Below are 212,016 nucleotides of genomic sequence, written 5' to 3' on the forward strand. Positions count from 1 at the left end.
TTGACAATTGCCAAACCTTTTGTTCCAATTTTCCCTCTCCTCCCTCCTATCCCCTCCCCTAGATGGCAGGATGACCAGTAGATGTTAAATATATTAAAGTATAAATTAGATACACAGGATATGCTTTTCATCCAAAGTTCATAAGGAGCCTATTGCTGATAGTAGGGACTAAATGCTCCCAAGCATTATCTAGATATAACCAAATTAGTTGTTCATAATGCTAATCCAACTATTATGAAAAAGTAGTTCCCCAACATTAAACCTGGACCATCTGTACCCAGTTAAAATATGGATTTTTCCTTTCTCCTAATATTATGGTTCATCTGGAAGAGGCTTAATTTCTACAAAAAACAAAAACAAAACAGCAACAATCCATCACCAGAAATGTGAAACTCTGGAGATTTGAAGAATAGTTCCTTCAAAACCTAGTATATGGCCATACTTAAATTTAAATCTACTGATTTCCTTGCCTCTTTAAATGCAATGATCAACTGGTGACATGAGTATTGTAGAGGAACACTACATTCTGACAAAGCTATCTAAAAACTCACCATAAAGAGCAATGATCAATAATAAAAATGAGAAATAGCAATACATTCCTCTATCATGTCTAGGACTGCACAAAAAGAGAAATAAGCTTGAAGAAAGTTTGAATGCAACCCATCAGGGAAAACATTAGTAAGCCAGCTTGAGTTCTGGTCATTAAACACCAGTTTGTCAGAATATCAATGAAGGGTAAAGTATCCCCCATTGGTCAATGCACAGGAAACAGGGTAGGACAATGTATACCTTGGAGCACAAAAATCCATAGCAGTAAAGATGAATAACTCAATGACTGGAAACATGATGCTTAAAGATATCAAAGAGATAAAGGATCTATATGTTAAAAAATGTTCAAAGCAATATGTTTTGTTATAGTAAAGGACTGGAAATATGGTGGGTTCCCAACAATTCTTAAATAGCTCACCAAATTGTGGCATATGAATGTAATGGGGATTTTTAATAACTTAAGATATAAGAAAATATATTAGATAATTAGGAAGACTTTGTATGAATTGAAGTAGAGTGAAGTGAGAAGAACCAAAAGAACAATTTATACAGGAACAAAAATATTGTTTTTAAAAACAAGTTTTAAAAGAGTTAAGAACTCCGATCAAAGGACCTAGTATATCTATTATGACTCCAGAAGACTAATGATGAATTATACTTCCAAATTCATGTCAAACATCATAAACTAGAGGTACAGAATGAAAAGCATTTTTAGGTATGCTCAGTATTTATAGATTTACTTTACTTGATTATACTTATTTATGACAAGGAACAACTATTGCTTTGGGAAGATGAAGAGCTACACAGGGAGCAGGGATTGATAGTGAAAATAAAAAAGGATAACCAAAAGTAAAATAGCTTCATTAAAATATTTTAAAAATACACAGGATACAACAGGAGGGGATCCAGAAAAACAGACAATATTTGGTATTGACATGTTATATTTATTATAGACTTTAAAAAACAAAACTATACCTTATAAAAATTCATGATTTCATATATGACCCTCTTTTTCTGTTTTCCTTTGCAAATGGGAATGTTGTTTTTTGATATTCATCAATTTCATAATACAAATATTTGAAAAAATAAAATATAAATTCAATTTCATAATATATGGTTCATTATATTGAATTAAACAATATTTACTAAATACATAGTGTGCAAAGATCTTTGTAACTTATTAGGGCACATATGAAGTTGAAAAATATCAAGTCTGTAATCTTATCAATCTGCATTTATATTATAATAATTTAAATTACAATATTTAATGATAATAAAATAGCATAGTATATTATAACATATGCATACATATATATTTATATACATATAATTATACAACATTAACAAAATAAGAGAGGCAAAGATGATCAGAGGTATAGGTTTAATAGATTAAAGTTAGACCAATATTTCCTTAACAAGGGCTGTTATTTCTGGCTTTTTATGTCAGCACATAATCATTTTTGTAATGTGATATTGAGGATATGTATATTTTCTAATATTTTCATCCATAGGGCTTTCATATCTCATTTTTCCATCATTCTGTATGTGCCTATATTTTCCCTCTTAATTTTTTGTTAGTATAATCCAATTCAGATAGATATGGGACCACATATAGTAGTTTGATATAGAAATATATATATATTTCCATACATATATAATAAAATAATTTAGTCCTTATTATGCTTCTTAAAATAGCAATTAGTATTTTGTTCTTTTGTCTTTTTGAGATTCAAAGACACATATAAATTGATTACCTTTAAGTCATCAAATTGTTGTAAAATGATTTAGTCATTTTAATTGCTTTGAATTGGAACCTCAATCTCATGTTTGTGAGACTTTGTAACCATAAAGGGGCAAACTGGAGGGTTAATTAATTAATATATACAGTATAGTAAATTTATAAAAATATCAAATGTATGTGTATGTATATGTATGTATGTGATTATATTTAAACATGTATACTGAGTCTGCTGTACAGTTCTGATCACCCATAGAGAATTCAACAAATACAAGAATAATGGTCTGAGTCAGGGGTGAAAAGGTTGATCTCTTAGGCAATATCACTAATCATTACAGAACATTGTACTGCTTAACATGAATCTCATATTTTGTTCAGTACTTCTTAAATGACAAACTGTTCACGTCTACAAACAGTATGTTGTTAGACAATGCCAATAATTAACATTTACAGCCTTAGAGTTCTCATTATTCATGGATATTTCCCTAAAGATTAACTGCATTGCTAAAGCTCCCTAATTATAGATATAAGAAAGGCAACTAAGAAACACTAATTAATGTTTTTATTACTTTGACAAACTTCTATAAATATCTTTCCATTTGAAATGTTTTCCTATTTGCTAAAGGTGATCGTCCAAACCCATTTGCATTTCTTTTCAGTGGAACTGATCCTAATTTTATAAAATTAAAATGAGAGTGAAAAAACTCTCACTTTTGAAATGTCGTTTTTTAAATGACTATGAAGTCTTGCTTACATCTCTTTTTGTCTTTTTGGTTCTAATTAGCAGTGGATTAATTACAATTTCCTGGATAGCAATCAAGGAATCTGGAGAAGGTAAGTGATATAAAATTAAGTACTATTAAATTTCCTTAGAATTTTTGACATTTTGTTCTCAATTGCATAGGGACTTTTTTTTTTCATTTTCTACATTGTATTGTTCTATATTGGACTATATTGTTCTACATGTTTTTATGAAATACATTTTTCCTCATAGACTACTGGGGAAATAAGGAAGCTTCATAAAACATGAACTTTAATCCAGATAGTAAGGGCTAGAAGAATGACTTACATAAGTAAAACTGAATAGTATAAATTTTCAATATTTATAAAAATAAATTTTAGCATACCTTAAGGTTTATAATCTTTAATTTTTCTCATTCAAATGTAAAAGCTTTATTAACTATCTGTGCTAAATAATTTAAAATGAAAATTTTATTATTGTGTCTTTCTGCAGTATAGTAATGAATAGGATTGAGAAAATGTGGTATAATGTGATTAAAAAAAAAAGAGTACTGTATTACATTCAGAGAAGCTGGAATCAAATCCTAGCTGTAGTGTTAAGAGAACATTGTACATATGACAAGTTATTGACATGGAACAATTATTTAAATTCTTTTGAATGTCAATTTCCTCATTGGTAAAATATTAGAATAAATTATCTTTGAGGTTTATGAAGTTCTAACTTTATGAACTTATGACTAATTATAGCAATTAAAAAACTCATTATGCAAACAAATAAAAAGTATCTTTGAGCAAAAACAGGTATAGAATAAATATGAACTAATTGAACCAAGGGATACAGAGATGATCCAAGAGTTAAAAATAACTTAAAAAAAAAAACTGTTGGAGCTATGCTTATGGAATTAGAGTTTTCTGTTAAAACATACAGGACTAAGAGGAATAGGAAACCTCAACAAGTTTATATAACTTGGAAAATATAAAAATTCAACTACTAAAAGTTATTTTCCTTTAGGTAATCAGAATAATATTCCTGAATTTTAATAAAGATTTTGTTCTTTGTTCTTGGTTAACTTAAATATTGTAATTATAGTCACAGGATATATATTTCACTAGAGCAAAACTTAATCTAGGAAATATAAATATGTATGCAATTCTAGATATAAGAATTTTAAAGAATCACTAATACTCTTTTTAGTGTATTTTTGGGAAAATATAGAAGACATAAATAGGACATCTAATCCAACCCCCCTCGTTTGACAGATGAAGAAAGTGATAACAGAAAAGTCAGGTTCCTCTGATTTAAAACCTGTTACCAAACAAGTAAAAAAATTTTTTTGGTTATGGTGAAATCATTTTTATTCATGTTCAAATTTGTATTCCATTTAAGGTTTTCTTGGCAAAGATACTGGAGTGATTTGCCATTTTCTTCTCCAAATCATTTTATAGTTGTAGAAACTGAGGCAAACAGGATTAAGTGACTTGTCTAGATTCACACACTAGGAGTTCTGAGTGGTAGTCTGTAGTAGTCTGAGCCCATATTTGATCTCAGAAAGATGTGTCTTCTTGACTGCAGACCTAGCACTCCATCCAATGTGCCACCTCGCTGTCTCCCCATGCAAAATTATTTATTCTTTAAATACAAAAACAAAAAAGAAGTTTATCAAGTAAGCCTCTGACTTAATAAGAATACAAAATAGTGAAAACTAAAAAGTATATTTTTAAAAATTTAATATTTTATTATGATGATAAGAAAATGAGATATTTTATGGATTTGAATACATCATTTATGATCATGATTAACCTTTAAAGTAGTAGTTTGTAATTGAAAGAAATAGTTATTCACATTTATGGTCATTCTTAAAATGTACGTTATATTTTTTAATATGCTTCAAATTTCTATTTTATTTTTTAGATACTATATTTGGCAAGAGTCATGAAGCCAGAGGAATGTTTAAAATAGTATCTGGAGCAACATATACTCCAAGTTTAGAAGACAAATTATCAACTGATTTCAAAGTTCTTGCTTATGACCTTCAACAAATGGTAAGGCTCCTGTATCTCTTTAGTTATTTTAACATTATATAGCAGATAATAATCTAATTATTCATCAAAATAATAATAAAGTTATCTTTCTGAATTTAAAGGAGATTTGGATAAATCAATTACATTACCTTAGGATATTTATTTTTTCTTTTTTAGAAACATTTTTTTAGACATTCATTATTTATTTTAACCTTTTTTTCTTTTTAGATTTTAAATTACAAATTTTCTTTCACTCCCGTACCCTATACCCCTTTTCTCCTCCTGAGAAGACAAGCAAAGTGATATCAATTATACATGTGAAATCATGCAAAACATGCCAAAAATGTAAGAAGCAACAAAATTTTGCTTCAATTTGCACTCAGAGTTTATCATTTCTCTCTTTGGAGGTGGACAACATTTTTTCATCCTAAATTCTTTGGAATTGCATTGATCAGAGTAGTCAAATCTTTCACAGTTGATCATTATCACAACATTGCTGTTACTATGTAGAATGTTCTCCTCATTCTCACTTCACTTTGCAAAAATTATATAGGTTTTGTCTTTTTTTCTAAAAACACTTGTTTGTCATTTCTTATTGGCATATATATAGCATAGTCATTTGACAGAATTATTCAACAATTCCCTAATTGATTAGCATTTCCTCAGTTTCCAAATTGTTGCCACCACAAAAAGAATTGCTATAAATAATGTTGTATTTATACATCCTTTTTACTTTTTCTTTATCTCTTATCTCTTTAAGGTTTAGATCTAGTAGTGGTATTTCTAGGTCAAATGGTATGCATAGTTTTAAAGCCCTTTTATCATAGTTCTGAATTGTATTCCAGGAAGTTTAGACTAATTCATAACTCAAACTAACTATTTATTAGTGCACCTATTTTCTTCTCATCTCTTCCAGCATTTGTCATTTCTGTTAGGTGTGAAGTGGGACCTTAGAGTTGTTTAAATGTGCATTTCAGTAATGATTTAGAGCATTTTCCATGTGATTATAGATAGTTTTTATTCTTCTTCTAAAAACTATCTGTTCATATCATTTAACAATTTACCACTTGGGTAATAGTTTTTCTTTTTACTTCTAATTTGGCTCGGTTCCTTGAGGAAATGAGATTTTTATCAGAGAAATTAGCTGGAAAAATTTTGGATATCACTTAAATGGCTAGTAAAATGTAAATTCTCCTCTTATCTCTTTTAATTAGGTCTGTTTTGGGTTTTTTTTTTTTTTTTGGTCTGATTTCATGACAGCTACTCCTGCCTTTAACTTCAGCTGAAGCATAATAGATTCTACTTCAGCACTTTATTTTAACTCTGTGTGTATCTTTCTGTGTTATATGTGTCTAATTTTCTCTTCAGCTCTGGTCTTTTCATCAGGAATGCTGAAAAGTCTTCTGCTTTATTAAATATCCATTTCCCCCCCTTTCAGTTTTTCCAGGTAGGTTATTCTTGGTTGCAATCCTAGATCTTTGCCTTCTGAAATAAAATATTCCAAGCCCTCTCGTCTTCCTGACTATGGTTCCAAGATAACTGAAATACTTTTCTTCTTGACCTGGGAACTCTGAAATTTGATTATTATATTCCTCCGAGTTTTCATTTTCATTTCTTTTTCAGGAAATGATTGATGATTCTTTTGGTGTCTATTTTACCTTCTTAATCTAAGATACTTTTTGTAATTTCTTGAAAAATGATGTCTAAGCTCTTTGATTATGACTTTCAGGTAGTGCAATAATTCCTTAATTATCTCTCCTTAATATATTTTCCATGTTAGTTGCTTTTCCAATGAGTTATTTCACATTTTCTTCTATTCTTTTCATATTTTTGACTTAAAAAATCCCAACTGTTTCTTCATATTTCATGGAGTAATTAGCTTCCACGTGCCAAGTTTTAATTTTTAAGAAATTAGTTTCTTCAGTGATATTTTACATCTATTTTTCTTTTAGATTAATTCTGTTTGTTTGATTTTTAAAGTATTTTCCCACCATTTTTGTCTCTCTTTTACCAAGCTGTTAATTCTTTTCTCATAATTTCCTTTTATCACTCTCATTTTTTTTTTCTCTATCACTCATCTTTTACTTTAACTTCCAGAAATTCTTATTGTCCTTGAGTGCAATTAGTTAGATAGTTTTGAAGTCTGCAAATTTTTGGTGCTTCCAAGGTCATGTGATCTGTGAAAAGATGTGGCACTGCTTTCCTGCTTGGTGTCATAGTTGTTATGTAGGAAGAACCCCTGTTTTCCCGAAGATTTAAGTGCTAGTGCTCCTCTTTGTTCTGGAACTTTGACTACATCCATTGCTGTCCTGCTGTCATAAGTGCTATTGTTTTTTCATGCTTTGGAACTGAGACCAGGGTTCCTGTTCTTTTAGTAACCAACCATAAATACTCCTCTCTATCCTGGAACTTTGACCCAGAATTACGTACCAGTAATAGAGTTTCCATTTAGCATCAGATAAAACCAGTGATAGAAAACAGTTGCCCGTAATCTTTTTCTCATCAATTGTTTGACCCCTTTTCTTCTGGGCTAAGAACTCTCAAAACTGCTGTTGCTTTTACCACTACCACTATCACAACCATCCCTATGACCCACTCCTTCTCCTAGTGCTGATGCTGCTGCCTTTGCTCCAGGCTGGCCCCCCACAGTTAAAAAGTGGAAAGTTTCACAGAACTCTCAGCCATCTAAATTGAATTAGTCTGGAAAAATAGCTCATTCTGGACTTTTTTAAAATCCAAAAAATTGATTCTTCTACTCCAAAAATTGATTTGAAGAGTTATTTTAAAGATGTTTGGAAGGGATTCCTACTTTAGGATATTTAAAAGTATAATTTGTGACCCAAAGGCTCATGGACTAGGACTCATGGACTAGGTTTATATTAAGTGTAAACCCAAAAGATTATTAAATCATTTTAGCTTATCCCCCCTGGAGCTGCTCAAAGAAAATATCCCATTATACTCATATAGCTCATATCTAAATCTTTCCAAATGTGGGCAATAGAATGACTAAGTCCTACATAAACACTCAATGTATCACATGTTCATTAACTAATAACAACAACAACAAAATAATAATAATAATAGTTAATGCTTATTTAGCACCTACTTTGTGCTAGGCATTGTGCTAAGATTTTCCAAATATCATCCTATTTTATCCTCATAACAACCCTGAGAAATAAGATCTTTTATCCTCAAGGAAACATTGATTTTTTTGTGGTTGTATAACTAATAAATATTGTGGCCATATGTAAACTCACTTTAGTCCAACACTCTATCATCTAAGCTACATAGCTGTCCCTCTCTGTTTTACTTTCACATTCTCTCTCATTCTCTTTCTCTTTTAGTTATAATACATATAAATTTATAATCCTTTATTTCACACTTAAAAAAGGATTCATAGAAGCTCATTATCAGATATTGCCAGATTTAAAGTACTCAGCCCATCAACATTCCACCTTGTACAGAAGAGAACTGAACTTGGTGTTGCTTCCAGGACTTCATTCTTGCAAAATGCTTCTCTGTCACATGTTCATACACAGTTCCCTTATAAACTTATAAGGCAACTCTATGGTTAACTCCCCTCAAAATGAAAATACACATTGGAGGCTGCTAAAGAAATATTTCTCCTCCCATTAATTTTGTATTATCTGAGCAACCTAAAGATCTTGCTTTCCAAATGAGACATGATGCAAGAAATATGAGGATTGCTGTCTTCTCTTTCCAAGGGGCTCACTGCATCAGAAAATGCGTATATTTTTCTGGAGGGTCCAATCCTCAAACTCTCAGAGTTGATCATTCTCAAACCTTGTAACTCTAAAACTTGGGACCCTAGAGGAACAACAACTATGTCTATGGATTATATTGATAGGTGAAGGCACATTCTAATGTGTCAGAAGCCCTCTTAATTTGCCTGAGGATTGACTGAGATGCAGAATCCAATGGGACAGAGACATCTTTCCCAATCTCTGAGGACATGACATCTGCTGCCTTTACATCTTTCTTTTTCCCATTGCTCATTCTCATTCACTTTATCATTCTCTAGTTTAGTGCAAGAAGAAGAAATTGTGTATAGTGATCTTGCTCAGTCCTCCTTCACTTAAATCCAATTCACTTGAATATCATGCCATCACTTCCCTGATGTCATGATTCTCTTCCATAAGGAAGGACAAATAGTTGCCACTGAAGTCAAGTACAGGTCAATCTTTTTCTTACTCCAGAATACAGTTTCATGTTATTGCAATCTTCTCTGTCTACATGTTAAAAAAAAAAGTCTGAGATCAAGAGAGAAATGAAAAAATGGTAAACAGGTAAACTTTGATATTTTTTCAATATCAAAGCCTGCTTTTTTCATAAAATGGGCAAAGATGGCTGCCCATAAAATGAATTTCCTTAAGTCTTCATCATCCAATCATCTTAGATTTCTTATGGTCTATCAATAAGTGGTCTCTCTGGTCCTACCTGTACTCAATGGTTAAACCCCTCTTACCTCCAAGCAATGAATTATTCCCTATAATCTCATCACATTGAGGAATTTATCAAACTTCTAATCATAAAACTGATTATTAACTTTCCTAATCAAGTAGTACCATAATTCCAGATCGGAGCATGATCACAAAAGAGGTATAATTAAATACTAAATGTAATGTATTTACTTTTATAGGTAGATGAAATATTTCTAACAAGTCATTTGAAGGATGAATACAAAGGTTCTAAAGTTTTGCAGTTCAAGTAAGTACATCTCAGTTTTTCTAAAGATTGAAGTAGTCACTGCTGAGAGTTTTAATGGAAAATATGATTCAGTTTGTACAGATTCTGTGTGTGTGAGTGTGTGTATTATATGTATGTATATATATAAATTTTTTGAGTCAATAATAATCTGCCTTCTAGCCCTCCTACCTCATCCTGCCTCTTCCATTGATAATAAAAAAAAAAACCTTCTGCTTTAGTTTTCATAATTCTCATTTCTCTCCTAAACCTAAAGACCTGACACATATGATAACAACAAAATTTAACCCTACCTTCCTACTGTTCCTCCTTTCTAGTGCTTTAGGATCTCTAAAGCTACTGAAAGCAACCCTGTAGGTTCAATGTGGGAGATCTCTGACTTGTCAGTGACCAGAGAACTGAGAAACAGAAGGAGCAATATAGGACACCAGAGCAATATACCATGTGTGGATAGTCTGTGTGACACTCCACTAAGCAAAAAGAAGTACTCAGCATCCAGTTAGATATAGGTCTATCATCACAGAAATTACTTGGGGCAGACATTTGGATGGTGAAATGTGAATTATTCATCATAGGAGAAGAGTCAGATTCTTTGAGATCTAGCCCCTAGGGAACCTATGACCAGAGGGAGGGAGTCAGAGAGTGAGCAACAGGAGGAAATATAGAAATTACCAAAGATCCCAGGAAAGAGAGAACTTAGAAATCTCAAACATCAATATATAAATCAATAGGGAAAATGTCAATAGCACAAAGAATCATGGCCTAAAAATCTAATAAGCAATTTCAGGAATCTATGAACTAAGCAAAGAAAATGATTCAATATTTGATAAGACAGAGGATGACATGGATTTTAAAGAGAACATTAAATCTTAACATGCTGTTCCCAAGTAGTTTAAAGGAGAAACTAATAGTATGAGAGCATAATTTATGACCTGCACAGGAAAAGAGATGGAGAATAGAAAAATGGGAATCAGAAGGCAAATCTTCAAAGAAACAAGATTGAGAACAATGGATTAAAAAATGCAAATACCCATAAGTAAAGGATGATATAGAAGAAAAGCAAAAACCAATTATATTAATATAAAATACGCTTATTATTCAAGCAAAACATACTGATGTAGAAGACAAGGAGCAGGATCCAAAGATCATATTCTCCCAAGAGGACATGATGAGACAAAAAATATTAACATCACAATATAGGGAATAATACAAGAGAACTGCTTAAAACATCTGAATATATAAAAAGCTTCTGCATCTATCTGAAAATGTTTTAGAGAATACAATGATATTTTCCAAAAAAATTGATTATAGGTATAGCTCAGGATGACCCCCCTCTCCAGCAAATCTGAGCTTAACCATGAATGAAAAATAAAGAAAAGATGGTTATTCAATATCAAAAGTGTATTTGAAACATTCTTATAAATAAAACCACAGTTGAAGAAATTATTTGCTTCTTGAACATCCAAAACAACAGAATGTAAGAGGAGTGAGATTATAGCTGCCAAGAACAGCAATAACAAACCAGTGATAGCAAAGAGTTAAGTAAAAGATATCTTTCTAAATATGCAAAAAGCAATGGGTGAAGGCAAAACTCAAGTGTAGGTAACAATGAAAATATGGACTAGGGCCCATAAGACAGAACTTTAAAAATATCTTTTCTATAGATGAATCAAGAATTTATTTTCTTTTACTGAAACTATGCTATAAAATAGGAGTGTGCATGAAAGTGGGGAATGGAAGCAAGTGATAGAGGGTAGTGTGGGGTTACCAGATCAAATTGAGAGCTATCAGTGAGGAGAAGGTGACTCTTGTGGTCATAAGAAAAGAATAACCTACAGATAAATGAGGAATGAGGGGCAAGGATTGAAAGGAGAGTGCGTGGAGGAAAGCCTTGTTTAGATAATGTGAGAGGATTCCATGGATAAATGCTCTTTTGAGTGAAGAGAGATGTTCTATGAAAAGTTGGGTACTTATTTGGGGTGTTGTGGGTATTTGAGTACTTAAAAAGATCATTGTTGCTGTCTTGGCAGAGGAGAAATGTCACTCCTGGGGTTTCATGGGATAGTCTAAAAGATAATGCAATCTCAGCAGACTATTTTTTAAGACACTGTATATTTTATTTTATTTTAATAGTCTTTTATTTACAGATTATATGTATGAGTAACTTTACAGCATTGACAATTGCCAAACCTCTTGTTTCAATTTTTCCCTCCTTCCCCCTACCCCCTTCCCCAGATGGCAGGATGACCAGGAGATTTAAATATATTGAAGTATAAATTAGATCCACAATAAGTATACATGACCAAACCATTATTTTGCTGTACAAAAAGAAACGGACTCTGAAATAGTGTACAATTAGCCTGTGAAGGAAATCAAAAATGCAGGCAAGCAAAAATATAGGGATTGGGAATTCAATGTAATGGTTCTTAGTCATCTCCCAGAGTTCTTTCGCTGGACGTAGCTGGTTCAGTTCATTACTGCTCCATTGGAACTGATTTGGTTCATCTCATTGCTGAAGATGGCCAGGTCCATCAGAATTGGTCATCATATAGTATTGTTGTTGAAATATATAATGATCTCCTGGCTCTGCTCGTTTCACTCAGCATCAGTTCATGTAAGTCTCTCGAGGCCTTTCTGAAATCCTCCTGCTGGTCATTTCTTACAGAACAATAATATTCCATAACATTCATATACCACAATTTACTCAACCATTCTCCAATTGATGGGCATCCATTCATTTTCCAGCTTCTAGCCACTATAAACAGAGTTGCCACAAACATTTTGGCACATACAGGTCCCTTTCCCTTCTTTAGTATCTCTTTAGGGTATAAGCCCAGTAGAAACACTGCTGGATCAAAGAATATGCACAGTTTGATAACTTTTTGAGCATAGTTTCAAACTGCTCTCCAGAATGGCTGGATATGTTCACAATTCCACCAACAATGTATCAGTGTCCCTGTTTTCCCACATCCCCTCCAACATTCTGCATTATCTTTCCCTGTCATTCTAGCCAGTCTGACAGATGACACTGTATATTTTGGATCTCAGAATCTTATCAGAGAATGCAAAAACATTCTCTCTATCAACTGTGTCCTTTAGAACCTAGTTGTATTTCCATTTCAACATTTTTTGATCTCACATAATTAAAATTATCTATTTTATCTTTTTATTATCATTTTATATCATTTATTATCATTATCTGTTTAAGAACAGAAGGAAATGATTATTGTAATATATAGTGTAATTTGTTGGCCTAAATTTGATCAAATAATATGTATAGTGCTTTGCAAACATTAAGGTGCTAAATGAATCTTTTGCTGTTGTTGTTTTTCCATTATTTCAGTTTGTGTGACTTTTTGTGACCCTATTTGGGATAGTTTGCCATTTTCTCCTGCAGCTCATTTTACAGATGAGAGAAGTGAAACAAACACTTTGGCCAGTATTATACAACCAATTAGTGTCTGAGGTCATATTTGAACTCAAGTTTTCCTGACCCCAAACTCTATCTACTGTACCACCTAAGCCACACAAGTAAAAAATTATTATTATTATTGCTAACTTTTTCAATTTCCCAGAAATTTTTGTCAAATAAGGAATTCTTGTCCTAATTTATTATTGGGTATCAATAGATATATTACAAACTAGGCCCCCATTTTTTCTGACTCTGTCTTATTTAGTTTGTCCCTAATCTACTTTTAAATATTTTAATCAGTAGTAAATATTTCTGTTGAGTCCTACTTTAGTGTATAATTTAAGATATGAAAGTGCTTTTTTCCCTTCTTTTTTCTTTTTCCCATTTTTAAAATAATCTCCCTGAAGAGTCTAGATATTTTGTTCTACCAAATGAATTTTTTTTTGTCTAGAATTTAAAAGTATTCTCTTGGTAATTTGATGGTATATCATTAAATCTGAAATTTTCCCCTCAACTTATTATGTAGATAATACAATTGCTTTTTTAAAAAAAATTAACCCAACTTAGGCTTAATGGATGAATCTTTCTCCACTTAATTAATGTTTTTTATTTCTTTGAAAATTGTTTCATAATTGTAGCAATACAGTTTTAGAGTATGCTTTGGTAATGTGAATCGTAGATGTTTTATACATTTTATAGTTATTTTGAATGAGATTTCTCTTTTTATTTTTACTCCTGGGATTTGTTTTCACTATATTGAAAGCTATTGATTTTTGTGAATTTATTTTATTGTTGTATTTAACAGGAATTATTATTTCAATTTCTTTGCTAATCAATTTTTTTGTTTGTTTTCTAAGTAAACCAATATATGTCAGGAAATGGGAATTACTTTGTCTCTTCTTTGTTTCTGTTAATGAGTTTTCAGTATTTTTCTTTTCTTATTGCTATTACTAGCATATGTATGATTGTATCAAATAACTAGAAAGGGAGATACTCTTGTTTTATTCATATATATGTATGTATGTATGTATGTATGTATATATATATATATATATAAATAGATAATGTTGCTAGTGTTTTATCATTGCATATCATGGTAACTTTTGGTTTCAAACATATGTATGTATATGTATTCTTCCTCAGAACTGCTTTAAATGTACCCCAGAAATTTTGGTATTTTGCCCCATGAAATTCACTTTACCTCCCCATGATTATTATCTCTTTAATTAATATTTGGTCCACACATTCCTGGATGATAAAGTCTTCATCAGAGAAACTTGCTGTAATTTTTTTTCATAGTAATGATTACTATGTATTTCCCTCCAACCTCTCTCCTCTCTCGTTTATCCTAGTCTCTCTCATATTTTTTACCTTGTCAACTCTCAAAAATATTTTGCTTTTGACTTTTACTACCCCCAATCTCCCTTCCCTTCTATCATTCCTTCCCTTTTTCTTATCCCTATGACCTTCTACTTTCCTGTACAGTAAGCTAGATTTCTGTACCAGCTAAGTAAGACTGAAGTGCTTCTCCTCAATTCTCCCATCTTTCCCTCCACTGTAAAAACATTTTTTATGTCACATAATTTGCCTCTTATTATCTCTCCCTTTCCTCTTTTGCTGGTGCATCTTTCCTTATCAACCTTTGTTTTTATTTTTAAAATATCATTCCATCATAGCCATCTCACACCTTGTGCCTTCTGACTACCCTAATAATGACAACGTTCTTAGAAGATACAAGTATAATGTTCTCATGTAGGAATGTAAACAGTTTAATTTTATTGAATACCTTTGGCTTTGTCTTTTCTGCTCACCTTTTAATGCATTTTTTGAGTCTTGCATCTGAAAGTCAATTTTTCCATTCTGTCCTGGTCTTTTACCACAAATGTCTTCCATTTAACTGTCCTTTTTTTTTCTTTGAAGGATTTTACTTAGTTTTGGTGGGTAAGAGATTTTTAGTTGTAATTCTAGAACTGCTGCACTCTAGAATATCATGTTCCAAGTTCTCCAATCCTTTAATTTAGAATATGCTAAATCTTGTATTATCCTGACTGTTACTCCATGATATTTGAATTAGTTCTTTCTTTCTGCTTGCAATAGTTTCTCTTTGACCTGGTAGCTCTAGAATTTGGATAAAATATTCCAAGGGGTTGTTGCTGTTTGCTCATTTTTGCCTTCTTTTTCTTGACTTTTATCTTTATGTTAAAATTGGGCCCTGCAACTGGAGTGAGGTCACTGTCTCAAGCTTTTTTTTTTTTTTTTCAGAACTAGTTCTGGTGGTAGGTAAGTTTTAAATTCTCTCCAAATATTATGATCTAAGAAGAGCTGTGATCACTGCTTTTCTGGTGTGTACTATAGCCTGTGAATGACCATAATCACATTTTTCCACCCCAGAACTGTGATCAGGGTCTCTGTTCCCACATAGTTTCACATTTTAGTTTGTGAGTGATCTTGCCCTAGGACTCAGAACCATGTATTGGGCAATGCAACAAAGTCTTGACCCAGTGCCAGCAAAAGATCCTCTGTAATCTTCTCCTGACCAGTTGTCAAACACTATTACATCTGTGGACTGAGCGCTCTAGAACAGCTATTATTGATTCGGTTTCTTCCAAGTCCCGCTGCTGGTTTTCCCAGGTTCATCCTGTACTAGACTGTGTTCTACTCTTATCCTAGTGAGACAGACCTTTCCTGCCAACCTGGGCTGGAAAATTGTTTCACCCCATTTTTTTGTGGTCCTGCTGCTCCATAATTCATTATTATAAAATTGCTTTTAGAGGAATTTGGGATAGCTCATTGTGTCATATCCCTGCTTTTACTCCACTATTTTGTTCCCACTTTCCACTATATGGCTTTTAACTCTAAAATTCTCAATGCTTTGTTCAAGTCCATATTTTTTCTTTTATTCATTTTTGTTAGATTTGTTCAATTCTGATAGAGCAAAATGAAAGCCCCCACAATTATTATGCTATTATATATGTCTTTTTGCAATTGTGTTAACTTTTTATTTGTGAATTAAAATGCTATGGCATTTTATGCATATATTTATTTAGTATTGATATTGATTTGTCTCTGATTCCTTAAAGACTAATTTTTTTATTGTTATTGATAAATACTGCCTATTATTTATCATCTCTTTTAATGTTTTCTGAATTTTATTTTGTTTCATGTGCTTTACCCTTATTTATTCTTCATATTTTGCTATATCTCTCATGAAATTAAAGCTTCTAGAGAACTAGGGTTGGGGTCTCTTTTATAATCCATTTCTTTTATTGCCTTTGTAGATTAGGTGTCATTATCAGTCATTCTCTTATGATTCATATTTAGAGGCATCAATTTAAGTAGAAATTAACTTATCTCTCAAATAAATCTTACTTCTTGACCTTACTATGCTCTCTCCACTGGCACCAATCTATGTGCTGACTCTAAAAGTTGAATCTTTCTTTTGAGGAGGGATGTTATCAATGGAATCATAACTCTCTCAGAGAAAGTGATCCTCCAGTGCACAAACTGCATTCCATACTTAATACACCATGAAGTCTCCATTGTCAATCATGATATGCAATTCCTCTCCGATGGGAATGTTCTTCATATGAATCTGATTCTCCCTCATTTAAGTCCTACCGCCTCATTACCTACTCTCTGCTACCAATCTGATTCTCTTAGACTCTCAGCTTTTATTGAGAAACTACTGTTTGCTGTCCCTTTTTGGTTCACCCATGGGCTAGGTGCATCACTAGTTCTTTTTTACCTCCAGTTCTTCATATATCTTTATCCTTTGTTTTCCTTTTTTTCCTCAGAGATCTTTGTTTGCTCCTTCATTAAATCTGTGTGTTGATCTTTTGATGTTTTTCTTAAAATAATAGTCCATAAAAGAAATTATTACCTTTCTTTTCCTGATAATTATAATTATTTACATTTATTATGCTTCTATATGAGGTATCTAAGGTGGTCACAACTTTTTAAAATGTCTCTCTGTAATTGAATATTCCTCTTTTTTATTGGCTCAGTTTTGCAAGATAGATAATTAACTTGAACTCTTTAATTGTTCTTTTAAAAGTTAAATAATTAATATTACAAATATTTGTCATCTTTGTCCCGAAGTACTGTCCCCATCTAATTAAATAATTTTTAAAATGAACAATAAAACTCTTAAACAAATATTCATAGTTTTGCAAAACAAATTCCCATATTTTCCAAAAACGTATATCTCCTTTTGCATTTGAAATCCATCATTTCTCTGGGAGGAAGCAGGTAGCAGTTTCTTTTCTTTGATATATGTTTTTCTAGATAAATGGTTTTTCTTTGCCTTAGTTAGGATTCAAAAGTTTCTCTTTTTTTCCTGAGGCAATTGAGGTTAAGTGATTTGTCCAAGGTCACACAGCTGGGCCTCAATTTTTTTTTTTTAATAATGTTGTCATTGTTATTTTATCTCTGTTCATTTCACTTTGAATCATTTCATAAAGGTCTTCCATATTTATTATTTTGTCTTGCATAACAGTATTGAGTACATTTCTATGCCATAATTTACTTAGCCATTGTCTAGTAGGTGGATAACCCACTCAATTTCCAGTTTTAGGCTACTAAAAAAAAGTTACTATAGATAACTTTGCACATATAAGTTCTTCTCCACTTTCTTTGTTTTCTTTGGGATATAGACCTAGAAGTAATATAACTAAAACAAAGAGTATGCACAGTTTAGTAACATTGTGAGCATACTTACAAATTGATTTCCAGAATAGGTAGATCAATTCAGAATTCCACAACACTGCACTTCTATTCCTATTTTTTAAAAGACTCTCCCCAACATTTTAAATATTTCTTGTTTATCATCTTTCCCCATCTGATGAATATAAGATAGAATCCAAAATCAGAGGTCTTTTAATTGGCATTTCTCTAATTATTACTGATCTGGAGCATTTTTTTATTTGGTTGTTGATAGTTTGGATTTCTTCCTTTAAAAGGAAGAAATTCCTATTCATATGTTTTGACTATTATTTATCCTTAGCATTTCCAAAGATATTATTCCATTCCCCTTTTGGATTTCTGACTACAAAATAACACATGGTTAATTTTTGGGAAGGTGAACCACATAGTTAAGAACACACACACACACACACATATGAAATATAAACAGATTGTTCTCATTAAGTTCCTTATGATTTTCTCACTCATGTCTATCTTTTTATACTTCTCGAATATTTTTTTGAATGCCAAATTTTCTATTCTATCCTTTTCATCAGGAATGCTTTGAAAGTCTTCTAATTCATTAAATATTCAATGAGACCCAGAGAAAGTCACTTAACCTTTGTTTGTCTTGGTGAATTAGAGAAGAAAATGGCAAAGCACTCCATCAAAAAAAAAAAAAAAGCCCAAGGACAGTATGATCCATAGTATTGTGAAGAGTATGACACAACCAACCTACTAAACAACAATAGCAACAACAATCTGGATCACACAAGATTTAGCAGCTTCAATGTTAAAGGAGCAGAAGGCTTGGAATATGATATGGGTCTCATATCTAATAAGTTGTCCAATATGAGATTTGAACTCAGGTCTTTTGACTCCAGGCCTAGCACTCTATTAGCCACGATAGTTTAGTGGAAAGAGTATTTGACAAAAATGCTCATTGTACTCCCCCCATCTTGGTTCTATCTTTATTTTTCTTTTGAGCCATCCTGAAATTTTTCTCATTGTTCCATGCTCTCTGAGGAGTCCATAGGAATTTGTCAACAGACTTTTGATCCACTCTACCCAAATCCTGCTGCTTAGAATATAATTGCTTACACTGATCAACATATTCAGGTAGTTTAGACAACTCTGCTTTCTCTGAATCTACCCAACTCAAAGTTTGTGATTTCTAGGTCTATACTTCTTCATATCCCCTCTTGGAAACTCATCAGATATTTTAATACTATCTTTAATTCAGTATGAAGCATTGCTTTACATAATGTCTCTAGGGGAGAATGCAATTTACTCCATAATTTTAAAAGCTTTATCCAGTTATCCTGGGATCCATATCATAGAACATATCCTAAAGCCTTTGACATAATTCCACATTGCCCAGAAGTGAGTAACTGTACAACTGAAAGTTCAAATACATAAAATTCTCCTGTTATAGAACTAATAGTAATACAACTGCTCCAGATTTTTTCTTCTTTTTCCAGCTGACCTCTTCTTTTCTAGTTTTTAATGAAAAACATAAAGGGAGAGCAGCTGAGCAGATAGTGTGACAAAATCTTGGAGTATGACCTGGGAAACCACTGCTAAATCACTTTCATGATTTATGTTTTTTATAAAATAATCCATGAGTAAATTTAATGTAAAATTGTATTGGAAAATTCCATATTATACTTTGCTTTAAATTTTATATCCCATATTTGAGGCATTCTTTAATCCAGTTGTTTGTAGTTCATTCTGTGATACCAGTAACTGAGACTGGGCTGAATCTTGTAAAGGTAATATTTAGTATGGCTTTATTCTTCTCAGAACAAAACACTGTCAGCATATCATGAAAGATCAAAACCATAACAGTTTTTTCTCATATGTTCTATCAATGATGGAGGCTAGGTCAGCTAGATTACAAAGTTTCTTTTCTCTAGCTTTCCATTTTTGGCTATCCATAGGCATTTTTATCTGCTAGGAGTCACATTCTAGGCTAAGATCATCTCTTGCTTCACTGTGGAGTCCATAACTCTGGAATAAACCAAAGTTAGCTGTACTTTGGAGATGACTACCAACTAGAGGTTGAACTCCATCCTGTTTTGGCCTGTTTTGTCAAAAGCCATGGACTTTGAGAAAGACAGTGAGGAGCCAAGGTGAAATGTAAAATGCCTAACTAGTAATTCTTCAAATTATTTCATATTTAAATAGTTTTTAGAGATCACTTTCCCACTAAAGTAAAATAATAGTACTTCCACTTGTTTAGCTTAAGTTTTTCTGTCAATATGTGCTTTTTAAAAATTTAAAAATTTGCATTTTTAAAATATTTTCTATTTATAGAAATATTTAAGCAAAAGTAGATACAAATCCTATTTCAAATAATCTTAATATTTTTGAATTTTTTATTTGACCTTGTTACATTTCAATATATCATCACTTTATAATGTGGATGGCAAAGAACTAATATTAATCATAAAAGTATTAACTCTGTATATTTTTTGTTCATATTAGTATTATCTTCAATCTGTGACTTCTTTGAAATAATCTTCTGTTACCCCTGGTTCATTTTGTGAAGTATAACTTAGATAAAATTAGAGCATATAGTTCATAATTCACTATACAATACATTGCAATACACAGAATGTTAACAAATGACTAGGGGTGACACAGTTAATCTCTCTTTGTCATAGAATTTCTACTCTTCCCTCAGGATTTCTGAAGTATAATATATGACAGATGGCCAGTGAGGGTACCTATGTCAATCCAAATATTAAATATTAATTAATTAATATTAAATATAAGTAAAGGAGCACTTAGGCTCTTAAAACTGAACCCACATATACAAAGTTCAGCCTTGGGAGAGACTGGCCCCTAAAAAGATGGTAGTGATGATGGTGGGTATCAGACTCTTCTTGGATTATTTGATTCTCTAAACTACATTGGGGGTGGGCCAGTTGGGACAAAATGAATCACTCATAAGAATAATTAACTATATAAATTAGTCCTAACCCACCAAGGATATTCAAAAAGAATACAATGGCTTTTGCACATTCAGCCCAACTTCATTTCTATATGAAAATAAGTCTAGTTAACTGGACAAGTAGAGTGTGGGTGAGATTTTTTAATGTCCTTGGATCACCAGGAAATTGCATCAAAGGAAGCAGGAACCAATCAGATCTTAGATTGGTGCAAAACTGCACCATTTCCCCTCCACATTATAAGAATCATAATAGTAATGTGTCATTTTATATAATGATATAATATTTTAAAAGAATTTCATCTCATTTGATCCACAAAAAGTCCTGAAAGGTATCTTTAAACTTGTAAGATAAACTGCAGTTTTAAGATTTAATAACTTCACATACAAAAATGATTAACATCTTAATATCCAGGTACATCTTGCCAAATTACGAAAAATAGAAGGAATAGGAACAAATAGTAACTCATTATCTGTTACCCTTTTGTGAATTATTCAATTACTTGATTGAATTAGAAGAAGCAGTACTATTGGTTAGATAGAAATCAGTCTCACCACAGATGGCCTTAAAAAGCTGAGCTCACTAGCATTGAAGTAGTTCAAGTAGGAGAGAGTGGCTGAGGATGAAGTTGACTCCTGAAAAGATTTTGCTTGAAAGGAATAATAAGGAAAGGAAAGAGAGAAATATTTTTCTTCCCCCTACTATCTGTCACTTTTAAGCAGAATTTACTGCTTAGTACAAGATATATATATCCAGAAGAAAACAAAGTCTCTGGAGTGAGTGAAGAAGCATTTATTATGTTCCTGCAGAAAGCAGGCAAGTCCTTATAGTGGAAGAGCACTGGTACAGAAACGAGAGATGCTTTTTAAACCAAATCCCTACCATGTCCCATTAACCAAACCCAGTTTCCTCCCAGTCATTCCTGATTGGTTAATATTCTGCTAACCTTTGATGCCTTCATACCCTCCCAGATATATATATATATATATATACATATACATATATATATATATATATACATACACACATCCCATGTTCAAAGATGACGGAAAACTCTTCCTGTGGGGTATGTTGATTAATATATAATTAGTCTATTAAGCATGCTCATTCCACATTTGTCTTTTGCCAGGTCATTGGCCCTGACTAATTTGAGCTAGATAGAGGTCTATGGTTAAACTGTGGTTGAAAAGGATACATAGTGTGGGGGGGAGGGATGGGGGGGCTCACAGTGGATAGCGCACCAACCCTGAAGTCAGGAGGACCTGAGTTCAAATCTGATCTCAGACACTTAAAACGTCCTAGCTGTGTGACCCTGGGCAAGTCATTTAACCCCAATTGCCTCAGAAAGAAAGAAAGAAAGAAAGAAAGAAAGAAAGAAGAAGAAAAGGATACATGGACCCATTTCTGATTAGTTGAATTTATCTGTTAAGCAACTTGTTCATTTCTTTCAGAATTCTAGCTCTCTGTGGAAAACAAACTGTTTTATTACCCCATCCTGGTGTCCATTTATCATAAAATGAAAGATCATGGAGTTCTGTAGTATCAGAAGTATGAGTTGCCATGGACCTGTTGTGATCCCTTTATTACTCTCAATAACAATGTGACTTTGAGAGGGTCATATATCTCTCAGCTTCAATTTTCTTTTTTTATTATTATTTTCTTTTTTTATTTTATTATAGCTTTTTATTGACAAAACATATGCATAGATAATTTTTCAACACTGACTCTTGCAAAAACTTCTGTTCCAAATTTTCCCTTCCTTCCCTCCACCCCCTCCCCTAGATTACTTGTAGTCCAATACATGTTAAGTGTGTTAAAATGTATGTTACATCCAATATATGTATACACATTTATACAATTATCTTGATGCACAAGAAAAATCAGATCTAGAAAGAAAAAAAACCTGAGAAGGAAAACAAAAATGCAAGCAAACAATAACAGAAAGAGTGGAAATGCTGTGTTGTGGTCCACGCTCATTTCCCATAGTTCTCTCTCTAAATATAGATGGCTCTTTTCATTACTGAACAATTGCAACTGGTTTGAATCATCTCATTGTTGAAGAGAGCCATGTCCATCAGAATTGATCATCGTATATTCTTCTAGTTGCCATGTATAATGATCTCCTGGTTCTGCTCATTTTACTTAGCATCAGTTCATGTAACTCTCTAGGCCTTTCTGAAATCATCCTGCTGGTTGTTTCTTACAGAACAATAATATTCCATAACATTCATATACCACAATCTATTCAGCCATTCTCCAATGATGGGCATCTACTCATTTTCCAGTTTCTTGCCACTACAAAGAGGGCTGCCATAAACGTTTTTGCACATACAGGCTCCTTTCCCTTCTTTAAGATCTCTTTGGGATACAAGCCCAGTAGTAACACTGCTGGATCAAAGGGTGTGCACAGTTTGATAACTTTTTGAGCATAGTTCCAAATTGCTCTCCAGAATGGTTAGATCTGTTCACAGTTCCACCAATAATATATCAGTGTCCCAGTTTTCCCACATCCCCTCCAACATTTGTCATCTTTTCCTGTCATCTTTAGCTTCAATTTTCATATCTGTAAAATATGGATAATAATAGCATGTATCTCAAAGGGTCATTGTTAGGATCAAATTACATAGCATGTTTGCAAACTCGGAAGGTACTATATAAATGTTCATTGTTATTATTATTATATTATTATTATAGTTATATGTATGCCTCCCTACTATTGTACTCTAAATTTGTACCAATTTTCTACAAGAGACGCTGCATATTTGTGGAAGAGTATAGAGAAAATATATTATAGTTACACTTCTTACAATGAAATATTAGTACTATGGCATTGACTATCGTAGGGAAGCTCACTACCAAGTATAGACTGTGAACTACAAAGTATAGACTGACTGTATATCCTAGAATCTCAGAGAAGCAGTCACCTTCTGATAAAAACAACTTGTAATTATGAGTCCAAGTTTGGAGAGAACTATAGTACTTTATGGTACAATGCATCTGCATGTTACAATATAGACAAATCTAGGCATTTTTCCTCCATTTAACCTTTCTGAATGTATTATTTCAAATAGTTGAAGATCTCATGAAATAGGCATTGTAAGGTTCTGGGTCTTCATATAATCAGAACACTGTCATCTGCAAATAACAATGTCTACAGAAGCTCAACTTTAATAGGGAATTATTTTATTTAGCTTGTATGAAAGATGTTCTCCATGAAAAGTGACAAATACTTGTGCAAACATGATTCTCCCTGTTTTTTATGTCATTATTGACATTGCTTAAATTTTTTTTTGCACAAATCTAATAAGGCTAAGATTAGTGAGGGAACAATTAATTGGGAAAAATCATTGTATTAAGTTTTTCTGCTAAAGGTCTAATTTCCATGATATATAAGAAATTGATTCAAATTTTAAGAAAGTCATTCCCCAAATGATAAATAGTTCAAGAATATGAATAGACAGTTCAAAGGAGAAGAAACCTTGGGTAATTTTAGCTTTATGAAAATGATGTTCCAAATTTCTAATAATTGAGAAAGACAAATTTAAACAGTTCTGATATTTCATCTTACCATAAGATTGTCAAAACTGGCAAAAAATGGAAAAAAGGTAAATGTTGGAAGAGCATGTTGATATACATCTGTGAATGAGTAAAACCATTCTAGAAAACAATTTGAAAGTATACATAGTTACTAAACAGCTCTTTGCCTTTAAGCCATTTATATCACTGCTAGGTCTACCGCCAAAATAAATATAAAATATTGGAAAAGTTCCTATCTGTACAAAAATATTTAAAGAAGCTCTTTTTGTAGTGGTAAAGAAAGTGGAATTTAAGGGAATGCCCATCAATTGAAGAATGGCTGAATAAATTGTAGCATAAGAATGTGATAGACTATTATATTACTTTAAGAAATGAAAAAGTAGATGATTTTAAAAAGACATAAAAGATTTATATGAACTGATATGTGAAGTCAGCAGAACTGAAGGACAATTTATAATGTAATGACAAATTATAAAAATGAATAATTTTGAAGACTTTTATAAATTAGTTAAAAACAAAATGAACATAACCAGGAAATAGTTCATATAATAACAACATTGGAAAAAAGAAACAACTTTGAAAACTGTAAGAACTATGCTCAATACAGTAAAATCATTCAAGATTTCAGAGAATGGATAATGCTATGCATTACAGTGAGATGATGGGCTTAGAATGAAGAATGAGATTGAGAAATTCAAATTAATTCTACTTTGTAATTGATTCAATATTGTGTTGATTTCATATTGATTCTGTATGTGCTTAAATCCTCTTTCTATGTTCTTTAGTTAAGTTCAGGAATTTAGCTTTCCCCTCTGAGCTAGTTTAAAGGTGAATCTGACCATAAGTCACTATAATTAAAAGGAAAGAACTGTCATCTTCTATGCCATTAGTCCCCAAACTAGTTCTAAGAATTGTCTCAGAATTGTCCTTACACCATTAAGGAAAGCTGTTATCTCCCTAATAAATCTTCTGGGTGTCAGGGATTCTGCAAATTCTGATGCAGTAGCAAAGATTTTAGGATGCAAGATGGATCCCATAAATCAATCAGCATTCCTGCTATCACTAGCCCCACGTGGGTACTAGCCTGCTTTCTTTAGAAAATTGAATCATAATCTTCCTATCTCTATGATGATGTCTGGCTTATCACCAATCATGTTTTCCCTGGTCCTGTTCTTTATTCTGTATTTTAAAAGGAGCCTGCTTCTACACATTTTTATCTCTAATATAGCTGAGGTGGCCATCGACTCTCTATTAATAAATTCTTGCTTTATTAATGAAGTGACAGTGTTCAGAATTTTGTCTCAGCTACTTTTATTAATTTCTGTCATGAGTAGACACATTATACCATATTATATCATATTTAGTACATATTTGTATATAGCTAAGAGAATTTATTTTGATTATAAATATTTGATTAAAGACATTTTGTTTTTCTCTTCTTTTCTCTTTTCCCAATGTGTTGGGAGGGAAAGAAATAGATTTTATTCATTTTTATAAATTCAGGATGGTGCTATAGATGTGAAATGTTGCAAAAATTTTCAGTTGAAATTACCATAGTATAATTTTTACTTAATTTCTTTAATTTGTGACAACAAACCTCTAAATGTTAAAATAAAACACATCAATAAAACTTTTTTTAAAGCAAGGGAAAAAAAGAATACATATTTTTAAGTTTCATTCATTTAATATTTTTCTCCAGTTGCATGTAAAAAATTAATATTTTTTAAAAAAATGTTTGAGTTCAGATTCTCTCCTTCGATGGTGTGTAAAACTTTCCATAATAGTCATGTTGTGAAAAGGACACATAGACAAAAAATATCCTCAAGAAAAATAAAAAAGTAAAAGAAAGCTCCCCCTAAAGACCAAGGACTTTGATTTATCTTGACTCTGGCTGATCCTGAGGCTCTTCAGGGACTAGCCCATACTTTATATTTGGTGCCCAATTTTGGGGAAGAAATGAAGGAGGTAGGCAAGCTGCCACATGGCTTGCCAAGGGTGTATCTTGGATTCTGGAGTCCGGAGTCACCAGCCTTTCTCCTCCTCATCCTGCTGCCAAGTGACTCTAGCTCCTCTTCCTCCACCCTCCAAAACTTGCCTATGATTATCTCACCACCAAACATTCAGCAAGCACCAATGGTGAGGAGAGCCGTCATATCGCCATCTCATTTAAAAATGTATATCCAGCCATTATCTCAATCAAATAGATAATTAGCCTTACATTCTGGGTTGTCTGATTCAAGCATACCTTTTTGGAGTTTCAGCCCTCTACAACTTGATATCCATGCAAATTACTCTCTGAAAAATTTCACAGTTTTTGAAAAAAAAATCTGTTGTGCTGATTTTAATGTAAAATTTAGATGGCTAGTCCGTTCATTAAGTTTATCAGTGCATATATTTGGATCAGACAATAAATTGGATATAGATTTGAAAAAGAGGAAGAGAAAAGCTTCAATTGTTTTTTTTTAGAAAATTGTATAGTATGTTAACAATCCCTAATTACTCTCTATTACAAAGACCTAATCTTTTAATAGAGATGTTTCCACAAATATATCATATTCAAAAAATGATGGATTGGAAAAATGAAGTGGGCCCATCATTTAATGATAATGAAGGACTGATTAAATCCTTGGTAGAAGTTGTGTGGAATAGCATAAATCAGAATCTGGGAGAATAGGAATTCATCTTTTTGTATGTTCACCAATGATGGGACTAGCCTCATAACTGAATGGCATAGTAGATAGAGCTCCAGACTTTGAGTCAGGAAGGCCTGAGTTCTGTGAACTCAGATACTTATTAACTGTGTGATCCTGAGAAAGTATATAACATTTAGAGTTGTCTTCCTCATCACAAAATTATGACCTGGATAGCATGGAGTATTATTGTATCCATTTTGCAGATGAAGAACTGAGATCCCAGGTTAAGAGATTTGTCCATGGTCAAAGAGCTTAGTTAAGTGAAAGATAAGATTGGAACCCAGATCTAATTCCAAATATGTTTTTCAGTAAGTCAGCCACATCTCATTTAATAAAAATAACTAAAAGAAAAATAAAGGAGATTTATATTATTCCCTAAGATTTTTTATAAACTGAAAGAATCCTGATATATAAACCCTTAACCCCACCTCCTGCTCTTTATAAAATTCCATTCTACTCGTCTTGTATATATATTCACATTCTATATAAGATTGCTGAAACAGATACTCAGAGCTCATTGACTGATTGATAAAGAATTCAGTTCAGCCTGTGCACTGTGCATAATAAAATGGTAGTTTCCTATCTCTGCATTTTTTAATGGTAATTGGCAGCAGTACCTAATCAGAGGATTCTCAGGCTATTTTATCACATTGTATGATAGTCCTGGAAGGGCTTCTTTGGGATCTTATGAAATAGATTGAACTTTTTTTTTTTTTTTTTTTACAGAAAGTCATTCCTCTGAAATATTAGAAACTTAACTGAATTCATACATTTTATTCTTCTGACTAGTGAAATATGAAATACTGTATTGCCATATGACTTCATAGGTATAATTTGACCTAACCTGATGCTGTTTTCTTTATGAAAAATTATCTTACTATGAAAAAGAATGCAAACCTTTCTAGATAAAAATATGAAACATAAATCCAGAAACTCAATTTTCAACCTTGTTATACCTGTGGTTTTATATATATCCTTTGGTGAGTCATTTAATCTTCTTATTACTTCTTCATCTATGGAATAAAGATAATACTTAATATAGCTAACTTAATTAGGATTAACAAAGTAATGTTTGTTAAGATATTTATGTCCTCTGACATGTAATGAGGACAAATCACAAAAAGATACTGAGTTTTTTCCTTTAATATTTTTGTTTTGCAGAAATGGCAGTGTTTTAGTCATATTTGACCTTTTCTTTGCCAAATGGGTGTCAGATGAAAGTGCTAAGAATGAGCTGATTCAAGGAATTGAAGCAAATAACCAATTGATGCCTTTCCACATTGATTTGAATAGCATCTATATTACAGGTACCTTGAATATCATTTGCTTCATGATATATGACTCTAAGTCCTGAGCCTACTTTTATACTATTTTTTTTGTGATTTCATCAACTTCTGCTGATTCAATGATCATAGGCAGATGATTCTTAAGTCTATTCATCCAACTCTAGCTTTCCTAAATTCCAGTCTTCCTATTGGACAATACAAACTCAATATGTCAAAAATTGAATCTATTATCTTTCTCCCCAAACTCACTCTTTTTGTGACCTCCTTCTTACCATTAAGGATAGCTGTTATAGTGGATAGAATGTTGGACTCAAAGCCAGAAAGATCCAAGTTCAAGTTCTTCTTTTATCACTAACAGTGTGATTCTGGGCAAGAACTTAACTTCTCCGCCTCAGCTTTCTCATCTGTAAAGTAGAGATTATTAGTATTCACTTAACAGGATTGTTGTGAGGATCAAATGATATAACATATTCAGAAAGCCTTATAAAGTATTACATACATACAGCCTTAAAGTGTTACATAATTGCTGGCTATTATCGTCTCCTTATTATCAATATTTATCATATGTACCCATTCTTGTTCCATTCATCCTCTAGAACCTTTCTATCTCAGGTTACCTTCCTTCTGTGCAGACATATGCCCATATATGCATAGACACATACAAAAACATGTATGTAAACTTATTTTTCCAGAACATACATGAACATATTATTAGTATATGTAGACGTGTGTGTATATCCTTTGCTTTTGTATCCCTAGTGTCTCACACATATGATGCTTAAATTTTTCTTAACACTAAATCTATGTGAAGATGTTTATACCTAAGGCTAATTCTGGGTCAAAAATAGAAGGCTAATGATATTTATTACTATTATTTGACTTTTTGCTACATTAGATAATGTCTTAGGATATATCTAATAATTCATGGATGAATTGGGATTTTTGTTTTAGGAAGTTGTTTTCATAGTGACAAATTCTTCATATATTTCCAGAAATGGAACAGTAGAAGGAAGATAGAACAACTTGTTAGTGCTATGTTGGAAAATTTTATATTCATTTCACTTTTTTTTCTTAATAAAAATGTTATCCTGAAAAGAAAATAGGAAGCCAAACTGAAAGTAAAGAGATTTTTAGCATGCTAAGGCTTCTGTTCTTGATAGCAAATTCAAATTTCTGGGGAGCATATTTAGCTTTCACACCTGCTTTGAGTTCACAGCCAATCCACAGCATTCTGTGATATCTTTGGATATCAAGGTAAAGCACTTCACAGTAGAGGGAAGAGTAGAGAAAGAAGAGAGTCAGTCAAGGAAGAATATTTAGAATGCAAGCTGCAGTATTTATTATTAGAATAGGAAAACATTCTCTGGTACCAGGCAGGAGACAAGGAATGGAGACCAAATACTTTTACAATTGTGAAAGAAGTCCTTTTAGATAAAACTGAAAGGTCTCTTATCTAAGGACAGCAAGTAATTTTTTACAATAGTGGGTAAACTTCAACATCCTTGCATAAAAATTGAGGTCTTTTTAGGCCACAAGGTAGCTAGGGAATTTTTATATTGTTGGCCCATCAAGATGCAGTGAAATGATTGTGGTTCCTATTTTTTCCCACACATCTGCAAAATGAAAGTACTCTTGGGACAAACACATCTATTCCAGCTCCTCAGGCTGTTGCTAGTTCATTACCTTACTAATGTTCTCACCAGGTTCTAAAGCTATTTAGTGAATGTGAATATAAAACATCCCCAAAAGTACTCAAAATGCAAAAATTCGGATTGATGATCTGTGATGCAATCCATGGGTCCTTCCAGGGCCATATGCCTATGTGGAGCACTTCCCCGGGCTTCCTAGAACTGATGAATTGAGTTCCCAGATTCTCTGAGAAGGAGGAAGATTTTTCAGAATTGCTGAATAAATTGGCACTCTCAGATCTGATGAAACTTTCAGGAGAGTCATTGTTTATGAGAATTACTACACAAATGCTTTTTGTAATATATCACTTGGATTTTATGTCAAAGTGAATTGCTAATTAATTTATGGAATTATGAAATGGGAGAAACATGCCTGATTCTTTGGGTACTTTCCAGGAAACATTAGAGACAAAGGGAAATAAGATTTCAAGCACAATTTAATAAGGTCCAGGAGGTGGAGGGGCAAATAAGCACAGAAAGTACAGTGACAAGAGGCAAAAGAAAAAAAAAAGATGGGGAAGATACAGAGGCAGATAACAAGGAGAAAGGGATAGCATAGTGGAAGGAAGTAGATAGCATGAGGAATGGGAATAGGAAGGCGGGAAATTAGAGAGGATAACTAATGAAAACATGGATTCAAGTTACGAATGTTTGATAGTATTCATCCAAATGGTGGTGCAAGAGAGCTGGGGGAATAGAGAGAGGGGAGATCACATTTTTATATGGTTTTAGTGGGGAACTTTTATTCATGCAACCTTTGGAGTTAATTCATTAAGATATGGAAATTGTTTCAAAGCTATCAGTAAAACTTTAAAGTTAACTTGTCTAAATCATCTCAAAATTATCAACACCATTTGTTCTGTTCTTGCTGCAAATATCTAGAGCTTATTTGAGATTTAGAACCAAAAGAACCTGACAGCAAGGACTAGATGGCTTCCCCTGATTTAGTATATGTTTCCAGGATTTGATTTTTGATTAATAAATTATGCAGTAAATTATCTCTTTTGATCTTTTAGGCAATCTGTATATCATGTCTATGTTCCCCTTTGCAATCTGATTTCCTGCTATTGTTACTTTATACTTGCTACTTGCAAATATATGGGGGATGAGAATAAGATGCAATTTTCACACAAAGTAAGAGCCAATGAAGATTGACAACGGAAATATTTGTCATCCTAAAGTATGTTAAAAAAAAACTTCTATGTAAAAATAAATCAAATTTAAATGATTCTATGCAACTCAAAATAGCTTAAAAAAAAGATCTTTTAAATCAAAGTAGACTTCATGATTAGGGAGGAAACAGTTTAAAAGATCATGGCAATCATAAAAAATTAACAAAATAGATCATCCTAAGAAATCTCAATAAAACTCATAGAAAAACAGTTTTCAGATAATTTAAACTATTTTTAAAAATTACTGTAATAAACTGTAAGCATGAGGTTCTTGAGTAAGAAGGTTGAAGATTGATCAAGATCATCAAGAAAGAGAGTAAAAAGTATTTAGCTAGTTGTAAAACTTACAGGGTTTTTTTAGGCTTCATTACAATTTTTGTAAAAGAGGTCCACAGATTAATTTTGCCTTTATTTTATTTGAGTATTTTTTATCACAAACTTTCTTACACAGTCAGTGCTGAGCCCAAAGCAAAAAAACAAAACAAAACAAACATTTAAAAACTGTAGAAAGAATGAATGTTCCTATACCATATCATTTCCTATACCATATCATTTGTATTCTTTTTTTAAAATTTAGAAAATTTAAAATTTATCCAGAGTAAATTCATGGGCAATATGATCTTCATCTTAGACATATTTCTCTACAAAATGATGATTGCTTTTAATTGCCAAATCATATAGCCTTTTGTCATTCTCTTTCCTTCTTGATCTTTATGTAGTATTTAACAGTGTTGACCATTCCTAGGTTCACACAGGAAGTAATTGGGTAATGTGGAGGACAATGTTGAATCTGAAGTCTAGAAGACCTGAGTTTGAAATTTGCCTCAAATACAACATTATGTGACTCTGAGCATATCCCTTAACCTCCTGTAACTTCCATTTTCTCCATTATAAAATTGGAAAATAAAATAATCTGTTTCAGTGTTACTAATAGATTCCAATAAGGAATTATATTCAAGGTGTTCTGAAAGGCTTAAGGCAGTTTTAAGCTACTAAAGATATGAAAGCTCAAAACTTCAAACTGTACTAAAAGTTTTGGAATACCATGTTTAAAATACTTTGCAAATCTTCAAGTTCTAGACAAATATTAGCTCTTCTTATTGATCACCATCTTCTCTTGCTCTCTTCTCTCTGAGCTTTTTAATGACACTACTCTTACTTGATTCTATTCCTTCTCAGTCTCCTTAAGTGGATTATTATACATATCACAATTTCTACCTGTGAAGTTATCCCAAAGTTCTGTTCTGGACCCTCTCTTGGGTGCATTTAATTATAATCTCTAGGAGATAAAGATGCAACACTATATATATTTTCTCCTGAGATCCAGTACTCTGTCTCCAAGGGCCTATTGGACATTTTGAACTGATTATTTCAGGCATCTCAAATGCCACATACCCAAAGCAGATCTCATTATCTGTTCCTCTATACATATTTCTCTTCCAATCTTCCCTATTTCTTTTGAAAACACCACTAGCTTTCAGGTTAGCTTCACTGACAAACTTTAATTTCATCCTTGGCTCATAACTCTTATTTATTCCATATATACAATAAGCTGCCAAGTCCTTTCCATGTCAGTCCCGCGTTCTATCTCATGTCTGTACTCTTTTTTCCACCCTAGTTTTAACCTCTTAATAGGACTATTGAATTTCCCTTCTCTAATTCATTTTTTACACACAAAGTAAAATCACTGCCAAAGGGAGAAGATCCAACCATATTATTCCCCTAACCCTGCATGTTTCCCTTAATTTCTAAGATTGAATATCTCTAAAGATCTCTTCACAATATGTCACTTTTTCCATGACTGAGATTAATCAGACATTTGTTTTTTTTTTTATTATCCTTGTCTTATAGATGAGAAAACTAAAGCTAAAGGACCATAGTTGATATGCTCACTGTCAACTCAGATATTAATTGTGTGAGGTTGGATTTGAACTCAGAACTTCCTGACTCCAGATCCTGTGGCCACTGTATTATCTAGTGCTTTAGTCTTTTGTATGGCATTTCAAAAAATCCTCAAATTAATATAGTGCTTCTGACTATATTAATGACATAATATTGGCTGAAGAGAATGATATGGCACATGTCCTAGAGGGGATGGTAACTCATAGAAAAGACAAAGGGAAGAGACCAGTCTAAGAAAATTCACAATCTATTCTTCTCAATTAAAATTTTGAGGAAATAAAATGTATGGGGAGAACTTATATTATTCTAGAAATAGCCTACAATAAACTACTGATATTCATTGCCTCATAATCTCAACCACTCCTAGGTTCACACAGGAAGTAATCTCCTTTTGAGCTAACTAAGAGATGGGGTTTTGACAAAAATCGGGGAAAGGATAGATTATAGAGTAATATTAATTATCCAGGAATATGGCTTGATGCTAAAATTCCTCAATGTCCTCTATTTATAGAGTCACTTACAAATCCATCTCTTTGGAATGGGACCTTGAACAGGTTTCATATATATGTGTGTATATGTATGTTTTGTGTATGTGTGTGTATAAAGTTGGCTGTCCAAAAGTATTAAGGATTATATTTTTGGAAGTCTCTATTCAAAAAAGATCAGAGCGTTTAGTAGGCACAAAAGGGTGACCAGTTTAATGAACCATTAGTTTTTTGGATCCATAGGCTCCAAAGTGCTAGTATTTTGAAAAGTAGTTGCTGCCCTATTTTACAGGGCGCCCTTGCTGCTACTGAAAAGATGACAAAAAATTATATCATCACTTCATTCAGAGTTTCCCATTATGTATGACAGGTTCACATGTAATGAGAAACTCTAAATAAAGGGTGATGGTAGAAGATGGATAGGGTTCATTGTGATTCATCTTGCACCAGCCAACATGTAGTGAGAAACTGTGAATGAAAGATGATAGGTAGGGCACAAAAGGCATCCATTGCTAAATGGAAAAGTATATTTAAGATCTTACTTTTTGGGATATTAGTGATTTGGGGGGGAACAGGATGTGACTGCTAGTCTCAGTTCCAATGCTTTACTTCCTCTGCTAATTCATTCAGTAACCTATAAGGACTTGGCTCTTGATGAACATCATTGGTTCATTGGTATATCACTTCCAAAAACACATAAACGACTGAACCTCAATGGCCATTAATTCAGTAACCTGGAATACCTTAAGTGTTAATGGTTCTGGCAAGTTCACCCAATGGGCCAAGTTGAGCTCTGTATAGCTAATGTAAAAGAAAAACAGGAATAGGATATTTAAGATTTTTTAAAATTTATATTGATTCCTGAGTGATGGCTGCATGATTGAGTAAAAGGTCTGAGGTCTGTAGAGAAGAATAAATAATGACTCTATTCTTTAAGGTTAAGAAGAATAAGGAAATCTTTTTATATTATTATTATAGATTTTTATTTACAAGATATATGCATGGGTAATTTTCCAGCATTGACAATTGCAAAACCTTTTGTTCCAAATTTTCCCCTCCTTCCTCCCACCCCAGATGGCAGATAGACCAATACATGTTAAATATATTAACGAATATGTTAAATACAATATATGTATACATGTCCATACAGTTATTTTGCTGCACAAGAAGAATCAGACTTTGAAATAATGTAAAATTAACCTGTGAAGTAAATAAAAAATGCAAGTGGACAAAAACAGAGGGGTTGGAAATGCTATGTAGTGGTTCACACTCATTTCCCAGGGTTCTTTTGCTGGGTGTAGCTGGTTCTATTCATCATTGAACAGATGAAACTGATTTGGTTCATCTCATTGTTGAAGAGAGGCACGTCCATCGGAATTGATCATCATATAAGATTGTTGTTGAAGTATATAATGATCTTCTGGTCCTGCTCATTTCACTCAGCATCAGTTCCTATAAGTCTCTCCAGGCCTTTATAAAATCATCCTGCTGGTCATTTCTTATAGAACAATAATATTCCATAACATTCATATACCACAATTTATTCAGCCTCCTCCAACTGATGGGCATCCATTCAGTTTCCAGTTTCTAGCCACTACAAACAGGGCTGCCACAAACATTTTTGCACATGTGGGTCCCTTTCCCTTCTTTAAAATCTCTTTGGGATATAAGCCCAGTAGTAACACTACTGGATCAAAGGGTATGCACAGTTTGATAACTTTTTGAGCATAGTTCCAAATTTCTCTCCAGAATGATTGGATCAGTTCACAATTCCACCAACCCAATGTATCAGTGTCCCAGTTTCCCCACATCCTCTTCAACATTCAGCATTATCTTTTCCTGTCATCCTAGCCAATCTGAGAAATGTGTAGTAGTATCTCAGAGTTGTCTTACTTTGCATTTTTCTGATTAAAAATGACTTGGAGCATCTTTTCATATGGCTAGAAATAGTTTCAATTTCTTCCTCTGAAAATTGTCTGTTCATATCTTTTGACCTTTTATCAATTGGAGAATGGTTTGATTTCTTATAAATTAGAGTCAATTCTCTAAATATTTTGGAAATGAGGCCTTTGTCAGAACCTTTGACTGTAAAAAATGTTTCCCAGTTTGTTGTTTCCCTTCTAATCTTGTCTGCATTACTTTTATTTGTATAAAAGCTTTTCAATTTGATATAATCAAAATTTTCTCTTTTGTGATCAATAATAATCTCTAGTTCTTCTTTGGTCACAAATTTCTTCCTCCTCCACAGGTCTGAGAGATAAACTATCCTATGTTCTCCTAATTTATTTATAATCTCATTCTTTATGCCTAGATCATGAACCCATTTTGACCTTATCTTGGTGTACGGTGTTAAGTGTGGTCAATGTCTAGTTTCTGCCATACTAATATCCAAGTTTCCCAGCAATTTTTGTCAAACAGTGAATTCCCAAAAGCTGGGGGCTTCAGGGAGTGAAGGAATCTTGCTGATACTCCCCTCTCCCCATACAGATTGTATGTCATGTTATTTTCCATAAGATATATCATGCACTCTCTGCTGACCTGAATCAGGTTAATGCCTTCACTAGAAGGGCAAAAATTGGGAATTACCGCCATCACTATTCTGAACATGGACATGGGTAACGGAGTAGCATGATGAATGCTATGTTTCAGAAAATGTGAAACTGTATAATTTCCAACTAAAAACTATGTAACTATTTCTGTTAAATTATATTCCTCATGTCAGTTAAAACATCTACCTTTGCTACCTTTGATTCCACAAGTCAATTTGCTCTTGAATGGCAAATTGATTATAATGGCCTACTTTACCAATCTTACAGAAAGTGTTCTGACTTTATTACAGTTGACGCTTATTTAGAATGTGGTCTTGCATTGCTAGTAATGTATTACCATGACAATCACCATGACAGTCAAAGGTTTTCCCTTCTCCTATGCCATCCTCAAGCAGCAGGTATTGTTTGACACTGAAATGGACTTTTAAAATACCTTTATTGTAATACCTCTGTTGATTTGTGTTGGATATTCCATCTCCCAGAAACTATCCCTATAATAAGTCAGCATGATCCTAAGAAGAATGATGGCTATCTATTTTATAATTTTTTTGATCTGACCTCTAAAAAGACAGAAATGATTAATACATATTTCACTTAAGAACAGTCCCAGTTGATTCTCTCTAATCTATTGTATCCCCAATGTGAAAATGACTAGATTTTGAGGTCTCTTTCTCCTCAAAAGGTTCTATATATAGCCACTTGTATTTAATGATCTCTCAGATGTGGCAACGATCTTGACAAGCATCCTTTGAATTTGTATATATTGTCAATCAATTGTCAGCATAGCATTTGATTTGTCCTCAACTTTAATTTTATTATATTGGTTGTAAAAATTATACAAGTTTATTTTGATATTCTATTTTTCATTAACATAATCATAATCTTTTTCATTGATTAACTGGAGTCTGTACTCCAATTCATTATCTCTTTTTTCCTCTAGCAATTATTCATTTCTTGATATAATAAATCCCTTCCTTTGCTCTAAATAAAGAAAAGATAAATTAGTGTTTTTATATTATAATTAACAGTCAGTAACAAACAGAAATCAATAATTATTTACAATAATTTGTCTATAAGAAAGTTCACTAAGATAGTCACTTGAATCTCTCATTATAATACCAGTTGACTTTTCTTCCCTTGTGAAAACTCTTTTTTTTTTTTCCATTCAGCCTTTTTTTTGGTAATCAAGGAAGCCTCTTCTCAACAATCCTTTTGTAAGATAATGTTGAAAACAGTTTTCTAAGGAAATAATAGTATCTAACATATATAAATTACTTTAAAATTTCAAAAATTTTTTATATTATTTAACTCTCAAAAAGGCCTTGTAAGGTAGATGCCATATTATCCCCCTTGTACAGAAATAAAGAGTGAGGCATAAAAAGCTTAAGTGACTTGCTCAGGGTCACACAGTAGCATTTGCTCATGCCTTCCTGATTCCAGAACCACCATTCTATCCACTTTCCTACCTAATTGCCCAAAATACTTCTCCATCTTTTTTTCTCTCTCAATGGTTACATTAGCTTCTCCTCAGCTATGACAGGAAACCATCAATTCAGCTTCCCTCAGTTAGATTGTGGCCCCTCAAGAACCATACTTTTGCCTTTCTTTATATCCCTAATACTTAGCATAGTTCTTGTCACTTTTAATAGTCTATCTCCTGCTTGTTTATCTTAAACTCTAAGGGTCAAAAGTTAAAAGATAACTTTTTTTTTTTTACTTCATAAAGAAGCATCTCATAGCAACTCTTAGTTCAAAGTCTACAAGTAAACATGGCTTTTCTCAGCATTTCACGTAGTGATGAAAAATATAATAATAATATCTGTGGTCCCCATTCATTTACAATTTTTGGCTATGACGGAAAGAGATGAATAAATATTCTGATACATATTTATTTTTCTTCCTTTTTTGGCATATGCAATGGTAGTTATATAGCTACTACAATTTTTTTTAATTGCCTAGAGGTGTAGATCCAAAGATATGCACAGTTTTGTATGCAAATACTACCAGAATGGTTAGACCAATTTAAAATGTTGACAGCAGTGGGTGAGTATGCCTGTTTACTTGAAGTTCTGCCAACATTTCTCAATAACACATCTATAATCTTTTTTTCAGTCTAATAACTGTAAGGTGAAACTATAAATTTGTTTTAATTTACCTTTCTCTAAATAATAGTGATTTTGAGCATTTTTTTTTCATATGGTATGCTGATAGTTTGGATTTCTTCCTTCGAAAACTCTTTTCATATTCTTTGAAGATTTATCTTTTGAAGAATGACCCTTAGTCTTTTATTTAAATTTTGAATCAATTGCTTATAAATCTTGGGAAATATTCTTGTAAGAGTGTTTGTGTCCCTTATGTTATCCTTGGTAGTAAGCTTTTATCTTTTGCCTTTCAGAGTATCATATTCCATTCTTTCTTTTATAATGACAATGCCAAATCTTATGTGATCCTTACTCTGATTCCTTAGTATTTGATCGGTCTTTTGGTAGGTGGGGAGAGTAGAACTGCTTATTTTTCTTCTGTGACCTGCATGCTATGAATTTTGGTTATGATATTCCTGAGAATTTTAATTTTAAAGTTCCTTCAGGATGTTTCTGGTAGATTCTATTTTCATTTTGCTTTCTAAGAATTCTGGGTAATTTTCTTTTACATTTTCTTGAAAATGTTATCTAGTCTTTTTTGGGGTGAAGGAGGATATCATGACTTTCAATAGTCCAATAATTCTTTGTCTCTCCTTCACTTGTTTTCTAGAAGAGTTTTATATATATATATATATATATATATATATATATATATATATATATATATATATATATATATATATATATAAAATCTTCCAGCCATTCATTTCTTGGATGAGGTTTTCCACTGTCCAATCTAAGGTATCAGTTCTCCCTGCTAAATATATATATATATATTATCATTTAGCCATTCCATTTTTTTTCTTTCTAACTTCCTTTTCCCCAAGATCTCTTGGAATTCTTGTGGCCTGGACAAGTACCTCCAACTTTATTTTTCTCTGAGTTCCTGAAAAATTAAAATGAGCTAAAGAGAAAACAATGATTTGATGCAACACCAAGAAATATTAAAATAAAGCCAAAAGATTGAAAACATAAGAAACAAAATATTCTTCATAAAACCCTGTAAATATCTTACTCAGTATCAGGTTCAGAGTGGTTAATTACGATATCAGGGGTAACACAGATGATAAACAGTTGTGCAAAGTCTTGAAATAAAGTATTCTGATACTGGTTGCCACATACCTTCCAGGATACCACTCATGCAACAAAGTTTCTGGCTAAAATCAAAAAACTTTCACACAAATAAAAAAAGGAGCATTGTAGAAATATTTAACTAATCATGTTTACAATGACAAAAGATTAATCAGTTATGACACTAAAAAAGTTCATTTTAAATTCTTAGATAAAAAAGCATAGACCAAAGACCTAAAAAAAAATGCCCCAAACCATCTTACTCAAAACCCTTATTTTCCAAATAAAAACATCAATACCTAGGCAAGTGAACTGATCCTACATCAAGGCTAGCTATTGGCACAGCTGGATTTAGAACCCAGGTTTCTTGACTTCCTATTACACTAGAAAGCAGAAAACCAGAACAATCTGTATATTTTCATTGTCCATTCCAGAAGAGGATTTCAGGAGGTGTATGACTGCTATTAAATGCTGTCAACATTTAAATAAAATAATATCTTATTTATCTTTAACAGGTGCTGACAAACTTACAACTAGCAATCCTCCAACAACCAAAGGTCAGTTTGTGAATAACATTTCTCTGTTTTTAGGTTCTCAAGATGTTTTCATATATAACAATTCTTTTTATTCTGATAACAATCTTAGGGAACAACTGGTACTAGAATTCAGGTTCCTGATCTTTTGCCATTTTTCTCATTCAGGAAAGAGAGTTACAAGACATATTTATAGTACAGGAGGGTCTCAGTGAAGAGCAGCAGAGATAAACAGGGGTAACAATAAATAAGATTTTATCTCTACATACCAGGGGAGGAAGAGAACAGAGGCCAACAGTGGACAATTTCAGAAATAATGGCTTCATTGTTCCCATATTGTTACCAAGACAAATATATGGTGGAATAGCTTTGGATGTATGTGGGACTGTGAAAAATAGTTTTCCCACTTTGCTTAAAGGCCCTAATCCCTTCAATACTCAAACTTATATAGTGTTTTAGACAAAGAGCTGTCTAGTATTAGTAGAATACTGTTCTATCATCTACACAGGAAGATAATGGTATACCCAATATTAGAGAAATGAGAGTCTTTTTTAAAATTGCCTAATTAAAAGTGAGGAATAAGGGAAAGGAACATAAGGAACTTAAATCTGTTTTAACCTACAAGAAAGGTGAAACAAAAAGTGAAAGCCCACTCTCTGGGTTTATTAGCATTCATATATATGGGAATATGAGGGGACATATAGAATGAAGCAGGATGAGGTCATTGGTTTTCATAGTCTTGAAAAATTTAGACAGACAGATTGCATTAAAATTAAGATTTTTGTTAGACTAAGATCAAGAATGTGTATTTATATGACAGCATGAAACTAATTGAGAAAAAAAACCCAATTTTTTATTTAAAAAACAATTATTGCTTTAGAAACAGAAAAAGAAAATATTTTTTAACTTTGGTTTTCTCACACACACTTCCATATTTCAGAGCTGAAAATATACAATTAATATTCAATTACTCATTTAAATGGAGTTCATTATTATACTGAAATCATTATTATTGTTATTGCTATTATCATACATCTTATTTTTCCAATCTTCAAATTCAGCATAAGTGAGATAAAAATAGTTCTGGAACAAGTTGTTATTCTACAACTGTTCTTTAATATTTAATATTATTTGGACCATTATATTAATTAATTAATATTTCAGGCTTTAGTATAGAAACAAACAGAATAACTGATTTTCAATGTTAAACAAAAGTATGGGGATATAAGCTAATCTTCTGTATCGAACCACTAGAAGGCACTCTCTGGGGGCATGGCTTCCTTCCAAAACCTTGTGCTTTGTGCTTCCCAGTGGAAGTAAAATAGTTGTTCCTTGAGTTTGCTCACCCCATGATTTTAACAGTTTTTATATTTAAAAAAGGAATCAGTTATACCTGGTCTCAGATCCTTGTAAAAGCTTAACACGGATCCCTCCACTTTTCTTTCATTCAATAATTCTAATTTCCCAGAAAAGTTTAGCAAGGAACTAGTTTCTACACTGAAGGGATCCTCTGCTTCATCTTCTCTTTATTTGTAAGTACTAAACATACAAGAGCTTTCTCCCCTATTTTTAATCTCAAAACTCCTTGACATTATTTTTCATTATCTCCTTTTTTCCTCTCCATCTTTGACAAAGAGATTAACATTCTCCTCTATATGTACACTTGATCCAAACTCCTTCTGTCTTCTCCAGCAAGTTTCAACCTTAATCAGCTCCCATTTTTTGAATCTTCTATCTATCCCACTCAAATGGTTTCTTTCCTACACTTTCAAACAAACTGAAGTCTCCCATCCTTTAAAAAAAAATGCTTCTTTTTATTGCCTTCTCAGCATGGTTGGATGGAATGATGGATACAGTGCTGGGCTTGGTATCCAGAAGACTTCTCTTGGTAGACACTAGCTGTGTAACCCTGGACAAGTCACTTTATCCTGTTTGTCTTAGTTTCCTCCTTTGAAAAATGAGCTGGAGAAGAAAATGACAAACCACTTCAATATCATTGTCACGAAAATCTCAAATGGGGTCATGAAGAGTCAGAAATGACTGAACAATAACAAAACTGTCCCCTCAAACTATTGTTCTATATCTCTTTTCTTTCTTAACCAATTCCCAGAAAAAAGTTGTTTACAATTTGTTGCCTCTACTTCAACTTTTCTATTTCCTTAGCTCTTTTCATTCTGACTCCCTACCTCATTTCTTCAACTGAAATTTCTTTACCCAAAGTTATTATAATCTCTGAGAAATGTGATGGTATTTTTCAGTCTTTATCTATCTCAATCTATTTGCTGTATTTAACACTATTAATCTGGATCTTCTTGTATAGTTTCTCCACTCTGGACTTTATTGACAATTTTGCTGTTGTTTTTTTTTTTTTTAATTTTTTATTTAATAATTACATTATATTGACATTCATTTCTGTTCCGATTTTTTTTTCCCCTCCCTCCCTCCACCCCCTCCCCTAGATGGCAAGCAGTCCTTTATATGTTGGATATGTTGCAGTATATCCTAGATACAATATATGTTTGCAGAACCGAACAGTTCTCTTGTTGCGTAGGGAGAATTGGATTCAGAAGGTATAAATAATCCGGGAAGAGAAACAAAAATGCAGATAGTTCACATTCGTTTCCCAGTGTTCTTTCTTTGGGTGTAGCTGCTTTTGTCCGTCATTTATCAATTGAAACTCAGGTCTCTTTGTCAAAGAAATCCACTTCCATCAAAATATGTCCTCATACAATATCGTTGTCGAAGTGTATAATGATCTCCTGGTTCTGCTCATTTCACTTAGCATCAGTTCATGTAGGTCTCTCCAAGCCTCTCTGTATTCATCCTGCTGGTCATTTCTTACAGAACAATAATATTCCATAACATTCATATACCACAATTTACCCAGCCATTCTCCAATTGATGGGCATCCATTCATTTTCCAGTTTCTAGCCACTACAAACAGGGCTGCTACAAACATTTTGGCACATACAGGTCCCTTTCCCTTCTTTAGTATTTCTTTGGGATATAAGCCCAATAGAAACACTGCTGGATCAAAGGATATGCACATTTTGATAATTTTTTGGGCATAATTCCAGATTGCTCTCCAGAATGGTTGGATTCGTTCACAACTCCACCAACAATGCATTAGTGTCCCAGTTTTCCCGCATCCCCTCCAACATTCATCATTATTTTTTCCTGTCATCTTAGCCAATCTGACAGGTGTGTAGTGGTATCTCAGAGTTGTCTTAATTTGCATTTCTCTGATCAATAATGATTTGGAACACTCTTTCATATGAGTGGTAATAGTTTCAATCTCATCCTCTGAAAATTGTCTGTTCATATCCTTTGACCATTTATCAATTGGAGAATGGCTTGATTTCTTATAAATTTGAGTCAGTTCTCTATATATTTTGGAAATGAGGCCTTTATCAGAACCTTTAACTGTGAAAATGTTTTCCCAGTTTGTTGCTTCCCTTCTAATCTTGTTTGCATTAGTTTTATTTGTACAAAGGCTTTTTAATTTGATGTAATCGAAATTTTCTATTCTGTGATCAGTAATGGTCTCTAGTTCATCTTTGGTCACAAATTTCTTTCTCCTCCACAAGTCTGAGAGATAAACTATTCTATGTTCCTCTAATTTATTTATAATCTCGTTCTTTATGCCTAGGTCATAGACCCATTTTGATCTTATCTTGGTATATGGTGTTAAGTGTGGGTCCATGCCTAATTTCTGCCATACTAATTTCCAATTATCCCAGCAGTTTTTATCAAATAATGAATTCTTTTCCCAGAAGTTAGGGGCTTTGGGTTTGTCAAACACTAGATTGCTATAATTGACTATTCTGTCTTGTGAGCCTAGCCTTTTCCACTGATCCACTAATCTATTTCTTAGCCAATACCAAATGGTTTTGGTGACTGCTGCTTTATAATATAATTTTAGATCAGGTACAGCTAGGCCACCTTCATTTGATTTTTTTTTCATTAATTCCCTTGAGATTCTCGACTTTTTATTGTTCCATATGAATTTTGTTGTTATTTTTTCTAGATCAATAAAATATTTTCTTGGAAGTCTGATTGGTATAGCACTAAATAAATAGATTAGTTTAGGGAGTATTGTCATCTTTATTATGTTCGCTCGGCCGATCCAAGAGCACTTAATATTTTTCCAATTATTTAAGTCTGACTTTATTTGTGTGGAGACTTTTTTATAATTTTGCTCATATAATTCCTGACTTTCCTTTGGTAGATAGATTCCCAAATATTTTATGGTATCAACAGTTATTCTGAATGGAATTTCTCTTTGTATCTCTTGCTGTTGGGTTTTGTTGGTGATGTATAAAAATGCTGAGGATTTATGGGGATTTATTTTGTAGCCAGCTACTTTGCTAAAATTATGAATTATTTCCAATAGCTTTTTGGTAGAATCTCTGGGGTTCTCTAGGTATACCATCATATCATCTGCAAAGAGTGATAGTTTGGTTTCCTCATTGCCTACTCTAATTCCTTTTATATCTTTCTCGACTCTTATTGCCGAGGCTAGTGTTTCTAATACGATATTAAATAATAATGGTGATAGTGGGCAACCTTGCTTCACTCCAGATCTCACTGGGAAAGGTTCCAGTTTTTCCCCATTGCATATGATGCTTACTGATGGTTTTAAATATATGCTCCTGACTATTTTAAGGAAAAGTCCATTTATTCCTATGCTCTCAAGTGTTTTTATTAGGAATGGATGTTGGATTTTATCAAATGCTTTTTCTGCATCTATTGAGATGATCATGTGGTTTTTGTTTGTTTGGTTATTGATATAGTCAATTATGCTAATAGTTTTCCTAATATTGAACCAGCCCTGCATTCCTGGTATAAATCCTACTTGGTCATAGTGTATTATCCTGGTGACAATTTTCTGTAGTCTTTTTGCTAATATTTTATTTAAGATTTTAGCATCAATATTCGTTAGGGAGATTGGTCTATAATTTTCTTTCTCTGTTTTCAGCCTACCTGGTTTAGGTATCAGTACCATATCTGTGTCATAAAAGGAGTTTGGTAGGACTCCTTCAATCCCTATTTTTTCAAATAGTTTATATAACATTGGAGTTAATTGTTCTTTAAATGTTTGGTAGAATTCACATGTAAATCCATCTGGTCCTGGGGATTTTTTCTTAGGGAGTTGATTGATAGTTTGTTCTATTTCTTTTTCTGAGATGGGACTGTTTAGGATATTTACTTCTTCCTCTGTTAGTTTGGGCAAGCTGTATTTTTGGAGGTATTTTTCTATTTCATTTAAGTTGTCGAATTTATTGGCATAAAGTTGGGCAAAGTAACTCCTAATTATTGCTCTAATTTCCTCTTCGTTAGTGGTGAGTTCTCCCTTTTCATTTTTAAGACTAACAATTTGATTTTCCTCTTTCCTTTTTTTAATCAGATTTACTAAGGGTTTGTCTATTTTGTTGGTTTTTTCATAGAACCAACTCTTAGTTTTATTAATCAATTCAATAGTTTTTTTACTTTCAATTTTATTGATCTCACCTTTTACTTTTAGAATTTCAAGTTTAGTGTTTGACTGGGGGTTTTTAATTTGTTCCTTTTCTAGCATTTTTAATTGCAAACCCAATTCATTGACCTTCTCTTTCTCTATTTTATACAAATAGGCCTCTAGAGATATGAAATTTCCCCTTATTACCGCTTTGGCTGCATCCCATACATTTTGGTATGATGTCTCATTATTATCGTTTTCTTGGGTGAAGTTATTAATTATGTCTATGATTTGCTGTTTTACCCAATCATTCTTTAGTATGAGATTATTTAGTTTCCAATTATTTTTTGGTCTACTTCCCCCTGCTTTTTTGTTGAATGTAATTTTCATTGCATCGTGGTCTGAAAAGGATGCATTTACTATTTCTGCCTTACTACATTTGAGTTTGAGGTTTTTATGTCCTAATATATGGTCAATTTTTGTATAGGTTCCATGAACTGCTGAAAAGAAAGTGTATTCCTTTCTGTCTCCATTACATTTTCTCCAGAGATCTATCATATCTAGCTTTTCTAGTATTCTATTTACTTCTTTGACTTCTTTCTTATTTATTTTCTGGTTTGATTTATCTAATTCTGAGAGTGCAAGGTTAAGATCTCCCACTATTATAGTTTTACTGTCTATTTCTTCTTGCAGCTCTCTTAGTTTCTCTTTTAAGAATTTAGATGCTACCCCACTTGGTGCATATATGTTTAATATAGATAGTGCTTCATTATCCATGCTACCCTTTAGCAAGATATAGTGTCCTTCCTTATCTCTTTTAATTAGGTCAATTTTTGCTTTAGCTTGATCTGAGATCAGGATGGCTACCCCTGCTTTTTTGACTTCACCTGAAGCATAGTAGATTTTGCTCCAACCTTTTACCTTTAACCTGCATGTATCTCCCCGCTTCAGGTGTGTTTCCTGTAAACAACATATTGTAGGATTCTGGCTTTTAATCCATTCTGCTAACCGCTTCCTCTTTATGGGGGAGTTTACCCCGTTCACGTTTATGGTTAGAATGACCAATTCTGTATTACTTGCCATCTTGTTAACCCCGGTTTATGCTTTCCTCCCTTCTTTCCCCTTTCCCCCCCTTCCAAGTATTAAGCTTGTGAGCACCCCTTGCTTCACACAGCCCTCCCTTTTTAGTGTCCCTCCCCCCGCCTTCGAGTTCCTCCCCCTATCTTACCCCTTTCCCTCCCAGTTCCCGTATTCCCTTCCGCTTAGCTTATTCCTTCCCTTTCCACTTTTCCCTTCTCACTTTTCAATGAGATGGGAGAAGTTTCACCATAGATTGAATATGTCTTAAGATTTTTCACTTAAAGCCAATTCTGAAGGCAGTAAGATACCCACTATATTCATCCCCCTCCATTCTTTCTCTCAGATATAATAGGTTTCCTATGCCTCTTCATGAGATGTACTACCCCCACTTTACCCTTTTTCTGGTACAATGTCCTTTCCACATCAATTTCTAGAACAAGGTATACATGTATTCTTTATACATCTATATAGTCAAAATATAGTTCCCAAGATTAATCTTTACCTTTTTAGATTTCTCTTGAGTTCTATATTTGTAGATCAAACTTTTTGTTAAGTTCTGGTTTTTTCATCAGAAATAGATGAAATTCGCTTACTTCGTTGAATGTCCATCTTCTTCCCTGGAAAAAGATGCTCATTCTCGCTGGGTAAGTTATTTTTGGTTGCATACCAAGTTCCTTAGCCTTTCGGAATATCATATTCCAGGCCCTTCGATCTTTTAATGTGGATGCTGCCAGATCCTGGGTGATCCTTATTGTGGCTCCTTGATACTTGAATTGGGTTTTTCTAGCCGCTTGCAATATTTTTTCTTTCATCTGAGGGTTCTGGCATTTGGCCACTATATTCCTTGGTGTTTTGATTTTAGGATCCCTTTCAGTGGGTGATCGATGAATCCTTTCAATGTTTATTTTTTCCTCTGTTCCTATGACTTCTGGGCAGTTCTCTTTGATGATTTCCTGGAAGACAGTGTCCAGGCTCTTTTTTTCATCATGTTTTTCTGGGAGTCCAATGATTCTCAGATTGTCTCTCCTGGATCTGTTTTCCAGGTCTGTTGTCTTCCCCAGAAGGTATTTCACATTTTTCTCCATTGTTTGATTTTTTTGGATTTGCTTGACTGATTCTTCTTGTCTCCTCGAGTCATTCAATTCCACTTGTTCAATTCTGATTTTCAGTGAAGTATTCTCTTCACTCACTTTTTTAAAATCTTTCTCTAATTGTCCAATTGAGTTCTTTTGTTCTGTGGAATTTTTTTCCATTTCGCCAATTTTGTTTTTTAGAGAGCTGTTTTCTGTTTCCAGTTCACTAATCCTATTTTTCAAGGATTTTACTTCTTTATCCACTCTCTCTTTAACTGACTTTTCCAGGCTCTTTTGCCAAGCCTCCCTCTCCTTTTCCCAAGCTTCCTTCTCCTTTTGCCAAACCTCCCTCTCCTTTTCCCATTTTTCTTCTAGCTCACTTGTGAGAGCCTTTTTAATCACTTCTATGAGGTTCATCTGTGCTGAGGAACAGACGATCTCCTCCTTTGGGGAATCACCTGGGGACTGCCTGTTTTTAGTCTCCTCAGGATTTAGAGTCTGCTCTCTATCTGTGTAGAAGCTGTCAAGGGTTAAAGTCCTCTTCAGCTTCTTGCTCATTCTGTCTATTAATCAGAGACAAACTACCAAAGAAAAACAGAAAAAACTGGAGTCTTTCTTTGGGGGGGGGGCTGGGTGTGTTATCGAGCTTCCTCTACAGACTGCAGGGGGCAGCAGTGAGGCACTAGCAGGACTGTGTGCGCCTGCGCTCTGAGATCCCAAAGCGTGCTGAGTCACTGAGGGGGGGGAAGGGAGGGGCGGCCAGGTCCTGAGAGACTCCAGCTGTTTGCGGTTGTGTTCTTCAGCCCCGGTGTTTTTAGCTTCTCTGCTGGGCTGTTGACTTGCTGCAGGTTCCAAACCTGTAGCGAAGCTCTCCCCGCAGAGACGGCTACGATCACTCCCCACCCCCTCTCAGCTCTGCTCCCGTGCTCTCACTGCCGCTGCCCTCAGCCTGTGCCCGATCTAAAACCGCCCCAGCCCTCCAGTAAAGACAGACCTTTCTTGGCGGATCTCAAGGATGGCTTCTCTTGGTAACTATTTGTGGGTTTTTTTCAGTCAAGCATTGATTCAGAGGCTTGTAATGAAGTGGATAGTGAGAGAAAGCGCGGAGCTTAAGCAACTGTGAGCCTCCTCTCCGCCATCTTAACCGGAAGTCCCCGCTGTTGTTGTTTTTGCTCTGTCATTGTTCAGTTGTTTTTCAATCATGTCCAACTCTTCTTGCCCCCTGTTGGTTTTTGTTTTTGTTTTTGTTTTGTTTTGTTTTGGCAAAGTTCCTGGCAAAGTCATTTTCTTCTCTAGCTCATTTTTCAAATGAGGAAACTAAGACAAATAAGGTTATTGACTTGGCCAGGATTACAGAACTATCAGATACAGAAGTAACTGTGGCTGGATTTGAACTAAGAGTTTCCTGACTTCAAGCCCAGCACTTGAATTATCCCCTATGAATGTAGGGGCTCTTAATGACACTGCTTTCTCCTAGTTCTCCTATTTATCTAATCATTCCTTCTCATCTCATTTGCAGATTGATCATCTAGATCCTGCTTTCTAATTGTTTCTTAGATATTTCCCAAGGCTCTGTCCTAGTCTTCCTACTCTTTCTTTTCTACATTTTCTCTTGGTGACATCAGTTCCCAATCAATTCCCATTTCCATCATTTCTTTGCGTATGACTCCTGGATATATCTGTCCAGGTCTAGTCTTATATCACTAATTCAGGGATTGGGTTCTAATCCTAGTTCATAAATCACATATTGAATGTTTCAAACTAGATCTTCAAAGGAATCTCAAAATAATATGTTCAAAATAAAACTCATCATCTTTTCCTCTAAATTCTTTATTCTTCATATTCCCTATTTCTACTGAAAGGACCACTATTCTTCTAGTATCTCAGGTTTCTCCTTTACTGTTAAATGTATCTCACCCAACATGGCCAAATAAATGCCCCAAACTTGTTATTACCACTTCGATTTATCTCTTGTTGATGCAAGATGCCTTCTCTATACTCACACAGCTACCACTTTCATTCAGGCTCAATAACCTCTAGACCTTCACTTGATTTATGTAGAGATAACAACTGAAACACAAAAACTGATGAGTTTGCAAAGAACAAAATAGAGTCCAAGACAGAGCATTTAGATATATTCATCATTAGGGAGCAATATATATACACACACAAACATACACACACACATTTAGATTATATAACATTGGCACAGAAAGGAAATTTAGCCATCCAGTGGTAAATGAACTTACTCCAGGGTTAAAAAAAAATCCTTGTTTCAAATTTCACTACTGATGAAATCTCTCTGTATGACTTTAAGGGACTTTTGTAAATTATGAGAGGATAGAGCACTAGACTTGGAATAAAAAAATTTGAGTTGGGATCCTACTTTCAGATGCTGTGACATGGGGCAAATCATTTTCTTCTTTTAAGCTCAGTTTTTTTTATCCCTATAAGAAAAGATTTGAGTTACAGAAAGTAAACTTAACTGGGTTAAGTTATGAACTTATCTTGTTTTTAGCATTTTGATAGTTATCTTTCAATATAATTGATTACCTGTGTAATCTTATGTATTTTCTTGTTATACATTTTAAAATGCCATTCCAAAAAGAGGGATTAAGATTTTTGTTTAAAACTTCTAGGCAATATGCCTTCTAAAATCCTAACTCTAGACCTATGTTCTAAGAAAACCTCCTTCATTTTAAATGGGAGAAAACTGAGGCTAAGGAAGTTGAATGATGTTTTGCAGCTAGTTAGTAGTAGATCTGAGACAAATTTCCTGAATCCTTTAATCCTTGGAAAGAAAAGATTGACAATTTTATTTCCAGACCAATGGCCTATTTCTTTAAACTATTCCATAAAAAATGACCTGAAATAGGTTTTATTAGCAATGATCTGTTAATTAGGGAAAATGTTTTGAGTAAAATTCTGTTTTAGTTGTTGGGATAGGAGAACGCTGGTTTGACTTAATGGGATTTAACTGGCAATCTCACTCAAAATATACTATCTAACTTTGCAAAATGCATGTCCCATGTATTTATGATCTCTTAAGTGTCGGTTATTCTTCTATTATTCTAATTTGTTTGGGGTCTTTAACCCTTAATTAAAATCATTTTGGCATACCAGAAATTAGAAAATTTCATCCAGTACATATTTGTTAAGTATGTTTAATTCTACCTTAGCTCAACATCTAGAACCTAAAAAGATTACAAAAAGGTCACAAATGTTTAGGGTAGACAATTTTCTCTACTTATTTAGATTCATGGATATAATAACTTTTGTTTTTCCAGATGTTTCAAGTCTCCTAAGTTTGAAAGGATATAGGGAAGAATTTTAATATATATTTTTTAAATCAACTTTTAATCCCCAGTAGATGGCAGTGATGTTTTGGTTTTTGAATTAGAGCAAAAACTGATTTGAGTTCATATTTTAAAACTTTAAACCAGTACTCTTCTTCTCCTCCTGGATATTCTTTCCTTTCTATGTTTTCATGTCACTTTTCCCTTCTGCTTCATTGCCTGTCCCCTAAAAATGTGAGAGTGCCTTCTCAATCTTCTTTGATTCTTTTTCATCCATGTCACTCCCAGTGACCCTTAGAATCCCTCAGGTCTCTCTTAGGTCTTTTTCTCTGTTCTCTCTTTACTGGTTTGATGATCTTGTCACCAAGGTTCAATTATCAGCTCTATGCAGATGCTTCTCAGTTCACTGTATACAGCTCCATTTCTTCTCCTGAGGTCTAATAACACATGTCCATGGCCTCTCTAATTTGAAGACCCTTAGACATCTCAAGCTTAGCATGTCCAAAATATAATTCATTCTTTTCTTCCAACCTTCATCCCTTCTGAACATCTCTATTAATGTAGAAGACACTGTGATCCTTCTAGTCATCTTCTAGTCAAGCTCATTGTCATCCTCAACTCTTCACTTTTACTCCTACCATCTTGCCAAATACTGTCTTTCCTACTTTGTCATGATCTCTTGAATATATTGTCTTCTCTCCATTTATATAGCCACCACTATAGTTTAGCCATTTTCACCTCCATTACAATTTTTAACTGGTCTGAAGCTGAATAGATTCTTTAAAATACAAACTTAGGAAGGAGTCAAGAGAAAAACATAGAAAGAACATGACATTTAATCAGTTGTATCAAATTGTATGATGATAGACTGTTTATATTGTAAAAGGAAGAGAAAAAAAGTGTCCTATCAAAATCCTAGTATCTTTTAAGCATCATTGAAAAAAGTAAATAAGACAAGCAAAGGGATTTGGGATAGTTCTATTCTATTTTGATGCTCTCAAAAGAAAGGAATGAGAAAATAGGGAAATATATTGGGACAAAAAGGGGAATGAAGGAGATATTTCTTATATTAGGAATTTTTAATGTTAAGATATTTGAACATGGAATGGGAAATAGGGGAACAAAGGGGAAGAAAAACGTAACACAAGCTTCATTTTCATTTGAATCAGATGAAGAAATGTTGAACTCACACACACAAAGTCAATATAGCATAGAATACATTAATCTTAACTCATTAATTGTGATGATGGCAAGGTAGATAAAGTCATAAGTAAAACAAAATACAACATTGGCAGGCAAACACATGAAGGGGCAATTAAAAAGAAAAATAGAAAGAGAAAAGATATAAACAAGGGCAGGGCAAGGGAAAGAAAAAAGGAGGAAATAAAGGGAAAACACATTCCCTTAATTATAGATCACTAGCATTAAAACAAATTCAAATTCTGTCATCATTTTTCTCTTTGAAAGCTATGTGGTATTTCAAAGTCTGATTCTTTTTGTACAGCAAAATAACTGTTCGGACATGTATACTTATATTGTATTTAATTTATATTTTAACATATTTAACATGTATTGGTCAACCTGCCATCTGGGGGAGGGAATGGGGGGAAGGAAGGGAAAAATTGGAACAAAAAGTTTGGCAATTGTCAATGCTGTAAAATTACTCATGCATATAACTTGTAAATAAAAAGCTATAATAAAAAAATTTTTAAATGAAAGAGATATGGAGGGATCAGCAAAGAAAAGATAAGTACAAGGGACAGGATGGTGGGAAATACACAATTCACAATCATAACTTTGAATGAGAATGAATTGACTCATAAAGTAGAAGATAATATAATGAATGAATAAGTAGAATCCATCAAAATTATCTATTGGAAATAGACTTGAAACATCAAGATTCGTGGAACTAAAATTAGAAGCTGCATCAAAGTCATACTTTGAGTAAACTCAAAAGATTAGTATTAGCAAACTGATTTTAGTCTGAGAAGCAGTAGAAATAAATCAAACAAATAAGTAGGCACATTACATAATGCTTAAAGGTGTCATAGATAATGAATTAACATCAGTATATAAAACTATTTACACATAAATAGTTAAATGAAAATTGATTGAGTTAAAAGCTGCATAGTAAGACTATACTAATGAGCAACCTTAATGATCGCCTTTCAAACCTAGATACACTTAAGATAAACAAGAAAAACATTAGTCTCTGAATGCAACTTAAGGAAAAAAGAGATGATCAATATCTAGAGATTATTACATGGGAACAGAAAAGAATATATATATTTCTTGGATTGAATGACACCTTTACAAAAACTGATGCTGTATTGGAGCCTCAAAAAACTTACAAACAAGCATAGAAAAGCAAGAATGTTAAATAGTCTATACTAAAAATTATGTAATAAAAATCATATTCAATATAATATACTTGAAGGAAGGATTAAAATTTATTGAACCTAGAAAATTTAGCATTGAAATATTGATGAATCAAAGAACAACTCCTATAATATGTAAAAAATTTCATCAAATAAAAATAATGAAACAACACATCAAAACCTTATTGAAGAGAAAGGGAAGATATAAATAAATTGGGCCTCAAATTTTTAAAAGTAGAAAATAAGCAATCAGAATATGCCCAATAAAATACCAAAAATATTATGAAAACCAAAGAAGTTAAAATTGAAAGAAAATTTTTATTGATTCAAGCTACTGTAAAAACTACCAAAAATAAATAATTAGCCTAAATTAAAGAAAGAGTATAAAAAAGTTTGGATCAAAAATTAAAAAGGAAAATTCACAGCAAAGAAAACTCTGAGAATATATGTTTTATTAAACCAAATGTTCATATGAAAATTCGTATGTTCATATGAAACTAAACAGTTTTATGACAAAAAACTAAAAACTAAACTGAAATTATGAATATTTATAAAAAATGTAAAATGCATTGATTAACATAACCATATAGTTTGAACAAACCAATTCCAAAAGTATACGTTACCCAAGTCATATGAATTCCAAAAAGGGGAAAAAACCCATAACTCTCAGATGGATTTACAAATGAGTCCTATCAAACATTCAAGCAAAACAAACAAAAATTCAAACAAAAATTATTTCAAGTATTGTGTAAAATTTCAGCAAAAATAGATAAGGAAAGCATCCTTCCAAATTATTTCTAGAATATGAATGTGATCTTTACAAAAACCAAGGAATGACAAAATAGAGATAGAAAATGATAAACAAAAATCTCTAATGTGCAATATTAAATGAAATGTTAATGAAAAGACTACTACATAACCAAAGTTTATACACAATAACCATTTTAGATTTATGTACTAGATTAGTTTAATATTAGGAAAACAACAAATATAATTGACCATATTAATAACAGAAACAGTCAATCATGTTACAAAGGATAGTCTTGTCTTTTTAGTAAAAGTCAGGCAAATCTGAAATGTTCAGAATTTTCTCAGACTTTATTCTCTACTTTCTTCAGTTTGGAGTTTGACTCTGTTCCATTTTTCTTCATCTAATATATTGTTTCCCAGTCTTATTAAATACTCTCCCTCTGGTTCTGAGAGATTCACATTATCATGCAGTTTGTCTTGTTACACTTTACTCTAAGACACTTTGTCTTAAAATGAATCACAATCATCCTGAAAGTATTCATCTTCTCCCTCTCCTGGTACATCCTTCAGCAATACACTATTAATATCATATATTAGGGAGAAATCATTAACCCTTAAACATCAAACAAGTATTCAGAAGCCCTCAAATCTTCTGACCTTTCCTGTGTGTTCAATGGGGCAGGAGGATGTGATAGAGGCTAAAAATAGTGTCATGCCTAGGTAAACCTACATGCCTTTACACTTTCCCCACAAGTCTCTCAAAAATATAAAAATATTTTAAAAGTTTGTTTTAAATTTATTTGGTCCTTTAGCATTCATCAAATAATTATTGAATGTATATTATGTATAAGACATTAGTATATCTGATATTGCATGTGTATATTATTTTTATTGCATCCCCAAAAAAGAATACATTTGTGACCTCTACCAAATGATTACCAAATGGGAATTAACTTTAATCTTTGATCTCCCCAAATTACCACAAAATGTTTTCCCAAGATTAGTATCAATATTAAAAAGTAGACTTCAAAATATGATGGCAGTATTTAAATATTTCAAATTTAATATTTCAAAAAATTTAAGTTGGTGTGAATGTTTCCTCTATCCAGATAGATTTGAATTTTTAAAAAACTCTTGGTGAGGCATTCATCAGTTGTGGCCAAATAAAAAATTATTACTAGTGACCAATCTGCTTATAATTAAACCTCTCCAAATCTAGCTAAGCTATTGATGGAACCTTTCATATAAGATTGTGCTGTGCTTACTACAACAAAAATATCCAAGTAGGATATTAGCACAGATTGCCAATGTTTTAAACTCTAATTGTTTTGAAATCACTTCCAAGAACCCTGTATTCTTGATATTCAATTTCCTTTTTGATTTTCAGTTTCTATTCTTTGAGCTATCATATATAGAAAAATTTCCATTTGAATTAGTATATGACTACTGTATACTACACAAATCTTAGATGTTACAGAGTTAGATTGAAAATGGCCAAACTTAGTACTTAGTAGTTCATTCAATATAGAAAAGGAAAATTCAATTTTTTTTCCTTATCTTTTTTTTTTTTTTAATTCTCAGTTGAATGCCTCCCTGGTTCAAAACTTTGCGCTGATACTCTAAACTGTATATCTGAAGAACTGTTTTGTGATGGAGAACCAAACTGTTCTGATGCTTCGGATGAAAGTAGTAGAATTTGTGGTAAGTAGTTGTTATGCTGTAGTTTATATGTGTTTATCAATCTACTCTATCAAATATCAGCTGTAGACTGTCCTCTTCTCTTGATTATAGATCCCTTATACTGTGGATCTTAGTTTTAGCCTACTTCCCACTAACAGGTTTTGCTCCTTCTCACACTTTGGATGATAAAGATGGAGAAAATCACATCTATAACTAATCTATCTATAGCATCTATAACAAAGATCACTAGCATTAAAACAAATTCAAACTCTTTCATCATTTTTCTCTTTGAAAGCTATGTGGTATTTCAAAGTCCGATTCATCTATAAAATAAAGGGTTAGGCTATATCTTCTCTATGATCCCTTCAAGCATAAATCCTCAAGTCCTCTGAATGAGACTTGATCCTAGTAGCCCTGACTTCAGATTCAGTGCTCCATAGTGTGTACATCACACTACTCAAACCTGCAATCTTCTCCATCTGTGTAGGTAGCATCCCTGCAATTTTTTCAGACATATTTGCATATTTGTCAGGCAGCAAAGAAAAATCAGATCAACAAGGATGGACAGAAGCAGCTACACTCAAAGAAAGAACACTGGGAAATGAATATAAATTGCTTGCATTTTTGTTTTTCTTCTCGGGTTATTTATACCTTCTGAATCCAATTTTCCCTGTGCAACAAAAGAACTGTTCAGTTCTGCACATATATATTGTATCTAGGATATCTGTAACCTATTTAACAAATAAAGGACTACTTGCCATCTGGAGGAGGGGGTAGAGGGAAGGAGGGGAAAAATCGGAATAGAAGTGAGTGCAAGGGATAATGCTGTAAAAAATTACCCTGGTATGGGTTCTGCCAATAAAAAGTTAAAAAAATCCTGGAAAAAAAAAAAGAAAAATCAGATCAAAAGTGGGGGAAGAAACACGAGAAAGAAAAAAAAAAGCAAACAAAAATGGTGAAAATGCTATGCTTTGACCCACATTCAGTCTCCATAGTTCTCTCTCTCTCAGGATGCCTATGGCAATTAAGTTTTTCCACTGTTGATCATCATTACAATATCAATCACTGTGTCTTGTGTACAATGATTTCCTGATTTTGCTTCCTTCACTCTGTTTCATTCATTATAGATTCTCCCAGATTTTTCTGAAGCTATCTCCCTCATCATTTCTTATAACCCAATAATATTCCATCATAGTCATATACTACAACTTGTTCAGCCATTCCCTAGTTGATCAATATCCCCTCAAATTCCAATTCTTTGCCATCACAAAAGTAGCAATTATAACTATTTTCTTTCTACAGGTCTTTTTCTTTTTAGTGTATTAGTGTGTCTGTTTTTCTACAACCTTCAACATTTCTCATTTTTCTTTTTAGTCATGTTAGCCAATGTGATAGGTATGAGGTGATGCCTTAGAGTTGTTCTAATCTGCATTTCTTTAATCATTTGTGATTTAAAGCATTTTTCATGTGATGGTAGATAGATTTGATTTCTGCTTCTGAAAAACTACCTGTTTATATCCTTTGAACTTCTGACAATTTGGAATTTGGCTTTTATTTTCTTCCCCTGTGAAGTCAGAACTAAAATTATTTTAGTGTTTATTGCCTCTTTTATTTCATTTAAGTTTTCTTTTAAGAATTTGAATTCTATGCCAGTTGATGCTTATGTTTTGTATTGATATTAATTAATTGTCTATGGTATTTTTTGACAAAATGTTGTTTATTTGATTGTCTTTTTCAGTTAGGTATATTTTTCTTTTGCTTTATCTGAGATTATAAAGTTACTCCTGACTTTTTTGTTTTAGGTAAAGTTTCTGCTCTAGCCCCTTATTTTAACTGTGTGACTTTCTATTTCAAGTGTGTCTCTTATAAACTACATATTATTGAATTCTGTTTTCTAATTCATCTTCTCCTCTTATCTTCTGCTTTATGGGTGAGTTTATCCCATTCACAGTGAAAGTTATTATTGCAAACTGTGTGCTAACTGTGTAATTTTGATAGCTAACTCCATCCTATTTTCTTCTATTTATCCTCCTTTCTCTCCTTTTTTATCCTGCCCCTCTCTCCCTTAATCTGTTCTTCCCCTTGTTATCAACCCCCCCCCCTCCCTTTCTCTTAGCCCTTTTCCCTTCTACTTCCCTGTTGGGTAAAATGAATTTCTATGCTCAATTGAGTAAAATTGCCTACTTTCTCCTACCCTCATTTTCCAATAAATTATAAAAATTATTCCTTGCATGATTTTTTGTGAAATAATTTCCCCCAATCTTCCTCTCCCTTCCCCCTCCTGCTATTGCATCCTCTTTTCTTACATATACATTTTTCTTTTGCAATCATTCCAGCATAATAGACTCATTCCTGTTCTCTCTTAAGTAAACTCCTTCTACTACCCTAATGATAATAAAATTCTTGTAAGGAATATAAACAGATAAACCACATTAAATTTCTCATGATTTCTAATTTACATTTGTCTTTCTATTCCTTTCTCAAGTCTTGTATTTAAAGTCAAATTTTCTTTTTAGTTCTTTTCATTGGGAAATCTTGAAAGTTGAAAGTAATATCCATTTTCCCCCAATAGGATTATACTCATTTTTACTGGATAGATTACTCTTAGCTGTAATCATACTCTTTTGCCTTACAAAATATCATATTCCAAGCTCTCCTTTGTTCATCATGATAGCTGCTAGATCTGGGCTGTAGCTCTATAATATTTGAATGTTTCCATTTTGGTTCCTTGAAATATTTTCTCTTTTTCAGACAAACTACTGTTTAATTATCCCTCCCTCATCTTGTATTTATGAAAGTGATTTCTTAAACTTCAGTATAAAATTTTACATTTCCACCTATTTAAATGCCAGAATCTTTTCTGGGATCCTAACTTGGTCAGGTCTAATGCCTTAGAATCATCATCAAAGTTGATAATGATGCTATCTATTTCTTCACTAACATAATAACTTTATACAATAAAGAGTTGATTGAACTATATGAGATATTAATGTTTAAAGCCAGATTTGAACTCAAATCTTTCTAATTGTGGACCCAACATTTTATTTAGTAAACCACTAGCCATTACTAAAAATAGAAACAGCACTGATTGTAATAAAGAAACTATAACTCAATTATTGATATTAAGACAATTTAAAACTTTGGGAGATATTTCCAGACCTGATTGACAAATATTAATTGCCCCTTTTTTGCAGCTACAGCTTGTGATGGAAATTTTATGTTGACTGGTTCCACTGGATATTTCCATTCACTTAATTATCCAAAACCTCACAATTCAAATAATTTTTGCCAGTGGATTATACGGTATGTAATATAATATTACTGCTACTTCTTTAAAAATGAAAACTTTTTATTTTCATTTTCAATCTAAATGAATACTATTGCTGCAAAATTTACTCTTGCTTCTAACATTTAAATATTTAACCCTTTGTACCTAACCCAATGATGTCTAAAACAGAAAAGAATCTTATTTATGTCTCTTTTTTTATTGCCATTTTAAGAGGGTTTAGATCAAATCAGATATTCCAAAAATAGGGATGTTGGTATTAATCTTTAATTCTCATTATAGCAGATTAAATGTGAAAGATTTCTAATACAATGACCCATTTAGAATAGTTTTAATGGTTAAAATTTTTTCAATATGTGTTGTGCTATATTTTGACATCCATTCAATGAAACCATTTATATGCAATGGGACCCAAGCTGTTAAGTGGGCTGCCAAATTACATAGTCAGACATTGTTTACTTTCTTTTATTTTAATAATGAAATTGGATTAACTAAACTTCTATTTGATTTTCTCATTCAATGTTTAACAACTGTCATGGATGAATAGACCATTATGATAAACTGGCATAGTCTCAACAAATACATAACAGAAAATAACCTTCCAGGTGGATTTTTACAGAAATGTGACTTGTTCAAAATAAGATGTTTTATTGTGATATTGAGGTGATCTTGAGTTCTCAGATTCTATGCCAATGAAACAAAAGCTCTTTCAGATTTTACCATGTTGAAATGCTTTTACTTACAGTACTAGGAGCAGACTGTTTCTGTTCTAATGCCAGACTCACTGTGAGAAGCTCATCATTAGTAGTTAGATACTCAACAATGAAATGGCCACAGCAAGGATGAAAAAAAAGAATATAAAGTAATTCTATGCAGTGACTTTCTGCTTCTACAATGACAGTATTAGAGTGAGAGAAAATGGAACAGAGCATATTAATAATTGCACAATCCCTAATGTTATGTCTAAATGTTATCTGAGCTATTGGTCCTCTAAAGGGGAGGCTTTTTGTTCAATGATATACAAGTAGAGGAAGAGAATAATAACAAAAAATAGTTGGTGAAAAAAATTGCAGCTAAATAGAAGAATGCCTCGTAAATTTTTCTTAGAGAAGAAAATGAAAGAATTGATACAGGTATTTTTGTCATATCAGAATTTTTTTAAAATATCAGTTCAATGGGGGTCTATGGTCAGCACATGTGCTATAACACTCATGAAAACATTTTGCAAATTGTAAGAACATTATTGTTATATATTTTATTATATTATTATGTTTAATAAGATAATTGCAAATTAAATGCCAACATAAATTATAGCATATGGAGGATAAGGATGATGAGCAGATAGAAAGTTTTATGAAGAATTGGATAAAGCTGTCCAAATTAAATCAATATATGCTTTAATATTTAGTGACTTTATTATAAAGGTGAGTATAGGGAACAATCATGAAAAATATGTCTAAAAATGTGGCTTGAGTAAATGCTGTAACATTGGAATCGCTGAATTCTGAAATACACTAATACTAAAACAAATTAGATGTACACACTAACTGTGGCACCTATATAGTGAACTACCAGAAGTGGAGTGCCACCAGTGTACCTAACGAGGGTCAAACTGACTCAGGTCAGAAATATAACAGGACATATATTCCATACCATTCAGCATTGAGATTAGACCTGTGAGTTTGCACTTGTAATCTAGTTCCCTAAAACAGGGAGACCAATCCAATAAACATTTATTATTACGTACCCACAACATGGCAGGCATTGTGCTGAGCTATGGGGATACATGTCAAAATAATTTTAAATTTCTTGAAAGATATGTGATTTTTGTTCAATGACAATCTGATTAATATTCAATGAGTATAAAACAATGAGACAAGCTTACATAAAAAATTTGCCACTAATACAAAGTACAATCAGATTCAGATGGTAGATTATATAGATTCTGAATGTCTAGCTAATTCTCCTATTTGCAAGTGACTTCCTCAATGAGATACTTAACTCAGAATTCAGACTAATACAAAAAGAAAAAATCAAATTAATAAAAATGCATATTGTCCAGGCTTGATATATATTTGGATGAAAATCTGTAGGACTGTTTCATTCATACCTATATATTAACAGATGCTACATATATATAATTAACTTGACTCAATTGTTGTTTGTAAATGGCTTTTGCAGTTTCACTGTGGAAAATAATATCCTATTGTTCTTTTTTTATAATATCAGCAAATTACTCTTAAGTGATCTATAATTTCATCAATGTGGATATTTCTTCAATGATGTATATTGCAACTAATTCAATACTCTCAAATGTCCTTCCATAGTTCTAAAATAGGTTGCTTTCAAGTATTGTAGATATTTCTCACATTCTCTTGACATCAGAAATATTCAAATGGATTATATAGTCTGTCATTGGTTACCTCTCAGTTTTCCTATATGACTGGATCATTTTTAAAAACTATTTATTTCTTTGGTTACATTCTTATAACAATACTTCACGTACATACCTATTTGTATTATGCCTGCCCACCAGGTTTTCCTCCAGTGAATTTTGGGTGGTCCTCAGCTAAAGTAGTTTAAAAAGTATAGTGTTCCATGGATCTTAATCATAAACATATTCAGAAGACCATTTGGCATTAAAAGAAAAAAAGGTGGGTTGCTGTTTCATGGAGGAATTTTAGGTCTTAACAGAATTTCATAATTTTTCCAAGGTGATATAGCTTGCTCATGTTGAATTCTGGGTGCAGATCAAAGAACATTTTCAGTATCTTTCTAAAATAATATAAATTGATCAATGAGCTTGATAGATTTTTTCTCAAACTACATATCAATCTGGACAATAAATTTCTTCATTCATTTAGGTTTTTTTTCCTGTTTAAATAGGATAAACTGTTTTGAGTGATTATAGATCATTTTTATAATGTAGAAGTGACATATTCTGAACGTTAATGAAATCAGCCTCATAAGGGCCATATTGTCTACAGAGAAATTAGCTCATTTGGACTCTACCTTGAATTGTTATGACAATTGCAAATATGACGATCGCAAAAATGAGCCTATTGGATATAATTGAACAAGTTTATTTCTATTGTTAATTCTTTAAAGGAATATTGTGTAATTGGGAATCTTTGGAAGACAATGCTTTACTAAATCAAATTCTTTACTGATACTCAAAAACAATAAATGTGTTTGGATTACTATATTCTCTATACCTGTAAGTTACTTGTGTGATAGTAAAGATATGGTCTGTTGTGAAATGTCAGAAGAAGAAGGGGAGAAGAAGAGGAGAAGTTTTTGTTTTAATATCTCAATAAAAATTCCTTTAATACACAAGTATATTATTCTCAAAAAGTCTTTGCACAGATAGTTAAGCAGATATTAGCTTTCTTTTGTTCATTTTTTGAGGTCGGAGGTTTTCTTTTTTCAATTTCTTGTCCAGGTTTTATTCTTTTCCTTCAGGTAATTTGAGAATCTGTTCTTTAATGTCTTCCATATTGTATTGCTTCCAGAAGAGAGCTCCTTTTTATAAAGTTGATCTAATCCAGATACTCATTCTTTTCTTTCTTTCTTTCTTTCAATGATATTTTTACTACTACAAGAAGAATATCCAGGATTGTAATATGAAATTCTAGATGTATTATGTCTACTTCATGGTTTACTTGATGGTCAAAAGCTTGTCAAAAAAGTCTCTTTAGATTTTTTTCTATTTTTCATCTGATCATAGTCCTTCCAAATAACATTCTTAAATTTCCTTGGATTAACTTTGCTTAGTCCAATTTTTCACCAAAATTTTTTTTTCCTTTTGTAGCACTACCATCTGGGTTACCCCACTAGAGTTTACCATCTACTCCCACAAGTTTCAGTGTAGTCTTGGAGTTTGAAATCATACTGATACTAATATATCAACTGATACTTTCCTTTATCAGTTAGCCCAGTATATGAGTAGCTCATAAAAAGCCATTTGTTAAAATAGTAGAGTAAAAACAGTAGCTACAAAATACCTCTGCAAATTTGAGATATGCTTTCCTACTAGTGCACATATCTCTGGGAGGGTGAGTGCGAACTTAGAGTAAACTGGTTATGAAGCACATGTGTGACCAAATCAAGTCATAAGTTTAGTTTTACAACTCGTGTTCTTAAGTCCCTCCAATTGATTGCCAAAACTAGATAGCTGACAGTCTATTTTTTCTACTGACAGTCATCATGCTCCTCAAAGCTACTTTTATTTTCAAGTGACTGGCCTGTATCAGTCTGTCTTGATGTCTATCTAGAATTCTTTGCTTGCTGCTGTTCCTACTGGGTCAGCAAACTCTCTAGGTGCAAAAGTAGATGTCTCCTGCTGGGTCAAACACTTTGTCAGATAAGAAGAGTAGAGTTAAAAAGAGAAAACCCTCCATTTCTCACTCAAGAGCACCCATCCCTCACTCTAATTAGACTATTTCTTCTAGGGATCATCTGGAAATCTTGTTTTATGACTAAAGTTTTTGCCTTTAAGCAGCAGTGTGGATGTTTCTTTTCAAATAAAGGAATAACAAGGTGCTGATATCTTATTAAAACATTAACTCCTAATCATTTGTGATGACTGGAAAAGAACTGGGGTAGAGGGAGAGAGAAACAATTCCCTCCTTCTTATATTTCTATTTCTTCTTTTGATGAAATAATGACATAATGCTATTTATAACATTCGACCATTCTTCTGATGAAATAGTTGAAAATAAAAGTGTATATTGATTTAATATTGAGGATTTTATCAAGTTATTCATAGAACAAGTGAACACTTATTGATTTCTCTATGTTTATTTCCCTCTGCAACATATGTTGGTGCATAAACTATAATAATTTACATGATGATCTATTGGTAGATATCTATCATCATAAGAACATAATAATTGAATTGTCTTAAAATTATGTTACTTATTATATCATAATTATATATGGTGCATCTATGTTGTGTATAGCATGTTTCTAAGATGAAAATAGAAAAAAAACTAAGGAGTGATGCACAAAATTCTTATGAATAGATTTTTACATTTATGATTTTTTCTCTTTCAAGTCTCAGGTTTGAGAGATGTAAATACATGTAAATACATGTAACTGTAATGTTTATATTTTAAATTGTTTAGCTGAAAGTGTTTTATTCAAAATATACTAATATTAGTATGATATTGAGATTCACATTTCCAAAATCTAATCCCAATATTTCACACAAGATGACAAATTCAAATTTATCATACATTACAAGTTAAGAAAACTCTTGAGGGAATATAATAATCTATTCTTCTCTTTTATTTAGTGTGCATCAAGGCTTTTCCATTAAGCTGAATTTCAGTACTTTTGATACCTATTATTCAGACATGTTAAATATTTATGAAGGCATAGGACCAAACAAAATTTTAAGAGGTAAGTTGGTACTTTATCCAAATCTATTATTGAAGTGAATAAAACGTTCTCATATCATTTTATTACTTTTAACTTTTTTATTAAATTCCATATTTATATTTAACTTCTGATCATTTAAAGGAACAAAATAATTTGTCTATAGTTTAAATCAAAAGAATCGATTTTTATATCATTACTTTTAATTCAGAGAATTGCTAATATTCATAAATCAATATGATTGAAATTTTGAAGTTGTAAAGAATTTACAAAATAATTATGATTATTCCTAAGAATGTTACCAACCTGGTTTCTTTTTTAAAATATTATACTACCTGTGAAACACAGTTTCAATAAGAAGAACTATTTAACTATCTGAACTGTCAGCAATAGAACAATCTGTCTTGGAAATTAATATATTCTGTACCAGTAGTGGCATTCAGAGGTTGAATTTGATATTAAAATAAATTACACTGATTCATTTTTTAAAGGTTAAAATAGATGATTTTTAAATCATAATTGAACTTTAAGATATAAACTAATGAGAAAAATTATTTATTGACAACTAGGTCTCTAATGATTAGAAATAAGTTTTTCTATTATACACCTTCAGAATATATTGTTAAAGGGGAAAATATTTCATATAATTCTTAGTGGATTTAGTATTTTGTAAAAGTACTATCACTTTCATTTTTAGTTCATAAGTCATTTCCTTATTCTATGAAACTTGTATAGTGGCATCCTTTCTTTAAATATTTCCAAGAATTCCAGGTCTACTTCAAAGTAGTAATTAGTACTTTCCATTTCTTTGATACTTTAATATTTGCAAAGCATTTTCTTTACAATAGCACAGTGAAGTTGGCAATACAAGTACAAGTACAAGTATTAGTCTTTCTAATTTTCCAATAAAAAAATTGAGGTTGAGAGGTAAAGTGGTGCCCTAGAAAAGAAGTATCTGAAAGAAATAAAAGAAATGGGGGTCCTGCCTCCAGGGCCTACACTTTTCATTTGTAGCTATTTGAGATAATAGCAGAATTAGAGGGCCAGAGTGACCTTCTGCTTCATTTGCCATACTCATAACCACACACATATGCCATTTTCCATAAGACACATATATACAATTTACTGGTACCACAGGACCAATCAGGACTATCATATTCTGGAACATAACCTGGGATAGGCTAACTTTAACCTTAAACCCAACTATGGGCAATTTGGACTATTTTTTTAAAAGAATTTAGCTAGGAGCTACTCAAACCTTAGGGAATCTCTTTATCAACTACTTTTAACCATCTTGCTTGTAGCTTTTATCATCTTTTAGCTTTCTGAACTACTTTTAACTGCTTTAAGATGTACTTTTATTGGAAGGTATTGGAATTTTTTAGTAAAAACAACAAGAAGGCACACACACAAAATCCTGTTTATTTGAACTCGTAGGCTGTGAGTGATCCATTGCACCAGATGCAGAATAGTGACCTGTACTTCATTATTTCACACTGCCTCTGACCAAAGCACTGCTAAAGTCATAATGAAAGCAAGGGAAATTAGAATTGCAGCCTAATGAAGTATGATTATAGAGATAAACCATAATAAAAAATTGGAATGTTATTGCTAAAAGGATAGTTGTCACTCTGTTGCTGTACTTTCCCTGAGATTTTAAAAGCAATACATAAACATATTTTAAAGGAAATTCATGTAATGTAGGTGGACTAGCCTATATTACTGAAGAAGGAAGGGAGAGATCCTCTGATTCCTGCCACTGTCAAATTTTCTCTTTATCTTTGAAAAACAATTTGGTACATGGGAGAAAAGTGCTGGGAGCCCCATGTTCAAATCCTGGGCAAATTACATTGCTTCTCTGAGCTACAGTTCCCTCAAGTAATTAGGCTTGATGACCTTAAAAGTCCTTTAAATCTTTAAACTCTATAATCCTATGAAATTAAGAGCATTTATTAAAAAAATTGATTGCATATTAGCATTTTATTTTATAAAATTATAGTAAGTTTGTAATATTATTTCAGTAACATGAAAGATAAGAAAATTATTTTCATAGATGATATGACAAGACAGTTGGGAAAATTGTTACATAAATTTTGGGGAAACCTACCTAAGTGGATAGATTTTTTAAGGAAACCAAATTACAAACATGTTTCACAAAGAGGGAATTTGCATTCCAATGGGAGGATTATTTTTGATAATCAAAAAGCCTCACAGCATTTAAAGAATGATTCTCTAATGGTGAAAATATTCATTTTGATCATACTTTAGGATGTGTTTTCTTGATAGGCAGCTAAACAGTGTATAGAATTCTAAACCTGGAGCCAAGAAGACCTAAGTTTAAATTCAGTTGTCAAACACTAGTTTTGTGATCCTGAGCAGTCAATTTACCCTTTTTGTCTCAATTACCTCATCTGTATAATGAACAGGAGAAAAAAAATGGCAAACTGCTCTTGTATCTTTGCCAAGAAAACTCCAAATGATTTCACAGAGTTAGATGACAATGGACAACAACAACTCAAATTATATTTTATGGGCCTAAAATTTTGTCATCTGGTATTATTCTAATCAACTTTGGCTTTTCCAGATAATTCATTGTGCTAAATACTAAGGCTACAAAACACAGAAAAGAAAGAGTCCCTGCTCCCAAGAAGCTTGCATCCTACTAAGGCAACAACAACCGCAACAAAACAATGCAAATACAAACAAATGACAAATTAAAATAGCATTTTTTTTGGAAAGAAAGATTGTATTTTGAGAAAACCCATTCTGCCTTTATTTTCATTTTGGTTTCAAAATTATTCTTTCTATCTTATCAAAATATATGTTTTCTTTTTCTTTTTAGAAATGTGAAAGCTCATTAGTTATTATTATTGCTTTGTCCTTAAGACTATCTTGTTCAATAACAGATAATACTTTAGAAGGGAGGGGCAGGGAACATATCAAGAGACAAATAATTCAAATTTACAGTTTTGGAAATGTTTGCTTCATGTATACTTAGGTTTTTAAAAAAACTTTTCAGTGTACATATGTACTTACATATTTAAGGTAGGTGAAGTTCAAGTGTATGCTTAAATTGTTCAGGTTATTTTGTAATTCTCTGATCTTTATTATGAAAAATAATAGGAGCAGCTAGGTGGCATGGTAGATAGAGTACCAACCCTAAAGTCAGGAGGACCTGAGTTCAAATCTGGTCTCAGACACTTAATACTTCCTAACTGTGTGACCCTGGGCAAGTCACTTAACCTCAATTGCCTCAGCAGAAAAAAAAGAAAACTAATGCTATTAAAACAGTATATTCAATATTTCAGTTCACATGGAAAATAGTGAATTTTTTTCTTTTTTAAAAATAGTTATTTGTTTTCTTTTTTAGCTTCCCTCTCAGGACCTAATCCAGGAACAATATACATTTTTTCTAATCAAGCAACTGTTAAGTTCCTTATAGATTCTGATGAAAAAGATTATATTGGCTTTAATGCAACATATACTGAATTTAACAGCAGTGAACTCAATAGTAAGTATTGCTTTCTCTTTCTCACTTGAAGTTTCAAAGCTGCAAAATTTTTAACTTGCTAATATTTTTTCAGAATAATAGAACTAGAGGATTAGGACAGAAAATTATAGCATGACTTTAATTAATGTTGCCAAATAGGCACTTATTGAGAATCTGCTTGGTATAGAACACCATAATAGATGCTGTGAGAAAATACATGGAAGTAGAGTACAATGAATGATTATAACCTAATTGAAAGAAGATGTAACATAGACTCAAAATGTATAAACAATATATTTTTAATTAAATATACAAATACTAAGAAGATAGTGTAGAATGAGTGAAAGTAAGGCATTGAGGATATTAGGTTGCAAACCTAGGTAACAGGAAAATTGATAGTACCCTTCAAAGAAGGTTTTGGAAGAAAGATGAGTTCTGATTTGCACATGTTACCTTTGAGGTTCCTAAGTTTGAAACAACCAAAAGTACCTAAGAGGAATTTGGTGATGCAAAACTGGGTCTTATTAGGTCTTTTTAGGTTATTGGTCTGAGATTTATTTGTGTAGACTTGGTGATTGATCCCATGGAATAAAATGGTGAGAATTACAGAGCCTATGGCTCCCTAACACAACTTTTTATTTTCCATTTCCATATCTCCATACCTTTGAGTAGAGGTATATTATGTCTAAAATATTCATTCTCTTCTCATCTAGCCTCTGAGATTCCCTGTAGCCAAGGTACTATTGATGAAGCCCTGAATGGTGGGTGGATTCAGAAAAACTGAAGATTGAGGCAGGCAGAAAGCACTAAAAGAGACCAGTTTAGCTTTGTGGTTCACCCTCTGGGTAGGCCATCCAGTCTGAAATCCAAGTTATGTCAAGCTCCTAAAACCCACCCTATGTAAGGATCTTGGGCAGCCTCACCTTGCAATGTCCTGTCAGAAATCCCAGCCATGTCCCTGAAGTTAAATTTTCCCTAGAAAATCTATTTATGGCCATGCCATAATTCATTGCCTTTCTTTGGGTCTGTCTGCTGCACTCTGCCTGTAGGGTCCTTCTCCTTACCCCTTTTCCTGTGCCTGATGGTATCTCTCCTAATTCTACTATGTTTCTCAATCCCACTTCTCCTCCTTATAATTAACTCTTTTAGGGGATTCAACTCCTAAACCCTTTCAGGATTTAGCCTGCCAGCTAAAGATATGACCCAATCTCATGGAATGCTTCCTTCCTTCAGGTAAATGCCAGGTTCCACTAGGGAACTTTCTTTCTTTAATTATTAAAACTCCTTTCTATGTTCTCCCAACTCTATTTCATATTTACCATTCCTAGTGTCTATTGTTCATTTTTTTTGTAATCTATTCCTCTAAATAAATATATTGTTTGCTAAAGAAAATAGCCATTGTGAATTATTCATATGATCAACCCCCAACTTTTGGTACCTATCATCATCTGAGGTCTATATCAGCCACATCAATATAATTCAGAATTAAAAGAATTACAACAGAATAGTATAAATGGCCAGTTGAAAAACCTTGAATGTAAAGTGTCATTTAGATTTTCAGAATGGGTTATTATTATAACTACTAATTATATTACTACAGCATTAAATTTTCCATATTTTTAATATTCACAGATTTTGACAAAATTAATTGTAACTTTGAGGATGGATTTTGTTACTGGATCCAAGATCTAAAAGATGATAATCAGTGGGAAAGAGTTCAAGGAAATACTTTTCCCCCTATGACCGGACCAGATTATGATCATACATTGGGCAATTTTTCAGGTATAATTTATCTGTATCCTTAACTATAAGGAAAAGAAAGACTCTTAACTAAAGAAAAAGTAAACACATTTTCTCTACAGCTTAAGTAGTAAGTACTTAATAAATGCTTGCTGACTGATTGACCAAATTCTTTTGCTATTTTAATCTATCCCAAATACAGTTATCAAAGTGATTTTCCTAAAGCACAGATTTAAAAGCTTTCTTATAGTGTTTCAAATGGAGTACACTGAATTCACAGTAGCTTATTCAGATTTTCTCCTTTCTAAAACAGTTAAAAATAATTTTTGAAAGGGTGTGTGTGTGCTTGTGTAAAGATTATAACTCCATATTAAGTACTAAGTTAATAGCTATAGATTTATTATTTAAAACACAAAATTGACCATAAAATGTTTTTAATATTGTGAACTATATATGCTTTTTATGATAATTGGATTATCATTAAAAGCATGTATATTTCATAATGTAAAAGTGCAACTTTTAAAATTATATGATTTAAAGCTTGTCACTGAGTCAATATTATATGCCTACTATGTGCTATGTACAGACATTCAAAGTCAAGGATAAAGATCTCTATCCTAAAGTTTCTATTCTATCAAGGATAATAATATGCTATATAAATACATGAAAAATAAATTCAAAATGTATGCCCTCTTTCAAATGTCTTTTTTATGAAGAATATAGATACTATTATTATAGTTTTATATTAAAACAAGATAAGAGCGACTGGCAGATTGGGAAAAAAGTTTGTAGGCAATTTCAAAAGTTAATTGACAAAATAGCTTACTTACACTGCAGCATTTTCCCCTATTTAGTTAGGAAGGAAGTGATTTTTTTTCTTTAAGATTCCTGAAGATCTATGAGGAATTTGTAGAGAAGAGGAAGGAAGTGAAGAGTTTTCTTGTTGGAACTATTTTTAACTTTGGCATTTACAGAGATTTTTATTTAAAAAAAAAATTCTGTGAGGACCTGGCAAGTATTATGTATTTTGAAAAAAAAAAACATTTTTTGATTCACTGATTACATCAGTGATGTCCAGAAAACAAAGAATTAAAAGACTAATTTTGAGGAGAAATAGTAAGAAGATTCTTAAGAGGCTAACTAGTATTTGGAATGACCCGCATATAGCATCTGGAATGACTTGTATGACTCTTTCCAGACCAATTAAGGAGAATCAGCTATTGTTATTTTGAGAGTTTTGAAGTGACTTGGCCCATGCTAGTAACTACAGCCAAAATAATATAAATTCCACCTGTTAAATAAATTGTACATATTCAGTAATTATTTTTAAATGTAGAAAAGTAAGAGAAATTAACATTGGGCCTAAATTAAATTAAATAATAGTTGAATCAAAAATATTTACTCAAGGCAATTAAAGAAAATTAGATAGCAATTTTATTAATGAGAAAAAAAAATGACCAGATATAACTTTAACTCAGTCTAAAGCTTTAGAAGATAATAATAAATAAAAGAAAGAGTCAACTTGTAGGTTGACATGGGTGACATGGTTGAGTGTAATCTGATCCCATACCCTATAACCTTGCTATACATGGTATTATACCTTTTTTCCTACTACCTGATACATGTAACATCTTATCTGAGATTTTATGAGAATTTTTGATCTTTTTGCAATAGATATTTTCTCATATAATCTAAATGGAAAATGTTTGATTTTGCTAACAATGTTTTTAACTTGTATATTTATGATTATAATTTATGATATATACAAATTACAAGTTGTTACTACTGTTAAAAGATGAATATTGATAGGTTGAATATGTATTATTGATAGGATTTGATTGGTCTCAATTCCTGGAGGTCAAGAGGTTAGTGGCAATAAGAGAGTTGTTAAATATCCCCTTTCAGTCGGCCACAGGTTTAGGAGTGAAAGAATTCATTCGTTCCCAAATTATTAATTGCAAAATGAATTATTTTTTGTAGTTATTTATTGTTGGATAGAAATCAGTTCGCTAAGGAACTGACTTCTATAGTGACAGATCTACTGGAAAATGAGTTTTGGCATTGAGAATGCTTTCTCAGTGGGCAGAAGAGTCCTGGCAGCTGAGCAAGCTACCTAGGGTCATCTGCAAAGACCTTAGTTGAGGGAAGTAGTTATATTGGGTATCTTGATGGGGGCTAGGACAGCCTGAGCTGATCAGATCAGGATTCTTGGTGGGGGCTTCAGGAGCGGAAGTTCCCAGGCTTAGATTCTTATCAATTTTCAGCCCAGATCTCCTATTGGAATTAACAACACTTCAAACAGGTGTTTTTTGACCAGGATTTCTAACTGAATCAAAGGCTCTGGCATCCTGGAAAATAACTTATCTGGGGGAATATGCCTTCCCCAGGAGGGGCTGAGACTCTGAAAGGGACCACAGATCAAAAGGAAATAAAGTTTCTTAAAAGGACCACAACTTTAGTAAAGTAAACAGTTCCCTTTTGTTTCATTATGATTCTTTGGGACTAAAAACTTATAAAGATCTCTTAATTTTAGGGGTCGATGTAATGCCAGAGAAACTGAGGCAAAATAGGGATTAGAAAAACTCTAATATTTTATTTGGATTTCTGAAAGGGAGCGATTGTGCCCATAGCATCCAGCAGCTAATGTTAGTTCTCAATGACATATTTATATACAGTAATTAAACAAAGGCAGGACAGTGGAGTCTAAAACTCTGGTGAGCAGGAACTGCTCCAGTTCTGACAGGTTGGGGAATAGGACCAAAAATTCTAACAAACTGGGAGTTAAAAAGGTGACCAGCTTAAAGCCAGAAAGTCTGGACTCCCCCTTATCTTGAGTTTACACATTGACAATTTATAACTTTAGAGTAAGTAGCCCTGAGTTATATCATCTTAATGAACCTGAGGGAGGGTTTGCAATTAAGGGGATTGAGGCAGAACAATTAAGGAAACTGAGACAGGACCAATTAGGGAAACTGAGGCAGAACAATAAAAGGGAACTGTGGTACAATATGGGCTAAAAGTAAAAACAGTATTATAAAAATAATTAAAAGAAATTCTAAAGAAAAGATAATTTTTAGTTAAAAATCAGGCCTGGACAGACTACTCAGTCAGTAGGAGACAAAAAGCAAAAAGATACAAAACAGAGTATGATAGATGAAGAACAAAAAGAAACTCAGATTCCCTGAACTGTGATGTGCATTAAGCACTTATTTAATAAGCTTGGAAAGAGCATTTGGGGCCTTTAAATTACTTGAAATATCTACCAAAGAAGTTTGTATATGATCTTAGAGGTAATTAAGGATTATAATACATATGACACTATATGAATGCTACTATTTTATTGATCTTAAAGGCAACAAGGAACTATTGAGGGATGAGAAATGTTGAAGGATGAAAGGTACTCTAACAACAATGGGGGGAGAGGGGGTTGATGGGCTTCCCCGGGCCAGTGTCAGTGTCACAGGTTTTTGCAAAAGAATCTGCAGTCCCAATCTCTAAGCAAGGTTTTTGGCAAAAATGGGTTTATTTGCACTGAGAAACTATTTCCTCTGTGGGCTGCTTCCTGATTAGAAAGATAGCAAAGGTTTGAGTACAGAATCTTGTTTTTTATTAGCCTTCTATAGTTTGGGAATAGGGAACAGATTAGAGGATAATTTCCAAATCAATAAAGGATGATGATTGTTTCCCTGACTAAAGTGATTCCCAGATCAATTGGGAAGTGGGAGTTTCCTGTGGGAATCAGAGTTTTCTCAGAGCTGGGAGATTCAGGTAGATGGAGATCATTTTTAGGAATTTCCCCAGGCCAGGTGGCCTACCCTCCACAAAGATCAGGGAGATACAGAGTCCTTATTACAACAATAAGTTGGAACTTATTGAATAGAAGAGAGATATAGTTAGTGCTTTAGGAAATTCACTTTACCTGCTGTATTTAAGATGGCTTGAAGTGGGGAAAGAATTTGATCAGTTAGTCAACAAATCAAAAGCAACCAATATTCAAAGAATGTAGCAGCTGTATTCTAGAAAAGACAGGTCAGAATTATATAATTACACAAGAGGCCACCAAAGATGGGCAAGGCCTAGTCCCAATACTCTGAAAAGCAAGGCTGGAAGAATGAGAAACAAGCAAAAAGAAATAAAATATGACTGTAGGAATATCCAAAACAGATGAAAGAATAACTCCAAAATACTTACAAGAAAAGTCTCAATGGAAAACACAGTTTGGCCACAAGATCAATTCTTAGAAGGAAATTTAGCAAGAATAAAAACTAACAGACAATGTTTTTAATAAAATGAAAATGACTGAGAATTGGGAAGAAGGTAAAAGCTTGGTAGGAAAGACATAAAAAGAGAATTAACAACCTTACATAACAGGTATAAAACCTTTCCTAAGAATCATGGAAAAAACAGAATGGCTCAAACAGAAATTAAGGAAAAAAGAAGTATTAAAATAAAAAAAAATTAACATATAAAAAACAACTGATTTATTTTTTTAAAAAATCAAGACTGAACCAGATACACCCAGCAAAAGAACTCTGGGAGATGACTAAGAACCATTACATTGAATTCCCAATCCCTATATTTTTGCCTGCCTGCATATTTTTTTTAAATTTCCTTCACAGGCTAATTGTACAATATTTCAGAGTCTGATTCTTTTTGTACAGCAAAATAATGGTTTGGACATGTAAACTTAATTTGTATTTAATGTATTCTTTAATATATTTAACACGTACTGATCATCCTACCATCTAGGGGAGGGGGTGGGGGGAAGGAGGAGAAAAATTGGAACAAAAGGTTTGGCAATTGTCAATGCTGTAAAATTACCCATGCATATAACTTGTAAATAAAAAAGGCTATAATAAAAAATAAATAAATAAAACAAGTTACCTAGATTTCAAAAAAAAAAAAATCAAGGCAAGATGATTTAAGAATCTCTTGGCTACTCAGAAGCCAGAACAAAAAAAAAAGTCTAAATATCCTATTTCAGAAAATTATGAAAGTAATTTATCTAGACATACTAGAATAAGAATGCAAAGTGTAAATAGAATAAACTAATCACTTCCTCAAAGAAACCCAAAATTAAGGTACCTAATAATCTCCAAGATAAAATTTAGAGCTTTAAGATAAAAGAAAAACAAATATTATAAGCATCCAGAAAGAAAGAGCTCAAGTACTGAGGAATCACAGTTAGGATCACACACAGTTTAGCAGCTATCATAACTAAGGAGCATAGATGATGAAATGCAATATTCCCAAAGACAGAAGATATATAAGCTTAAAACCAAGAACCTGAATTCAAATCCAGCCTAAGACACTTAATACGTCCTAGATGTGTGACCCTAGGTAAGTCACTCAACCCCAGTTGCCTCAGGAAAGAAAGAAAAAAAGAATGAAAGAAAGAAAGAAAAAAAGAGAAAGAAGAAGGAAGGAAAGAAGGAAGGAAGGAAGGAAGGAAGGAAGGAAGGAAGGAAGGAAAGAAGGAAGGAAGGAAGGAAAGAAGGAAGGAAGAAAAGAAAGAAAGAAAGAAGGAAGGAAGAAAAGAAAGAAAGAAAAAAAGGAAGAAAGAAGAAAAGAAAGGAGGAAAGAAAGAAAGAAAAAAGAAGGAAAAAAGGAAGGAAGAAAGAAAGAAAAAAAGGAGGAAAGAAGAAAAGAAAGGAGGAAAGAAAGAAATCCAAGAATTTAACATGAAAAACTGAATAAATGTGTAATGAAGTAGATGATTTCTAAACATTTCTGAGGAAAAGATTAAAGCTAAGTAGAAACTTTGAAATAAAAGAACAGGAGTAGAGAAACAAAAAGCTAAATACAAATGAGCATTCTGGAAAGATTTTATAAGGATTCAATTTGTGTACTGATGGGGAGAGTTTAATGTAAGCATCCCCTAAAATATAATGTTGTCAGTCAACAAGATTCTATTAAGTGCCAGCTATGTGCCAAGTATAATTTAATGAGGGAAACAAACTTGCAAACAAATATGTTCAAACAGCATATGGACAGGATAATTTAGAGACAACCTCAAAGGGAAGGCACTAATGAAGGAGAATAGGAAAAGTTTATTGCAAAACTTGAAGGAAGCCATGCAAGTTAGAGGTAGCTGCTGAGGAGAGAGTTCTGAGGCATGGGAGACAATCAGTAAAAATAGTCAGGGTAATGAAATAGAATATCTTCTACAAAGAAAGCTAAGGAGGACAATGTCACACGTTATATGATATCATCACAGAATGTATGGAGATGGGTAAGGTATAAAGAGACTGGAAAAGTAGAGGGCAGGTTATGAAAGAATTTGAATATCAGAGAATATTATATTTGATGCTGGAGGTGATAAGAGACCACTGAAATTTATGGCCTCATAAACAGAAATGACTAATCAGAACTATGCTTTAAAAAAATTAATTTGACAACTAAATAGAGTATGGACAGTAAGGTGGAGAGGACTGTGATGAACCAGAAACCTATTGCAATAGTCTAAGAGTGAAGTGTTCAGGGTCTATATCAGGATGTCAAAGAGTGTGTGTATATCTGTGGGTGTGGGTGTGGGAGTGGAGGTGCTGAGGAAGGTGGTGTATAATGAACATTGATGTTGAAAAAATGTAAAATATTGACAAGAAAACTATATTAACATGTAAAAAGAATTATACATTATGTCCAGATTGGATTTATACCAGAATGAAGGTTTGCTTTCCTATCAAGTAATCCATAAACATAAATAATCATATTAGTAATAAAAGCTATAAGATTATATCAAATGGCATGAAAAAAAACCTTTATTTTTAAACTTAATACATCAATTTATATGAAAACATTAGAAAAATAGGAATAAATGGATTTTTTTCTTAATGTGATTGATATTATATATCTAAAACCAAGAGTCAATATTATTGAAGAATAAAATAGAAGCATTTCCAATAATATCAGGGGTAAAACAATAATATCCAATGCAACCACTATTATTTGAAATAGTGCTACAAATGCTAGTTATAATAATATGATAATTATTTTTAAAATTAAGGGAGTAAGCATAAGCAAAAATAAAAAAGAATAAAACTACCACTTTTTATAGACAATATGATGGAATATTTAGTAAACCCCAAAGAGAAAACTTTAAATTCTTTAAAATTAATGGAAACCACAAATTAGACAATATTGAAGAATAGAAAATAAATCTACACAAATCATCAACACTATTTACTATCCATTGAACCAACCCCAGAAGAAAAATAAAGAGAAATTCCATTTAAAATAACTGCAGAATATATAGAGTACTTGATTAACATTTGACAAAATATACACAAGAACTACATAAATATGATAATAAAAGTCTTTATACAAATAAAGACAAATATAAATAATTGGAGAAATAATAATTGCTCATGGATAGTCTGAGATGATACAATGAAAATGATAATATTATCTAAACTAATTTACTTTTTTTGACCAACAAAATTTTTTTCATGCCAATAAAACTTCTGAAAGATTACTTTATAGAACTCGAAAAAATATTATAAAATTCTCTGATATAACAGAAGGTGAAGAATCTTAAGGGAAATTTTTTTAAGGGGAAAACAAAAAGTCTGGCAGGGCCAAATCTTAAACTATATTACAAAGTAGTAATCATCAAAAAAAATTTCCTACTGCTTAAAAAATAGAGAGGTCAATTACTTGAATAGATTAGGCACACAGTATTCTCTGACAAAAAAAAACAAACAAACAAAACAAAACACCCTAGTAGTTTAATATGTCATTAATCAGGTAGCCAGGAAGCATTACATTTACTTAGGACTCACTATTTGACAAAAACTTCAGAGAAAACTTTGATAGCAATCAGCCAGAAATTATTTTTAGAACAATATCTCAGATATTAACTCAAAATAAATACATTATCTAAACATAAAAGATCATGTCAAATTAGAGAAACAAGAAGAAATTACCTTTCATATCCATATATTAGGAACAGATTTATGACCAACAAAGGGAACATAAGGATAATAGAAGATAAAATGCACAATTTTGACAACAAAAAATTGTAAAGTTTATGTACAAACAGACCTGATGAAATTTAGCTTAGAAAAGATATAATTAACTGAGGGGAAAATATTTGCAGCAAGTTTTTCTGATAAAGGTCTCATTTCAAAGATATTTAAGAAACTAATTAAAATTTATAAGAAGAGTCATTCTGCAATTGATAAATAGTCAAAATTTATGAACAGGAAATTGACAAGGGGAGAAATATAAGCTTTATTATAACCATAGAAAAATATTCTAAATCATTAATATTTAGAGAAATTCTAATTAAAATACCTTTGAGATTCCTTCTCTTATCCATCAAATTGAGGAAGTTCACAAAAAATAAAAATAAAAAGTGATGAAGAGGTCTAGAGAAAATAGCCTGATTGATGCACTTTTGGTGAAGTCATTTTGAAACAATTTCAAATTATGTTCAAAAAATTATTAAACTGCATAATCCTTGACCCAACTATGTATACAAAAATATTTGTAGCATCTCTTTGTGATGGCAAAGAACTTAAAACAAAGTTGGTCCCAATGGATAAACAAATTATAATCTATGTACCTGATGAAATACTGATGGGAACTCAAGCCAGCATGCTCTTTTCCCAAGACCAGAATTCCTTAATCTATTCCCCCAAATTGTTTCCCCAAATCTCCCCTAACTTTGTTTTTCCAAATTTCCTCTGATTTTGTTTTCCCAAATTTATTTTGTTTTTCCAAACTTAGTTTTTGTCATTCAAGTATCCATGATCTCTCTACTCCTCTTTGATCTTATCCTTCAAGCATCCTTCCCCATTCCTCCCTGATCTTATCTTTCAAGGAAAACATCTCTCCAACCGTTTGTCAAAACAACTCTCCTGGTTTCTTCCCACTCCTTCTTTCCATAAAAAATTGTCCTTTCCCAAAGTATGGCACAAAATTATAACTGGACTTTGTCTGAGATCTTTACTCATTAATAAGGGTACCTTTTGTCAGGAAGAACACTTGCCAAAGAATCATTGGGATTCTTCACAATCTTTGAACCTCATCTTTGCTCTCCCGAACCTCCCGAACATGACTACATCAATACTATTGCCTTCATTAGATTTTAACACACATATTGATACTCACTCAAACATCCATTTCCCATGACTATTCTTCCTCTACATCCTAGCCACATATAAAGATGGTCATACTTTTGTTTTTTCCATTATCTACAAGATCCACTTACAATGTTTATGAACTGTGGAATTCCATTGTCTGATTTCAATCTATTGTTATTTCATTTCTCCCTCTGTTTCACAAATTCTCCTCAGTTATTTTCAAGTATTTGCACTAACCACACTCTCTTCCTCTAAACTTTGGTAAATCCTCTTCTCTTCTCTAAAGTTCTTTATTTCCTATCCTATTGTTGGCCTTGCCCAGACAAACCTCAGCCTTAGATCACTGCCTTTATCTGCTGCCTTTTCCAATATACATAATGCTGAACAAAGTCAGAGAAAAAACACAAAATGATAATAGATGCTGCTAAATAAAGTCAGAAAAAAAATCACAAAACATGGAGACAGGAAGAGATTGAAATTACTGTGATATAAAGATGAAATGAATCAATAAAACATATTTTAAAGGATTTGATTCCATAGAGCAAAATTCCTGTGTAGAACTGTCAGTTGTGGCTCTAATTGGAAGAAAAATTTTCCTGACATAATTTAAATTTTTCTTTTTAAAAGTTCCAACCATTATACTTGGCTCTGTCTTCTGGGGACTAAATGGAAAGAAGGAAGGAATGGAGGGAGGGAGGCCATGATCCATTATTTTATTGTTTTAATTTCTATTTTTCTATAAGTTGACATAAAAAATCTGCCTAACTAGTTGTATTGATTAAATTAACTAAATATGTAATTACTAACAGTCATATCTATGCTGTAGCTCTCAATACACATAATGAAGCATATTCAATAATATTGCTGTCTTTATAAATATTATTATTATTTTATTAAGGCTTTTTATTTTCAAAACATATGCATGGATAATTTTTCAACATTGACCCTTGCCAAACCTTATGTCCCAATTTTTCCCCTCTTCCTCTCACCTGCTTCTTTAGAGGCAAGTAATCCAAATGTTATTATTACTAATAGTTTTATGAAAGCTCAAAAAATTCTTATGCTATTAATCTATACAACAACATATTTTGGAAAATATTTATTCATTTTCATCTTACCTTTTCCAAATTATTCTTGGGTATGTTTTATGATGAGCATATGTTTCTGAGATAGAATAGGTATATTCTTATAAATATATATATTCATATAAAAAACAATTAATAATAAACATATATTGGAGACACAATCTTTCCCTTCTCTTTACTATTAGACTGAATTTTCACAAAAAAAAACTTGGAGATGACTGATTTTTAGGACCTTATTATAGCCCAGAGATGCCTTTTCCAATTTAAAGTATACTATAGAGTAGGAAAATACATAAATTTTTAACTCTATTGCCTCAATTGATTGGGACCTAAGGATCATGGGATAGAGAAGTTCATTAGGAGAATACAGGAAGGAGGTGGGGAAAAGGTGGGGTTTTTGTTTTTGGGGTTTTTTACTGTTAAAGAATTTAAGAATCTTTGGTTAACTGGAAAAAATATTAGGGTACATGAAAATGCTGGAATTTTTACTGTGCTATAAGAAACAATGAATGTGAAAGCACAATAAATTTATATGAACTGATGCAAAGTGAAGTATACAGAAAAAAGAAAATATATACAATAATGACAACAATGTAAATGGAAAGGGCATAAGTGAAACAATTGAATGCTTCAAAATTATAGTGGTGAATTTTGGCAGTTAGAAATATTAAAAACACTTTTTCTTGCTTCACAGAAGAGGGGCGTTAATGATATGTTCTCTTCCTACTTATGTTGCATTTATTTATTTGTGTGTGTTGTATCACTTCAGTAGAATAGAAACTTCTTGATGATAGAAGCTGTTTAAAGGCTTTTTAAAATTAGTATCTCTTGTATCTTAATATAGTTCCTTATTACAATACTCCAATGATTTGTGATCTCATATATGTGAGTACTCCTCCCAACTGTATAAATCACTACCCCATCTATGCCTGTCCATTTTGTTTGATATCTCATGCATATCCTCCCTTAAGTTCACCAAATGGAATCCCAAAGTCCTAGAGACCTTCATTTCCTCTTGACATAAAAACACTAGTGATTGTTCATTACTTTTTTATTCGATACCATTGTATATACAATGTCATTGTAGAACCTGTATATATCATACAGACACAAACTACACTTTTATATTCTATTTCATACTATTTACTTCATATTTTAAGTGATTAAAAAAACAGTCTAGAAATCTTTTTTTCCCCATAGGATTTTATATTTCTACCCCAACGGGGCCAGGAGGTAGAAAAGAAAGAGTTCGCCTTTCAAGTCTCTCTTTAATTCCCTCTTCAGATCCAGTTTGCCTTAGCTTCTGGTAAGTCAAACTTATATAATTTAAAATGTGAACATTACATTCATATTGTAACAAATAAGATAGTCTTTTGCATTTTCTAATTCAGAAATTTCACTGAGTATTTTCCAAACTGTAATTTCTAAAACCATGTTGTTATTCACTTGTTTTAGTCATGTCTGATTCTTCGTGACCCCATTTGAAATTTTCTTACTGGATTGATTTGCCATTTCCTTCTCCAGCTCATTTTACAAATGAGGAAACTGAGGCAAATAGGGTTAAATGACTTGCCCAGAATCACATAGCTAGAACGTGCTGGAAGTCAAATTTGAACTCAGGGGATTCTAGGCCCTTGCTCTACACATCTAGCTGCCCTACCGAAACCCATAATATATATTTGTTAATGATGCAACAATTAATTGTACAAATAGTAAAACAAACCCTCCAGGACAACTATCCTGAAACTCATGATAATTTATTAACTCAGAGCTAGAAATATATCCTTGTATCTATTTGCTATATTATAAATGTAATGCCGGAGAAATTGAGGCAAGATAGAGATTAGAGCACATTTAATAATTTATTTAAAAGGGAAAGATTTAGTGGGACCAAATGGATCCATGGTTTGGTCCCAGGGCTGAATAAGACTATCATCTCCAAGAATCCCGCAAACAATGTGAGTTCTCAATGACATATATACACATGGCTCAGACACAGTGGGTAGACTGAGGCAGGAGCGGAGTCCGGGTGCTAAGAGTGGGAACAGGGCTCTGACAGGGGTGGGGGAGGCATCTGGAGATAGGGATGATATAATGGGGGGAGGCACTCCGGAATTGGGGAGAGGCATCTTGATAAGATGGTATCTGATATTCTGATAGCTTGGGATGGGGAGAAGCATTCTATATTCTAAAGTATAAGATCTTTTATCCTTATCAAATATTCTGATTAAGAGGGAGGAGTGGTTTTGCAGGATTGAGCAGAACAATTAGGGAAACTGAGTAAGGACAATTTAGGGAAACTGAGTCAGGATAATTAGGGAAACTGAGTCAGAACAATAAAAGAGAACTGTGATATAAAATTAAATTTATGCTCCTCAACCCAAAGAGAAACACTTTCTGTGATACGGAAAAATTATAAAATGTTTAAATAACTGCCTTTACTTAAAAAAAAAAAAAAAAAAAAAAAAGCTTTGAAAGTAACAAAGTTAAAGGGAAAGAAATGGATTCAAGGGAAATATAATAGTAAGAATCAAAATATTCCCTGTTGAATATATGGATCTCAGGACAATTTACATATTTCTAATATAGTCAATCAATAAAGCCAGCTTTTATATTCTGCATTATATATATTATGTGATTTGATTCACACTACAATTCTGTGAAGGAGGTGCGATTTTATAATGAGGCTGAATGAGGTAAGTGTCTTATTAGTAAGTGTCTGAGAGAGGATTTAAACTCAGGTCTCCTTGATTCCAAGTGTAATGGAGTGTTATTTCCATTACACTACCTTGCTGCCTCTATTATATTATCTTTGGTGGTTTTAAAAAATTAGTTTTGTAAGATGCCCTTAAAATGAGAAAGTTCTTGTCAACTGTATTTCTAAAATGACTTCTAATTAGCCTCTATGGTTACCAAACTGCAGTTACTGATTTTAAAGGATTTCCAACCTGTAGAGAATGGTTTTGTTGCTTGCTGCCACAAGAAATTCATGAATATAGTAGAAAATACTTTTGAATTAAATTCACTTTATTATTTGTGAAAACGATTTTTAACATTTAAAAAAAATTTTGAGTTCCCAATCCCCCCCTTATTGAGAAGACAATTCAGTATATGTTTATACATGATTGATCATGCAAAATATATTTCCATATTAATTATACTGCAAAATAAAATAGATTAAAAATAAACAAGAAAATTTAAGTTTTTTTAAAAAATATGCTTTGATCTATATTCAGACTTATCAAGTCTTTCTGTAATGGTGCATAGCATTTTTTTCATAAGTCCTTTGGAACTGTCATTACTGAGAATAACTTAAGTCATTCATAATTGATCATCTTACAATATTGCTATTATATATGTTCTTTTAAAGCTGTTTGGAAGGGAATTTGGGAGAGTTTAGGTAAGTCCTTTCCTTTTCTCTGCCATCTTGGCTCCCCATTTTCACTTTTTTTAAAGGATAATGAACCTCTTATATTTCTAACATAGGTATTATATGTATGGTGAAAATGTCTACCGTTTAAGCATTAATATCAGCACCAAATATGATGTGGAAAAGACAATTTTTCATAAAGAAGGAAATTATGGCAACACTTGGAATTATGGACAAGTAACAATAAATGAAAAAGTTGAATTTGAGGTTGGTGAAGATATTGTCTATATTTTCAATTACTGGAAAGTCTTATTACTATGACTTGTATTACTTTTTATTTTCTTTAGCCAAGTTGTTCTGGCATCCTATAAATCTTATATATTTAAATTCTATAAATTTGCAATTTTCAGATCTAAGGAAGCCATTGACTCCTATTTCTAAGATGGGGGAGTATGAGGGAAGAAGGAAAGTCTTTTGTACTTTATAAGATGAGCTAACACCTGAAATTTTTTGACTTGCTAATGTTCATTTATAAATATGAAGTCCAATCAACTTTTCACCCTTATAGTGGTCACTTATACTTCAAAAAAACTCCACAACTATTCCTAAAATAGTAAAACAGGAGAGGTGTTCCAATTATTACCTGCTCCTAGGGCTAAGCCTAAGGAAACAGATGAAGTTAGTGAGAGGTGATAGAAATTTGCTTCATTGCCTCCTACCCTCAGCCTCTTTTGATTGCTTCCCAACTATTCTAAGGGAAAATATTCAATTGAAAATCTTATTATGATATGATTTTCAGCATTCTCTAGATAAAATTAAAGGAGTCAAATTTTGCCTTTGGATGTCTCTCAGATCCAATCATTTCATCCTTATACTCAGTAAATTCCAATAGCGCCCTATCACCTCCAAGTATTTCTGTACACAGAATCTAAATCTCCCTTTTTAAAAGTCATTATCCATATTTTTGTTCCCTGGGATCAAGCAGAATAAATTTAATTCCTTTTCTACATGACTTGACTCATGACCCCACCAAGTAGTTTCTCCTTTCAGGTTAACTATCCCCATTCCCTTCAAGCCAGTCCTCATTTAGCATCATTTTGAGGCTCCTCATCATTCTGACATCCTTGTATCCTTCATCTCTAGCACAATGCCTAAAATATGGTTTTAAATATCTGCTGACTGATTGATGCTTCTGAATATGTTCTAGTTTATCAGCATTTGTTAAATTTGGCATCCAGAACTGAGTCTAATACCCTTGTTATAATCTAATCAAAGTCAAGTATAGTGGGATTATCATATCTTGTGTTCTAGAAACTATAGTGTTCTTAATGTATTTTAAGATAGCATTTTTTTGTGGTTCTCTTTCTATGATTTTATCCAAGTCATTGCTAAAAATGTAGAATGCATGAAGCTAAGAGTAAATCTCTATATGTTAGAGAAGAAAGAAAATGGAATCCAAAAGACCGCCCTCCAAGGTTGACTTTGGTTCCAGTTATTCTGTTATTTTGGAATCTTTACAATTATCTAGCTCATGTCTCTCCATCTTGTTCATAAGAAGTACATTGTCAAATATAAAGCTATGCCAAATATAAAATAGAGGTGAGCATTCCCCTATTCCAACAATCCAGTAACTGTCAAAAGAAAAGGAAATTAAAATGATCTAGCATGACCTGTTCTTGTGGAAATTATTTTGACCTCTAATGATTACTTATTTCCCTTTCATAAACTATTTTAAAATAACATGATCTGCCCTTTTTGCCAATAATCAAAGTGAAAATTGCTTTCCTGTGTTTTTCAGATACTTCTATCTTTTATTTTAAAAATTAGCAAAATCCCAGGAAACACACACACACACACACACACACACACACACACACACACACACACACAACAATGGGAAATTAGTTCAATCTAGAACCCACAAAAGACATTCAAGTTTTTTGTATAAGTCTGAGAACATGGACTCCTCAAGTAGGAAAATATATTTGGTGTTGCTTGACAGGCTCTCCCTATCACCTTTTCACCCTAAGAACAATCCACAAATTGAAAGTGACTTTAACACCAGTACTCTTTTACTTCAGTTTTTTTTTTTTTTTTTAGTTCAGATTAAATGAGGCATTCACAATTCACAATTGAGTAGTTAACAAAAGGAGCTTTGTTTTGCTCTAACATGGTAACGATAGACAACAAGGATGGCACTTAACTTTTCTGGTCTCAGCCTCTCACATCTCCCAATAGACAGGGTCTGGTCATCAGGACAAGATATATTAAACAGTACAGAGGCTCACACATCTTCAGGAATCCATAAAGTCTGAGGGGCTGTTATGCCCTTAGGTGACTAGGAAACTGCATTCACAGAAGTCTTTGTTAATTAGGTTGATTAGGATAACAGTTTTGTCTCCTTTTTTAAGGAAAGTTAATCAGTGTTTCAGTAGATAAAAAGAAGAGGCTAGTTTTACTCCATATTCTGGGAGGAAGGAAAATAAATTATGTTAGAGAAACACTGGTAAAAAGCAAGTCTTTACACTACTGGTAGAGTGGAATGCAAAGAGAAGGTCTTCTACTTCTTTCTGTTGGGGTTGTAGCCTCTTTTTTCTTCCTACCTTGTGCCAGGGACAAGGTTTTGAGTAGGAAAAATAAGAAAAAATAACTCCACGATGTATGATGCTCAGGACCACCCAATATAGTGTGCCCTCATCAAAGAAGGTACTATTCTCTATGAGCAAAGCAGAATTGAATTAGCCCAAAGAAAACATGAAATATGCAAAATTAGAGAAAGCACTCCAAATGTTCATGTAGACTATTTGTGTCTGACTTGTGGCAGAGCATTTAAGCTCATATTGGTCTGATCAGCCAGTCAGCCTTACTGTAACTCGTTTCTAACATAGTGTGTCATTTTGGTTTTCTTCGAAAACAAAGGTCAATAGGTACAGATATGATGCTCAGGAAATTCTCCTTTTCTTGAAAGAAACAAGATCCCAAATTTGGGTCAGAATTTGAAACAGGATTTGGGTCACTTTAAATAATTAGTTAGATATTTGGTTTCCTAAAATTTCAAAGTTATTCGCAAATAAATAAAACTCATATTTTAAGGGTTAATGGTGTTAATATTTTTGTTGTTATTTCAAAATTGACAAACATCAACAAATATGAGTATTTTCATTTATAGGGAAGAATAGAAAAAAGGGATCTTACATAGAACTGTGAATCTCTTATGTATAGCTTATTCTTTTTAAAAGTATATAATGTATTTAATATAATATATAATGTTTCAAAGTCATCCTGTTTCTCTGTTTTCCTCTGATCCTCCTGTTTTATACTGTGCTTTTTTGAAATGATTCGTTGATGCTCTTATTCTTTTTTTTGTTCTCTTATTATCATCCCCGCCTTCCCTTGATTCTCCTTCTTAAAGACTAACAAAACAAAAACATTCTCTTAAAAGCAATAAGCTTAGTTAAGTAAAATATATCAATACATTACATATATCCAAAAGTGTATGTCTTATTCCATCTTTAATCCATCACCAATCTGCCAAGAAGGGAGAAGTAATTTCATTTTCTATTCTTTAGAGTCATAGTCATTGCATTAAACAGTTACAAAGTCGATCAAAGTTTTTTAAAACTATATTATTGTTATTTTATAAGTTATTTTCCTCTTCCACTTCATTTTCTGTCAGTTCAAATGCCCAAATCCTCTCAGAATTTTTTTTTGAATCTGTCCCTTTCATTATATCTTATGGTGCAATATTTCCCATTATACATTATAATTTGTCTACCCATTCCACAATTGATGAATACAATTTAGTTTCCAGTTCTTTGTTACAACAAAAAAATGTACTATGAATATATGAATCTCTCCTCCTCTTCCTTTTAACTTTTCAGGCCAAAAAATGTAATAGAATTTAAATTTTAGAATAACAGTCTAGAGAAAAAAATACTTACGAAAAATAGCAATTGTAAACTGAATAGCTAAATTTCATAAAGCATGAAAAAAAAAGCATTTTGGATAAAACCCAATTGTTAATGGAAAAGTGATAGAAGGACATTTTTACCTTGTGAGGAAATAAAGAAAAGGCAATAGCTGTTGCCAGTAACCCTGTTAAAAACTCAACTTTTCTCTCTCATAAACTTGTAGTAAGCCTAAAAAAGCAGAGCATTATTAGACTTCTGAACCATTATTTATAAATTGCCCCCATAACCATAGATCTGGCAAATCCATCAAAAATAAAAACAAGAAAGCCTATCAGCCATATGAGAGTTGGGTGTGGAAGAATAGTGCAGCTCCCGGCCATGGAATACTTGAGTATCTTTCCCTTTGAGTATATATTACATTTCCCTATTCTGTATGTGTTCTTGAGAAGAATCTTGCTATGCTAACTGAAAACCTCTGAAAAACATATCCTGAACCAAAGTGTTTAATTGCATAATGCTTTGCCACAAAGTCATCTGCATCCCTGATGATTGGATCCTCGTTGATTTTTAGTTAAATTGATAAATAAATATGTTTTAATGTTGCAATGGGAAAGAATTAAAGTACCTTTCTTCCTATCTTAATAGCATTTATGTATTTAGTAGTATAACTTTAACTTCTCAGAGATGATGAACCTGCCTTTTTTCTCTAATATTGTGATTTTCAGATCAAATACTAACAGTGATTTCATGTGTTAGATGAGTAGGGTAACTTAGGCAGATGGAGTCTTATAATAACTTCACCTACTCTATGGCTAGTTGACTATTTAATCTATGAATAAAACCATTCCAATCTGTTCCTAGAATTGTAATTTATGGAATGTTTCTAGTGCAGATTGAGCTATTTGTTATTAAATCTAGAAATATCTTCTCTACCTTCTGATTTATTACTTAGGTTCTTTTTGATGCTTATAAAAATGGGTACTTGAGTGACATTGCCTTGGATGACATTAGTCTAGCAAATGGGATTTGCAATAAGAGTCCATATCCAGAACCAACCCTGGTGCCAACTCCACCACCAGAGCTTCCTAGTAAGTATCCCAGCTAAATACACTTTCCCCCATTTTTCTAATTTTGACATTTTCATGTTAGATTCTGAGTTTGAGTTATACATTTTCCATTTTAAACTAGCTAATAATTTGTGGAAATTAAAAGGGATTTTAAAACATAGACACATATGAGATGGCTTAAGATGTCCTACAATTCATGCTTTCCTTAAGGAAATTGAAATCACTTTAGCTTATTTGCTTGCCATATTTCAGGAGGCATAAGGTAATGTATTAAGTTCTGGGCTTGGAATCAAGATTCAAATTCCATCTCTGACATGAACAAGTCCCATAATTTCTCAGGCTACTAGCTCCTTGTCTTAGATAGTGATTTGCATTAATGGAAAGCATCTCTATATGCTTGAAATCATAGATTCTTAAGAATATTTCTGAATCATATTGTTAAATCTGCAAACCCTTAAAGCCCTTATATCCTTTTCAGGTTAATAATCACAACTTCTTCATCTTGTACTTATGAAATTAATTTTTTTAAACTAAGTACCAATTTTTATATTTAAGGGTTAACCCTTTTAAATAACATTCACCTTAGTAAAGAAAAATCAAGGATTCTCTTTCATCCCTGCCAAACTCAAGCTATTAATGTTTCATGCCTTTAATTACTTGATATTCCCTAGGAAAATTTTAAGCTATCTCCTTCTGTGAATATTTAAAAGGAATTTCTTTTTGTTAAAGCTCAACTGCTTTAAAACTTTTTCATCTCAAAAAAAAAACTATTCCATTTATCCAGATGGTACAATAAATGCAATGTTATGCACAATCAAATAGACTTAATACAAGCAGCATGTTGGAAGCAAAATTTCCTAACTTCTTGCCAAAAGGTTGTCTGAGTTATCTTGTAACTGTCTATCTGCAGAGTAAGCAATTAATTATAGCATAAATATTGAAGAAAGTAGCTCCAGGGAATAGTCGAATGCAGGCATTTAGCATTAGTAAACTCCAACAATCCCCTGGTCCTGTCAAATACTTTAATTTAACTCTTCCCTTAGCTACAAGAAGCATATCTAAAAATAGTGAATAACTAAAATGTGTCAAATGATATTTCATGAGCTTTAGTTGTCCTATTAAAGAACACATGTAAGTGAATTGGTATCATCATAATTAAAATTGTGATTTTTCTCAAACTTTCCCAATGATTTGTTTCTGGAAAGCATCTGTACAATTTGTTAAACCAGTGATAAAAATATCTTGAATTTAAGATTCATTTCAAAAAAATTATTAAAATTTTTAAAACCAGTGACCAACTTGAGGCTATTTCATTTATCAGAAAAGTATCCAGAGAATTGGCTGCTTTGATTAGCTCATTAAAATGATCTCATTCTGGATTGTTTATATCTCAAGTTACTTAACATTTATCTATGTGATAATATATATATATTTAAAATATATAATTCTTAGCCCATTCTTAGACTTCTAGCTATGAAATGGAAGATATATTCCTCATTTATTGCATGTTCACAGATAATGATAAAAGCATAGTTGTATATTGCATTGTGTGAGTTTTTTTTAATGGAAATAGTGCTTAAGTATTACATTTATTTGTAAGATGGACATTTTCATCTTCCATTTGGCAATAGCATAGTATGTATGTGTTTTACCTGCCCTCAAAGACCTTACATTTTTATTGGAAGACATAACAAGTATATAAGTGTGTAGCCCACTTATATGCAGATTTATTTTCCAGATGAAAGGTGACCCTCATGGGTTTCAGGAAGCCTCAGGAACTTTTGAACTACAATGTAGAGGGATGAGGGAAGCTGACACAGTTGGTGAAGGATGCTGCTAACCAGAACTAAATATAATCATGAACAATTGGATCCTTGTTTAGCTCATTGGATCTATTTAAGTAGTTATCTCCCCAGACAGAATTTTTGGTGTGCTTGAATATAGTTGCCTTGCTGCTCTGATAAATTTAGCCACTCTCCATTTCCTCTCTTTTCTGCTTGGTGAACTAGCATCAATAGCCTTAAGGATTAATCTATTTTCTTTAAACCTTATTTATCTGTTGTCTGTATTTTTATAATGGGCTTTGTTTCCAAATAAAGATTAGCTAAATTTTATTTATTCTGAGTGAACTGTTCCATATAAAGGCATAGACAATGCAGCAAACAGGGAAGACAAAAAGGAACTTACTAGAACAATTGCCCTAGACTTTATTTGTTTATTGGTGATGCATTAGGGTTAAGTGAGTTGCTTAAAATCACACAGATGGTAAATGTCTAGTATCTGAAGCCATATTTGAACTCAAGTCTTCCTGTCTCCAGGGTTGGTGCTCTATACACTTATCCACCTAGTTGTCTGCCCTAGACTTTAAAGAGAAAAAAATATATGCAAGCTTATATTGAATGTGTTCTCTCTCTCTCTCTCTCTCTCTCTCTCTCTCTCTCTCTCTCTCTCTCTCTCTCTTTCTCTCTCTCTCTCTCTCTGTCTCTGGAGTTATAAAGAGAACTTCAAAAGGGAAAATTTTTTTACCTGAGGAAAAGAAATTTTTGGCCAGAATCTTTTCACTGCTTGAAGTAAATACATTTTATTTTCTTATTCTTAATTCTGGTATTTTTTTCCCCAATTTTATCTGTATGCTAACTTCCATTGTGCAGATGCACCCTACTACTTCATTGCTTATAAATATTAAACCTTTATAAATCTGAATAAACTAGTTAAATTATTTGATCAGCTTATGAATTGTTTTTTGTGATCATTGACTATATATTGGCATAATGGATAAATATTGTGAATCTTTAAGATATACTTAGAGTACATTGTCCTTTTTTAAATGCTAATATTCTGAAAGGATCAATAATATTGAGAATAGACCCTGAGCATGAGAATGAAGACATTATAAATGTTTTAGAGTAAGAAAGATTAGAACAAGCTATGTATAGATACCAAAAGCAGTAAACATTTAACATGTACAGTGTATACTAGCAGCCCTAATATCAATCTCTAATATTCCAAACAAAATATAGGTAGGAAGTGGCATATATTTGTTTGCTCTATGATTTTCTGTAGAGATACACAAGTTATATAATAAACTTGTGACATTACTAAATGAAGATGATAACAAACATAGCATGTAAGTTCAACTTTGGTATTACATTTGGCTTATTAATAAGTAAACATTTATATAACTTTATTGTTTGAAAAGAACTATATATATATTCTTATTTGATCCTCACAATGGCCCAAGGAAATAGCTGCTATTGCTATCTACAATTTAAAAATGACAATATTGAGGCAGAGAGGTTGTGGCATAAATCACCAGGATCAAAAAAGCTAGTAAATATCTGAGAAGAGATTTGATTCCTGATTATAGGGGTACTGTTTCACCTAACTGCCTATTAGTAGAAAGCTAAGTAGGCATCTAGGGAGATGTAATATCCTTAGGTCAGTTAGCCAAATCCAAGGTAAACTTACTCTGTCAGTGAAAAAAAGATCACTAATACATCAAAGAGAGGGTCAGAAGGGTTAGTGCTACTGCTCCTATGTCATATGCAGAAAACTTATGTGAATATAAGAAAGGGGAGGGATTACTGGATCAGCTACAGATGTCTCACCTGATTGGACTTAAAGGATTAGAAACTGTCATGGCAGAATGGCCAAAATTAGAAACTTTCTTAACAGAAAAGCCATCTCTTCCTGAGAAAACTGGATTACACAGTTGTCAATTTCATTAAAAAATAAATTGGAGGATTTCTCATACCATTAAGAAGATTAATGGTGACACATAAATGGAAAAGTTTTGGGGTTTTGGTAAAAGAACAGGGAAAAATGATAGGTTGGTAACCCAGATATAATATGGGTTCTTTACAAAAACTTGAAAAATGTTTTTATAATAGTGAAAGGTCAAAGTAGATACAGTATAAAGTTGTGGTTTCTGCATTTCAATAGCCAATTGACTTTATTCTCTATGTAGACATCAGATTATGGAGATTAGTAGAAATAAGGGCTATAAACCCATAGAGAAGAATGATATCTAATTGGAATTAGTGTGCAAGGCTTGAAAAACAGTGAATTGATAAGGACAGATTTTAATGAGAGAATTTAAGTAGAACCCATTTTGTTTTAAATAATGATTAGAATCCATGGAGAAGATCCAGTGAAAATCAGAAGGAATCCCATTAGGAAACCTGAATCAAATGATTCAATCAGTGAAGTAGAGTTTGAGATATTTGACTTTGGAGAATCAGTTATAGAGATGGTGAAAGAAGAGAGAATATATGTATGTAGACTATTAGATTTTGCATAAAACAACAACCAACCTAGCAGCAATGTGCACTGACATACTATATTAAGAGTTCAAAATGTCCTGGATTGCCTCAAGTCAGGTAGTCAGTGGTTTACTGTTTTGAACATATGCAGTGGACATTATAAAATTTGTATAGCAGAGAAAGATAAGGGAAAACAGCTTTTATTTCCCAAACTGGATTTTTTTTCCAGCTTGAATATATGTATCAATGCATTTTGGAGATACCTTCCACCTTCCAAAATTGATGGAATAAGTAGTTAAAGATAAAAAGATTGAGGAGCCAAGATGAATGAGAGTAGACAGGTCTTTGAGCTCTTCCTAGCATCCCTCAGGTCAATACCAGATAAAGCCTCTGAATAGTTTTGGAATGACAGAGCAAACATTTGGAGAATAACAAACTTCCAGCAGAAGATATTTTGGAAGAATATAGCAATGTTTGCTACTCTGTCCTAGTTGAGAAGCCAGTGGATCAGAAACTAGCTGTGAGACCTCCAACACAACTACAGAAGGCAAATAGTGAGTCCCTGTACCTCAGCATAACACAAGGCTTGGCCATGCCTACCCAGTACAGGAAGGAAGCTGGTAGCACCAACCCCAGGGGAGCATGAAGCTACTCTTATCTGTAGAGGAAGCTTGGGACAATCTTCCCTTTTTCCTAAGATTCCCAGATCTTAACCTTTGAAAATGAGGAAAAAGCCAAAAGAGCTCTGACCATAGAGAGCTTTTATGGACACAGAGAAGAATAGACTTCAAATCCTGAGGATACTAAAGGCAAAACATCTCCAGATGAAGCCTCAAAGAGTTATGTAAGTTGGACTCCATCTCACAAGGCTCTTTTGGAAGAATTAAAAAAGAATCTTAAAAGAGAGTTAGAAGAAAAATGGGAAAAGGAAATGAGAGCTCTAGAAAAGGAAATATAAAAAAATCTGAAAAAAAAAACATTCCTTAAAGAATAGTTTTGACGAAATGGAGAAAGAAAACAAGTCCTTGAAAAAAAGAATTTGTAAAATGGAAAAACAACCCAATGAACAAAAGAAGTGATTTAAAACTTCAATTGGCCAAATGCAAAAGAAGATAACTGAACTGAAAAAAATAATTCATTAAAAATTAGAATTGAACAAATGGAAGTGAATGACTTATTGAGGTATCAAGAATTGGTCAAACAAAACAAAACAAAACAAAAAAGGAAAAATTGAAAAGAATGTAAAAAACTTTATCAGAAAAACAACTGACTTGAAAAATGGATCCAGGAGAGACAATCTAAGAATTATTAAACTACCTGAAAACTATGATGAAAAAAAGAGCCTAGATAACATTTTTCAAGAAATCATCAAGGAAAACTGCCCTTATGTCCTAGTACCAGAAGATAAAATAGTTATTGAAAAGAATTTATCAATCATCTCCTTAAAGAGACCCCAAAATAAAAACTCCAATGAATTATGTAGCTAAATTCTAGAATTATCTTATCAAAGAAATATGAATTTCTTGGAACCTACAACACATTCAGTGATTCAAAAGAGAAATGAGAATTGTGAAAGCAGAATTTAAGTGCTATACAGAAAAATAATAGAAATATTGAAATGTTAGATGAAAAGTCTCACCAGGGAAACAAGAAAGACAATAGATAGGGAATACAAATACACAAACGTGCAGGGCAATCTGGAAGAGAAGAAAAAAACAAGAACATTAAAAATATATATTCACGATGCACAAAAAAAGCCACACTAATCTTTTTTTTAAATAAAGCTTTTTATTTTCAAAACATATGCACGGATAATTTTACAACACTGACTCTTGCATAGCCTTGTGTTTCAGATTTTCCACTCCTTCCCTCCACCCTCTTCCCTAGATGGCAAGAAATCTAATATATGTTAAACATGTTAAAATATGTTAAATCCAATATGTATAAGCATATTTATACAATTCTCTTGCTGCACAAGAAAAATCAGATAAAAAAAAGTAAATGGGTAAGAAAACAAAATGCAAGCAAACAACAACAATAAGAGTGAGAATATTATGTTGTGATCCACATTCAGTTCCTACAATCCTTTTTATGGGTGCAGATAGATCTCTTCATCACAATACCATTGGAACTGGCTTGAATCACCTCAATGTTGATAAGAGCTATGTCCATCAGAATTGATCATTGTATAATCTTGTTATTGATGTGCACAATGTTCTCCTGGTTCTACTCACTTTACTTAGCATCAGTTCATATAAGTCTCTCCAGGTTCTCTAAAATCATCCTCCTGATGGTTTCTTATAGAACAACAATATTCCATAACATTCATATACCAACTTATTCAGCCATTCTCCAACTGATGGGCATTCACTCAGCTTCCAGTTTCTTGCCACTACAAATTGGGCTGCCACAAACATTTTTGCACATGTGGATTCCTTTCCTTCCTTTAAGATCTTTTTGGGATATAGGCCCAATAGAAACACTGCTGGGTCAAAAAGTATGCACAGTTTGATAACTTTTTGAACACAGTTCCAAATTGCTGTCCAGAAGGGCTGGATCCATTCACAACTCCACCAACAATGTATTAGTGACCCAGTTTTTCCACCTCCCCTCCAACATTCATCCTAGTCTTTTCCTGTCATCTTAGCTAATCTAAGAGGTGTGAAGTGGTATCTCAGACTTGTTTTAATTTGCATTTCTTTGATCAATAGTGATTTAGAGCACCTTCTCATATGATTAGAAATAGTTTTAATTTCTTCATCTGAAAATTGTCTGTTCATATCCTTTGACCATTTATCAATTGTAGAATGGCTTGAACTCTTATAAATTCATGTTAGTTCTCTATATATTTTAGAAATGAAGCCTTTACCAGAACCCTTAAATGTAAAAATGATTTCCCAATTTATTGCTTCCCTTCTGATCTTGTCTGCATTAGTTTTGTTTGTAAAAAAAAATGTTTCAACTTAATATAATCAAAATTATCTATCTGGTATTCAATTATGAGTCCCAGTTCTTCTTTGGACACAAATTCCTTCCTTCTCCACAAATCTAAGAGGTAAACTATCTTAAGTTCCTCTAATTTGCTTATAATATCACTCTTTATGTCTAAATCATGAACCTATTTAGATTTTATCTTGTTATATAGTGTTAGGTATGGGTCGAGCCCTAATTTCTTCCATATTAGTTTCCAATTTTCCCAGTACTTTTTGTCAAATAGTGAGTTCTTAACCCAAAAGCTGGGGTCTTTGGGTTTGTCGAACACTAGATTACTATAGTCATTGACTATTTTGTCCTGTGATCCTAACCTATTCCACTGATCAACTACTCTATTGCTTAGCCAGTACTAAATGGTTTTGATGACTACTGCTTTATAATATAGTTTTAGGTCTGGCAGGCTAAGCCACCTTCATTAGCATTTTTTTCATTAATGCCCTTGAAATTCTTGACCTTTTGTTCTTACAGATGAACTTTGTTACTATTTTTTCTAGATCTGTAAAATAATTTCTTGGGAGTTTGATTGGTATGGCACTAAATGAGTAGATTAATTTAGGTAGTATGATCATTTTTATTATATTCAACTCAGCCTACCCATGAGGACTTAATATTTTTCAAATTCATTAGATCTGATTTTATTTGTTGGAAAGTGTTTTGTAGTTGTAGTTGTATAGTCCCTGACTTGCACTTGGATAGATTCCCAAATATTTTATACTATTGACAATTATTTTGAATAGAGTATTTTTTGGTATCTCTTGCTGCTGGACTTTATTAGTAATATATAAAAATGTTGATGATTTATGTGGATTTATTTTGTATCCTGAAACTTTGTTAAAGTTTTGAATTGTTTCTAGTAGTTTTTTGGTTGATTCTCTAGATTCTTTAAGTATACCATCATATCATCTGCAAAGAGTGATAATTTGTTTTTTTCATGACCTACTCTAATTCTTTTAATCTCTTTCTCTTCTCTTATTGACAAAACCAACATTTTTAATACAATATTAAATAGTAATTGTGATAATGGGCAACCTTGTTTCACTCCTGATATTAGTAGGAATCGTTCTAGTTTGTCCCCATTACATATGATGTTTGCTGATGGCTTTAAATAGATGCTACTGATCATTTTAAGGAAAAATAAATTTATTATAACTTATTTCCTCTTCTGTTAACCTGGACAATCTGTATTTTTGTGGGTATTCCTCTTTTTCATTTAGATTATCAAATTTATTGGCATATAGTTGGGAAAATAACTCCTAATCATTGCTCTAATTTTCTTTTCATTGGTGGAAAGTTTTCTCTTTTCATTTTTGAGACTGACAATTTGATTTTCTTCTTTACTTTTTCTAATCAAATTAACTAAATGTTTATCTATTTTATTGATTTTTAATAAAACCAATTCAGTTTTATTTATTAATTCAATAATTTTCTTATTTTCAATGTTATTAATCTCCCCTTTTATTTTCAAAATTTCAAATTTGATATTTAATTGAGGAAAACCACACTAATCTTTAAGAATCATTGGTTTCCCAGAAGAATTTACTAGGACATAAAACCTTAGCATAAAAAGAGAAATAATAGAAGAGAACTGCCCAGAATTTCTAAATATGAAATTCCAAATGAAAGAATTCTCAGCTTGCTTTCAGAGGAGATCCTACTGATGAATGCTAGTATAGGTGAAGAGAGATGCTCTGTGAAAGGAGATAAGGACCTTACACTTAGTATGACATGGGGGATTTGGTGCTTGAAAAGTTTACTTGTCCTCTTTGGAGAGGTGAAGAGTTATCATCTGGGGAATCTAAAATCTGGGGAAATGGAAACACATATAAGGAGGAAATTTTGAGGCAGATGGGGTAGGAAGTAAGCAGAAGAGGTATAGATCAGTAGTGAGATTTATAATCCATGCCATACTGGTAGAGGAGCCTAACCACGAGACATTGTCCTCTCTGACACAATAATGGGTATTGTTTTAAGTCTAAAGTGAAATGGAAAAAAAAAATCCATGGGACAAGATCTATGAGGCATAAAAGAAACCACCTAGAGGAGAGCACCTAGAATGGATATCTCACAAGTTTTGTTTGCTTGAGTAATTCAAAGAAAAGGGAATCCAGATAATTATAGGTATTATAAATCAGTTAATGGAAGTCTGGATTAATCAAAAGAGAAGCTGGATAATGAAAAAAAGCAAAAGAAATCCTTCTTGGAAAGGAGTAAAAAAATGAAAATTTACAAACTAATAAACAGGATTAGTTGAAGGAGAAAAGAGGAAAAGAGAATATATTTGAAAGAGGGAAAAAAAGGAGGTGGGTGAAAAATGTATATAATCAGAAAAAGGTAATAGAGAAAAAGGAACTAATAAATAAAACCCCAAAAGGAAAGGGATAACAAACATAGAGGAACAAGAAAGGAGAGATTTTAGGATAAGAAATGAAGTAGTTCACTAGGAAAAAAATTGTATCAAATTTCTCTAATAAAATAGACATAGACATCTATGTATGTATGTATATCTATATGTGTGTGTGTATACACATACACACATTTCTTAACCAGTACCAAACAAATGATGTTTATCAGAAATGGGAAGCAACACTGACCAACTATAAATAAGGTATTCATAATAGATCAAGAAAAACTAATGTGGTTGTAAATGTCATATCCAAAACAGCACATGAAGGAGTATGGTAATATCTATAGAAAGAATGAAAGCTACGTGTGACAACCAAAGAAATGGACTACAAATATAGAGAAATGAGCAGCATACACAGAAAATACATAACAATTACAATAGGTAAATAGCAATAAACATAACTAACATTTACACAACATTCACTATGTGCTAGGCACAGTAACATTTTGCAAATAATTTCTCATTTGATACTCATAACAACTTTAGGAGGTAGGTATTGTTATTATACTTATTTCACAGATGAGGAAACTGAGACAGAGATTAAGTATCTTACCTAGTGTCACACAGCTCTGAGGCCAGATTTTAACTCAAGATCTATCATCATTCTAGGTACAGTACTCTATTCATTATGTAATCTAGCTGTCCCTAAATAGTTGTCTATTAGAAATAATGTAGGTAGATACTGTATTTAACAAAATAAAAAGACACAATTAGGAATGGATGTCTGTCATGTCCATCTAAAATAAAGAAGAGGACTGAGACAAATACCTATTTGTTATTTTATAATAATAATAAATCCTATTTATTTGTTTTCTCAGCACTCGAATCATCAGAGTAAGTACACTAAATTTTTAAAAAAGTACAATTATATTTCTTTCTGTTTGTCTGTTTAGAAGTCACCAGTTATATGCTTCTTATGTTTGAAGAAGAAAATTGAAGATTTAGGTACTACCAGTCACTGTAGTCACGCTACCACTATGTGAAGATTGTCACCTTCCTCTTATCTCCTTGTCCTTTCTCAAAAGATCCTCAAAAACTTCTAGTGTTGGAGGCAATCTCTGCTTTCCAGTCATTTCCCATTAGCTTCTTCTCTTTTCAAGTCAGAAGAAACACAATTCCCAAGGCCTTTAACACTAGAGGTTACCTTCTGCAAAGCCAATTTAAGTTTTATCCAAGGGTTATTATTCTAGCAAACATATAGAATTTGTCTTCACTGACTTTTTATCTCTAGAAAATAGATAACATGTTTCTTTTATTAGAAACATAATCTTATACTGAAGGCATATCCCACCAGGAGCCAAGAATTAAAGTTGCTAAAATATAAGAAGAATACTTGGAAATGAACTTATTTCTTATAAGGACATATTCAGAACTAAGTAGATTTGGAAAACACACTGCTCAAAGGAAAGTTAGCTTTGGTTGGTATTGATGGTCAATAAACATTTATTAAATATTTTCTGTGTGCCAGGTACTGTGTTATGCTCTGGTGATACAAATAAGCCCTCTGCCCCTAAGATGCTTAGAATTTTGTAGGGGAGAAGAATATATAAAATGAAGCTACAAAAGAAGTAGAGACTCACCAGAGAAAACGCTACGCAGGAGCACAAAATCCATAAAGTCAAAAGCAAGCAGAGCAGCTGGTGAGAAATGAAGCCAGTTGAAAAATTCTGACATTTGGGGAGGAGTTTATTATTTCAGCCTGTAAGAGGGAAGAGGCAGCTGAGAGTGCTGGGGAAGTGTTGAGAAATCTAGGATAATTCCTTACTACCCTCAAAGGGATCTACAACCTGAACATTTCAACCACAGCCTGATGAATGTTCTAACGACACGGAAATCTTTGTATATGTGTGTACAATTCCACGAGAAGTATGCTGTAAGAGACAGGATGGAATAGGATCATTTGTGCATGTAGAAGAATTATCCTAATGAAAAAAAAAGGCCACCTTTTTGTGGTATAGGAATGAAAGAGAAGGGAGAAAGAAATATGGGAAACTTGAGGAGAGATCTAAAGGTTTGGAAGAGCTATATGATGAATGGGAAAGTGAATTGATTAAGGAAATGTGAAATGATTGCCTTGTTTCAATCAGAGCCTGATGGAAATTATTTAATACACATTAGTAGAAGACCCAAATAGCAGTTTTATGATTTAAAGATAATAGCAAACTAAAAAGCTGTGATTTGATTTTTTCTTATTAGCAAGAGAACAAAATTTTTAAATGATTATAGGGTAATTGAAATAGATGTAATGAAGTTTATGATTGTGTCTAATACATTTGTAGTACTCACACAGGAAGTCTATGTTCAATTTTCCTAGTCAAACAAAGATAATTCAGGCTTCCTTTTTAAAAAAATGTTTAAAATATTATTTTATTTTTCTAAATATATGTAAAGATAGCTTTTAACATTCATTTTTGTAAAACTGTGTTACAAATTTTTCTCCCTCCCTTCCTTACCCTTCCCCTCCCCAAAACAGAAGCAGTCTGATACTGGTTAAATATGTGTTATCCTTTTAAACATATGTCCATATTTAATATGTTGTATAGGAAAAATCAGACCAAAAGGAGTAAAAAGTATGACAAAGAAAAAAAACAACCAAACAAAACCCCAAAAGATGAAGATACTATGCTTTGATCCACTTCGGTCTCCATAGTTTACTCTCTGGATTCAAATGGCATTTCCCATCCCAAGTTTATTAGAATTGCCTTGAATCACCTCATTGTTAAGAAGAGCCAAGTCCAGTATAGTTGATCATCACATAATCTTCTTGTTACTGTGTATAATTTTCTCTTGGTTGTGCTTGCTTCACTCAGCCTCAATTCATATAGGTCTTTTCAGACTTTTCTTAAAGATGATCTGGGTTTCTATCTAGACTCATGAAGAATACTGGAACTGGGGTCAAATTTAAACAGGCTTATGGAATAGATGAAATTTACCTTTGAATATCTCCTCTATCACATGTCCATTGATCTATAGGAAAGTTAGCTGATAAAATTCATTTGCAATAAAGTTAAAATTTTAAGGTGATACATCTTTCAGGTTAATTTTCATTTTTAAAGAATCAGCTGCAGGAAAGAGTAAAGTTTAGTATGAAGAAGTTAATTACTAATAAGGATAATTTTAGGTACCAAAAATAAATAAAATTAGTTTGATGGTTATAGTTTGGGAAGAAATAAAGGTACTTTATAGCATCTCTCAAACTGAATCAAAAGCAATTACCCATATTGTCTGCAGATAAGTTTGGCCTTAGTTGGAAAGAGTGTTGTTAATAGTGTCTACTTATTGAAGAAACTAATTAACTCCCCAAGTATTATTTTGTTATTAAAAATAAAAGCATTCTAAACTTATTTTTATCTATTAAGTTAGTTTCATTAATTCTCCTTTTTAAAAAATCATATATATATATATATATATATATATATATATATTTCAGAATCTCTTTTGACTTACACATTCTTGTGTAATTTCATTGTTAGTAAAGTTTGATAATAACTTGAAAATTATTTACTCTCTCACTATCCACCAACAGCAATTTACTAATATATCTTCAATGTTCACTCTTTTAGCTGACTGTGGAGGCCCTCAGGAACTTTGGGAACCAAATACAACATTTTCTTCTATGAATTATCCAAATAACTACCCCAATCAAGCTTTCTGTAAGTCATGATTTCTTCTTATCATCAGAGAATTAGATATTTTTAAATTATTGTTTCAAATTTAAAAATCAGTTACAGACTTAGCAGATATAGTTTAATAGAATGTAAACTACACATGTTTGTTTAGGGGAAAAAAACAAGATAATGAAAAATATTACCAACAGCCCTAAAAAGATGAAGAATATGACAAATCTACCTAAATAAAAGAAATGGATCAAGGTTTGTTTTAAGAAAACCAAGAGCATTGAATATTGTTTGTTATGGAAAATAGTTCTGTAGAATGGATCAAAAGATAATTTTTATGTAAAACATATGATTTTTTATTCATTCAACTAATATCTATTGTGCATTTATTTTACACAAAATACTATGTGGCAATTCTCAAAAGAAGAGAATTTTCCTTTGAAACTAAAGTTCCCAGATTTTTGTCTAAGTGTAGGACTGTACTGATGACTCATTAATTACAATAATTTTTTTCAGTGAATGAAAGGAAGGTAGTAAGAAAGAAAAAGGAGAACAGAACACACAAAGTTTGCCATAGAAATACATTAGAAGAGAGAATAGAAAATAAACAGGAATATAGTTTCTGAGATTGATGATAAGTAAGACAAACTCCAGCTATAGGGGTTGGGTCATGGAGGGGGGAGGAATGTGTGCCAACGTGAAATTTAAAAGAAAAGAAAAAAAATTAAAACCTGTGATTATAGTCTGAAACAAGGAGAGAGAAGGACAAGGGAGAGAAGACAAACTGCATCAAGAATAGGTAACTAGGTAACTCTTTTATCTCACTGTCCTCTTCTTCGTAAAAAGGATGGCAAGTGTTAAAGAGTGTTAAAGTGTTAAAGAGATTTAAAATATAAGACAATAGGATAGATGAATAAGCATAATAGTCATAAATGTGAATGGAATAAACTCATTTATAAAATGTAATATGGTAGTAGATTGACTTAGAAAGAAAAAAAGAAATATGTTGGTATAGAAATACATTCAAGTAAACTTGTAGAAATTAAAAATTATATATAAGTAAAATAACAAGTTGCAACAAAATGTATTCTATTCCACTGAACTAAAAAAAAGCAAGGTAATAATCAGGATCTTAGACAAGGATAGCACAAAATAAGCATGATTAAAAAAAAAAAGAAAAGAAAAACGGGGAGATAAATTTTCCTTAAAGGCACTATATATAACAAATACTTATGTGTATATAATAGTATAATAAGTAAATACTTAGAAGAAAAGTTAAATGGAATTATAAATAGAAATTCAGCATACCAAAACTTTTGACTCCTTATTCCTTCTGATTACTCACATATAATCAGTTGCTAAGTCCTTTCACTTCTATATTATCTTTTTATGTCTATTCCTTGAGAGGCAAGATGATGTAATAGAATTAAGGTTGGATTTGGAGTCTGACATTACAAATGTCAAACATTATATATATATTTGTTAACTTCATAGAAAAAATAAAATAGAAGAAAAAAGAATGTTTTCTATTCAATATGATAAATTATAGCAAAAAGTTTCAAATTCATTTTATGCTTTCACCTGAAATAACATTATTAAATCTGTATGTTACTTCTAATCAGAGTTATTATGAAGTTAGCTGTTCATGAATGAAAAGTTATCCTGAAAGAGTTCTGAAATCCTTCTCAGCCAAAACTACTTCTCTGGATCATGCTAAAATATTAATTGTACCTCTAAATTAAGTTGTTGTATTTATCATATTTTAGGTGTCTGGTACTTAAATGCTGAAAAAGGAAAGAACATCCAACTTCATTTTGATATATTTGACCTAGAAAATGTTGCTGATGTTGTTGAAATCAGAGATGGTAAAGGTGACAACTCCACATTATTGGGTAAGTGCTTTCCATTGCATCATTTTAGCAAAGATTTTAGCATAGAATTCAGAACATCTGATTGGCTCATACAGGAATACTCATTCTATATAGCCTTTTTTAGGAAGGATGAAAGATCAGGGAAATGTTTTATATCTTGTGTGTTATTTATTATATACTCTTATTTGTTGTTGTTGCTCAGTTATATATAACTCTGTGACCCTAGCTATAGTTCATCAATACTGTCTATGGGAGTTTCTTAGCAAAGGTATTGGAATAGTTTGCCATTTTCTTCTCCAGTGGATTAAGGCAAACAGAGGTTAAATGATTTGCCCAGACTTGATTTGAATTTAGATTTTCCTGATTCCAGACCCAGCATTCTATCCAGTGAGCTTCCATATTCCTTTTGAAATCCATATGAAATAGATATTGAAGAAACAGTATGTCTCATCATCCAGGCATCTATCTTATTTCTTTCCATTATATGGATTTAATTGACAGCTTACTAGTATATCTCGCAGAAAATGTTTTAGAAAAATTGGAAAAAGTTATCAAAAGACATTGTTTGACCTCCATGTGGTCTTGGAGATATTTAATATTGGCTAGAAGACTGTACAGATAATCTCTGTCCCATCATAAGAAATGATGTAGCTTCTGAATCTAGATATTTATCACTATTCTCCCAGTCACAATTTCAACTATCTGATAGATATATCCACAAAAAAAAAGTTATAGCTGAAAAACCCAAACTCAACTCTTCATCTTCCTCTTTGGGGGAATTCATCAAACTTTCCTATATCTATTGATTGGGAATTCACCAAACTTTCCTATGCCTATTGATTTTACCACTATCATATGAGTCACTAAAATTCAAATCTTTAGAATTATTTTTTACTCTTTTTTTCTCCCTGATCTCCCAAATATAATCAGTCACTAAATCCTGTCAATTTCACTTCATCATCTCTTACATCTGACCATGACATAATGTAATTACAGAGTAATTACATAGTATTACATAGTGTAATGGACATGGAGTTGGATTTGAAGTTTGATGACTTATTTATTATCTTTGATTTGCCAACTACTATATAATCTTGGGCAAATCATTGCTTTAGTTTCTTATTCTTAAAAATGGGGAAATTGGACCAAATGAGCTCTAATGTCTTTTCGTGCTTGTTATCTATGATTTTGTCTTTACTTAACTCAGACATTAATCCCAGATCTTCACCTTGGAGTATTTAAAAAACTTCCTTATTGATGTCCCACTTCCTGTCTCCTTTCAATAATATAGCTACCTTCCAAAGTAATCTTCCTAAAGCACAGACTTACTTGACTATGGCATTCCTTGCCAGTTTACATTGCTCTTTATTATTTACAGGATAAAATTCAAACTTTTTATCCTGACATTTAAGATTCTCCTCAATCTGTCTATAATTTTCTGATGTATGTAACATTACTTCCCATCACAATTCCACATCTAGTTGCACTGGACTTTCAGTTACTCTTTAAATGCTACATATTTTTTCCTGATTCTATAAATTTATGCAGTATTTTTTCCCATTCTCCATTTCTAGAGTATATTTCCTCTTATTCTCTACTTTAAAGAATCTTTATTTTCTTTTGAGACTTCTGCATAGTTTTTTTTTTTCTGATCTCCAACTGACAATGTTACTTTTTAAAATTTTCTTATTTTGTCCGGATTCAGTTCAATTCAATAAATATTTATTGTATCTATTATTCTATGGGTTAAGTTTTTAAAATAAAAATCAAAAACCACCCCAGACCTCAAATGGCTTATTATCCCTTGTCCACAACATTCATTATCTTTTGTGATATTTGTCCATATAGATTCCATATACCACCACACCTCCCAATACAGTATAATCTTTGTGATGGCAAGACAAGTCTTATTGATCTCTGTATCTCAGCACTTTGCACTTAGTAAACACTGAATTGAGTGATTTCTTGAAAAACTTAAAGATAAACATTATCATTAAAGTCTAGAGCTTATAAAATCAAAAAGGATATGATTAGATAGCTTCAGATGTTCATTGAATCATAGCTTTGGTGATGAAGACACTTTGGAAACTGTCTAGTTCAGCTCCTTAATTTTGCTGATAAGAAATATTGAAGTCCAGTTTTTGATATAGTAAAAGTGTAATTTCAAAAGGTAGGTGAACGTCAAATAGTATTTCAGTACCAAGGTGAGTGATGTAAGGAGTTTTTCCATCTTTATGATCAGCAGCAAGATCCTCCTCCCCTCTAATACAGTATGCTATTATCAGTTTTATGAGAAAATCCTCTTAAGTGTACCAGCTTCTATTTTAATTTAGTGACAATTGCAAGGTATTTCCCACAGCAACTGCTCCTAGTATGACTAAAACATGGGTGCTTTTGTCCTCCAGTTTGTGCTAATTCAGTTTCAGTCTTAGCCCATGTAGTTAATAAACTATTATTAAGTTCCACATTGATAAAAGGACTCAATACGGCCTAATTGTTTACTTCTGTTCTTTCATACTTCCTTCTAGAATTTTATCTCTATTTGATAATAATAATGATGATGATTGCTAACATTTATCTAATGATTACTATACACAAGAGATTGTGCTAAGCACTTTATAATTATTCCCTCATTTGATCCTCATAGCAACTCTGAGAGACGGATTCTATTATTACCTCCATTTTACAGATGAGGAAACTGAAGTAAACAAAAATTAAATTACTTGCCCAGGGTTACAGAGGTCTTCCAGACACCAAGCCCAACACTCTAACCACTACAAACCTAGACCCTCTGACTCATAACTAAGGCCTGAATTATTCTGGCAAAATTTATCATCTTAAAGCTTTTTGGAAAATGTTGGGAAAATTCTTCCTGTGCAACAAGAGAACTGTACGGTTCTGCACACATATATTGTATCTAGGATATACTGTGATATATTTAGCATGTATAGGACTGCTTGCCATCTTGGAGAGGGGGTGGAGGGAGGGAGGGGAAAAATCGGAACAGAAGTGAGTGCAAGGGATAATGTTGTAAAAAATGACCCTGGTATGGGTTCTGTCAATAAAAAGGGTAAAAAAAAAATGTTGGGAACATTGCCAAGTAAAACTGCATATATATGCATATGTATATGTTACTTTTCCAGAGGTGATTGGTTGTAGGAGAGTGAGGGAATTTTGCTTTTTAGTTGAATCAGCAAAATTTTTCTTAAATTGCAAGATAAAGCAATTTTTTTTAGTAATCCTGATGGTGATTTCTTAACAGAGATACCCACCAATAGATATTGAAACTGATCTGTCTCTATTTTGACCTTAATCATTCATTCTAACATATTGACATAGATTAAGTGGCTTGTCTAAAGCCACATAGCTAGTAAATGAAGATTTAAATCACTGCTTCAAATCTTTTGTTCTTTTTACCACAAAGAAGTAAAAATTGATCTTCTAAAAGATCAAAGAATTAATTGGCATATTTGTTTAAATGGACCAGGTTCTTAGGTTTTATAGTTTCTTGAAGTAGCATTGCATACATTTACTAAAAATTTATTTTTCTTTGGAAACAGCTGTGTACACAGGCTTAGGTCCTGTAAAGGATGTATACTCCATTACAAACCAGATGACTGTGCTTTTCATCACTGATGAATTACTAAATAAAAGAGGGTTTTTAGCCAACTTCACTACTGGATATCACTTAGGAATGCCAGGTAAGTATACTTTGATACATATAACATATCAGGAAATATTTTGAAAATGTTGGATTTAAAATAGGATTAAATTAAATTTACTACTAACTAAAAGCTCACAACAATATATTATAACAATTTTACATTATGATCATAGAGAATATTTACCAGGAATGTGGGAATGGTTTAACTTAAAGAAAACTGTTATCATAATTGATTACATCAATAATAAAAGTTTTAAAAATCATAGAATTATATCAATGGATATAGAAAAAGCTTTTGATAAAGTTAAACACTCATTTCTATTAAAAACACTTGAAAGTATTGGTATAAATTATTTTTCCTTAATTTGACTAAAAAAAAAATCTCTAACATCATCAGCAAGCATTATTTATAATGGAGATCAACTAGAAACCTTCCCAGTAAGATCGGGTGTGAAACAAGGATGACCATTGTCACTAGTATTATTTAATATTATTTTGGAAATCCTAGCAGTAACAAAACTATTTCTTTTTTCAGACAATATAATGGAAAATTCCAAAGACTCAACTAAAAGTTAGTTGAACTGATAATTTTAGTAAAGTAACAATATATAAAGTAAATCCACATAACTCATCAATATTCTTGTAGGTCACAAGCCAAACTCTGCAAGAAGATATAGTAAAAGATATCCCATTTAAAATAACTCTACACAGTATTTACACCTGGGAGTATACCTGCCAAAACAAACCAAATTACAAAAAAACTTACAAATAAAATTAGTTTTAAATGATTGGAGATATATTAATTGTTCATGGATTGACATAACCATCATAATAAAAATGACAACTTTTCTTAAACTGATTTATAATTCAACACTATCCCAATTAAATTACCAAAAATAATTTTACTGATTAAGAGAAATTAATAACAAAATTCATTTGCAAGGACAAAAAGTCAAGAATATCAAAGGAAATAATGAAAAAAAGTAAAGGTTACATTAAATTTATCATATAGCATATTGATCATGTAGCATATATTTTCCTCTTTGGGGATATATATTATTCTCATATTAAGAAAGAATTAAATACTTTAAGGACATAATATTATATATCACATATAATATCATATTATATATGAATATATAACCTTAGCAAGGGGATATCAAACCTAAGAATCCAATTTGATCTAAATGAAAGAAGTAGTAGCCACAAATTAAGAATAATAAAAATAAAAGCAATAAGGTCCTTTATACTTGCATACCATTATTGTAACTCAGAGATATTTGAATATTGCAACAAGTTCATTATAAAAAGTAAACTTAACAATTCACCTGCCAGGACCATGCTATGAAGAGAGTAAAGGACATGGTTGTAACAATATCAAAACTATTCCTAAGGATATAGACAAAACTATCATAGACATAGTAAGATAAAGCTTCCTTAGTTCTGTTTGATTCCAGGTAAGAACCATAATTAATTTTTTGAAAGAGTCTATTTTTCAGAATTGTTAACACATTTGGGGTTAATCAGATGGAAAATTTTTCTGTTCAAAAGAAAAAGCACAATGGAGAAATTGAGACAAGAGAATCCTTCCATTACTCTCTTCTCAACCTTCCCAAGTACTGATATTTACTTGTAGCAATTCTCAGATTCCACTTTCTTTGAGTAACTCATAACATTTCCTTTAAATGGTAGATTACCAATAATCATAATTCAATTATACCTGAATTCAAAACTCAAGTTAATATCAAATTACAGCCCCAAGAGATTTTACTTCAAATAACAAATTTTACCAATCACAGCTTTGGACAAGTTACAGTTATCTTTCTTGTTGTCAAAATAGCATTCAATTAAAATAAAACAATGTCTAAAAAACATTGATTCTTTGTATTAATCAAATGCATAAAATGTCTTCTAAAAAGCAAGAAAAAAACCTCCCAGATACACAGATAGAGATCTCAATGTAACAATTAGTAAAAGAGTAAGAAAATAAATCATATTCTGAGATTTTATACAAAAAGCTATTATGATAATTCACTCAAAATTTAGAAAGATAATAGCTTCTGTTAGCCTGGACATTTTAAGGTATCATATATTAATTTCTAATGCAAAAAGAAAAATATTTAAGCTGAACTTAATCTATACTGTTCCACATGTAATTCTATCCAAGTTGATTTTCATAAATAATCAATTAGTAATGCAATTTACTCTCTCAAAGTCTACAAAATTCTCACTAATTATATACAGTTTTTTTATAGACGATTTTTCTGCAGAGCTGAAAAATTTTCTAAATCTGCCCAAATAGAAGGTCTCAAGCATCTGAAAAGTTTCTAAGGAACTTCACAAATTAGGAGAATTTACAAAGTTTTTTGTATTTTTCTCAAACACTAAGCAATTATCCTGATTAGTTATGTTAAAGCAAAACATATTCAATTAAATGCTTGGCAGTTATTTTACTCATAATAACAAAATATCTAATAAGTGAATTAGATTCATAATTCCACAATACTTAAATAATAAAAGGAGTTAATCAAGCAATTGTATCAACTATTAACCATACTTCTTATTTCCCCAAAATCACAGTGCAAGAAAAATTGGAAGCATGATAATAACATAAACAATATTATGGAATTAAAGCCTGAAACAAACCTTGTTTTCAGTCAAATGACATTTCAGTGAGAGAAAATTATTTCAGTCATCTATAAAATTTGGCATTTTATACTGATTTCATTCAAAGACCAGCACAGATTAATTTTGATGCAATTACATGTATAATTCCTATTCTTACAGTTTCCAAATACATCACCTAATATTAAATTTTAACTATATTTTTCATTAAGGTCTTATCTAACTTTAGTGAGGATCAAATATCACAATTATCTTAATAGGACTAACACTTCTAACTTAAATGAGTTTAAAGTTAGCTATTTTTTACACATCAACAAAAATAACTAAATCAGTGAAATAAAATTCAGAGATAATGAAAATAATCTCTAAACTAATTCTAACCAACCTTTCTCCATATAGTGTTCACAAATTTCTTTCAAATCCTTCTTATTCAAACCTCTCTTTCCATGCTCTAACAGTATATTTAACTTCACTACTTTGTCAGTCCCTTAATCTATATGTGTATTCATTTATTTTTCTTCAATCATGTTCCAAACCTGCTTTCATAACTGATTTCCTTCATTCCATAGAAAAGGAGAGTCTTGGTACATTTACTGCAAGTTTTCTTATAGAATACCAATTAGTTACAAAACTTTAACTTACAAAATAGAAACTTCAGGGGTTACAAATATTTTCATTTTGTCATACAAAACTATTAAAAATGTCAATAAAATTATACTAAAAATGTTCAAAGTAAAACGGAGGTATTTTTTTAAAATTCTCATAAATTTTGTTTTCTCATATAAAGAAACTTCTTTTTCCAAACTGCAGACTATGAAACTACTTGTTTATTTATTTTTTTTTGTTCTCTAAGGTTTTCTTAGCATTCTCTAGCTGGTGATATCAACTTCTTTTCCAATGTTATATCACTAAGAAAAAGTGCTATTAGTAATTTTCAGTAAATTGTTTATTCTTATTTGTCCTTTAAAAAACTCTACAAAGTGATGACTAAAAACTTACAAGAATAATTATTTCTGCATTTATAAAATGATTTCAATTCAAAATTTGGGAATTCATTGTAAAGAAATTACATTTTACCCATAAATTTAATTATTTATTTACTTTGAATATTTTTTTTTAATTTTGAGTTCCAAGTTTTCTCAATGTACTATCAATTATGCATGTGAAATCATGCAAAATATATTTCCATATTCCACAAAAAAATATATAGCCACGTTCCACAAAAAAGCAAGAAAAATGAAAGAAGTGAAGAGTATACTTTGATTTATATTCAGAGTTCATCAGGTCTCTCTTTAGAAGTAAATAATATTTTTCATTATGAGTCCTCTGGAATTATATTGGATCATTATATTGATCAGAGCATCTGTCTTTCACAGTTCATCATGATTACAATATAGCTCTTACTACACATAATGAACTCTTTGAGTTCTGCTCACTTTACTCTGCATCAATTCAAATAGGTCTTCTGAGGTTTTCCCCTCATCATTTCTTACGGAACAATAATATTCATCACAATCACATATCACAACTTGTTCAGCTATTTTCCAATTAATAAGCAAGTTCTCAATTTCCAAGTCTTTGCCACTACAGAAAGAACTGCTATAAATATTTTTGTACTAGATATCTTTTCCTCTTTTTAAAAATCTCTTTAAGTTTACAGATGTAGTAGTGATATTACTGGATCAAAAGGTATGCTTATCTTTTGGGCATAGTTCTAAATTGTTCTCCAGAATGGTAGGACTAGTTCACAACCCAAATAGCGCATTAATGTCACTGCTTTTCTATATTTCCTTCACCATTTGTTATTTTCTTTTTCTATCATGTTAAATAATCTAATAGTGTGAGGTTGTACTTCAGAGTGGTTTTAATTTATATTTCTTTAATCATTAGTAATTTAGAGCATTCTTACATATGACCATTGATAGCTTTGATTTCCTCTTAAAACTGCCTTTTCATATATTTTGACCATTTATCAATTAGGAACAGCTTTCATTTTTTATAAATTTGATTCTTCTCCTTATATATTTAAGAATGAGACCTTTATCAAAGAAACTTGCTGTAAAACATTTTCCCCCAATTTTTGGCTTGTTTCCTAATTTGGGTTGCATTGATTTTGTTTGTGAACTTTTCAAAAATTTCATATAGTCAAATCATCTATTTTACTTCCCAAATTCTTCTTATCTTTTATTTGATATAAATGCCTTCCTTATTAATGAATCTGACAGATAAACATTTCCTTGACCCTTTAATGTTTATATTATTACACTATATGTTTAAATCATATGCCCATTCTGACTTTATCTTGGTCTATGGTATGAGATATTGATCTATGCCCAATTTCTACTATTTAGAAATAGTTTCCCCAGCAATTTTTGTCAAATAATGAGTTCTTTCCCCCAAAGCTTGGATCTTTGTGTTTATCAAAAACTAAATTACTGTGTATTATGTACTTAATTTATTCCACTGACCTACCATTTCATTTCCAAGCTTGTGCCAGATTGTTATTGTCTTAGCTCACTTTATTGAGGAGCAATTAATATTTCTCAATTGATATGTAGGTTTATCTTGACATATAGATTCCTGAGGATTTTATACTATCTGCAGTTATTTCAAATGGAATTTCTCTCTTTATCAACTTCTGCTGATTTCTGTGGGTTTTTTGAATATTCTACAACTTACTAAAGTTTTTAATTAGTTGATTCTCTAGAGTTCTGTAAGTGCACTATTTACAGTTTTGTTTCCTCATTGCCTATTCTTATTCCTTCAATTTCTTTTTTTCATGTCTTACTAGTATAGCTAGTATTTCTAATACAGTATTGAGTAATAGTGGTGAAAATGGACATTCTTATTTCATCCTTAATCTTATGAGAAGGTTTCACAAGGATAGTCTCTAAATAGTTTATGGTACCATAAATTTCTGCAATTGAAGAGAAAGATTTCCTTCTCTCATATCTGTCTTTATTTCTGTAATCTCATCTTGGCCTGAATTGAGAAGATAGAAATTAGATTGTATCTTTTGAAAGCTTTTTAAACTTTTCTTTTTCTTCTTGACAGAAAAGTTCTCATTCCTTTCCTTATATTCTAATCAAAGTATATTGTAAAGGAGACAGTTCAACATTAGAATTGGCCAGATTCCTGAAATGAAAAGGGCATTTCTTTTGCCAAGTCCCTGGGACTCAGCCAAGAATCCTGCTGCAAGGCAGCTAACAGTTGTATAGTTGGCATTTCTCCCTCAGGTTCTCTATCCCTCTTTCCTCTTAAGTTTTCTTATCTCTTTCATTAAAGATAACTTTAGCAAGAGGACTTAATAGGACTCTTGCCATTCAAGAGAAGACTTTTGTAAAGGGTGTTATTGTTTCTTAAATAAATAATGGGTTTAATATTCCTAAATTAGGGATGGACAATATGACAGAATATCAGCACTCGGGCCTTAGAGAAACCTCAAAATAAGTTGGATATTTCTTTTCATTAAGGTTAATTTAAAAAAAAATTAATTTAGTTGGCAAATTTATTCACTTCAAGGTCTCCCCAAAAGAACTAGCCATTTGTTTCATTTAGCTTCCATTTTAGCCTTTAAAATGTGTGAAATTTTACAATCCAAGGTACTAGATATTTGCCTGGGCTGTTTAATAAAATAACTTTAGGCTAGCGAGTTAGTTTGACAGAGCTCAAAAAGTACAATTTTAGACCAGTCTTGCTTAGGATATAATTTTTTTCCAAATAGTGAAAATGTTTTGAAACAAAAATGCTAGATTCCTTAATGATGACAGACTACTCATGGCAGAATTAAAGTTTATATCAGCTTTATGTTATTAATAATAGGGATCCTTCTAGTTCTGAGTCAGCAGAACTAGCCTTCCCCAACAATCAAATTAAAAAACCACTTAGATCTTTAACAGAATTTCCTCTTGTTCTGCCCTATCCAGGAATAGTGGTTTGTTTGTTTTTAAATGCTTCCTGGTATCTTAGTACCTGATACCAGAGTAGACCAGAAATTACCTGAGGCTTTAGACAGAGGTGTAGTCAGAATACTCAATGAACACCAATGACAGATAGATAAATAAGATAAGTCTAGCTTCTGTCCCAGTAAGAAGTAAGAAAAAAAGGCACAAAATTTGAGAGGGGAGCAGGGAAGAGAACCTAGTCTTGATTCGGATATTCACCTAGAATTAGAAAAGGTCTTCCCATTGGAGTATTAGAGTTCATGGTCAAGTCCTTGATTTCAAATACTGTATGATAGTGTTGTGCTCCTCACGAAATCAGTGTTTAATTGATTTTTGCCTCAGTTCTAGACAATTTATAAGATGATTCCATTGCAAAAGACAGACACTATAGAATTAAAAAAAAAAACCCACAAACCCTAACTTGTTTTTACAAATGTTTCAATTTGGAATTCAAAAGTACTATTTTACCAGCTCTACCTTTCTCCAGAAGATCTTAATTAGTGGGGCTGGATCATCCAATTCCATTTGAAGTTGCCAGATTTGTCCCATGAATATATTATCCATTTGACTTGCTAACACTAATAAGTCTGAGTCAGAAAAAGATTTTATTACACTCAGAGTGTGGCCTGTTCCATCAGTTGTTGATGGAAAATGTGTCAATCATAAAGTAACAAGCATGAAAAAAAGAAAATAATTTATATGGGAAAAAAGCCCAACAGAGTACTTGTTAAAATAATATATATATTATATATATATGTGTGTGTATGCATATATATATACATATGTATATATATATATATATACACACACACATATATATATATCCAACAGAGTACTTGTTAAAATTTTATATATATATATATATATATAATTTGCAACAGTGATAAGAGAATTATTTACTTAGTATAGCTAGTTTCATTAAGCCAAAAAGAACCATCCACTGGGCACACAAAGAAGCCCTGAAATTCTTAATAAAAATAGCTTTTATTTTCAAAATACATGCAAAGATAGTTTTTAATATTCACCCTTGCAAAACCTTGTGTCCCAAATTTTTCTTCCTCTCTCCCTCTACCCCTCCCCTAGACAACAAGTAATCCAATATATGTTAAACATGTACAATTAAGCCCTGAAATTCTTAAGATTCTCTAATCTTCCACTTTTAGCAAATAAGTCTTTTTGTACAGATAGAAAGAGAAAAGAAGACAGTGAAGGTCTAATTTTGTAGTTTATGGGAAGTCCTGTATAACAAAATTGTTAATACAGAAAAAGATAGAATCAGTTATGTTCTTCCAAAATTCACTTTGAAAATCTTTCAAATCACTATGACATTGCTTCAGCAAGTAGCCATCATTGGTCCAAATCTATGTTCCATAGCAATACTCTGATTTTAAAGTGATAAAAGAACATTTTGTATTTTTATTTATATTTTTGCTATAAATACTATTAATAATTTTATCTATGAAGTAAGTTTTTTTTCTTTCTTAGAACTCTGCAAGCAAAATGAGTTTCAATGTATGAATGGAGAGTGCATTCCACCTGCTAATGTTTGTGATAATTATCAACATTGTACTGATGGTTCAGATGAAACACATTGTGGTATGTATTTTTATTGGAGAAGACGAGGAAAGCCTCTTATTAGAGCCTGTAATTCATATCTTACAAAGGTCGTTGGCATTTATATGGCACTTATTATGTGCCAGACACTGTGCTGAGAGTCTTTTTACATATATCATCTCATTTGATCTTCACATCAACCTTGGGAGGTAGAGGATACTATTTTCATTTGCACTTTATAGTTGAGGAAACTGAAGCCCATGTGTGACTTGCCCATAGTAATACGCTACCTGGCGTCAGAGTTAAATTCAGGTCTTCATGATTTCGGGCATGGCAGTGACTGTGTCCCCTAAATGCCCATGTAAATAAATGTTAAGCATTTTTTGGTTTGCAATGATAGTATTGGGGAAATGGAGAATGTTGGAGTATTATTTTGTATTTTTGTGTGTGTAAGGATATTTCTATGATCCATTTGTGTGCCTCTATTAACCAGAGAAAATGTTTCAGCTTTTTGTCTTGCTTGTGTAGCAGAGAAAGCCTTAGCATGATGCTCTCTCCCATTTATTGTCTTGGTCTTTGATTCATAGGCCTTCTTCAAGTTTCCCTTTTTATATTTGGAAATGATAGCATTTTGAAGTAGAAGGAATGTCTTCCTGCTTATTTTAAACAAGGCCACTGAGGTTAAATGATTTTCCTATGTTTGCACTGTTATGTAGCAGATTCAGGATTCAGATCTAGGTTTTCTGATGCCAAATCTAGTGTTTCCTCCTGACATCTTGCTGTTTGTGAAGATCTACAATCTTCTGATCTTCTGCCTACAGTTAACCTTCCTGAGTCCCAAATCACTGGTAGCCTACAAAGGAAAGCAGAAATAGAACACTTCTACCCTAGAATCAAAGTTCATCATCAAATCCATTCGTAACCCAATTAAATCCAACAAGTATCTCAATCACTGTGAGATATAAATCTCTGTGTAACATGTATAAAATTCCTAGGAAATAACTATGATGTTCCTCTTTAATCTCTTCCCCATGAAATGTGAATTTTATTTAGAAATTTAATTAGTATCCCAATATCAGGAATTATCTGATATCAATCAACAAGTATTTATTAAGTATTTACAATGTGCCAGGCACTGTACTAAGCTCTAATATAAGAGAAACAAAAAACAGTCCATGTTTTCAGAGAAATTACCAGCTGATGGAGGAAACAACAAACAAATAATCACAAAGATATCCTACATAGGATGAATAGGAAATAACAGAGAAAAAGCACTATAATTGAGATGGATTGGCAAAGGCTTCCTATAGAAGATTAAATTTTAATTGTATTTATTTGCCTTACATAACCTGCACATTGTTCTATGTTTTATTGGATTTTCTTTGTCCTGTTTTCATTTTAGAGTAACATGTAAAGTTTTTATTGACCATCTTCACCTCACACACATGATCAGTTCAATTGGATATAGTCAATCATTAATTATACAAATTTACAAACGTCCTATTTTTAGTTCAGAGGACGTTATTTACTATTCTTGTGATACTTTGTTTTTCTTTAGTTCAGCTAGCCAATGGCACGCTAAGTGTTGATGGCTTGGTGCAATTCAGGATTCACAACGAATGGCATGTGGCTTGTGCCGAAAACTGGACCAATCAGCTTTCAAATGATGTTTGCCACTTATTAGGATTAGGGTGAGTAATATTATTCATTGCTGTTATTGATAATCATGCTTGGGTTTGAGAAGTTTGAAATATTTGCCCTTCCTATTTCTTTGGATTGTTAATCAAATATATGACAATGGTAAAAGGCAAATATAAAATATGACTATTATTATTTTCTTGAATTTAAAGAAATAAACCAGGCTGTCATCTAAATATTATATATGTTTAATTTTTTTTCTTTTTAAACCAAGACCTGAATTCTTAACCAGTTTGTATCATGGACCCCTTTGTTGGTCTGATGAAGCCAATGGATTCCTTCTCAGAATAATATTGTTAAAAACATAAAACATATAAAATTTCAAAGGAAATTAGTTGTATTAGAATCAGTATTATGAAATATCAAAAACACAGTTATATGCACCAAGCTGAAAATCCCTTTCTTAAATAAAAGTATGTTGATACATATTAGTATAAAATTGCAGCCCATATCTTCGTCCAAGCCTTTTTCCTTTCTTTGAACTTAGAGTGTATAACTATAATAACAAGGTAAATGGACAAAACTGTTATTTGAACCTATATGCTTCTTGACGTTTGAACCTCATAACTTTTTTAACGTACATATATTCTTGGCTTCTACCATGACAAAAAATTAAAGTACAAATCTTTACAGAAAGATCTTTTAAGAAGGAAACTTGACATTTAAAACAAGAATTTACTATGTGTTCAAGACATTCTCCTAGATTGTGGATCTGGAAACAAAAATTGTTTGCTTGAGATTTACAATCATAGTCCTAAATCAAAGATGCTATTGCCTAAAACAAAATTCTTGGACAAACATCCTGACTTTGGTGGAATCAAGTATAACTCTTCCATTATTATTATCATCCTTTGACCATTTATCAATTGGAGAATGGCTCTTGTAAATTTTACTCCGTTCCTGTATAACATATATAGTTCTTGTATATATTAGAAATGAGACCTTTATCAGAGAAATTTTCTGCAAAGATTTTTTTTTCTCAGATTCCTGCTTTTGTTCTCATTTTAGCTACATTGGTTTTGCTTATGCAAACTTTTTAAATTTTATGAAATCAAAATTATTCATTTAATCTCCTATGCACTTAAATCATGAATATCCCTATCCATGGATATGATTAGTAATTTCTTCAGTGCTCCACTAATTTGTTTATGTTATCACCTTTTATTTGATGTCACCTAAATAAGGTACCAATTTTAAGCTTATCTTTATATACATTGTAATCTCACATACTTAATTTTTGCCAGACTACTTTGTTTTCCAAAGTTTTGTAGAATAGTAAGCTCTTGCCCCAATCTTTGGATTTATCAAACACTAGGTTGCTGTGTTCATTTGTTTCTTTATGTTATGTATCTAATCTATTCCACTAATTGACTTCTTTATTTCTTACCCTGTACAAAACTATTTTGATGAATATTGGTGGGTAGTAGAATTTGAAACCTGGTATTGCTAAACCACTCTCTTTCCCATTGTTTTTTTTTTTTTAATTGATTCTCTTCATATTCTTGACCAGATAAATTTCACTATTATTTTATCTAGTTCTGTCAAGTAATTCACTGGTAGTTTGATAGATAGGACATTGAATAAGTAAATTAATTTAGGTACTATTGTCATTTTTTCATACTGGCTCAGTCTATCCATAAAAATTAATTTCTCCTAATTATTTAAATCTAGTTTTATTGTGGAAAAATATTTTTAATTATGTTCTGTATGTGTGTGTGTATGTGTGTGTATGTGTGTGTGTGTGTGTGTGTGTGTATTGGTAGCTAAACTCCCAAGTCTGAAGCTATTTTAAATAGAATTTCTCTATATCTCTTCCTGCTAGGTTTTGTTGGTAGTATAAAGAAATGTTGATAATTTATATGGGTTTGTTTTATATCCTGCAATTTTGCTGAAATTGTTCATTGTTTCATCTATGTGAACAATCCAAATATATATTCCAACCTCTCCATTCCTTATATAACCATATAATGAATTATTGTGACAAAAGGAAAGTAAATGAAAGAAGTCAAGAAAGCAAAAAGAAAAGAAAAGAAGCAAAAATAAAAAGAGAAGACAAAGGAAAATAATCATTATTTGATAGCCACACTTATGGTAATGAGCTTCTCTAAATTTAGCTAAGCTATTTACTGAGGATAGACTCACACAATTCATTATGAGACCAGACCCATATTTAATGAATATCTTTCATAGTAGGAATTATCAAAGCTGGCATTCAGTTTATATAATCTTTGAAAAACTAGGGTCAACTCTATGCCCTGATGAGTTTAAGTAGTAGAGTTTGACAAAAGAAATTAAAAAGTATTGTGTCCAAAATGTAAAATACTTTCTCTTGCATGAAAAATCACTCATTTCTTTTTTTATTATTAGAGGTACTTCTTTATTAAATTAATATATGACCAGATTATGCATTTTGTTTTTTTTCAGAAATGTAAATACATCATCACAACTTTTTTCAACTGGTGGTGGACCATTTGTCAAACTAAGTATAGGTTTAAATGGCAGTTTAATCCTAATGCCCAGGTAAGTTATACAAATGTGTTCATTACTTCATATAGATATTCAAATTAATCTCATATGAAAATGAGATCTGGGATAAATGGGATCAGAATTCATTAAGAACAAGTAGTTAAATATCATTAAAAGAGCATGCATAAAATGGTGTATATTCACTACAGTTGGACATATAATAAAACATTCATAACTTCTTATACTTTGTGATTTTGAGTTACATCCTTATGTAAATACATCATGGATGTATTTATCAGGGTAGCACTTGGGCTATATGTCTTTTATTCGTAATTCCTGCTACATGTCTATTCTATCATTTTTTCTAACTGTATATTTTTTGGATAATAATACATCATTGATGGTAATGTGTTACAATTTGTTTAGAATGATTATCCTTTACTATTATTGTGAGAATGTGAGTGTTTAAAAAATGTCTCTGTATGAAGGAGAAATTTGAATTGTTAAAAAATGGCCTGATATACCAAATACCATCCAATCTATTTTCTCCTTTTCTCTGACTGGAGAAAAGATTGTTTTAGATCAGTATCACTGAGGTTCAGAAAAGTTACTGCTGCAGAATGAGATGATCCTAATGGGATCTCAACCACAGGGGAGGTTCGGGTGCAGAAGCCCTTTTCAAGAATTGGGCAGTTTTTTAAAGTGGTGGATGGGAGAGAAAGAGAGGGCTCAGGGGGAAATTGTTGGATGCCCATTTCATTCTTGAATTGGCCATTGTTGGGTCCCTATTAGTGGGTGAGCATGACTCAGTTCTACTAAGAAAGAGTAAAAAGGGAACTTATATGTCCGCATGATTTGAGGTAGTTAGACAGTCTGGTAAAAAATAGTTTCTGTGTGCAGCTTCATGTCTGCTTCAGTAGGTGGGCAAGGTTGGTGATTGTGTCCAGGTCAGAGGGTTGGTAGCAGCAGGTGGGCAGGTCTCCAAGGCACTCAGGCACAATGCAAGAGCCTGTAGGGTACCCACAGAGACTATACATTGTCATGCTCCTTACAATCTTCCCCTCTCAGGAAAAAGTGAGATACAGCTGTAGAGCCCTTTACCCTGCCGACCTTGGGAGGATCCCCAGTGCTCAGAAAGGTTGTAGAAGCCAGCTACTGTGGCCACCCTCCAGGGTCAGTCAGTAAGCATCTAAATGCCCACTGTGTGTGCCAGTCACTAAAAGACCATCCCTGCAATCAGGATTGTCTTTATAATCTAATGTTTGAGGTGTGAAAACAAACATTTACAAACAAACTATATATAGGATAAATTAGATTTATCTCATATAAGAGAGAAGGCACTACAATTAAGGAGGAGCAAGAAAGGTTCTCTGTAGAAATTGGGATTTTAACTGTTTTTTAAAGGAAGCCAAAAGGTAGAAAAGAGAAGGGACAGAATTCAAGGCACAGAAAACAACAGCCAGAGAAAATACCCACTCTGAAGATATCTGGAAAGAACAGCCAGGAGGCCAGTGTCACTGATTATAGAGTACCCGAAGGATGCAATGTGCAAGACTGATAAGGAAAGGGAGAAAGGAGGATACTCGGTTGTGAAAGGATTTGAAATCCCAAACAATTTTATGTTTGCTCCTAGAAGTGATAGGGAGCAGCAATTGAATAATTACTGCTAATTGAGTAGAGACATGAGGTGATCAGACTTGTGTTTCAGGAAGATCAATTTGACAACTGAGTCTAAAATGAAATGAAATAGTGAAAGATTTGAGGTACGAAGTTCAACCAGCAAGTTATTACAATAGTTCAAATGCACAATGAAGTCCTTCACCAGGATGCCAGCAGTGTCAAATGAGAAATTCCAAGCCAAAATACCAAGAATAGCCGAGATATCCAGGACTTTCCTTCCTTATCCAACATATAGGGGAGAGGGTATGAGGTTCCAGGCTACAGCAAGAGAATGGCCAAATTTAAAATCAATCGTTGGTGGTGATATTCTTGGTTTATATTGGATGAGACTTGTAAGGACTACAGATCAGAGTCATTGGCACTCTACAAGCTGCTGCTACTGTTGTCCACCAGAGTTTGAGGCTTCTTGAGGGCCATATTGCAGAAGCATCTCTGTTTTGGAAAACCTTTGGAATTTAGTAGGTGTCCTTTATATTTAAATTTATTATTTTTTCCACTTCTAAGTGAAAGTTTTAGTTTTATGGAGCTCCCATTAGATTATAAGCCGTCTTAATTTCTGAATTTTCCTAAAGTCCAGATTCACAGCAGGAAAAAAAGCCATAGAAGTTTTCTTTACAGCCATCATTCCCTTGATTACTAAATACAAAACGTTCTTAGATGATTTTAAAATGGCTTTATAATAGGTGAACATAAAATTTCAACTGCTGATAATGTAAGTACAGCATCAAGTAAAAAAAAAAGTTGTCATAATTTAAATGATTTGTGTAGTTTAGTGCTCAACCTCAACTTTTTCCCTTAATGTAAATTTCTCTTCTTAAACTCCTTCAAGAAAATTTTCTTCTTTTCTTGGCTTTCATATTAATCTATTTCAATTCAACTACAATGGTAATTGCTAGTTAAGCCCATCCTTTGCAACCTTATAGAATTTACATCCATAAAATATGGCTAATGTCTAGTAAAGACTCATAATTCAGCCTTCTGGTTCTATCATACTTACCCTCTGGTCCTGATTTGGAAAATCTATCTTGATTCCCCCCCCCAACAAAAAAAAGCTTCCAGAAGCTTCCCTTAAAGTTATATCCCTCAACTTTCCAATGCTGGAACTTCCTCTTTTAAACTTACCTCTTTCAAAGCTCACCTTTAATAAAGGTCTTTAATAAAGACATAAGTTTAAAATTGGAGGGATGAAAGTTTGATATTGGGTTGAAATGAGGCACACATGAATGTCTGAACATTACAAAGGAGGATATTTACTTTACCCTAATATAACAAGGATATATAATGAGAATACAATCTTATTTTCTCTGGATGCACTGCTCCAATCCCTAACCTCACTTTTATTCCCATCTGGAAATGCATCTAATAAGTTAGTTATCAAAGTATATTCTCATGAGTTAAGTCTTCCTAGAAACAAGATTCAAGAAACCCCCTGGTCATAGTAATTTCACCTTCCAGGGCAGCATCAATCTGTCACAGACATAATTTCTGGGAGGTTGTATACTTGACTTGGACAGTCAGGTGCATAATGATACAACTATTCTTCAACTGGGCAAACTATTCACTCTGAGATGAGAGAATTCCATTTTGCCAGATGGGGACAGGTTGAGGACTACCTGGGTTAGGAATAGTTATGTTGTCCTTAGTGAGAAGCATCACATGGTCCCATGTCTGGACTATCCCTACCTTTTTCCTCATTGCATTGAGTATCTTTCTTTTCTCCTCAAATCCTGCCTTCAAACTAGTATGCTTACCATACATACTGATATTCCGATATTCTAACTTCTCATTTTTGTAATTTGCTCATTTCCACTGACCTACTATTCCACTCCACCTCAGAGATATCCATAATCTTGATCTTGCCATCCTGCAAAAATGTTCCACATCCATGCTCATGAAATCTGAAATTCCTTTATCTGATCATAGTCCTTTATCATTCACTCTTTCCCTGTACCTTACAAATCTTAATCCTGTTCTTCATATTTTTACTTTGAGGTCTAATGACTACTACACACACTATCTTTTTTAGGTCATTACCTTTACTAGCTATACTATTGTTCCCATCCCCTGCTAACCCAGTTCAACTAATCTTTTCTCTTGAGTCTATTGGCTACTTATCTTACCAGGGATCATATCTTGTTAATCCTCAATCTTAGATATTCCCATCATCACCATTCTGTTGTCATAATTCTAAACAAAGTTGGAGAAAGTCATGAAACTGTGCTGAACTATGCATGAAACTGAGTCCATTACAGATATTACATAAATGTAACTGGGCCCTCACTGAAATAAGACAGTCCTTTTATACCTCAATAATGAATTCATTATCCCATTCAACATAGCAGCTATTACAAATCTTTTCTTTCTTTCTTTCTTATTATATTTTATTGTTCAAAATAGCAAAAATCTGTTTTTTCTCCTTCTCCCATTCAGTTGAGATGGAAGTATTGTGATTGAAATTAAAGTAAACTAAGGCACAAAGTTCTGAGCATATATTGAATTTATGGTAAGGCTAGCAATTACCAATAAAAAGGATCTCAACTCCTCAGTCAGTCAGAGCTAGCTCAGTGTTTGAGAGGATCCAAAGAAAAATGTGGGAGAAGAGAGATATTGGACTGACTACCAAATTAAAGATCTACAGAGCCATTGTGCTGACCTCACTGTTGTATGCCTGTGAGACCTGACAGACCAGCACCAGGCAGGAAAATGAGTTGCTTTTATTTGAATTGTCTTAGGAAGATTCTGAAGATCACCTGGCAGGATAAGGTACCAAACACCAAGGTCCTTTCTTGAACTAAACTGCCAACCATTCCATCCCTACTACAGTGAGCACAACTCTGTTGGGCTGGTTGTTCAAATGCTAAATATATGCTTGCCAAAAAGAATATTTTATGGAGAACAACATTTTATAGAGAGCCACAGCCAAATACACTGTAATTCAATTCTAACATAGGGATGTCATGTTGGTTCAACCAGTAAAAAGACTATGAACTAGGGCTTACTAGCTTTCATATAGTTTGAAGAAGTACAAGAGAACAAGGAATGGGGACCATAAAACAATATGATTGGTTCCAAAGTCTGAAGTGTCATAAATGATCGAAAACAATATGATTGAATGGAAGTTTGGGATGCAGGTTCATAACAACTACTCCTTTCATCTAATTGTCAGGGAAAGCTTATTGGGGGTGGTAACAAGGTTCATGGTTTGTTAGTCATAGCAATAATCGTTTTTTTAAGAACAGACAGCATTGCAGAGAAAGGAGACTTCCTGGAACCCATTTTCATTTTGTAAGGCTTGTTAGTGAGATAGCAGTTCTCTCTTAATTATACACAGGCAGTAAGATGTGTCGGGACAATATGTTCCTTTAATTAAGATGATTTGTGGGACAACTTAGCTCAGAGAGGAAAGCTTACCTTTTGACCTTAACTCAGAAAAAAAATGGCTTAGACAATTTTACAACATATTTGGGGTAATATAGAATAAAATTACAAAATAAACCAAAATTAATTTGACTTTCTCAAAAGAAAAATCACTGTTACAAATATGTATAGTCAAACAAAACAAATTTCCACATTAACCATAGTCCTCCAAAAAATGTCTCATTCTGTACCAAGTTCTTCATCTCTATCTGAAGACAGATTATATGTCTAAATATGAATACTCTAAAATGTGATTGATAATCACTGAACAGAGTTCCTAATACTTTTGAAGTTTCTAATTCTGTTCACTTCTCTCTAAATCAATTCATTTATGTCTTGCCAAATTTCTATGAAAACAATTCTTTCATCATTTTTTACATAAAAATAACATTCCATCATATTTATATACTATATCTTATTCAGGTCTTCCTCAGTTTATAGGCATCTTCTCAAATTCCCATATTTTGTCATCTCAAAAAGCACTATTTTTATATGTCCTTAGAGTATTTTGCTTAAAACTAATTCCTCCCTTATACTACTCTCCCATGAATCCCCCTTTATTCTTTTTCACATTACCAGGGTAAATGAAATGTATTTTTTGTACTTAATTGTATTTGTGGGTATAAGCGTGTATTCTTTTCTTCTTTGATTCAGCTGAAAATAAAGTTAGAGAATCTAGATAGATTATTCTTGGTATCTCAAGCTCTCTACTCCTTATAGTGATGATTGCTAAATCATATATAATCCCAAACTATATCTTAGGAGTACTTGAATTCTTTTTTCTGGATACTTTCAGTATTATTTTTCTTTTGCTTGAATTTTGGATTTTGACTATAATGGTCCTGGAAATTTTCATTTGATGATGATTCTTTCTATTTCTACTTTACCCTCTGGCCCTAAGGGCTCTGGAAAGTTTCCTTTAAAGATTTCTTGAACTATGATATCTAGGTTCTTTTTATGGTCATGACATTCTGATAAATTGATTCTTAAATTTTTTCTCTTTGATCTGTTTTCCAGATCAGTTGTTTCTACTACAGTATACCCTATATTTTCTTCTATTTTTTTCAGACTTTTAACTTTGTTTTGCTATTTCTTGTTGCCTCATGGAATCATTGGTTTCCATTTGGTCCATTTTAATTTCCATGTTCCCTGGGCAAAATTTTGTATCCTCTTTTATGTCAAACTATTTTTGTCATTTTTCTTTTATCATTAGCACTTAGCTAAGTACTTAATACTTGTTGACTGACTCAATAACTTTAGTTTTTTTATCTGTAAATTCAAGGGATTGAATAAATTTTCTTTAAGATCTCTTCCATCTTTATATCCCATAAATATCTATATATCTAAATATACATGTATCGATAGCTAAAGAGATACACATGTATACACACTGCTACACATGTACAAATACATTCACATACACCATAGTATTTTTTTCATGTCTGTTTGTACGTATGTGTACACCTTTTTATGCATCCATCTGTATCTCTAGCTGTATTTATATCTATATATCTAATTCTTTATTACCATACAGACAACATGGGTCCTCTCCTCAGCATATGTATGACTTTAATTGTAGTAATCCTTGGCAAAAAAAAAAAGTATCATAACAGTAGAGAGCTAGCCTCAAAGTCAAGACTTGAGTTTATATTCTATACCTGAAACATAATTCCATTATGACTTCTCAAAATTATTTACTCTCTTAGTATTTCGGGTTAATATTCTAAAACTCTACTTTGCAGATTATTCTAAATATTCGAAAACTCTACATCTACATTCCTCATCTGTAATTTTCTGTTAAGAGTTAAATCAAAAGATACAGTCTCTATCCTATTATATTGTAAAACTTGTTCTCCAGGAATCTAGGGATAACTTCTTTGTGATGATTCTAATTTGTTTTTCCAACTCGAAAATTTCTGTATCCAAATATTATATGAGATTATCAGCCTGTAAATAAGTGATTATAGTCACTCACATTAATAAAATGAAATTTACAAGTGAAAAGGGAATTTAACAGTATAGCAATGTCTAATTGCATTTTAGTATTTTCAGTTCCTTATGATATACTGATTTCTCTCATGGTAGATAGATTTGTCACTTAAAATTTAATTTGCCTTATTTATTTTCCTAATTTCAATTGCTATATCAATGAATATTTGGCTTTTTTGAAATTAATTTGACATACAAGGACATTTTTATAGAATAAATGAGTTCAATCATGTTGGTTTTATTTCATTGAAATAATCTTTGCACAATGTAACCATTTCTATAAGAAAAAAAAGGAAAATTAATGTGTTTTACTTTAAAACTTTTATATGCATCTACATTCCAAGAGCGACAATTATGATTTAGTGATTAGCGTACTGGGATTGGAGTCAGGAAGACCTGAGTTCAAATGTGGCTTACTGTGTAACCCTCAGCAAGTCACTTAATCCTGTTGCCTCAGTTTCCTCATCTATAAAAATGAGCTATAGAAGGAAATGGCAAACCACTCCACAGTCTTTGCTAAGAAAACCCCAAATGGGATCATCAAGTGTTGAAAATGACTGAACATTAATGGTGTTGGTTCCTTTTCTATATTTGGCTGGGCAGCTTGATGCCGCAGTGAATAGAGCATCTGACCTAAAGTCAGGAAGACTCATTTTTTTTTTTTTAGTTCAAATCCAGTCTCAGGCACTTATTGATTATGTGACTCTGGATAAGTCACTTAACCCTATTTGCCTCAATTTCCTCATCTGTAAAATGACCTGGAAAAGGAAATGACAAACCACTCCCATATCCATGACAAGAAAACGCCAAATGGGATCACAAAGAATTGAGCAGAACTGAAAGAACTGAACATTCATTTCATACATCTATACTATGTTCCCATTTTTGAAATGTAATAACTATTCTTCTATTACAGCGAAAAATGTTTTAACGATTCACTAATTCACTTATTCTGCAATCCTAAACGTAAGTATTTCAAGTTTCCTCAAAACTTTAATTCAATTTATACTACCTAAAAGAATATTTTAATAATTAAGTATTTATTAAAGAAAAACCAAGCAAATTGTATTACTTGTTTCTTTCACCCTGTTTTATCTTTAATAGCTTGTGGAAAACAACTAGTAGCTCAAGAAAACAACCATAAAATCGTTGGTGGGAATAATGCCAAGGAAGGGGCATGGCCTTGGATGGTTTCCCTGTTTCACAATGGACGCCTTTTGTGTGGTGCTTCTCTTATTAACAATGAGTGGTTGGTCTCTGCAGCACATTGTGTATATGGGTAAGTTGGAGGCTTCTGGGTCTAGGTAAGTATGTTAGTGTTAGTTGGAGCTCGACTATCAACCAGTGTGTCAATCATTGTGTTCCTCCCAGCTTTATGTCATCTACATATTTCATAAGTATACCATGTTTAACATTATTAAGTCACTGATAAAACTATTAAATAGCAAAGGGCCAAGTACAGATTCCTGAGGTATCCACTAAAGAACTGCTACCATGTTGACACTAAACTATTAACAACTACTCTTTGAATACAATTATCTAACCATTTCTGAATCCATTAGATTAAGTTATCAATTGGTTTATAGCTCTTCATCTTCTATTTGAGAATAGTATGAGATTATCAAAATTTCTTTAAAATATGAGTAAACAGTGTCTATAACATTTTCCTCATCTACTTGTTTGTAATTCTATCAAAAAAGGAAATTAGTTTAATACGACATGACTTGTTCTTAGTCAGTCTATTATAGTTCTTTCTAATACCTGCTTCTTTTTCTAGATATTTACTAACTCAAGCTTATTGGTCTATATTTTTTTCTTCTAAATCAGGGCAACATTTGCCCTTCTCTACTCTTTTGTTATTTTACTGTTTTCTATAATCTTTCACAGATCACTGCTTCCACAAAATATCTGGTTTTTTCAGGACCAGTATTTCCCTTGTGGCCCCCCAACCTGGTTCTTTTCAACTAATTGCTGCTTGGGATATTTCTAGATGCTTTCAATATGGTGTCCACACTCCTTACTGAAAGGAGTGATAGTATCTAATATTAGGGACATTCAGAAGCATATAAATTACTTAAGAGAATCAAATGAATTGAAAGAATATTGATAAATGGAGATCTTTGGAGAGCTTCCTAGAGATGCCTGAAGCAGGGTGGACTGTAATTGTAATTTTTTTTTAATTTTACCCCTCTAGGAGGAATTTAATACCATCACAGTGGAAAGCAATCCTGGGCCTTCACTCTACATTGAATCTGACAAATTCTCAAACAGTAATTCGAGTGATTGATCAAATTATCATAAATCCACATTACAACAAGCGGACAAAAGACAGTGACATTGCCCTGATGCATCTTGAATTCAAAGTGAATTACACAGGTAAAAGAAAATAAATCATTATGTATGATTATGTAAGTCATTATGTAAATATATTCTGTTTGAATTTATTTAAACAATTTATCAAAATTAGTTTGGCATTCAAAAATATGGAAATTAGTCATAGACATTATGGCAAATATAACTGGGTAAAGAAAACGAAATAATTTAATTAGTTTAACTAAGGTGTCTGACAGTAATTTTCCAAAAAGTGATCAAATAGAGTTAAATGTATCAAACTTTCCACAGCAGTGAAATCAAATGAACAAAATACTAAAAAAAGAAGGAACCAAATCCTTATACGTGACTACCTATCTCTACCTTAGAGCCTTTACAGAATTAACATATAGAAATCCTAGATCTATATTCTAAAGAGCTCAAAATACCAAAGGAACAAATCAGACACTTACTATGCAACTGATTAAAAAGTACTAGAAATATTCCATGTTGTGGTGACTTTTCAAAATATGTAGAATTATAGATTTGATTGGAAGGGGGCTCACCTCATGTTGATTGAGGGATAGCTATGTGGTATGATAGAAAGAGTATTGAACTTGGTGTTGAGAAATTTAATTACTCAAAGTCTCAGATTTTTTTAGCTGTGAAATAGAAATAACAAATTCACTCTTTAACTCACAGTGCCAATATGCAGGAACCATTTTAAATATACAATTTTAAATATGAGCTATTGATTTAAATAAAAAGATGCCTTAAAAGTCCAAGATTCCTTATATGAGTACTATAAAGGGAACCTGAAAGAGAAGTGAGGTTAGATGTTGAGATCTATTAATAGGAACTAAAAAATTTTAAAAGACCACATAAAAATCTCAGAATTAAGATAGATATTAGATAATTTAGATGGATATTTATTTATCCTATTTATTATAGAAAAGCAAGGAGGCAGGAAAAAAAGACAGAAATAGAGAAAGAGAAGAGACAGACACATAGATAATAGACATACACATAGAGACAGCACAGAAAGAGACACACAAAGAGACAAACAGAAACAGACCGATATAAAAACAAATAAGTAGGGATGAAAATAGAGAGAAACAGAAAAACAAAGAGCTAGAGATAAGAAAGACAAATACACAAAGAAAAACAAAAACTCCATGGTCTATCTTTGGCAACTGGCTTGTCTTATATGATGTGTTCTTTTTAGATGGAGTGTTACCATGAATGTTTCAGCTAGAGTGCTAGGATTTTTAGCTCTTTCACCATGTAAGCAGCAATCAATAAAATATAATTGGAAGAATTTGTCTCCTTTTTTCTCCCTCAGAGCTTCCATTTGAGGTTATTTCTTACCTCTAGGCCAGAAATGGGAAAGGGTTTCTTTCTCTGATAGACAAATTCTACCTAAATAAAAAGCTCCTGCTCTTAGTAACCCACTATGTTCAGTACAGTCTGTTTTGTTTTTCAAACTCCTTTGAGAATTTTATGGAAATGACTGGCTAGGGATGAAAGTATAAATGCAGTCTGTCCTAGAGGCAAGTTTATTGTCTCTCTGCATGTCTTCACAAGCAAATGAGGTATACAGATTTTATACCCTTTGTAGGATAGAGAATATATGTTTCATATATGAAAGTTTTCTGCTTTATATTTCAATGTCTCTGTCTTTCAGTCCCTAAAACAAGGTTTTGCTGCTCTCACTAAGCACCCTCTCTTGCATTAGATTGACATTATTTTTTAAAGTATCAAGGAAATGTTATACACATAATATGCCTACATTTTAAAAATATTTGACAATGTTTTTGATGCTATCCTTGTGAAAAAGATGGAGAAATATGAGCAAGCATAATACTAAGTAGTATAGTTAGATTTTTTCAGAATAGCTAGACTATTGAACTGTGGTGTTGATCCAAAACATTGATAAATATATTCAAGAATGTGTATCATATTTACAGAATATAGAATACAGAATATCTAGAAGGTATATCTAATATATTGAATTAGAATTTTAAAATATGTCTGAAGTCTAATATAACAAATAACAGTATAGGGGATAGCAACAAAGAGTAGACTAAAATAGAAGAATAGTATAGTCAGTAGAAATAAATGCCTTAAACGTGGCTTCAAAAAAAAGCATAAGTTGGATAACTAATCACTGGACAATAAGTAGTGCATCTGAAAAAGTTTTAGAAATTTTAATGAAGTACAAGTTGGGTTTGAATCAAAAGAGTGCTATATGGTCGTTAAAATGCCATATTGAGGCATAGTTTACAGGACTAATGAAGTGATAATCCTAATGTATTCTTCCCTTCTCAATGTTGGAATATTGTATTCAATTTGGGTACCACATTTTAAGTTGATAAAGTGATGAGCACCCAGAGGAAGATGAAAAACCTATGAGACCATTTCATAGGATGTTAGATTTTGAATCTGAAGGAATCTTAGATCTTATCAAGTTCAGTTTCATCATTTTTCAGATGAGGAAATTGAGGCATAAAGAAGTAAGTGATTCATAAAAGATCATATAGATATTAAATGGAGAAAATTTGGATCCTTACCCTAAGTAAGGATCTCTGACTCTTGCCTCCAAATCCAACATCCTTTTCACTATATTTCCACTATGAGTTGGAAAGAACTAAGTACTGAAAGAACTGCAAATCTTTATCCTGAAGAAGAGAAGACTGGAAGTGAGGGTGAAGGAAGCAATGATATGATTACTATCTCCTGATATTAGTCAATAAATAATAAGTATCATTTATTGTTGGAATCCTTACTAACTGCTAAGTAATTAGAGTTGATCTAATCTTACAAGAAGATGTTTTGGGCAGAACCTGAAACAAGGTACTAAGTAGAACTACCCATAATCCCTCTCTCTGGAAGGAGCACAAATAGGCCAATGGGCCAGTCGGAGAGTTCTTGAGAGAGTGAAGAAGCTACAAGTCGAGATTTCACCGGAATGACATGAAGATTGGAGCTGGCTGGAGGCTGAAGAAAGCAGAGGCAGAGGCTGAAGGACAGAACCTTTGGATTTGGTGACATTCGGAGAGAGCTCTTGGAACCAAGCAGAGAGATAGGCCTCTAAGCTAACCGGGCTATATTGGGATAATAAAAGATCTGAACTTTTATCACCTGGCTGCTTTTTGAGAAGAAAAAGCTCACCACATTTTGGCGCCCGAACAAAGGTCTGGTCCTTCAGCCTCTGCCTCTGCTTTCTTCAGCCTCCAGCCAGCTCCAATCTTCATGTCATTCCGGTGAAATCTCGACTTGTAGCTTCTTCACTCTCTCAAGAACTCTCCGACTGGCCCATTGGCCTATTTATGCTCCTTCCAGAGAGAGGGATTATGGGTAGTTCTACTTAGTACCTTGTTTCAGGTTCTGCCCAAAACATCTTCTTGTAAGATTAGATCAACTCTAATTACTTAGCAGTTAGTAAGGATTCCAACAATTTATATATCATTTACTATGTGCCAGGTATCATGCTAATCACTTTGCAAATATCTAATTTGAGTCTCATAATAATCCCGTTGGGTTGTTATTGTTATTTAAGTCATATGTCACTCTTCGTAACCTCATTTGGGGTTTTCTTGGCAAAGACATTAGAGTGGTTTGCCATTTCCTTTTCTAGCTCATTTTACAGATGGGAAATTAAAGCAAACAGGTTTAAATTATTTTCATTTTACTTTTAAGGAAGCTGAAGCAAAGAGAGATTAAGTGGCCCAAAGGCCACATGTGAATTCAGTCTTCCTGACTCTAGCCCCAGTGCTCTATCTACTATTTGGTCAAATCAAATTAGCAAACATTTATTGTGTAAAAATACTGTGAATACAAAGAAAGGCAAATGCAGTCCCTATTCTCAAGAATCTCACATTCTAATGGGAATTAAATCCTAATTATGAAAACTTCCTAACCATTTGAGCTGTCTTACAGTTAAATCTGCCACTTTGGAAGGTATTTTCCCTCTGAAATTCTCTTTTTTTAATAAATATTTTAAATAATAGATTTTTATTTTCAAAATAGATATAAAACCTTGTGTTACAAATTTTTCTCCCTTCCTTCCTCTCAACCCCTCCCCTAGACAGCAAGTAACCCAATATATGTTAAAAAATGTGCAATTCTTTTATACATATTTCCACAATTTTCATGTTGCACAAAAATATCAGAGCAAAAAGAAAAAAAGCAAACAAACAACAACATAAAGGGTGAAAATCCTATGTTGTGATCCACACTCATTCCCCACAGTCTTCTCCGCGGATGCAGATGGCTCTCTCCATCACAAATCTATTGGAATTTTCCTGAATCACCTCATTGTTAAAAAAGAGCCACATCCATTCCTTCTGAAAATCTTTAAGAAAAAGCTGAATGGCCTCTTCTCAGGAATGTTGCAAAGGGATTTCTTATTTTGGGATTAGACAATGAATTGATCATTAATTTGTAAAGTTATGAAAAGGGGATGGACACACCTGATTCTTGAATTATTCAGGAAAGACTATTACTGGAGGCAAGAAACGACAGGCAATCACACTTTAAGCCTAATTAGTCATAGAGTGTGTTGGGGGGAAAGCATATAAAGGCAGAGACAAAAGTACAGAGATAGATGACATGAGAATAAGGGATGGGGTGGTGAAGGCAGACAGTATAAGGAAGGGAATGAGTCACTTATCTTAATTAAGAATTAATAGTGGGAGCCCATAAGCCGAAAGGACCCTTATAAGGAAGGAAGGAAGAAGGCTCAGAAAAGAGGCCGGAAATTGAATCTCATTTTTATAGATTTTTTTTTTGAGAAAAAAGACTAACTTTATCTGTGCTACGTTAGGTTTTTTGATTAACATATCCAAATCATTTCATCAATACCATTTGGTGTTCTGCTGGTCTTACTAAGGATGTCTGGAACTTAGAATGAGATTTATGTATCATAAGACCAAAAGGGCCTCCCTGACTGCTGTGCCTAGATGACTTCTGCTGATTTAACACAATACCAGGATATGAATGTGGGTGTAATATTTTGTAATTTGTAAATTATGCACCTTTGATCTTTGTGATGCTCTGTGAATAACTGCTATGTGACTACTAATTTTTCCTTTCAATTTTACTTTGTATTTATTGCACTGTCATGCTTGTTGCATATAAACTAACTCTCCTAACTAAAAGTGGATGGAGGTGTAGTGGTAAGGTGGACCAGAACAAGGCCCAGTGTTAATACAAATGGATACCATGGTTATTTCCAATTTTGAATGTGTAATTACGTTAAAATAATTTTGTTGTAGTAGCATCATTTTAAAAAATATTTGGTATAAATAGACAAAATCAAAAACTCTTTCTGTTAAATTTTAAATAATTGACCTCTAAAAATTATATCCTTGTCAGGATCATGAAATGTAAACTAGCTATATTAACTAGATAAGTTAGATATGTATTTTCCAGAATATACTTATTTTTAATTATTTTGACAGATTACATACAGCCTATTTGCCTACCTGAAGCAATTCAAGTCTTTCCTCCAGGAATGAACTGTTTTATTGCTGGCTGGGGTAGAATAATACATCAAGGTAAATAATCAAATTCAGAGAACTATTTGCTAATGAATAGTTAGAAAATTATATTATAAAAGTGTAATTATAAAAACATAATTATGCTAGATTGTGTTAATAATGTGTTTGTGTGCAATGATCCATAATGTTTTTAAAGTTGTAATTCCATATTGTATGCTTTTTGTCAGCCCCTACTCTCCCTAAAAGTTTTATAAGGATTTTGTTAATTTTTAAATAATGTGTTATTTTAAAATGCTATTTAAAAATATATTAAAAATTTCAAGATACATAAGGATGTATCATGAAATCAGATTGGGGAATCAAAATTTAAATATTGTTAAGGGCATTAAAGTACTATTTGAACCAAAGTTAAATTATGATATTTTAATTAATGGAAATTAAATATTTCTATCAAAACCATTCTAGGAAAACATTTCTAAGCATCTTCCATTTTAACAAAAATGGTTTGATTAATTAAATACCATAGAAAAGACCAGATATCACATTTCTATGCTGCAAAAAACAATAAATTCATCTTTGTCTCTCTTGGCCTTTATTTTATCATGTATAAAATGAAAAACTTGGTCTCAGATGATATTCAAGGTCTCTTCTAGTTCTAATATTCCACAATTCTATCTTTCTACTAAAGAACTTTAATAATTATCCTGATGGAATAGAATAGAATAATATAATAAATCCTGAATTTAAGGATTTAAATTGGTTCTCCACTGAAGTTTCCAAACAAAGTAAATATTTATCTTTGCAAGATGTTTTCCAACCATCCTATTATTTTGAATGAGGTCTTGAAAGATTAAATTAAAGACAAATCTCTTAATCAAAGATTAACCCTCCATCTAATTACAACATCTCTAAAATAGTTATTTGGTAGCTTTTTGTAAGACCAATGACAGGAATACGCTAGTAGATTTTTAATAACTAGCTCTCTGGTGGGCATGGGGGAATATACCAAAACAGACAAATTATTATTAACATTTTTAATATTTTCTTCCTCTCTTTCTTAAGTCAATATTAGACAATCAACAAAGGAACAAGTCAAACCCTGATTTTTAGCATTTTCTGATTTCAAAGGTATAAGTATTCATGTTGAAAAATTTAACAATCGGCTCTCTCAAGCCAATTCAATCTTCCCTTTCAGTATGAAACAATTCAAAACAAAGTCTGAAGTACAAGCAAATTCAAACAAGTCCTTACTGATTTCAGGTTGAAACTGTACAAACCTTATGGAAAGAGACAGGAAAAATCCAAATATAAATATTCTAGAAAAGGGATAAAGTCAAGTCCTTGCTTAATTTTTCTAAAATCACTTTTTTTCTCTTTTAAAAAATGTCTTTCTTTAATTCTTCTAAGAATTCTTGTTAGGTTTATGTCCAATCTGATGAGGTTAGTGGCAGTCAGAGAATTATTAAAATCTCCTTATGGTCGCACACAGATTCTTCATGAAAGAATTCATGAAACCTGAAGTATTAATTGGCAAAAATGAAAATTTATTGTTGGATAGGAAGCCAGTTTTGCTAAGAGACTGACTTGTATGGTGGCAAAGTCCTATTAGGGAAATGGAGGCTGACACTGAGAAGAGAATGCCTTCTCAGAGGTCAGGGTCCTAGCAGCTGCTTTGGTCTTCTGCAAGGTCCTGTTAGGGAAATGGAAGCTGACGCTGAAAACAGAATGCCTTCTCAGTGGTCAGGGTCCTACCCAACTGCTCTAGACCTTTTGCAAAGAGTGAGTTTAGAAACTGCCCTTTAATGGGAGTCTTGAGGCTTCAGAAAACCAAGATTTCCAAGCTTAGATGCTTATCAGTTTTCAGCCCAGATCTCCTATTGAAATTAACAACACTTCAAAAAGGGTGTTTTTTGACCAGGATTTCTAACAGAATCAAAGGGTCTGGCATCCCATAAAGATAACTTATCTGGGCGGAGACTCCAAAAGGGATCATAGATCAAAAGGGAACACAGTTTCAGAGTGATAATCTTAAAGGAAACAGTTTCAGTGAAGAAAACAGTTTCCCTCGCCCTTCACAATCTGAATTTTTGTAAATGCTTGTTGATGTTTTTAAGTTATTGTCTTCTTCTGAGCTTGTATCTTAAGCTTTCCTGTCTCTCTTAAATCTTTTTATGGGCAGGTTCTTTTGTGGTTGTTAGAACATTTTTATAGCCTATTTCTTGATTTTGAACCTTATTTAAAAAATGAGTTAGATTCTGTTCACTTTGGGGTGGAAGAGGGAATATCTAGCTTGAGCTTCTATTGTTAGATCTTGGGGCCTGTAAGTTTTCAGTACTTCTAAGGTGATATATTCCAAGGAGAGTTCTGGTTACTTTTCTCCTATCTGTGCTCTGTCTTTTCCCAGATAGAGCCTCTGTTTCTTGAGACCACAGACTGTAATTGCTTATCTCTTCCCTTGAACTAGGACCTGGATCTGGGTAATAGGTGAAGGAACTACCAAATGGCAACTAGTCTTACACCTAACATTAGCACAAGGGTCTTTTGTAATATCTTTCTGATCAGGAGTTTAATTCTCTTATAGTTCTTGGTACAACTATTGCCATGGTCTCCTCCATGAGGGCTTTCTTCTGCATTGCCATTCAGTTTCCTAGCAAGCCTTCATCTCTGTGACCACAGACCTATTTTTCATTCTTCATAAGCTATCTTGGGGTGGAAACAAGGTACTATCGCTTATTTTAAGTTATCACATTCAAATTTTGATTTCAGGAATTTTTTAAAATTTGGTTAGAGGGTTAAGTTGGGAGAAAGCAGGAGAAATTCATATTTCTTCTCCATATCAGCTCTACCCCTTCTTAATTGTTCTAAATGAATTTCTTTATTGTGGTAGACTGTTTAAATTTATCATACATTCTGCATCCCCAATCATGTATAATACATCTGCATCTCTAATCAATCAATTAATCCATAACCATTTATTAGTTACCCATTAAGCAGCTAGTAATACCAAAAAAGGCAAAAAACTCTCCCTACTCTCAAAGAGCATAATGGAGGAAAAAATAAGCATATAACTTTGTACAAAAAAAGATATAAACAGCATATGGATAGAGGGTATGAACAGTTGAAGGAAAGTCTTCATTAAAAGTAGTCTTTGAGCTATACCATAAGGAAGTGAGAGATTCTATGAGGTGGAAATGAGGAGACAGCACCTTCCAGGAATGGGAGAGGACCAATCCAAACATGAGAAGAGGAGTGCTATGTGTAAGAAATGTAGAAATAGGGAAGTGTGGCAGGACCAGAGAATGCAGAATGTTGAGTAATGTATAATGAGGCTAAAAAGATAAAACAAGTTCAACTTAAATGTTGTATTTTTCCTTTTTTCTTCTACTTGAAAAATTATGATTTTCAAATATGAAATTTAAGAATAAAATGCCTCGTGGAGAGATATTTATACATGTTTATACATCATATTTAAAACTAAAATATATTTGACCACAGCTTATAGTTCAAACATAAATTGTACTTTAAAATATATAAACCCTTAAGTACATAGAAAATTGACCTTACAAAAATTATACAATTAAATTTACTTCATTCACTATTTGTAACTAAAAGTGTTCATTTCTTAATTTCAGGCAGTATCTAAATATAGTATGATGTCAGGGGCACAGAGGGTGAAAGGGAACATACTCAATTTACTTTAATAATTTATAGCCAGAAAGAAATGGCCAAGATGGCTAAGTGATAGGAAGTCATACAGCAAGAGCCAGCCCTTCCCAAATTCCTTGAAAAAACTTAGAAATCACATCAGACTGAAACCTTTTGGCTAAATCCAAGAAAAAGTCACAATGAATCATTTTTCCTACAGACACAGAGGTCTGACAATGATGAGAATCTGGCCATGAGACTCAAGGGAAGGCTGGAAGAGGCACGGAATTATAGCTTTTTGCCTATTACCCACTTTCTGGTGACATATGTAGGACAGATTGAGATGGGAACATGTACAAAAGAAAAGCATTCTTTTAGGCATCTTCCACTGGAAGGCCCTGTGCAGTATATTGAGATACGGATTTGGAAGCTAAGCTGCAACAGTATGTCTCAGAGTCCAAAAGCAAAATTGAGCCATAGATGCAGTCTCAGCTCAGTCAGATTCCTGCAGAGAAATAATTAGGGCAGGAATCTCAGACAAAAGGGAAATCTGCCATTGTCATTCTTAACAAGTGAACTTCCCAGAAATCTATTACTGTTCAACACCAAACCCAGATCAAGAGCTTGCAAAACTCAGAACAGAGGATAGTGATCAGATTTTTCCCTGGATCAAAGTACTTTAGGAGCATTGAAAAATTGCAAATCTCCAGCCTGAGTTTTCCCTGAGATTCTGAAATAACACAACACTCAATACTCAAGAAATGAGCATTAGGGCCAGTCCAGATATGTCTTCCAGAAATTAGGTCCAAACCTTGACCTAAAATTAAAGTTAAGAAATTGTTAAGTTAAGAAATAGACTGAAAGAATACAAAATAAACAAACAAACAAAAATAATCTCACCATGAAAGCAGGTAGATTATGAAAAACATTAAACACCAAACAAAGGATTTTGATTCTAAAGAGAACAACTGGAGTTTATTGAGTAAGGAGTGGGAGAGTGGGAAGTGACATGATCAGACTTGTAATTTTGGAAAATTACTTTGGTAGCTAAATGGAGGATGGATTGGAGTGGGATGAAACAATTCAGAGAGACAACTAACAGGCTATTGCAATTGTGGCAATGAAGGCCCACACAGAGGTAGTAGCAGTGTCAGAAGAGAGAAGGGGAAGTATTTTAGACTTGTTGCAAAAGCAAAATCAGTAGGCTTAACAACAGTTTGGGTATAAGAGAAGAGAAATAGGAATCCAAGATGACTCCCAGGTTGAGATACTGAGGGACTAGGAGGATGGTATTTATCCATACAGTAACAGAAAAGTCAAAGCAAGTGGGGTGGGGAAAATTTGGGGGAAAAAAATGAGTTCCATTTCAGACATATGTTTAAGCTATCTACTGGAAATATAACTCAAAATGTCTGAAAGACATTTGATTTGGGAGATTAGAGGTTGGCAGAAAAATTGGGACAGGAAAGATAAACTTAATAATCATAGAAATGGTAATTAAATACATGGGAGTTGATGAGATTTCCAAATGAAATAGTTAGAAGGAGAAGAGAGGATAATCCAAAAAAGGAACATCTGCCATTAGTGTGTGACCCTCATGAGAACCCAGGAAAGGAGACAGAGAAGTTGCAGTCAGAAAGGTAAAAGAAAAATCAAAAAAGAACGTGGTATCTTGAAAACCTAGAGACAAGAGAATATCAAGGAGAATGAAGAAAAAAAATAACTCCAAAATATCTACAAGCAAAACCTAAAATCTAAATACAGCATGGGCAAAAATTCAACTAGAATTCTTGGAAGAGATGAAGCAAAGAGTGTTTCTTTTTTTTAAGAGTTAAATTTTTTTTAATGAAAGGAGAGGACTAGAGAAAAATGGAAAAGAAAAAAGATCTATGGAAGAAAAAAAGTGGAAGGGGAACTAACAGCTTGGCACAAAGAGGTACAAATCTATGCCCAAGAAACAAATTCCTAGTAAATTAGAATAAAACAAATAAAAACCATCAATTCCATAAGACAACAAGAAATATTGAGACAAAGTCAAAACTACAAGAAAATATAAGTCATCTTGTAGCAAAAATAACTGAGCTAAAAAAAAAGAGATCAAGGAGAAAAAAATTTATGAATCACTGGATCATTTGAATGACCAAAGAGAGAGAGCATGACAGAGGCAAAGACAGAAAGAGAGAAAGAGAAAGATATCCTATTTCAAGAGCTCTTAAAAGAAAACTTCTTAGATTTTCTCAGAATCAAAGAGGAAAATGGAAATAGAAAGAATCTACTGGTCATTTCCAGAAGGAAACCTCAAAATGGAGGCAAATTGAGGGAGGGATTAGTTCTAAGCAAAGCAGACTCTAAGGATGTATAAAAATATGTATGATTCTTTTTGAGATTGCAAAAGAAAAAAAAAGAAATCTAAAAGGATGCCATAAATTGGTGAATAGCTGAAAAAGTGATGGTGAATAAATTATGGAATATTAGTGCCATAAGAAATGATGAAGAGGATAGTTTAAGAGAAACCTGGAAAAACTTGCCTGTATAAAGTAAACAGAAGCAAGATAATATTTTATACAATGACAACAATATAATGAAGACAAACAACTTTAAAAGAATTAGAAACTCATAAAAATAAAAATTAAAAAAAGAATTAGAAACTCTTTTTAGTGGAATAATCAACCATGATTTCAGAGGACAAATGATGAAACATGCTATCCATCTCCTAATAAAGGGGTGAAGAACTTAGAATGAATGAGACATTCATTTTGTCTGTGACCAATGGGAAAATTTGTTTTGTTTACTGTATATGTTTTTCAGGGGGATTTTTTAAATTCTCAATCTGAAGGTTGGAGAGGATGATGGTATGTGGGAGGAAGGCATTTTTTTTATTCTAAAAACAATGAAACAATTTTAAGAATATTTATGACCAAGTCATAGTTATTTCTTTATTTTCATGGCATTTTAATACATTTTATGAAACTATCATGTCCATTCCATTTAATTCAGTCAAATACAAATTTTTCCTTTTATTGACTATAATGTGCCAAATACCTAGCCAACTATTGTTGGTGCAGAGATGAATTAATAATTATAAATTAAGCACCTAAAGATTTTAAAATAATATTCCAAAATTGGATGTATATGTGTGAATAAAATGTATGTGTATTGCCCAGGTAGGTTTTATATATATATATATATATTTGCGTCTGCCTAAACGTGGCTAACAGGAGAGCATAGTAAATATCTCCAGAGTCTCATCTGCCCCTTGGCCCATTCTTTTCCAAGGGAGACCTTGATTTCTTCCAGGCAGGGAATAATAAACATAGCTAGCCACTCAGGTCTCATCATAAAAAGATACTGGGCTAGTATTATATCTATATTTTCTCCTAAATATTATTAATTTAAAATAAAAATATATTATTATTACATTAATATATGTTATAATTATATTAATATATATTTTTAATCTAAGGGAAATACTTTTCTGGTTTTGAATTGTCACTATCCCTCATAGGAGATTGAATGACTACATTGATATATCCAAAACTTCCCTTCCATCTAATTCCAGTTCCACAAATACTATCACGCATACTCAATAGTGAGTTAACCTATTTATCTATGCAAACATATCAAAAATGTTATTCATAGGTAAATATAGCAGAGAATATACAGAATGAATGAGTTTTTCCACTGTGAGGGAGAGATCTCAACTTGACTGAGAAAGGCCTTGATGTTATCCAAAGTGAAATTCCCAGAAGTCTCTCGTAACAAGTTCAGAATAAGGACATATTTGAGGTGCCTGCTGTTCTTTATAACATCACCTTCCCAGAGTTTTTCTCTCCCTCTAGGAGAAAATGTATAATTGAAGCTGAAAGACAGAACACACAGCTTTCTGCCAACTTCTCACCAGCTCTGCCCCCAATTAGACCTGCAGCTTTCAGTGGTTGTTCTCTCTAACCATGAGAGGGTCATAAGAAAATGTCAATCTCAAGCACTGGGTTACAAAGATACAGCTAACTTTTAATTATTAATTATGGTAGGGAACAGAATTGAAAAGTTTTTACATTTGAAATGTAAATACGGTGGTAATTCCCAAAGATGCTTTTCCTAAAAATCTGACTTTTTCTTCCACCAAATATTGAAACAGAATTACTTACAAGAAGCCAAAGACATTGATTCCACTTCTCTGATAATACTGAAGTCTGTAAATCTAGTTGTGATTTTTATAGAAGATAACATTGAGTGTCTCTCCTACGGCAGACTCATCATCCCCACTCAAGGAGAGTTCATTTCTGACTGCTATTAAACATTAGAAATAAATGGAAAGTTCACTCTGTATTTAAATTAAAACAAATATTTTTGTTCTATTTTCTGGACCAAGGTGCCATAAATTCAACTGATAATGATGAATTCATTCATTCAGCCATCACACTGATTTTAATATGAATTGCTACTTCCGTAACTTCATTGCTCTCTTGAGAAACCAATTTGAAAATGGTTATCATCGACCTTCTCTGAAATACCAGACACCTGCTTCTTCAGTTTTCTTTGAATCCCACCTGGATCTGTTGTTTCAGAAAATTTGGGTTTATTTTTCCTGTTGATGAATCTACTTTATAAAAGTCATTGAAGCATATTCTTGCTACAATGTGTCTTATTTCTTTTTTCCATCACTATAGAGCACAATCTGATTACTTTTAGACCTGTATATGATATGGTAGTAGGTTAAGCTGTCTGCTATACAACCTACACCTGTTTTACAGTCTTAAAAAGGCTGAATGATATTATACATAAGCACCTCTTCAGATGATTAAAGAAGAACAGCTTTTGAATGGTTTTCACTCATGTCTATGAATCAAAGTCTTTGTTGTGAGTCTTTTAAAAACACACACACAAAAAAAAAACATGAACACATGAATACACCATTTCTCTCTTGCCTTGCCAAAATTACTCAAAATACCCCAAATGCCAGTTAGTTTTCTAAATCATTGCACCCAGAGAAGTTCTTTATTTTTATTCATTTGATGAAATCCACAGATGGACTACAAGGTTTTTATTATATGCCTTAAAGGAAATGTTTTAGCATTTTGGTTCATTATATAAACACTCAGCAAGCACTCTGTAATGAGAGTGGATATGTGGAATAAATAAGTCTGATGGTGGTTCTTTGTGCGATGCATTTTGATCATTTTAATGTATTGGATATATTCTGCCATTTTACAGGCCCTACTGCTACCATACTACAAGAAGCCCAAATCCCTCTTATATCAAACGAGAAATGCCAACAACAAATGCTGGAATACATTATTACTGAAAATATGATATGTGCAGGCTATGAAGAAGGAGGAGTTGATTCCTGTCAGGTAAATATTTAAAAGCACTACTTACAATGTCAGAATAAGTAATTAACTGCATTATGTTTCTTTATCATCCAGAAGGAAACAACAAAAATGAAAAGAAACTGAATATCTCATCATTTTTTTTGTCTTACTGTCCTTACACGTTGGTGGGGGGGGGGGCAGGACTGAGTTTCCAAACCCCTGAAACTGGCCCAGAGTTAAGATTGTGGTCCAGTTGTCTGAAAATATGTTGGAAAATAGGCAAGCATGCTGCTAAATATAGGATATCAGGGAGCTTTGTATAATAACTCACAAAGGATGTTTTTCTTGGAGCCACTACAACTATGTTTTATTATTCTTGAATCAACCAGCTTGATTTAATGGTGAATTGAAATGAAACTTGCTCAGTGGTATAAATATTTGTGCAAAATTCAAAATCTTATGACCCAGATGTGCTCAACTATGCATATAATGTAGCTGTACTCTTTGGGCAGCTTTGGTTATTATATCTGGCCAGGAAGGACATGATTTAAGAACAAATAATTCATTTACTCTTAATTATTTTTAATATTTGAAGAAAATAAGAAACTAGCTATTAACCAGTTGCTGGCCAAATACAAACTATGGTCTAGGAGAAAGTAAGATAACTAAGTTAATGCCACCTAAACATGATGATCTAATGTTGACTAAATTCATTATAGCTTTTAGAATAATTCAACATTTCAGTGAATTCATGAACTCATCCAGTGTAGATACTGCCTCGAGTGTTGTAAGTCATACCTTATCCTGTGTGATTCTTGTGCATGTTTTTCCAGAAATTATCCTTAGAATGTCTACCTTAAACTCTGGAGATCTTCTTAGTTTTTAAGACTCCATGGACACTAATACAGAACTCTATAATTGATTAATTTTCATATTTTCTGTCAGAGACCATCTAATTCAAGAGTTCTTAAATATTTTTGCATTATGGACCCCTTTGATAGTCTGGTGAACCTGAGGAACTGATCTCAGAGTACTTTTAAATGCATAAGTGTACATAGAATTTCAAAAGAAAACAATTATGTTGAAATACAGTTATATGAAAAAATTTTTAAACAAGTTTACACACCCCTAAGATAATAACTCCAGTTCTAGTTTAACCTATACCCAAAATGATGAAATCATGGCTGTACTGAAGATATGAAACACAAACTAATAAACCCTGAGGAAACTACCAGTGAAAACATTGTTGGGAGAAAAAACACTTTGCAAATTTTAAAGTACTATAGAAATGTGAGATGTTGTTATAATCATCATTACCACCACCTACTTAAGATAGCTGTAGGAATAAATAACAGATTTATTCCACAGCAATAGTAATTTAATGTGTTGCTTCTGCCAGATATTCTAAGAAGTTTTTGTATTTATGAATTTCTGTATTTAATCTGTTCTCTGAAAATCTTAAAACTAAACCTAGCTGCCACGTTTGTAATTTTATTTTCCATTTCATTTTCTAGGGAGATTCTGGCGGACCATTAATGTGCCAAGAGAGTAATAGATGGTTTCTTGCAGGTGCTACATCATTTGGATACCAGTGTGCATTGCCTAATCGTCCTGGGGTATATGTTCGAATACCAAAGTTTGTAAAATGGATAAAAAGTTTTACATCTCCAATGTTAAGCAGAAAAATCTTGCTTTGATAGTTTCTTCATGCTATGCTAATTTATGCTTCAGATCTTCCTTGTGTATATTTCTTCCCCTGGTACATCCATGCCTTCTTTATCATTTTCATCCATACCCTCTATAAAGAACAAATAGCTCTTCCCTTCATTTTGTTTCAATACCATTGTAACATATAAGCTGTCATTTTTGGCACCATTTATGCTTTCTAAACAATAAGCCAACCTCCTTTTCTGGTCATGCATGATTTTTTAATTAATATGTCTGCACAAGTTGAACTTCATCTTCTCTCTTTATACAAAGTTAGAATTTTCATTTCAGTACTGTTAAAATTAAAAACTTTAAGTCCACATATTAAGATATGATGTACCTGGGTTTTGATTATGACCCTCTCTGTTGTTCTGATTTAAATGTAAGATAAAAAGATCTCTGTTGATCTAAATTTTTAAATAAGTAAAACAATGATATTTGTAATTTTTATGTTCTCTCAGTTCTAGATATAATATACCTATTCTTCAGTCATTTTATCTATTAATTTAAAATAGTGACTAAAAATTCATTGTAAAATTGGCCAAAGAAGGACCACTGTATCAGAAATGACTTCCCATTAATACTATAGCATATGCTTTTAAATAAATATTATTAAAATGCACAAACTTCAAACACATTAAAATCAAAACACATTAAACATACAGTAAAATATAAATATGGAATATGTTGACTTTGTTTTATTACTTTAATTTCTTCATATTTTTCCATTTAGCTTCAAAGACTCCTCTGGGAAAATTCCTCCAATTCACACTGCCACTGGTAAAGTTCTTAGAAGAAAGACAGTTTCCATGAACTCTAGGAATAGCCCTGTGGGTGCTGCTAATATTAGAGCCCACAAGCCCCCACAAGTGTGTTTCCTGTTAATAATTAGCCAGTAGAATCAATTAACTCTTAAGAAGCATTTACTCAAATGAGAGAAGAATGGTAATTACAGAGCATTTCTTCCCTTCCCTTCCACTAAAACACACACACACACACACACACACACACACACACTTGCATGTACTCCATGCAATATTTTCTCCAACAAGATCTGTTGTAGAGAAAGTGTCAATAAATTTAAAATATAATTGTTATAAGGATTATGCACAGTGAATATATGTGGCCAAGATAACTCATGACTGGAATTTCCAAATCTTAAAGTCCTTTCTTTCTTTGGAGAGTCTTTACAAAATTCCTTGTAGAGGAAAGTATCAGTGTCAGTGATGGGTGAATCTCCTCCCAGGATACAGTATTTTAGTTAGACAGGTAGATCATTTGGACTTACCACACACAGGGAATATTATCTCTATTGGATATGTTGGGCTAATATTGTTATTTGGCCAATAAGTTGTCTCCTGATGTAGCACAACCAAACTGGGAAAGTTGTGTGGACACTAGGCTGGCTCCTCTCAAAACATAGTATCCATTAGATGGGTTGTAGGCTTGTTCTTCAAAGGGGATATGCTACCTCCAGGCTCAGACTATGCAGTTGCTCTTTCCAAATGACATATTGATATGCTCTTTAAGAAATGGCAGAGCCAAACAAGTCAATCTTAGCTTTAGATTGACATATACCTTGCCCCTTTTACATAGGGCCTTAACTCTGAGATTTGTTACTTCCCAGGAAGGAAGGAAGAGATGTATAATCTCTCTGTCTTTGGTTTCAAGCTGGATTCTCTCGGTAAGGGAAATTTCCCTGGATTATGGTGACCATTCAAGTACATCTCCCAGATTCCTATTGAATTTTATGCAAAATGAGTACCTTGGGACTTTCAAGGCATGGAGGCATTCAGTATCCTTAGGAAAGTACATTATCTCTTCTGAATTATTTAAAGCCTCAGAGTACCTTCCAAGGTATTAAATGATTCATTTATACCTGTTGGGCCCTAATTTAGTTATCTCTGTCTTTGCCTCTTCTGACCCTCAATTTTGCTTAAATCTAAATATTATACTTTGAGAGCCAGAATTAGATTTAACCTTGACTTGATTCAACAACTATTGTGTGCAAAATTAAAGAAGAAAGCATACAAAATGCTTGTGATTTATATGGAGACTCAAGACATGGTTACATAAAAAAAAAAACCACACTATTTTTTAATGGTTACTTAAATGATTAAAGTAAATGATACAATTGTTTAGAGAAAGGAAAATAAAATGTGTGACTTTAGAGCTAGAAAAATCCTTAAAATCATCTAGTTCCATTCTTTTGTTTTATAAATAGGAAACTAAGGCTCAGAGAGATTAATAGTACTTTCAGAGTCATACATGTATTATCAGAAGTGGAACTTAGAGCAATAATTTTATATCTAAAACTCATTTCATTACACCAAAACTTTTATGAAAACTGTAGAACTTAAACTCAATAAATATAGAGATAGAGGTGTAATGTTGAATAAAATCAAAATGTAAAGACTTTTCCAGGGTGGGTAAATGTTATAAGCAAACGCAAAGTTAAGATTGAGAATAACATAAAGAGACAAGTCAATATAATGGACTAGGGGGACACAATCTAGTTCAACTCTAACTTCCACCAACTCCAAACAATATAGAAAACAAACCAGATATAGTCATGACTGGAAAAAATGCAAGTAAAAAAAAATTACAAGTTACTTTTTCCAATTCAGTTTAAAAATAAGGAGACAAATAGGTCTTTGAACACAAGGAATAAGGTGTAGCCAAGAATACACCCTGACAAGCATTTTAGTACTGGGACTAAAGGAGGATCTGCTTGTAGCTGTGTACCAGTTCAAGAAGTAATACAGAGGGATTTTACCTTTCATTAAATATAGAAAAGGATACTAACTAGCAGCTACATGAATCTCCACTCACAGATCCAACGCAAACTGAAAATAGGACCTGTGCCTAGTCGAGGGCAAGGAGCCCAAGTATAGAAGCAAACATTAACTGTGGTAGTATAGGCAATCAGATCCAACTCCTAGCTCAGTCTAAAACTACAGTGCAGTAACCAAGAAAGGAGAGTATGTACTTCTATTACTCTGAAGAGTTTTCTAGCTACTGAAAGTGGCTTTGTCAAAGGCTGTCTTCTGGAGCTCCAATCAATTCCACACTTACGTTCTCTGGACAAAATCCAGATCTGGAACTTACCTAATATGGAGCAAACAGCACTACATACAAGCAAAGCCTCAAAAAAAAGAAGCACAATTTGGGCACAAATTCAACTAAAATTCCTGGAAGAGATAAAACAAGAGGTTTTCTTAAGAGTTTAAAATTTTTAAAAAATAAAATGAGAGCACTCAAGGAAAGAATTGAGAAGAAGATGAGAATGCTAAAGGAAAGAATTGGAGAAAGTGAATTATGGGGAAAAAAGAACTTGAAAGAGAATTTGGTACAAAATATCAAAAACTTTACTCAAGCAACAAACTCTGAAAATTAGAATAGACCAAATATAAGTTTAAAAATTTATGGAAAAAGAAATATGAAAAACAAAGTCCCAAGACTGAAAAAATATATGAGAAAATGTGAGGTATCTCATATCAAAAACAAATTAACTGGAAGAAATCACAGAGAAGTAAGTTAAGAATCATTAGATTTCTTCATTAGAAAGCCATATAGAACAAAGTGGAAATAGAAACCTGAAAGAAATAAAAATGAAAACTTCCAGGCACTTTATAGCCAAAACCTAGAGCTTCCAGATCAGAAGGGGAGAAATATTTCATGCAGTCAAAGAGAAGTCAAGGATCGATAAGCTATAAGTAGGATAACACAAAATTAAATAATCACCATTACAGAGGAGCAGAGAGCTTGAAATGCGCTATTCCAGGGGGTAGAATTAAGATGGCAAAAAGTAGACAGGTATTTGAGCTCTTCCTAGCTTTCCTGAGATCAACACCAGGTCAAGTCTCTGAACTGGTATTGGAGTGACAGAACACACAATACTTGGAGTGTAACAAATTTCCAGCAAAAAATATTTTGGAAGAACTTTTTTAAAAAGTTTGTTTTAATTGGACACCAAGAAAAGGGGGGAGATAATCAGGCAGTGCAGGGCCCCCGGGCAAAGTGGCCTCTGTGGAGCAAGGAAATCTACTGAGAGGCTCTTAGCCAAAATATAGACAGGTCTGAACCTCTCCTACTTCAGAAACTAGTGGATCAGCAAATTAGCTGTGAGAAATCCAATGTAACTACAAAAGGCAAATAGTAATCCCCTGAACCCCAGAATAACATGGGATTTGGCCATGTCCACAAGTACAGGAAGGAAATCAGTAGCACTGGCCTCAAGGCAGTGTGAAGCCAAAGCTTGGGACAATCTCCCCTTTTCCCTAAGAGCAGACTTCAACCTTTAAAAATGAGCAAAAAAAACAAAACAAGCTCTGACCATAGATAGCATTTTTAGATGAGGAAGAACAGACCTCAAATCTTGAGAACACTAAAAGCAAAGTGTTTCTAGATGAAGTCCCAAAGGGTGATATGAATTGGTCCCCATTTCATAAGTCTCTCTTGGAAGAATTTTAAAAGTATCTTAAAAGAGAGTTAGATGAAAAATGGGGAAAGGAAATAAGAACTTTTTAGGAGAGTTTGGAAAAGGAAACATAAAAATTATTTGAGGAAAACTTCTTAAAAAATAGATTTAGTGAAATAGAAAAAATATATAACTCCATACAAAATAGATTTGACAAAATAGACAATGAAACCAATTCCTTTAAACACAGAATTTGTGAAATGGAAAAAAATCCAATGAACAAAACAACTCATATAAAAGTTCAATTAGCCAAATGAAAAAAGAGATTTCAGAAAAGCTAACTGAAGAAAATAAAAATTAGAATTGAATAAATGGAAGTGAATGACTCAATGAGACATCAAGAATCAGTCAAACAAATCCCCCAAAAAATGAACAAATAGAACAAAATGTAAAATACCTCATTGGAAAAAAAATAACTGATCTGGAAAATAGATTCAGGAGAGACAATTTAAGAATTATTAGACTACTCAAAGACTATGATGAAAAAAAAAAAGAGCCTAGACCACATCTTTTAGGAAATAATCAAGGTAAACTGCCCTGATGTCCTAGAACCAGAGGATAAAATAGCCATTGAAAGAACTCACAATCACTCCCTGAAAGAAACCCTAAAATGAAAAGTCCAAAGAATATTGTAGCTAAATTTCAGAATTATCAAATCAAGGAACAGCCAGAAAGAAACAATTTGAATATTAAAGAGCCACAATCAGAATTACCCAGACCCTAGCAGCTTCTGCTTTAAAGCATCAAAGGACCTGGAATCTGATATTCCAAAGGGAAAAGAAGCTTAGGTTGCAGCCAAGAATCAACAATCCAGCAAAATTAAGCATTATCTTTCAGGGAAAAAGATGAACATTCAATGAAATAGGTGAATTTTGTTCATTTCTGATGAAAAGAACAGAACTGAACAAAAAATTTGATCTTCAAATACAGAACTCAAGAGAAGTATAAAAAGGTAAAAAGGAAAGAAAAAAATAACTATTTCTTTTAAAAGTTAAAAATTTTACATCCCTATATGGGAAGATGAATTGTGTCTCTGTTATGGTTATACTTAGAGGGTGTAAGTATAATTTGACTTTATTGGGATGATATTAAAAAAAAATAAACTAGAGGTGGAAAAGGGGTTGTACTGGAAGAAGAGGAAAGTGGAGGTAAAATGAGGTAAATTACATCTCATGAAGAAACAAAAAAGACCTATTACAATTAAGGGAAAGAAAGGAGGAGAATGAACAACCTTACTCTCATTGGATTTGGCTCAAAGAGAGAAAATCAGACATATTTAGCTTCATAGAGAAACTTGTTTCATCCCATAGGGAAGTAGGAAAGGAAAGGGGAAAGAATAGGAGGAAGCTAATAGAAGGGAGAAGAGAAATAGAAGGGGAAAAGGATAAGAAAAGGGGAGGAGTTGTAAAAGAACAGGGCTATTTGAGGGAGGTGGTGGTCAGAAGCAAAGCACTGGGAAGGAGAGAAAGAGGATAGAAAAAATAAAAGTATAATTTGGGGAAAATAAGATGGCAGTAAATACAGAGTTAGTAATTTTAACTGTGAATGTAAATGGAATGAATTCTCCCATAAAACAGAAGCATATAGCAGACTGGATTAAAAGCCAGACTCCTACAATATGTTGTTTACCAAAAACCATATTTAAAGCAGAGTGATATAGACAGAGTAAAGGTAAAAGGCTGAAGAAGAATCTATTATGCTTCAGTTGAAGCAAAAAAAAAAAAAAAAAAAAAGCAGGGATAGCAATTCTAATTTCAGATTAAGTAAAAGCAAAAATAGATCTAATTAAAAGACATAAGAAAAGAAAGTACATCTTACTTAAAGGTACCATAGATAATGAAGTAATATCAATACTAAACATATATGCATCAAGTGGTATAGCATTTAAATTTCTAGAAGAGAAGTTGAGAACTGCAAAAAGAATTAGACAGCAAAACTATACTCTTGGGGGATCTCAATCTTTCTCTATCAGAACTAGACAAGTTGAACCACCAAATAAATAAGAAAGAAATTAAAGAGATAAATAGAATTTTAGAAAAATGAGGTATGATAGACTTTTGGGAAAAGTTGAATAGAGAAGAAAGGAATATATTTTTTTTCTTGGCAGTTACATGGAACCTACACAAAAATTGATTAGGGCATAAAACCTCAAAATCAAATGCAGAAAGATAGAAATAGTTAATGCATCTTTTTCAGATCATGGTGCAATAAAAATTACATGTAATAAAGGGCCAGAGAAAAATAGTACAAAAATTGATTGGAAACTAAATAATCTAATCCTAAAGAATGAGCGGGTGAAACAGCAAATCATAAACACAATTGATAATGTCATCCAAGAGAATGACAATAATGAGACAACATACCAAAATTTATAGAATGCAGCCAAAGCAGTTCTTAGGGAAATTTTTATATTTCTAGATGCTTTTATTTGCATAAAATAGAGAAAAAGAAGATCAATGAATTGGGCATACAACTTTAAAAATCTATAAAAAGAACAAAATAAAAAACCCAATTAAATACCAAATTCGGAATTCTGAAAATAAAAAGGGAGATTAATAACATTGAAAGTAAGAAAAATAAAAAAGAAAGTAAGACAATTATTGAACTAATAAGCAAAACTAAGAGTTGGTTTTATGAAAAAAATCTACAAAATAGATAAATCTTTACTTAATTTGATTAGAAAAAGGAAAGAAGAAAATTATAAGCATCAAAAATGAAAAGGGCTTGATCCAGCAGTGTTTCTACTGGGATTATATCCCAAAGAGAACTTAAAGAAGGAAAAGGGACCTACATCTGCAAAAATGTTTGTGGCAGCCCTTTTTGTAGTGGCAAGAAACTGAAAACTGAATGCCCATCAATTGGAGAATGGCTTAATAAATTATGGTATATGAATGCTATGGAATACTATTGTTCTGGATAATTTTAGAGAGGTTTGGAGACACCTATGTGAACTAATGCTAAGTGAAATGAGCAGAACCAGGAGATCATTGTGCATGGCAACAACAAGACTATATGATATCAAGTCTGATGGATATGGCTCTCTTCAACAATGAGAGGATTCAAACCAATTCCACTTGTGCAGTGATGAAGAGAGTCATATACACCCAGAGAGAGAACCCTGGGGACAGAGTGTGGAGCACAACATAGCATTTTCATTCTCTCTGTTGTTATTTGCTTGCATTTTGTTTTCTTTCTCAGTTTTTCTTTTCCTTCCTTCTTGATATGATTTTTTTGTACAGCAAGATAATTGTATAACTATATATACATATATTGGATTTAACATGTATTTCAACATATTTAACATGTATTAAACTACCTGCCAGCTAGGGGAGGGAATGAGAGGAAAGGAGGGAAAAATTTGGAACAAAAGATTTTGCAAGGGTCAATGTTGGAAAAATTACCCATGTATATGCTTTGTAAATAAATACATAATTTAAAAAAATGAAAAGGGCAAACTTTACACCAATGAAGAGAAAGTTAAAGAAATAATTAGGAGCTATTTTGCCTAACTATATGCCAGTAAATCTGACAATATAACAAAGGGTCAGCTCCCTAAGAAAAAAATCTCCAGGGCCAGATGGATTTAGACGTGAAATCCACCAAAAATTTAAAGGACAATTAATTCCAATACTCCATAAACTATTTGGAAAAATTGGTAAAGGAATCTTACCAAATTCCTTTTATAACACATATATGGTGCTGATACCTAAACCAGACAAGGTCAAAACAGAGGAAGAAAATTAGAGACCAATTTCCTTAATGAATATTGCAAAAATCTTAAATAAAATATTAACAAAGAGATGACATCAAGTTATCACAAGATAATACACCATAACCAAGTAGGATTTATGCCAGGAATGAAGGGCTGGTTCAATATTAGGGAAAGTCTTAACATAATTGACTATATCAATAACCATACTAACAGAAATCAAATAATTATCTCAATAGATGCAGAAAAATAATTTGAAAAAAATCCAACACTTATTCCTATTCAAAACACTAGAGAACAAAGAAATAAATGGAGTTTTCCTTGAAATGATCAGTAGCATCTATTTAAAACCTTCAGCAAGCATCATATGTAATGGGAATAAATTAGAACCATTCCCATTAAGATCAGGAATGCAACAAGGTTGCCCACTAATACCATTGCTATTCAATGTTGTATTAGAAATGTTAGCTTTAGTAATAAGAGAAGAAAAAGAAATTAAAGGAATTGGAGTAGGTAATGAGGAAACAAAATTTTCACCCTTTGCAGATGATTTGATGGTATACTTAGAAAATCCTAGAGAAATAACTAAAAAACTACTAGAAAAAATTCACTACTTTAGCAAAGTTGCAGGATACAAAATAGATCCACATAAATCATGAGCATTTTTATATATTACCAACAAAGTCCAGCAGGGAGAGATACAAAGAAATTAGGCATTGATCCACATCTAACACCCTATATCAAGATAAGGTCAAAATAAGTTTATGATTTAGACATAAAGACTAATACTATAAGCATGTGAAAAGAACAAAGGATAGTCTGTCTCTCAGATATGTGGAGAAGGAATGGATTTGTAACCAAAGAAGACTAGAGTACATTATGGAATGCAAAATGAATAATTCTTATTATATTAACTTTAAAATTTTTGTGCAAACAAAACCAATGCCACCGAGATTCAAAAAGAAGCAATAAACTGAGGGGGGAAATTTACATCAAAGAATTCTGATGAAGACCTAATTGCTAAAATAATCAGAGAAAATTGACTCAATTTTTTTAGAATACAAGCTACTCTTCAAGTAATAAATAGTCAAAGGATATGAACAGACAATTTTCAGATGAAGAAATTAAAACCATTTCTAATCATATGAAAAAAATGTTCTAATTGATCAGAGAAGTGCAAATTAAGACAACTTTGAGGTACCACTACATATCTTTCACGTTGGTTAAGATAACAGTAAAAGATAATGGTGAATGTTGGAGGGAATGTGGGAAAATGCGTACACTAACACATTGTTGGTGGAGTTGTGAACTATTTGAACCATTCTAGAGAGCAATATGGAACTATCCCAAAGGGATATCAAATTGTGCATACTCTTTGATCCAACAGTGTCTCTACTGGGCCTATATCCCAAAGAGATTATAAAAAATGGAAAATGTCCCACACGTGCAAAAATTGTTTGTAGTAGCCCTTTTTGTAGTGGCAAAGAATTAGAAACTGAGTGAATGCCCATCAATTGGAGAATGGCTGAATAAGTTGATATAGGAATGTTATGGAATATTATTGTTCTATAAGAAACGACCAGCAGAATGATTTCAGAGAGATCTGGAGAAACTTACATGAACTGATGCTAAGTAAAGTGAGTAGAACCAGGAGATCATTATACACAACAATAGCAATACAATGATCAATTCTGATGGATGCAGCTCTTTTCAACATTGAGGTGATTCAGGCCAGTTCCAACAGTATTGTGATGAAGAGAGCCATCTGCACCCATAGAGAGAACTGTGAGTTCTGAGTGTGGATCACAACGTAGTATTTTCACTTTTTCATTGTTGATTGCTTGTGTTTTGTCTCCTTTCCTATTTTTTCCCTTTTTGATCTGATTTTTCTTATGCAGCATGATAATTGTGGATAATATGTATAGAAAGAATTGCATGTGTTTAACATATATTGAATTACTTGCTGTCTAGGGGAGGAGGTTTAGGGAAAGAATAGAGAAAAATATTTGGAACACAAGGAGTGTGAATGTTGAAAATTATCTATGTATATGTTTTGAAAATAAAAAGCTTTAAAAAAAAAGAAATATTCTATTCCAAAAAGCTAATTATATAGACTTACAAAAAATAATAACAACAATAATAACTTGCCTAGCAAAACTTAGCAAAAATTCTAGAAGGGGGGAAATGGACCTTTAATGAAATAAAGGATTTTCAAACATTCCTGTTAGTTGGTGTAGTGGATAGAGCAGCAGCTCTGAAATCAGGAGGACTTGAGTTCAAATTTGGCCTCAGACATTTAACATTTCCTGGCTGTGTGACCCTGGGCAAGTCACTTACCCCCAATTGTCTCGGGGTGGGGGGATGGGGAGAGGAGAAGATAATAAGGCATTTTAACTAAGGATGAACTCTTTACATTCTAATATAAGGAAATGATACATATCCCCTCAAAACATTAATATGATTAAGCCTTGTGGAGGGAGTATAACATATAAAAATGATTTTGCAATATATTTTAAAAGCAGAGATGAAAAGATGAAGAAAAAGAAATAACTGGAGAAGGGAAGAGAAAAATGAGACAAATTATCTCAAATAACTTGGGTCCAGAAGCAGAATACAAACAAGGTTGAAGGAGTAGGAAGAGTGAATGACACCTGAGTATTACTTTCATTTGAACTGACCAAATATCTACACATAGAATGGGGTTCATTTAATTTCCAGCTCATGTAACCACCAATATGGAGGACTAATTTTTTTTATTATTATTATATAGCTATATATAATTAATGGGAGAATGGGAGGACATGGATTCAGAGAGGAGATTGTGAGACAAAAGGGTAACAGAAGATAATCAGATGGAAGAGTATTGATCAACAGGGGGCTACATAATCATGTGTGTGCTGGGAATAGGGTACAGAAGGATAAGAGGAACATTTCTATCTGTCCCTGGCAGGAACTGACATTCTTCTGGGAGTGAGGACCAATGGAAAAAAGTGAATCCACAAAAGCAACCTTTACAATGCAGTGTCAGAAACTGCCTGGAGGGAAGGGATCAAAAGAACTCTATAGGAAGCTTTTATTGAATGAGTAATACATAAAATAGAGAGAGATGAGATGATTTATAGGAGTTATAAATCAGACAATAACTGTCTAGAGTAGATAGAAGGAGAAGATGGATATGGATAATAGAGAGAAACACTCTGTAAATTGGCAAAAATGAATTTCAAAAAATTAAAGAAGAGGACTAATTGAAAGCATGATCTATTTGACTAATTGAAAGGGAAATTGGGGAAAGGAATTATTAACCAGATGAAAGAATAAAAAAAGAAAAGATATGCAAACGTCAAAGGGAATACAAGAGGGAAGATAAAGAATGTGAGTAAAGAGCTAATGGGAATAGAGTCAATTTACTAAATGTTAAACTAAAATAACTAAAAATAATACTGTGTTTATAGGAGAAAGGAAAAAAATCATAAGTTGAAAAAACCCTGAATATTAGAGACAAATGGGGAAAATATAAGCCTAACTTTCAAAACTTTAAATATAAATAAAAATAAATAATGAAAACACTGCAAAGTATGTTCATACTTTTAATACTATGCCAATCGGATTGCCAAAGGAATATTTTATAGAAGTTGATGAAGTAATAACAAAGTTTATCTTAAAAAATAAAAGATCTAGACTATCAAGGGAAATGATAAAAAGAAATAGGGATAAAGAGGGAATAACATTTCCAGATTTCAAACTATATAGTAAATCAAAGGCCAAAATAAAATAGTAAATGATTGTGATTAGAAAAGAGAATTTTGAAGTTCATAAACATGAACATGAACATGAATATTTATGGGTAATTTTAAGATCAAGGCTATAATCCTGTATATAAGGAATGTAAGTTGAAATATTTGAGGAAATGTGAATATGTTTGATGATGTTTCCTAGTATAAGGACAAGGAATAGGAAAGAAAAATTGAATTAATGAGGAAGAAAAGGAGTGTCCTGGACATCTAAGCTTACAGTTACCAGAATATTAATTTGGTGATCATTATGTAGATAGAATGGACCCTAATTCAGGAAAAGGAAAGGGTCCTACATATGTAGTAAGGTTTCACCTTTTATGAAGCTTGCTGTCCTTATATGTCATGTCTCAAAAGAAGATAGTATAGACATTTCTACCTCTTTTCTCCCTATCTTTTTCTAAGGGAAACTTTCCTCTCAAGAGGCAAAGTAGGAAATTGGGGCCCAGGTCACCACTCTGCATTCCTCAGAGAAAGAAGGTATCAGAGAAGAAGTATATCTATCATGGGTTGGGGAGATCCCAATGTTATGCCACAGTTCTCTTTTATTGTCCTGACTCAGTTCCCCCAATTATCCTGACCCAGTCCTGACTCAATTTCTCTAATTGTTCTGCTTCAGTTTATAATCATCAGCTCAAAGCTTAGTCCTGCAAAACTTCCTCTCCCTCTTTATCAGAATATTTGATAAGGATAAAAAGATTTTATGTTTTAGAATATCAGAATGACTCCCCCCATCCCAAGCTATCAGAATGTCAGATACCATCTTATCAAGATGCCTCTCCCCATATTCAGGATTCCTCCCCGCATTAGATCATCCCATCTCCAGAGGCTCACTCCATTCTGTCAGAGTTCCATTTCCACTCTCAGCACCCTGACTCTGCCCCTGCCTCAGCCTACCTCCTGAGTTTGAGTCATGTGTATATAGGTCACTGAAAACTCAAATTGTTTACTGGATTCTTAGAGACAATAGCAGCCCTGGGACCAAACCATGGATCCAATTGGTCCCAGTAAATCTCTCCCTTTTAAATAAATTATTAAATACTCTCTAATCTCTATCTTGCCTCAGTTTCTCCAGCATTATACCACGGTCTATATTCATGACTTAACACCTTTGCCAACCTAATAACAGTTCCACAATAGAAAATGTGGAGAAAATAACAAAAAAAAACCCTAATTTATCCAAATCATAGTAAACCAGAAATCAGAGGACAGGGGGGAGGAGAGAGGAATAGAGAGAAGGGGGAAGAAAGGAGAGAGGGAGAGACAGAGACAGAGAGACATAAAAAAAGAGAGAGACAGAGAGAAAGAGACAGAGACAGAGACAGAGAGAAAGAGAGACAGAGACAGAGACAGAAAAAAAAGAGAGACAGAGACAGAGACAGAGAGAAAGAGAGACAGAGACAGAGAGAAAGAGAGAGAGACAGAAACAGAGAGAGAGAGAGACAGAGAGAGAGAGAGAGAGAGATAATAGATAGTAGGATATATAACAGACAATACAGAATAAAAGAGGTCTCCCAATGGGAACTCAGCTCAAGCAAGGGAGAATGATCTAGATGTCAACCAAGATTAAATTGCCTAAAGTCTGTTGAATAGCAAGCTAGAAATAGGGACATGATGAAGACTGCCAACTTCTCTAATGTCTTCCTAATCTTTTCCTTCATCAACCTGAAGTGATATTGGGTTCTCTCCTCTTTTCTCTCAAAGTTGGAAGTCAGGGAAGTCGTACTCAGAAGCAACTTGTAACAAAAAAGATTTGAAGTTTGAAAAGTTCTTGAAGAAGAGACTCCTACTTGAAGAGTTCACAAAGGAATTGGCTGCAAACTGAAGTTGTCTCAGCTCTCACCAACTCTACCTTGTCCCTTTTGCAAGGCAGAATTTTCATCTCCATCAATAAGAAGAGAGTCCCAAAGAAATAAAATTTAGGATAGGTATTACAATTATAAATTGAATAAACTTTAGAGGAATAGTGATAGGGGGAGAGAGTCTGGAAATAGCAAAGGAGAGCAAAAAATACAATAACTCCCATCCATAACTAATGTATGGGGCTAGAGATGGAAGAAGGGATTTGGAGAGAAACGTTAGTGAAAGTATAGCTGGTACAAAAAAAAAAGAGTAGTCAGAGATACTGTCATAAGCTAGAAGTCTTAGGCTTAAGGAGATATAAAATACTAACTGTTGAATTGAGATTCCATAACATAAATTTGTGTAGTACTCCATTTTTCATCTACAGCTCTTCTTGAAGACTCCATAGAACAATATAGCTTTCTTCTTCCTCACTCCCATCCCAGTATAAACTGATCATCAAAAATCTCCTCATCTCTCAGGTGAGATGATACCTTCAGTTGCCTCTCCCTTCTGATTGGCTGAAAAACAGAGCACTAAACTCTTCCAAAGCTTTCCTTTATAGAGAGTTCACAACTTTGCTCACCTTCCAGGTAACTTCATCTTCCATCAGCTGTTCTGTTTGACGTTGATCTCAAGAACCAACATGTTCTATAGTGGGGCACTCCTTGGTGTTTTCTCTTCTTCCCACTTTTCAACTTCCTTTTTTGTGTTGATTTCCCTCATTAGATTACAAATACCTGATTAGCATGGACTGTCTCTTTTTTTTATTTATATCCCACAAAGAAAATATTCATTCACTGAAAAAGCAAATTTTTAAATTTTTAAAATTAAAACCCTATGAAGTATAGGCAGAGAAGAATATTTTAATAATAAAAAGTATCTATCTCAAACCAAAAATTTAGCATTTCTCAATGAATTCCATAAGATTGAAGAAGAAAAGGAAAAGTTCATATTGAAAGCAAACTTATTCAGTAAAGAGAAGGCTTTCCAGAAAGTTCAGTAGAAGCAGTTGTTATATCTGGAGTGGGATTTTGAGGAAGTAGAGTTGAAAAGGATAGTAAGGATTCAATAGACTTTGTACAGAAAATGCCATCTACATCCAGGAAAAAAACTAAGGAGACTGAATGTAAATCAATACATGCTATGTTCACTTCTCTTTTTCTGGGCTTTTTTTTTTAATCTTTCCTATGTTTTTTCCCTTGTGCTCTGATTTTTCTCTCCCAACATAAAAGCAATGTGTGTTTAAAAAATAATATTTCTTTTTTCAAAAAAAGAAAGAAAGAAAGGGATGGGATTAAAAAACATTATTAGATAGTACCAGAGAGCCTCAGATTCTGAATCACTGGGGTGGGGAAAGTATAAGAGTAAGAGTATGCTAACCAATGAGATATAAGTTTAGGCAGATCATCAGTGACTGGAGAGAAATCTAAAGTAACACTGTAAAATGAACAATTTTGACCAATTCAAGAGCTCTGATCAACAACAAACAAATCAAAATAATCAACCATAGTCCCAGGGAACTGAAGTTAAAGAATTCTACCTCTCATCATAAAATGAGACAGTTTTGGACATTGACAATTTGGGAATTTTTTTGCTTCCCTGTGTGTATTTGTTATAAGGAATTTTCTCCTTTTCCCATTCAGAGGGCATGGATGAGAGAGAAAATAAACATATTAATTTAAATAAAATTTAAAAGTAAAACAAAAAATTAAAAACCTACACAGTATAGGCATGGAGAAATTATGGGAATTTTATGGGGAAAAAAGTTATCTATCTAAAATCAAAAAGTTAGCATTTATTCAGTGATGAAAACTAAAAATAATGAAGTAAATAAGGATGTCTCCTCACCTTACTATTATTTGAAATCTACAAATGTAGTGGGATAGATAGCAAAGGTATAAGGACAGGCAAGGAGGAGCTAAAATTATCCCTACTTGCTGACAACATGATGGAATACTTAGAGAATTCTAGGAAATTAGCAAGCTAATTGAGACAATTAATAGCTTCATTAAATTTATTGATTTTTCTCATGTGTGAAGAAAGAAGGCAACTTTGGCAGGATGTCAGAATGTATGAAGGGTAATAGGCCAAAGAAAGTTTGTAAAAGGATTTAAAAGCTAAATGAAAAGGTTATATTTTATCTTTAAGGCAATAGGGAATCACTCATTTTTATGAAATAAAAGAGTGTCAGCTCTATACTTAAGGTCATTTTGGCAGCACTAGAGAGGATAGATTGGAGTGGGATAGAGGATATTCAGGAAGATCAACTAGGAAACTGTTTCATAATCTAAGTGAGAGGCAATTAGGGTCTGAACTAAGGTTGTGGTTGTTTAAATAGAAAAGAGTCAAATGGGAGACTAAGGTACAAGAAGGCAAGATTTGGGTATTGATTGTTTGTTTATTGTTGTTGTTGTTTGTCCTTTGTTCTGCAAGAGAACCATGACATGAAGGAAGTAATGCTGTGACATGCAAGTCTATTGGATTTAAGTGAGGACTTATTGGATTTAAGTTGGACAAGGTCACCTGCCTGACTGGAGCCTCCAGAGTTTCTGAGTCCAGTGGCTAGATACGGATGAGAAGGACTAGAGATGGTCCTGGATGAAATGGAAGAACTTGACCTTTATCACATGTCTTGCTTTACTTGAAGCTACATCCATTCAGTGTTAAGGTTAGGGAACAAATGAGCCAAAGAAAGCCCTCTTTCACTTAATAAAAAAAATTTCTTTAAATAAATAAATGAATCTGGGAGGGGAATATCCTCAGGGTTTCTGGCCAAAGCAGAATAAACATGAAGATACTTGACAAGCTAAAGTTATAAACCAGGGAGACTCTAAGAATGAGGGTACCTTCTACAGAATAAGGAAGTCTGGAAGGAGGATGGATTTGAGGAGAAAAATAATGAATTTCCAATTTAGAATATCCAATTTGAAAGGTCTAATATATATTAGATAGATAAAGAATGAAATTCGGAGGAAAGATGGATGGCAGTAGAGGGCAGAAAATGGAGAAAGAGCTGGAAAGGCAAGTAATGAATCTAATGTAATTACAAATTGTTCCTTGGTATGGAAGACCATTTAAAAAGCAAGAATAAATGCTGAAACAAGACCTAATGACCCCAGAAAAGGAAAAGAAATACTTTAATTCTTCTATCGGCTTAAGCTTTTCTTGGTCCTATTTCCTATTTCCGATAAGAAATGGAGGGGGGAAGTGTAACTGTTTTTGCCTACTAAGCATATTCTTCTAGAAACTACTAAAATAAAGAATATATATAAATATATATTCTCTAGAATATATAGAAAATAGAGAATATATACATATATTCTCTAGAATATGTAGAAAATAGAGAATATATAGAGAACCCTAATACTTGTGTACAAATTTCTCGTAATGCTCCTTGGTCATATCATTTTAAAGAGAAAAAGGTGTCAGAAAAGTATAGCTAGCTTGTCACATAAATGTAATATACCCGTATACACATATAACAATAATACCCTCATTATTACATGCATTTCTACCTTTGCATTTCTGAGCTACAAGGTAACCCTGGTTTAAATTCTTCTGCTAAGAAGATTTATAAGTATACAAACAGAAGATCACTGCCAAGAGATGATCCTAAAAGCCTTGGATCAGCAAATAAATATGAAATCATCTATACAACTGGGATCTAAAATAGCATGTATGATAAAGGCCAAATATAAAGAATAATTTTTATCTAATTTCTGTCCTAGACATTCATAAAGCAAGCAGCTCTTGCTTCCAGAAATTAATGTTAATAAAAACAGCAACATTTTTATAGCACTTACAATATGTCAAGCACTATGCTAAATGCTTTACAAATTTGATCCTCACAATTACTTTGGGAACTATTCCTTATTTTAAAGTTGAATAAATTGAGTTAAACAGAGGTTAAGTAATTTGTCCAAAGTCTCACAGCTGTTATCTGAAAATACATCATAGAACATAAATATGGATCTTGATTTTAATAAAGTATCTTAATAATTTCAGGAGTTAATAAATTGTGGGGTTTTTTCAATTTTATGGTATGAGTCTGTACTTAATAATAAATAAATAAATAAAAATATTTAATAAAATAAAAATCCATTTAGAAAGCATCTGCTACTAAATAGTGGAAGATGATCATCAGTGGAGGTTGACAACCTACCTCTCCAGCCTTTAAAAATTAGTCCTTCTAATTTGACAAAATGTGTTTTCTACTACACCATATTGATTCATTCCAAAATTATCATTTTATAGTATTTATTTCTAAGCCCATTATTAATGAAAAGATTGTCATTCACAAAAATCTAAATTAAAACAGAAAATACTTCTTTCCCTTTGTGGGATGAGTTTTATTCAATACTTTCAAAAGTCAAAAATAGCATCTTGATAAATAAAGTTTATTGAATAAGTCCTGCAGAACTTAGTTCTACAAATCTGGATTACACATGGGTATAGTAATCATTGCCTGAAGAGAACGTATCTTAGTGAATAATAGTGGGAGAACCCAAACCACACCCACTAATTTTGAGGTTCTGCCAGTCAGCAGCTGGCTCTGTCAAGGAATAAAATCTTCATTCCCTTCAGATAAAGACAAGAATGGAGGAAAAAGTCCAGAGATAAAGGCAGCTGGTTTTCAAAAAGATACATAACCAACAAAAGAAGGTATAAAACTGAACACGAATTGGTTCAAGCATGGACTACAGAAACATAATCCCTTTTTAAAAGCTGAAAAGTAAAAAAAAAAATAATAAATTTTCAGTGATTTGTTTTAGAATTTGCTTCTTACTAGTTTTACCAACTCAATTCAGCAAGTATTTATTAAGAAGTTATGGCATGCAGTGACATTTTGACAGTCAAGTCTGGTTGTCGATCTGGTAAGTGAAAGACCTTCATCATCCAAGTTTTTTGTTGTTTAGTCATTTTTCAGTTGTGTTTGACTCTGTGACTCTATCTGAGGTTTTCTTGGTAAAGATGCTGGTGTAGTTTCCCATTTCCTTCTCCATTTCTTTTTACAGATGATAACCAGAAACAAATAGGATTAATTGACTTGCACTGTGTCACACACAGGTAGTAAGTCGGAATCTGGATTTGACTCAGATCTTCCTGAGGTGGACCTGGTGCTCTTTCCACTGTACCTTCTAGTTGTCCTCCAAATTAGTATAAAACTTATGCTGACCAGAAACATAGTCAGATATATAAAGCTTGATAAAGAGAATTTACAATTTAAGCAACCCATATGTCATATCTGAAAGCCAGCTTCCTGTTGATCAATCAGTTATTGTTTCTAAGTTCCTTTGATTGTTTACAGAAACTTAGGGGGGGAATAGGACACCCCTTTTTATGATTTCAGGGAAATGCACCTATTCATTATGCCCCTCCCAACTTGGGAATCACTAATCTTTCTTCCTATTAGAAATCAGAGTACCTTATTTTGTATTTTGGTTGTTTTCTTTTAATTGACTGGTTTCACTTAATTAATTGTTTTTAATGCATAAAAGTCTGTCTCCTTCTGTGTTGGGAATCTAGTACCAAATTTGAGGAAGGCTAGTGGTCCCAGCTTTTTGGGCATTTGGCATGCATTATTTAACAAATCAATGTGCTTGAAAGCTTGAATGTTGATTTGCCCCAGGTCCCAGACATATCATTAGTGTCAGAGACAGCATGTGAACCCAAGTTCTCTGACAACTCATCCATTGCCTTCTCTACACCTTTGGAGTACCAACAATTAAATTAATGTTCTTACATGATTCTCTTTCCTTTTTTCCAACTGCTCTACTATTTTTTAAAAAAATGGAAGTAGGCAAAGGGCATTATAATTTTTTTTTTGCTCAATTTTTCCTCCTGTGTATTTAAAAAATATCTACCTAACTCTCTCTCCATATAAGGTAGGTTAGTTCTATCTTTAAAAAGCAAGGTACTGTCCTTTGACTTGATTGGCCTAAAGAACCAGTCATGTTCCCTTGCTGCAGCTTCATAATCATCTAAATGACTTGAGTTCAGTTCCCTTCAGACTTCAGAGTTCAGCTGAAGTCACTACCTCACTCTGGTGACCCCAAATTTTTCTGGATAGAAGTAGGGGAAGGGATCGTAGACAGCACATTTACCTAAATCAATGCTGCATCCTTATTGAATATTTTCATGCTATGCTAGGTAAATCTTATTTTATAAAGTAGTAGCTAACCTACTGGAAATGAATTGCAGTTAGCCAGGCTGATCAGTCACTGAGGACATGCTTAATGATCATAGAATCAAAGATTTAATGTTGGTTACAGAATCTAATATACTTTTTAAGTCACCAAGAGTGACTTGCTTAAGGTCATACAATAATTAAGTAAAGGAAGCCAAACTATCTATTGCATTAGGTATTAGCTGATTATAACATGACAGAATTGACTACAGTTTGAAATCTGCTAGCAGAGAGTGCTAGCAGTCAAGTAACTATCACAGTCAAGTAACCCATGTTCTAATTACAGGCCAGCTTTATCCACAGAAGAGTAGGTTGGTGGATACAAAAATATCATTTTAATCACTAGATGATTGGAGTTTCAACTTGAAAACAAAGAAAACAAAAGGATCTGAATAAGCAGAACAGGATTATGATGTGTTTCAGAAGTTTAGAGGTTTAAAAAATTGATACAGAGAAAAAAGGGGGAAAGGTTCAATAAATGCTTGCCAATATCTTCCTGAAGAAAAAAAATTAAATACCTTTCTGAAGAAGCGAAGCAGTTTTTTGACAAGGAAGCATTTTTCCCTCCAAAAAATAATGATATGGATCCACAAGAGCTATTGGATGAAAGACTGTTCAGTCAGATGAAAACATAGGTATTATTGGTTGGTGACTTCTGAAAGAGGGATATGGAGACAATTCTTTTTTGGCATAATAGCAAAACAGAAATTTGCTATCTTCCTGAGACATAAATCTACGAAATGACAAAGGACTTTTTGAAACTTAGCAAATTTCATAACTATAACTGAATTTTGTAGATTCAAATTGGCACAAATTAAAATGAAAAAAAAGACTATAGAATGTAGTCTTGGAAATATTATTATTAAGTCTTGAAGAAAAACTGAAGAAAAGTTGTATAATTACTACCAATTAAAGGCAAAGGATTCTGGAGGAAAAATCATATTTAAGAAGTTGACATCTATAGATCATATGATCTATATGATCTATGATCATAGAATCAAAGATTTAATGTTGGTTACAGAATCTAATATACTTTTTAAGTCACCAAGAGTGACTTGCTTATTAAGCAAGATATTAAGATGGTATCTAAGAATGAGATTTGAAATTCTAGGACACTCTTTAACATGAAGTGTACCTAAAAGACTGATAACAATAAAACTGGGGGCAGAGCTAGAATGACAGAAAATGGCAGGGACTCACTTGAACTTTCCCCCAGACTGCTCCAAACATTTTAAAATAATGTCATAAAGCAAATTTTGAAGCATTGGAATCCACAAAAGGATACTTTATCCAGATTTATTTTAATATATAGTTGGAAAAAATAAAATACTAAAAAAAGAAACTTTTTTTTAAAAAAGAATATAAATTCCTCTACTCTTGCAGACTAATCAAAAACTAAACTGAAATGAAAAGGAGAGCAAAGAAATTCCACACTATGTACAGCAAACCATAAAGAATAGCTCAAATGTAGGAAGAAGATATGTAGAAATATGTAGGTTACAATTCAAGAAAGGAAATCAGCAATATAACCCATTAAGAAGGCAGAGTCCATCTATGGAGCAGTAGAAGACACAACAAGAGACAAAACCAATAAGTGCTTGGATTTTAGAACTAAGTCCAGAATACGCACTAATCCACCACAAAATTGAGATATCAGCTAGAAACTGAGGCATAAGATGCATCCTAGAATCAGCCAACCCCTGGCATCTGCATCCAGACTATAGATAGAACAAAACCTAGTAGACCCCATTCAATCCATATAAAGGTATCAAAGGGATTTGACTTGAGCACAAAGTTCCAAATTAATAATTTAATTAGACTAAAAGTGAGTAAACAGAAAAAAGACAATAAAAAGAAGAGAAGCCAAATGATAAATGTAGAAGAGAGGGATCTCACAACAATTATAAGCAGATGCCTAGAGAATGAAATGACTTGATCACAAAAATGAAAGATTAGGGAGTAACTAGAAGAAAAGAAGGAAGAAATTTTTTTAAAAAATAATTATAGATGAAATTAAAGTTTTGAATTTTAAAAATGGAAAGAAAATAACAGAACACAAGGTGGAAAAGCTTATCTGAGCATTAATTTCCCTGAAAACTAAAATGGAGTAAGTAGAGGTCAATACAATAAGAAATATTAAGCCAATCAATTGAAAAATAGGAGAAAAGTGTTATCTATTATAAATGACAACTGACCTAAAAAATGAAAAAAAAAGGAATTAAAAAACTACCAAATTTCCTAAAAACCAAAACCCCCACAAAAAGTACATCATATTTCAACAGAAACACCTGTATATATTAAAAACATGTAATAAATGAAACATTCTTCAATATGGTAAATAATATCTATGTAAAATTCAGACCTAGGATTATCTTTCCAGAGAGCGACTAAAGATTGTTTCAAGTTAAACCACATATAAAGAACGTCTCTGTTTCAAATATTTCCCAGAGGAACTATAGATATCATATTATTATGAGCAAAATAAGATGTTTTAAAAAATTATTCTAGCAATTTTGAAATAACAGAAAATGACTGGCTATGAGCCATATTCAGTCACATGCATGCATGTACACACACACAAACTGAAAGTATGTGTATATATGATTGTCTTATGAACAGGTGCAAATTATGTGCTATTCTATTAATTTTTCCTCAAGATATCAAAGTTACTTTTGAAAAAGCCCCTTTTCAAAATAAAAGGGAAAACAGCTTCACACAAAAAAAGATTTCTCTATCTCCATTTGATTTGTCTTTTTTCAGCCTCTCCCAAATTTGCAGGAAAATGGCATCTTCTGCTTCTCTCAGATGATGACTTTTAATACTATATCTCTCTATAGTTTATTTCATTTATCAAAGTAGGAGACAAATACCACAGGAAAAGAAATTCCATTCAGAATAACTAGAGAATGTTTTAAATATGTAGGACTTCACCTACCAAGACAAGCACAGAAATTATATTAATATAATTACCCAAAAAATTATTTATCTAAATAGTCATACATAATTGGACAGATATTAATTCCTCATGTTTCATTTACATCAACGTAACAGAAATGACAATAATACTTAATTTACACTTTCCATGTCATGCCCCTAAAATTATTGGTTACTTTATATAACTAGAGAAAAAACAAGAAAAATCTTCTAGAGAAACAAAAGGTCAAGAATAGTAAGAGAAATGATAATTTTTTAAAAGTAGGAAAGAAGACTTAATAATAACATCTCTCAAACTACATTGTAAATTAATATTCAAAAAAAACTTCTCATATGATCATTAGAAAAGTTATTCAGTAGAATAGATTAGATATATAAAATCCAAAGGCAATTAGACACAGCAGTAAGCCTAAGAACTTCAACTACACGGAAATAAAAAGAAAGGTGGGTAAAGCCTCTATTCTCAAGAAGCTCAAAGTCTAATGCCAACAACAATGCAAAGAACTATGTAAAAATATAAATTGGATAAATTGGAAACAATTGATGTAGGGATATCAGGAAAGGCTTCTTGAAGAATGTGGGATTTTAGCTGGGACTTGAATGAATGCAAGGAAACCAGGAGACAAAGATGAGGCATCGCAAGTATGGTGGATGGCAGAGCTGCTAGGTGGCTGGTGGATAGAGCACTAGCCCTAAAGTCAGGAGGACCTGAGTTCAAATGTGACCTCAGACACTTAATACTAGCTATGTGATCCTGGGCATGTCACTTAACCCCAATTGCCTTGGAGAAGTGGGGGGAAAGAATGGTGAATGGCCAGTGAAAATGCCTAGAACCAGGAGAGAGAGAATAGTGCCAAAAAAACTGAGAGAAAAGAATCACAAGAAGAGAATTAATGACAATACTAAAAGCTTCAGAGAAGCCAAGGAGTGTGAAGTTTGAGAACAAGTCATTAGATTTGATGATTAAGAGGTCATTAGTGACTTTAGAGAAAGCACTTTCAGTTAAGGTTGGAAACCAGATTGCAGAGTTAGGAAGAGCATGAAGAAAGAAAATAGAACTATTAATAACAGATAGTCTTCTCTACTTTAATCACAAAGGAAAAGAGAACTATAGGAGCTACTTAAAAGGGCTGGATGGATCAAGAAAGGATTTCTTGAGGATTGAAAAGACATGAAATTGTAAATAGTAGAGAAGCAGGCAGTAGACAGGGAGATATTGAAGATTGGTGAGAATAGGGATAATAGAGGGGCAATTTGCTGGAGGCCACAATGGAATGATATCACCAATGTACATAGAGGATTTTTCTTTGAAAAAGAGAAGAGCCATCTCTTCATATGAGATAGGGGTGAAAGAGGAGATAGTGAAGGCATCTGAGTAATGTGAGGGAAGAAAGAGGGAATAAGAGGAAGCTCTTGGCAAATGGGCTTAAATTTTTTTGTGAAATGCAAGACAAAATTCTGAGCTGAGAGAGTAAAAGGGTAGTGGAGCCATGGTAGTTTTGAGGAGGAAAGAAAAAGTTTGGAAAAGACACCCTGGTGAGTAGCATAGTAAATTGATTAGGTAGATCTAAAGGTATCATCTTGCTGTAGTGAAATTTGTTGTGGACTCCATCAAAGATTGGATTTCATAATTTTCTCCAATTTCACTAAACATTGTGTGAATAGGAGCAAAATTAGAGAATAGTAATGGACAAGATCAACAATAGGAAAAAAAAGTGTAGAATTGAACAGGTTTATCAAAGAGTCAGATTGGATAAGAAAATAAAACCCCACAAACAAATGAAAACATATACATAATAAAAATTAGGAGCTAGGAAAAAATTTTTTACTGTGTATCAAGTGAATTAAAAAGAAAAACACAGGAATTTCAATTATGCTTTCAGACATAATAAAACAAATATTAAACATAAAAACAGATTTGCAAAGAAACTACATTAGACTGAAGGGAACCGTGGATGATAAGCCAATATCAGTGATTCAAATGTCAGCATTTCACAAATGAAATATTAACTAAATTACACGAATACATGGACAATAACACATTAGCAACAAGAGATTTTGATGCTACTCATTTGTAGATACGCCTAAATGAAAAAGAAAAATATAGAACTGAACAAAGAGTTGGAAAAAGTAGAGCTACAACACCTAAATAGGACTGCAAAAGAACATATATATTTCTCAGCACTACATGGAAAGTTTCAAAAACTGACCATGTATTCAGGCACAGAGATAATAGAAAGAATTGTAAAAGAACAGAATAGTGTACATCGTTTTTGCAGACCAAAATACCATAAAAACTGGAAGGATTACAAATAAAAGTCACAGACCTAATGGAGATCAAAAAAATATATAATAAATTATAAATAATTATTGGGTCAAAGAATAAACCACAGAAATAATTAAAATTGTGAGAAAGAAAATTATAATGATGAAACAACATATCAAAATTTGTGAAATATAACCAAAATAAAATCATATACCTATAAATATATGTGAACAAAATAAAGATTTATGAACTGAATATGAATGTTTTTTAATTTAGAAAATCAAAAAATAAACAAAACTAAAATAAGAACCAGAGGAAACATTAAATATTAAAGGCAAAATACATAAACTATACAGGAAAAAAAAATCTAAGGCAATTAGAAATAAAACTGAAAGCTGATTCTTTGAAAAAACCTTTACCCAGAGGAATCTGATGATATAACAGATAGAGTGTTTGGCTTTAACCAAGGAAGACATGAGTTCAGATCTAACCTTAGATCTACTTAGATAGCAAAATTACTTAACTTGTCTTTGTCTTACTTCTCTCAAGTATAAAATTGGGATAATAATAATACCTATCTTTCAGGATTGTAATAAGAATTAAATGATTACTTCCGGGCTTATATCCCAAAGAAATACTAAAGAAGGGAAAGGGACCTGTATGTGCCAAAATGTTTGTGGCAGCCCTGTTTGTAGTGGCTAGAAACCGGAAATTGAATGGATGCCCATCAATTGGAGAATGGCTGGGTAAATTGTGGTATATGAATGTTATGGAATATTATTGTTCTGTAAGAAATGACCAGGAGGATGAATACAGAGAGGCTTGGAGAGACTTACATGAACTGATGCTAAGTGAAATGAGCAGAACCAGGAGATCATTATACACTTCGACAATGATATTGTATGAGAATGTATTCTGATGGAAGTGGATTTCTTTGACAAAGAGACCTGAGTTTCGATTGATAAATGATGGACAAAAGCAGTTACATCCAAAGAAAGAACACTGGGAAACGAATGTGAACTATCTGCATTTTTGTTTTTCTTCCCGCTTATTTTTACCTTCTGAGTCCAATTCTCCCTGTGCAACAAGAGAACTGTTTGGTTCTGCAAACATATATTGTATATAGGATATACTGCAACATATCTAACATATATAGAACTGCTTGCCATCTAGGGGAGGGGTGGAGGGAGGGAGGGGAAAAATCGGAACAGAAGCGAGTGCAAGGGATAATGTTGTAAAAAAAATTACCCTGGCATGGATTCTGTCAATATAAAGTTATTATAAAATAAAATAAAATATATAAAAAAAAATTAAATGAGATGATATATGTGGAAAAGTGCTTTGCACAATGCCTACACAAAGAAAGTAACATATAAATATTTATTGCATTGTCCTCACCTTCCCCAATTTAATTTAAAAAAGATAAAAAATCAAATGAACAAAAGAATAAATAAGCAAGAGCAAATGACAAACCTAGACGAAATAAGAGAAATCAAAATAAATTATTCACAATATATCCTAACAAAACTGAAAACATGAAAGAAATAGATGGATATCTTCAAAAGTATAAAATACTCAAACTGAGAGAAAACCAAATAAATATCTTAAATAATCTGCTCTAACTTTTAAAGAATAAAAAATACTCATGTCACAAATTATTTTCCAAATTTGAGAAAAAAGTACTCTACTGTTGTTATAAAACAAATATGATCCTAAGATGTACATAGGGGAAGTTAAAACAAAGGAGAACTCTGGAGTGATATCATTAGCGAATATTGACTCAAAAATATTAATAAACTCATGTCAAACAGACTACAATTTATCCAAGAAACCATTCATTATTACCAATTTAGATTTAAAACATGGACAGAATGATGGTTTGTCATTAGGAAAACAACATAACCATATTAAAAACAAAAACATCCAAAGCCATACGATTATCTCAGTTGATGCAGGAAAAAATCTTTGGCAACATGCAACAAAAGGTTTTTTTAAGAATCCTAAAAAGCATAGGTACAGAGGATTTTTTTAATATCATAAAAAGCATCTAGCTAAAACCATAGCATTATATGCTATGAGAATACACTAGGTTTTTTTCCAATAAATACAAGAGTAAAACAAGGATTCCAGGACAGCTAGGTGGCACAGTAGATAGAGCACCAGCCCTGAAGTTAGGAGGACCTGAGTTCAAATTTAGTCTCAGACACTTAATATTTCCTAGCTGTGTGACCCAGGGCAAATCACTACCCCAAATGCCTCAGCAAAAAAAAAAAAAAAAAAAAAAAAAAAAAAAAAAAAAATTCTCTCCACTATTAAAGGATACAATTGTTGAAATGTTAGCAATAGCAATAAGATAAACAAAACAAAATCATAAATATAAGTAAAGAGGAGATTAAAGAGTCACTTTCTATTGATAATACAATTGCATATTTGGAATATCCTAAGGAATCAGGAAAATCATTTCAGCACTGTTGCAAACTATAAAATAAATCCTCAACAATTTATTTTTATATAATAATAACAAAATCCAAGAATCAGTAATATAAAGAGAAATTTCATTCCAGATAACTACAGAATCCATAAAGTAACTAACAAGGAATGAAGCAAAATACACAAAAGGCTAGATTAAACTAAAAAATATATTTAACTGCAAAGTGTTGTTCAAAAAAAATAAAGAACAATTTAGCTGGAAGAATATTAATTGCTCAGGGTTGAATTGTACCAATAGAAGAATACTACCAAAATAATAAATTTACATTATTAAAGCCAAATCAGTAAAATTATCAAAAAAAATACTTTATAAGCTTTGATACAATAATAAAATTCATTTAGAAAAACAAAAGATCTAGAATATCAAAGAGAACAATAAACAAAGTTAAAAAGAAAGGGGGAATACAGTACTTTCAGACCTCAAAATATATAATGAAGTTATCTAAACCATCTGGAATTGGTTTAAAAATAGAAAGGCAGATCAATGGAATAGACTGGAAAAGAATCAAAAACAAAGGAAATCAATATCCCAGAGTTTGGCAAAGTGAAAATATAAACTATTCTCTATCTGATAAAAATTGCTGAAAAATCTGAAGAGCAGTCAGACAGGAATTTGGCATAGATGAACAACTTACACCATATTCATATATTTTAAATGGATACGTGGTCTTAATATTAAAGATTATGCCATAAAATAATTAGAAAGGCAGGGTATTATATACCTTTCAGAGCCACAGGAAGGATATGTAAGTTTAACCAAACATGGAATAGAGGCAATTATAAAATATAATCTTAATAACTTTGATTTCATATAACTGAAATGATTTTTCACAGACAAAATTAATGTACCTATAATAAGGAAAATAATTGAATGAAAAAAAAATTTGTATCAAATTGATAAAGATTTTATATCTAAGGGACACACAAAATGTATGGGTGTATGTATGTGTACTATACATATATATGCAATATAAATGCCAAATTAATCTTTAATAGAAAATTAATAAAAGATATAAACAGAGTTCTCAAAAAAATTTCATAATATTACTGACAGAGAAGAATGATCCAAATCTTAATAATAAGAGAAATTCAAATTAAAATAACCTTGAAGTTTCATATCACACCTCATAATTTGGCATACATGACAAAAGATGACAACAATTCAGGAGAAACTTCAGGAAGACAGCCTACTGATGAATTGTTGGTAGATCTACAAATTGATACAAAGATTCTGAAAAGCAATTTAGAATAATGCAAATAAAGTGATTAAAATATCCAAATGCTTTGACCCATAGATTACATTATTGGGCTTACTTTCCAAGGAAGTTATTGATAAGAAGGAAATCCTTGTATTCACCAAAAGATTTATAGCAGCGCTTTTTGTAATAGCAAAAATATTGAAAACAAAGTCTATTTAAATTGAGGAACAACTAAACAAATTGTGCTACATGAATGTTATGGAATATTAGCATGTAGTACAAATTGATGAACATTATGAATGCAAAGAAATAGGAAAAGTTCTACATGAATTGATGTAAAATGAAATAAAAGGTCCAAAAAAATAATATATCCAACGACTACAACTATGTAAATTGTAAGAACAACTACATACTCCAATCAAAAGTGAATCTGCAAAATTATAAAGAAAAAGTATGACTCAAAGAAAACATATAAAGGAATACTCCCAATTCACATCTTTGGGAAGGGAGAAAATGAACCTTAATCTTATTTTTGAACATTTAAAATGATCTACTGTGCTCATTTTTTCCTCTTCTTTTACTTTTTTTTTTTCCTTTAAAAACAGTCATTTGTTATATGGGTTAGCTTTCTAGGATAGCAAGTGAAAAGGATACTGAGAAAAACTGTGAAGATTTTAAAAAGGAAAGACAATAATAAAAACGTACCTTAAAAAAGAATAAACTAACATCTATCATAATGTACTCCAAACGAAAGACATTATATTTTGTGTGTATATAATAAACTTATATATACATAATACATACATATATAATAAATATATATACACTCATATATACATAACATATAAATGATATAAAAGGTCATATAAATTAGAGAAATAGTGAACAAAATATCTTTTGCAATTTGGGTTAAGAGAATTCTTATTTATGAAACAATGGATAAAGATCATAGTTGTAAAATGGAAAGTTTTGATTCTATTAAACTGAAAGATTTTGAACAAATAAAATCAATAGGAAGGAAAAGAGAATTCTTACAGCAAATTTTTCTAATAAAAGTCTGACATCAAAGATATATAGTGAATTGATTCATGTCTATAAAAATAAAAACTCTTACATAATAAAATATTAGAGGATATATATTAATGGACAGTTCTTAAAAGAAGAAAGATAATCTATCAACAACCAAATGAAATATGTTCCAAATCACTAATTAGTGAAATATACATTAAAATAACTCTGAGGTTTTGCCTCATTCATCAGATTAGTAAACTTGACATCCTTCCTAAAAAAGGAAAATGTCCATTTTTGGAGAGATTATTACTAAAGACCAAGAATACTGCTGGTGAAGTTGGAAAGTGGTCCATCCATTCTGAGGAACAAATCATTAAACTGTGCATATCTTTTAACCCACTGCTAAGCATTTATTCCAAAGAAGTCAAATAAAAAGACCCCTACACACAGAAATATTCTTAGTTCTAAGTTATTGTTTAGTATTAGAGTTGCAAAATACTTTAAATGGGTACCCATCTATTGGGAATGCTTAAACAAACTGATATTAAAAAGCGATGGAATATTATTTTTCCATAAGAAATAATAAAAGGGACAGATTCAGAAATACCTAAGAGGATTTGTATGAACTGAGCAAAATGAAGAGAATCAAGAAAACAATTTATAAAATAACTATAATATTACAAATTATATATTTTAAAAAGGAAACCAAAAAGAAAAGTGTCAAGAATTCATTAAAAATATGCAGAAGTCAACAAAAGGAACTTCAGAAGATATATGCAAGTCATACTAAATTTTTAAAAATTTTAAGCAAATTATATATGGTAGAGAGTAATGATCTCATGTGAAATCTTCTTTTTCTATTCTTATTTTTATAGAGAAATGTTGATTTGTTTAATTTGTCAGGTTTATATGTACATATGACAAGATAAATGGAGGAGGTGAAGAGCATGGATGTAGCAGACCCCAACCACAAAACTTTATTTGGACCACCATTAAGATGCTTTATTTCTCTTTGTGAATTAAATAAAGCTATTGAAAATTCTTTTAATTTCAAGCTCTAATATAATAATAATAAAAGGAAACTTTTAAAAAGATATGTTTTTACATATATGTATATATTATTTGTGTATGTATATATATATATGCATATATACACACACATATATATGTATATATGCTGAAAGCAAAGGCAAGTAACAAAAGTTGAATGCAAAAGAATGGTACCATAAAAACAGTCTGCATTCTATACGAGAATAGTTTGAAATAACTGGGAGATTTATCCTAGAGAAAAAACAACCCAAGGAAATATGATAGTTCTTCCCCAAACCTATGGCACTCCCTAATTGTTCTTGAATCACACTCATTTTTTAATCCTATTACACTACAGTTCTTACTGTAGTTCTGTTATTTCAATTCTTCTCATCCTCATTCTAAGACCAAAACACAAGTCTATGTAGGCTACTCAAAGTTACTAAGTAATTTTATAATAAACCTCTCATATTATCCAGTGGAAAATTCCATCTCATAAAGAATTCTTTGTCTCAGAAATGGAGATAAATGTAGGATATTTGGTTCTAATTAACTTTGGAACCCAACCAATAAGCTGAGATATGGGATCTCAGGCAATTTAAACCACCATTCTGTATTTCATTTCTCTTTGTTATTTCTAAATTATAAAACATTATTGTGAATAAAATGTATTAAATCTTTTTTGAAAATTCTCTTAATTTCAAGCTCTAAAATAATGTTAAGGTTTAGCTATGCCTTATAAATTTAATGACAGAGATAATTACTCATCTTTACTCTAAAGTAAAATATTTGAATTGTTAGCTTTGCATGGCAACTTCTGAAATTGTTTCTCATTACATTACATGGCATTATTTCCAAGTAAGGTGGCAAGACACTAAGCAGATGACTGTTTTATCTTAAGTGGCTTTTATGAGTATTACACTTGAATTCAAGCACTTCAGTTAAGTGCTTCAGCACTGAAAATAATAAAGAAACTCTTGTAAAATGTGCTGACATTGACACATTTGCTTGATTAGAATAAGGAACAGCCTTTTTAAAAAATAAAAAGCCATAAAAATACATAGTAGAGCAATCTATTTTATCAAATAGCTAAGCAAAGATAAAATATTTTGTACAGTGTAAATTTCAGTATAATTTATAGTATTTCAACTACACTACAAGATGAAAGATAAAAGAAAAATAGCTTTCTATTACATTTCAAACACAGACTCCTGACATGTACATGAGTCATTCTTAATTTTACTGTCCACTTTATTGTTCAGATGAAGTTCAGGAGCTTCCTTTTACAAAATAAGCAGGTTTTACTTCTTTATTTAGCATGGCATATTTTGTTAATGAAATAACAAACATATAAAATTATCTTAATAGTTGCCTCAAGGTGGATCATATAGTTGATCTTGCTGATTGAGATTTCAAAGCCATTCCAAGCTAATGTTCTGATGTCATTGATTACACATATCCAAAAAGCTAAAGCATGACTTCTTCCTTGGAAGACAAATCAATGAGTTGTTATATCTCCATGATACTTTCCTTCTTGTTGCTCTTTGAAATCCATAGTGTGGATTGGTTTGGGCTAGTTTTTGTTCTTCCTTTACTGAAAAAAAAATTAAAAATTTTAAATTATTTCCTAGCTAACAAATATGAATTGGCCTGAATAGTGTCATCTCAGACTCCCACAGCTCATTGGTCACTACTTTTATGAAATCACTTCCTTTTTCATTTATAAAACAATGCAATATTCTAATTTAATTTATATTTTGATATATCAAAATGACCAATAGAATATTTGGATAATGGAAAAGAAATGTATTTTTCTCAGTTATTTGTCAAGTCAAAAATATCATAGGAATCATCCTGAAATAATCCCAGATATTTTTATGCTCTCATTATTTACTGCATCCTCTTTCCTTCAGATTTTGAAACTCGTGATTTCCCAGTATGTGGCTAACAACATAATGAAGAAAAGAAAAATGGAGCTAATCTCAACCCAGGAAATTTAATTAATGTTATCCTACTGGGGCAGTTAGATTATGTAGTAGTTAGAGCACCAGCTCTACAGTCAGGAGGACCTGAGTTCAAATCTGACCTTAGACACTTAACACTTCCTAGCTGTGTGACTATACATAGGCAAATCACTTAACCCTAATTGCCTTAGCAAAAAAAAAAAAAAAATTAAAAATTAAAAATTAAAAAATGCATGTTATCCTACTAAATGAGAAAATATCCAGGGCAGCCAATTTCTCTTTAAGAGCCATTCTATTTATCTTGTTTGTCTTCCTATTAAATGTTTTTGTTTGGTTGTTCTGAGTCCAAAGGTTATTCTCCACTTAAAAAAAAAAAAAAAAAAAAAGCAAAAATAAGAATTTGGGATCCCTTTTTTCCCCTTAACAAATCTAACTTTAGTTTTAACTTCTTTCAAAAACTCACCTGAAGTTTTTAATTTCATTTAATCTTATTAATCAAATTTTTAATCTCATTTGTATGAAAGGGAATGTTTATTTATAGAAAAACAAATGAAAACATTTATTTCTATGATCATTTCTTTCTTTCATAATTTTTTAAAATGAAATTAGAATTTCATTGGTACAGAGAAACTTCTTCAATTTTTTCCCATTGTATATTGACACCTACCTGTGGGACACTGAGAGATTACATGACTTAGTAGGTCACACAAATATATAAATATAGTGCTTGAAACTGAATTTTCTTATTGGAAATAAGACTATTACATTAAACTGCTTCCCTTCTTTGTATTCCAACTAATAGCCTCATGCACTATTAATTTTCTCAAGAGATTACCATACCTATGGATGATTTTTATCTTAGTTAACAGTCATTACCTGGATTTCAGTTTCTCACAGTCCTTATAATCATTGCATTGCTATATTATCTACATAATCTTCCAGGGCCAGATACTGGCATATTATTTGATATTTTGAAATTTGATCAGCTTTTACTCAATCAAATTCATAACCTAAGTTTTAAAAAGTTTGAAATTTTTTTAAAAAAATTTTGGGAATATACAAGTATAGAAATCTGTTAAGATATTGTTCATGCCTACATATAGTTAAGAAAATTAATTCCTTTTCCACTAAAAATCAGATTAATTCATTCATGAAAATAAATTACAAAATTCTAATACTTCACATATTTAGTATTTACCTTTTATGTAGCATCTGAAAACAACAGGTTCCAAATGCCACAAGTATCAACAACAGCAGAGGTATTGTTGGTATAACAACATAAATTAGGTTGGGAATTATACCTATTAAAAAAAAAACATTATATGACACATCCCCATTCACTTAAAAATTTCTCATGCATTTGATATAACAGAATATGACTCTCCCTCCAGTTATTAGAACAAGTATAACTAAAGATTATCTATATCTATCTACAGATATATATTCATGCACATAAATATTCTTTCCATGAGGCAACAAACTGAAATTAAACCATAGCAATATATGTATATATTATATATCTTTTTCAATGTTTGTAAGTTTTCAAGTCTAATATTCAGAATCAGATTAGCTTTTATAGAATATTAGTGTTTTCTTCCCTTTTTTATTTCCATTGATTAAAAAAAGAAAAACACTATTTTTAAATTGTGACAAAAATATAAATGCTGATAATCTGGGGAGCAAAGAATCAATCATAATCAAATTCTAAGGTTAATTAGTTTATTATTTAATTCTGTCTCATCACTCATGGGGACCCTATATCTGCCTAAGAAGATAAGATACTTAGATTGTTACTTCATTACTGTGATGCTTATAATTACACTATAATTCTTCTTTAGTGCCATAAAAGGGGGGGAAATGTTCTCCCAATTTACTATTCCTTCATCTGTTTTTCACATAACAGTGTTTTAGAGTACTGTAAAATTAGTCTTTTGCAAAATCAAAATGTTAGTTTTAATTCATGTCTCTCTATAAAGTAAATGACTGATGAATTTAGGATCACCAATATAATCATACTTGATAAAGTCAAAATTCATTCTCTTACTGTTGAGCTCTGAATAATATGCCATAGCCACCCCTCTTCCTTGCAATTAGGATTGGGAAAATTTGAGTTTAGAAAAAAGACCAGGAAAACCTTGAAACCTTTACATACCATTGTATCATAAACATCCAGGTGCATTATCTCTATCCTTGCAAGGATGATTCCCCCTCCTTTTGAATATTGCCCCATGCCTTGTTGTCTCCTGTTCTTGACCTTCTTATCTCGACCCCTATCTTATCAGGTTTAAGTTATGATCCTTTCTTGAAATTATGGCTTGTCCATTTTCCCAGTGTCCTTGCTCCCCCTTATTTGCCTTTGTTTCTCCTATAAAATCATATACTCAGGTTATGTATTCTGTTTGCAAACCCTAGTTAGCTAAAACCCTTATAAGCTCTCTGCCTCTGTTTATCTACACTATGTGCTTTGGACTATAGTTCCATTATAGTCTCCACATTAAAAATTAAAGCCAATCTCTTTACAATAACACTAAATATCCATATAACTGCTCAAAATTCTGTTTGGCTATGTAGTACAATGGCTTTATCTTCTAGAGAAGAAAGAAGCAGAGATAATGCTAAATCTAGTTAGAATAAATCAACAAGAGAATCCTTTCAAAATAAGATAAAAAGATGGAGTAGTTTGGTTAAAGTTTCCATTATTTCACTCCATAGTATAGAGAGTTTCATAAGTTTAACTATAGAGGCTTCATTAAATCTTCCAACTCATCAATTTAAATGGTTTCCTTTTGCATTCACCTTCTCAAAGAAAAAGAAATTCCCTTCTTACTTTATAGCAACAAATCAGATATCTTTAAAATGATTTTTCCTTTCAGAGCAAGTCTAAGAAGTTCTTAGTTTAGAAAATCTGAATCATTCCTCTGGGATAACACTGATATAAGTAGCAACCCATAAAAAGCAATTTCTTGTAAACATATAGTTTTAATTGAGAATCCATATCACACTGTTCACAAGGCCATTAAAAACTAATTTGCATCATATAGACAAAAGAGCCCCATATAGACACAGCTTTTTCTTTACCTTTTTAACTGAAAGAAAATATAGGCATATATGTACATGAGTATGTATCAGTATATTTAAGTATGTAAGTGTACATATAAACTCCGTATGTAAATCTACATTCAGGAGCTATATTTTGTTAATTCATTCTTCAGCCCACAAAATTATTAGGATCATTTGTTCTGACCAAGTAAAGTAACCTAAAGCTACTAGTGAAATTAGCTTATTTAGCAGTTACAATGCTAATGGCAGGTTTATATTTAGAAGCAAAATGTACTGGAAGTGTAATTTCTCTTCTTGTTAGAGCAATTAAATCAATGTTAACCAATTACCTGTTTCAGTAACAACTATGTGATAGGGATCTTCTGGTTTGCTTTCATCAAAGGGTTTTCCTGCTGGGATGGTTGGAAAACTCTCTGTAAATGATCACAAATACTTTATATAATTATATATATATATATACATATATATATATGTCCAATGATCAATATAAAAGATATAAGGTTAGAGAATGAAAAATACTCTAGATCTTAGTTTTATAAATATTAATTTTATCTATAATAAAATTCAGAGAGCAACCAATTGCAATTTTCACAACATTTTATAACTAAACAACCAATTTTTGCACCATTTATAAATTACCTATTTTTAGCATTAGAAATCTAGAACTACAACATGCTTCCTGATATTTACTAATAATTATCAAGCTAGATGGAAGAATGCTAACAGCCCTTGGTATTAGAGCCTTGCGATCAAAGTCAAGAAAACAGAGGTACAAGTTTTCCAGGTAGTTTCAAAAATCAGTTTGTATTACTTGTAATTCAACATGAAAAGATAATCAGCAATTTATTTCATTTGTATGGCACCAGGAATTATTATTTCTAGCAATAATGGTCTAAAAAACATTGCTGCACTGTATCCTTAAACCAAATTTTTCTGCTTTTTAAATTTTTTTAATGTTTTAAAAAACTATCACTTTTCCAGTACTTTATTTCACAATGATTAGCTCTCTTTCTATTTCATTATTTTTTACCATAATCTTGCACTTCTCTACCTCCTATTTTTTTTCCTAAGGCAATATCTGTTAAATCAATTAGAACATGAAAGAATAAATTAGATTAGTAAAAGAGTATTTCTTAGCATTCTTTCTTAATTATGACCCTTAGTTTACTTAAGGAGTGTTTGTATACTCCTTTCTGTATCTATATCAAAGCATTTTAAAATTTAATTTATAATGATATAAATTATCACTCTTGCTTACAATAATCAACCCTTGTTTTGCACTCTTAAAGCTCTTATAATTCATTCCACTTTTCTGACAATTAATCATTTATTGCCCTGTATTGGTATTTACATTTTTATATGGAAATGATGTTTCCCCAATTAAGTCATGTCTCTAGGACACAAACTATTTTAACATCCTTTTATCCTTCACTATATTCAGCAAAATCATACTTTTTATGTATCAAACTTTTAATAAACATTTATTTATTTATTTGCTTTTTTTTGCTGAGGCAATTAGGGTTAAGTGACTTGCCCAGGGTTACACAGCTAGGAAGTGTTAAATGTCTGAAGCCTGATTTCATTTAGGGTCCTCCTGACTTCAGGGCTGGTGCTCTATCCACTGCATCATCTAGCTGCCCCTATATGTGAATTCTTTGGACATAGCAACTCACAAAAAAAAAAAAAAAAAACAAGCAAAAAACCATAAACATCCTTCAAACATACAGGAATTCTCCCATCTTCTGCAACACCAATTACATTATGGCAGAAAAGCTACTAGTTAACTAGTTAAGGAGCATTTATTTAGCACTTATATGTAACATTCTGTTAAGTGTGGAGGATACAAAGTAAATAAAAACAGTCCTTCATCTCAAGAAGTTTACATTCTAATTAGGGGGACTGGGAGTGAGGAAATAAGGGTGACTCCTATAATTGAAAGTTTTTCTAAAGAAGTAAAAGAAAGAATTTATGACTATTCAAGAGATAAAGAACACTAAGGGATTTTTTCATTTAGATACACCAAATTAAAACTATTTCACACAAATAAAACGAATGAAGTTAAGATTAAAAAGGAAGCAGAAAACCTAGGGGTTGAGGGAAATACACAGCAATTTCCTTAGACATAGGCTTCATTTCTCAAAAATATAGAGAACTGAGTCAAATTTATAATAATATGAATCATTGTTCAGTTGACAAATGGTCAAAGAAGTTGGACAAGCCATTTTCAGAAGAGGAAATCAAAGCTATTTGTTATTGGGTTACTTTTCATTAACTCTTTGAGACCCCTTCTTGGGCTGTTGTTTTTTTGGGGGGGGCGGAGGGGGGAAGGGAGAGGTTGACAAAGATACTGGAGAGGTTTGCCATTTCCTGCTTCAGTTCTTTTGACAGATTAAAAAACTGAGGTGTACAGGATTAAATGACACTTGCCCAGGATCACACAGCTAGCAAGAAGCTGGATTTACACCCAGGTCTTCCTAACTTCAGTTGCAGCACTCTATTCATTTTACCATCTAGGTGCCCCCCCCAAAAAATCACTATTGATTAACGAAAAGCAAATTAAAACAGTACTGAAAAAACCCATTTCATACCTATCAGATTTATGACAGAAAAGGAAAATGACAAATGTTAGTAGGAGTATGGGAAAACTGGGACACTAATGTATCATTGGTATAATTGTGAATTTATTTTTTTGCTTTATACCATTCACAAATAGAGAAAATTAATTCATTTTTACCCATTTCTAGTCTCTCAATATTTTTCTGATTCCTCTAGATAGCATTTTTAGAATTATGCCAAATAATAATTGCAATAATAGGCATCTATGTTTCACTCTTGACATTATTGGAAACATTTTTAGTGTATCTCCATTACAATTAATACTTGCTCATTCTCCTCCCAATCTTGTTCCTAACTTACTCTGGACTTCAGAAGCATCTTAGAACTTCTATCAGGGTCTCTTCTTGGAATAGCTTCCCATCCTGGTAGCCATGGATTCACCATGGAATATCCCTCTGCAGAGCCCACTCTACTCCCCTCCACCTTTTTCTCATTGATGATTGATTTCTGGAACCTCCACTCTTATCACACTACTCTGTCCCATTCTTTTTACTTAACTTTTTGTTGTGCTATCTTCCTCAATTTATATTACAAGTTCTTTGAGGACAGGGTCTATATTATTTTTGCTTTTTTATTTGTATCCCCCAAACTTAGAATGTCTGTCATATATTAAACACTTAATAAACACTTGTTTCTTTCCTCCAGTTCTTTTATGTTAGATGATATCTATCATATGAAGAAAAGATTCATTTATTTCTATGGTTTTTAAGTGTTTTTTAACATGAATAAGAATTGTAATTTGTAAGAATTTGGAGTCTTCCTGATGTTGAACAATTAATACATGCCAGTGAGATCATAGTACATGCTTTGGAATGTAGAAAACACAGTTTGTTTCAATGGTCTGACAGGCTGTAAAGAACTGCAAAATTTTTCCATTGACAATCAAAATGTGATGTTTATGAAAACCTGGATAAAATGTTTCCCACCTGGTTCATACTTGCAGATAAAATTGTGCTTCATATTACATCTGTCATCATTCCATTGGTAAAGGTAGGGACCCCCAAGACCAGGATTGGCAGTTGGTTGATGATACATCACAACGCAAGCTTCACTTCCACAGGAAGGTTCATCAGTATACCAATTTCTGAAAATATACACCAATACAAGTATTTTCAAGCAATATTACTCACAAATATTATAATAACTTCATCTACCTTTACATATAATCCACTTTCCCCTTAAAGACTAAGGACTAAAATGGTAACACATGCCTTTAGCATCGACACCTACCGATATTGGGAACTGCTTCCATCAGACCACTTGTAGAGATTTGGACAAGCACCTGACGTCTGTCCTTCTCCATTTCTCCAAAGGCCAATCCAGAAGTCACCATCAGAAATACCTGTGTCTGGCTTAGTGAGGTTTTGTAACATGCTTTCTATTAACTTCTGTTCTGTTTCACTTTCAAGACTGAGAAGAGCTCCACCATCACTTTCACAAGCTTGGCGTGCCTCCTGGAATCCCACTCGACTTGACAAGTCCTGAAAATAGGCCATTTTGTAACAGGGATGTTTGAAGTCTGCAAAACACACCTTCTGACCTGAAAGACATACAGACAGGGTGATTGATGATACAATATCAGTTGCATAGGGAAAACATGTTAAATACTATAAAATATAATTGAACCAAATATAAACTCTCCAAAGTTTAATCTTTTTTTAAAAAAATGTATTTTCTGGTTATATTTGTTTTTCCTGTAGCAAAGTCTATTTGAATGCTTTTGTTGGTACAATCCAACATGTGCATTTATTTTAAAACTGCATCATTTTTTAACGATGTCATGATTAAGCTCATTCCATTACTATTATTGTCAGATCATGAAAGCAGCTAATCAGCTACCTAATGGAAAGAAATCATAATTAAAAATCTGGGAGCTATTAAACAATAAAACATTGGAAAAGAAAAGAAAAAAAAGAGAATTCTGGACCAGCCAAATCAGTATGGAAAACATGTCATCATCAATTACAGAAAATCTATAGACACAGTGAAACAGGTTTTCTGTCTATAAAAAACATATTGAATAAACTTCATTTTCTTACTAATGACTACGTCCCATTTTTCTTTGGACAGCAATTGTGATCAGTCATATACTACAAAATAAAAAGTCTAAACTTGAATATGAAGAATGTAGGGTCAAGAGCTTTTCAAAGAAAATCTATACTTTTTGTGGATGAGGAAAAAGTAGAAGTACCAGTCTTAGATAACTTCTAAGAACTGTAGTAACTAACTAAGTAACTGAAAAAATAGTGTCTATAACACCTAATTTGGCTGAACCCTACCAATGAGAGATTTCTGATTCTTCAGAAAGGAAGTAGGTTTAACTATTCTTTGAATGAGCAAACGATTTTAAATAATGTTGAATGTAGAGAATAAATAATATCATACATAACATAAATTAAACTACTTGAATACCCTCAAATGTTTTGAAAATATACATTTCTTTATGAGCAACATGCTAATTCCAAATTATTTCTTTTATCTCTTAGAAATTAGTCAGCCTTATTGTTTAAAATGTGCTTGAAAATAGTAGAAATGTATGTTTTAAATCTTCCATTTGTTATTTGCATTGTTTCAAATAGGACTTACTCTGAACTAATGTAAATTATTGAATTTTACTATATATTTGAACAGGAATGGAGAATATAACCAAATATATAATAAATTATCCACAAACTACACAGAGTTAGGACAGACTGGAAAGTAATACTCAAAATAATATATTTTAAGTATATTTTATTTTTAAATAGAGAACTCAATGGTAAATTTTCTTTGATCTAATTTAATTATCATCTAAATCAAAGACCTTGTAATTGCAATTATATATCTCTGAAACTTCTAATCAGTATTGTCTTAAGAAAAAACATTTAAGTGCACTTATTTGATATCAACTATAATTTAGTCCAAAGATAGCATCTAAATCACAAATCAAACCCAAAGTATATCTAAAAATCTTTTCATGAAACACAAAATTTAGTAAAAAGATAGCCAAATAATTCAAAAGTTACATGACAATGTGGAATAGTTCAACTAAAACAGGAAACTTCACTTATTTCAGTCTATATAACATTTTTAATGTTTTACTATTAATAGTATTAATATTTTACTCATCTAACATTAATTTGAAAGAAAAATCATTGATTTTTTCAAATTAAAAAATGATGCTCTGACAAGTGAATTTTCTTGTAAAAGTTAATATCAGAGGAAAAAAATCTAGAAAAAAAATTTCTAACAGTAAAATGCATTGTATCAAGGCAGGAAATCAATAGTTATTAACAACAATAATTTAATAATAACAAATAATGTATATAATGGACATGAAAATAAAATGAAAACAATAATATAGGTTTTGGGGAGAAGGGTTATAAAATCCATCTAAACCCAAGTAGAGAATTCATACATGAATTCATTAAAAAACCATCCAATAAGTTCCCTCTGTATAAACTGTTCGAATTTAATTAAGAGTTCCATAAGAAGGAGAAGAATTATCTCTGTAGAGTTTTTTAAATTGGTGAGCTAATTACGTTTTTTGTATGCCCTAGTACCAATATGTTAACATATTAATTTACTGTTATTTTATAAAATGAGCACTACCCAAGTAACTCGTAAATGCTAAAACGTGTGTCCAAAGTATCCAAATATGCTAGTATATTTAGCTAAAAGTATGTGTATCTTTAATTGAGAATAATTATGAAAATCTAGCAATTTTCAATATTAAAAATACAATTCTGGTTTTCTAATTTCAATATCTAATGTTCTTTCTCTTTGAATATGATTTCATAGGTTGCAATATTTTGTCCCAAATTCATAAATTACCAATCAAAAACTGGAAGGAAAATATGTAATCTCCATAAACATATCCTTGTTGGGTTTTATGTACCTTAACAGGAGCATATCTCCTGATTGGTTGAAAGAATGCTAAGCATGATGTTATATATCTCTTTAAGAGACTTACTTTAGTTGGTTGAGGACACACTTGGATGAAGGATCTCCAATAAGGAGACTGAGAGAGAGACTTTGACTATAAAGTGATGTCCTATGAAATGAATAGGAGCTGGCCCCATCACATTTCTTGACTTCCATCCAATTCAAGAGAATGATTAAGGAAGATCACCTCCACAACTCCAGTAAGATTGTTCTTTCTTTATTTAAGCGGATATCTTATCTCACTCTGAGTTGAAGAGCTCATTTACTCTTAAATAAACTAACTAGATACATATGTACGCATGTATGTATATGTCTATAAACACATATATGTATATATTTAATGTGTGTGACACAGATGTATAAATAAATATATATGTACATGCATATATATGCACATATGTGTGTATATATTATTACCCTGAATCCAACTTAACTTGCTTTCTTGAGTTGCAATATTTTCCAGAAATACTGCATGTTGAGTAGGCAGGAGGCCCTGAACATGTCAAAGATGAAGCCTTCCCTCAGTGGACATAATTTGTTCTTTACTCCCCCAGGCTAGACTCCCTGTGTGTTCCTGGGAGTCAAGACAGATGCCAGTCAGTTTGCACCAGATTAAAAAACTGTTTATTTGTTGGGACAACTGTAAGTAAGCAAATAATCATATCTTCATAGTCCAGCAGTTCCTAAGGCAAAAGAATGCTGCTTTTGCCCTCCATCTTACTCATGTTCCCCCTACTTTTCTTTCATCTTTCTGGTCCTTCTTTCCCCATCCTACTATTTCCTTCCTCTTCCTATGCTATACCCATTTGGAAAGGAATGCTTTCCACTTCCCCACATCCCTCTGCCTTGGTGAAATTTATAAATATGCAAGCTTCTCCTTAGATTGTGAATTTCTTGAACTTATCTATATATGATTTCCACATGCAAGTTCATTTCTCTTGTAATAAATCCAGTTTTAACACATCTCCTAAATCATGATTTCTGGTTAACAATATAAATATATGTGTGTGTGTGTGTGTATGTATATATATGTATATATACACATGCTATATATAGTATATGTATTGTATATGTGTATGTATTTAATTTGTAGAATTTATCTAATTTCTGCTTAGTATTTTGCTTAAACAGTCATATTCAATATGCACTATTTTAATAGTCTTTTAGGTAAATGTTATTTGGAATATAATATGTTTTCAACTATGTCTGACTCTTTGTGACCCCCATCTGGGATTTTCTTGGCAAAGATAATGACGTGATTTGCCATTTCCTGTTCCAGTTAATTTTATAGCTGATGAAACTGAGGCAAACAGGGTTAAGTGACTTGCCCAGGGTCGCACAGCTAATAAGTGTCTAAGACCAGATTTGAACTCATGAAGAGGAATTTTATTGGTTTGAAGCTTAATGCTCTATTCACTGTACCATCTAGCTTATTCCCTTCTTCCCCTGCCCCCTTTTTTCTTCACATGGAACTATGGTTTTCAATTATACAGTGTTTGGAATGAAATCATGTCTCCTCATAGGCTATGAAGTTCCTATTAGTTTTTCCTACTTCCAAGATCTAAAATAATTATAGTATCAGAAAATAAATATAGCAGTCTAAATATTGATCTGAGAAAAGATATTACTTGTCTAGGTCAAGGATGAAAATAGAGTTTTTTATATGGGTATCTTATTTATAAACTCAAAGCTTTTATTTTTAAAAATGAGGTCAGGCAAAGATTGGTCATTAAGACGTTTTTGACAAAAACCAGTCCCCTTTCAAATCAAAAAATATTTATTAAGTGCCATTAGGGGCCATGCTCTGGGCTAAATGCTGGGAAGACAAAAAAAAAAAAAAAATTTAAAGTCTAGTCCCTATTTGTAGGAAACTTATGGTCAAGAAGGAAGACAATTAGCAAATATCTCTTTATAAAAAAGCTAAACATGATAAATAAAAAGGGAAGCTAGCACATAAATCAAAGATGACTAGAAAAGTTTTTTTGCAGATGAACCTTTGGCTGAGACTTGAAGAAAGTCAAGAAATCTAGGCGACAAGAGATAAGGAGGGAGAAAACTCCAGTTTTGGAGAAAAGTGAGGGGAAATTCCTTGAGTTGGAAGGACAATTGTTTTGTGAAAGGAATAGCACATCACAGAGTACATGGAGCAAAGTAAAGTATAAGAAGACTGAAAAAAATAGGAAGGAATCCGGTAATGAAGAACAGGTATTCAATATCTTTATTTGATTCTGGAGCTAATAGGGAACCATTCAAAATTAATGAATAGGGGAAATGGGGTCAGATCTCTGTTTCAGGAAGTTCATATTGACAGTTGAATAGAGAATTTCCTGGAATAGAGAGAGACTTGAGATAGAGACACCAACCAGGGAATGGGAAATGGGGAAAAGGTAGAAATAAGTATCAAATGTCTAATATGTACTAAGCACTTTAAAATGTTATCTAATTTGATCTAATATAGTGCATGTCTCTCAAAATAATTTTCTTGAGTAACTGAACATTTAATACAAAAATTAAGGTAAAAACAAGAAGATAAATGAAATTCTAAAAATATATCTACTAGCCTGAAATTGTTTTGAATGCAAATCTCAAGCTCCTTTTACTAGAAAATGTAAACTCCTGCATTATATTGTGATATAATCACAAAATATTGTGATATTTCACATTTTGGGATATTTTGTATTTGTAAGATGACTCAAGAAGTAAGTTTTAACAAAAACCCTGAAAAGACTACTCAACACAAGAGGAATGCAAAAGCAACATGTGATATAGTTCATGGTTTCAAAGAGACCCCTACATTAATATAAAACAATATAATCAAATGCCAAAAAGCATGATGATGTAGAATTGATCTTAAAAGTTAAAGGGATCATTATTAGCTGAAGTTGTCGATTAATCTTTTTCTTTATTTTCCCCCCTTTCTTTTTCTGTCCTCTTCCATCTCTCTACCACCTCACATTTGGAATGTTTTCCATATTCTATACTGTTGAAATTTTCTTCCTTTAAGGAAGTCCCAAGTCAGGTGCCACTAATTTTATGATATCCTCCAACTCCCTTATATAACCAGCTCAAATTTCTCAAAGCATCATATCCAGACATCTTTGCATTTATTGTATCAATCAATGATCAACAAACATTAAACAGCTACTATGTACCAGGCACTGTGCTAACAAAACTGTCAAATACATTGCCTTGGGAGAAAATGGAGTTTAAAAAAAAAGTCTAGATGACCACTTATTGAGGATGTTATAGAGAATCTTCTTGTTCAAGTAAAGGCTGATAAAGATGTTCAGGAAAGGGTCATGTTTGATTCAGATTCTGTGATGGACCCATACACACTATATTGATGATTTCTACTCATGACTGCTTGGTGAATAATGGCAAATTGCCATTCCTCTTTCATGCTCACTCATACAAAATAGTCCCTAGTGAGACCATGCAAGTTTTTATAAAAATTCATTTCCTTTCTCAAGCTAAAAAAACCAGAAGTTTCAACCAGAAGTTCCAGCTCTCTCTAGCCCTCATTCTCAGTATTCTTTTTGACCTCTGGAAGAAGTTGTTATAACAGTTATATTTAGATCAAGGAGAGCCCATTCCTGGGAGTATGTGCAGGGATCTCTGACTAGAATCAACCCTACATGAAATGTTTAAGCAAGCTACTTCAGAAAAGCATAGTGATGTGAAATGGAGAGGCTTTACTCTGATTCAGAACAACAGAAATAACAGTGACAGTGTTCTTTCTGCCTTAGTTTCTGAATCAGAATTGAATGGGACTACAATAGGCATCATTCATCCAAATTGATGTCTCTGCTTCTGTTGGTGTCTATCTGTCTGTCTTGTTTTCTTGTTTCTTTCTGTCTCTGGTACCTGGGGAAAGGACTACTTCCCATCTTGAGTGACCAGAGAAAGTAGATTTTATTGAAGATCCCTTAAAAATCATTATATTCCTATACTGCAAATACCTGATAATGATAGATAAAATTCTAGGTTTTTGCTGTTTCTCAAACAAGACACTCCATGGCCATCTGTCCCCAACACTGAAATCACTCCCTTCTATATCCTATAAATGTATGTGTGTGTGTGTGTGTGTGTGTGTGTGTGTGTGTGTGTACAGTGTGTATATTATTGTTTGTTTGCTTTCATTCCCAATTTGATTGTAAATTCCTTGAGAGTAGGAACTGCTTTTACATTTCTCTGTATCCCCAACACTTCTCAGCTAAGGGAGAACAAAAACTAATGATCATTTCAGTAAAAGGAGCATCAGTTGAGAGCAGGGTAACAGAAGACAAGAAGGGAATAAAGAACTAGAAAGGAGTCGTTGCCAGTGTTAACAGCTGCAGAAGATTCTAGCAGAATTAAGATTGTGAAAGGACTGTAATACTTATTCTATTATGTATCTATCCATACAGAGACAAAGAGTTGCATGATATATGTTGGGTTAGAGGGGAGGCCAGAACCATAGAAAGATGTGACAAGAAGCACAGAGCAAAGGTATGATAGCTAGTCTAGCCAACTTTTGGTTTTAAAAAAAAAGGTATGGGGAATATATGTGATGTTACAGCCAAATTGGCTGTATTAAAGATGAAGCTACATGGTCTCAGGGAGTTCAAAACCCAGTGGCTAGCTCCTTCTAACCATGGTAATGCATGTCTTATTTTATCAATGACACAATTGAGGCCTGGAGAAATAACCTATGGTACAAAACTAAGATTAAGAGCCATATCTCCTATCAGTCCAATGTTTTCCCCTCTATCACAATGAGTCTTAAATGCCAACGTTTTAAATATGTGATTTATGTGATGCAAAAAAAAAATTGTAGAAAAAAAATGAAGGAAATTTCTTTATCAGTTTTTCTCCAAGAACATAGCTTATTTTGATAATATATAGATTTTAAAATTCTGTACAGTTTACAATTTTACAAAAGATTTTATAATTTACATAGAAATGTCTTAAATTACAGAATTTTCAAATTTGAGACTTTAGAAAAAAATCAAATAATTTGAGTGATTCCAAAATGAGAATTAATAAAAGGAACAGAAACAATTGTTTTTAAAGCAACCCATGCCATGGCAGGGGGAAAGTATTTAAGAAATAATGGCTATGATTAATGTATAGTCTGTTAAATGACTACAAGTCATTAATAAAAATTGGACCTTTCTTGCCAGGGACATACTTAAAGAAATTGCATCTCTCGAAACTGCATTGTCATCACTTTTTGCTCTTGATGATGTCATGGAATAACATTATAGATTAACACAGTCAGCAGTTCTGCTTTTCAATCCTCAAATATGGGATAAGCAAACATATAATAGAGTATCCTCAATTGCACTATGTGTTCTCCTAAATTCTTAATATCAAAATTAATCTTAATTCACTTAATTTTTTAAAAAGTAATAAAGTATGTTTTTTGGAAGAATGGAGATTTTATATAGAGTACTTCAGCTCTTTAGAGTTGGAAATCACAGCTACATGCATTTAAAGCACAAAAAAAGGAAAAACTAGAATTTTGATTCTCCCTGAATTAATATTTTTGTGTGACATAAATACCTCATAGTCCATTTATTTAATGAATTTAATGATTTCATACTGTTGTCTATATAGTTAATGCATATGTGTCTGTGACAGTATGTCTTTGATTTTAAATTTTTGGAAACAAATATTAGGTTTATGTGGTCGCTGGGTTTTTATAATTCTTAGCTCAACAACACAGGTATTAAAATACTCTTAGGGAATAATTTTGTTTCTTTATTTTTCTTGCTATTCACAGAACAAAATCAGTCATAATGGATTTCCTTTATATCATCCAAATCAATGGTTTCATTGGCATGAGGAGTTCTCAAAGTAAAACCCATACACTAATCCATTATTTACAGTTTAGAAAATTGCTAAGGTACTAAAAAGTTAAGTGACATTAAGTGACATGTCTATAGTCACACAACTACTATGGATCAAAGATAAAATCTGAAGTGAGGGCTTTCTGACTCCAGCACCAAATTGCTATCCACTATGTCAGATAGCCCATAAGCTCCTGTGTACACCCAATCCTATTTGAACTATAACATACTTTAAGTATTAGATATTAAATACTAAATGCTATTAATCTTTTAAAAATTAGAAATGCCAGATTATAAAAGTGGTAATAAAGGAGCATTTTCAATTAAATTGATATTTTCAATTTAAATGATAAAACTTATTAGAAAATAATTTCTAACAAAAAATTTAATTATGCTTTTAAGGTAACAAATTTCTATAACATAGTAAATAAATAAAACAAACTGCAGTTGCTGTGTGGTTCATTTTAGTTATTTAAATAAAAGTAGCTCAAAACATTTTACTTTTGTTAGTCCCTTAATTTTGTAAATATTTGGATTTTTTTGTTAGTAATCAATTATTTCTTGTTGAAACATGTTTCCAACCTTACACAATGTTTCCTATATGCCCCCAAATAAATTAACTACAAGTGAAAAATTATACATCTCACAGAGTTATTTCAAGTAGCTAAGCTAAGGAGCAATAAATGGTACCCTTGTGTCATGAAAAAGGTTTACCTTTCCTTAATGCAAACAAAATATTTTATCCACATAGCCTGTGAATCAAATACTGCTTCCCCTCTTCTTTACTCTCCAAAATCACATAGGAATAATTGAATTTATGAATGTTATTTTAGCCAAAGATACTGTCTATATTTTGACAAAAAGTAATATCCTCAAATGTATATAACAGACACATAGTTACTATTACAAATGGTTATGCTACAATTTGAATATTTTATGGCCAAAGGCCATTAAACTGTAGAGCAGAAATGCATTACTTAGTCATTATTTTAACATTAAGTAAGTTATGCTGATATATTCTGATGCTAAATCAATTGTCTCATGCTCAATTAATTAGATTTCCAGATGTTACCCATAAGATGCCTATAAATATCCCAAAAGGAAATAATGCAAAGGGTCTTTAATAATCATTTTAATGTATCCTGAAATGTAAAAATTTCATCACCACTGCTTTATGTTTTGTTTTTACCAAAGCACATACAACACACACACACACACACACACACACACACACACACACACACACCTGCTAAAAGGATAGTATGCAAATCAAGAAGCATTTCCATTTTTAAAAAAATTATGTTCAAGTTCTCTTGAACATTTGGGTTTTAGTAATGGTGATCATGTTTGTTTTTTTTTTTTTTTTGTTTTAACTGGACCTGTGAATGCAATATAAAGACTACTCAGTAAATAACTTTCTCTCAATGAATATGAGCAACTTTAGGTCTTTGGGAATTGCCTAGAGAACTAAGAAGTGAAATGCTTTGCCTAGCCACTGGATGTCAAAGGCTAGATTTGAATACTGATTTTTTTTTTTAACTCTGAGGTCAACTTCAATAAGTTGTCAAATGTTTAAATCTCCATATACTTAGAAAGGACTCTAAATTTCAACAATTCTCAATTTTAAAAAAAAGCATTTAGGATACTTTTAAAATTTGAACTTCTAAGAACACCCTTTTATAGTATATACTCATTTCATAAATAGCATAAAATGATTTCTTCTTCAAAAATTTAAGTGAAGAGATATATACAAAACTAAATTAACTTAATTATCTTTCGATGTATATTTCAAACTAATACTACAAGAAGACTAAAAAAAAGGAGGCAGCTGATTAGTAATTAGGTTTTTAAAAAGTGTATTTTGAAGATTCAGCAAATTTTTATGACTATCATTAGTAGGAATGTTTGCTCTTTCTCTTTTATAAAGGCCCAACCTTAGAGCTGATTAAACAACTAGTTTCTTATGGCATTTTCTATGCCTCTAAAATTATAACTAAAAACATAATGATACTAAAGTACTGCCTGCCTGCCAGATACATACATTTTTATGTGCCACCTACATAAAAGAATAAATTATCTTAAGCATTAGTTGAATTGATTTGCATTACATACCTTATGACTATTCTATATAATAATTCTATATATGAGCCAGATTACAACTTTCACCTATTAAACAGTTTTTCTTTCTCAAATTCATTAAAGAGGAACCCATATTTGTTAATTTTCCACTTAAGGCTTACTGCTAAAAAAAAAAAAAAAAAAAAAAAAAGGCAAAATTTCACCCTTAAAACACATTCATCAGTCAAGTACCAAAAGTAGTAGTGTCTTAAGTAAGACCCAAAAGAGACTCCCTGCATAAATATAGAGATAGGAGAGAATCTATCCAATTTCTAAAGACCTTCTTACAGAGATTTCCTATCATCTTCAGTCATCATATGCACTATTAATCAATTCTCTCTATCAAGAAATTTATTTCTCTGAGTGCAAACTGCATTTTTGTTTTTCTTCCTAGATTATTTTTACCTTTTGAATCCAATTCTTCCTGTGCAATAAGAGAACTGTTCGGTTCTGCACACATATATTGTATCTAGAATATACTATAACTTATTTAACATCTATAAGAGTGCCTACCATTTAGGGGAGAGGGGAAGGAGGGAAGGGAAAAATCAGAGCAGAAGTGAGTGCAAGGGATAATGTCGTAAAAAATTACCCATGCATATGTTCTATCAATAAAAGTTATAATAATAAAAATTTAAAAAAAAATTTATTTCTCACAGAAATAGGAGAGGGAAAGATAGAAGAGAGGGAAAAAAAGTAAAACAATTGAAATATAAAATAGTGTCTCAATCATATTATTTTTAAAAGAAAGTTTTAGATATAAATATTTAAGATAATGTTTTTTCAATATTTCAAGAACTCACAATTTTACTAGTGTCATTGCTCTGCCCACTAATGAAGATTTGAGATTCTTTTTAATAATAGTATAGTTAATAGCATGTAGGACTTTCTGAGACTATCAAAATACTGAAAGGAACATTTTTTTTCACTTCAGAAACAAGAGTTTGTATTAAATAATATCTCAAAACCCTCATTTTACATAATATATTACATGGTTTTTCTCCTATTAAAAAGAAGCTTTGCATCAGCAAAGGCCCAGAGTCAGAGCTACCTCATTATTGTTTGTATTCTAGTCTTCTAGATTCTGACAGCAGCTATATGGTGGTGGGGGGTTGGGAGAGGAGAAGAGGGAGATGAAGCAGAGTGCTCAGGATAACACAAGATTTAAACTGACAAAAAAAGGAAGAACAATGTGGGAAGGGAGAGAGAAAGGGGAAATAGTTGAGCATTGAAGAACCTGATTCATAATTCATTTTCACTTCATGGTTTCACAAGAGTGTCTGGGCACACCTTGAAAAGTCAGAGAACTAACCATGCAGTAGAGACATAGAGGTTCATTTGTGAAAAGATGATCCTCTCCATTGTTTGCCTCTCACAAATGAAATCTACCTCCTTTGTGACTACAGAAAAGTAACACAAGGGAAAGTCTAATCAATTTTTTTCATTGTCTAGAATGAATAATCAAAGACCATCAGGTGTTATTCTTTTCAATGCCATTCCCATCCCCTGTGTTTCTTATCCCTTTTTCCCTTTAAAAGCCTTGCCCCTGAAATGAATAATTTGTCCATCTTCCCAATCTTTCTACTTTTTCAAGTCAATCTGCCAAAGTGGAAGGGTCTAGAAATATGAAGGGCTATGCCAGTTATGATCTTTGCAAACTTAGAGAAGTCACTGTATTTCCCTGAGATTCATTTTGCCAATAAATCAATGATGTGGTCTAGTTGATCTGCAGGCTCATATGCTTGTCTGTCTGTCCTCTGTCTCTGTCTTCCTCTCTGAATCTCCCTTTGTCTCTCCTCCCTCTCTTCTGTCTCTGTCTCTGTCTCTGTGTGTGTGTCTCTTTGTCTCTGTCTCTCTTGGTGTCTCTCTTTTTTCGGGGTGTGTGTGTGTGTGTGTGTGTATGTGTGTGTGAAAAGGACACGAGGAGGCTAATAATCTCAAACTGTTTAACTCTTGTCACTATTAGCTCCATATCCAATTTCACAGTTATAAATTTTATCTTTGGCCGGTAACCCAAAAAAGCTACCCAAGGGAATAAAGTTCCCTAGCAAGGCTCCTTCATTCTCTCCCACTGTCCCAGAAATGTATCAGGCAACAAGAACTTTAAACTATTGTGACTCTCCTTCCAACCATTTTCCTTTCTTGGTTTCTCCTTACTCACCACTGACGACCCTCCGGGAGAAGCCGCCCTGGCCCCAGAGCAGCATTGCACCCAGAAGGATACTGATCATCCGGTCCATCGCGACTGGGAAGCGGTACAATCCAGGAACAATCCGGGGGACACACCCACATGCGCTGAGCACCCTCTAGAGTGAAACCAGGTGCAGACTTCTGCCTGGTACTCGATTCTAGTGAGCGAGAGGTTCCACGGTCCCCCTCCCCTTAATCCTGCTTCCAGTCTGAGCTTCAAGCTTTCTGTCCTTCTTTGCCTTGCAATTTATCTTCCTTTACTCAAGTCACAATTGCCTTCGCAAACCCCAGGATCCTTCTGCTGTCTTTCACATTTCTTAGACAAAGAATTGTTAACTCCCTCTTCAATTACTCATCTACACGAAGTGGGTGGGAGGGAGCGGGTAAGTGGACATAGGTATATGGAGTAGACAAGTTCAAGGCTCATTAAGCCAGGACTTTAATCAAGGGTCTCCATCTAGTCCCAACGCCCCGGTCTTTGTGTGGGAGAGGGTGGGCTAGCGGTTCTGTCTGGGAGGTCAGCTGTTGCTTCTGCTCACTGGATGTGTCTCCTTATACATCCATTCCCTGCGTTATTGATTTTTTTTTGGCCCCTCCTCTAACCGGGAAACCTCTTCCAAAACCGTAGAATCAGCAACCCTACTGCACCCCCTCTCCTTCCCTCCTTTTCCTGTAGCTAAGAGGTTTTCTGTATTTATCTGTGAAATGTGACAGGTTGGCTTTAAGATTTTGACAAAAGGTTGGATCAATTTGCATTTTCTAAAGATTAATGTTCACTGATGTTAATTAATTAAATCGTGGGAACTTCTTTTTCTGCATGGGTAGGGGGTATTCTACTCAATTATACCAATTCCTAGTGAAAGAGGGTAAAAGGAAACAAGTTTGATGCAATATATGGCGTCAAAGATGTTTTCCCCCTTTCTGCAAATAGATAACTTTAAAATAATTTGTTGCACTAAATTGCTGCAGAAGCAGATTGCAGGGAATATTTGGATTATGAATCTTTCTTGGGTGATTCCAGCTTCTCAATTTATGTTATTTCTCCATGGCTTTAATTTTAATAATACTATTTAAGCATTTGCACAATTCAATGTCCATTCATTTCCATGTATTCATGGGTTTGTAAACTTCAGTTTAAATTACAAGTAAAATAATGTAGAAACAGTTGTAGAAAGAACAGGTTAACTTTGTAACACCCTTCTCAAAAGGGATTTGGTTACCTGCAGTGCCAAAAGGTACTTATTATAGTACAACTATTTAGTATTTTCCTTCACTGTGAATCTTGAGAATAGATTTATACAAAACGCTTCAATTTATCAATATCATTGTATAGATTTACAGAATTTGTTATTCCAAAACCTACAGGTTGAGAAACACAATTTTAATCAATCAGTCTATCAATCAACAAGTTTCTGTTAAGAATCTAGTATAATCAGCAAAATAACTGTTTGGACATGTATACATATATTGTATTTAACTTATACTTTAACATATTTAACATGTTTTGGTCAACCTGCCATCTGGGGGAAGGGGTGGACAGAAGGAGGGAAAAAGTTGGAACAAAAGAATTTGCTACTGTCAATTCTGAAAAATTGCCTATAATAAAAAAATTTTTTAAAAAAATCTAGTATAACCCAGGAGAAAGGAAAACTCCTGCTTTCAAGGAGCTTGCATTTCATAGGAAATCCAATGAAACATGAATTTCATTAGCCTCTTCTACAGATAGTATTACTGTTACAATATCACCTTAACACATTCCATGAGGAGTCTAGTTTGGATTGAAAGTTTAGCTGTTCTTCTAGTGGGACTGGAGATTGTGATTATTAAGAAAAGACTAAGCAAAGATCTAAGAACTTATATCCTGAGAAAATTGGATTTAACCCTTGTCTAGTTAAGAAACATAAAGAGGTGTCTTGAAAAAATGCTTTGTTATCCTAAAAGTTGTATGGTGGGATTACATTTCCAGAACTGAAAAGTCAGCAGTGGAAGTGGTAATTTAAGGGAATTTGGGCTATGGTCTTTTTATAGCTGATACATTGCAGATACCTTAGTCTTTGTTTTATTGGGCTTTAAGTCATGAATAAATAGCAGAGTCAGTAATTTTGATTTTTTTTCAATTTAAGAGATTCTCATCCACATAGCTTATATAAAAAATAAATTATAAAATAAGCATTAATTGCTTAAGGAGGAAGAGATCAGAAAAGGCTTCGTGGAAAATTAAGTGAAAACATATCAACAGGAAATATAGTGTCATGTTTGTGGAGCACCAAGGGAATTTGTTTACAAAGTCATGTTCAAGTAAGAGAATATATTATAAGCCTTGAAAGATAAGCTGGAGTAATCTTGTTTAAAAAAAAAAACTTTAAAAGACAAAGGCATTTATGCCATCCAAAAATAATAGAGAACTTTTAAATTTTATTAAATCTCAAAGAAGTATTATAATCCAATCTCCACTTTAAGAAAATTACTATTGGCAGCTGTGCAGGGGATATATTAAAATGAGTAAGGAATAAGTGAGGGTATCAATTAAGGGAAGCTATTGCAGTAGTCTAAGTAATGAGGGCCTAAATTCAGGTAGTATTGTATAAATAATGAGAAGGGGACAGATGTGAGACACTGTGAAGACTGAAATGATATAATACCATAGAAATTATAAGATTTGGCAACTGATTATGTATTTAAGTAAAGAGTCAAAGATGATGCCAAGGATATAAACATGAAAACTGAAATAGTGATGGTCCTCAACAGAAATAGCAAAGTTAAAAAAAGAGAGAGAAATAGGAAAGTTTAGAGAAGAGATAGGTTTGAGAGGAAATATAATGAGCTCTCTATTATATATATATATATATATATATATATATATATATATATACATACATACATACATATATATGGATGGGAGAAGAGAGAAGGAAATAACCATTTATGTAGAACCTACTATGTGCCAGACAACACTCTTTCCTACTTCTCCTTCTATCTGACTCCTTCTTTTCAATCCTTTTTGCTGGTTTCATCTACATCATTCTTCATACCTGGCTCTCTATCTTTGGCCCTCTTCTCTTTTCCTTTTATACAATTTCACTTGGTGATCATATCAGCTCCCATGGAGCTGATTATCTCTACAATTATCATCTCTCCATTGATGATTTTCAAATCTACTTATCCAGCCCTAACCTCTCTACTGACCTTAAGTTTAGCTTTTCCAACTGCCTATTGTATATCTTGAACTATTTTACAATATTAAATTCAAATACTTTAAAACTGAGTAACTTTTTGCACCAAATCCTCCCTTTCTTCCAAACTTCCTTATTAGTTCCCATAAACTAGTCTCATAAGCTAGGTAACATCCTCTATCCCTCATTCTCTTCTACCCCTTGTATCCAGCATATGATAGAGACCTTTCAGTTCTTCCAAAGTGGTCTGAGCCGCACTAAGGATTAATTGCTATCTCCCTGATACAAGCACTCTGCAACTCCTGAGCCAGGATTTGGTCTGAGAAGAACTAACATTCTGCTGAACTCAGCCATAGGAAGCTTTACTAGTTCAGACAGACAGAAATGCAGGTTCCTCTTTGGACTTGAATTTCTGCCTTCTGCCCTGGTTATTCTTCTGCAGACTTCAAACTAGTGGAAAGATCCAAATAAAGACTGAACAATGAATTTTAAATAGATAAGCCAAAAGACCTCTGCATTTTAATGAAGGCAACAACATGAAGATAGATAGAGATAAATATTGTGAAATAAAACTATTTTTCTGGTTTATGATATACGTAGTAAGAACAATGTTTTAAGATACTACCTCATGTAAGGATAGCTTTTCCTAAAAAGTTTTTTAGACAAACAAACAAAAAGAATTAAAATCATCCTCAAAACTTTGAGGAAAATAAGTCAAGATATCTGTAAAACTAAGAGAACAGTTTCAACATTGATACTGTTTAAAAAAAAATTCTGAAAGACAAGAACTAGAGAATGTAATTATCAATTTCAGACCAATGATGATGAATGCTATTCACTTCATGACATGGTGATGAACTAATATGCAGAAAAAGACATATTTTTTGGATGTGAATATTGTAGGAATTTGTATTGCTTGCCTATGCTAAATTGTTAGAGAGGTTTTATATTTCTTGCAGAGGAGAGGAGGAAAAGGAAGAAAGAAAAGAAAATGCTTGATAACTGGTGGGGTAGATGGCGGAGGAAGAAGAGGTTCTAAAAGATAAAGGGAGAGCCAGACTGCTAGATCTCAGATTACATCTGCCTATTCTTTCTATGAACCACATGTATATTTATTTAAACAACCTATAATCACATATATTATAGAGGTAATAATGATTAGTGTGACTTGGGACTTGTTTGAGGTGCTATGAAGAATAACATCATTCAGCTTTGAAAGTAATTAAAAAAAAACAAATCCTGGATATTAATTATGCCATATTCACCCCAGAGCTAGTTCATCAGACATCTGGTTATGTAGACAAATTTGCTGACTTTCTTTAAAAAGTGTGAAAATAAGACAATTTTATATGTGCAATGATCATCTCTCAAAAGCTCATTTGCAGAAAGCAATATCTGATTAAAAAAAAAAAAACTTCATCTGAGAAAAAAAATGACAGTACCAAGATAAGAAATGTCTTCATATAACACTCCATCTCTTATCTTCATGACTGCACTGTTACTACCCATGCCTAGAATGCATTCTTTTCTTACCTCTGTCAATAAAAATCCATCTCTAGCTTCAAAGATATAACTCAAGCATCATCTTTTGTATTTTCTTTTCTGCTCCTTTCTCTTCTCCTCCTCCTCCTTCTTTTTCACCTCCTTCTCCTCCTCTTTCTCCTCCTCCTCCTCCTCCTCCTTCTTATCTTTTCTTCTTTGCAATTAGGGTTAAGTGGCTTGCCCAGAGTCACTCAACCAATGTTAAGTGTCTGAGACTTGAATTCAGGTCCTCCTGACTTCAGGGCAAGTGTTCTATCTACTATGCCATTTAACTGCCCTTTTCTGATCTTCTCAGTCCCTAATTTCTTACTTTCCTAACTATCTCATATTTAACTACATTATATATTTTTTTTAATTTGTAATTTATACTTATATATGTAACTTCCTTCCCTAATAGAATCTAAGGGCCTTGAGACCACAGATTGTTTCATTTATTATACTTTTTAATCCTAGCATTTAACAAGGCTACCTTAAAATATAATAAATGGTTTCTGGTTTGATTGTTTAATTGCCTTACCTTTTTTTTCTAAGTAACACTCTTCATTTTAATAATACCTATTAGAAAACATTTCTAACAAGCTTTAGTTGTCCTTCATTCCCAAAAAGTATACAAATTATTTATGTTAGAGTCAAGTTAGTGTGCCCAACTGTGGCTGATCAGACCAACATGAGTTCGAAATACTCTGCCATAGATCAGACACAAACAATCCCTATGAACTTTTGGGAGTTGATTCTCTAACTGTAAATTTCCCATTTCTTCTAAACTAATTCAATTCTGCTTTGCTCATAGAGCCCAGCACCTTCTCTGATGAGGGCACTCCATACTGGGCAGTCTATGCTCTCATGTTATACAATCAATTCTAAAATTCTTAATAGAGATCTTGAGAGTGTCCTTACATGACTTTTTTCTGACCGCTTGCTCTGTACAAGTTCTCTACGGAATAGTCTTTTTGGCAAGCGTATATTTGACAACCGAACATGTGGCCAACCTAATGGAGTTGTGCTCTCTGCAATAGTTTGAATGCTTGGCAGTTTAATTCAAGAAAGGATCCCAGTACCTTATATCTTATCCTTCCAGGTGATACTCAGAATCTTCCTAAGTCAATTCAAATGGAAGCAATTCATTTTCCTGATATGGTGCTTGATATACTGCTCAGGTTTCACAAGCATGTAGCAATGAGCTCAGTACAATGTCTCTGTAGACCTTCAGTTTGGTAGTTACATAAGGTTAACGTATATATTGCCATAGTGTTTGGGAGGCTTGGCAACTAAGTGTGAGAGAGAACAGGTAACAGACTAGTAAGCTTTAACTATATAGATAAATAAATAGCAGACATCCATTAATAAAAATATGAACCATTTCCATGGGCCACAAAATTAACTGCACAATCATTCCTATCTTATATATGTATCATTCTATTTCTTATCCTATTTAATGGACATGTTTTTAAAAGGATCTTTTATATATTTTAAAATTATAAAATTAAATATTATTGCCTCTACTAATCTTATTTATTCACTACATCTGGTATTCTTTTGCTTCTATTGATTTTTTAATCTAATGTTATGTTCTTTAACGAAAAATGCTAAAAGAACATATTTTTAACAGTTTTCTATTTTTACCCATGACATATCTTTACACTGTTATAATTACAACTAGTATGACAAGGTTGACAAGGTTGTGACAAGGATTGTAAAGTCTTTCTAAAACCATGCTATTCACTGGAATGCTATCACTAGTATTTCCTCATATATATATGAGAAAATGAACCATAGATGCTAATTTGTTAAATAGAAATATATGCATGTATTCAATAGAAATATGGAAAGGAAATACAGAATCATCCAGTTCTATTTTGCAGTTGAAAAAACTAATATTGCCTTGTTTTTTTCAGGACTGATGCCAGTATTGGATTTTTTTTAATAGTTCTGGAGCTAGAAAGCTAGAAGGGTAGAGAAAAGTAGGAGTTGGAAGGCATATAGTGGCATAAATGAGGGATGAATATAAAACATGGCAAGTTTGATTGCATGGACTAATCAAGACAGGGCAGAAATTCTAGGACATGTTCTCTGGAGGATCTTTACTCTGGAAAGGGTAGTTACAGGGCATTTGAGTCCTTTTTTCTCCAAAAGAAAACAAATATGAATAAAGCATTCTATTAGCAAATAATCTAAGCAAAAATCAAAAAAGTGTTAGGACAAAGGGGAATTATCAAAATTTTCAAAAGGTTAAATATTTAAGGCAAACTTGAAGGATCTGGATAAGAAAAGAGGAAGATTTAAATTAATATTCTATGGACTAAGATCCACATTCTCCATAAATTAATTAATTCTTGGTCATTGGTAGTAAGAGAGAAATTACTCAAAATGCAGAGAAAGAGAGCAAGAAATAGAATGTCAAAGAGGTATTCACTTGACCTAGGTTTGAAGAGATAATAATTTCTTCAGACTTTTGAAAACAATGGAAGCTATAGGGAAGTAAAATGAAAACAAAGCAGAGGAGAGACTTTGATGGGGAAAGAGACTTTTACTCCAGAAGAGGAAACTAAGGGGTATCCCTAAACAGATTCCTCCAATAGCAGTGATGAGGACAGGAGAAAATTGAGTCCTCTTAACAAATTCTACTTGGGAAAAATGGACACCATACAAAACTACCTTCTCTGAGCAAGGATCATGCTTCTCAAGATTCCATTTCACCTCAGTAAAGGAAAAGTATGTCTAGGGTGCAGAGTAAAAGGGAGAACATATTTTCAAAGATAAAATCTGCTCACATTAGAGAGGGTGAATAGTAAAACTTAGCAGAAAGTATTCCCAAGCCTCTTGACTCAAGATGCAGAATGATTCCCAGAATATCATACTACCTTTCAGTAGGACTGAAAAGAGCAGAGGAACTCTTTCCCTCTCCCTACTCCCCCACAATAAAACAAATAATGAAAGATAAATAAGAGGATGGGATGGATCTATAAAAACACTAATGTAGAAATTAGAGAAAAACACTCTTCTTTTGCCCCCCATATACCCTATCTTTCATAGATTAGGAGGTAGAAATAGAAGAGGAGACTTTTTTTAATGTAAGCATTTATCCCATGAATATGAAATTAATATTCAGAAGAACCTGGATGGGGATCAAAATAAGAAATTGGGCAAAATAAATCAACACTTTTTGGAAAACGGCACCACAAGTGGGCCTTCATATATCAGGCTTTACATAGTCTTAGGGTTGACATTAAATATGACAAAAGAAGCCTATTAAGTGAGACTGCTCCGCCACTATCATTATTTAGGAACTCAAGCAATTTTAGGTGATTTACGGGGAGAAAGAGACCATAGGATCTCAGAAATTGCCATAGAGGAGGATGTTCCAGTGATAATGTTTTCTCTGTGGTAAATCTCATTAAAATATCCTGATGAAGCAGGCAATCTCTCTCTCTAGCTCTCTCTCTCTCTCTTTTTTTTTTTAACCCCCAAGAGAAATTTGCATCTTTATTTGGAAGAAAGATAGAGTTCTCTTGCTGATTTTGTGGAAAGTGAAGGCAACTGTCTTCTTACTGTGGAGCAGTAAAGAAAGTTAGTAAGATTCATCCTGTCCTTGAAAGTCTGAGGACCTCTATTGCTTTGCTGTCTAAGGTTACTTTTTTCTGGGGAAAAGATATTTCACCAAACTCACAGTATGCCTCATCTCTACTTCCAAGATTCAATTATTCCTTGATGAGATGGGGAGAGAACAAAGTCTCATGGGATTAAGCTTATGGGCTATGTTTACAAAATCCAAGCATGTGGTACACACACAATATCTAGCATCTTTGGAAACCGTTTCTACCAAATGGAATAGAAAGTGAACGCTATATTATTTTCACCTTTTTTTGTTTGTTTGCTTTTTCTTTCTCATAGTTTTTCTCTTTTGTTCTGTTGTCATTTTCTTTCACAATATGACTAATATAGTATTGTATTTTAAATGATTATATTGTATAATCTATATCAGATTGCTGGCTATCTTGGGTAAAGGGAAGTAAAAGAGAGAAGAAGAAAAATTTGGAATTAAAAATCTTAAAAAGTGAATGTTGAAAACTATCTTTACATTGTAATTGGAAAAATAAAGTAGTATTGAAAACTAAAAACAAAAATGAATGCTATCATATCAGGAGCTTTTAGAAAACTTTCAATTCATAATGCTTAAAGAAAAGTTGGGGTCCATAAGTGGATTTTCAGGAAAAGGCTGACATCCTTTGTCAAAATCTTTATAAAAAGTAGTGCTTATATTTTTCCACTCAATATGAATGAACTTTTAAAACTTAAAAGATAAATTCATTGGGATTGTTTCCTCAAATGCAAGATATAATGGACCATTCACCTTCAGCAGAGGATGTAACACCTGTACAGCATTGAAGGGAATCTTAAAAAGATAAATGAAAAATCATTCAACATGAAAACAGCTTTCGTGTTTCCAAAGTAACACATGTATTCTTTTTCATACTAACCTTTTGAGAAAATCATTAGCATAAGAAGTAATATTGGTCAATAACGATATAAATTGCATAGAAATTACTATACTTTTGAGCTTTCATTCATTTAAAATCATATTCTGGCATTCAGTGTTTGCATTTCAATGCTAAATGCTTTTATTTAAGTACGTAGTAGAGCTTCTAAGTTTTGACAATTTCTCTTAATCAAGTTTTTTTTCTATAATTTATATGGAGATAATAGAAATAATACATTTTATGTCATGTTGATTTCTACCCATTTCTGAATATTTTATTTGCCTTTATTTCTCTTATAATATACAATAACAATGTATTGTGCCATATAATGAAAAAGAAGTAAACTATAGTCTAATCAGATTTAAAGCCCTGTTTAACCTTCCCTACACAGTTCACCTCTTCAGTTTGCACTAAAATATAAAAGGTTATAAATGAAAAGTAACAAATTCACAACAAAAAAAAACATTGTTTTTTATTCTATAATTCTAAAATACAAATTGATAATTGAATGAAGCATTTTTGACAAATAAAATATTCATTATTTGGCAGGTAAAACCTGATCATTTGCCAGGTGAGAATGGATTGGTGCAGTCATTCTGTTGTACAATAATGCAGAAGAGAAGAGTCACAAGAATGAGGTTATATCACTTATCACCAGGTACAGAGAGATTTTCAGATAAGCATTGGCTCAGTATTGATATAGACTTGCCAGCTCCCTTACCAATATTTGAAAAGGTTTGTTTGGCCAGATTTTGTCTTTAGACTACAAATTAGACTATGGAAAGCATTACCTCAAAGCTATGCTTTAACATCTCTTGGCATTCTGTTAGTAATAAATATGTATTTAATGATGACACTGAAACTTAATCCTTGCTGTATGATTATTTTATTATATTTTATTATTCTTATTTGAAATAGCTTTTCTTGTACTATGTTATTTACATACTATAGCTGATTAATCAAAGCCAAATATATATATATATATGTATTGCCCATGAATGATAAATCAGTTGACATCAATTAATTTTAGCTATCAAAGCTAAAATCATATTTATCATAAGTATCATATTTACTAAGAAAGTAACTCAAGGGCAAAAACTACAAAACATCTCTCAAAGGCCACATCTTTCCCTCTGAACACACATTTCTTTAGGAAGGTGAGCTCAAATTTAAAACACTTAGGGAAAGTGCTATGTCAAGAGCATCTCATGGCTCCTGGCTCTGGGAATTTTTTTTCTCCTTTTGAAAAGTCCTCACTGATTTCTCCTAGAGATAGAATCACTCCCTTTCTTAAATGGGCCAATTCTTTTACAAGGCACAGTGTTCCAACTAACGCATTGGTCAATTCAGTAGAGGTCTTGGTCAATCAGGTAACTTAGCTGCTGTATTGGCTTCTTGTATTTAGCTGTTTCAGATCCCAGCTCCCTCTGTTAATGAGACCTTTGATGGCTTTCTGAATCTCCCTAGTCATCTGGATCTTCTCTTCTCAAAGATGTTCTCTTCTTTTGCATGCAGGATCAGTTCTAGGTCATCAACTCATGAGGCATCAATTTTCTAGCTCTGAAACCAATTAGATTTTTTTCATCATCTCACAATAGAAATCTCTGACCCATAATGATCAAAAGCAACTTCTAAAGTTCTGCTTTTTTAATTGCCTTAAGCCAAAGATTTTCTGGGTATATTTTAAGGACTTGATTCTCATGGATCAGTCCATTACATTATAAAACTTACATGAAAAAAATTATATAAAAAAGGACCAGAAAAAGATGAAACATTTAATTAATAAATAATGCTTGAATTACACTCGAATACAAGCATAGGCAACAAAATTATCACTTTATATACACATGATGATTGGAGAATTCTAGAGCATTAACTAAAAGAATTAATTGTAACAATTAACAGTGTCAACTAAGTTGCAGAATATAACATAGAGTTGCAAAATTCATCAACATGTCTGTATTTTTTTCACCAAAATCCAGTAAGAAGAGATAGAAAGAGAAATTCCACTCAAAATAATTTCAGACAGTATAAAATAGTTGGAAATGTACTTACTAAAGCACACACAGAAATTATATAAATAATATTACAAACACTCAACACAAATACAGATAAAAATAATTGTAAAAATATTAATTGCTCATGTATAGGTTGGGCCAATATGATAAAAATGACAATACTAATTAAATCAACTTACTGTTTCAGTGTAATATCAATCAATCTATCAGAAAATTAGTTTACCAAGGTAATTTTTTTAACCTATTTACTAGGTATTTCTGAAGAAATAAAAAAAAATCAAGCTATATTAAGGGAATCAATAAAAAATTGGGAAAGGAGGCATGACAGTTCATGATTGCAAAATATTTTACAAAACTATAATTGTAAAAATAATTTAGTACTATATAAAAATAAAGAGGTTGATCAGTGATATACATTAGGTATACAATATTTAGAAGCAAATGGGTACAGTAACCTAGTATGTAATAAATCCAAAGATCCTAGCTAGTGAAGCAAGATATCACTCTTTGATAAAAATTGTCAAGAAAGCTGCAACATAGTCTGGCAGAAATTAGATATAGACCAACACCAAGCACTAGAAACTAAAATAAATTTTAAAATGGGTACATAATTTAAATATGAAGAGTGATATAATAAGCAAATTAGAGACTCCTGGAACAATTTACTAGTCAGATCTATGAACAGGGTAAGAATTCTTGACCAAACAAGAAATTGAGGTTCAGAAGAGGTAAATGAACTTTTTTTTTGGAGGTAATTGGGGTTAAGTGACTTGCTCAGAGTCACACAGCTAGTAAATGTCTGAGGTCACATTTCAACTCAGGTCCTCCTGACTTCAGGGCCGGTGTTCTATCCACTGCACCATCTAGCTGCCTCAGGTTTTGCAATTTCTTTCTAGAATTTGATTAACTTTTCATGTAGGTATTTAGATGATAAGTTATTTGATGAATTTTTATTAAGTATTATATTTTTATTTTTGTTTTATTATTTATCATGCCTTTTTTTGTTATACCTTTAAAAATATTGTTGTTATCCTGGCTGTTTTATTTAAGCATATATTTTTTTGAGTTACATTTTCTGAAATCATAATTGTCAGTCCTAATTTTCTCAAATTTCCTGAGGTATCATTCAACTTTTCATTTTAACTCTCTTTGAGTCTTTGTATTTCACGTGCATTTCCTATAAACAACATATTGCTAACTTGTTTTTCTAACTCATTTTGCTACCCTCTTCCACTTTATAAGTGGGTTTATTCCCATCATATTTATAGTTATGATTTTTCATTGTATTTTTCATTCATTAATTTTTTTTATATTTTCCCTTTTTGTATGTAATCTAAATGTGACAAAAGAAAAGGATTGGAATACCACTAATCTATAAGGTAATCTGTTTCTACTCCCCTGTTCCTCCTCTCCTTGTCCAGATAAGATTTAATTCATTGATTATTTTTTTCTCTCCTTTAAACTTCCCTTGATTATTATTATTATCCGTTTTTCTTGTAATTATTTCCTCCCACCTCTAAGATCCCTCTTAAACCCTCCCTTCCATATTCCTATCCTTAGTTTCTTATAAAAATTAAATGTTCAGGTTTATGTGTATTTAATCTTTTTTTTTTTACTCAGTTCAGATAATAGAGAGATTCATGAGATTCCTACTCCCTTCAACCTCCATGTTGCATACTATTTTAGATGATAGTTATATATAATTTTGTGTATATTTTTATATAATTATGCATCATGCACAAAAGTCCTATTTTGATTCCTCATAGTGGTATGAAGGTGACACCTGGGGCTTGAAGGCTATGCCAGAACCTGCCAGTGTTCTGGCAGATCCTACCATTCTGGAAAGGATTTGGGTGCAGTGCCGGGAATAGCTCAAGTCTCTGCTTCCAAGGACCAGTTTACCTAATCACAGAAAAGGCATAGGATCAGTAAATTGGCTGTTTGGTGATGATTTCTTTTTGAGGTACAGAAAGCCAAGAAACAAATTAAAACAAAAAAAATCCTTAGTCCTCTGTGGCCCTTCTCTAATTTATCAGTGGCAGTGGTGGGGAAAAAAGTAGGAAAGAGAACAGAGTATTCTAAAAGCCATACAGTTTTAACCATCAGCAAAAATTTAATTCAATTGCTGGTACTTGAAATATGAAATCTTTTTAAAATGACCAACAATTGTACATATTGTTGAAGGAACTGCATCATATCAATCTTGACATGTGGGTTATAAATAAAACTAGAAGAAATTAGGAAGTTGTAATTAAATGGAGGGATGGATTGCAAATCTCCTTTGGAGAGACAAAGAAAGGAGTTAGAAGAATGAGCTTTATCATAACTGTGTATGTTCTGAGAAATAATCTTTCATGTAGCATTTGGTCAGCACATACTGAAGCACAAAGGTTAAGTATTTGCTCTAAGAACATTAAAATAATATAATTTACACATCAACATTACTTGCTAAGAACTAAGAGAGAGAGAGAGAGAGAGAGAGAGAGACAGAAAGACACAATATGCTTCAATCTGTACACTGAGTCCTTCAACTCTTTATCTAGAAGTGGACAGAATGTTACCTCATAGGTCTTTTGGAATCATTTTGGTCATTGTATTTATCAGAGTTGTCACAAAAAGAGCTACTCTAAATATTTTTCTGCTTCCTTTAAGGCTTTCTTTGATTTCTTAGGAGTATAGATCTAGTGGTAATATTGCTGGTTAAAAGGGAATGTAACTTTTTTTAAAATTCAATTTTGTTTTACTCTCAGTTCCACATCTTATCCTTCCATATAACCCTCTTTGCTTCAAGATTCTGTAAAAGGAGAAGAAAAAAAAAAGGCCAACCACTCCAATATCTTCACCAAAAAAAATCACAAATGAAGTCAACAGTTAGTCATAACTAAAGAACAAATAAACAACAAAGCAAATATCTGCATTAGTCATGTCACAGAGAGGAAAAGGAAAGAAAAAATAGGGGAAAAGAAATCTGAGAAACTTATTGCAAAGATCTCTACCCCCAATTTCCTAATTTTAGATGCATTTGGTTTTGTTTGTAAAAAAAAAAAACTTTTTAATTTTATGTTATCAAAATTGCCTTTTTTGGCCTTCTATAAAACCTCCTTTATCTCATCTTTGGTTGATTGTGAATTCTTCTCTAAACCATAGATCCGACAAGTATTTATTCCCATGATCCTCTAGTTTGCTTATGACATTACTCTTTATGTTTAAATCATGTGTCCATTTTGAGCATTTCTTGGTATCCTGTGTAAAATGTTGGTCTATGCAAAATTTCCGCCAGACAATTTCATAGTTTTCCTGACAGTTTTGGTCACAGAGTGATTTCTTATCTCAATGGCTGAGAAGAGCTCTGAATATGATTTACTTAACATTTTACACTGATTAGTTTCTCTATTTCTGATACTGTATCAAATTATTTTTTACAATTATAGCTTTGTGGCATGGTTTGGGATTATGAATAGCTATGTCCCCTTCCCCCCTGTTTTTTTCATTGA

The 212,016-nt window shown here is 32.4% G+C and overlaps 2 protein-coding genes across 2 annotated transcripts; one reads left to right on the forward strand and one right to left on the reverse strand.

Moving 5' to 3' along the window:
• Positions 1-2,976: 2,976 nt before the first annotated feature.
• TMPRSS15 (transmembrane serine protease 15) lies at positions 2,977-145,343 on the forward strand. Its single transcript, XM_051990586.1, has 26 exons — positions 2,977-3,121; positions 4,941-5,071; positions 9,711-9,778; positions 28,213-28,358; positions 39,861-39,906; positions 45,403-45,410; positions 55,495-55,614; positions 58,788-58,896; positions 64,176-64,282; positions 67,629-67,769; positions 69,381-69,530; positions 80,860-80,965; positions 83,146-83,296; positions 87,893-88,028; positions 101,231-101,320; positions 103,051-103,176; positions 106,716-106,856; positions 114,874-114,984; positions 116,501-116,633; positions 119,065-119,160; positions 127,109-127,158; positions 127,297-127,471; positions 128,387-128,568; positions 133,965-134,060; positions 142,863-143,002; positions 144,475-145,343. Exons 1-26 carry the CDS (start codon positions 2,977-2,979, stop codon positions 144,655-144,657), a joined length of 3,087 nt encoding a protein of 1,028 aa, XP_051846546.1. The 3' UTR covers positions 144,658-145,343.
• A 30,430-nt stretch (positions 145,344-175,773) lies between these two features.
• CHODL (chondrolectin) lies at positions 175,774-197,813 on the reverse strand. Its single transcript, XM_051991182.1, has 6 exons — positions 197,283-197,813; positions 184,479-184,788; positions 184,175-184,332; positions 180,962-181,045; positions 178,771-178,873; positions 175,774-177,202 (listed from the first exon to the last, which is right to left on the reverse strand). The coding sequence occupies exons 1-6, from the start codon at positions 197,359-197,361 to the stop codon at positions 177,118-177,120; spliced, it is 819 nt and encodes a 272-aa protein (XP_051847142.1). The 5' UTR covers positions 197,362-197,813; the 3' UTR covers positions 175,774-177,117.
• Positions 197,814-212,016: the final 14,203 nt, after the last annotated feature.

The sequence above is a fragment of the Antechinus flavipes genome, chromosome 3 (assembly GCF_016432865.1).
Source record: "Antechinus flavipes isolate AdamAnt ecotype Samford, QLD, Australia chromosome 3, AdamAnt_v2, whole genome shotgun sequence".
Lineage (NCBI taxonomy): Eukaryota > Metazoa > Chordata > Mammalia > Dasyuromorphia > Dasyuridae > Antechinus > Antechinus flavipes.

Bases quoted from the DNA above. Each gene is read 5' to 3' on its own strand.
- TMPRSS15 (XM_051990586.1), top strand. From the start codon at position 2,977: ATGAGAGTGAAAAAACTCTCACTTTTGAAATGTCGTTTTTTAAATGAC. The intron at 9,779-28,212 runs GTAAGTACATCT...TTTGTTTTGCAG, and splicing joins TCTAAAGTTTTGCAGTTCAA to AAATGGCAGTGTTTTAGTCA. The intron at 88,029-101,230 runs GTAAGTATCCCA...TCACTCTTTTAG, and splicing joins TCCACCACCAGAGCTTCCTA to CTGACTGTGGAGGCCCTCAG.
- CHODL (XM_051991182.1), bottom strand. From the start codon at position 197,361: ATGGACCGGATGATCAGTATCCTTCTGGGTGCAATGCTGCTCTGGGGC. The intron at 181,046-184,174 runs GTGGGAAACATT...GATCATTTACAG, and splicing joins TATCTGCAAGTATGAACCAG to AGAGTTTTCCAACCATCCCA. The intron at 178,874-180,961 runs GTAATTGGTTAA...TTTTTTTAATAG, and splicing joins CATAGTTGTTACTGAAACAG to GTATAATTCCCAACCTAATT.